Here is a 231,641-nt window from a genome sequence, read left to right on the forward strand (position 1 = left end):
CAGCAACAGGCAGGAAGAAACTCCCCAGTCAGCTCAGACTTCAACATCACAGTGTATGCAATGTCACATCTTTGATTTTTATGAGATCATTTCCAATCGAAAATTATATCAGAAAAAAAGAAAATTATGTCAGCTAAAGTCCATGTTCATAAACTTTTTATACTATAGTTATTGATCTCAAGTGGTTTTCATTTGCATATGCTCATATGAATACATCTTCATAACTGTTATATAAGTGTTAATAAATATTCAGTTGGCAGAAAAACATGAATTTTGATACATTTCAATAACTTGTCCAAGGCTTTCCTATTAGTATGATTTAAAAATATCCTAAGAATTTGATTTATACATCTTTAAGAGGGGAAAATTTTTGCCTTATTTGAAACTTTTCTAGCCTAGAACGTTTTCCTTTTGTCACTGAGGTCTAATCACGCATACCTCTTATAGAGAACCACCACAAGGCGCCCTCTAAAATTTTTTTCAACGTAACTAATTGAAATTTATTTTTTATCTTAGATGCTTATTTTTAACAGGTGGTACTTGTGCTGGTTTGTTATTCAAGGAATACTTACTGAGCATTTGGTACTATGTACTATTTGGAACATATGTAGGAAATGGTTTCTTCTTTCTTCTTATTTATAAAGAAAGCCTGTGCAACTGTCTTTAAAGAATATGGTGTTTTGTTGGTTTGTTTATATCCATTTTATTCTAAAAAGATCTGAAGCAGGTCTGACATTCTTGAAGAATTTATTTCACTTACTTTGGTCTGATTCTTCATGATTTGGAATCACAATCTAAAAAACAATTTCATATTCTGGTCTAAAAAAAGTTATCTCGACAAAATTGTTCTTTTAATTTAGAAGTCTCATTTTCCTGTCTGTGTTATATTTTGACCAAAATCATTAGACTAATTTTTAAACTAATAATTTTCTTTGAAAATATTCCTTTTGAAATGGTCATTTAGTGAAAGAAAAAACCTACACATTTTACTAAATCATTATTATGTCTGTTACAAGGTTAATGATCCAATAATTGTTTTCCATGTTTTGTAGTACATTAAGATGGATCTTAAAAATTTTGGGTGTACTAATTTATGAAAAAATAATTTCAAGTTATGAGATAGATTCAATAAATTGTTGTTGCATTGAGAAATTCTATGACCAATTTAATAAAGAGTTTTTAAATTTTCAAATAAAATGAAAGAAAATGAGTGTGACACATTTCATATCAAATGCTGTCCAATGTTCAAATAAGATAGAACAAACAGAGCAGCCCCGGTGGCCCAGTGGTTTAGCACCACCAGGGTGTGATCCTGGAGACCCAGGATCGAGTCCCACGTCCAGCTCCCTGCATGGAACCTGCTTCTCCCTCTGCCTCTCTGCCTCTCTGTCTTTCTGTCTGTCTGTCTGTCTGTCTGTCTCTCTCTCTCTGTCATAAATAAATACATAAAATCTTTAAAAAGATAAAAGAAACATGAACATTATGAGAATTAGTATTCTTTGCATATTTATGTTGACAAAGGTAAATAATTGTTTATTGTCGCAATCTTGATTAAAATTATCATTGACTATGACTAAGGGAAATGTCAAATATATTTTACTATAAATCTTCTATTTCACATAGGAATACAATAGCAAACTGACAGTCACATGCCTATACCAAAAATTAAAGAATGAAGTCTTTTTTTTTGAAATCTTGTTATAGTGAATATTTATTCAGTGAACACAACATTGTTGCATTGTGACGATAATTTCATGGACATTGGTTTTTTTATTGTACTATACTTTAGACATTGTGGATAATGGTATTCTTGACATGTGAAAATTTGGAGGTGTCTGCAATTTCTGAAAGTTAGGCATTGATTTTACCCTATATTTTATGACAATACTTATCAATAGTAACCAGTCATGTTCTTTTTTAAAGTGAAGAGTATTCAAATCTATTCCGTTCTCATGCATTAATGGCCCAAGAAAAGTAGAGCATAAGTTTCTTTCAATTTTCTGGAATTTATTTGTGATTTCTCAGTGTTTTCCAAGTGTTACTATAAAGCTCCTATTTGCTGTTAGTACTGAATTTTTAAATATGTTTTTGTTCCTTGTCAGCAACTTTTCAAAAGTCAGGCCATTATGTCCCTTTGGTAGATTTTAAGGGAGGGCAGTTGTCATCCATGGCAAATCACCAGACAGTATTAAGTATACCAGGTGAGAATAATTACAAACGTGTGTGTAAATACACTTAGGAAATATGGACTCAGTGCATGCATGGATCACATTCCTGTCCTCTCACAGAGATCTATCTTCTCCATGTCATGTAAATGGTATGTTCACCAGATATTGCTTCTGCCACATACAATGCTTGCCATATTTCTAACATTCAATGGATACTTAAATAGTAATAAAATAGTAGATTTTCTTTTTCTTTTTGAATGTAGTGGCTCTGCACAAATTTTCACTCTCTCATAATATATTAAAACAAGTTGCTGTTAGATAGCTCTTAAAATGGCCATTTTGGATCTTAACAAATAATCTTTTAAATTTTGAAAAATTTGAAAACGAAGATTTCTGCCTCCCTCCAAAATAAACAATTCTCTTCTGCTTGATCTTGGCAATGTAACAATCACCTCCTTGCCACAAGGGTTTATAATGCTTGCAATACACAGCTGTGGTCTACAGATGAATTTCTCATCAGTTCAGTCATAATAGGTGTAAAAAACCTAATTTGGAGCAATTTGTCACTGGAGAAAGTGAAAATAGTTTACATTAATAAAAGAAACTATGAGATACATCCCACGTGTTCTACAGACTGTGGAGTTGTATGAAACTCTTGTCAAAGCAACAAGAGTGTATCCAGATATAGTTCAATGGGGCAATAAGACCACAGCCATCAGTTATTTCAAAAAAGCCTGTCTGGGGACAGTCATGCCCGGCACCTGAATTCACTTTAATGGCGGAAGTGGACACATATGCTGAGGGAGTTCAAATCCTTTATGAGTAACACTCACTTATGATATATAGACAGAATGCAAAACTGGATTTTTTTTTCCTTTTAGCAAAGTGGATGTTCTAAAGTACATGCTTTATACATCTTTTTGAATGTAGTAATATTGTGACTGTTATTTAAAAATTCTTAGAATCTGCTTTGGTATTGTTCAGTATTGAACATAAGAATTGATGCTTTCACAGAATCTGGCAATTATGGATTTGGGGAATATGATGGGAGAGATTTAAAAATTAGCAATATTAATTGATACTGAATACTGAAATAGTGTTGCTCTTGACAAACTTGTTTGGAAGACTTTTACCATCCTAGGACAGAGTCCTTCCCGGGAGCACCTGTATTTTCAGTATTATATCTCATTTCAAAAGACAGCAGAGTGAATGATATTTGATGGTAGAGTAACATGATGTAAAGTTCATTACTAAATTCAGATCTGATGGACTTACTCGTTTTATAATGAAGGGATATGGAAATGTACCGAATACCCAATATTTTTATATTCAGAACATTTTTAGACATAAAAATATTCATATTATACTGGGCACACATTCCTTTGTTTCATTTTATAACAAGCATTTTTTTTTATTTGACAGCAATGATGTACTGTTCGGTTTTATTACATACAAGGAATTATTGATCCAAGTCAGAAGCAGCACAACTACTGCCATGTTAGAAGGATTAATATGCACCAGCCCTGACTGTGACTTGACTGGAGGCACTTGCCTGGCCCACCCCAATCTTCATGCCTTCTGAGAGTCCTTGGGGAAGAGACCTACCACCAAGGTCATCCCTTCCAGCACCTAACTCTTCTGTCTGCTAAAAAATACCAACTAGATTATTCCTAAAATTCATGCTTATCTTCGCCACGTGTCGAAAAAGCCAACCTGGGTCCCAAAGTATGTCAGTCCCATGTTTCCCAGTTGGGAAGCAGAACACAAATCTCAGTAAAGACCTTCTCTCTTCGACTAGTCACCAGAGAAACTGAAAGTAATGAAAAATATGTATACCACCCTTTATGCCACAGGTTTGTAAACTCAAATGTCCACCAGGACCAGGCAGGTGGCATAGATGAGTGAAGTACAGTGGTGGGGTGGATTAGATGGGTGGGAGGAGCGTTCCAGGGCAGGAGGATTACAGCAAACCAGACTTAATGGCATGCCCCATCCTCCACCCAGAAAACCAGCTTTTTTAACATGCAATCTCTCAAGCTTCAAATATTGGCAACAAATACAAAAGGATTTTAAACACAGCAGAGACTGTGCCTTGTGACTTCTGCCTTATATAATTTCCTACCTTAATAAAAGCTCCCTTCCCCACCAAATAATAAGAATCCAACCCAATGATTACAAAGAAATTAACAGAGGAATAGAAAAATATAGCAGCTTCAAAAATACCAGTCTCCCCATTTTAAAACAAAATCAGTGGTAATTGTTTAAGTTCATTCATCGTAGGAGGTCAGCCAGGTCTACCTATTGGTAAGACAGCCTTGCATTATTAAAATGACACCTGCTACTAACCAACCCCAAATAAGATGTCACCCTGCCTGCCTTCACACTATCCCCACCAGGCAGAGAAAGGATAGAACCAGGCTGCATATTATGAAGAATAAATTGAAGCACGGAGCCAGTAGGGACCCTCCTTGATATCACACAGGCCCTCAGCCACAGGTTTCCAATTCCACATTTTGGTATCAGAGATGAAAGCCAACGTAACTACTGAAAGGTATGCAGCACCTTGTGGAATCCTGGGCATATAGTAGCCCAACTGCATGTCCACTGAGCAAATCATGCATGAATGAATGAATCTAGCTACTTCCTTTAGACAGTGCTTCCTACCAGGGAAAATCAAGAGCTGCTCTTGCCATTCCAAAGACCGCATTTCTCCAGGGGCAGGAGAGGAAGGCAAGGGAGGTAATGCAGAGTTCATTCTATGAGTGAACAGATGGCTTTTCTGGTTTTTCAGGGAATATCATCGACCCTGTCTGACTCATAAACAGAGAAAAAAAGGATTCAGGAACTTGGCACTTCTGGGTTGGGTCTGCTTTGACCTTGGACGAGGGCCTGAGATTAAGTCCTACATTCTTATTTTTTTAATAATAAATTTATTTTTATTGGTGTTCAATTTGCCAACATACAGAATAACACCCAGTGCTTGTCCCGTCAAGTGACCCCCTCAGTGCCCATCACCCATTCACCCCCACTCCCCACCCTCCTCCCCCTCCACCACCCCTAGTTCTTTCCCAGAGTTAGGGGTCTTTATGTTCTGTCTCCCTTTCTGATATTTCCTACCCATTTCTTCTCCCTTCCCTTCTATTCCCTTTCACTTTTATTTATATTCCCCAAATGAATGAGACCATATAATGTTTGTCCTTCTCCGACTGACTTACTTCACTCAGCATAATACCCTCCAGTTCCATCCACGTTGAAGCAAATGGTGGGTATTTGTCATTTCTAATGGCTGAGGAATATTCCATTGTATACATAAACCACATCTTCTTTATCCACTCATCTTTCGTTGGACACCGAGGCTCCTTCCACAGTTTGGCTATTGTGGACATTGCTGCTAGAAACATCGGGGTGCAGGTGTCCCGGCGTTTCATTGCATCTGTATTTGGGGTAAGTCCCCAGCAGTGCAATTGCTGGGTCATAGGGCAGGTCTATTTTTCACTCTTTGAGGAACCTCCACACAGTTTCCAGAGTGGCTGCACCAGTTCACATTCCCACCAACAGTGTAAGAGGGTTCCCTTTTCTCCGCATCCTCTCCAACATTTGTGGTCAGGCAGAGCATGTGGATGTCTTGGCTTTGACCCAATAGGTCCCCAGGGCAGCAGTGCAGTCTTTATTCCAGCTTCCTCTGGCAGCCAAGATCTCAGGAAGCCCAACCCTCTCTGCTGGGGTGGGGGAGGGGGACTTCCTAGAATTTCAGAGAGACTAGATGGGCTCATCCAGAGTTTCTCAAAGGTGCCTTGATGGGCAATTAGGGTGGAATAAGTCTTTGCTGTTGGAGTCTGTCCTGTACGTTGTGAGAAGCTCACTAAGTTCCAGGGGCACCTCACAGTCACAGTAACCCTCCTCCCAACACACACACACACACACACACACACACACACACTTACACTTTCAAACTCACACATGCATACACAAGCTTCCAGTGCTACCTGGAGCGGCAGTCTGGCCCTGGGTTGAGAGCCCCTGGGCTCATAGTCCCTGGAGTGTTTAAGAAACAGAAGCCCCAAAGGTTCAATGACAGGTCTAAGCTCCCCACCCATTCCTGATCTGATGACAGCTGATCCAGAGTTCTTTCCAGCTGCACTTGACATGATGGATGCTCATGCCAACACACCATGGGCTGCCACAGCACCACAAAGCCTCCAAGTAGACAGCCATCTGTCCCAATGCTGTAGAAAGACCGAGGTCCAGAAAGACCAAATAACCTCACTGTGATCAGAAAGTGAGCAAATATGAGGCGGGGGGCAGGTTCCAGGAAAACAAGTTTCCCCAGCTGTTCAGTGCAGCAGCCTCTGACAGGTGGGGCCTTTGTGTAGTGACCACCATTCCGAGGCCAACATAGAGGCAAGGGAGCTCGGTGAGCAAGAGCCAGTCCCCAGTGTGCAGGTTAGAGTGCGGGTGGCCCGGGAGCCCAGCCTTCATCTGGGGGCTCCAGCGGGCTCAGCAGGAGTATGGACAAGTCCATCACAGGCTCTCGACCCCTTCCCGGGGTCCCACAGTCTCCGCTGGGACATATGGCTGTCAGTGACAGCTCCTCCCCAGGACCCTGGAGGTGATCCTGAGCTGGGTCACTGGGGAAGGTGGCATCTGGATCCTTCCCCGAGCTCCAGGGACCCCAGGAAAAGCACGCCAGCAGTGCGGGGAGGCCTGGTCTCGCCCAGGGTCCCGCTGCTGGTCGCGCGGGCCGGCGGCTTGCAGCGCCCCGCAGGCGGCCCGGGGACGGCCAGGCTGGAGGCCGGGTGGCCGGGGCAGTGGGCGGCCGCCTGCACGGGGACCCGCCTGGCGGCCCAACACCGCGCGCAGCAGCGCCTCCAGGGGCCGCGAGCCGGGCGCCGCCGCGTCCTCCGCCGGCCTCGGCCCCCAGCGCCCCGACCAGCCCGTGCCCCCGGCGGCCGCGCACGTCCCGCAGCCTCTCCCGCAGGCGGCGCCGCGGCTCCCGGGCGGTCAGCGAGGACGCGCCGCACAGCAGGAGGACGAGCGGGAGCGGACGGCGCGCCCCCTGCGCCCCCTGCGCCCCCGGCTTGCCGCGGCTCGCTCGGGCGGGAACAGGGCCCGGCGACGTCCCGCAGCAGCGGCGGCTCTGCTCGCGCTCCCCAGCCCGCCCTCCAGCAGCACCTGCCCGCGGCCGCCCGCCGCCTCCCGCAGCGCCTGGAAGGGCGGTTCGGCCGAGCGGCCGCGCCTCCAGCTCCCGGCTCCGCTGCCTGCTCGCCGCCTAGAGCAAGCATTTAATCACGAACTACCCAGGTTACTGAGAAGGGGACCGCATAGCAGCTGGTGGGGAAAGATATCACTCTGATCTGAAACACATATACCTTTTCAGAAAATAGACGGTGATGAGATTACACCTTTATTCTGATTCTGCTAAATTAATTATGGCACTTTCCCATATACACATCTATGTATAAAACATATATATATATATAACTTATATATTATATATACAAATTTATTTCAAGAGTTAAATATACTCATAATGCATTCAAAATAAGACATAAGTGTTTAATCTCAGACTATGTTGTAAAAATAAAGAAATTATTAAACTATGTTCACTTTTTCTAGAAATTACAGTTCGCTAAGACTCTTCTCTAGTATCATACGGCCATCATCATCTTAAGAGACTGGCAAATTAATTAATGCTCTTTGTTCTCTCCAAATAATATTCCTAAGTGGATAATTTTGATTTTTGTTTTGTTTTGTTTCCTTCTTGTTTTCTACTACCTTTATTCTGGCATGAACCACTCAGCAGAAAACTGGGAAACACAGAAATCAGACTCATGAGATTTGTGGAATCTAATAGAGTCTCACTTCAGGAGATCAGCATGTAAATCCTCAGTGCAGCAAAGAGGTGACAGGTCCCTAAAGGTTAATACGTACATGGTTTTCAATTTAAAAAATACCAGTCCCTCCTCCCCAATCTATAAGTATCTGGACGGCACCATAGTCTATGCATGGTGAAAAATAAAGTGAAAGTAAAAGAGCAAAACATACAGGGAGTGAACACAACTTGGATACTCATGGATAATTTTCTTTCTTAATTTCCTTGAGTATTTTACAAAATTGTAGTTGAAAGTTTCCCCTCTTATCTAATCCTCCAAATCACCCCCAGAAAAACGGATCCTTGGATTTGAAACTAACCTGTAAGCATGGTGGTAGCTCTGTGAGGCAGGTCTGGACCACTGGGCTCAGTACATGCCATGGCTGACCTTCCTTGGGGAGCCACTCTGTAACATTTCCATGTCACTGGGAGTCAAAAGTATTTATTTTCTTCTCATTTTGTTCTTTGAACCTCAAATCTTTTTTTTTATTTTTGTTTATTTATAATAGTCACACACACACACACACAGAGAGAGGCAGAGACACAGGCAGAGGGAGAAGTAGGCTCCATGCACTGGGAGCCCAACGTGGGATTCGATCCCGGGTCTCCGGGATTGCACCCTGGACCAAAGGCAGGCGCCAAATCGCTGCGCCACCCAGGGATCTCTGCTCCTCAAATCTTAAAACACCTGAGAAAATCTTGAAATATGTGAGTAAAGAAAAAAAAAAATTAAATCATGGCTAAATATTCCCTAAGAGGAAGGAATAAAACAGGTACAAATATGTGATTTTAGTGTAAAATTTAAACAAATATCCAACTGAATATCAAACACAATAAATTATGCCCTCTCGAAACACCAAAGTCTAAAATTACTCCCAATTGGAAATGATAGAATACTATTACTTGAATCATTGAAAATCAGAAAAAAATTCTAGGTAGTGTGTGGGTGAGAAAGCTGGCCAAAGGCTTGATATATTTAGCTTCTATAAAACTTATGATGCCATGAACTACAGTTAAAAAAAAAGAACAGAAATACTGTGAAAAAGTGTTCAAATTACTAGTCTTTTAAAATACTGGGGTAGAGATACCTTTTCAATGTTAGGTAATTCTCTCTTACCTTATTGTTATTTTAAGTAATTACCTAAATAGTATAAACTAAATTTAAGGAAAGAGATTGATAATTTTCACCCTCTCTTCCCTCACCTCTCATGTTATTTTCACTTTGAATTTGAAGCTAAGTCCATAAATCAGTTTAACGTCTATATTTATGGCTGGCAATACACATGCCATTTGGGACAGCTCAGGGGGCTCAAGCCTCAGTGTTTAACTCTCACAGAGATTCATGAAGGAATGTTTCATCTTTGGTACAACTTAGGGATATAGGGATAAGGGGAGCCTCTACAGGAAGGGCTCCAAGCCAATCAATGTTGCACCAAGGTTATGATGCTAAAGATTAGAATCATAGTAGGAAAAGTTTAGAATTGAAAACTATGGGGGAAGTTAAAGGAAATGAAAGAACACTAGGCTCAGATATACAAAGACTATGATAGAGTGTCCCTGCTCTTACTAAGTGGGAAGGGAAGAGGTAATAATCCTTGAGTTGTGCGATTTACTTACATGGAAGATTGTAAAGACATCTGATTCAGTGCTTCTGTCTGAAACCCAGAGGCCCTTAAAACTGGAATAATTTGGAGGTGTTATCAGGTGATACAGCCACTTTGGAGAACAGTTTGGCAGTTCCTCATGAGGTGATGCATTGTGTTACTGTTTAACACAGGGATTCCACTCCCAGGTATATTCTCCCAAGAGTACTGAAAATACTTAGACACAAAAACTTATATACACATGTTCACAGAAGCAGTATTCAAAAGGGCTAACAAGTAGAAAGACCTCAAATATCCATCAACTGAAGAATGGATAAACAAAATATGATATATCCATAGAGTGGAATATTATTCAGCTATATAAAGGAATGACACATGTTATAGTATGAGTTGACCTTAAAAACATTCGAAGTGAAGGAAGTCAATTACAAAAAGCCACATATTGTGGGATTCCACTTATATAAAATATCCAGACCAGGTAACTTAATAGAGATGAAAATTAGATTAGTAATTAACAGGGTCTGGAGAGACAGGAAATAGGGAGTAACCTGATAAATATTGAGCTTCCTTTTTGGAATGATGAAAATCTTCTGAAAACAGATAGTGATGATGGTTATAAAACTCTGTGAATTCATTAAATATAACTGAATTGTACACTTGAAAATTACAATGAATACAGTTGTCAATGGGCAAAGGTCTTGTAACATTACAGTAGAAAGACAGTTGTAGCAGAGCTTTGCATCTAGTTCTTTATTTTTAAAAACAGAGGCTTTCAATTAAATTGTAAACATGGGATGCCTGGTTGGCTCAGCGGTTGAGTATCTGCCTTTGGCCCAGGGTGTGATCCCAGAGTCCCAGGACCAAGTCCCACTTCAGGCTCCCTGCAAGGAGCCTGCTTCTCCCTCTGTCTATGTCTCTCCCTCTGTGTGTGTGTGTGTGTATGTGTCATGAATAAATAAATAAAATCTTTTTTAAAAATTAGAAAAAATAAATTGTAAACATACTTCTACTTCCAACATCCCATAATGTTGTGTTATGATTGGACATATTTTTTTTTATTTCTTTAGGATAGTCACAGAGAGAGAGAGAGAGGCAGAGACACAGGCAGAGGGAGAAGCAGGCTCCATGCACCAGGAGTGCGACGTGGGATTCGATCCTGGGTCTCCAGGATCCCGCCCTGGGCCAAAGGCAGGCGCCAAACCACCGTGCCACCCAGGGATCCCTGATTGGAGATATTTTTTAAAATATTTATTTTAGTAATTTTGAGAGGGAGAGAGAGAGAGAGAGAGATAGAGAGAGAGAACAGAGGGAAAGAATCCCACTGCTGAGCATGCAGTGGCCGGGGGCTCAGTCTCACCACTCACTCACTCAGTCATGAGATCCTGACTTGAGCTGAAATCAAGAGCCAGTCGCTCAACTGACTAAGTCAACCAGGTGCCCCTGATTGGCAATATTTCTAAGTGAAGTATGCTATAATTAACGTGGGTAAATGGAAAAAAAATATTTCCTGTGAGGGGAAATATAAAAGAACCTGCCATAAGAACACAATTCACCAAGTACAAGAATTATTACCAATTCACTATATGAATATTCCTAGTTTAAATTACACAAATGCCATAACAGTTACGTACCAGGAAGCATGTGATCAGGCTAATGAGTTTAAGCTGAAAACTGCTTCAGGAAAGTGAAAAAATATATTATTTAATGATTATGATGGAATTCAATAATCCAAAAAGTGATTAGTGAAGGAGAGATTTGGAGTAAAATAATCACTTTTTAGAGCAAGCATTTTTTTCAACATTAAAAGAAAGGGAAGCATAGTGTGTTTTATTCTAGATTGGGACCAGGAAGTGATGATGCAGGAGTCAACTGTGGGTGAAATACTAGGAATCCTCGAATTAGGGAACAATAGCTGTCAACATTTTACTAATGCAAGGAGGAATCCAATGGAATTCAGTTTGTGATTTTGCTATTTTAGAAATGAGAATTAACAAAAAATGTGGGCATTGGTTGGAGGAAAAAAGTGAAATTGAGAAATGAAATGACAGAGAGTCCAAAAACAAATATCCAAAATGTTTCAGAGGCAGTCTAAGGATAATGATAAATAAGCCTAAGACACGAAGATTGACCTATCATATACTCACCTGGTAGAACCAGAAAGACCAACATGATGAGAAGGGCAGTTTTTATAAAATGTGGAAAGACGAGAAAGTCAAGGTAAACCAGAATGCCTACCAAAGGTGGCATATAGGATACAGAGTTGGAAACAGGTGAGGCCAAAACAACAAAAACATTGGATAACCACTGTTGAAGAAAACTTAAAAATTAATTAAAAAATATGTTCATAAGGGAGATCTTGGACATCTTTGGGATCACTGAATTATCAGAACACAAAAGCTTGCACTTTGGTAAAAGGATTTCCAGCAAGATAACTTTTTGAGATTTTAGCCAATGTTTATAGACATTATAATCTACATATATACACATAAAATTTTTAAAAAGACAATCTAATGCTCTCTAGTTTTTCCATTGGCTTACTTGTTTATTCCTATGCCAATAAAGTCTTTAACATAGTTTTATTATATTTTGATAGCTAATGCAAATTTTCCTGCCTGATTCTTCCATCACCTCAGAAAGTTTTTTCATGGATCACTCAATTTTCAACCTCTGTTTTGATTTTTGTCACCATTGGTGAATCTCATCTCTCCTTGAACTTCATACAGATGGGATCACACAGTAAGCACAACTTTACATCCATCCTCCTTCCCTTAACATAACTTTTTAAAGGATTCATGCATATTGCAGTTTTTCATTTGTTGTGCTTTGTTTTGCTTTTGCTAAGCAATGTTCAATGGTGTTCATATAACACAATTTATTTATCTATTCTTTTAAAGACATTGGAGTAGCTTTTAGATTGGAATCTTTCTGAAAATAACCTCTATAACTATGTTGTGTAAGTTATTTTTTATAGATGTGTGTTTTAATTTTTCTTGGGCAAATATCTAGGAGCCTAATTTATTCTTTAAAGGGAAGGTATCTATTTAACTTTATAAAAACTGTCAAATGTTTTTCTGAAGTGACTTGTCATTTCAGCCTCTGGTCAGAAATGTATTAGACTTCCAGTTGTTCTACATGTTCCATCCACTAAACCATATTTAGTTTTGTCAGTCTTTATAATTGTAGCCATTTTGGGGGGTATAAAGTGGTAAATTATCATACTTCTAATTTATGTCTTTGATAACTAATAAGACTAAGCAACTTTTCAAATGCTTATTGGATATTTGTGTATCTCTTTTGAAAAAGTGTCTGTTCAAGCATTTGCCCATATTTTTATGGGTATTGCTTTTATATTACAGATATATAAAGGTCTTTTAGAGTTTTAGGTATAGAAAATAATATTATATATAACTCTATTTATAAAGATTTTATAAAATGTGTATACTGAAAGAATTATCTCCCATTTCATTTTTTAGCAGTAGCTTTGCTTAGCAGCACTTTGGAGAAGACTAATTTATCAAGTTTTGCTTTTATGGTTATTGCTTCCTGAGAGCTGTGTAAAAAATCTTTGCCGACTCCAAATTCGTGAAGATAGTCTCCTACATTTTCTCCTACAGGTGTTATAATTTTAGCTGTTACATTTGATCTATGACTATTTCAAATTAAGTTTTGGTTCCAAGCTGAAGTAGAGGTCCAGGTTCGCTATTTAAATATGAATGATTCATTCATTTGTTCCAGCATCATTTCCTGCAAAGGCTTTTCTTTCTCCTTTGAACTGCTGTTTTCATTTTGTAGACTTGATTGCTGATTGATTTATGTCAGGGCCTCTCTTCTGTCCCATTGTTTTCTAGGACTATCCTTATGTTAATACTACATTGTCTTAATTATTGTAGCTTTATGGTAAATTTTGAAATAAAGTAGTATAAACCCTCCAACTTTGTTTTCCTTTTTCAAGAATGTTTTGACTATACTAGGTCTTTTGCATTCTTAAATAAATTTTAGTATCAGCTTGTCCTTTTATAGTAAATACTTTGGAATTTTTATTGGAATTGGAGTCCAAACAATATTAATCTTCCAACCTATGAACATGGTATTCCATTAGTTATTTGTGTCTTACTTAGTTTTTCTCAGAGATGTTTTATAATTTTTTTAAATATTTAATTTATTTATTCATGAGAAACACACACACACACACAGAGGCAGAAACATAGAGGGAGAAGCAGGCTCCATGGAAGAAGCCTGATGTGGAACTTGATCCTGGGACTGTGGGATCACACCCTGTGCCAAAGTCAGATGCTTAACCGCTGAGCCACCCAGGTGTCCCTACACCAGAGTATTTTAACTGTGAATTTATCAAGAGCTTGTTTGAACATGTGGTATGGTCATTACTTAGGACTGAGGAATCTTTGATTACCCAAGTGTTACCCTTTGGGGGCGAACCATGTTCTTCCTTTAGTACCATATATACTGCTCTTGACCTTGACCATTGCAAAGACTTATCTTTATGTACATCAAATAATCCCACCATCCACAGGGCAAATAGCAGTGAACTTTGTGATGAGGTCCTGCCATATGACAACTACTTCACAGCAAAGTGTCCTGCTTTAATTCAGTAGGGAAAGATACAAGGTCCAGAACATTAGGCTCTACAATGAAGGTAGGTCATCAGGTGGTTCTACTACCAGTCCTAGAGGCAGAGACTTGATCTGCTTGCATTCTTCCAGAAATACCCCTACTCTTAGCAATATGTCATTTGATAGGATAGTTCTGTCACACACATCTTTCTAGAAGGACTTTTCTTTTTTTTAGATTTTATTTATTCATTCATGAGAGACACACACACAGAGAGAGAGAGAAAGGCATAGACACAGGCAGAGGGAGAAGCAGGTATCATGCAGGGAGCCTGATGCGGACTCGATCCCGGGACCCCAGGATCACGTCCAGGGCCGAAGGAGGGCGCTAAACTGCTGAGGCAGCCAGGGATCCCCCGCTGAGCCACCCGGGGATCCCCCTAGAATGACTTTTCAATGCCATCCAAGACCTAATAGTTTTTTGAGGCTTCCTTATAATCTGAGGTCCCTCATGCCAACAGTATGCATGCCTAAGAGGTCACATCCAGATGTTTTATAAATTTAAGTGGAAAGTTTTAGGATGCCTTCTATTACATTTATTCCTAGGAGTTATGATACAAAGTGAAAGTCTAAGGGATTGTTCGGTATTTTTTTTTAAAGAGAAGAATATTTCATTGACAGCAATGTGTTTTTTTTCAAACAAAACAAAAATGATTTCCAGTTCTCTTTCTTTTTGTGATATTAGCATCTGTCTTGCATTGCCTCTTGTTAACTTGGAAGCATAACTGCATTTTTGAAAGCTGGAAACCTTATTTTCCAGAACCCCATTCCCTGAATGATTCCTCATAAGGTTTGTAAATGAGAAAAACTCCTGCATGATTTGGAAGATGAAGGTAAAACAAAAGTCATTCATGGCAATTTTGGCAGCCGGACACGGAGATTTCCATAATGATCTTAGTAATCATAGTATCCAGACATTGCACCATCGCAGATCTCTCCTGAGCTTGTACTTCATGCAGCAATTTCTTGGACGTCTTCATAAGCTCCCACTTCCCCTACTACATCAGTGCTTTTAGGCTGATGTAATTTATAATAGTTTCTCCGATTCCCTGGATACAACCTTCTAGACCTTTATTCTTCTTGCTTATGTTTACATTAATATAAGCAGGAATTCCTATATTAAGCCTCTTATTTCTACAATGCTGAATTAACTCTGTTTCCTGGCTGAATCCAGACTGATAATAGCACCCAGGATAATAACTTCTGAGATTCATTCTTTAATTGGAGATTGATATATCAAGCTATTGTATTATTATTTTTGTATTAAATTTATGTATTAAAAAGAAAACTTCTATAAAGAGAAACTTCCCCTTATTACTTTTTTGGTTACCCCGAGGTACTATTGTAGAAAAAAAGGCATGATAAATCTTCAATTCTTTTTATTTACCATTTTATTTTCATCAGTTACTATTTTATATACCAGTTTGCTTAAGTAATGAATTGGTGTCCTATCATCCATCAAAACTGACCTTAAAGAATTGACTTTGGGAGGTAATATCTGTTTCTCCCCAAGCTAATAAAATTTTCATTTCAGGTATTATGTTTTTAAGTTCTAAATTTTATTTTTAAATTTTAATCTCTGCTGAGATCCCACATCTGTTGACTCTTATGATAATATTTTTCTTTAAGTCCTTGAACTATATAACAGTGGCACTAAAATTCTTTTTGTTCTAATCCATGTTGTTGTCTATTCTATTGACTAAATGTTTCAGTATCACCATAAATGCATGTATGTAAAGATATCAGGTGTGCTTCTCTTCATTGTAGTCATCAGCACTATTAATGCCTAAATAATTTTATGTTTGGATAGTGGATGTCTCCTCAAGCTGCTTCCTGGATCTCATGGATGTGACTCTCGTGGGATATGAAAGCTACTTTGCTTTATAGTATGACGAGATGCTCTTCACTAATGATGTATATTATCTACCCACAACTTGAAAGCCCATTTCTCCAAGACGTTCTTGTTGCTTTTAGTGAGTGATGGCATTTAGAAACCAAATTTATAACTCCAGTGGTGCTTCCTGCTATTATTTTGTTTAATATTTCTAGGACTAATCAGTAGATAGATCTAGAAGATAAGTGGACTTCTTTAGTTGATTAAAATGAAGCATTAGTTTAATATTTTTCCAGTTCACTTTCAGGATTATGAAATTTTAATTAATCTCATAGATCTTAAGTATACATATTCTGCTCTCACATTGGAAAAGTATGAGTCTTCAATGTCATAAGCGTAATTACTCACTTTATTTATCCTATAATAAAAGACAAAAACAATAATGTCAGAGTAAATATATCAGCCCTGTTATAAAAATATACTTGTTAAAGCTATGTAAAATTATTTTTATGTCTCATTTTGTTTTTAAGTTATATTTTACCAGGGCCATACAAATTACTCTTTTAAAAAGTCATTCAATTTAATTCTGGTTCAAAGCTGAAATGAATAGATTAGTTAGAAAATGTTGAAGTCATTTTCCAAATATTCCAAGACAGTGTTCTGACATGATTAACTTTAATTTTCAGAGGTAAAATCTGTGCTTTTAAAAGAAGATTTTAACTCAATGTACTGGAACATAACACAATTTCCATTTGCTTAAGACAAAAAGTTCCCCTAATATGTTATTATAAAAATGTTTAAGCACAGAAAAAAAGTTGAGAGAATTGTATATGAACCTCCTCATAATAACTGCATAAATTCTGCAATTAACATTTTCTTATATATGCTTTGTTACACATCTATCACCCTAGCCATCCTTCTGTTCTCTACTCAGTTCATCTTCTTTACTTATTTCAAAATACACCTTTTTACTAAATATTTCAACATATATATCATTATCTATCATTCAGTATCTTCTTAGAGCCTTTTTAAAAGTAAAACTTGCATGTAATGTAATTCAGAAATCTACAGTGTATTATCTTCTGAGTCTTTACAAATGAAAACACCTGTGCAACTTCAACTTTTACCAGGATATGGATGAATGTTCACATGCAGAAGCACCAGTATTTCAGAAAACAGTTTCTTGTATGATGCCTATGGGGATTCCCTGATCTAAGTTCATAAAATAAATATCCAGAAGGTATAATCTACAATTAATTTGTGGATTAATATTATCATAAATTGCCTAAATATCTGTGTTAATTTAAAACAGTTTTGGGCAGCTCGGGTGGCTCAACGCTTTGGTGCCTGCCTTTGGCCCAGGGCATGATCCTGGAGACCGGGATCAAGTCCTACGTCAGGCTCCCTGCATGGGGCCTGCTTCTCCCTCTGCCTGTGCCTCTGCCTCTCTCTCTCTCTCTCTGTGTGTGTGTGTCTCATGAATAAATAAATAAAAATATTTTAAAAATAAATAAAACAGTTTTATATTTTGGAGCATCTGGGTGGCTCAGTCATTTCAGTGGTTAACTTAAATGACTAGTTACTGGGTGAGACACCAGTAGGGCTCCTCATTCACCAGAAAGCCTACTTGAGGAGTTTCTCTCTTCCCCTACCCCTCCCTCTGCTCACACCCACTCTCTCTAATATAAATAAATAAATCTTAAAAAAAGTTCTATGTTTTATAGTTGTCTTTTAGCAACATTGTGCCATTTTCAGTATAGAAGGCTCTTGGAGACTAAAGAGATCATTAATACACCATAATTTGGCTGTGTGATGGGTATGCCTAACTTTGTCCCTTAAACTGAAGAGCCAATTTTGCTACTAGAATTTAAGCAGCCTGCACCAGTGTTCTGTTCACACTAAACTCCTGGGGGTGTTCTGCAAATATTACACCTTATAAGAGTAGTATATTGCAGCAAGTGTGAAAAAGGAAAAAGTGTGCTCTGATTTCATCTTTTAGCCAAAGGACAGAGGTTACGACTAAAAGAAATAAAGTTTAGAATAGTAACTGGATATTTATTCTTATTAATATTGTTTTCAAAAAAGCATTTTAAAAAACAAAATATAAGAAAAAAAACAAAATATAAGACATAGAATTGCATAAGCTCTTTGAAAGCAGAGATATATCTCTGTCTTTGTTTGTTTGTTTGTTTGTTTGTTTGTTTTTAAATAGGAACACCTTACATCCTTTTATGGTGCTGGGCAGTTGGTGGGTAATTATACTTTAGGAACTTGTGTCATTATGAGCATGAGGACAAAGATATATGTAATGGAAACATATTCACTTCTCTATCTAATTTATTTGATGATTATAAGATGTTACACGGCCTTTAGAAAGGGCAGTTGGTTTCCCTTTACCCTGACAACTAACTTATACTATGGGGGAGCTTTATAGTAGACCAAAGACCATTTCATAAAAATAGAGTTATATTGTACATGTAAAGGGAAATCTTATTAAAGAAAATCACAACACAAATCTTTTAGTATACATACTATAGTAGAATGAAATCTATTTTTTCAGGAATATTGGAAAACATACCAATTTATTTATCCAGTAACTGCTCAGAAACATTTCTTCATTTGGGTTTCTCTGAAGTAGAGCCTAAGAATTTGGGTGCATGTCACTCATTAAGAGAATGTTCTCAGGACACAAGCAACAAGGGAAGTAGCACTGGATAGGGGTCCTGAAACAAATGCTACACTGTATGTTAACTAACTGGAATGTAAATAAAAACCTGAAAAAAGAACTGGCTAGAGGAAGAAGCAAAGTAAAGACATGGTCGGTCTCTGGGAGCATTGGAGGATGAATTACACCACAGAGATTATTCAGCCTTAGGGAAAAGGGAAGCAACTTTTGTAATCTCAAATCAGTAAATTATTAGCTGGCTGCAGGCTGCATCAGCATACATGGAAATATAACATCCTCGGTGAGGTGGCTTCTGTTCAACCAAGGGAAATTCTACCAAGAAGGGGTGGTTATGAGCAATAAACAGCCAACACTCAGAGTGATGGAACCTGCTTTTAACCAGCTGGTAATGGCATGCAGGCAGGCCAGCAGCAAAATTCATTATAGCACGTAAACAAAAGCATTATCATAAAAGGATTATTTTTGCATGCTCCTATTTCTAAAGTCACCTCTTGGTAATTATTGAGAGGCAATTTGCTCAATAGATCCTGGTCCTTGGTGATTGATTGATCTCTTGAGTTTCAAACAGTCCATCTGTATGTTAAGGTAGAGTTGATAATGAATGAATCCATACACAGAAGTCTCTGTGGCAAGTTGTGAATTGTGGTTGCTCTTATTTCTCTACTTGCTGTTGGTAGGCCATGACTGAAAAGATATAAATTGAACTGGAATATTTTCCATCCCACCAATTAAAATGGTAATGAAATATAAAAACCTAAAGAAATGGACGTACGAAGTCCTCACTCTATCATTATAAATACATAGATTTAGTTGATATTTAAATTTTGGAATTATATTTCCTTCAAAAAGATATTCCAGGTCAAAGATGATCTACTGCCCTTCTTTTATAAATTTAAAGCTGAGAAGGTAATATATTCATTTTTTTTTCTGAAGGTTTTATTCACTTATTTGAGAGACAATGATATATAGAGAGGGAGCACAAGCAGGGGGAGGGGCAGAGGGAGAAGGAGAAGCATACTCTCCTCCAGCAGGGAACCTGACATGGGGTTCCATCCCAAGACCCTGGGATCATGACCTGAACAGAAGGCAGACCACCTAACTGACTGAGCCATCCAGGCACCCTAAAAAGGTAATATTTCAGACAAATGATTATATCATATGAAATATGTATGGAGAGAGAGATTGGGAGAATTTAAAGATATTTTCATTGGATAGATGGCATTTGAACTGAGTTTTGAAGGATAACATTCCACAGAGATGAAAGAGCATGTGAAAAGATAGCATGTGGGATCTCTTGTAGGAGCTGGTAGTTATTTAGTTGAATGGTGGTTAAGGTATAAGGGGGATGAAGATAGGCATGTAGCTAGAAAATAGAACATAAGGGCCCCATGTTTCCATAACAGAGTTTAAATATTATTTTAAAGGCTATAGGGGAAAAAAAATTGAAGGATTTTAAACTGGAGAGTGATACCATCATATCTGTGTGTTAGGTTGGGATGCATTTGCTTTGTTTGTATGACCTCTGACATAATATCTTGGACACCAGGCAAAAAGATTACAGCCAAGTCTCTTATTTTACCTTTTAAAAATATTTAAAAATATTTTCTAAAGACTCCATACACTTCACTCTTTATTCATTTACTTCTGACAAGAAGAAAAAGCATCATTAATAGGAAAGAATATTACCAAATGTCCTTTCTTTTTAAAAAAGAATTATGTATTTATTTGACACAGAGAAAGAAAGCACAGACAGGGGGAGTGGCAGAGGGAGAAGTAGAATCAGGCTCCCCACTGAGCAGAGAGTCCGGAACCCTATTCCAGGACCCTGGGATCATGGTCTGAGCCAAAGGCAGACACTTAACAGACTGAGCCACTCAGGCACCCCTCAAATGTCCTTTTCAAAGTAGATGCAAAGCCCTCTGAATTTCACATGAGCAGTTTTTCAAGTTATGGCCATAAAATCATGAAGTTGATTTAAGTTAGGCTTGACAAACATTTCTTAATGAGATATAATAGAATGTAATGTTATCAGGAAGCATAATCTAAGTAAGGCTAAGTATTGCAGTTTAAAACTTGCTTCAGTTAATAGAAAGTATATGTGTGTGTGAGCAAGTGTATGACTATATAGCATCAAACATAATTTGTATTTTATGCTATGGATCTTGACAAGAGAATTTGGAAGTCCCTGGTCAGGGAAGTGACAGTAAGTACACAGCAAGTAGCTCTGTATGTAGCACAGAGTTATGTCTTACCAACTCTCATTTTTCTCCTTTTAAGTTTAATCTCCTTGGGGATCTGATATAGCATTATTTCATTAAAAGAAGAGTAAGGCATTTTTAGTGCCTTTCCTCAAGCAAATTTTTTGTAGTAGGGCTGAAGGCAATCCCTGCCATTCTATGGATTTAGTTTTTCATCTTGGATGAATTTGTTAATCTTCTCATCCCTGAAATGGGGATAATAAAATGAGACCATAAAGTACCAGTAGTTTTTTAAAAATAAGATAAGGTATCTAGCACAGTACCTGGCACATGCTGAGTGCCAATAAGTATTAGCTAAAATTAATTATGATTTTGTTATTTTACATGAAATGGTTAAATGACTTCCACATTAAAATGAAATAGTAGTCTATGTGGTTTCCCTTGATGAATCATAAAAAAAAAATCCTTGTGGGTTGAAATATAAATCCTTGAAACTTCTGCAAACTGTCCAATAAGACAGCTGGTGAATATGCTGTTTAGGACTTTTCTATAATTTCATCATTTCATGTTGCAATTTTTCAAAGATTTTACTAAAATTATAGTTAATATCAGTAGGTAAATGTTGAAATCTTGGATATGTCAGTTAGTCCTTTTTATTTTTTACCAGTATTAAAACTAATAGTAAATCATGAGAGATGTACTGTACTGTCTCTCAAGGCATCTAATTGTGTTAATCAATTAATTATTTGTAGAAATAATAATAATAATAATAATTAATAATAATTCATGAATAGACTCCACATATTGTTTACCACTTCTATGCATATAGCTTTTCCTTATTTCTGGGAAATCATTTCTCATAACATGGATCATTTATCATAACAAACACTTTATATACTAAATTTTTGATTTAAAAATATATCATTACTAAAAAATGTTAGCCATGATCTGAGCTTTCAGTGAATTGTAATCACTGATCACAGATCACTGTAACAAATATAATAATAATTGAAAAAATTAAAATATTGTATGAATTACCAAAATGTGGCACAGAGACATGAAGTGAGTAAATACTATTAGAAAAATGGCAGCAATAGATTTTTTTGCCATAGGGTTGCCACATACCTTCAGTTTGAAAAAACACAGTATCTGCGAAGGGCAATAATGTGGCGTGAAATAAGACAAGGTATGGTTGTACCTAAGAATAGAATTACAAGGTCATGTAGCTCTTTGCTTAGCATTTTGAAGAACTACCAAACCGTTTTCAAAAGATAGTGTGCCATTTTATACTCCCATCAACAAGGTAAGAAAATTCTAATTTTTCCACATTCTCACTACTGCTATGTTTGTTTTTAATCAGTAGCATTAGAGACATATCTTTAACATCTATCTATAAGTATTTTTGGCATTGGCATTGTATGAAAAGTTAATAAAATAAATCCTTGGTTTTGTACCAGGATACCAATATCTTTGGTGAGGTTATCAATCCTTGGTCTACCTTTTCCATGTGCCATGATCAAAATAAGATGGCTCACCTCAAAATAATGTTTTTTTTAAATAATGCTTTATAAACTAAATGATGAACTTTTGTGTATGAAGCAAAAGGGAAAGAAAAACAGGGGGTGAATTGTAAAAGTTGATCTGCACAATAAATTTTTTAGCACCAGATGCTTAAAAAACAGTTTTGGCCATTTCATTTTGCACATTTCTTCTGGCTTTACTATTCCAATTTTTATTTGAGTTTGAAGTGCAGTGGATGGGGGGGGGACTCTGTAAGGCATCTCACACACATCACCAACTCTGATGACCTACTGCTAACGCCTGGAAGAAAAGCTGAACTAGTAACCAAAAGCACAGGCAAGAAGGATGCTTGTGGCCCATCTAAAAAAAAGAAAAGATGCTTAGTTTCTTTTCCCCCCACCCCTTTTGTTTTCTACAACAGATCACATTGTACACCTACTTAAAAAGAAAAAGAAATCACCATCCAAAAAAAAAAAAAAAAAAAGCATGTGCACCTGCTAGCATTTTCCATCCAGTGGTGCCCTTGGAGATGCACTCTGTGAGAGGAACAGAAGCTAGATGCACTGTCCTGGCTGGAAATGTAAAGGAAGGCATTTTCTGCTCAAATAGTTTTTAAAAACATCAATACATAAAACTTTACAATGAAAGATATGAACTGGGCTTCATTTGTGAAAGAACACAGCTTCTTCTTAGGAAGTAAATGGTCGTATATACACTAGGGATGAGATTATGTATACTTAATAAGGCATAACAAAGGATAAAATGCATGTGCAGACTCTATACTGAGAAAATAAAACTTATAGAAAGATTGTCATCAAGCTATGCAATGATGGGTTGCTCAAAACTCAGTAACTTGCTGGCTTAAGTGGTATGCAGAAAGACAAGGTTGGGAAGTTAAGATCTGTGGCAGAGAGAGAAAAAATATGTAAACTTGTTCTAACTTTAAGCTTACTTTTAATTACCTATGATTTTTTTCTCGCTTAACTGAAAATTTCTCTATTTTAAAAATCATGAAAATAAACAGAATTTCCAATGGAAATAGTTAATTTAGAAAGTTCCATGACAAGCCATTATGTTTAACAACTGAGGAATGAAAGAAAACTCAGCTTGTGGGAAGCACAGATTTTGACATCCATCTTCTGGGATTGAAAGGAGATGCTCCTTCTATTGTGTGTGTATTCATGAGGTCTCTGAGTGGCATAACTCGATGGGGCTGCTAGGACCATGCCACTCACAGAATCTGCATCTTTCCCAACTAGGAAAAAAAAGATGATGAATGCTCTCCCTTGTGGACACAAAGGGAGTTCACAGAATAGGAAATTAGGTTTCAGAATGTAAGGAGACTGCTCCTTGTCCTACCCAAACAAGAGGGGTTGGGATCAACTTAGTTCTGATTATGTGATAGAATGTACTGTCATGAGACTAAGACAGTTTAATACTCTGTTGAATCAAGAGTTTGATTCACAGACAAAACCTTTTCACTACATTTTAATTCATCCTCCCTTTTTCCATTGGCAGTTGCCCTCAGATGGGCCTCAGGAATGACAAATTGAAGTGATTGCCCTAGCTCTTGCTCTTTGCCTCTCATTCTCCAACTCCTTAAAGGAATCAGGCATCTGGGGTGAAAATGGAATGACTGAACTTGTTGAGGGAGGAAGGGAGGAAGAAAGAATGTTGTTCAGCCAACACTGAAAAATTACCTAAGGTATACACAGCCTTCAAACAACTGACCTGAAGCTGGCTACTGTGGAACTGTGTCCACCACCCTGTTTCTACCAATATCCCAATAACTCTTGTGTGATTCTTTTGTGATTCTTTCATTTTTTGTTCAACATTACCATCTTTTACAAGATTTCACTTGTGTGAAAAAATAGAGGTAATTCCCCCCAAGCTCCACACTTTCTCACAATTGATATAGTCAACTCAATCATCCTCACAGATTCTAGAGTAACCAGAAATATCACTGCAGGTGGCCTGTTTGATGTAGATTTGTAGAAGTCTATTAAGTCACCTTAAGTAGTTACACTTAGTTAACCCAACAATTATTACTCGTGTTTACTATATACCAAGTTTTTTGCTTGGGATAGACAAAGTCAAATAAGATGCATATTTTGTCCTCAACCAAGAGTAGTTTGGTAGAGAGATTTATTAGTTTATCTGGGAAGCACTTTAGCACCATAACTATCTTGATAGATGTATAAAAATACAGAAAAGCGAAAGCTAAAAACTATGAATATAAAATAATTTAAGAGCAATAATATGTAGAGTAACAACTGAGATTTATTATTTAAAGATTCTATTTATTTATTCATGAGAAACACACACACACAGAGGCATAGACAGAGGCAGAGGGAGAAGTTTCCCTGCAGTAGCCTGATGCAGAACTTGATCCCAGGACCCTCGGATCACAACCTGAGCCAAAAGCATATGCTCAACAACTGAGCCACCCAGGCACCCCAACAACTGAGTTTTAAAGTAAATAAAAGAAGATGTGGTTTATGTATACAATGGAATATTACTCAGCCATTAGAAATGACAAATACCCACCATTTGCTTCAACGTGGATGGAACTGGAGGGTATTATGCTGAGTGAAGTAAGTCAGTCGGAGAAGGACAAACATTATATGTTCTCATTCATTTGGGGAATATAAATAATAGTGAAAGGGAATAGAAGGGAAGGGAGAAGAAATGTGTGGGAAATATCAGAAAGGGAGACAGAACGTAAAGACTGCTAACTCTGGGAAATGAACTAGGGGTGGTAGAAGGGGAGGAGGGCGGGGGGTGGGAGTGAATGGGTGATGGGCACTGGGGGTTATTCTGTATGTTAGTAAATTGAACACCAATAAAAAAATAAAGTAAATAAATGTAACAAATCCCTTGTTTCTTTAGTGTGTGAAAGTTATACCATCAATAGTGATATCTTTAAATATAAAAGTTACTTTTGTATGTGAATTTGACTGAATACCTGGACATGTCCCAAATGTATGCCTATATCTGGAAAACTTACAAAACGTTTCACTGTAAGTACAGTAAATTATGCCAGTCCTCCCTCCAAAAAAAAGTAGAAACAGAAAAGAAAATATATAGTGGATGAAATGGATATTTGTTTTTGGTCTGAACAAAATTTCCTAAGACTCTTCCTCCTACCCAAGATACAACAGTGAAAATGTATATCCCTCCTAAAACTTAGAATAAAAAATTGGGAGAAAACGACTGGATTTGGATCACCTATACAATATTAAAAAGTAAAATAGCACTTACCTAATACTCTTTAGAGTTAGATATTTTCAAGTTTTTAGAGTGTATATTTAAGGCCATTTTTTCCCTCAGAAATTATTTTAACTCAAGCAACAATTTGTTAATAGTTAATTACAAAAATGTGTCAGTCTGAATTCTTTTAAACAGTTTTATGTGAGGAGACCCTAGTAATTCATGTTTCCTGTGTAGATAGATGAGAAATGATTGTCCTGTTTACACCTACTATACCATATGACCTAAGTTTCTTCACAAAGATCTCTATTACTTATAGGGACTAATAACATATTTTCTGTTCCAAAATCTTTTGCATCAGAGATGGCCAACCACAGCTATTAATTTAGGAAGGAATTGAAAATTAGGTATAGATTTGGCTTTATGAAGATAAAAGTATGGAATGTCATTATGGATGCCCTTAACCTAACTTTGTAATGATCTAGATCACATTTCCAGACCATGTACATCACTCATTTCTTTACTCAAAACTTAAAATATTTACTCAAAATATTTTAGTAAATATTTTAATGCATTTATAGTCTGTTGACGTTCATTCAAAGTTAGATTTTAGGTATGTGTTATTGGTTGTGATGCTCAAAGGACTTAACAAGGGAGAATTGATATTTGCTGCCAAGCTATCTTGCTACCACCATTTTCATTCTGTTCTGCTTTTCTGTTTATCAAGTTGTTATTGTGTATTCAAAAACAAGAAGTCAAACCTTATTTAAAATAATGTGAATTTCTAAAGTTAAATCTAATAATTTGATCTCTAGATCAGTTATTGATTGGGGGCAAATTGTTCTGAATGATTGCAAAACTATTCTTATCATCAAAAATATTTGAGTTTTTAGTGGGAAGATAAAATTAAGATAAAATATGTTAAAACAATTTTTATGGTCTGTATGAATTATATTTTCTGCATATAAGTATGCTAAAAGGAATGTAGGAACCATAAGAAAGATAAGATTATACTGTTGAAGGATATTAAAAATATGTATACAAATAAACACAAATTTTTCCACTTACTGTAAAGAACAACTTTGTTTTTGCAATATCTACTTATATAACCCATCATTTCTACCACCTATCTTATTTTTTATGGTTAAATTAAATATTTATTTATTTATTTATTTATTTATTTTTTAATAATAAATTTATTTTTTATTGGTGTTCAATTTGCCAACATGCAGAATAACACCCAGTGCTCATCCCGTCAAGTGCCCCCCTCAGTGCCCGTCACCCATTCACCCCCACCCCCCGCCCTCCTCCCCTTCCACCACCCCTCGTTCGTTTCCCAGAGTTAGTAGTCTTTATGTTCTGTCTCCCTTTCTGATATTTCCTACCCATTTCTTCTCCCTTCCCTTCTATTCCCTTTCACTATTATTTATATATATCTTATTTAATTTGAGAGAGAGTGAATGAGAGAGCATGAGCAGAAGCAGAAGTAGAGGGAGAGGGAGAAGCAGACTCTCCACTGAGAGGAATCCTGACATGGGGTTCAATCCCAGGACCCTGAGATCAAGACCTGAGCTGAAGGCAGACGCCCAACTGACTGAGCCACTCAGGTGCCCCATACTGCCTATTTTAGCTATGAGTTTTTTTCAGTATAGACCACAGGCTTAATTACATATAAATACTAGTTTGCAAGAATTTCCCATGGGGGAATGCTTAATATACAAAGATTTTCAAGGTTTTGGAAGTAATACATTCTTAGAATAAAAAGCTGTGATTGTGTATTAAATTCTCTGGAAACAAAGAATGCGCCACTCCAATTTCAACATGTTTTGCAACTGAAAAAAATAATCAATGCAGCATCTAGCACCGGAACTCAGCAATCATCATGAGAGTCTCTGGGTGGAAGGCCAATTTCATTGAACCAAGGCAACATTTTGAAAGACAGAGGTGATAAGCAAATATTGTCATCACACCAGAAATTGTCTTTATTCAAAAATTCCCAGATGGCTATTAATCTATTTTTTATGGACCTTTATTGAGAACATGTTTGTGGGTTGGGTTTTAGTGGCATACTGCTTTGTAACAAGAGTTTGTGAATTCTATGCAGAACCCTGACTAGAGTGCTCTAGGTTATGACATAGGGATAAGGGTCTTTTTCATAAATTTGGAAATTATAGGACATTCATAAGTAAACATGTATATATTTAAATAACGTTAATGTATGTATTAGAGAGTAATAGCTACTGTGAGCCAAATTTAAGCAATTGCACTTGTATTGCTGCACTTCAGGGTAGGTGAATTAGACTAAACTCATAAGGAAGGGTTTTATCTTATGGTGAATCCTATAATCATAGGACTCAATTTATCCCACACCAAAATGTAAATAAATGTATCACTTTTTGATCCTAATATTTTTTTTTTGCTTTACTTCGGCATAAACAATGCCCTAAAATGTCACATGTAGTGGGCAAATAAATGTGAATATTCTAATCACTAGCCTCCTGACTCAATTTTAATGTTATTTCCTTATGTAAGACATAGAAAAAAGCCAAGTTTGGAAATATGGAAAGCACAATGGTTTGGTGCAAGGAACACTGGAATAAGATCACAGAGACCTCTGTTCTCATTCCAGAAGCTTGGACAAGTGATTCAGCCTTTCTGGGTCTAGGTTCTCTCATCTGGAAAATGTAAGGGTTCATCTCTATGGGTCCTCATGGCTCTAATTGTCCCTGGCTTTCTGAAGTACAGCCAGGAAGGAGCAACCTGGCTGAGCTCATGCAGGTCCTCGGGCTTGCCTTTTGCTGTCCTTACCCTTGGGTTAACCTGAATGTTACTTCTCATTCATCTAACAAAGTAGTGTTATCTGACAAAGGGGAATATGTTTCCGATTTTGGTCACATCTGAAAGAGATTTTTCCTGGAAGAAAGATTATGTCGATACCCTGCAGAGCATTATGCTTCTCTCTGTATTCCAGATCTCATATTATTTTATTTATATGTATAAAGTCAGAATTTTGTCTTATGACATGAGAAAAACCCTTGAGGCCATGAGGGGAAAAAACCCCTAAACCTCCAAATGTCAGCCAAATAAGAATAAAAAGTCATATGCCCAAGAAAGTAAAGTGGACATAGAAATCACACTGAAATCTGACTGCAACAGAGTTTCTATTTCTAAGACTTATATTTAGCTAACAGCCATTCTAAGTAAGATAGTAAAATCTTAATATTCAAAGTTGTAAGTGCTTAGAAGCAAAAAGCAGAGCAAACCATGATTGTGGTATAATATTTCAGATGTTCAATTTTATTCCAGCATATTTACAATCTCACATTTTGAAAAATATGTGTTGATTGCACTTTTCCCTCCAGTTTAGGATTATACTCAAAACTGAGGCATAATTTAGGTGAAAGAAGGTAACACTGAAGGGAAGTTTCATACAATTGGTGCAGATATGTTTTCTCAGAATACAGTAACTTTTTCCATGCTGCTCCGACCGATACTTGTGAGGTTAAATGGTTTTAGTGTATTTATAATGCCACTGACCCACATGATTCACAGTGTACTATAGAATATAATTAAATTGGTACTAATTTCTCTACCTATATTTTTGTCTAGAAAAATGGAATGTATGTAATATGCATATGAAATGAACCATTAAAAATGTATCAAGAGATATAAAATGTACTAATTCTACTTATTCTTATTTTTTTCATTCTTATTGTTTTATTCTCCTGCATCCAACAATTTCAGACCAATAATTATATTATCACAAACAATATGATGACTAAGTACAAAGATGATTGCTTTTCAGGTATTTATGCCATTAGGTTATATTCCACTAAACTATATTTAAAATGCTAGGTTACAACTTTCAGCCATGCTGTAGGTGCATTTTCTGACATGTCTTTGCTGTGGGAATGTTTTTCTGTCTCATTACTTTCAAGATTAGAATCTTGTTCTTGATTTCTGGGGTCCTTGCCTCTCAGAGCCTTCTATTATCACTTTGTTCCTTATTTTCCATTTTTATCTTTACACCATGTAGATATTGTTGCCTAGACCCTTGGACCTGAATCAGGTATCAGAATATACTTTAGGTCTATTGATCCAAGTAGTAGCAACTAAGGCTGCTCAGCAAAGGTGGGGGCTCATATACTTAAGTTTTCAGCATGTGACACAACAACATAAGGATGAACTTTCTTTTATTTGCAGAATATTTTAAATGTTTCAATGTCACTCTCAGAGTGAGAAAAGAACTAGAAGAGAGAACATACATATTTTTAAATGCAACTGTATATTGATTTATAATTATATAAATAGGGTGCTTAAAGGACAAACTGTGTCAACATTATTACCAAAAGAAAACCTAAGCACAGAGTGTGAGGCTTCATTATACACCCATTCATGTTTTAGGATTATGTAAGGGAGTTTATTCTTATGCAGGTTTCCTTCCAAAGAGAAGCTACTAGAGAAGAGAAGGCTCTAACTCTAAAATAGTGCATTTAAAAGTATGAGGCTCCAAAGATATTCAGCATTATAGATGTAACAGTGCCCCCCCCCACAAGTGGTGGTAATATAATCTTCTGCTCCACAGGCCCCAGCCTTGACCTGGGTATATATACCCAGCTGTCATCATTGGTATGAAAAGGAAGTTGGTCTCTTTGCTGTCTCTAAAAGACTTCTTTTGCAAGGTGACATGGTGACAAGTGCTGTGTGACTCACCATTTGCTGCAGCTTATTTTAATTCCAAATGGATTTGGTTGAAGACTTCGAATGGTTCAGAAAAAACACCAAAGGAGAATATTTTATTCCTCTCAGGCCCCTCCTGGGGTGCTACTACCCAAATTCTGTCCAGTTCCAAGTTATTCAGCTCCTGTTCAGCAGTGTCTCACCAAAAATTTGCAGTATTCATTAATTTTTCATACACCACTAAAATCACTGAAAACAGAAGAGATGAACAAAGTATACTACCAAAATGTAAATGTTAATAAAAAAGAACTTGAAGAAATAAAGTCAATCAACTGATGATAAAACAAATTAGTTCATTGTGATCTGACTCAGAAGTGTACCTTGTGATTAGCCTGTTGATATGCATTTAATAACGGAAATCAAATTCAGTAATTATTGTAAAACATTGTCTCAATACAAATTTACTATTGGTGATCATTTCTCAAAGTATACAAATATTGAATCATCATATTGTATACCATGAAGCTAATATGATGTTATGTCAGTTACACCTCAATAAAAAATAGAGTTACTAAAAAAAAAAAAAAAAAAAAAAAAGGAGTCCTAAGACTGAGTAACGAAATGAGAAGGATATCACCCCCAAGGACTTTGGTTACTTCAGAATAAATGAGGGATGGAAATTAAGAAAATTTAATTGACACTCCTTACTCCTATAAGTTCATTCTTTCTTTCTTCTTTCTTGTCAAAGACCACGTTCTCATTTTGGAGTGTTTTGTTGTTGTTGTTGTTGTTGTTGTTGTTGTTCCTTTTTGGTGCTAGTGTTTTAGATGGCAGATCAATGCTGACCTTAAGCATAATGATGGGTTATTTTGATTAAAGTTTGCAGCCATTGTGCTGAAGAAACAATAATAATCTCAGCTGTAGTAGACAGAATAATTACCCCCACAAAATCTCAATATTTTGATCCCAGAGACTGTGAATACATTACCTTACATGGCAAAAGCACTTTGAGATAGGGACATGAAGGTTAGGACCTTCAGATGGGAAGTTCAACCTGGATTAGAATTAGAGACCCAAGTTAATCACATGAATCCTTAGATGCGGAGAGTATTTCTCAGCTGCAGAGAGCCAAAGCAGTATGAGAGGGACCCAAGAGCCATCGGTGGATTTGAAGGTAGTGGAATAGGGCCACTGATGAAGGAATGCAGCCAGCCCTTGGAAGCTAGAAAAGGCAAGGAAACAGGTTTCCCTTAAAGCCCCCAGAAAAGGGACACATTTTTGCCAACACCTTGGATACAGCTCGGTGAGACCTGTGTCAGACTTCTAACTGTAGAACTAAGTAAATTTGTGTCTTTTTAAATAACTCAATTTGTGGTGATTTGACAGCAATAGAAACCTGCTACAGTGGCTAACATTGCTTGAGTACTTGCCCTGTACCAGGATGATGTTTAGTCCTTTACACACCTTACTTATTTCACATGGTCTAATTTTATGGATGACGAAATTGAGATTTAAAGAGGTGATGTAACTTTCCCAGGTTTAGGTAGAAAGAAGTCAGAGAGTGAGAATTTGAATCTATACTTTTTGATTTAGATTCTGAGCTCTTGATTGCTCTCCCACTCAGCCTTTCATGGCCTTGCATGGGAGTTCCATATGTAAATAGTGTTACCTGGAGCCATATATTCTTAACCATTTCCTCTGGTACTAGTTCACAGAAATAACAGTACAATGTCGTTCTGATCTACGCTTGCCATCATTAAGGGTAGATCTGAAAATATTTGATTAATTATTTTCTGAAGTAAGGAGAGACTTTGTTGAAAAGGATTATTGGAGTAAATTCGGGGGGGGGGGCTATTGTAATAGAAGGAATGCTCAGATCACAGACCAAAAATATTTATTTCTCATGAAGGGGAAGAGAAACACCCATGGTGAGCTTATGATCCCTCAGCTTTCTATCTGGGAAGATAGTAGAGTATCGGAGAGGAAAGAGCTGCTCATTGAAGGGATCTTGAAAGTTAATATGTTTAGTGTTTCCTTTATGGCTTTGGCTAAATTTTGTCTTAGTTTGACTAAGTTTTGCACACCCAGAGTACAAGAGCCCTGGCTACAAGGAGGCTGATTCTGGTGGTTGCACAGTGCTGAGGTTGCATAATGCTGATTGAAGAGTTCTGAGTAGCTAGAGTGGAAAGATTTTGCTGAACCCCCCTCATGTTTATCGGAAACCCCAGAAAGGCAATGGCCAGGTTAAGCTAATCTAAACCTGGATGGACTAACAAAATTTAAACTGGGGTGCCTAGGTGGCTCAGTCAGTTAAACATCTGGTTTCAGCTGAGGTCATGATCTCAGGGTCTTGGGATTGAACCCCCAGTGAAACCCCATATGGAGCCCCTTGCCCCCTCACAGAGCCCATCCAGGAGCCCCTTCTAACCTCCCCTTTAGGGTTCCCCACTTAGCTGGAGTCTGCTTGTCCCTTTCCCTCTAACCCTCCCTGACTCTTGTGCACACCTGTGCATGCACAGGCTCTCTCTCTCTCTCTCTAATAAATAAAATCTTAAAAATAAACAATAGCAAAGTTTAAATGAAGCCTTGAAGGGTTCAAGCTGATTCCCCAGCAAATTACCTATTTGGACAGAAAATAGTGCAATACTTTAGTGTTAAGATTCTTGAATCTTGGATCAATTCTTTTATGAATTAGAACTTTAAATGTTTAGTAGAAGTTCTGTGTATATAGATTTTATAGTTGTTTGTGTTTACCCATTGTGTGGTACTTTTATATAAGTTGAACCTATACGGTTTTCTTATTATCATTGTGTTGCTAGGCGTAAAATTTATCTCTTGTAAGATTTAAAATATGGATGAGATTCTGAATTATTTCATTTATAAATCTGATTAGTTAGACATATAAAGATTACTGAAGTGCCTTGAAAGACTGTGCATATTAGGTTTGTAATGTTGCACTACCCAGGTTTTAAAGAATTACAGAAAATTGATATATGTTCCTAGTGCATTATGTGTATAATATAATACTGTCTTTACCCAGCAAATTAATAAATAATCAAATTTGTGATAATACCCAATGTCAGCGAGGATGCAGTGAGATGAGCATACTTCTGGTGAAAACATGAATTGATACAACCTTTCTATAAATATGTTTGGTCATATAATTTTTAGATGTTTAATAATTTGTACCATTTGACCCAATAATTCCAAGGAAGTAATCAGAAAACTACCTCTCTAAAATGTTAATTGTAATATTTTTGATAATATTGAAAATAGCAATCAAAATAGTTAACATGAAGTTAAAACAATTATATGAATTGAAGTCACATTTTATGTGATGGTTATTACCTAATATCAACAGTTAAGAATTTTGGAATATTCAGAATTACTTTGAAAAACTAAATTTGCTGTAGAATAGATTTGTGTTCATTAATTTCAACGTGGACTCTTTCTTTCTACAATGGGATAACACATTGTTGCTTCACAATTTTAGCTTTTTATTTTTTGTCCCTTTCACTCTAATGTCTATTTATTTTTGGCTCTCCGCAATTATTTTGGCATTTTAATGTATTATAGGGAGATACAGAAAATTACATTTTAATATGTATAATTTGATTTTTTAGTCAATATACCTGACATGTAATAATGCATAAATTTAAGGTGTACAACATGTAAATTAGATACATTTACATATTATAATATCATTGCCATTGTAAGGATATTTAGCACCTCTATCACATTACATAATTATCCTTTCAGGGAGTTGGAATAACTAAGTTCTAGACTTTCAGCAAGTTTGATGAATATAGTGCACTATCTATAAGCATTACACTGTGCTTAGATCTCTATGACTTATTTACCACTCACTGGGTGTTTGTAGTCCTAAACAACATTTATCTGATCCTCCCTTCCCCCACCCTTGGTAACCACCATTTTACTCTCTGTTTATGAGTTTAGCTCTTTTAGATTCCGCATATAAGAGACATCATACAGTACTTGTCTTTCTCTGACTTACCTCACTTAACATTTTGTCGGGGGGCGGGGCAAGATGGCGAAGAGTAGGGTCCCCAAGTCACCTGTCCTCACCAAATTACCTAGATAACTTTCAAATCATCCTGAAAACCTACGAATTCGGCTTGAGATTTAAAGAGGGAACACCTGGAATGCTAGAGTGAGAAGAGTTCACGCTTCTGTCAAGGTAGGAAGACGGGAAAAAAGAAATAAAGAAACAAAAGGCATCCAAGGGGAGCAGCCCCGCCAGGAGCCAGGCTAAGGCCGGGGCGAGAGTCCCCAGGACAGGAGAGCCCCGCCTCGAGAAGCAGGAGCTGCACCAATCTTCCTGGGAGGAAAGACCCTCGCCAGGAGTTGGAGCAGGACCCCAGGAGGAGCGAGGATGCCCTGGGGCTCCCTGAGGCACTAGCAAACGCCTGCGGCCTGGGGAGAGCGCGCCACAGCCGGCGGCCGAGCTCCCTATAGGGCTGCAGTGCGCCCGGCGGGACCCGGAGCAGCTCGGAGGGGCTCGGGCGGCGGCTCCGCGGAGGGGGCTGCGCGGCAGGAGCGCGAAAACAACAGCGCAGGCCCCGGAGCACAGGGCATTGGGGACACAGCCCAGGATCCGGCAATCCCCCCGGGGACAGGCAGAGGCCGGGAGAGCCCAGGACAGCGAGGACACTCCTGCCGACAGGTGGCCCCGAGCTGAGCAGATCAGCATCCTCGCTCCCGGAGCCTCCAGGCCCTGCAGACGGAGAGCTCCAGAGTTACTGCGGGAGCTGACTCCAGGGCTCCAGAGCTGGCTGCCACCACTGTGGTTGTTCCTCCTGGGGCCTCACGGGGTAAACAGCCCCCACTGAGCCCTGCACCAGGCAGGGGGGTTAGCTCCCCCAAATGCTAACACCTGAAAAACAGCACAACAGGCCCCTCCCCATGAAGACCAGCTAGATGGAGAGGGGAAAAACAAATTTTTGAACAAGCAGCACTGGAAAGTTCCAGGGGAAGTCAAGGGACTTCCAGTATACAGAATCAGAGGATACTCCCCCTTGTTTTTTGATTCCAGTTTGCTCCTCCCTTTTTTCTTTTTTCTTTTTTTCCTTTTTTTCCTCTTTTTTTCTTTTTCTTTTCTTCTTTCTCTTCTCTCTTTTTTCTCCTTTTCCCAATACAACTTGTTTTTGGCCACTCTGCACTGAGCAAAATGACTAGAGGGAAAACCTCACCTCAAAAGAAAGAATCAGAAACAGTCCTCTCTCCCACAGAGTTACAAAATTTGGATTACGATTCAATGTCAGAAAGCCAATTCAGAAGCACAATTATAAAGCTACTGGTGGCTCTGGAAAAAAGCATAAAGGACTCAAGAGACTTCATGACTGCAGAATTTAGATCTAATCAAGCAGAAAGTAAAAATCAATTAAATGAGATGCAATCCAAACTAGAGGTCCTAACGACGACGAGGGTTAACGAGGTGGAATAATGAGTGAGTGACATAGAAGACAAGTTGATGGCAAAGAGGGAAACTGAGGAAAAAGAGAAAAACTATTAAATTTATGTTCTATTCAATCTAACTTTTTTCTCTTTATTGTAAATTTTAATATTTTACTTAGTATTTAAACTCTTACTCTTATTTGATTAATATTTTAATTATAGCATTAAACTAAATTTTATTTTCTTTTATTACTTGTTTCTATTTAATAACTTAAATATATAAACTTTATATGAACTTACAATTTCCCTTTCCTACTCTTCTACATCCTTTGTTTTGATGACTTGTTCTTAGAACTGCCAACAGGCAGGGGTTGTGATAATTGGAGGCCCACACCATCAGCCGATGGTTTGGATATTCTTTTCTAAGCAACTGTCCTTGCTCTCAGGATCCTATTAATGGTTACCCCAGGGATATTAAAAACTTATTTTCCAAAATGGTTCCATTCTTGTTAATCTTCAGAGGTGGAGCTGAAGTATCACTTGCAGGTCTTAAGTCTTTTAACTGACAAGGCTGTCTCCGAGATTTAGAATTAATAATTAATTTATTTAATTTATAAAATCTCTTTCAGTATAATAATTCCCAAGCACAAAAGTGATTTGTGTGTGTCACAAAAGACTGACAGGAGCCTTGTCTTTACTAGTCTATGATGTTACAGTTTTCATTAAATTTGCTAAATTTACCGTGACCTTCTAAATTGGCTCACAAATATCTTCATATGAGTTATCAACACTTTTATGACTTGAAACACGTTCCCAGTTGTGCACTAATTAAACTTCCTGTATGTGAATCAGAAAGTGACAGCGTTCCTCTGTTTTGTCTAATAATAGCTCCAGAATAAGCTAGAACAGTTGCTCATAAATGGACATTACTTTCCATCAAGTAGTTAGAAGCATTCATTGTTGTGAAGTACCCCTTGTTATTGCCTCAGTCGGATCTGCTTCTCTAATGAGGTGGTTTAGGGTTGCAGGGTAACCAATCAGGAAAATTCGAGGACCCGGTGAAAGACAGGAGAAAAGACATGAGGAATAGTTTCCTTTTCAAATTTCTCATTACAAGTAGGAATGACTTTCTCATTGAAAGTGTTGTCATGTTAAGTTTGCCACATTAAGAACACACAACTTTGATTTAGAATACAAATAGCTAGCTGTAAAATTGAGGGGGAGTTGGTGTCATTTCTATAGAAAGTGGTAACACTTGGACTACATAAACTTAGACTCTTAGACTGAATCTTAACACTCACCATCACTTGACTGCACAGTGATGGCAATATTTCCCAAATCAATTTGAAATTCACCTATGGAGCCTCAATTATATTGCTGAGGTATTAGTTTTTTTTAATTTATTTTTTATTGGTGTTCAATTTACTAACATACAGAATAACCCCCAGTGCCCGTCACCCATTCACTCCCACCCCCCGCACTCCTCCCCTTCTACCACCCCTAGTTCATTTCCCAGAGTTAGCAGTCTTTACGTTCTGTCTCCCTTTCTGATATTTCCCACACATTTCTTCTCCCTTCCCTTCTATTCCCTTTCACTATTATTTATATTCCCCAAATGAATGAGAACATATAATGTTTGTCCTTCTCCGACTGACTTACTTCACTCAGCATAATACCCTCCAGTTCCATCCACGTTGAAGCAAATGGTGGGTATTTGTCATTTCTAATGGCTGAGTAATATTCCATTGTATACATAAACCACATCTTCTTTATCCATTCATCTTTCGTTGGACACCAAGGCTCCTTCCACAGTTTGGCTATCGTGGCCATTGCTGCTATAAACATCGGGGTGCAGGTGTCCCGGCATTTCATTGCATTTGTATCTTTGGGGTAAATCCCCAACAGTGCAATTGCTGGGTCGTAGGGCAGGTATATTTTTAACTGTTTGAGGAACCTCCACACAGTTTTCCAGAGTGGCTGCACCAGTTCACATTCCCACCAACAGTGTATGAGGGTTCCCTTTTCTCCGCATCCTCTCCAACATTTGTTGTTTCCTGCCTTGTTCATTTTCCCCATTCTCACTGGCGTGAGGTGGTATCTCATGGTGGTTTTGATTTGTATTTCCCTGATGGCAAGTGATGCAGAGCATTTTCTCATGTGCATGTTGGCCATGTCTATGTCTTCCTCTGTGAGATTTCTGTTCATGTCTTTTGCCCATTTCATGATTGGATTGTTTGTTTCTTTGGTGTTGAGTTTAAGAAGTTCTTTATAGATCTTGGAAACTAGCCCTTTATCTGATATGTCATTTGCAAATATCTTCTCCCATTCTGTAGGTTGTCTTTGAGTTTTGTTGACTGTATCCTTTGCTGTGCAAAAGCTTCTTATCTTGATGAAGTCCCAATAGGTCATTTTTGCTTTTGTTTCTTTTGCCTTCGTGGATGTATCTTGCAAGAAGTTACTATGGCCGAGTTCAAAAAGGGTGTTGCCTGTGTTCTCCTCTAGGATTTTGATGGAATCTTGTCTCACATTTAGATCTTTCATCCATTTTGAGTTTATCTTTGTGTATGGTTAAAGAGAGTGGTCTAGTTTCATTCTTCTGCATGTGGATGTCCAATTTTCCAAGCACCATTTATTGAAGAGACTGTCTTTCTTCCAATGGATAGTCTTTCCTCCTTTATCGAATATTAGTTGCCCATAAAGTTCAGGGTCCACTTCTGGATTCTCTATACTGTTCCTTTGATCTATGTGTCTGTTTTTGTGCCAGTACCACACTGTCTTGATGACCACAGCTTTGTAGTACAACCTGAAATCTGGCATTGTGATGCCCCCAGATATGGTTTTCTTTTTTAAAATTCCCCTGGATTTTCGGGGTCTTTTCTGATTCCACACAAATCTTAAAATAATTTGTTCTAACTCTCTGAAGAAAGTCCATGGTATTTTGATAGGGATTGCATTAAACGTGTATATTGCCCTGGGTAACATTGACATTTTCACAATCTTAATTCTGCCAATCCATGAGCATGGAATATTTTTCCATCTCTTTGTGTCTTCCTCAATTTCTTTCAGAAGTGTTCTATAGTTTTGAGGGTATAGATCCTTTAGATCTTTGGTTAGGTTTATTCCTAGGTATCTTATGCTTTTGGGTGCAATTGTAAATGGGATTGACTCCTTAATTTCTCTTTCTTCAGTCTCATTGTTAGTGTATAGAAATGCCACTGACTCTGGGAATTGATTTTGTATCCTGCCACGCTACCGAATTGCTGTATGAGTTCTAGCAATCTTGGGGTGGAGACTTTTGGGTTTTCGATGTAGAGTATCATGTCATCGGCGAAGAGGGAGAGTTTGACTTCTTCTTTGCCAATTTGAATGCCTTTAATGTTTTTTGTTGTCTGATTGCTGAGGCTAGGACTTCCAGTACTATGTTGAATAGCAGTGGTGAGAGTGGACATCCCTGTCTTGTTCCTGATCTTAGGGGAAAGGCTCCCAGTGCTTCCCCATTGAGAATGATATTTGCTGTGGGCTTTTCATAGATGGCTTTTAAGATGTCGAGGAAAGTTCCCTCTATCCCTACACTCTGAAGAGTTTTGATCAGGAATGGATGCTGTATTTTGTCAAATGCTTTCTCTGCATCCAATGAGAGGATCCTATGGTTCTTGGTTTTTCTCTTGCTGATATGATGAATCACATTGATTGTTTTACGGGTGTTGAACCAGCCTTGTGTCCCAGGGATAAATCCTACTTGGTCATGGGAATAATTTTCTTAATGTGCTGTTGGATCCTATTGGCCAGTATCTTGTTGAGAATTTTTGCATCCATGTTCATCAGGGATATTGGTCTGTAATTCTTTTTGGTGGGGTCTTTGTCTGGTTTTGGAATTAAGGTGATGCTGGCCTCATAGAACGAATTTGGAAGTACTCCATCTCTTTCTATCTTTCCAAACAGCTTTAGGAGAATAGGTATGGTTTCTTCTTTAAACGTTTCATAGAATTCCCCTGGGAAGCCATCTGGCCCTGGACTCTTGTGTCTTGGGAGGTTTTTGATGACTGCTTCAATTTCCTCCCTGGTTATTGGCCTGTTCAGGTTTTCTATTTCTTCCTGTTCCAGTTTTGGTAGTTTGTGGCTTTCCAGGAATGCGTCCATTTCTTCTAGATTGCCTAATTTATTGGCGTATAGCTGTTCATAATATGTTTTTAAAATCGTTTGTATTTCCTTGGTGTTGGTAGTGATCTCTCCTTTCTCATTCATGATTTTATTAATTTGAGTCTTCTCTCTCTTCTTTTTAATAAGGCTGGCTAATGGTTTATCTATCTTATTAATTCTTTCAAAGAACCAACTCCTGGTTCTGTTGATCTGTTCTACAGTTCTTCTGGTCTCGATTTCTTTGAGTTCTGCTCGAATCTTTATTAACTCCCTTCTTCTCTTGGGTGTAGGATCTATTTGCTGTTTTTTCTCTAGCTCCTTTATGTGTAAGGTTAGCTTTTGTAGTTGAGTTCTTTCCAGTTTTTGAATGGATGCTTGTATTGAGATGTATTTCCCACTTAGGACTGCTTTTGCTGCATCCCAAAGATTTTGAATGGTTGTACCTTCATTATCATTAGTTTCCATGAATCTTTTTAATTCTTCCTTAATTTCCTGGTTGACCCTTTTATCTTTTAGCAGGATGGTCCTTAACCTCCATGTGTTTGAGGTCCTTCCAAACTTCTTGTTGTGATTTAGTTCTAATTTCAAGGCATTATGGTCTGAGAATATGCAGCGGACAATCCCAATCTTTTGGTATCGGTTCAGACCCGATTTGTGACCCAATATGTGGTCTATTCTGGAGAAAGTTCCATGTGTGCTTGAGGAGAATGTGTATTCAGTTGAGTTTGGATGTAAAGTTCTGTAGATATCTGTGAAATCCATCTGGTCCAGTGTATCATTTAAAGCTCTCGTTTCTTTGGAGATGTTGTGCTTAGAAGACCTATCGAGTATAGAAAGAGCTAGATTGAAGTCACCTAGTATAAGTGTATTATTATCTAAGTATTTCTTCACTTTGGTTAATAATTGATTTATATATTTGGCAGCTCCCACATTCTGGGCATATATATTGAGGATTGTTAAGTCCTCTTGTTGGATAGATCCTTTCAGTATGATATAGTGTCCCTCTTCATCTCTCACTACAGTCTTTGGGGTAAATTTTAGTTTATCTGATATAAGGATGGCTACCCCTGCTTTCTTTTGAGGACCATTCGAATGGTAAATGGTTCTCCAACCTTTTATTTTCAGGCTGTAGGTGTCCTTCTGTCTAAAATGAGTCTCTTGTAGACAGCAAATAGATGGGTCCTGCTTTTTTATCCAGTCTGAAACCCTGCGCCTTTTGATGGGGTCATTAAGCCCGTTCATGTTCAGAGTTACTATTGAGAGATATGAGTTTAGTGTCATCATGATATCTATTCAGTCCTTGTTTTTGTGGACTGTTCCACTGAACTTCTTCTTAAAGGGGAATTTTAAGAGTTCCCCTTAAAATTTCTTGCAGAGCTGGTTTGGAGGTCACATATTCTTTTAGTTGCTGCCTGTCTTGGAAGCTCTTTATCTCTCCTTCCATTTTGAATGAGAGCCTTGCTGGATAAAGTATTCTTGGTTGCATGGTCTTCTCATTTAGGACCCTGAATATATCCTGCAAGCCCTTTCTGGACTGCCAGGTCTCTGTGGAGAGGTCTGCTGTTACCCTAATACTCCTCCCCATAAAAGTCAGGGTTTTCTTGTCTCTTGCTGCTTTAAGGATCTTCTCTTTATCTTTGGAATTTGCAAGGTTCACTCTTAAATGTCGAGGTGTTGAACGGTTTTTATTGATTTTAGGGGGGGGATCTCTCTATTTCCTGGATCTGAATGCCTGTTTCCCTTCCCAGATTAGGAAAGTTTTCAGCTAGAATTTGTTCAAATACATATTCCTACCCTCTGTCCCTTTCGGCGCCCTCGGGAACCCCAATTAAACGTAGGTTTTTCTTCCTCAGGCTGTCGTTTATTTCCCTTAATCTATCTTCATGGTCTTTTAATTGTTTGTCTCTTTTTTCCTCAGTTTCCCTCTTTGCTATCAACTTGTCTTCTATGTCACTCACTCGTTCTTCCACCTCGTTAACCCTCGTCGTTAGGACTTCTAGTTTGGATTGCATCTCATTCAATTGATTTTTAATTTCTGCCTGATTAGCTCTAAATTCTGCAGTCATGAAGTCTCTTGAGTCCTTTATACTTTTTTCTAGAGCCACCAGTAGCTGTATAATAGTGCTTCTGAATTGGCTTTCTGACATTGAATTGTAATCCAGATTTTGTAACTCTGTGGGAGAGAGAACTGTTTCTGATTCTTTCTTTTGAGGTGAGGTTTTCCTTCTAGTCATTTTGCTCAGTGCAGAGGGCCAAAAGCAAGTTGTATTGGGAAAAAGAGAAAAAGAGAGGAGAGAAAGAAGGAAAGAAAAGAGAAAGAGAAAAAAAGGGGGAAGAAAAAAAAGAAGAAATAGAGAAAGAAAAAGAAAGGAGAAAAAAAGGGGGTGGGGGAAGGAAACAAATCAAAAAGCAAAAAAAAAAAAAAAAAAAAAAAAAGAAAAAAAGAACCACGGGGGAGTATCTCTTGATTCTGTGTCCTTAAGTCCCTTGGCTTCTCCTGGAATTTGTCAGTCTAGCTGGTGTTCTGGGGGAGGGGCCTGTTGTGCTGATTTTCAGGTGTTAGCAGTTGGGGGAGCTGCTGTGCCCCTGCCTGGTGCAGGGCTCAGTGGGGGTTGTTTACCCCGTGAGGCCGCAGGAGGAACAGCCCCAGTGGCGGGGCCAGCTCTGGAAACCTGGATTCAGCTCCGGCAGGAACTCCGTCTGCAGGGCCTGGAGGCTCCAGGGGCGGGGCCGCGGATCTGCTCAGCTGGGGCAGGAGCGTCCTCGCTGTCCTGGGCCCTCCCGGCCAATGCCTGTCCCGGGGGAGGCGGGATCCTGGGCTGTGTCTCGGCGCCCTGTGCTCCGGAGCCTGCGCTGGTGGATTCGCGCTCCCGGGCCGCGCAACCCCCTCCGCGGAGCCGCCCCCCAGCCCCCGCCAGCTGCTCCTGGAACCGCGCAGCCCCCTCCGCACGGAGCCTCTTCCTCTGCCTGAGCCCCTCCGAGCTGCTCCGGGTCCCGCCGGGTCCCGCCGTGCGGGCTGCAGCCCTTAGGGAGCTCGGCGCACTCTCCTGGGCGCGCAGTTGCTCTGTTACTGTCTCAGGGAACCCGAGGGCATCCCCGCCCTCCTGGGTCCTGCTCCACCTCCCTGCGAGCCCCTTTCCCCCGGGAAGGTCGGTGCAGCTCCTGCGTCTCCGGGACGGGGCTCTCCTGTCCTGGGGACACTCGCCCCGGCCTCAGCCCGGCTCCTCGCGGGGCCCCTCCCCCTTGGAGGCCTTTTGTTTCTTTATTTCTTTTTCCCCGTCTTCCTACCTGGATAGAAGCGCGAACTCTTCTCACTGTAGCATTCCAGCTGGTCTCTCTTTAAATCTCATGCCGAATTGATAGATTTTAAGGATAATTTGAAGGTTTTCTAGGTAATTTGGTGGAGACAGGTGATTTGGGGACCCTACTCTTCCGCCATCTTGCTCCTCCCCTCTGAGGTATTAGTTTTAATTCTTAATTTCCCTGAGAATGCAATGTTCCTCATACTTAAAAAAATTAACTCACGATATTACAAAAATAGAGATAAAACAGAATCAACCCTTGCTGTGTCTTTTTTTTTCCCACTTCATTTGGAATTGCTATAAGACTGTTTTTGTTGAAATAACTTCCTGGTCATCTAAATATGTGGGTCAATGTGTGAATACCAGAGGAAAAGATATGAAGAATTAACGTTGCACCAGTCCTGGCGTCACGCCTGAGCAGAATTCTCACCGGCCCTTATGGAATGAATGGAGAAGACCAGCTTTCTTTGATATCCTGTTGTCCCTCCTGAGTGCTGAGTTTTGGTAGCATAAAGGGAAGGAAGGGAAGAGGTAACACTGCTTCAGAAGTGTTTCTCCTTCCACTCCTACCCCCTTACACTCCTTTTTTTCCTTTTGGACTTTTGGTGTCAGATGCCAAGAATATAAATTTCATAACCACTGCAAACACAAACCTTGCTCTGTAGTTCAGTCAAATTTAATGGAAGAAAATAAATGAAAGTTGTACTTTCTTACTCAAAAATTTTTAACTTGAAGGTGACTGAGACACTAGAATGTGTGGAAAACAGGAAAGGAAAAGGAGTGATGGAATGTAGACCTAGTATATAATGGTTAAGAAGAAACAAAACAAAACTGGAAAATCTTAGGTGTTTTTATATTCTTTTTGTTTGTTTGTTTTTATATTCTTTATGCAGTTCTTTCATTTTCTTTACTTTGTAAATTACACTATAGGGTTTTGTTTGTTTGTTTCCCAAAGACTCAAGCCGAGAAAAACATTTTTGAAAATAATAGAAGTGGGAGTGTCTGCATGGTGCAGTTGGTTTAGCGTCCAACTCTTGTTTATGGCCTAGGTTGTAATCTCAGGGTCATGAGGTCCAGCCATGGAACTCCAACGTGGAGTTCTGCACTTAGCACAGAGTCGGCTTGAGATTTTCTCTCCCTCTCCCTCTGCCCCTCCCGCTCATGCTCTTTTTTCCTCTCTGAAATAAAGAAATCAATCGTTAAAAAAGAAAGAAAATGATAGAAATTGATGTTCAGCCACAACAAGATCTTTCTTTTTCTTTCAAATAAGGGGGGAAGGGAGAAGAAATGGGTAGGAAATATCAGAAAGGCAGACAGAACATGGAAGACTCCTAACTCTGGGAAACTAACTAGGGGTGGTGGAAGGGGAGGAGGGCAGGGGGTGGGGGTGACTGGGTGGCAGGCACTGAGGGGGGAACTTGACGGGATGAGCATTGGGTGTTATTCTGTATGTTGGCAAATTGAAGATCAATAAAAAATAAATTTATTATTAAAAATAAATAAAATAAAATTAGTTTTAGTCTTAGTCCTCAAATTAAAATTAGGCTACTTTTCTAAGTATAGAGCAATATCTGTCCAGGATATGTTTAATTTGAGAACTTTTATGACATCAGAAAGGCAGATAAAAAATTATTTATAGTCCTCATAGCTATACCAAGGTATAACTATTGCTAGTATTTTTTCATATATTTCTCCAGGTTTTTTTCGATGTGAATGTTTACTAAAAATATGATCATATTATAAATGCTTTTTTGCAGTCTTCTGTTTCCATGTAATAGTATATAATGGGAATCTTTTTATTCAAAAACCATGGAATTGTAGCAACATTTTTTAGGGCTACAAAATATTTTTTAATATGGATGCCCTATAAATTATTTGGAAAAAAATTATTTGGCAACCACTAAATTTTAGGCCTTTAAATTGTTTCTTAGTCTTTATTGTTAAAGTCTGTAGCCTCATTATATGTAAACCACCTGTCTATATAAACAGATATATCTGCAAACTCAGAATAGGTCAGTGAAAAGTCTGCATCATACTGACAACCACAAATGTTAATTACATGAAACCAGTAGTCCAGACAATTCATAGTCATTTAATAGCATCTTGCACTGTATTCAGTTATTCTTGTACTTGATAAGTATTGAATACAAGAACCTAGGCATGGCTCTAGGCATGGGGATACAGGAATGATGACGAAACAGTGACAGTTTGGTCTCAAGAGGCTTATGTTCCTTTAGGTGGGTGCAATCAATAAACATGTACATTAATAAGAAAGTTAGAGATTTTATAAGTGCTTTGAATAAAATGAACAGGGCCACCTGACAGATTAACTTCAGAGATCTACTTAGCTAAAATAGGCAGGCTTAAACTCTTTGATGACTTGACAATTGGTTGATGCTTGAATAGTGAAAAAGAACCAGTCACTCAGGGAACAGGAGGGAGGAAAGAGAACACAGCCATTACAAAAGCCCACAGCAGGAAAAAGGCTGTCTGGAACTAAGGATTTTTGCACAGCTGGAGTGTAGCAGGGAGGTGTGCCATGACAGGAGCCTGGAGAAGATGGCCTATCTCACCTGAAAAGCCTCCTTGACTCTGCTACAATGTTGGATTTTCTTACAGGTGCTAAGAAAATTCTTGGAAGGATTTTTAAGCAGGGTGATTGATTTAACTTGAGTCAACTTTTCAATGGATTCAAGACGAGAGATAAGGAAAAGAAAGGAAAGAAGACTTATTCATATATGTTTTCCTTTCGTAGCTGGGTACTTGATGGAGTGATTTATTGAGAAGAGAGACTCTGGAGAGAGAAAATATTTTGAAGATACATTTAATTGGGACCCAACAGTCTGGATTACATGGGCAAGGTAAAATGGGCCTGGAGCTCGGGAGGTGTAAACTTAGATTGCATTTACCTTCAGAATGAATAAGATCTCCTCAGGAAAGAAGGTACAATGAGAAGAATCTCAGGAACCAACAATGGGGCATTCCAAAATTTAGAAATGAGATTGAGAAAGAGGAGACAGCCAAAGATATGGAAGAAGAGTAATAATTGAGGTACAAGAAACGCCATAGAGTGTGATGGCTTGCAAGTTAGGACTGGACAATGTTGGGACACCTGGGTGGGTCAGCAGTTAAAGTGCCGGTGTTCAGCCCAGGACGTGATCCTGGAGTCCCGGGATCAAGTCCCACGTTGAGCTCCCTGCATGGATCTTGCTTCTCCCTCTGCCTGTGTCTCTACCTCTCTCTCTCCCTCTCTCTCTTCTCTCATGAATAAATAAATAAAATATATTTTTTTAAAGATTGGAGAATGATAAGGTGGGAGTGAGTGGTCAACTACGATAGATGAGACCATGTTAGGATGCTCAGGTGGATTTGGTGAAGTCTCTTGAGTCCTTTATGCTTTTTGCTAGAGCCACCAGTAGCTTTATAGTAGTGCTTCTGAATTGGCTTTCTGACATTGAATCGTAATCCAAATTTTGTAACTCTGTGGGAGAGAGGACTGTTTCTGATTCTTTCTTTGGAGGTGAAGTTTTCCTTCTAGTCAATTTGCTCAGTCCAGAGTGACCAAAAACAAGTTGTATTGGGAAAAGGAGAAAAAGAGAGAAGAGAAAGAAGAAAAGAAAAAGGAAAAAAAGGGGAAAAAAGAAAGAAAAAGAAAAAAAGAGAGAAGAAAAGAAAAAAAGGGGGGAAGCAAACAGAAATCAAAAAACAAGAGGGAATATCCTCTGATTCTGTATACTGTAAATCCCTCGAATTCCCCTGGAACTTTCCAGTGCTAACTGGTCAATAATTTGTTTTTCCCCTGTCCCTCTAGCTGGTCTTCTGGGGGAGGGGCCTGTTGTGCTGATTCTCAGGTGTCAGCACTTGGGGGAGCTGCTCAGCCCCCTGCCTCCTGCAGGGCTCAGTGAAAGATGTTTAAGCTGTTTATCAGGTGAGGCCACTGTGAGGCTCAGTGGGGGTTGTTTACCCCGTGAGGCCCCAGGAGGAACAGCAACAGTGGTGGCTGCCAGCTCTGGAGCCCTGGAGTCAGCTCCCGCAGTAACTCCGGAGCTCTCCGTCTCCAGGGGCCTGGATGCTCTGGGGGCGGGGCCGCTGATCTGCTCAGCTCCGGGCGCCAGGGGTAGGAATGTCCTTGCTGTCCTGGGCCCTCCTGGCTTCTGACTGTCCCGGGGGAGGCCGGATCCTGCGCTGTGTCCCCAGCGCCCTGTGCTCCGGGGCCTGCGCTGTTGGATTCGCGCTCCCGGCGGTGCAGCCCCCTCTGCGGAGTCGCCGCCCCAGCCCCTCCGAGCTGCTGCGGGTCCAGCCGGCGCGCTGCAGCCCTTTAGGGAGCTCGGCGGCGGGGTGTGGCGCTCTCCCCCAGGCGCAGGTGTCTGCTAGTGTCCCAGGGAGCCTGAGGGCACCCCCGCCCCTCCTGGGATCCTGCTCCAACTCCTGTGAGTGCCTTTCCGCCCTGGGAGATTGGTGAAGCTCCTGCTTCTGGGGAAGGGGCTCTCCTGCCCTGGGGGCACTCGTCAGGCCTTAGCGGGGCTCCTCGCAGGGCCCCTCCACCTTGGATGCCTTTTGTTTCTTTATTTCTTTGTTCCCCGTCCTCCTACCTTGATAGAAGCATGAACTCTTCTCACTGTAGCATTCCAGCTGTTCTCTCTTTAAATCTCAGGCCGAATTTGTAGGTTTTCAGGATGGTTTGAAGCTTATCTAGGTAATGTGGTGGGGACAGGTGACTTGGGGACCGTACTCTTCTGCCATCTTGCCCCACCTCCCTCTCAGGTGTATGGATTTGGTAATAACATCAAGTTCACAGTGGAAAAGTGAATGGTAAACTTTTTCTGGCAGTGGAGTGGAATAGATATAAAGTAAACAGGTTCTTGGCATAGCATATATGACAACAATGTATAATATATTTGTGTAATATTTTGAATAAAACCCAACACCCCTTTAATGCATTGCTGAAGGCAAGTGAGAGAATTTCTCAAAGGCCAGAAACTAGAAGCAGCTAGACCAGGGAGTCACTGTAGTGAAGTTGCCAGCCCTGAGAACTCACGTGTTCCAAATGGGCAATCTCATTCTTTTCTCCTCTATTCTTTTGTGGAATGTGACCTTTATATTTTTTTCGTTGATTCTATGGTGCGTCCTGAGCTCTGGTGATACCGCTCTCCACATCAGATTCCCAGCTCTTGTCAACCAAGATCAGATTTTGGGAAGCATGTTCTCCCTCTAATAGGTGTAGATTTTCTAAGTGGAAGATCATATGGGACTTTGGACAATTTGGAGAATATTAAGGAGAAAGAGAAGTAGTCTAGAAGTTAAAAATGAAAGTTTACTGCAGTCAGTGTGAAAAAAATATATATATCTAACTGATCAGAAACATAAGGACAGATCCAAAACTCTAAAATAATTAGCAAACCAAATCCAGAAATTTAAATAAGAGATAATGTTCTTATCACACAGCATTTATTTCAGGTATGCAAAATTTCTCTAGCTATCTATTAATACAATTCATTGCAGCAACACATTTAAAAATGTATTTGATAATCTCAGTGATGCAGAAAACATTTAAGTTAAAATTCAACTAAAAACTCCATTCCTTGAGTTTTAGTCAGGCACATTTAGGATCCCCCCTAGTGAGGAGTGGCCATCTAAGTTCTTGCCAACACAATGTGAGCAGAAGTGATGTGTTACCTCTCAGTCTTCCCTTGTAATGAACGAGGCTTCCCCTCCACTTCTCCTTTCTCAGCTTCTGTTCTGCCCAGACCTATCATACACACATTCTTAGTTCACTGTAAAATTAGAAGCACTCAGGGTGTATCTCTAAATTTTCTGTTTTATACTGTGATTGTGGGTATTCTTTATCTGTGCTAAATAAATTCTAAGCTTCCTGAAACAGAGAGTTTCACTTGTTCATCTTTATATTCTTTCAGAATCTTACATAAAATTTAGTGCACGGGAAGTATTTTTAAATAAATATTTAATTGCCCTCAACTTAATTTTCCTGTTCTTGCTGCTAGCCAAATGTGGTGCTATTTGATTGAGGCAAATTCTTACCAAGCTAAACATTTAAGGTACAATTTTGAAAATTTGAGGTTTACTATCATCATGTTACAATTAATTGCAGATGTTTAATAACCATTTGTCTCCCTGGGTAGAAGAGAAACAGCCTGAAGCCCTTGGAAGCCAGAGCTACAATGTCAGGAGCTGAGAGGTTTGTTGCTGAATTTTTCTGAACTCAACTCTTAATGTGTATAACATATAACAGGCAGATAATATAAATCTCTTATTTCTTGGCATTCCTGGGCTAAACTATAAAAAGATACATATAAATTATTTAGGATAGGTTTTCATAAATTTTTTGGAATTTGTCGATATAAAAAAAAAGACGAAGTGCTTTTCTATCTCTAGAATCATTAAGCAACAATTATTTATTGAATGATTACTAGCAGTGGTATGACCTAAATCATTGTTTAAAGCTACCTCTACCTGATTTTTTCATCTGAAAAAAGTTTTGAACTAGATGACTACTACCATTCTCCTAGTTATGAATGTCCATTTATTTTATTTGAAAAACTGCTTTGTCATGAGAAAATATTTGTAGAAATAGTATAATGGTTGGTCTCTTTAAATATAATTACTGTTGGGGTGCCTGGGTGGCCCAGTTGATTAAGCCTCTGCCTTTGACTCAGGTCACGATCTCAGGTCCTGGGATCAGAGCCTCTCATTGGACTTTCTGCTTTGGTGAGGGGGAGTCTGCTTCTCCCTCTCTCTCTGCCCCTTCCCCCTCATGCTTTTTTTTCTCCCTCTCTCCCTCCTTTCAAATAAATAAATGCATAAATAAAGTAAGGAAGTTATTGTTAGTGCCATCCAGGCTGGCTACTCATTCTTAACAGATCAAAGGTGTATGAGTGAACTTGAATTCGGATGGGCCTCCACCATACGGTAATGTGTTAGGTATACCAAGGGGGAAGCAGAGAATGAGCCAGGTGAAGAAAAGGATCAGTCAAAACTCGACTGCATAAAACTTTAGAGTACTGAAAAAAGTGAAGTCATGAGAATAAACAATACATATCATGAATGATTCAACAGAAGCCAGAAGTATTTATTGGACACCTACAATATGTCACGTACTTGGGATTACATCAATGAAAAAACTAAGACCCCTGCTCTTGTGGAGCTACATGCAAGTAAAATGATGGTTTTTTGCCTTTTGGAAGACCTCTGTCAGATAAGACTCACAAGAAAGGTGAAAAAATTAACAGGTACCTGCAACGAGGAATTGGCAGTAGAACCCATTGCAGCAGGAGAGAGAGTGGTCATTGAAAGGCACAGGAATTTAGATAAAAGGCCACATGAAGTGGCATGTGAGTATATTGTCTGGGTGTGTAGGGTCTTGACAAGCATGCAAGCATTAATAACAGCCGTGAGCATAATCAGTGATATGTGATTTTAGGAAACTAGAGAGCTCATACTGTCGCATCTGATGACCATTGTTCCAGGTAGTGATGCCATTTTTTCTTTTGCCCTGCTAACCAGCAGCCTCCTTAAAGGCATCACCTCCGCTTCAGAAGCAGATGGGCAGGCCTCAGACACCTCATTTGCTGTATACCTGAGATGGCATGGAATATTTTAACATGGTACATGATTTGTACTGGAGCAATTTTATGAGAGAATTTATCAATATAGATCGGGTTCCTCAAATCTATTGTGTGCTTTGTCGCAATTTGCTTCCTAGATAGAAATGTGGACATATAGGCTCTGCATCCAGTAAACAAACATTAATAAAGTTACAAATAAAGGCAGGAATGTCTTTCATCCACACCCCAAACCAGTTCCCACCACACACACACAGCTGGATGAGGTTGAGCTTAGTTCCCTAGCAGGTTCCTCAGTATCTGGCAGTGCCACCACTAATTGGTTGAAAGTCACATCTTGCATTATTTGTTGTCTTCTGTTCCAGAGGAGGGTTCATTAGGTTATTTCCCACATGGGGCTACTCAGTATTATTAGCCAGATAGTGTTTCAATCCAAGGCATCAAGAGATGTATATGAGGAAACATACAGTCTAGGAATTCTGTAAACGAAACTTAAAAGAGTATTTCAAACTTACTTTTGGTATAAAGCAAACTGGCTGTTTAAATACATCTTAGCTCAAGCTCTCTTTAACTGTTTAATGTAATCTGTATATTAGAAAAAAAGGTATTTCTTAACATATTGCTAGAATAATCTTACATGGGCTAGTGTTCAGTCCCTTTTCTTTCTTGCATTATTCTTGTTAGGCTGCTCATGATCCCCAGAAAGAGTATTAATTATTAAATAATGCATTAATGTTGAAAGAGTGTGGGGGGGGCAGGGGAGGAGGAAAAGGTCCAAGTTTGTCTCAGGCAGTGAAGGATGCATTCCTGCTTCTTCTTTTATTTTTATTTTATTTTTATTTTTTTAAAATTTTTATTTATGATAGTTACACACAGAGAGAGAGAGAGAGAGAGAGAGGCACAGAGACATAGGCAGAGGGAGAAGCAGGCTCCATGCACCGGGAGCCCGACGTGGGATTCGATCCTGGGTCTCCAGGATCGCGCCCTGAGCCAAAGGCAGGCGCCAAACCGCTGCGCCACCCAGGGATCCCCTGCTTCTTCTTTTAAATATTGTTCCCTTTCCAGCAAGTCCTGGCATAGAAACCCTGTGAGATTTCTCAATTCAGTTTAGTTTGGGGCCTTTCCTGCCCTAGAATTGCCAAATATTGTTGTCTGACACATCTTTGAACCTGAGCTGAGCCAGAAAATTAGGGCCCTGGAAGCATGTATAGGTTCCTGAGTGAAGGAACCAATTCAGTGCAATCTGGCCGGGAGTCCATGTGGCACAATTGCAGCAACCTCACACAGGCCAGGCTGGTGATTTTTGTCAGTGTATAAAATCCTCTTGAGGTGCAAGCTCAAAGCAACAGTTTTTAAGAAGGTATTTTGAATGGAAAAGGATCCAAATAATTTTATAAACAATGAATAACAACAAAAAATGTCTTACATTTACATAGTACTTGGCATCTATCAAGTGTACTTCTGTATACTTTCTGCTGCTAGAACAGTTATTCATCATGGATTTATGCCATGCAAGATTATCTCTGATTTTGGTTCATATAATCTATGTACACAGAACATTAGGAGCTTTCCTAGTGTTCCACTCGTTTTTATGCAAGAATCATTAGAAGTTAGACACAATTTGAATACATTCAGGAAAACAGACCATGCATACAATGAAGTGGAAATCAGTAGAATCAGAAGGCATGGGTTCTGATATGATTATCCTTATATTTATTAACTATTTTTATTTAGAAGCTGTGTCTCCTTCTCTCAATGTTGCACCTACCAGGACAGGCCAAGATTAGCCACAGGGAGTCACATAGTTGTTGTTTATTGTCCCTACGTGCTGTCTACGGAAGGCCTCCAGATACTGCTGGCAGTTTTTTGCAGTAATGCGGTTTGTATATGCATCAGCCCTAAAAGGAGTTAATCACATCTGCAAGCAGGCAGATCAGAGACATGAGGGGACTGTGGATTGGGCTTCGCTGAGCATGCTCAGCTTTTTCTTTCAAACTGATCAAAGAGATAAACCATTCTTCCTCTCTTGGTGAAAAATGAACAAGAAAGCAGGGAGAAGCTGAATAGATTCCTTTCACATGTTTTTCCTCCAAGAAAGAGATTGGAAAATTTCCTCTCTTTATGGAAACAGGAAGAGTGGGAAATACATCAGCTACACTGCTTTAGTAACTATTTTTTTGGTAACTATGTATATTTGTTTACTTGAGCTGAGCTCACTTTACTATATGATTAGTAGTTCCTATTAGTCAATTTCAACAGTTATGTTTGAACTTATGTTCAGCAAGTCATAGCAGGAATCCAGACTCAGTTACTAATTTTGTGAAGTATTTCAAGCCAGAGATGAGCTGCATGATCCAGCAGAGTAGATGGCCACTTAAAACAATATGATCCACAATTATATTTCCAGACATTTCAACAAGAAAATCTACTCTTTTTTTAAACATATACATAATGCAATCATTTTGCCAAGGAAATTTATTTTTCATATGCTAATGAACTTTGTCAATCTTTGCAGTGGGCTTTAGTATGCAGTGTTTCCCAGTGTCTCAATTGTGCAAAATTACATAATTGGTGTTATATTTCAGTTAAGTGGGTTTTCTTCAAAAGAAGACAATGAGCCAAACCCTATCTTATAAGCTTTCTTTCACTCAATAGACATCAGGTAACACTTAATTCTTAGAAAATAAACTATGTATACACAATTGATTAAAACTCACTGTAACATCATTGTTGGGCATAAATGAACACTTTTAATGAATTTTCAAAATTGCAATAAGTGCTATGGTCTTATGTTATTTACAAACAACATGAAATAATTTTACATATATATGTATATGTACATGAAATTAACTAATTTTTTTAAAAAAACTGAGCCAAATTTTTGGTATAATCTTAGATTTTTTTCTTCCTCACTAAAATTAAGACTTCTTAAGTAAATATATGCAAACATCAATTAATATACCATCATGTAATGTCCATTCTTTTCCATAATCTGTGCAATGCATTTGTATTTTTAATGTGTTGATTTTATTGCTATTATGAAGAATCAAAATTTATTGAATGTTCTAGGCAAACTTCAAGTTTTTTCTTCTCAAAGTTTATTCACAGACTTTCTTCATTTAGAAAAGATTTTTTAAATCATTATACACTAGAAATATTCTTAAGAAATTATATTTGAAAAAAATTCCATTTGGCTAGCAGTTTCTGTTGACTTTTTCTGAGATGATGGATATAATAGGTATAGCTGAAAAAAACATTGGTCTCAGATATACCTACTGTGGCAGTAGGCTGAAGCCTGAAGGATATCCTCAGAGAAGTGGTGAGCATGGCTAACCTGAAGATTATAGCACTGATGCCAGAGGCATTTCAAAGAATTCAGAAAAGTAATTCTTATTGACTATAGACACAACTAAAACTTGTCTGCAGTTAAATAATAGCAACTACTATTTGTTGAGAAGGTACAGAATGCCATACATACTATTCTAACATTTTATGTGTGTTTAACCATTTGATCTGCAAAACAACACGTTAAGGTAGATACTAACTGACCTCATATTACAGATGGAGAAGTTGAGAGTCCAAGAGATAAAGGAACCTTACCACAAATTCTTAGTTGTGGTGAAGCCAGGATTCAAACACAAGTAGTGCAATTAAAAAAGATAGGAAGAAGGTCAGCCTGGGTGGCTCAGTGGTTTAGCGCCGCCTGCAGCCCAGGGCGTGATCCTGGAGACCAGGAATCGAGTCGCACGTCGGGCTCCCTGCATGGAGCCTGCTTCTCCCTCTGCCTGTGTCTCTGCCTCTCTCTGTCTCTGTCTCTGTCTCTCTCTCTCTCGTGAATAAATAAAATATTTTAAAATATAAAATAAAAATATAATAAAATCAGAAGGGTAAGAAAAGAACTTTAAAAAAATAGGAAGAAAAGAGGAAAATGATGAAAAGAAAGGAAAAAGAAAAAAGAAATTAAGGACAAGAGAGAAGAAAAACTTTATTTGCAGATAACTTGATCCTATTAGTGAAACTTTTGAGGAATTAACAAAAAAGAAATAGATATAGCAAGGCTCCAGGATGTATGATCAACATACAAAAATTATTTTATTTCTATATGCTAGAATGAAAAACCTTAAAATAAACTTAAGAAAATAATTCCATTTACAATACCATCTGCAAGAACTTAGGGATGGGTATAACAAAAGAAGTGTAGCACTTTTATACTCAAAACTACAAAACAACAACAAAAAAACTACAAAACATTGTGGAGATAAAGAATATCAAAATAGATAAAGAAATAATATTTATTCATGAATTGAAATACTCAATATTATAAAGATGGCAATTCTACCTGATTTTGTGTGTAAGTTTAATATAAACACTATCAAAATGTTAGCAGATTTTGTTGTCAAAATGGACATACTGATTCTAATATGTCTGGAAATATAAACGAAAAAAATAACAGAATTGGAGGACTTACACAACTCACTTTTATTTTTTAAGACTTTATATGAGATATAAAAGAGAGAGATAGTGAGTGAGATAGCACAAGCAGGGAAGAGATGGAGAAGCAGACTCCCCAATGAGCAGGGAGACCCACCCAGGGCTGGATCCCAGGACCCCAGGATCATGACCTGAGTTGAAGGCAGATGCTTAACCCACTGAGCCACCAGGTACTCCATATTTTTGAAAGATTTTATTTATTTATTCATGACAGACACACAGAGAGGCAGAGATACAGGCAGAGAGAGAAGCAGGATCCATGTAGGGAGCCTGACATGGGACTCGATCCTGGCTCTCCAGGATCACGCCTTGGGCTGAAGGCAGCCCTAAACTGCTGGGCCACCGGGGCTGCCCACCAGGTACCCTATATTATCCAATTTTAAAACTTACCATAAAGTCATAGTAATTACAGTATGGGAGTATAGTATGGCCATACAGATCAATGAAATGTAACTGAAAGTCCAAAACAAATTCTTACACATAATATCAATTGATTTGCAATGAAGGTACCAAGATAGCTCAATGAATAAGGAACTAAGCTCCTTTCTAAAAATAGTTGTTTTTAAAATAAATAAATAAATAAATAAAAATAGTTGTTTTTATTTTGTGGATATCCAATTGTCTCAGTTCCATATTTGAAAAGATTATTCTTTTCTGCAAGTCTGTAATTATTTCAAAAATTAAAAAAAGAAAAAACAAACATTATTTAAGATTTTCAGACTTTGTTCCTCCTTCACTACTCACAGATGTCTGAGGCCAGGAACTGTGGGACATGTTCATGTCTCAGTATACCCTATGGCTCTGTATCTCATTTAACAATGCTATGCTAGGGAGTTGTCACAGTGACATTAAGCAGAGAACTATCACAATTTCTTTATATGCTGTTGGGAAAGGGAAAAGAGACTATTACTGCTGTGGGAGAGAGATGATTGCAGGAGCAGGCTTTGAGCATGTGAGGGAGATGGATCCAATGTATAAAGAAAGAATTGTTTTTAATTTTTAATTTTTTTATTTATTTATGATAGTCACACACAGAGAGAGGCAGAGACACAGGCAGAGGGAGAAACAGGCTCCATGCACCGGGAGCCCGACGTGGGATTCGATCCCGGGTCTCCAGGATAGCGCCCCGGGCCAAAGGCAGGTGCCAAACCGCTGCGCCACCCAGGGATCCCTAAAGAAAGAATTGTTACATGACAGGAGCACACACAGGTCCCTGTGCCACTCTGATGGAGGGGAAGACAGTGTGGAAAGCCAAAGATGGAGGAACATCAGAAGATATGGTGATGGGAAAGATGAAGTCATTGTGTTTTTGGTTTTGTTTTGTCTTGTTTTTGTTTTGTTTCTCTTTTTTTGCTGTCTTTTTGTTCAATGAAAGAAGAGGTAGAGTCACTAACTCTGTGTTGATGGCAATTTAAAAAATGCATGAATGTGTCTTCCTAGAGAATAGAACAAACAATTGGCTGTAGAAAGGTAGAAAGATTATGCAGCACTGGTGAATTACTTAAGGTTTGCTGTCTTAAATGTAAAGCACACCCCACCCAGCACAATATAATGCCTATGAAGCAGATGGGATTTGTGTAACTGAGTCTGTGGTTTTGCCACTCCAGCATGATGGAAGGAAAGGGGAGCAAAGAAATCAAGGGTGTGTGCAAGGAGTGGTCATCATTATGGGTTATGGAATCCAAGCTTAATAACAGAGGAAATAAGAAAGAGGTAAACATTAAAATGGTTTTGAAACAGGCAATATAACATTTATTGCATGAAAAAAATCATCCCATTAAAATCACTAAACATTCTGAAGGAGATAAAACATTTTTAAAATGCAAGACTGTGCTCACAATATGTAGAGTTAACCCACAGAAGCCAGAACTGAAAAGTGAACTGAACCAAAATGACACGATAGAATGAAGCCAGGATATACTACAGATACTTCACACCTCAAGTTTTAGTTTCAATGCCCATATTTGGGAAGGGGAGAAAAAATATGGTAGAGAATGAAACTTAGACTACCACATGAAATTTAGAAACTTTCAGGGTCTATATCTTAGTGAAAAAGTCAATTGACAAAAAAAAAAGTCAATTGACAAAGTAAATAAACAAATAATTTGAAGTAATAAAAAATAATAAAAATCTGATCTCTGCTGAGATTGAAAAATATAGATTTATAATTTATAGCCAACTAAATGACATTTCAAGATCAAGGATAACATAGACATTTTTCATATGAACAAAAGCAGAGATGCTTGTTATTTACTTCAAGAACACAGAAAACAAACCCAGAGAAAATATGAAGTCCTATAAAGAATGGTGATTAAAGAATCAAATGTAGAATAAATATGAACAAAATTTGCTGTATACAGCAAAAATAATAACATCCAAGAAAGGATGCAGTTAAATCTCTATACAATTAAAATGTTTAAAAGCAATTAACATGCACATTGAAGGAAGGTGACTGGAATTAAAGTGCTTCTTATTTCTTTAGAAAAAGAGTAGAGACATTGATTATGAGTCAATGAAATGTGTATTGTTAAATGAAATGAAATGTGCAGTTAGTAAATGAAATGTGTATTGTTAAAATTTCAAGACTGAGTACAGTCTAAAAGAGTACAGACAAAACAGCACTGAAGCATTTAATATGAAAAAGCAAGAAGAAAGAGATGAAGTGCACAAGAAAATAGAACAAAGAAAGCACAAAAGGGGCTAGATTTAATTCCAAATATATTAGAAATAATAAATGTCAATAGAAATAATAAATGTAAATGGACCAAACTCATCAGGTAAATTGAGATACACAGTTGCCCATTAAACACATTAGAGGTTAGGGCAGCAACCCCCTTGCAGTCAAAATCCAGGTTTAACTTTTGACTCCCTCAAACTGTTAAGTATGAATAGTGCACTGTTGACTGGAAGCCTTACTGATTACATAGTTAATAAACCTCTATTCTGTATGGTACTTGTATTATAGACTATATTCTTACAATAAAGTAAGCTAGAGAAAAGAAAATGCTATTTAAAAAATTATAAGGAAGAGGAAATACATTTATTGTATTATACTGTATTTATATAAAAAATTCTGTAGGTGGACATGTGCAGGCCAAACCTGTGTTGTTCAAAGGTCAACTGCATATTGGGAAAAAATATAGCTATATGTCATTTCTAAGATACCCTTTTAAGATAAAAACAGATGTTTTGAAAAGGGAAAGACTGAACAAAGATAGATAGATGATAGATAGATATACATATATGTAAATATTAAGTAAAAGAAATTGTAGCAGCTACATTAATATCAGACAATATAGTTATTAAAATGAAAAGGATTATCAGGAGTGCCTGGAAGGCTTAATCCATTAAGTGACTGACTCTTGGTTTCAGCTCAGGTCGTGATCTCGGGTTCATGAGACTGAGCCCCATGTGGAGCCCTGCATTAGACTCCATCCTGCGTTGGGCTCTGCCCGCTTAACAGGAAGTCTGCTTAGGATTCTCTCTCTCTCCCTCTGCCTCTCCCCCATTCTGTCTCTAAAATAAATGAATCCTTAAGAAAAAAATAAAATGAAATGAATTATCAGGGAAAAGAAGATTACTACCTATTGGTGTGGTTCCTGAAAGTGATAATGGACTATCCGTGAAGAGAAAAACTATGTTTGGCAAACATTTAGGTGAATTCTTTAGAGGTATAGCAGCCATCCACTACACTGTTTGTTGGTAAGCATACCAGAGAAGTTGAAGTTTTGAGAGAATGTGGCCACATAGCTGTCTTTACAGCCCATGATTCAGAGTGGGCAAGGAAAAGGAAGCTATACATAAGGCTACATAAGCTCTACATATACATATACATACACATGTACATAACCTATACATAAGTCATACATAAGGCTATATGTAGAGCAGAATATGAGCATATTTCAATCTGATTATAACTGAAAAATTCATATATGAGACTTCTAAGAAGTAGAACTAACATTATAGTTTGAAATGTTTCTTTACCTTAGGCTTGCAAAATGACAAAATTAAAGCGAGAATAAACATTTTCAGGGAAGTGAAAGATTTCTTAAGTAAATTTTTCTATAAACAGGATGAAATGAATTAATGGAGCTCATTTACTGAGGTTGCTTAGGCACACGAATCTCGTGTTCCTTTTGGAATGCTATTATAATGATAATAGTGGATACTCTTTCCTTGAGGCATTTTTGAGTGCCACTTTTTGGTGTGAAAGAGCCTCCAGATATCAGAAGAAAATAGTGATTTGCCCTGAATATTTTTACATTTACTTTTCTCTTTGAATTAGTAGAAAAATATAAGCATCCTTTGAAACACGTTGTTTCTAATTTCTAATCTTAAGATAATTGTTGTTCAATGTGAAGTCATTAGAAAGGGAGTAGTGAGGGGTGCCTGAATGGCTCCATGGGTTAAGTGGCTGACTTTGGCTCAGATCATGATCTCAGGGTCCTGGGATCAAGTCCCTTGTCAAGCTCAATGCTCAGTGGGAAGTTTTCTTCCTCTGCTCCTTCCCCTTCTCATGTTCTCTCTCTTTCAAATAAATAAGTAAAATCTTAAAAAACAAGAAATGGAGTGGAAAATATATATTTAAATTTTATCACATGAGAAATTAGATGTTCTTTTTCTCCAAAATAAAATAAAATAAAATAAAATAAATGGATACCAAACATAATCTAAAAAGTAATTGTCCCAAACTTTACTTTGCTTCAAGTTTTCTTCAACATATAAAAATTAGGGTCTGATTTTGTTCTGAATGATGACAATAGTAAAATAGAGTTAAAAAGCGAAATGAATTTATGGGAGGTAGGCAGCTTTCAGGCTCAATTTCTTTATGTGTTAAATCATCAGTGGTCTTTAATAATTACAAAATGAGTCCAAATAATATTTGCTATATTATATGATATTATTTTTAACTGCAGTGATCTTCATGGCTTATCACCCATGCAAGTAACAAAGAATCACATATGGGAGCCATCATAGCTTAAAGTATAAAAAAAATCCAGTCATTCAACTTTTTTTTTCAGTCATTCAACTTATGTGAACATAGCTCAAAAGGAAATATTAGTTTCCTTTCTTGAAATGGGAGGAATTATTATATATATTTAGGGACATAGTTATTTTTCCTCTGGTTATTCAGTGAAGTATTAAAAACCAAATGTTCAGATAAATATTTCTCAGCTTAGTCAATGTAATTATTAAACAGATATTTCACATACTTTATTAAGACTTTTTATAAGAAATATACATATTCTTACTAAGCACTGTTTGTGACTATTTTTTTAAGATTTATTTATTTGAGAGAGAGTGAGAAAGCAGGGGGGAGGTGCAGGAAAAGCAGACATTCCACTGAGCAGGGAGCCTGATATGGGCTCCCTCCCAGGACCCTGGGATCATGACCTGAGCCAAAGGTAGACGCTTAACTGACTGACCCCAGGAACTCTGGTTTGTGACTTTATTAGCTGAAAAAACCTTTATTGACTTTATTAATTGAAAAAAAACAATGTCACATTTTTAGTGTTTTGACACAATCTCTCAGAAATCTAAATTGTACTTGCTACCACTTGTCTTCTTTATAACAAGTCCAGAAATTTTCTTTTTCATTGAAATAATTGTAAAGTTTATATTCTCTAAAAAGACTTTACAAATTAGAAAAAAGCATTTTCTAGAATAATACTTTTGAAACATTAATACATGTTGCTTTTACTTCCTTGGTTTTGTCCATGGGAAATTATAATAAGGATGAATGTAGATTAAGGAAAAAAAGTTCTGGCTTTATTTTACTCAAAAAGTCTGTTTTGGGACTTCTTTTTTTTTTCCATTTAAGATATAGAAAGTCCCAAGAGACAATTGCTCACATCCTAAAATGCAAAATGAGATAATCCACAAAATAAGACATATTGCTAAATTATCAGCTAGTTTGGGATGCAAAGAAAGCTAATTGTGCTGATTTCCAGAAAGCAATCAACTCTTTTTTTAAAAAAAGAGAGGACAACAGCTTAAATCATCGTTAGACATGCAACAATAAAATCAGAGAAGTCAATCATAAGTGGGAGTATGGAGAAACTAGTAGAACTTCTAACAGAAGTGTAAGAACCAGATTGAGAGACTGAAATTCCTGGAAGTTCCAGATACAAAGGAGTCATGAACCGCCCCCCCCAATGTTCTCTTAAGGTCAAACAAATAGAATTTGTTTTTCAATGATTGGAAATAGAACAGGGAAATAAAACATTCCTCCACGAGGTGCACAAGATATTTCACAAGTGAAATATAGGAGTGTGCAGAAAGAAGAAGGAAAGGCAAGAAATCTGAAAAAAATCTTTCACGGGACACTAATTCTCACAGAATGCAAAGCAGCATTTCAAAAATGCCATTTGAAATCTGTGGTTGTGATGAAGGAACTGCATTTGTGAAAGATTTTGGGTACATAGAATTAAAATATAGGACAAGAAAAACAAAAAGTATAGGAAAGGAAATGTAATAAACAAAATTCTTAAAGTGGTTGTGAGATAATATAAAAGTAGTATATAATTTGAAGTATATAATACAGTATATAATATATGGCACATTATATGTGACTATATATAATACAGAATATATTATTTGAACTCTAAATAGTATATTATTTGAAGGTAATCTGTTATAAGTTAAAAATATATATTGTGTGCAGCCAGGTTGCTCAGTGGTTTCCTGCTGCCTTTGGCCCAGGTGTGATCCTAGAGACCCAGGATCGAATCCCACATCAGGTTCCCTGCATGGAGACTGCTTCTTCCTCTGCCTCTGTCTCTGCCTCTCTCTTTTTTCAGCTATGATTTGTTCAAATACATATTCTGGACCTCGGTCCCTTTTGGCGCCCTCGGGAACCCCAAACAAATGTATATTTTTCTTCCTTAGGCTGTCACTTATTTCCCTTAATCTATCCTCATGATAGATTTTTTTGTCTTTTGTTTTTGTTTGTCTCTTTTTTCCTCAGCTTCCCTCTTTGTCATCAACTTGTTTTCTATGTCAGTCACTCGTTCTTCCACCTTGTTAACCCTTGTCATTAGGACCTTAATTTGGATTGCATCTGATTTAATTTATTTTTAATTTCTGCCGGATTAGATCTAAATTCTGCAGTCATGAAGTCTCTTGAGTCCTTTATGCTTCTTCTAGAACCACCTGTAGCTTTATAATGGTGCTTCTGAATTGGCATTCTGACATTGAATTGTAATCCAAATTTTGTAACTCTGTGGGAGAGAGGACTGTTTCTGATTCTTTCTTTTGAGGTGAGGTTTTTCTTCTAGTCATTTTGCTCAGTGCAGAGTGGTCAAATACAAGTTGTATTGGGAAAAGGAGAAAAAGAGAGAAGATAAAGAAGAAAAGAAAAAGAGAAAAAAGAGAAGAAAAGAAAAAAAAGGATAAAAAGGGGGCAGGAAGCAAACAGAAATCAAAAAACAAAAATCAAGGGGGAGTATCCTCTGAATCTGTATGCTGTAAATCCCTCAACTTCCCCTGGAACTTTCCAGTGCTGCTTGGTCAATAATCTGTTTTTCCCCTGTCTCTCTCTACCTGGTCTTCTGGGGGAGGGGCCTGCTGTGCTGATTTTCAGGTGTTAGCACTTGGGGGAGCTGCTCAGCCCCCTGCCTCGTACAAGGGCTCAGTGAAAGATGTTTAAGCTGTTTATCTGGTGAGGCCACTGTGAGGCTCAGTGGGGGTTGTTTACCCCATGAGGCCCCAGGAGGAACAGCAGCAGCGGCGGCAGCCAGCTCTGGAGCCCTGGAGTCAGCTCCAGCAGAAACTCCAGAGCTCTCAGTCTCCAGGGTCCTGGAGGCTCTCGGGGCGTGGATGCTGATCTGCCCAGCTTGGCACCACCCGGCGGCAGGAGCATCCTCGCTGTCCTAGGCCCTCCCAGCCTTTGCCTATTCCGAGGGGGGGGAGTGCCGGATCCTGCGCCATGTCCTCGGCACCATAGGCTCCCAGGCCTGTGCTGCGGGAATTGCGCTCCTGGCCCGCAGCCCCCTCCGCTGGCAGCCTCTGACCGAGCCCCTCTGAGCTGCTCCCGGGTCCAGCCAGGCACACGCTGCAGCCGTTTAGGGAGCTCAGCCAGGGGTGTGGGTGCTCTCCCGGGGGCTCAGGTGCTCTGTTAGTGTCCCTGAGAGCCTGAGGGTATCCCTGCCCCTCCTGGGATCCTTCTCCAACTCCCTGCGAGCTCCTTTCAGTCCAGGAAGATTGGTGAAGCTCCTGCTCCTCCAGGACGGGGCTTTCCTGGGGCCTTCCGGTCCTGGGGGCACCCATCCCAGCCTTAGTCAGGCTCCTCGTGGGGGCCCCACCCCTTGGACGCCTTTTGTTTCTTTATTTTTTTGTTCCCCCATCTTCCTACCTTTTTTTCAAATAGTAAATTTATTTTTTGTTGGTATTCAATTTGCCAACATACAGAACAACACCCAGTGCTCATCCCATCAAGTGCCCCTTCTTCCTACCTTGATAGAAGCGTGAACTCTTCTCACTGTAGCATTCCAGCTGTTCTCTCTTTAAATCTCAGGCTGAATTCATAGGTTTTCAGGATGATTTGAAGGTTATCTATGTAATTTGGTGGGAACAGGTGACTTGGGGACCCTACTCTTCCGCCATCTTGCCCCACCTAGGCTTCTCAAAATTTAATGTGAATAGGTGTGACCACAGAACTTTTTTTTATCCGTTTATTCATGAGAGACGCAGAGAGAGAGAGGCAGAGACAGAGGCAGAGGGTGAAGTAGGCTCCATGCAGGGAGCACGATGTGGGACTCCATCCCAGGACTGCAGGATCACACCTTGAGCCAAAGGCAGACCCTCACTCACTGAGCCACCCCGGCAACCATGACTGCAAATCTTGAAAATATGCAGATTTCAATCTAGTTAGTCAGAGGTCGGGCTGAAATTCTGCATTTTTAATGAATTCTTGGAGAGTGCTGACAATGTGGGTCTACAGACTATACTTTGAGTAGCAAGTTTATATACACCATTTTTAGTTCATGATGTTTTTAATTAAGTGACATTTACTAATGTTTGTAACAGATAGTAGCTAAGTTCAATCACACAAATAAAAAGCCTCTTTAAACATCTCCCATACCTTAATAACACCCACGTTATATATCTTACCATAAGAATGAGCAAAGAAAGGCAGTCGCGGTAGCCCAGAGGGTTAGACCCGTCTTCCGCCCAGGGTGTGATCCTGGAGATCCGGGATCAAGTCCCATGTCAGTCTCCCTGCATGGAGCCTGCTTTTCCCTCTGCCTGTGTCTCTGCCTCTCTCTCTCTATGTCTGTCATGAATAAATAAATAAAATATTACAAAAAAGAATGAGCAAAGAAATAAATCTGAGCAGTCCTGACCCTTGCTCCAAAAGTACAGAGCATGAATTCTCTTAGATAGGCTAAGGCCTATGTGTCCACATGTGTTAGGTGTCTTTGACCCAACAGCTGTCACTAACTACATCCAATGCTCAGGAAACAGTGGGGTAAATGATCGAATAGTCAACAAGGCTAAAAATCAAGCGTAGATACAGAAATTGATGTAGAGTGATTTTTGCCACTGGAACTTAAACTGGCTGTGTATTCCTCTCCTCTAATCAGAAGCAGCTTCCCTTCCAGCTGTACCAGATCTTCCGTTTATTCACTTTGTACTTTAGTAGCAAGTGTCCTTAGTGAAAACTTCATTTCCCAGCATATCTTCAGGGATCTCCATTAGACTGTTAACAGATTATCACCATCTGTTGGTGATTATTTCACTATGTAACAGCCTGATCTAAGAGACGTGTCCTCTTTCACCAGCAGAGCGATACCTGGGGACAACTAGGTCAGGCTCAAGAGGAGATGCAAAAATTACAGCTGGGTGTAGATAATCAATATTAAAACAGCCGGCCGGTTTCTACTTCTATTCTACACAATTCTTTTGCAAAATGGAGACGATAGAGTCCTTTTCACATTTCTATTTTCTGGAATCTGAAACAGATTCAAGAACAAAAGAGAACCAATGTCATTATATGTATATGCCCATTTGGGGGCATGTACACTACTGATAACATTTGGAATATGATTGTACATTAAATAAGAAATAATTCGTATGACATCTAAATAACTGCCCAAGAACCATCTGTCTATATTCGCTCATTAAAACTAAGTATGTTGAATTTCCAGTGATAGGTTTGTTGTAGGTATGGAGGCTATTGTAGGCATAAAGAATAAGGTCAAACAAATAGAATTTGTTTTTCAATGATTGGAAATAGAGCAGGGAAATAAAACATTGCTCCATGAGGTACACAAGATATTTCACAAGAGAAATATAGCAGCCTGCAGAAAGAAGAGGGCTAGGCAAGAAATCTGAAAAAAAAATCTTTCAAGGTACACTAATTCTCACAGAATGCAAAGCAGCATTTCAAAAATGCCATTTGAAATCTGTGGTTGTGATGAAGGAACTGCATTTGTGAATGATTTTGGGTACATAGAATTAAAATATAGGACAAGAAAAAAGTATAGGAAAGCAAATGTAATAAACTTATAAAATTCTTACAATGGTTGTGTGATAATATAAAAGTAGTATATAATTTGAAGTATATAATACAGTATATAATATATGGTACATTATATATGACTATATATAATACAGAATATATTATTTGAACTCTAAATACTATATTATTTGAAGGTAATCTGTTATAAGTTAAAAATATATATTGTGGGCAGCCAAGATGGCTCAGTGGTTTAGCACTGCCTTTGGCCCGGGGCGTGATCCTAGAGACCCAGGATCAAGTCCCACGTCAGGTTCCCTGCATGGAGCCTGCTTCTCCCTCTGCCTGTGTCTTTACCTGTCTCTGTGTATCTCATGAATAAATAAATAAAATTAAAAAAAAATAAAAGTCAACATGACACATAAAACTAAATACAAAAAAAAGTTCCTTGATTCACCTAAATGATTCTAGGAATGGAAGAAAAAGAAAGAAAGAAAGAAAGAAAGAAAGAAAGAAAGAAAGAAAGAAAGAAAGAAAGAAAGAAAGAAATCACATTAAATATAAATGGGCTAAAAGGTAGAGATTTCTAGGCTTAATAAAAACAGAAAACCAAACATGTAATATTTACAAGAAAAATATTTAAATTTAGATTGTGGTAAACAGACTCCTAAAGTAGTCCTATGATTCTTGTCCCCTTGGTCTCACACCCTGTGTGAACTCTTTTCTTTGAATATGTGTGTGATTTGCTTCTAAACCATAGAATACAGCAAAGATAATGGCATAGAAATAGATTTGAAAATTGCTATCAATGAATTTTACCTAATTGATATTCATAGACTATAGATAGGTACTTATTGTAGCATTCCCAAATAAACAAGGAGCATTCACCAAGACAGACCATATTATAGCTTATAAACATGTCTCAGTACATTTCAAAGAATGGAAGAATATGACTTCCACCTACAATGTAATTAATTAGAAACTAAAAACAATAAATTATCTATAAAATCTCCAAATATGTTTAAACAACACATTTCCGAAGAACCCATGCAACAAAGAAATCTTACGAGTAATTAGAACATATTTTGAACTAATGATTGCTAAATGATAATGAAAGCATTTAACAAAATATATGAGATACAGCTAAAGCAATATTTTTTTTTTAATTTTATTTATTTATTTACGATAGTCACAGAGAGAGAGAGAGAGGCAGAGACACAGACAGAGAGAGAAGCAGGCTCCATGCACCGGGAGCCCGACGTGGGATTCGATCCCAGGTCTCCAGGATCACGCCCTGAGCCAAAGGCAGGTGCCAAACTGCTGCGCCACCCAGGGATCCCCTAAAGCAATATTTTTAAAAAGTTGTAATTTCAAATGGTTATGTTGAAAGAATGACAGTGTAAAATAATTGTATGTATTTCTATCTTAAGAAGTAAAAGACAAATAAAACTCTGGCAATTTAAACCCAAAAATAAGTGCAAAAAAGAAAATAACATTGAAGGCAGCTATCAATAAAACAAAAAAAATAGACAGAGAAAATCAATAAATCAAAGTTTGTTCTTTGAAAAATAATGTAACTGTTAAATTTCAAAATAAAAATATTACTAATATCCAGAATAAGTAAGGGATCTTATTAATCATTAAAAAAGGTAAGGGAATATTATGAACAACTTTAGAGTAATGAATTTTGCAACATACCCAAAATGGAAAAATCGTATGAAAGATGCAAATGAACAAAATCAATACGGAAGAAATAGAAAATAGGAAGAGTCTCATATATTGCAAAAAAATATTAAATTTGTTATTTAGGTTTTTCTCCCCCCAAAATTTCAAGTCTAAATGATTTCACTGGTGAATTCAATCAACTGTACGTGAAAGGAACCCTACCAATCTTGAATGTGCTCTTCAAGAAATAGAAGAGAGTATATTTTTCAACTGACTTATACTTAAACCTTAAGATGCCAAATCAGATAAGTATATTACAAATAATAGAAGTACAGGCCAAATCAGATAAATATATTCCAAATAATAGAATTACAGACCAATGTACTTCATGAATACAGATGCAAACATTCTTAGCAAAATATTAGTAAATCAAATTAGTAAATCAAAAATACAATATTTCCAAGTAGGGCTTATCCTAGGAATTCAAGATTGGCTTTGAATTTAAATATTAATCATAAAAATAAATATTAATCATTGAATTTCACCACCTTAATAGGATAAAGAAGAACAACCATGTGATCACTTCAATAAGTGACCCTAGATAGGTTCTAGATGCAAAACATGTCCAGAAAAATAAAAGAATGGACAGCCTTTCACAACTTTTTGAGGGTCCCAGTGTGGATCAAAGCAGAAGAATGACTCTCAGTGCCTCAGAATAAAAGTGGCAGAGTAAATGATTCATTGGACCTGAAGAGGTCATGCAGAGAGGAATGAGGAATGATAGTGTAGCAGATCTCCACGGACAAAGACTAAAGATGAATGGATAACCCAAATACTAGAGGATACTGCCAGTACCTTGATGTACTACTGCGAGGCCCAGGAACTCAGCCACAGACCTCATAAAAGTTTTACTTGAACCTCAATTTTATCGAGATTAACATTCACTTCCCTCAGTAAAAAGAAGATTATAATTATAACATTTTTGGTGATAAATTAGTGATAAAAACATAGAAACTAAGTAAGTGAGAAAGGAAGTGATTATTATTACCCTTATCTACAATGGATATAACAACAAGAAATTGAACAAGATAGGAAATGTTAACATAATATTCTGCATTATACAATGGTGAAAATATGTTTTAAATATTTTATTTATTAATTCACAAGAAACATAGATAGAGGCAGAGACAGAGGCAGAGGGAGAAGCAGACTCTATGCAGGGAGCCTGATGTGAGACACGTTTCTGGCACCCTTGGAATCACTCTCTGAGACAAAGGCAGATGCTCAATCACAGATGCCAACCCTGTTTGGCATCCCAAACAGTGAAAATATTTACATAGTCTTAAGAGAGCCACCAAAAATTATAATGTAATTATATTTAAAGTTTGGATAGAGTAGATAGGGGTGTGTGTGTGTGTGTGTGTGTGTGTGTGTGTAGCTGATTGTATCTATCTTTCCACTGTAGGAAGTCAGTAAATGATATTTACTAGAAAATCAAGAATAGCATAAATTCATGTTTTTTTTCTTTTTTTACAAGCATTGGAAATAGCTTTTTAAAACCATGTACATGTATAACTTTGATAAAATATTGCATTAATATATCAGTATAACATGATGAATTTACACATGAAATAATTTTGAAGGGCAGTATTAGTGACATATAAGAATATATAAATACATATACATACCTCCTTAAATAAAATATCTGAGTAATTTAAAATTTAGCATTAGTAATTAGTAATTAACATTAAAATTTAATTGCAGTAATTGAGGTTTTCTGTGTGCGTGTAAATGTCAGATTTTTAATAATGGACACAAATCACTTTCTTAAGTTAGAGGAAATGCCCAATAAGGTTATTTTTTAAAGAAGAAATAATCAGAATAGAAATGAAGATAAATGGTATTGACAGGATAGAAAACTTTTTCCAGAGTTTACACATTTCTAAATATCCCTTAAGCACACATATACAGGCACACACACATACACACATACACACCACTGTGGTTAAGAATCAATTTCTGTTTTTAGGGGGGAAAAGGTGACCAATGTAATCCTTAGCAGAACCACAGACATGTAGTTCAATGTTAAAAGGGCTGACAGTCTTCAGAGAGAAAGCACAGTGTCCATGTCACTATCAAGCCACAAGACCACACAAGAAGACTCATGGAGATGTCCCTTCAGCCTAGTGAAAAAAAAAGTCTGAGAAAGGCAAGGGAACTTGGCATATATGGCACATAGCTTCTGGGAGTTCAGATGCAAGTATGCACAGTCCTACTCATGCCACACGGAGAGCTGTCAATAATCTTAATCAAATTCTCAGCTATCAGAGATTTTTTTGTTCATTCCTGATTTTCTTGAAAACCAAGAGCAAGTGACCCCACAAGCATCCAATAAGCAGGACTCTGATTTAATGTATGAAGGAGAAAAAATTAAAGAGATATTTTCAAGTTGCTAACACACAGTTACCGAGCTTCCTACAATGACAACAAATGTTCATTATTGTAGTTGTTTTTGGTACTATATTTTCTCCCTGCAGGGATTCAAGGTTATAAAACTAAGTATATCTAACAGTAGAAGTCTCTGAGAACGGAATTAAAGGTAGGTGCCATGAAATTTGAGAGGAGGGGGGACAGCAGTTACCCAAAATGGGATTAAAAAAGCCAGAAGACACTAACTGTTGCCAAGAATGGCCTGTGTTTGTGTCAAAAATAAATTGGTTCTTGGGCGTCTGCTTTAAAAATAACTAAGAAAAAAATAAAAAGTAAAAATAAATCTGTGATCAATACTCTTTCTGATACTCTTTTTATTGCTTTCAAATCAAAAAAGCATTGCTCTCTCTGTAACTAAAGTTAAATAAGTTTTTCAGCAGTGTATACTAGAAACAGCCTTTTTTCCCCCCAATTGTTCCCTGCAAGGATTCTGAAGGGAGAGCAAGAAATTGGTTTTTGTCTCATCTTCATGAAACATTTTTATTGAGTAAAATTAACTCAAAAAGATGTCAAGCAGTGACTCTGACTGCAACCCTGAGTTAAATGAACATGTTGTACGCTTGACATCTAACACCAAATTCCACTAGTCCTCACACCATTCTCCATTTAAAAAGACAACATCTGACGGTTTCTTGGAGTGATGGCAAATTCCACTTGGACCCCTGCATGCCCGATGTGCGTAGCTACACACGCTGCTATCCTGCCTGCAATATTTACCACCACAAACTGCTTTTCCCCTTTGGCTGAATTGAGAAGGAGAGCCATCAGAAACACTTTTTCTCATTACTCTTTTATCTGGTCATTCACATATTTTCAGTTTTCCTTCTAACTCTATTTTTACATAACCGCTCTTATTCCAAATCCACAAGTCATCTCTTTTTCCCCTGTTTAAAAAAATATTGAGACCTGGGGATTAATTGTGGCATTCTAAGTTTATTTTTATTTTAAAAGCATAGGCAGTGACAAATGGAGGAGTATACTGCTTCATTTTTCTTGATGGGTCAAGCATCGGCAAGAGAACAAATAGATTTTTGAAGTTTTAGTGAATCTACTCCAGATCTATTGAAAGTATTAGACCATGTCTATTTTTAAACATTATTTAGTAGAAATAATCAGTTTTTCATGTTAAACAAGGAGTTGTTCTTTCTCATAGATCTGTGCTTCAGGCTGGAAGGGAAAGTCACGCAGCAGATGGACATTAAAAATGGAAAGATCAAAGGGCGTCATCACTGGAACTCAAGCTCTAGGAGTGGAGGGCCAGGTGGACACCAGAAGGATAAAGTTAATATGATATTTTTCTGCTACCAGAAGGCAGGAAGACCAGAGCAAACACAGCTTCATGTGCAGAAATCATCTATCAGCTGCTGGTAACTTGCTTGGATTATCCCCAATGGCTTGCCTAAATCCATCTCATATAATATTACCATGCAAATCGATGATAGTCCTTGTACCAAATCGATGTGTTAAACTTGAAAATGAGCTATGAATCACATGTCAAAGGTATTTAGGTAGTACTGCTTAGATAAGTCCCTTACCGGTTGGGTTGCCAAGGACTAATTTTAGCACTATGTAATTGCATGAGTTTCATTTCCAAAATAAAATATTAAATTTGTTATTACTGCAATGATAATAAAAGCATTTAATGAACTCAGTGGTGGACACTTCACATGTATTATGTCACTTCATATTCACAAAAGTCTTACATGGTAGGTAGTGATGCTTTACCCATTTTGAAGATAAGAGAGGAAAAAGACTGAGACGTTAAGTAATTTCTTAAGGTGATATAAGTAGGAAACTGTGATATGGAAACCCAGGTCATGTGACTTGGAAATCCTGAAACCACACTGGAAGGATTTGGATTGGTACTGTCGTTCAGTGAGATTTGCATGAGATTTGTCTGACTAATTGGTAGCAAGTCTTGCTTCTTAGTGATTAATAGATATAAATTTCATCAAAGTTAAAAAAAAATTTCATCAAAGTTATATTTTACCCAAGGAAGAGAGTAGATCAAGTCCCAGATTTCTGAATGAACCTTTCTATTTTTTTCTTCACTCTAATATCAATAATATCCTGTTGGATTTAAGTTCTGATCTCCTGCTATCCTGGTATAGAGCCACTAAACCATTTAGAAAAGGTCACCGAGTCTTCTTTGAAGTAGGAGATTTAGCTCCAGGAATCTGCACATGTGTGTTCATGATCCATTACTTAACAGAATGATATAGGCAGACAGACTTTGTGCAAGTAAATTCTGAAATATTAATAATAGGAGTACACTTTAGAATTTTCTAATAATTTCATTCAATTATTTAACCTTCCTCATAGTTATCTGATTGCCTTTTAAATTCAAGTAGAATCCTTTCTGTGCCAAATGGAATTACCAAACAAAAATATTTTCAGAGGAACAGTAATTCACCTATTACATATTATTATTTTGCCTCTCATGTGATGCTTATAAATCTAACATAAAATATGTGCTACATATGCCAAATAAGCAGATACATTTTGAAACTCAGAACTTGTCATGAAAAAGAGGCATGATGTATAAGTTAATGTTTTTCCTGACAACTGGTTAGCCAGGCAAATGGAATCCAGAAATAAATGACTTTTATTTTAGATTTGCATTATTATTCCACCCAACACAGAATCCACAGCAGATGGTAATGTGTTACAGTTTCAACCTATTATTGGTCTTCAAGGGTAGTAAGACTTTATATCTAGAACAGTGGTTCTCAAGCTATTGCATGCATCAGATTGCTGGGTACAACCCCCAGGGTTTCTGATTTAATAAGATTGGGATAGGGTCTGAGACTTCATGGAACTGACAAGTTCCCCAGGGATGCAGTTGCTGCTGGTTCAAGGACCACACCTTGAGAAGCAGTGGTTGTGAGTCTTGGGAAAACCCTTTCTGTTATCTAAAGGGGAAATCCCCCGGCCTTGGGTCTTCTCTCTCCTCTGATGATTCCCATTGTGTTCATTTTTTATTTTTGTTTTGTTCCATATGGCACTTTTTTCCTCCTCAAATCTCACTGATGCATCTCTTTTTGTGTTTGGTTTAGGGTCTGGTTTGTCCTTCATTCAGTCCAGTCTCTTGCAACTGCCGATGGCATACCAGTTGGGGAAGGAGGGAAATGCTCACGGTACTCTAATCTCAGAGTAAAATAGCCATGCTCAGACCCTGCCAAATCCAGATTTATTTTATCATATTCACCCCAAAATATTGTGTTTGAAGAATCAAAGGCCTTATTTTATTATTCTAGTCTGTTTGTGCCAGAAGGTTCTCCCTGGAATAAAGTTAGAATGGATTTTCTGTATGGGCAGCTTGTGAGAACTACATATCTGCAGTGGCTCTCTGCTAAATGGGTATGTCCATAAGTTAGAAAAGAGGACAGCTTTTGTCTTCCTAGATCTACTCTTCTAGGACCCTCCAGGGAGAGCCTACTCATAGAGACCCTTTGGTCTTCCTTAGCTGGAGGCCCCTTGTGTTCAATCCCATCAGTTTTTACCAGTTACTGCTTCTTTGCTGACAAAAGGACACACGATCTTTCACCATGCTGCTCTTAATGCAAGCTCTCTGAATACAAGCATGCTGGTCTACTTTCACATTCTCAAAATATCTGCTTTATCAAAGGCCTTATTTTTTTATACTTCCTATTTTATACTTTATTTTTTATAATAAATTTATTTTTATTGGTGTTCAATTTACCAACATACAGAATAACACCCAGTGCTCATCCCGTCAAGTGCCCCCCTCAGTGCCCGTCACCCAGGGATTTTGAGCATGCTGATACCTCTGTCTTGGAACATTCTTGCAAACATTCACCTAGTTAAACTTATATTCTTCTTTTTTAAAAATTTTTTTTCAACTCATGCATTCTCAATGAGGTCCCAGACCTGAAACTTTGATCAGAACCCTTTCCTTTGTTCCTTGTACTCTTCCTTTATCATGCACACTATGATTTTAAATGATAGATTTCAGTGATAATTTTACTCTTGGCTCCTCCCATTCACTTGTGAAGTCTAGGAAGGCAAGACTCCTGTCTATTTTGGCTCATCACCAAACCCCTAGGGCCTAGTGAAATGCTTAGTAAATAATTAACACTCAACAGATACTAATTTGACTGAAGACATTGTTGACGTCATACCAAGATCTCTTAGGATGGGTAGCATGGAAATAGTGATGCATTTTCATATTGTATATTCTCATAAGTTTATGTAATCTCATAAACCATGCCAATACACATACTGGAGAGCGGGGCCAAGTCCACACATTTAGGAAGCTCTTCTCATTCACAAATATGGCAGTTGAGAATGCTCAGAAGAGAGTCTCATGAGGAGAATCAATTATGCTTTTATACCTACCTGCTCCACAGTGTCTCTCTGAGGCCTATATTATTCTCTTAAGATTTAGGTGAATTCCATTTATTCTAGTACTCCTTATTTCTCAACTGAGTTACTGGGTTTGAGCTGTGGATATAAATTTTATTTATATTCCCATTCTTTTCCTTTTTCATTTTATTTATTCCAGAAGGTGTATTTTTAAAATTTTATTTAAATTCAACTAATTAACATATAATGTATTATTGGTTTCAGATGTAGAGATCAGTGATTCATCAGTCTTATATAACACCCAGTTCTCATTACATCACATGCCCTACTTCATGTCCATCACTCAGTTACCCTCCCCCCCCTCCTCTAGGGACCCTCCATTTGTTTCCTATGATTAAGAGTCTTTTATGATTTGTCTCTCTCTCTCTGATTATGTCTTGTTTTATTTTTTCCCATTCTTATATTAGGGTGTTTATCACTAAGGCTTTCCTACTTAATTTTTCCCAGTTTTAATGTTCTAAGTTCTACCTTGTTATTTATCTTTCAGCAGTACTTCTGTTGATCATTTACTCTTCTTTTTCTTTGTCTTCTACTTAGTAAGCATGCATCCTTCAACTATCAAGCCTTTCTCAAGAATCTTTTCTTTCCAGGAAGAACACAAAGCAATATTTAAATTCTAGGGACCTATTACAATGTTTCTAAAGTTGGTAAAAATCCAACAATATGCTTAGGTCACAATGCAGAACAAAACCTCTCAGATCAAACAAATATACCAGTGCTTCCAAGTTGCAAGGAGTTATTACTTGATCCTTATGAAAAACTCCCTTTGGGGGCATCTGGGTGGCTCACTCAGTTAAGCGTCTGTCTTCTGATTTCAGCTCAGGTCATAATTTCAGGGTGGTGAGATTGAGTCCCATATTGGGCTCTGCTCAGAGGGGAGTCCTCTTGGAATTCTCTCTTTCCCTCACCCTCTATTCCTCTCCCTGCTCTCTCCCTCTTTCTCTAAAAATAAATAAATAAATCTTTAAAAAATTAAAAAATAATTAAACTTAAAAAATAAACTCCCTCTGGTCTTTTGTAGTCTATCTTTATTAGTTTATATTGGTTAGGATTTGAGGTAAAGAACATTTTAAATGTGTTTTTATTCATCTTACGTAATGATTCTCATGGAAGGTCCCCAAGTAATGGCTTCCCTTTTTAAAATCACCAGAGAGAAAGTATTAAAGGATGGACTGTGCTGGAAAACTTCAGTCTTAGAAATGTCTTTAAAATCATGGAAAATATAGAATTTCTGGAACCCCATACTTAACAATAGTTTTATGCCATTAAGACACGTTTCAAAAAACTTTTTTATAAAATAAATAACCATTGTAGGCTGAAAAAAAAAATCGTTTCCTTAGCCTTCCTGGGTTACTCAACTATACATAAAAGGCTGCTACTGATGAAATGTTCTACTTTAGTTGAATGCAAGAATGCCTGTGGTTTGATAGTGGCCATGCTTTTTAAAATAACATTCATGAAGACTTCACTAAATACAGTTCTTAACCTCTTCATCTGTATTTTGTCAACTTACAACGTAAAGAAACAAATAATGAAAAATTCTCATTATTAACATTTCATCTACTCTAAAATATATGAGTGTTTAAAAGCTCTGATAAGCATTTCTCAAAACATTCCCAAATTCACTGATCTAATTAGCAATGAAGCTAAACTTAATACTTATATGAACTTTGAGTGGGAATTCCTGATGGAGCATATTGATAACCATAGTATAAAGCTTTTTTTCTTTCCAAATTATATATGCTAAAGAAATTGATTTTTGAAAAAAGAATTTTCTCTTAGCTCCTTTGTGAGTTTGCATTACAATATTACCACTTTTGAAATTAAAAAACTTATACCACTCATTTCTTGAGCTTATTCTTTTTTTGTTTTGTTTTGTTTTCCAAAGATTTATTGAAGCAGAAACAAGTGGGTCAGATACTTGTTGGAAAAAAGCAGTTTTAATGGTTTTCAAAAATACTTCTTAAAAAGTATTCTAGCACAAGTTTTCTTTGTAAACTAGATTATGTTGTAAACTTTCTCCTAAATCTTTTAAGAGTGTTGGTTCTTAAGAACTAGAAGTTACTCCTAATTCCAAATCTATCTCGCGCTCCTGAAAAACTGCAGAGAGGCACTTGAAAGCTGTTCCTTTAAGATATGGATTTTTTTTTGAAATTCTAGCGGGTAATAATTGCTGCACCGAATCTGTGCAAGCTTCACTCAAGGTCATCATGATGCTGACAAGTTTCGTTGATAACCTGTCCATCCCTAGTCTCAACCTCTTAATCAGAAGCGTTCTCTTTAAGTGAATGTCAACCAGAGGGAGTGAATCCAGGTTGGTTTCCCTCAGGTTCAGGGAAGAAAAGTTTGGAAGAGGCAGAGCAATCCTGCTCTCCTCGCCTTCCAGCAGCTTCCTGTACGTGGCAATCTCAATGTGGAGAGCATCTTAACATTCGGCAGGTCCTGGTACTCCCGAAGGTGAGGAGCCATTTCTTCCTTCATGTTCTGAATCTCATCCTGGAGGCGGCCAATAGTGTCTTGGTGGTTAGCAGCTTCGGCGGCCAAGTTCTCTTCCATTTCACGCATCTGGCGTTCCAGAGACTCATTAGTCCCTTTGAGTGCATCCACTTCGCAGGTGAGGGACTGCACCTGGCTCCGGTACTCAGTTGACTCCTGCTTCGCCTGGTGCAGGGCATCGTTGTTCCGGCTCGCAGCCTCAGAGAGGTCGGCAACCTCGGGCCTGTACCATTCCGCGCCCTCCTGAAGGTTCTTGGCAGCCACGCTGTCATATTGCTGGCGTACATCACGCAGGGCAGCCGTGAGGTCAGGCTTGGAAACATCCATATCGATTTGGACGTGCTGGTCCTGAATCTGGGCCTGCAGCTCCTGGATTTCCTCATCATGTAGTTTCTTCAAAAAGGCAATCTCTTCTTGCAAGGATTCCACTTTCCGCTCAAGGTCAAGACGCGCCAAAAAGCGTTGGCACCAGCCTGTCGGGAAGACTGCAGGGTGCTCTCGGCTTCCTCTCTCTGAAGCATCTCCTCTTGCAACTTCTCCCGGAGCCGCATGATGTCCTCGACCGGGTCGTGGCGCTCCACCTCGACGCAGGCCTTGTCGTTGGTGAGCTGGTCCACCCGCCGGCGCAGCTCCCGCAGCTCCTCCTCGTAGACGTCCCCCAGGCGCGACTTGCCCTGGCCCCGGAGCTGCTCGAGCTCGGCCAGCAGGATCCTGTTCTGCTGCTCCAGGAAGCGCACCTTGTCGATGCAGTTGGCGAAGCAGTCATTCAGCTCCTGCAGCTGCAGCTTCTCGTGGTGCGCGTGGGCTTGAACTCGGTGTTGATGGCGGCGGCCAGCGAGAAGCGCGCCGAGTCCTGCAGCAGACGCACGCCAGGCACACTGCTCCGCAGGCCAGCGCGGAGGAGCGCGTGGCGGACGCGCCGCGGGACGAGGCCTAGAGGCTGCGGCTGGTGCCGGGGCGCGGCGCGCCGCCCAGGCTGTAGGTGCGGGGGGGACGCGGCCGCGTAGCTCCGCGCGGAGCTCGGCGGCTCCCGGGCCGGCCGCCGCACATCCTGCGGTAGGAGGACGAGGACACAGACCCGGTGGCCGTGGCTGCGGAGGGCGGCGGTGGGCTGCGCGGCTGCGGCGGCGCGGCCCGGCTCAGGGAGGCCCGGCGAGCGAGGGCGCGGGGGTGCGGGCAGAGCTCTTGAGCTTATTCTTGATGAGCTGGTGTTGGAAGATCATTTGTGGGTCATGGAAATTTGTACCTATAGTTCAGTGCAAGAATTCTCACCTTGATGTGATAGTTCTAATTTCAGAAATAGAACTATGGTAAGTTTTAGAAAAAAGTGATACATTTGGACATCAGCAAATATTTGTACAAGTGGCATAGATGTTTCAAAATAGATAAATACATTTCATCGCTCTTTTACTAGACTGAGAGAGATAAACCATCATTCCTTACGATAATCCTGAACAGTTACATGTACAGTGCTTACATGAGATGACTCCAAAAGCAAAATAAATTTCTAAAGTAAGCAGTGTTCTCAGTACTTAAAAACTGGGGAAGGTAGTTAATCATTATATTATAATATTATTTCCCCTTACTAGAGTGGTCAGAAGTCTCGCCTATTCCTTTATCCATACCTTCTAATCTAATTCTATCAACCAGATTCCATAAAGCCTACATAAGCCTGTTTGGAGAAAGAAGCTCCATTTACACTCACACTGAACAATTGGACAAGTATAACATCCCCAAGTGCAATAGCTAGATTTCTTTTTTGAGTAAGAGTGTTTGTACTCGGGTGCCTGAGTGGCTCAGTCACTTAAGCCTCTGTCTTTGGCTCAGATGATGATCCCAGGGTCCTGGGATCAAGTTCTTCATTGGGCTCCCTGCTCCATGGGGAGCCTGCTGTTCTCTCTCCCTCTGCCTGGCATTCCTCCTGCTTGTGTCTCTGTCTCTCTCTTTGTCTCTCAAATAAATAAATAAATAAATAAATAACTTTTAAAAAGAGAGAGAGAGAGTGGTTTGTATTGGGGGTGCCTCGGAGGCTCAGTCAGCTGAGCATCCAACTCTTTTTTTTTTTTTTTTTTTTTACTGGAGTGCAATTTGCCAACATATAGCATAACACCCAGTGAGCATCTAAGTCTTAATTTCAGCTCAGGTCACGATCTTGGGGTCCTGATATCGAGCCCCAAGTCAAGCTAAGCACTCAATGCCAAACCTGCTTGTCCTTCCTCTCTTCTCCCAAACCCAATCTCGCTCTCATGTGCTCTCTCTAAAACATAAATAAATAAATAAATAAATAAATAAATAAATAAATAAATAAAATCTTTAAAATAGTGGTTTGTATTGTTATTGATGGCCTTCAGTTTGGAAGCACATTTGATTCTGGGACAATCTAAAGATGAGGCAGAAAGAAAGAAGATACTCAATGCTTGATCTATATTAATAATGTGCTCCCATGGGCTTTTGTCTTGGGTGCTATTGGCAAGAAGGCTTTTCCAGAATTCCCCCCCACCCAATCTGAAGTTCCTGTTCTCTATACACTTAGTACTTACAAATGTTCAGTGTATCCCTCTAGGACAGATTGTTCATAAGATGGACTAATCATTTGTGTCTACAGTAGAGTGAGTCCTTCATAATAGAGGTGGCATCTTTTTCAGTTTTATCTCCATCATCTTATTTAGTTCAGAGCTTGCTATTGAATGTGTATCCAGTAAATAATTCTATGAATGAATTAATTACATTATCTAAGCTTGAGGAACTGGAGTGAAGTAGGAAATGATCTATGAAGAGCAATAAAGCGGACCTTTATGTTTTAGTCTAGGAGGCCAAAACTAGGTAGGAAAAGCAGCATGAATTCTGGGACAGAATAAAAAATGTACCTGTAACTAGAGAACTTCTTATGCTATAACTCTCAGGAGCCCCAGAGTAGCAGGTGATGAATGTTTCAGTGGAATGTTTCAGTTAGAATGTTTCCAGTTGCAATGATATTAACCACGTTAACTCTGAAGGTTGACATTAATAATGCAAATTTATCTCACATATCAAGGAGTGAGGAGATAGGGCTATTTTAGTGTATTAAACTTAGCACAGAAATAGTTCACCAAGGGTCATATTTAAGCTCTGACACCTCAGTGTCTTGGTTTTTTACAAGTTTGTTACTTCATGGTGACAAGATGGCTATACCAATGTCAAGCACCTCATCTTCATAGAATAGCTTCCATGGTCAGGAAGAAGTAGTTATCTTCAATATAATATATACTACTTATTTTCCTTTCCCAAAAGATATTTAACAGAATCCCCTTCACAGCTCATTGGCTAGAACAGAGTCACATGAGAATAATGAGGATAATCAAACCAGCCAAGGGCAAAGGGATCTCCAGCCTGGAACTTTGGAGGTGTCCAGTTCCTCTGAAATACTTGACCCCCCCCCCCAAATTCATGACCAAAATCTAGGTTCCATAAGGAAGAAAATTGTTTGGAACTTCTGTATATAAGCAACCAACAGTAAATGAGAAATCTCAACATTAAGCTTTTGTCTCACTGAGCCTGATGAAGCATTATATTAACGCTAAACTTCAAAGGTCTCGTAAATTTGTTAAAGCGAGTAGAAAAGTTAATCAGCCATTCATTTGGACTGGATCTCTCTATCAGTTATATTTGGGCCATCACAAAAATGTCCAAAATATTCTTTCTTCTAAGCACACTGTGTTTTATGATCTGGCACCTGACCTATCAGCTAGTGTTCTAATTTCTAAATCCTGAACATGATTACATTTTTGGCTATGATCCACAGAATGTATTTTAAAATCTTGGCACTGGCACTAGCCTCACTTGAGCCAAAATTTCTTTCATGATTCATATTGATGAATCCCAATATAGGAAGTTTAGAGGAATTAAAAATATGTTCTTCCCAAGTAGAGGACAGGCATCATTCCTCCTCTAATCCAGCCTCCCAAGAGAAATAGCAAACTGGTCTTAATATAAAAAGTACATTGTTCATCATCAACATGTCTCCAACTCAAAAAGTGTTTACTGTGAGTGACTCAAGTGGAGTTGACCGTGAGTACCTTCAAAAGATGTTACATAAATTATGTGTAGTTTGGGAATGGAGATGTTACTTGGTAAATTATTTTAATAAACAGCTCATTTAAAGATAATATTTATCTATCATAATCCAGAAAATTCCATTTAATACAAAAAAATATAAGTAAATTAAACACAATTTTAACTGTTTTTTTGTCTGATGTAATAGGTCTTAAGAATTTCAAGTATGTAACTTCCTATAAGAAACTTACTAAAGTTCTCCTAGTTCAGCATCTTATGAAATAGAAATCCTCTAAATAAAATATAGCCTTACATTATCTGTCACATAATACGGGAAAAGGGGATCCCTGGGTGGCGCAGCGGTTTGGCGCCTGCCTTTGGCCCAGGGCGCGATCCTGGAGATCCGGGATCGAGTCCCACGTCGGGTTCCCGGTGCATGGAGCCTGCTTCTCCCTCTGCCTGTGTCTCTGCCCCTCTCTCTCTCACTGTGTGCCTATCATGAATAAATAAAAAATTTAAAAAAAAAAAAAATAATACGGGAAAAGGAACCCATATATGAAATGAAAACAATAAATGTAAGACTTACCTATGAATCACTAGAAAAAAATTGGTAAGATCCTCCTTCCCTCTCATTTCCCCTGAGGCACTTGTCCCCCTACCCCCACTGCAGACATATTAGTCAAATATGTACGTGCTTATATTATATCTCTTTTGTGTAGAATATAGGAATCCAGTGTAACTTGCTAGAGCTGCCTCATGATCGGTATGTGCCCTTATTCATATTCATTCCTTCATCTACCAGCCTTGATTTTTCCCCTCCTCTTTCTCCCCCTTTTAACATAATGGTCTTTCAAAGTGGATATTGTTAGCTTGAATCCTGGACCTGCCAATTGCTACCTTTTTGACCTTGGGTTATTTGATTAGCCTTTTCTTGTATTAGTTTCCTTGTCTGAGAATGACAGTAATACTATCTAATTTAGAGTTGTTTTGAAACTTAATATATGGATAGTGGATAACACCAAAAAATGTAGCTTAAAATAGCATCCCTAAAATTCATCAGATGCTTTTTATAGTAAATGGTGAGAAATCTTCTTTGTTGGCCTAATAATTCAATCTTAATACCTATTTAAATAATCTTCTGAGCAAAGGGCACTTCAAACACTAAATTACAGATGCTTTTTCACCCAGTATAAAGGAGCTTGGATTACATGATTCCTGAGGTCTCTTTCAGCTCAGCATTCCAAGGTTTTCCATTACACTAAGCATTTGTTGCATGCTGCAAATAGAACTCCTCTTGGCCAGGTATGATGGAGAATATTAAATATATGGAAGCTACATGGTCCCTGTCTCTATAGAAGTACATATTTGGGCAAACTAATCAAAAGTATAACAGGTCTATTTACTTTCAACTTTTATTTGTGCTGCTTTCTGAAAATCCAATACAATCTTTTTTGACAGATCATGTCACTGCAACATCTGTTAGTTCTGCTAGTTCTCTCTCAGCACTCCTTAACTTTAAAAATTGTCCTCTCATTTTTTTTCAAATTTTGAAGACTTGTTACTTTTAGCAATTGCTGTAAATTGCAAATATAACCCAGAAAATGTTAAAAGATGATGTCTATTTTTTCCCCTGCTAATCAACCTGCATAGTAAATGCATTGACAAACATGCCATCTGATAAATTCACATCTACTCTCTGGAGTTCAATCTTAGTGTCTGTGGCTTCTGCAAAGAGAAGGAATGTATATTCATCAGTTTATGGTTGAAAATCTCAGCAAAAGTATATGACTAATGGTTCTTGATGGCAACCATCTCCTGGAATAAGATGATGGATGTGTTAGCCATTTTATAACCCTGACCACCCCAAAAATGAAAACAGTGACCTATGCAGAGAGAATCCCCAGCCATGAGAAACAGAAACAAGAATAGTCAGTGCTACAAAAGGGCTTGTGTTACTCATCTTCACTGTGAACCTACGCAGCTACTCAGATTTCCCATCATGAGTGCTGAGGAACAAAGTAAAGTGATTGTACTAAACTTTCTTTCTCCAAAGTCTCCTACAACCATCTGTAAAATGGTTGTCTTTTACAAATTAGTACTTTGAAAATATCTAGTTTAAAATAGAATGAAATAAAACTCTGTAACACTTCATGCTGAGGTAGATGTGATGCTCTGAGAGTGTGGGGAAAACCATCTGGAGAATCAGGGTCTAGCTCTTCACTCACCACCTGCCTGTACAAATTGTCACAAATGTCTTAAAGACGTGTTTCCTCATCAGGACAATGGATAATTATACAGACCAACAATTCATCTGAGGTCCAAGGACCACTGCCCCCCACCCCCCCACCCCCACCCCCGGGCATCTGAATAGATTTGACAGAGTCTGTGAACTTGGGCAGAAAAATAGTACATTTTTTATTCTCACTCATACCTCACTAAAATTTAACATTTCCTTCAATTATGGTTGTAAGCAACAAATGTATATTAGTAGTAATACTACCTCTCACTTTGTTACCTATAGAAGTTAAGGTTATTTTTACATCATAATATAATGGTTGTAGGAGTTGAGCCATGGGCTTCTTCAGACTGCCAAAGCATTTGGGCATACAAGAAGTAAAGAGTCCCTGCACTAACAAAATTCTAAAAGTCTTTTAATTTCAAAAAGTCAATGACTGTAGTTATAAAAGATTTACTCTAAATTCACTAAGTAGAAATTATATTTGACTAAAAAAGAACTGTACAACCAACCAATACAACCTATTTCTTAATCTGACAATATAAAATAAAAAGGCAATTGTCTTTCATGACTGAATGACACATCCCTTAAAAACTTTGTCAGTTAGACCGTGCCATATGAATTTTTGAAGGTTTTGTTGAATGTGATTAGGATGATATAATTAAGTTCCTATCTCTTCACTATAATTAGTTTCAAACATTAGCTAATGAATAAATTCAGCCTTTGTCCAGATTTTGTCTTCATTTGAATTTCTTGTTCTAGGCACATAGGGAACAATCCAGAACTTTAGAATGTGATTTAATGGATAAATTACTACAGAATGAATTACCTCATCCTTTTCAAATGATGAAATAGGTAACAGAAAGAATTACCGTCAAAACTAATAGAATATAAAAATCCTGACTTTGGTCCATTTCTATCATCATCACAGCAACTATTAGGTCTGTACTCTTTATATCTCTCTGAAAAACAATAATCTATCTTCACAGCTTCAGGGAATGGAAGAGCACATTCAACAGGTTTTGATGTAAAGGAAAGGGCATGTTTTCTAAGAATGTTTTATTACGATCATGGTTGTCACTGTACATGTGATTAATTGGCTTTTTGTCACCAACAAGCCTTTTAACTCTGAGACAGTGACAAAGATGAATAATGAAAAGACTTCATCGTTCTGTGAAGCTACAACTTCAAAGAATGCAAATCTTATGATGAAAGAAGGAAGTTGGCTGAATTATGGGCAAACTGCAATTTGACCATATTGTTTTTCATAATAACTACTCTTAATGTGTCAGCCATATTTCTTTCCTTGCACCAAAATCATATTTCTTTGAAGTGACAGTAAATTATTTTTTCCTGTCTTTATTCACTTCAGTCAGGTGGTGCTGAATGATCAAAATGAAAACCTACAAGTTTCAACATATACATTTTCTTTTTTTTAGTACCTTCAGTTATCATTGACATCAATTCATTTTGGTCACAAACATCTTGCTCTTGTCTATTCATTTCTAGCACATTTGGTGTAGTTTATTTTCAGTAAACTGATGTAGCAAACTACTTTCAGATTCAAGTATCTCTTAAAAAGACCAACAGATGCTTTAAAAAAATCACTACACTTGTGAAGATGCATTTGATTAACAGTAAAAGATTCTCGCTATTTAATAAAATATCCCAGGTCATACTCTGTAGGTTTGAAAGAGAGGATTTTACTACGTGATTTCCCCCATGTTAAGAATCCTTTAATATATCTTCAACATTTTTAGTATATATTTTGGATTTGAAGTTTAAGTCTAATTGTATAAAGTTTTTATGTATTTAATATCTTAATATTTGTGTGATTTTTTAATCTCAAAAGCCTAACGTCAAAGAAATAACCAATCAACTCCTAGAGTTAAATAAATGAAAAATAGTTATTTTTTTCTTTTAACTCATTAAACTATCTACAGTAGCTTTCAATGAAAAAAAAAATATCCTAAGAGACTGAGATGTCATTATCCTTGAAATCCAGAAATCCATTAACTCAAGGCTTTTAAAATATTTTCCTATCTCCCCTTTGCAAAGTTTCTCATTTGTTTAATATGGGTAAAAGAGTATCATAAGAGGATGAGTCAGAAGAAGTGCATAGTTTGGAGTGATTAAATTGAACCATTATTTTATTTTTTAAAGAAAGTGGGCATGGACTATTTTAGTTTATAGGCTGTTGGTCTCCTAAGTTAAAAAAAATAGGTAAAATTATTTTTAAAAATTGGCACAGGGAGCCCGGCAAGATGGCGGAAGAGTAGGGTCCCCAAGTCACCTGTCCCCACCATATTGCCTAAATAACCCTCAAATCATTATGAAAACCTATGAATTCAGCCTGAGATTTAAAGAAAGAACGGCTGGAATGCTACAGTCAGAAGAGTTCACACTTGTATCAAGGTAGGAGGACGGGGAAAAAGAAATAAAGAAACAAAAAGCATCCAAGGGGAAGAGCCCCGTGAGGAGCCGGGCTAAGGCCAGGGCGAGTGCCCCCAGGACAAGAAAGCCCCAGGAAAGCCCCGCCTGGAGAAGCAGGGGCTTCACCAATCTTCCGGACAGAAAGGCACTCTCAGGGAGTTGGAGCAGGACCCCAGGAGGGGCGGGGATGCCATCAGGCTCCCAGGGGCACTAACAGACACCTGCCCCCCGGTGAGAGCACCCACACCCCGTGGCCGAGCTCCCTAAAGGGCTGCAGCGCCCGACCGCTAGACCCGGGAGCAGCTCCAGCGCCTCCTGCGGCGGCTCTGAGCGGAGGGCGCTGCGCAGCCAGGGGCGCATTTCCAACAGCACAGGCCCCGGGAGCCCAGGGCGCCGGGGACACAGCCCAGGATCCGGCTTCCCCCCGGGACAGGCAGAGGCCAGGAGGGCCCAGGACAGCAAGGACACTCCTGCCACCAGGTGGCCCCGAGCTGAGCAGATCAGTGGCCCCGCCCCTGGAGCATCCAGGCCCCTGTAGACAGAGAGCTCCGGAGTTACTGCGGGAGCTGACTCCAAGGCTCTAGAGCTGGCCGCTGCCACTGTGGTTGTTACTCCAGGGGCCTCTCGGGGTAAACAACCCCCAGTGAGCCTCACAGTGGCCTCACCACATAAAAAGGTTAAACAAATGTTACTGAGCCCTGCACCAGCCCGGGGGCTGAGCAGCTCCCCCAAGCGCTGACACCTGAGAATCAGCACAGCAGGCCCCTCCCCAAGAAGAACAGCTAGACCGAGAGGGGAAAAACAAATTATTGACCAAGCAGCACTGGAAGGTTTCAGGGGAAATCGAGGAATCTACAGTATACAGAATCAGATTACACTCCCCCTTGTTTTTTGTCTTTCGATTTCTGTTTGCTTCCCCCCCCCCTTTTTTCTTTTTTTCTCTTCTCTGCTTTATTTTGCTTTTTTTCTCCTTTTTTTTTCTTTTTCTTTTCTTGTTTCTCTTCTCTATTTTTCTCCTTTTCTCAATTCAACTTGTTTTTGGCCACTCTGCACTGAGAAAAATGATAAGAAGGAAAACCTCACCTCAAAAGAAAGAATCAGAAACAGCCCTCTTTCCCACAGAATTACAAAATTTGGATTACAATTCAATGTCAGAAATCCAATTCAGAAGCACTATTATAAAGTTACTGGTGGCTGTAGAAAAAAGCATAAAAGACTCAAGAGACTTCATGACTGCAGAATTTAGATCTAATCAGGCAGAAATTAAAAATCAATTAAATGAGATGCAATCCAAACTAGAGTTCCTAATGACGAGGGTGAACGAGGTAGAAGAAGGAGTGAGTGACAAAGAAGAAAAGGTGATGTCAAAGAGGGAAACTGAGGAAAAAAGAGACAAACAAAAGATCATGAGGATAGATTAAGGGAAATAAGTGACAGCATGAGGAAGAAAAATCTACATGTAATTGGGGTTCCTGAGGGCGCCGAAAAGGCCAGAGGGCCAGAATATGTGCTTGAACAAACCACAGATGCAAACTTTCCTAATCTGAGAAGTAAAACAGGCATTCAGATCCCGGAAATAGAGAGATCCCCTCTAAATATCAATAAAAACCGTTCAACACCTCGACATTTAATAGTTAAACTTGCAAATTCCAAAGATAAAGAGAAGATCCTTAAAGCAGCAAGAGATAAGAAATCTCTAACGTTAATGGAGAGAAATATTAGACTAACAGCAGACCTCTCCACAGAGACATGGCAGGCCAGAAAGGGCTGTCAGGATACATTCAGAGTCCTAAATGAGAAGAATATGCAGCCAAGAATACTTTATCCAGCAAGGCTCTCATTCAGAATAAAAGGAGAGATAAAGACCTTCTAAGACACACAGGACCTGATAGAATATGTGAACACTAAAGCAGCTCTGCAAGAAATTTTAAGGGGGACTCTTAAAATTCCTATTTAAGAAGTCCAATGTAACAAGCCACAAAAACAGGGACTGAATATGTATCATGATGACACTAAACTCATATCTTTCAATAGTAACTCTGAACATGAATGGTCTTAATTCATCAAAAGGAGCAGGGTTTCAGACTGGATAAAAAAGCAGGACCCATCTATTTGCTATCTACAAGAGACTCATTTTAGACATAAGGACACCTACAACCTGAAAATAAAAGGTTGGATTACCATTTACCATTCAAATGGCCCTCAAGAGAAGCAGGGGTAGCCATCCTTATATCAGATAAACTAAATTTTATCCCAAAGACTGTAGTGAGAGATGAAGAGGGACACTATATCATACTTAAATGATTTATCCAAGAAGAGGACTTAACAATCATCAATGTATATAACCCGAATGTGGGAGCTGCCAAATATATCAATCAATTAATAACCAAAGATAAGACATACTTAGATAATAATACACTTACACTTGGTGACTTCAATCTAGCGCTTTCTACAATCGATAGGTTTTCTAAGCACAACATACCCAGAGAAACAAGATCTTTAAATGATACACTGAACCAGATGGATTTCACAGAAATCTACAGAACTTTACAGCCAAACTCAAATGAATACACATTCTTCTCAAGTACACATGGAACTTTCTCCAGAATAGACCACATACTGGGTCACAAATCAGGTCTTATCAAATACCAAAAGATTGGGATCGTCCGCTGCATATTCTCAGATCACAATGCCTTGAAATTAGAACTAAACCACAACAAGAAGTTTGGAAGGACTTCAAACACATGGAGGTTAAGGATCTTCTTGCTAAAGGATGAAAGGGTGAACCAGGAAATTAAGGAAGAATTAAAAAGATTCATGGAAACTAATGAGAATGAAGATACAACCGTTCAAACTCTTTGGGATACAGCAAAAACAGTCCTGAGGGGGAAATACATCACAATACAAGCATCCATCCAAAAATTGGAAAGAACTCAAATACAAAATCTAACCTTACACCTAAAGGAGCTAGAGAAAAAACTGCAAAGAGATCCTACACCCAGCAGAAGAAGAGAGTTAATAAAGATTTGAGCAGAACTCGATGAAATCAAGACCAGAAGAACTGTGGAACAGATCAACAAAACCAGGACTTGGTTCTTTGAAAGAATTAATAAGATAGAAAAGCCATTAGCCAGCCTTGTTAAAAAGAAGAGAGAGAAGACTCAAATTAAGAAAATCATGAATGAGAAAGGAGAGATCACTACCAACACCAAGGAAACACAAACGATTTTAAAAACATATTATGAACAGCTATACGCCAATAAATTAGGCAATGTAGAAGAAATGGACGCATTCCTGGAAAGCCACAAACTACCAAAACTGAACAGGAAGAAATAGAATACCTGAACAGGCCAATAACCAGGAAGGAAATTGAAGCAGTCATCAAAAACCTCCCAAGACACAAAAGTCCAGGGCCAGATGGCTTCCCAGGGGAATTCTATCAAATGTTTAAAGAAGAAACCATACCTATACTACTAATGCTGTTTGGAAAGACAGAAAGAGATGGAATACTTCCAAACTCATTCTATGAGGCCAGCATCACCTTCATTCGAAAATCAGACAAAGACCCCAACGAACAGGGGAATTATAGACCAATATCCCTGATGAACATGGATACAAAAATTCCCAACAAGATACTAGCCAATAGGATACAGGAGTACATAAGAAAATTACTCACCATGACCAAGTAGGGTTTATCCCTGGACACAAGGGTGGTTCAACACTCCTAAAACAATCAATGTGATTCATCGTATCAGCAAGAGAAAAACCAAAACAGTAGGATCCTCTCATCGGATGCAGAGAAAGCATTTGACAAAATACAGCATCCATTCCTGATCAAAACTCTTCAGAGTGTAGGGATAGAGGGAACATTCCTCAACATCTTAAAAGCCGTGTATAACAAACCCACAGCAAATATAATTCTCAATGGGGAAGCACTGGGAGCCTTTCCCCTAAGATCAGAAACAAGACAGTGAAGTCCACTCTCACCACTGCTATTCAATATAGTATTGGAAGTCCTAGCCTCAGCAATCAGACAGGAAAAAGATATTAGAGGCATTCAAATTGGCAAAGAAGAAGTCAAACTCTCCCTGTTTGCCAATGACATGATACTCTACATAGAAAACCCAAAAGCCTCCACCCCAAGATTGCTAGAACTCATACAGCAATTTCGCAGCGTGGCAGGATACAAAATCAATGCCCAGAAATCAATGGCATTTCTATACACTAACAATGAGACTGAAGAAAGAGAAATTAAGGAGTCAATCCCATTTACAATTGCACCCAAAAGCATCAGATACCTAGGAATAAACCTAATCAAAGAGGTAAAGGATCTATACCCTAAAAACTATAGAACACTTCTGAAAGAAATTGAGGAAGACACAAAGAGATGGAAAAATATTCCATGCTCATGGATTGGCAGAATTAAGATTGTGAAAATGTCAATGTAACCCATAGCAATGTACATGTTTAATGCAATCCCTATCAAAATACCATGGACTTTCTTCAGAGAGTTAGAACAAATTATTTTAAGATTTGTGTGGAATCAGAAAAGACCCTGAATAGCCAGGGGAATTTTAAAAAAGAAAACCATATCTGGGGGCATCACAATGCCAGATTTCAGGTTGTACTACAAAGCTGTGGTCATCAAGACAGTGTGGTACTGGCACAAACACAGACACATAGATCAATGGAACAGAATAGAGAACCCAGAAGTGGACCCTGAACTTTATGGTCAACTGATGTTTGATAAAGTAGGAAAGACTATCCACTGGAAGAAAGACAGTCTCTTCAATAAATGGTGCTGGAAAATTGGACATCCACATGCAGAAGAATGAAACTAGACCACTCTCTTTCACCATACACAAAGATAAACTCAAAATGGATGAAAGATCTAAATGTGAGAAAAGATTCCATCAGAATCCTAGAGGAGAACACAGGCAACACCCTTTTTGAACTTGGCCACAGTAACTTTTTTTTTTTTTTGGCCACAGTAACTTCTTGCAAGGTACATCCATGAAAGCAAAGGAAACAGAAACAAAAACGAACTATTGGGACTTCATCAAGATTAGAAGCTTTTGCACAGCAAAGGATACAGTCAACAAAACTAAAAGACAACCTACAGAATGGGAGAAGATATTTGCAAATGACATATCAGATAAAGGGCTAGTTTCCAAGATCTATAAAGAACTTATTAAACTCAACACCAGAGAAACAATCTTATCATGAATTGGGCACAAGACCGGAACAGAAATCTCACAGAGGAAGACATAGACATGGCCAACACGCACATGAGAAAATCCTCTGCATCACTTGCCATCAGGGAAATACAAATCCAAACCACCATGAGATACCACCTCACACCAGTGAGAATGGGGAAAATTAACAAGGCAGGAAACCAGAAGTGTTGGAGAGGATGCAGAGAAAAGGGAACCCTCTTGCACTGTTGGTGGGAATGTGAACTGGTGCAGCCACTCTGGAAAACTGTGTGGAAGTTCCTCAAAGAGTTAAAAATCGACCTGCCCTATGACCCAGCAATTGCACTGTTGGAGATTTACCCCAAAGATGCAGATGCAATGAAACGGCAGGACACCTGCACCCCCATGTTTCTAGGACCAATGTCCCAATGGCCAAACTGTGGAAGGAGCCTCGGTGTCCATCGAAAGATGAATGGAAAAAGAAGATGTGGTTTATGTATACAATGGAATATTCCTCAGCCATTAGAAACGACAAATACCCACTATTTGCTTCAACGTGGATGGAACTGGAGCGTATTATGCTGAGTGAAATAAGTCAATCGCAGAAGGACAAACATTATATGGTCTCATTCATTTGGAGAATATAAATAATAGTGAAAGGGAATAGAAAGGAAGGGAGAAGAAATGGGTAGGAAATATCAGAAAGCGAGACAGAGCATAAAGACTCCTAACTCTGGGAAATGAACTAGGGGTGTTGGAAGGGGAGGAGGTTGGGGGGTGGGGGTGAATAGGTGATGGGTACTGAGGGGGGCACTTGACGGGATGAGCACTGAGTGTTATTCTGTATTTTGGCAAATTGAACACCAATAACTAAATTTATTATTAAAATGAAATAAGTAAAGAAAATTCATCTACCACCTTTACAAATCTTTGTTTTCAAAGATAAAGTTACAGGATGTACCTAAACAGCTCCTAACTGCATTAAAATGAGCATTGTTTACAAGTCATCTGATTTCAAATTCAATCTTCCTCTGAATGTGAAGACAGCATGACATAAAGTGAACAAAGTCTCTGTAAGAATTTCAAATGCATTCATTTACCCTGGGGGTTTAAGTATTGTCATTTTTTATGACTGTGCAGAGCATTTGGTACCTAGGAATGCAAACATGAGGCATTCTCTTAATCTGAGTTAACCTGTTAATCTGAAGATTTTGCATGTGTTTCTGATGTCTTGATGCTTTACAAATCGACAAAAATAAAATTAATACAGTGGCTCTTTCAGAGAAGGATATCCTTCCCCACATACACATGTACTCAATAGTAACCATTTTTAAAAAGAAAACTGTATTGTATTTCTGTTCTTAAACTTTTGGAGATATAACTAATAAAACAAAATATATCCAGTGTACAGACTACATTATGTACAACATACACTTATTGAAAAAAACTCAAAGAGTTATATTAATGGTATAAAGATCATAGAATTAGAGACAAAATGGCTTGATTATCTTCAGCTTCTCTTTATATAACAACTTTTAAGTTTTTACCATCTTAGTTGCTCTTCTATAATGGATCAGTGGCCAACGATAGCTCTAAAATAGAGCCAAACAAGATAGACCCATAGAAACCTGACTTTGTAAATTTTAAAAATTTCTTTTAGTAGTCTCTGTACCCAGCTTGGAGCCCAGAGCAGGGCTTGAACTCCCGACCCTGAGACCAAGAATTGAGCTGAGATCAAGAGCCTGAGGCTTAACTGACTCAGCCACCTGGATACCCCAAGACACATGAGTTTGTATATAAAGGAGATGTAGGTTGTTAAAAATAATGGCAAACTTTACCAGTTTGCTTAATTTCTTAAAAAGCAATAACATTATTGATCTTCCCCGTCAACCGAAAACATTTTAACTATGAAAATTGACACTATCCAAGATTCAGATAAACAATTCTTCTTAGGGAATGGCAATACTATGTTTTAGATAACGGCTGTAATAAAATTTGGTCAGTCAAAAACACAGGTTAGTACCCTACTGTGTTAGAGAATTGAGAACAACTACTAATATAACCTCTAAGGGAAAAAAAAAACTATTATATTTCACCATTGTGAAAAATATTTCTGACAGTGTAATAAGATGTTTATTTTTTAAAGATGTTTAACATAAAAATATGATACTACTAATCGGATGGCTAGTGTATGAGGCTAGTAAGTTTCCCTTCTTTAATGAAGCCATGGTATATATTCAAAGCTTATTGCCTTATAAAAAGAAGCAGAGTATCCATTTATGTTTCATTGACCCTTGACTCTCAGTCCTTCTACTGTCAAACATGTGTCCTCCTGGAACCTGGGTGTCGTTCAGCGGTAGGAAAGCAGTGATGAGCTACTGTATTAGTCACTGAGCCCCTATGGTGTGCCAGGGCTGTTTCTACTAACTGGAGGTTCCATAGCAGATGATCCCTGGCCTCATAGAACTTAAGTTTCCTTTGGAATAAATGCATTTGCTGTAAAGAAAAGCAAAGCAGCATAACACTCAGGCAAATACTCATGCTGGTGTTACAATTTCATACATGGTAGAAAGGAGAACCTCTGATGCCAGATATTTAAGCAATAAGCAGAATGAAGTGAGAAGGTACAGATAACAGGGTGAAGAGTGTTCTTGGATTTCCCCCCCAAAACAGTAAGTATGAAGCAAGTACTTTATTATGAGGAAGTGCATTAATCAAAAGTCCTGTAACACCTCCTAGAACCCACAGAGAGGTCAGCAGGCAGTGGCTAGGCCACAAGAGCAATCTGTACTAATTGTTTTTAGCAATCTGGCTTCTAAATAGGAAAAAAATGAAGCTAGAGAACATATTACACATTGTGAATTCAGCTTCAGGATCATTAGCAGCTATGCAGTTCATATATAATGGGGCTGGGTTATGAGACTATGATAAAAGAAAACACAAGATATTGTGGTTTAATTTATATTTTTGCTCATTATAACTCTGAAGAAGAATTAAACAGGTGAAAGGTTTGCATTACTTGGGGAGAGAGAATAATTTAGATTATTAAAGTATACAGATTAACCTACCTATAAAAAGTGATGATGAGAGATACGAGTAAAAAATAAAGTAGCAAATTTTTCAGATGATTTTTATTTTATAAGTTGATCCTTTGAGAATATTGTTTTCTGATTCCACAATTGGTCATTCCATTTGGTTGAACCTAACATATTACATTCATGTGCGACATTGTCTGATAAGGCAATGGTTCTTCTTTTAGACAATATTTGGAGCCAGATTTTTCTGTGTTGTTCCTATGAGCCTTTATCGCTCTATGTGGTTGGTTGGAAGTAGCACAAATCTAAGGCTTTGTATGAAGTGAGTAGAACGCTGAATTTGTCAGACTATTTAAGGACAGAAAGTACTGGCGAAGAAGCTCTAGACTAACATCCTTTCTCCACTCTCTTCCTGCATGCCAACCAGCTCTGTGCAACTCAGACTAACATCTTGAACTCATTCATTAACTTCTACTGTATGGTGGTCTATAAGTTAAATCAAGCAGATGTATTTTTTGATAATTAATTTGTAAAGAACTACATATCCTATTCACAAATATTCTAATAATATAGAAAGAAAACTATAATATTTCCAGACAGTAAAGCAAAAACTGACCATTTTTTGAAAATTTTAGCAATTTAAATGTCATAAAGATACAAATCCATCAAAGCCAAATCATCTGTCTCAAAGGTAATACATTAAACAATATTAGTATTTAAGCATCCTTCTTTGCACAATCAGAAAAATACACATTGTGGCCCTCCCTTAGGTATTTCTCCTAGCATTGCCACTTTGATATTTAAATATAAAAAGCATTTTTCTCTAAGTTGTTCTTCAGATCTGTCACTTTCTGTATTAGATTTGAAGTTGGTTGATGAAGCACAAGAACGGTGTTCTGACCAACCAATGCAGCAAGCTCCTTCTCCGTGATCAACTTCAATCCACTATCACCCTCTCCAGTCAAATGAGTGTTAGAGTCTAAAAGCAAATGAGTGCAAATTGCTATCAAGCTCTCTCTCCTGAGGGGTCAGGTGGGTGATGGAGCACAGATTGTGGGTCAAGGGCAGAGGACAGGAAGTGAGAGCTCCTAAAATTAGCCTGACTCACAGGAATCTATAGACTCCTGGGGAGAAGGTCAGTCAGTATTCAATATCGAATCACTATATTGGGAGCTTGATTTCATAAAAGAGGCCAGGACAGTAAGAGATACAGGAATACGGTGATTTCCTCCACAGCTCAGGCAACCAGTGGCCTTCCGGATGCTTTGAGGCTAAGCCCGTGTGAGACTTTTCCATCCCATGTGATATTATCGCCAATAAAGAGATATCATCAAATAGACTGGGGCTCAGTGAATAAACACAGAGAAAGCACCACATATCTAAAGGGCTCAAGTAGCCAGAGAGAGAAAAATTAGTTTCATGTTGAATGGAATAAATAAGGGAAGAGACAGTCTACTTAAATTTAACACACACACACACACACACACACACACACACACACAAGTATTTGAGTACACACATAAAAAAGGTACAATAATACTTTCTAGATGGAAAAACATGATTTTCCAGACAAGTAATCCCGTGGGTGAATTATAGAGAGAATTGCCACTGTGGAGCATCAAATTAATGGTCTAGAGAATCAAGTGCAAGGAATGTATCAAAATACAGACCAAAGATATAAAAAGATTGAAATCATGAGTGAAATCAGAAGCTTAAGAGTCTCATATCCTCGCTTGGTAGATAAATGAATCACTTATAGTTAGGAATAAAGTTTGACCAAATGCTCACAATTGCCCATTACTCAGCCACTGAACTTTGGCTTGACCAAACATTAGCCATGCTTTTCTTTTTCCCCAGACACCTAAACTCTGGCTTTTCCACATGCTTGAGCAAGAACTAAAGCGCTAAGATACACAAAATCTTTTCTTACTTGATTTACTGAGAATCTGCTGAGCAGGGGAACATTATTCCCTGTTAAAGTGCCCAAATTCTGCTGCCTGCTTACACAACACCTTTGGCCTCCTCATCCACAAAGGTATTGCTGGTCTGCTTACTCCTTCCTGTAAAAGAAAGACTTTTCTGCAGAGTCAAAGTTTAACTTCTTCCTTGTCAATTTCGATGCCTTTTATTTCTTGTTGTTGTCTCATTACTGAGGCTAGGACTTCTGATCCTATGTCAAACAACAGTGGTGAGAGTGGACACCCCGTCATGTTCCTGACCTTAGGGAAAAGGCTCTCAGGTTTTCCCCATTGAGAATGATATTATCTAGGGTCTTTCATATATGGGCTTTATGATGTTAAGGCATGTTCCTTCTACCCTACATTCTTGAGGGTTTTTATCAAGAAAGGATGATATATTTTGTCAAATGCTTTTTTTTTCTGCATCTTTTGAGAAGATCATATGATTCTTACTCTTCATTTATTAACGTGGTATATCACATTGCTTGATATTTGAATATTAAAACATGCCTGTATCCCAGGAATGAATCCCATTTAGTCCTGGTGAATAATCCTTTTAATGTATTGTTGGATTCTATTAGGGAGTATTTTGTTGAGAATTTTCATGTCGATGTTCATCAGAGATAGTGGTCTATAATTCTCCTTTTTGGTGCAGTCTTTGTTCCTTATAGTCAAGAGGCTCTTATGGTTTGACTCCCTCTTTGTGTTATCTTATTTTATTTTTCCTTCCCTTCCCCTATAGTCATCTGTTTTTTTCTTTTGTTTCTTAAATTCCACATATGAATTAAATCATATGTGAAATTGTGGTACTTATCTTTCTCTGACTGACTTATTTTGCTCGCCATAATAACCTCTAGTTCCATCCATGTCATTACAAATGGCAAGATTTCATTCTTTTTGATTCCATTATAGATAGATTAGATAGATAGGAATCTCACATCTTTTTTATCCATTCATCTGTTGATGGACATCTGGGCTCTCTCCATAGTTTGGTTATGTGGACATTGCTGCTATAAATATTGGGGTGCATGAACCCCTTCAAATTACTATTTTTGTATCGTTTGGATAAATATCTAATAGTTCAATTGTTGGGTCTCAGGGTAGTTTTATTTTTATCTTTTTGAGGAACCTTCATATTGTTTTCCACAGTGGCTGGTATTATTTATTTAAATTTTTGGAAGAATTCCCCAAGGAAGCCATTCAGCCATAGATTCTCATATGTTGGGAGATTTTTTATTACTCATGCAATTTCTTTTCCAGTTATGAGTCTGTTCATATTTTCTATTCCTTCCTGCACCAAAGACCATAAGATACCTAGGAATAAACCTATCCAAACAGGTGTGCTATGAAAACCATAGGGCACTTATGAAAGAAATTTAGAAAGAGATGAAGAAATAGAATAACATTCTGTACTTATGGATTGGAAGAACAAATATTGTTAAAATGTATATCCTACTCAAATCATCTACACATTCGATGTAATCTCCATCAAAATAACGTCAGCATTTTTCACGGAGCTGGAACAAACAATTCTAACATTTGTATGGAAGCAGAAAAGACTCTGAATAGCCAAAGCAATGTTGAAAAAGAAGACCAAAGCTGGAGGCATCATAATTCCAGAATTCAAGCTGTATTAAAAAGCTTCAATCATCAAGACAATATGGTACTGGTACAAAAATAGACACATGGATCAATGGAACAGAATAGAGAACCCAGAAATGGACCCTCAATTCTATGGTCACTAATCTTTAACAAAGTGGGAAAGAATATCCAATACAAAAAAAAGTCTTTTCAACAAACGGTGTTGGGAAAATTGGGGCGCAACATGCAAAAGAATGAAACTGGAACATTTTCTTACAGCATACATAAAAATAAACTCAAAATGGATGAAAGACCTAAATGTCAGATAGGAAACCATCAGAATCCTAGAGTAGAACACAGGCAGCAGCCTCTGTGACCTGTGCCGAAGCAACTTCTTGCAAGCATGTCTCTAAAGGCAAGGGAAACAAAAGATGGATGGAGAGATGAGGAAATTGGGATTTCATCAAGATAAAAAGCTGCTGCACAGCAAAGGGAACAATCAACAAAATTAAAAGGCATCTTATGGCATGGGAGAAGGTATTTGCAAATGATACATCAGATTAAAGGGCTAGTATCCAAGATCGATAAAGAACTTATCAAACTCAATACCCAAAACACAAAAAATCCAGTTAAGAAATGGGCCAAAGGGGATCCCTGGGTGGCGCAGCGGTTTAGCGCCTGCCTTTGGCCCAGGGCGCGATCCTGGAGACCCAGGATCGAATCCCATGTCGGGCTCCCAGTGCATGGAGCCTGCTTCTCCCTCTGCCTATGTCTCTGCCTCTCTCTCTCTCTCTCTCTCTGTGTGTGTGACTATCATAAATAAATAAAAATTAAAAAAAAAAAAAAAAAGAAATGGGCCAAAGGCATGAACAGCCATTTCTCCACAGAAGACATACAAATGGCCAACAGATACATGAAAAAAATCTCAACATCACTAATCATCAAGGAAATAAAATCAAAACTGCACTGAGATTCCACCTCACACCTGTCAGATGGCTAAAATTAACAACTCAGGATACAATAGATGTTGGCAAGGATTCAGAGAAAGGGGAATCCTTATACACTGTTGGTGGAATGCAACCTCATGCAGCCATTTTGGCAAAGAGTATGGAGGTTCCTCAAAAGGTTAAAGATAGAACTACACTATGACCTAGCAATTGCACTACTAAATATTTACCCAAAGGATACAAAAATAATGTTTCAAAGGGGCACCTGCACCCCTACATTTATAACAGCAGTGTCCACAAGAGCAAACCATGGAAAGAGCCCAGATGTCCATCAACAGAGGAATGGATAAAGAAGAATGGATGAGCCCAGATGTCCATCAACAGATTAATGGATGCATGGAGCCTGCTTCTCCAAGGACTATTTCCTTCTGATATCTCGACAAATTGCAAAATACTTTGTAGAGCATTGGTCTCATATTTAACTATAACTACAATCTATTCTATCCTCTGTAAACACAATCTTTATGTGTATGCATGAATGTGCAGGGGTGTGTATGTGTATTTTTCCCCTATCTTCAGATGGTATTCTCAAATTAGATTATAAAATCACTTAAGAAATGTGTATTGTGATTAGCTTAGGAATAGTAAGTGCTTATATTAATTATATATTACTAAAATTTTTAGAAATAAAAAAAACCTTCTAATGAACTTAATGTTTTAAAAAGACCATTTCTTCAATAAGTGGTACTGGGAAAACTATAGAACTACATGCACAAGAATGAAACTGGATCACTTTTTAACATCATATACAAAAAATGAACTCAAAATGGATTAAAGATATGAAACCATGAAACCTGAAAATCCTAGAAGACAACATTGGTAGTAATTTCTCTGACATTGGCCATAGCAACACTCTATAGATATGTCTTCTAAGACATGGAATACAGAGGCAAAAATAATCTATTGAGACTACATCAAAATAAAACACTTTTGCACAGTGAAGGAAACCATCAACAAAAAAGGTGACCTACTGAATAGGAGAAGATAATTGCAAATGACCTAATAGAGGGCTAATATCCAAAATACACAAAGAACTTAAGCAACTCAACATCAGAAAAAAAAAAACAAGCAGTCTGATTTTTAAAAAATGGGCAAAGGACATGAATAGACATTTTTTCCAAATAAGACATACAGATGGCCCATAAATATACAAGAAATGCTCAACATCACTCATCATCAAGGAAATGCAAATCAAAACCACAATGAGATGTCACCTCATACCTGTCAGTACAGCTAAAATAAGGCAAAAAACAACAAGTGTTAGTGAGGATGTAGACAAAAAGAACTCTTGTACACTATTGGCAAGAATGTAAATTGCTAACATCACTGTGGAAACCAGTATGGACATTCCTAAAAAAAAATAAAAATAAAAGTACCACATGATCCAATAATTTCACAAAGGTATTTACCCAAAGTATACAAAACATCAGTTCAGGACCCTGGGTGGCTCAGAAGTTAAGTGTCTGCCTTTAGCCCAGTTCTGTCTCTCTCATGAATAAATAAATAAAATCTTTAATTTTTTTCATTTTTATTTATTTATGATAGTCACAGAGAGAGAGAGAGAGAGAGAGGCAGAGACACAGGCAGAGGGAGAAGCAGGTTCCATGCACCGGGAGCCCGATGTGGGATTTGATCCCGGGTCTCCAGGATCGCGCCCTGGTCCAAAGGCAGGCACCAAACCGCTGCACCACCCAGGGATCCCTTTTTTAAATTTTTTTAAAATTTTTATTTATTTATGATAGTCACAGAGAGAGAGAGAGAAAGAGAGAGAGAGAGACAGAGACACAGGCAGAGGGAGAAAATAAAATCTTTAAAAAACAAAACAAAACATCAGTTCAAAGAGATAGATGCACCCTTATATTTACTGCAGCATTATCTACAAGAGCCAAGATATGTAAGCAACCTATGTTCATCAATAGACAAAAGGATAAGGAAAATGTAGTGTATGTATACATTTAATATTTATAAATTATATATAATATAAATATATATAAATTATATGATATATATATAATATAAATATCATATAGCCATGGATGATATAAAGGATGTTATACTAAGTGAAATGAGTCAGACTAAGAAAAATACTACATGATTTCACTTACTTATGGAATCTAAAGAATGAAATAAACAAACAAAAAGTAGAACCAGATCTAAAAATACAGAAAAACCAATGGTTGTCAGAGGACTGGGAGGTGATGGGCTGGACAAAATGGGTAAAGGAAAGTGGGAAGTACAGGCTTCCAGTTATGGAATAAACAAGTCATGGGAATGAGAGATACAACATATGGAATATAGTCGGTAGTAATTTAATAGTGATGTTTGGGACACATGGTAGGTACATTTCTGGGGAACCTAATGTCATGTATAAAGAAGTTGAATCACTATGTTGTACACCTGAAAATAACATAACATTGTAGGTCAACTTAAAAAAATTTAAAAATTTAAAAATTCAATTAGCATAGTATAAACTTTTGTAAAAGAAACTAATTTAATATTTTTTAATAAAAAAACTGGGATGCCTGGGTGGCTCAGCTGTTGATCCCAGGGTCCTGGGATCGAGTCCCATATTGGGCTTCCCATGGGGAGCCTGCTTCTCACTCTGCCTATGTCTCTGCCTCTCTCTCTCTCTCTGTCTGTCTCTCATGAATAAATAAAAACCTTTAAAAATTAATAAAAAAACTGTATCTTCAGAGTTATCAGCATTACATATACTGTAAGCATACATTTATATTCTACTGGAACATATTTGTCTTAAATTGAAATAGGTATATTGATTCAATAAGTTAGCATTACATCTACTAGAGAAATTTAAATTTATATACTGTTTGCCTCTAATTTTTATGATTCAAACTAATTTTGTAGTTTCATTTTTATATATTTGGGTATGTTAATAAACATGTTCATTTTTGCAACTTAAAAAGCTACATATAAAAAATGATATGGGTATAAAAAGCATAAAATATATATTTATAAATCCTCTTAATCTGCAAAATACTAATGCATGACAGTTCAAAATTATCTACTTCATAGTTTTCTATATAAAATAAAAATTACTGTAATTTCAAATGATAATATCTATATAAGTAATACTCTAGTAGGAAAAAATAATGATATAAGCAACTTGATATGCAAGGTATGAAAGATATGACTTTGTTAAAAAACATAGTTTTATTCTAAAATAAAATGACTTACTGTTACAAAAATGCATAAGACCAAATGGTATATGAATACAAAATATTATAAAAGGATCCTTGAAACTATTTTCATAGTCAGGGCTCACTAATATTTGAAAGATTTATTATAGAAAAAATTAAAATTAGTATCAAATATTATACAGATGTAAAACTAAAATTTTGTTTCTCTTTTAAAATGACAATTTTCTCTTAGATTATTGGTCTTTTCTTAAGCAGAAATTGTGATAACAAGGTTTTCTTTGTCTTCTGGGTAATCTCCTATGGCAAACATTCTGTGTTTTATCAGAATATTTTTCTGTGCTTTTTTTTCTGTGCTTTTTGTTGACTTTATTGTTATATCTTGATTATAAAAGTCACTCAGTTTTCTTACCGTCATATTGAAAACTCACAGCTCAATTATGGATGCTTACAAGAAAGACATTTAGTTCTAAGTAATAAAGAAAGATTGACAAAAAATGTTTCCAAATATATTGGGCAAATGCAATAAAATTAAATGTAGGAGTGATAATATTACTATCAGATTAGGTGAAATCTGTGCAAAAAAGCAGTAAGTAGAATATAGTATCATAAAATAAAGTGATAAGCATAATTTATTAATGGATAGAACATAAATAAATCTATATATTTAAGAAATAGAGTAGCAAGCACATATAGCAAAAACTCCCCAAAATACTAGAAGGAATGATTAAAAACAATTATAATGGAAGTCATCAATATACCTTTCTTAAAATGGAACTTGTAAGTTGACATAACTAGTGGTTTTTCCAGGTGTATGTGTGCCGTTTTGTTTGGTGCTCTGTACTGAATCGTGTCCTCCCAAAATGCATACGATGAAGTCCTATCCCCTAGCTGGATGGCATTTGGAGATGGGCCTTTGGGGGCAGTTGGTCATGAAGGTGGAGCCTACGTGAGGGGATTGGTGCCTTCATAAGAAGAGGCCCTAGAGAGATCTTTTTCTGATTCCACCATGAGAAAAGAATCCAGAATCCAATCTGCCAGCATCATGATGTAGGACTTCCCCAGCCTCCAGAATTCTTGAAATGTCAACTGTTTAATCTGCCTAGTCTATAGTATTTTATTAGAGTAGCCTGAGCTGAATGAGTCATTTTATATCGTTTTGCTGTATGAAAGTTCTCCTCCACTAATATTTTATGTTCAAATTCACTACTAATCAAGGGAATGCAAATGGGATTAATAATGAACTATAACAGCATGCTCACCAGAATGGAAACGTTAAAAAGAATGGTTAATATTTTTGCTGCCAGGGATGAAGACAAAAGGTAACTCCCATGTTGTGAGTTACCCTAATCTTAGAAATACCTTAAGATTTTTTGTTTTGCAAAGCAACCTGCAACATCTATTATCATTTAGCATTTGAACTGCATGCACATGTTGACCCATCACTTGCACTTCTTGGAATCTTTCTTAGAAATAAAAGCATAACAATCAGCTGCAGAATTGGTCGTCATGGAGAAAATAATGGAAACAATAAACATTCTTAAGAGGAAAGCTGATTAAATTGTGGTACATCCAGGTAATGCAGCATTTTGATGGTTTCTTTGTTTCTTCCATTAATACTAGTATTTGTTTTTATTTAGCAGTGCTATGTACCAAACCACTCTACTCCTATAGTACGATGGTCAGTAAAGATTTCTGTCATCTAGTGTGTGTGTGTGTGAAAGAGAGAGGGGGAGGGGAGAGAGAGAGAGAGGGAGAGAGAGAATCCAAATAAACATGTAGATTACTACTGCAGTAGATACTGAGAAATGCTGTGAAGGAAAAATAAAAATATGAAGGAAATAGAATATAATATCGTGGGTTGGTTCACAAATTAAGTATGATTTGAGTCAGGAAAGAATACACTCAGATGATGTCCAATTCTGAGGAATTGAGGCAATCCTCCATTTTTCTTCTAGTGATTTGTCTTATCTCTGAATGGATTTCATCTCTTACTCCTAGTTGGCCTCTGACCATTTCAAGTAGTAAAAATAATCCTATGTCCAGTTTTTCATTTACTTTCCAAAGATATTCAGCTACCTACAAGTTTCTTGTAAATAACCCACTATATCAAGAGTGCCTCATTTCTTGAAACAAGAAGCCGGAAAGGAAAATGGTATTTATGACTGTGTACAATTAACCAGGCACTGTGCTGAGTGTTCCAGGAGCTCTCCTTCTATCCACCTCCAAATATGGGAGAGATCACTAGTCTTAAGTTTAAAGGAGAAATTTGAGATCAAGAAATACAAATATTCAAGTCTGAGAATTGGTAGGGTAGGTGTAGACATTAATTTTTAAAGATCGATATGTAAGGGTCTGGAACAAACTTTTACGCGACCCCAGATGTGTTTGCTTTATGAATGCAGAGACAAACATACTCTGTTGTTTCTATTAAGTAAGGTTAGTCATTTTACCTATACTCAAGGTATCCAAAAAATTAGCATCTGGTATAAATGTAATCAATGATTCCAAAGACACACCTGAGACACACCTGAGAAACACTCCTACAGGGTAGGGGAATACTATAATCTCTTTCTGAAGTTCATGAGAAGAAACATATATACATCGTCATCACATGTTCAAAGATAATTATCATGTCTATCAGTGGTAGCTGAATTAGTTTAGTTAAAAAGAACTATTAAATTAGTTAAGAACATATATCAGATTCATAAATACAAAAGGTTGGGATTTTAGAAAATCCCTGGATGAGAAGACAAAAAAAAGTGAGGTATTTGGAGACCATAGCGAATGGATAACCATGACCATCTATGAGGTGATTTTGTTAGAAAGTGCTATTGAGGGGACCCCTGGGTAGCACAGTGGTTGGGCGTCTGTCTGTGGCTCAGGGCGTGACCCCTGGGGTCCTGGAATCGAGTCCCGCATCGGGCTCCCTGCATGGAGCCTGCTTCTCCCTCTGCCTGTGTCTCTGCCTCTCTCTGTGTGTCTCTCAGGAATAAGTAAATAAAATATAATAAAAAAAAGAAAGTGCTATTTGAGGATTGCAAAGTAGAGTGAATGGGTCATGTCACAATGAGCAAAGAAGGGGGCACACTTGGGACTTGGTCAACTAAAAGATGCTGCTTCTAATTATTGCCCCACCACCTCTTCTTATATTTCAGAGCAAATATTCAATCTTTGAAGCCTCCTCAGATTAAGCTCATATTTCAATATCTTTCTTTTACATGTATTAAATGTGTAATAACATTTCTATAAATGAAAAATATAGAATTAAAGTTCATACAATTTTCATAACAAGTGCTTTACTTCAATCACCATTTCCTACTTCTAAGGAATTAGAAAACACTGAGGAAATTATACAGATGATAAAAGATTCATATAATCTTCATATAGCTTATTTTCTTCTTTTAAAAATGAATTTGATTTGCACTCTGTTGTTGAAAGAACTCTTGTCTACTGGCTTTTTGGGTCAAAGTAGAAATGCCTGCAGAGTCATCATGTAAAGGGTGGCCTGTGTGTGTGGAGGGGGGACTAATTGTGTCTGTAAAAATCTCAAGCACTCGAACAATCTTACCTTTATCTCTAGTGTTGTTTTATTCTTTACCACTGCTATCAAAACTGAAAAATATTCTTATTCTTTCACTTCAACTGGAAGTTAATGTCGTCTCTGAGGGGATATGTCTTTTTTTTTAACCAATCAGAGTTGTCACAAATGTTTTATTTCCTTGCAAAATACTATGAGTGTGCTTGGAAGTAATAGCAATGTTCTGATTTTTGTTCAGCACCTAGCAAAGAATAAATTTTGGAATATGTGTTTTGATCTAAGTGATTCATTGGAAATAAAGTTCCATGTCAAAGACAATGGCACATGTCATATTTAGAAATCTTACTGCTTCTCTCAGGCCTCAGTAATGCTTTTGTCATCTTGTTTTGGCTTCCATTTTCATGAAGGTCCTTGAACCAGTCCCGCAATCTGTTTGCCAATTCCCTGAACTCCAGGTCACTGCATGCTGAAAACAAAGCAAAACAACACAAATCTTGAATGATAATTTAGCATAATGCCAATGCTAGTTCTCAAATTATTTCAATAATGAAAAGCAACAGTAATAAAAGAAAGAAAGAAATGTAGTACAATTGTGTTTAAGCTTTTTAAAAATGAAAATTAAATATATGTTTCAAATATAATGAGATGTAATATAATGATGACATTTTGTCCAATAAAGGGAGATTATTAGTGGAGGTCTACTTCTACTCCTCAGTGGGGTATGGCACTTGATGGAACGTTCTTATTGATAATATCACATAAATTCAGTCTTAATATTTGTACACTGAACAATTTTGTTATGGTAAGAAGGTAGATGATCTGGGGAAATAATGGGCTGAAAATCCAAAATGAATATTTACACATTTATTATAGGCCATAGCTATTATATGCTATGATTTTATAAATCTGCATTAGTATATTAAATCCAGGTTATATATAACCCTATATATTTTTGAGCATAGAAAAGCAAAAGCTATCTTATTTAACATCAGAAATGATTGTAAAATATTTAAGAAAACAATATAAATTTCTGTTTTAAGAATAAGGTGTTAGTGAACTTTGACATTTGGAACTTGAATTAATTCTTTTAAAAATATTGTTACCTACCAATAATTATATTTCTAGAATAGTCTCTGCGATAGAGTAGTAGAATATTATAGATATGTATCTGTATGTATGTGTGTGAGAGATGAATGATAAAATATGGTGTGTCAAATTTAGTCATTTGTTGCCAAAATATTTTGAAAATATAAAAATATATATTGTTTAGAGGACATCATTACTGTGGGTGTAACTCTTCTGCAAGTAGCATATATGTGATTTCCTGAACTGACTGCAAACACTCTTTAATAGTACTCTTGTTCATTTTGAAAAAAAATAATAATAACTTACATGCTGACTTATAAATGTCACATCACATTTAGTATAAACTACATACATCATCACTGTATGTATTATACACAATAAACATGTATAACATAATTTAACAAATGGAATATTATATGATGCAATATAATTTAAGACCATTTACTAGTATTAAAGAGAATCGAATTCCAGATTAACAGGACCTTCCAAGTACCCAGTAGGATGGGTGAGCCAGACCAGTAATGCATTCTGATATTTTAGGACAGTAGAGGCAAAAAAAGAAGATCCCAGAAGTTGCCATGGGGGGGGGAGAGTGACAAAGATTTCATAAACAAAGAATGAAGAATCAGAATGTCTGAATTTTTCATTAGCAACATTGGCAATCAGAAAGCTGAAAAACTGCTTCGGAAGTCTATATCCAGAAAAATCAGCTGAGAGAATTAGCTAAAGAGATGTGCTAACGTACATGACTTAAAAAAATAGCCACCCCCTTAACGTTTCTTTAGGAAGCTACTAGGAGATGTAACACACTAGACACAGAACTAAGAAAGAGGGTGGCCAAGACACATGAAATAAAAGATTTAGAGGAGTAGTGAAAGTAATGTCTCTAATTATGGTGAAGAGGAATCCCAGAATGCACGTTGCATGCCAAGCATAGAGGCGGATGGCAGGAGGTTTGAAAATCCTTGGTGAGGAGGTACAGAATTCATCACTATCCCTTCTTCATTCAGGGAAAACGGTGCCCTATAGTGAGATTCCCAGGAAGCATCACTTTTCCTGATAAGGACTACGATGGCTGAGACTGAATGGTAAGGCCACATGATGTGCAATCCTGGGTGAACGGTTACTCTCGAGCCCAGTATCTCTGTTTAAACAAACATCTAGACAAGAGTCTTCTGATGTCATAAGCTTTTATGCTACAGAAAACAACACTTGCCTGAAAAATAGGGATTCTTCTCCGTACACATGTACACATTACCTGTCTCTGGAAGGATATTTAGACATAAAGCGGGTAAGCCTGATTATCTCCAGTCCAACAAACTGGATGAATATAGGAAAATGGTATGAGAGAGTCTTATTTTTACCATTCATTTTTTTCCTTTTGAGTTATGTGCTACATGCCTGTATTAATATTCAAAAATAAATGAAAAATTTCTTTTAAAAATTAATTACCATGCATTATCCTTGACCTACCAATTCCTTTCCTTGGAATTATCATCCAGTATACTACATACATACTAACTGATTTAAATTGGACAATACTATTTATTCAGTACGTTTATAACAAGAAGTTACAGCTGTTAACGAAACTGTCCATGAGCTGTGGTCTGATGACATTGGTTAGATATATCCATCCAGTGAAGCTGTATAAGTCATAGAGTTTACAAGCTTACTAAGTGCTGATATAGACACCAACACACTATACAGCTTTTGGTGAAAAAAAAAAGATGAGAAGGTAAGAGTGTTGTGTATGCTTGCATTTGTGTGAAAAGGAAGGAAAATGCATTTGTTTATATATGCCTAAAATATGTCTGGAAATACACATAAGAGATCAGAACATTGTCACCTCTGTAATGAGAATGCAGGAGGTATAAATTGCCCAGAGACATAAATGAGTACATTTATACTTTTAAGAGTTAAAGCATGTATTTTTAATCTAAGACTTAAAGCATATTAGTGCGGTAATTACTTTAAGCAAATGAGCATTTAAAAATGAATTTTAGTTCTTTATTTCCTTTACCCATCTTATGATTTGCCCCAAACCACACTCAACAAAAACCCAAAATTTATACAATAAAATATCTGTTGAAGAATGATGAAGTCTGTTGAACAGATTGGCATCTATTTTCTTGTCTTGCGGTTGTAAATACAGCATTCATTAGAGCATTAGAATGTTAGTACAGATGTTTTAAAAATTTGCCCAAAAGTGAAACATTATATATATCTATTGTGTGTCATACACACCTCAGTTTAAGTTTCAATATAAGGTCATGAATTTATTGTAATTAAATGTTTTAGGAATTAAGAATCCTTCAGTAATAATTATAATAATAATAATGGTAATAACAGCTAGCACTGCATACTTACTGTTAAATTATGTACATTACCATGCTTAATCATAGAAACTTTATGAGGATTGAGGAGGGGCAAGATGGCAGAAGAGTAGGGTCCCCACGTCACCTGTCCCCACCAAATTACCTAGATAAGCTTCAAATCATCCTGATAATCTACGAATGCGGCCTGAGCTTTAAAGAGAGAACAGCTGGAACGCTACAGTGAGAAGAGTTCACGCTTCTATCAAGGTAGGAAGACGGGAAAAACGAAATAAAGAAACAAAGGCCTCCAGGGGGGCGGGGCCCCGCGAGGAGCCGGGCTGAGGCCGGGGCGAGTGTCCCCAGGACAGGAGAGCCCCGTCCCGGAGAAGCAGAAGCTGCACCAACCTTCCCGGGCGGAAAGGGCTCGCAGGGAGGTGGAGCAGGACCCCAGGAGGGCGGGGATGCCCTCAGGCTCCCTGGGACACTAACAGACACCTGCGCCCCGGGGAGAGTGCGCCGAGCTCCCCAAGGGCTGCAGCACGCGCACGGCTGGACCTGGGAGCAGCGCGGAGGTGGCTCAGGCGGCTCTGCGGAGAGGGGGCTGCGGGGCCAGGATCGCAATTCCAACAGCGCAGGCCCAGGAGCACAGGGCGCCCGGTACACAGCCCAGGATCTGGCCTCCCCCCAGGACAGGCAGAGGCCAGGAGAGCCCAGGACAGCAAGGACGCTCCTGCCCCGAGATAAGCAGATCAGCAGCCCCGCCCGGAGCATCCAGGCCCTGCAGACGCAGAGCTCCCTAGTTACTGCGGGAGCTGACTCCAGGGCTCCAGAGCTGGCCTCTGCCCACTGCACTTGTCCCTCCTGGGGCCTCACGGGGTAAACATCCCCACTGAGCCCTGCACCAGGCAGGTGACACAGCAGCTCCCCCAAGTGCTAATACCTGAAAATCAGCACAACAGGCCGCTCCCCCAGAAGACCAGCTAGATGGCCACGTTCCAGGGGAAGTCAAGGGACTTAAAGTATACAGAATCAGAAGATACTCCCCCGTGTTTTTTTTCTTTTTGATTTGTTTGCTGCCCCCCACCCTTTTTTCCCTTTATTTCTTTTTCTTTCTCTTTTTCTTCTCTTTTCTTTTCTTTTTTTTCCTTTTTTCTTTTTCTCTTTTCTTTCCTTCTTTCTCTCCTCTCTTTTTCTCCTTTTCCCAATACAACTTGTTTTTGGCCACTCTGCACTCAGAAAAATGACTAGAAGGAAAACCTCACCTCAAAAGAAAGAATCAGAAACAGTCCTCTCTCTCTCCCACAGAGTTACATGATTTGGATTATAATTCAATGTCAGAAAGCCAATTCAGAAGCACTATTATAAAGATACTGGTGGCTCTAGAAAAAAGCATAAAGTACTCAAGAGACTTCAAGACTGCAGACTTTAGATCTAATCAGGCAGAAATTAAAAATCAATTGAATGAGATGCAATCCAAACTAGAAGTCCTAACGACGAGGGTGAATGAGGGGGAAGAACGAGTGAGTGACATAGAAGACAATTTGATGGCAAAGAGGGAAACTGAGGAAAAAAGAGAAATAAAAGACCATGAGGATAGATTAAGGGAAATAAATGACAGCCTGAGGAAGAAAAACCTACGTTTAATTGGGGTTCCTGAGGGCGCCGAAAGGGACAGAGGTCCAGGATATGTATTTGAACAAATCATAGCTGAAAACTTTCCTAATCTGGGAAGGGAAACAGGAATTCAGATCAAAGAGATAGACAGATCCCCCCCCAAATTCAATAAAAACCATTCAACACCTCGACATTTAATAGTTAAGCTTGCAAATTCCAAAGATAAAGAGAAGATCCTTAAAACAGCAAGAGACAAGAAATCTCTGACTTTTCAATACATTATATAACTGCCATACTAATTTTAGTAGCCATCCCTTTGGTATTTAATTTTTAATTTTCATATTTATTTTTTAATATTTTAGTTATTTATTCATAAGAGACACAGAGAGAAAGGCAGAGACACAGGCAGAGGGAGAAGCAGGCTCCATGCAGGGAGCCCGATGTGGGACTCGATCCCAGGATCCCAGGGTCACACCTTGAGCCAAAGGTAGATGCCCAACTGCTGAACCACGTAGGTGTCCCTAATTTTTTTTAAGATTTTATTTATTTATTCATCAGGGACAGAGAGAGAGAGAGAGAGACAGAGACAGAGACACAGGCAGAGGGAGAAGCAGGCTCCATGCAGGGAGCCTGATGTGGGACTCGATCCTGGGACTGCAGGATCAGGCCCTGGGCTAAGGCAGGTGCTAAACCGCTGAGCCACCCAGGGATCCCCTAATTTTTAATTTTTATATTTTATTTTACTGAAGTATAGTTGACACATTAATTTTAGGTGTACAACACAGTGACTGGAAACCACTTTCAAACATTTTTCTTATTTATTTATGATAGTCACAGAGAGAGAGAGAGAGAGGCAGAGACACAGGCAGAGGGAGAAGCAGGCTCCATGCCCCGGGAGCCCTATGTGGGATTCGATCCTGGGTCTTCAGGATCACGCCCCGGGCCAAAGGCAGGCGCCAAACCGCTGCGCCACCCAGGGATCCCGGAAACCACTTTCTAAGGACTTGCTTTAGATATAGGAATATTATTATTATTATTATTATTATTATTATTATTGGAACATTAAAAAATTATCTATTCACTTAATTTTTTAAAATGGTGGTAAAAAATGCATGAGATAAAGTTAACCATCTCAACTATTTAAAGTGTATGGGTAAGTGGTTTTAAGTACATTGACATCGTGACACAGAACTTCAAAATTTTTCATCTTGTGAAGCTAAAACTCGGTACCCATCAAACAACTCCCCATCCCCACCTTCCCTCAGCTCCTGGAACCACTATGCTATTTTCTGCCTCTATGAATTTGACTATGCTAGGTGTCTCCTGGGAGGGGAGTGATGCAGTGCTTGTGTTTTTGTGATAACATAATATCTTCAAGGTTCATCCATTATAGAGGGTGTCATCATCCCCCTTTTAAAGGATTAGTAACATTTGATTATTTGTAAAAACCATGTTTTGTTTATTCATTCACCTGTAAATAGATGGGAGTTGCTTCCACCTTTTGGCTGTTGTAAATAAAGATGCTATGAACACAGGCATACAAATGTCTCTTTGAGACTCTGCTTTCAATTCTTTTGGATATATATCATCCAGAAGTGAAACTGCTGGCTCATACAGTAATTCCACTTTTAATTTTTGAAGAACTGCCATACTGTTTTCTACAGCAGCTGCGCCACTTCACATGCTCACTATTTCCAATTTTCTCACTTCCTCATCAACACTGGTTACTTTCTGTTTTACCAACAGTAGTCACACTAATGCGTGTGAAGTGGTACCTCATTGTGGTTATTTGCTGATTTAATATCAAAAAACAAATTTGAATGAAATGAAGGTTCTATATAGCAATGTTGCAAGATAGATGGGGTCTGGATGTTGAAGGATCTTGAATATGAAGCTAAATAATTTGGAATTTATTTTAGAGAAATAGAAGTTAGCAGAGATTGTAAAGAAAAGAGGTTTTCAATGCAGAGAAGCATTATGTGAAATTGAATAAACTAAATAAAGCATTCAAAATGTAGTTAAAATGGTCATTAAACTTTATGCTGGATTTTAAAATGTTATTCTGTATGTTGGCAAATTGAACACCAATAAAAATAAATTTATTATTAAAAAAATAAAAAAATAAAATGTAACTATAAAGAAATTTATTATCTTTTTCTAAAATCTGAATTAATGGAACTTTCTTTGGAGTAGATGTGGGGAGGTTTGTGGTGTAATCTCAATCTCTGCACTATTCACTTTTATTTTTTTTTCTTTTACAAAATAAAGAATCCAAATGATCATTTAGATTCTCAAAAGCAAAAGCCTCAAATCTCATCTTCCACTGATGATGTCATCAAGTTGAATATTAAAATAAGTTGCTAATATTTCTAAAAACTCAATTACATATTTTAATTTATTCAATTCACAAAACAGTGATTAAAGAGGTGCTAAAATAAAATGGCAATATGTGAAATTCAAAGTCAAATTTAACATAATTGAAAAATTACTTTACTGTAAAAATGAGTATAAGACCATTTCTTAAATTGTTCACATCAATTTAATAACATATAGGTAAAATTTGAATGTTAAGCAATATGAAATGTCTCCTCTGTGCTGGGCTCCTCTTATTTGATAAACTACTCTCTTACTGGACTATATATATATATATATATATATATATATATATATATATAATATCTATTTATTTATTCAAGAGAGACACAGAGAGAGGCAGAGACACAGGCAGAGTGAGACGCAGGCTCCCTGTGGGGAGCCCAATGTGGGACTTGACCCTGGGACCCCAGGATCACTCCCTGAGCTTAAGGCAGATGCTCAACTGCTGAGCCACCCAGACGTCCCAGGACTATATATTTTTGAAGCTTAAATAACCCTTCAAAGCCACTCAATAGTATTAATTTGTGATAGAACAAGACACTAAAAATCTTCCTCAAATGTTCACTCATATGGTTTCAAAGTACATTATAGGATGAGGAATGCAAGTAAACAGAAATTATGCAGACTTCTGAAAGTCATCCACAGAGAGAATTCATGGCAACATTAGTCAAACATAAAGCACAATATTTCAAAAAATGTAAAGCCATCTTTTAAAACAATGTTATATTGAGCCATATGAAATTTCTAATATTCTTTTTTTTTATGGTAGTCACACAGAGAGAGAGAGAGAGAGGCAGAGACACAGGCAGAGGGAGAAGCAGGCTCCACGCACCGGGAGCCTGATGTGGGATTCGATCCCGGGTCTCCAGGATCGCGCCCTGGGCCAAAGGCAGGCGCTAAACCGCTGCACCACCCAGGGATCCCAAATTGCTAATATTCTATGATTTTGACCTACCCAAAGACAATTTCATATAGCTCAATTTAATATATGGTATTTACTGGCATGGCAACTGTTATGGACATATTGAACTTATACATAAATAAACCTTCCTTCCTGAAAGAAAAATATAATTGCCTTGGGGCACCTGACTGGCTCAGGCCATGGAGCCTGTGACTCTCGATCTTGGGGTCATGAGTTCAAGCCATACATGTTGAGTGTTAAATAACTAAATTGAATTGCCTATATAGACTTAAAAATTAGAAATGTCCTATATTAGCAATGCATAGGATGTTAGAACTCTCAGTGTATTTGAGTCTATGTTTTGTGCCAATTCTTCGGGTCAGAAATGGTTTCTGATACTCATTATATTTCCCACCAGCACATTAACATGGTAAGCTGTACATCATATGCTCTGAATAAATACATGATCTGATTTGGAATACAAACATAATCTATTTTCAAGTGTCTAAATCCTGACTTAGCTAACAGATTATGTTTGGTATATTTTGCTCAGCTCTGTTCACTGAGCCGAATAATTAAGGAATACCTAATAGTTTCAACAAATCAGATTCTTGACTCTATTAGGAAAAGTTACAGGAGATGTATGGTTTTGCCGTCAGCTATGATTTATTTCAAGATTTCTGTCACTGATATTTGTAGACTGTACATCCTATTTAGAATATTACATGCTACTTTGTTCTTATAACTTAAGAATTTAGCTCCTAAAAAGTTATACTATCCAATTATGTTGTTGAATCCATTATTTAAATGGGAAGGGGAGAAGTGATGGTAGAGGTCTAGAGTGTCAAATATGGCAAACTCATTTTCTAATTGCAATTACAGTGATAAGAAAGATACTTATCTTTCTGAGTTAGTTGATAGTTTCCTTGCAGACTGACAAAAATACACAGTTGATTACCGAGCAGCATCTAAAGAATGAACAAGTTTGCTAGTGATCACCAAGAGGAGGGACAGTCTGTTCTTCTATCACCAGCTGGACCCATCAGTCACACAAATGTTCATGAACTTTGCCTTTGCTTAAGAAATGCAAACTATTTTTTGAAGTTAATATACCCATATGCGAAATCAGAATAAATTATAGCTGGCAACAACCACTAATATATGAAAGGATAAAACAAAAGCTCAATGGCCAGGTATAAAGCAACTACATCCTTGCCCTGAGAAACAGATCTTCACTGATAACACAGGGTTAGAGGTAACTCCTGATTGCTGTGAAATTTATACCAGCATTTCTGCATGTAGTGCAAACTGTGTTTCTTAATAAACCAGTCCAGTTATTCTTTATTTACATTATAAAAATTCATGCTGTAAGAGAAACACCTTTCATCAGTGCTTTGCATATGTTTTTACAAAACAGAAACGTTTACTCTCTTATGTTATTACTGCTTCATCCTTTAGCACATCTTGATATATGTCTACTATGTGCCAGGAATATCTTGCATCAGAATCCCCTGGCAGGCTTATTATAACACAAATTGTTGTATCCCCACTTCCAGAGTTTGTGATATGATAGATAAGGAGAAGGGCATGAAAATTTGTACTTTGGATCCTAACAAGTTTCTAACAATTTCCCAGGTGATACTGATCCTGCTGGTCTAGAAAACCACTCTCCTGTGGGTAGGAGTTACAGGACAAGGAGGACATAGCTTCGTTCCTCATCAAATCTACATTCTAGTAGAAAAGACTTGAACATATTAGTATAAATAGGAACCTCCCCATTATTATCTTAAGGAAAATTACCTGAATTGCATCCACATACATACTATAACACCATTTCCCCTGGGCAGCTTGATTTTCCAATTCTCCATGTTTTCATGGCTAGATTCCTATGCCTGCTGTACTAACCAAACACAAGGCACTAAATCACCTGGATGCCACATCTGGGCAGGTTTCAAGGGTAAGATAAATCAATCAGATGCACCGATTTCTTGTTCGGACCCTAAAATGGCTAGATTATATTACACAGAAGCCTGTCTTTTAAAGTTTTAAGAATTTAATTTCTCTCCTCTGGTTTCTCAGCTTACTCATGCTGGTGGCAGGTCCTCCACTCAGGGGTCAGCAGGAACTGCATTGAATTCCCTGGGAAACATGCCTCTGTATCGCTGTCTTCAGGCTCAGGCTCCACCTCTGCACTGAGTTCACACAGGTGGGGACAGAAGTCTATACCAAATAGGTGGTGCAGCTGGGGAGAAGAGGGATGCCTTCAGCTACAGATGGTTAGAGCATCTATAGGAGCCATCTAGAAATTCCTGTTGCTCCAGCTTCAATATTTCATGTGTCTGGGGTGAAACTAGGCCTTCCGTTCACTCATTACTGAGGTCCAGAATGTCTCAGACCCAAACTTGTCCAAGAAATAACCATAGACAGGAATCTCAGAGTCATCTTTTCTGCAGCTGAGATGAAACTTGGGAGAAAACTGAAAAGTTGAATTTGAATATCCTATCATAGGTCGTTTGATAGACTAAGAAAAAATTAATTTTCTGGAGAAGTGTCATGACTAAAATTACATTCATTCCTTTTATGGTTAGTAGCTCCACACATAAAATCTTTTGAGTGATGTACTCACAGGCAGAGGAGGAAGCATATTGTGGGAGCCATCCGCCAGGTGTCTCAACCGCAGTCCCCTGGGGATCTGTAGTCAGTGGCTAGGCTTTGGCCCATTTTACCAGGTAGAGCGATGTGTATCATCCCATTCTGTTACAACTACATTCTCCTTTTCTATGTACGTTGGAAATGACATCACAGTATATCTCCTCAACCCACAGTCCATAAATAGAACTAACCCAGGAGTAAAAATACTGTTAGGCAGCAGATTTGGATCCTGGCCTTAGCAATGCTGATTTCATAACATAATTATGGAGCATATAGAAAATAAATGTTTATGGATATTCCTGTAGCACCTAGCAGAGGCCTGTGTGTGCAAAACAAGCAGACAGGTACCTTTTCATTGAATGTGACTTCTTTCATTATACCCACCAGCCACTGTGGATCCAATTTAATGCCAAATACAAGGTAGTTAACATCTGGAAGGCTAAGTCTGAAAGGGTTAAGTGTCAACATTCCACTCAGAGCTTGGGAGGCTCTCTATTTCACCAAACTCTTTGTGAAATCTTATTGCTATGAATTTGGTCAGGTTCCTTGCTCTGTCTATGCTCTTCATGCTTCTAGGTCAATACATTAACTTTGGTCTATGTCAGATGCCAACTCCTCTATTTAGCCCACTCTAATTTCTTCAGAACTGCTGCAGAACTTTATCTGCATATTTTTATGATTTTTATTAGTCTTTACTTCTTATACTACTTATGTACTGATTGTATAGCCTGTGGATTCTTGGAGAAGAAAAAGATCTACATCTTTCTCAATCAAAACTGTATCTGGCAACACAACCTAACATTCAAAGAAAGATTTTTCTGCCGATTATAAAATAAAGGCAGACTTAAACTGTCTGAGAATATTAATTTGAGTATAATTTATGTGAAATAAATGGCCAGCTACTTACATGGAAAATAGAATAATTTAGAGATTTCATAAGAAGACAAAGGACTACCAAGAGGTGTACTGCACAAGCAAAAAATTAATAATTTATTTAAAATAAATATGAAATATATAAGTCCATTATCTCCTCTCTGCTCTCTGGTGCCCTTTTTAGAATTATGGACATTAATAAATACATATATATATTTATACATGTATATGTATATTTATATACGTATATATGTATACTCACTATATGTGATAACATTATACATATTCATATACATATAGAGGGCCTGGGTTGGTATTCAGATATGAAGAATAACGACCAATATTGTCTCTAACAACGATTTATATCTTAACCACATCTACTCTGTGGGAGCCATTAGTTTCCATTACATCCACTTGAGTTTAAAATTGCACAAATGTATTTACCTTTCTTTAGTCAATAATTGCAAAGAAAACAGACTGGTCAGGGAAAGACCATGTGGTATCTGACAAACAATAAAACAACATAGGATAACCAATGACTACTTCTAGTCCTGTGACATCTTAATATCTTTAACCACCACACACATATGCTAGTCATAGGAGCTATTTTGTCGCAATTCATACCTCTTAGAACCAACTAGAATATCATTGTTGCTATGAGTTGGACAAGTTAACCATTGTGCCACGGTAATACAACAAAACTATTATTTTTCTTCCCGAAGAAAGATCAGAAGGGGAATGTTTTAAGTGTAATTAGTCCTCCGGAGTTTCCTGGTACTAACTAGGATACACCTTCAGAAACGGCACCAAATTTGAAAAAGTCACTCTCCAAAGACACTTGGTCCAGTAGAAACCTACACAGCCGACAATAGCAGAAGTGCCTATTTTTTAGAGTACTTAGCAAGAAAGAGCATTATATGTGCATCAGTGTCCAGAACAAAGTCCCCGTTCCTATCAAGAAGAGCAGGTGTGATCTATGTAGACTAAATACGGTGGCTAGGATTCACCTTATAAAAAATACCAATGGAACGTAAGAGATTCTAATAAAACTGCAGTCTATTCAGGTAGGTATCACTGTGTGGCAGAAATTTGTGTCCTCATAAATCAGGTATATTACCTTAAGAAGTGGAAAGGCAAATTAAGCCTCCTGTTGGCAGTGACCCCAATCTCCAGTGCCCTCCAGGGAAGGTTATGCCTTGAATACCATACACAGGGCTAGGGTGGTGTTGTTCACATTAGGAGATTTTCTCTGTTCACTGTCCTAATGCCAATCACTTCTTCCCTATGGTGGAGATATTTCAAGCAGCATCCGCCAGGCAACATTTCTATGGCTGGAAAAGTTCGACAGGAAACTTCAAACTACCACTAGAGAAAAACACGGACCAAGCTGACAGCATGAAAACAGAAAGGAGAGAAAGAGAAGGAGGGAGAGAGGGAGAAAGGGAGGGAGGGACAGAGAGAGGCTACTTGGGGCTGCTATTTGGGGAGCAACTATAGAAATGATTCCTGGCAGTGAGAAGAGCAGACCTCACATAGTCAACAAGTGCTATGAAGCACTTACTATTGAAGTCCAAGTGCTGCAAACAGAAAAACTGCTGCCTCCCAAACTGTGTAAAGTTTGTCAAAGAAGAGCACAAGCCATCTGTGAAGAACCTGGTACATGTTTAAGAAGCTCACTCAATAATACAGAATCAAGAAGATGGGATAAGGGGCAGCTCAGAGACGCTCCTCTCCACATCGGACAAGAGGTTCCAGAAGTAGCAGTGGGGAGCAGCTGAGGCTTCCAAAGACCTCTCCCATCCCTCGTCCTCACATGCATACGGTCTGCATAAATCTGGAAGATACAGATCCATGTTAACTTAACTGCATTCCCAGTGTGTGACTTCTGGTAGACTGTGAGTTTGGTGATTCTCTGTCATTTCTAGGGATATAAGTCTGGAATAAAATGATGATTTTGGATATAATTACAGATACACATTTTAATGGTAAGGGTCTCCAATGGCACCTATGGTTTTCAGCTCCCTGGGGAAGGAGTTGGAGCACTCAGATCTCCTCACCCTGGGAATGAAATGACCATGAAGATCATCCCAGGGTCATGGCTGATTCAAAATACACTAGGAAACGGCCTACACAGAGCTCTCTTGAGGAATGCATTAGGCAAGGAATTGGGTTGCTTTGAATTAGTCCCACAGAAAGAATTACTGAGACTTGGATAATAAAACTAAATGCGGGGACAAGACCCAGTCCTGAGGGTCATTCCATCAAGGAGGAAAGGAACAGTCTTTCTGACGCTGGATGCTATGGCAGCTACAGCCAGTCTCACCCTCTCTCAACTCTGCTCCCCACACCCTTCTCCGCGTCCTCTACTAATAACACGAAACACATTTTTCTCCTGGATCCACTTCAGGAAAAGCCAATCCTACTCTATAGAAAGCCCCTTTAAAAGGCGAAGTCACCACTTTTAAAATGGCAAAATCCTCCTTCAGTAGAGGTCTAAAAATCAGGCCAAAATCGCCACAAGCAGTTAAGTTTGCTTAAGATTAAATAGGGTTGAATAAACGATCTCTGCAGAGTGGGGTCCCCATTGTCTTTTCTCTGCGAGTCCTGTGGCTTCTAACACTTGGTACCTTCCAGTAGCACTGACCTTGAACCACACTTTTCATCTGCACTGGGGTTTCCCAGAGGCTGTTGTAAATATCCTTCCATGGGATAGAAATCCACTCTCCTTGTGCAGACTTTCCTGATTGAACATTTTCCTTGCTGTATGCATTAGGAAAAACATTTTGTGCATGCACGCACAAAGGTGGGGGTTTGGGCGGTGGCTACCCACCTCCGTGACACTTATTGGTGTGGGATCTTCCTTGGCATCCTGCCTTTAGCTTCTACAGAGTATAAGGAGTTGCTTTTACATCTGTGGATTCACTACCTCCATGTCACTAATCCCCAGATGATGTTGCATCCCCGTTTACCCCCCTAGGTAGACACTTCAGTTGCATGCCCTAGCTAGCCTGAGTGATGGCATTTGTACCCCACACTGGGCTTAATCAAAGTAGGTTTTCTCTTTCCTTCTGTGAAGTCAGCAGTGTTGTTCTAGCACAGCGACTTAAACTGCATGCGTGTATACCTTCAGGAGTTCAGGCGCAAGTGGGTTGGAATTGGATCGCGCTCCCTCAAAAGCCAGAAATAGAAGCTTAGAGAATGAGCACAATGATTAAATTTAGAACTTGCAAGAAGGAGGTAGATTTCCTACTCCGTGCACGCAGCACGTCTTTTGTGGTGTGCATTTGAAGGTAAGAAAGGTAAGACTCAGAAAGGCAAAAAAAGGGATCCCTGGGTGGCACAGTGGTTTGGCGCCTGCCTTTGGCCCAGGGTGTGATCCTGGAGACCCGGGATCGAATCCCATGTTGGGCTCCCGGTGAATGGAGCCTACTTCTCCCTCTGCCTGTGTCTCTGCCTCTCTCTCTCTCTCTCTCTCTATCATAAATAAATTAAAAAAAAGAAAGGCAAAAAAATAAAAAAGGCAGGAATACTATGAAAAATACCTGAATGTAGACAATTAAATGGAAAATAAGGTGAAGAGGATACACTTGTTAAATACATGGACAAACAGTATATCTGGAGAGTTAAGAGAAATAAGAATTAAGAGAAAATGGCCAATTTGGTTATAAATCAGTTGAGTCATTATCTCTACATCTTATACAACAATATACTAAACAGTGACTTGAAACCTTAAAAACTGAGCCACCCACTTACAAGAATACTCCATTTTAAGTCTGTAAAATGCTAATATTAACAGTACGTAGGGGTGCCTGGGTGGCTCAGTTGGTTGAGCATCTGACTTAATTTTGGCTCCGGTTGTGATCCCAGGGTCCTGGGCCTGAGCCCCCCCCAAGGGGCTCCCACTGGGTGTGGAGCCTGCTGAAGATTCTCTCTCTCCCTCTGCCCCTCCTCCCCGCCCAGGTGTGCTCGCTTGCTCTATTTAGAAAACAAGTAGTACCTAAATAACTTTCCTTCCTGACTGTAGGTGATGCTGCTTTTGCTGTATCTTGCAGGAAAAACAAGTGAAAGTGAGTGTGGACCCAGAGCTCTACATCATTTCTTTGCTTTTCCTTTAAAAGCTTTCAGTGGCCATCCCGTATCTACAACAGGACTCATGTTTACCCAGTGATTTCGTTCATATTATCGTTTGCAGTTGGTGACCACCAATAGTAAAATTTTGCAGAATTAGTACTGTTCCAATTTCACACATATTTCTGTGGCCAGGAAAAGGACACGCAACTTAAACTTATTTTACAACTATTTAGTCAGGTAGCATTAGCCAATTTATATACATGGACTTTTGTTCATTTAATAAAAAAAAATTTGGATGTAATATTTTATTTCCTATCTCATAAGATTCCAAAATATCAAATTGTAAAATGTAATAAGCCCTTATATCTAAATAACTGTAAAATACCTTCAATTATTAAAATCTTTGTTCTAATGTTTCTTTATTAACTAATCAGGTGAATAACTGTAGCTGTTAGGTAAATGTAGACTATTTATAAGACAAATTCCTAGGAGAATTGATTAAGAAAAAAATTTCAAAAATTATAGCTGTGTATACAGTATTGATTAAGAAGTGTGTGGAACAATTTAATGACATATATCAGTTATACAGAATTATATGATTTATAGTGAAGTACACTCATTTCTTCTTTTACTTAAAAAATCAAGAGCAATTATAATAAATTACTCTTCATTTGATCAGAAAATGTGTCTACACTGAAAGCACGCACTATTATCAGTCTACTGTTGACTATGAAATTATCCAAAATAATTTAACACATTAAATTTTATCCCTTTGCTCCAAATAAAAATATACAGTAATTCAGAAAATTGCCTTAGAGAAGAAGATGTATTGACTAATATGTATAACATTCTAGGGAATTTGTCTTTTTTTGGAAAGATAAACATTGATACGAATGCAGTAACATAATTGGAGCTTAATATTCCTAAAACTTAACTTAATGTCCTTATTAAAAAGTAGATGTGCTTTATTTATCCATCCCCATGTTATTGGACACTTAGATTTTCTCCAATTTCCTATGTCACAGTCTTTGTCATCAATGAACACTTGTGTTCTATAATAAATTTGTGATCTTACCACCACTTGAAATCTATGCTCACAACTGGTAATACTAAGTCAAAAATTAAGAGTTTTTTAAATCCTCTAATGTGACTTGGTTTTCAGAAGTTTTATACTTTGTAATACCCTCTCTATCAGTTCTCATTCACCACACCTTTCCAGCCTGGTACTATTATTTTATAATTACGGTTTTATTAAATGGAGAATCCAAAAACCATATCATGTTCTTACTTGATTTGTTGGATTATTGATGAAGTTGGACAGACTTCTGGATGAAATTTCTGTATAAATTCTTTTGCTTATTTTTTCTAACAGAATTTGATAGTTTTCTATTATGGTGTGATCCCCAATATACTGAAAATATTAAATCTTAGTCTACAATATTTGTTGTTGATATTCCTTACAGTCTACCTAATCGACTTGGAAATTGTTTAGGTTATTTGATCCAGTAAAATTATCTTGTAAATGTAAACAATGTCTTCATTTCTTTAATTGTTCTTATATGTTTAAAAATATCTATAAGCTATCAGCTTGAAATTTACCTGTATTTTCTTCTTATTTAAAATGTTTGTTTATATGTGTATTTCATCCACCATTAATTTTGTTTAATAGTAGGAGGTAAGAATTACTTTTTTTCCCCAAAAATATAATCCATGATCCAGATATTGTCTGGTCTGGTGAGCTTTCTTTTTCCAATTAGTTGTGCTGCTGCCTCATGTATCAGAAACTAAATCCCAAAGCAAAAGTTCTTTTACTTATGAAAGTTTAGTTTCCAAAAGATGCTTCTAGGTTCATTTGTTAGAATTACATGATTGAACAAATGTAGGTTGGCAGAGATAGTGTATCTTTATTCTATATGTAGTTCTGATTTTAGTTACAAAAATCTAGATGGAAGACTTTTTTTAAAGATGTATTCATTCATTCATTCATTCATTCATGAGAGACACAGAGACAGGCAGAGACACAGACAGAGGGAGAAGCAGGCTCCACGCAGGGAGCCTGATGTGGGATTTGATCCCAGGACCCCGGCGTCACGCCCTAGGCCCCCCAGGGGCCCCAGAGAAGGAAGCAGTTCTTAATGAAGGGAGAGTCTACAAAGAGCAACATTATCTGTGCTTCTTAAATGCACATCTACAGAGATTTATTTCCATCTATCAAGACCTATAAGAATGCTGTGCAGTGTTAGTTAGTTTTAGAAAGGGTAGGAATTGCAGGATATATAAAACTTGGAGCTCTTCTTAACCATATTTTTGTCAGGTAGAGAAAAATGACTAAATTAAATGTATCTTGAATTCCTGGGATAAATTCAAAATACACTTGCTGCACCATATATGTTATTACCTCAAACGACTTGCTAATCTTTTGACATTGACATTTACAACTGATTTTTTAAAAATTTACATTATGCCTAGTTTTGAAATTCTTTCATCACAAAGAATTGAGAAGTGAGTCCTCTTTTAAGGGGTATATCTCTGGACCATTGTGGGTGAGACTGGAATTACACGTTTCTTGCATTTTCAGTGTTTGGCAAATCAGTTTGTGAATGGTATTTTATTGTGAGTTGTTTTATTGTGGATTCAGTTTATTTAATATTATGTATTTATCCCATTTTTGTTAATCCCTTTGGTGGCAGTATTATTTCCTTATGAATTTATCCACTGAAGGTGCATTTTCAAATGTAATGTGATAAAGATAATAATACTTTATGTAATTAGTCTAAAAACTAACCTTTTGTTTTTCAAACTTATTTTCTCTTTTTTTCTAATTCATTAATTTTTGCTCTTGTTTCCCTTCCCTTCATATTCATTTTTTCCCATTATTTGAAAAATAATTAAAATTCTAGGGGATCCCTGGGTGGCGCAGTGGTTTGGTGCCTGCCTTTGGCCCAGAGCGTGATCCCAGAGGCCCAGGATCGAATCCCACGTTGGGCTCCCGGTGCATGGAGCCTGCTTCTCCCTCTGCCTGTGTCTCTTCCTCTCTCTCTCTCTCTGTGACTATCATAAATAAATAAAAAAAATTTAAAAAAATAAAATTCTATCTTTAATCCCTTCACTTTTAGCCTTTTTTCTTTCCCAAAATAAGTACTTAAATTTATGTGTCCCTCTGAGTCCTGCTATAAAGTCATCCTGCAAGGTAAATGATACATAATTATTATTTTTCTTTTTTTTTTTTTTTAGTTTTAAGGATGTTCTAATATTCATTATTTCTTGAAGCCATGATTTATCTATATTTTTATTTATGGTTTAAGTCCATTATGTTCAGACCACATATCTAAATTATAGCAATAATCTTTATTAGCAGATTCTGTGTTTGCATATTTGTTTACTTGCCAAATCAATACTCATGGTTCTTTCACAGTCGCTCATGGATGTGTGCAGAGTGGGAAAAATTTGAGTCTACAAATGTGCACATTCCTAATTGAGACTGACCAGGGATACGCACTGGTTTTCTGTTTCAGGTCTTATACTGTTAATACATGTCTTTCTTGTGATTTACTTAGGGGCACATGTTTTGCATTCCTGTGCTTTTTGTTGGTGATTTCACTTAAAATGGCCCCCAAATATACTGCTGAAGTGTCTAGTGGTCCTGAGCACAAGACTGTGACATGCCTTATGGATGAAATATGTGCTACATAAGCTCCATTCATGCACAGGTTATGCAGCATTTGGATGTGAGTTAAATATCAATAAATCAATAACATATATTAAACAAGGTTTTCTTTCTAAAGAAACACACATAAAACAAGGTTGTGTCTTGCTTGGTTGACAAAAATTTGTAACCGGAGGTTGACATGAACCCACCTCTGTTTCCTGTAGGAGCAACGGTTTAGTATTCACTAATTCAGTATCTGCAAACGTTTATAGAACATGAGCACGATAAATAATGAGAATAGACTGTACTTTGAGACTTGAAACTTATATTGTGTATATACACGGATTTACTTTTAATAAATATTCTATGAATGCTGGTATAGTACATATCTGATTGATTTTGATTTGTGGATGTGTTTTTCTATACATGCCATTGATATTGAATCTGCTAAGTGATATGCAAGTAGTCTATATTCCAATTTTTTTCTCTGATTATCAAGTGTAAAAATCAGTATGTAATCATTTTCACAACTTCTATCAAAATTCTCATTTTGTATGTTTTGATGCTATTAGTATAGAGTATAGAGATTTACAAACTCGTCTTTATGGTTCTTTTAACATTTTATATTTAATAGTACCTAAATTCTCTTCATCAAAAACTTTTTTTTGTTTTCTTTAAATGTTTTTGCATGTGGTAATTATACAGATGTACCAGATTTATTTTGTAATTCCTGTTATGGCTTTGTCTATTCTGTAAACTTGAATTTTATTGAAAAAAAGTAAATATATAAAATGCATCTCTGTAACAGATGTCTTAAAGAATACTGGTAATCTTTGTTTTTTTACTGGAATATTTAGGTTTTTGGCATTAATACTGATTCATTTTATGTTTAGTTTTATGGTGTATCCAGTATTTTGCATACTTTCTTTTTTATTCACCTCCCATTTTTGTCAGAGTATTTTGTTCACTATATGACTTTTCAAGTAAGTAAATATCTTTAAATTCACATAAAATTAATTCATCTTACTTTATTACCTGATTTTGGGTATTCAGTTCACTTTTCTGTTGCATCCTGACGCAGAGAACAGAGTTAATTATATTTCTCTGTTCAAGAAACACTGTCTCCCTCAGACCATGGAAACGATCTTTTTTTTCTTTTTTTCATTATATTGTTCCCCTTCAGCAGAGAACACTATAATCTTTCCTTTTCCCACAGGTATGCATTTTATTATTTTATATACTTCTGAAATATATACTATTGATTTTGCTTATTTTAATTCACATAAATGTTATTGTTTTAGAAATCATCCTGTGATACTTATTTAATGATAATTTTTAAGTGTACTCATTTATCTCTTTTTATATATTACATACATAGAAAACATCTAGTAGTTGTAATGTATTTTCTTGGTGGTTCACAGGAATTTCACATAATTATTAATGTCCTGTCAAATCTAGACATTTTAAATATCTTCTGCTGTGTCACACACATGTTAACTAAATGCCTTTTTTGGAATGGAAACCCTTACATCTGATGTAATAAGATCCATCAATGTTTCACGTTCAGATTGCATTTTTAGAGTCTTGTTAAAAAATCTTTCCATATTCTAGAATCACATAGATATTTTCCTATTTGATTCTATTAACTTTATGGTTTTGTTGTTCAAATTTAGGTATTTAACACAACTGGAGTTGAAGATATAAATTATAAGCTAAATGTTTGACTTTGTATTTCTCCATATATGTCAAGGTCCCACATTCACATTTGTTTGTTTCAGAATTATCATTATATTCTATTAATTCATTTATCCACTTGGGTTCTATTTTTATGACTACACTTTTTATTATGTGTTAGTAGCTATTAAGTGTCCTTGTCTATGATACTATTTTTTTTCTTATGTTATTCTAAAATTCCCCTGGCTATTCGGGGTCTTTTCTGATTCCACACAAATCTTAAAATAATTTGTTTCAACTCTCTGAAGCAAGTCCATGGTATTTTGATAGGGATTGCATTAAATGTGTAAATTGCCTTGGGTAACATTGAGGTTTTCACAATATTAATTCTGCCAATCCATGAGCATGGAATATTTTTCCATCTCTTTGTGTCTTCCTCAATTTCTTTCAGAAGTGTCCTGTAGTTTTTAGGGTATAGATCCTTTACCTCTTTGGTTAGGTTTATTCCTAGGTATCTGATGCTTTTGGGTGCAACTGTAAATGGGATTGACTCCTTAATTTCTCTTTCTTCAGTCTCATTGTTAGTGTATAGAAATGCCACTGATTTCTGGGCATTGATTTTGTATCCTGCCACGTTGCCAAATTGCTGTATGAGATCTAGCAAACTTGGGGTGGAGGCTTTTGGGTTTTCTATGTAGAGTATCATGTCATCGGCAAAGAGGGAGAGGTTGACTTCTTCTTTGCCAATTCGAATGCCTTTAATGTCTTTTTGTTGTCTGATTGCAGAGGCTAGGACTTCCAGTACTATGTTGAATAGCAGTGGTGAGAGTGGACATCCCTGTCTTGTTCCTGATCTTAGGGGAAAGGTTCCCAGTGCTTCCCCATTGAGAGTGATATTTGCCGTGGGCTTTTCCTACATGGCTTTTAGATGTTGAGGAATGTTCCCTCTATCCCTACACTCTGAAGAGTTTTGATCAGGAATGGATGCTGTATTTTGTCAAATGCTTTCTCTGCATCTAATGAGAGGATCCTATGGTTCTTGGTTTTCTCTTGCTGATATAATGAATCACATTGTATGTTTTACGAGTGTTGAACCAGTCTTGTGTCCCGGGGATAAATCCTTTTTGGTCATGGTGAATAATTTTCTTAATGTACTATTGGATCCTGTTTGCTAGTGTCTTGTTGAGAATTTGTGCATCCATGTTCATCAGGTATATTGATCTATAATTCTCCTTTTTGGTGGAGTCTTTGGTTTTGGAATTAAGGTGATGCTGGCCTTATAGAATAAATTTGGAAGTACTCCATCTCTTTCTATCTTTCCAAACAGCTTTAGCAGAATAGGTATGGTTTCTTCTTTAAACGTTTTATAGAATTCCCCAGGGAAGCCATCGGGCCCTGGACTTTTGTGTCTTGGGAGGTTTTTGATGACTGCTTCAATTTCCTCCCTGGTTATTTGCCTGTTCAGGTATTCTATTTCTTCCTGTTCCAGTTTTGGTAGTTTGTGGCTTTCCAGAAATGCGTCCATTTCTTCTAGATTGCCTAATTTATTGGCATATAGCTGTTCATAAAATGTTTTTAAAATCGTTTGTATTTCCTTGGTGTTGGTCGTGATCTCTCCTTTGTCATTCATGATTTTCTTAATTTGAGTCTTCTCTCTGTTCTTTTTAATAAGGCTGGCTAATGGTTTATCTATCATTAATTCTTTCAAAGAACCAACTCCTGGTTTTGTTGATCTGTTCCACCGTTCTTCTGGTCTCTATTTCGTTGAGTTCTGCTCGAATCTTTATTAACTCTCTTCTCCTGCTGGGCGTAGGATCTATTTGGCTGTTTTTTCTCTAGCTCCTTTAGGTGTAAGGTTAGCTTTTGTATTTAAGTTCTTTCCAGTTTTTTGATGGATGTTTGTATTGCAATGTATTTCCCCGTCAGGACTGCTTTTGCTGCATCCCAAAGATTTTGAACAGTTGTATCTTCATTCTCATTAGTTTCCATGAATCTTTTTAATTCTTCCTTAATTTCCTGGTTGACCCTTTCATCCTTTAGCAGGATGGTCCTTAACCTCCACGTGTTTGAGGTCCTTCCAAACTTCTTGTTGTGATTTAGTTCTAATTTCAAGGCATTATGGTCTGAGAATATGCAGGGGACGATCCCAATCTTTTGGTATCGGTTCAGACCCGATTTGTGACCCAGTATGTGGTCTATTCTAGAGAAAGTTCCATGTGCACTTGAGAAGAATGTGTATTCAGCTGAGTTTGGATGTAAACTTCTGTAGATTTCTGTTAAATCCATCTGGTCCAGTGTATCATTTAAAGCTCTCGTTTCTTTGGAGACGTTGTGTTTAGAAGTCCTATCGAGTGTAGAAAGCGCTCGACTGAAGTCACCAAGTATAAGTGTATTACTATCTAAGTATGGCTTAACTTTGGTTATTAATTGATTGATATATTTGGCAGCTCCCATATTCGGGGCAAATAGATGGGTCCTGCTTTTTTATCCAGTCTGAAACCCTGCGCCTTTTGATGTGGTCATTAAGCTTGTTCACATTCAGTTACTATTGAAAGATAGGAGTTTAGTGTCATAGTGATATTTATTCAGTCATTGCTTTTGTGGATTGTTCCATTGGACTTCTACTTAAAGGGGAATTGTGAGAGTCCCCCTTAAAATTTCTTGCAGAGCTGGTTTGGAGGTCACATATTCTTTCAGCTCCTGCCTGTCTTGGAAGCTCTTTGTCTCTCCTTCCATCCTGAATGGGAACCTTGCTGGATAAAGTATTCTTGGTTGCATGTTTTCCTCATTTAGGACCCCGAATATATCCTTCCAGCCCTTTCTGGCTTGCCAGGGCTCTGTGGAGAGATCTGCTATTACCCTAATACTCCTCCCCATAAAAGTCAGGGATTTCTTGTCTCTTGCTGCTTTAAGGATCTTCTCTTTATCTTTGGAATTTGCAAGCTTAACTATTAAATGTTGAGGTGTTGAACGGTTTTTATTGATTTTAGGGGGGGATCTCTCAATCTCCTGGATCTGAATGCCTGTTTCCCTTCCCAGATTAGGAAAGTTTTCAGCTATGATTTGTTCAAATACATATTCTGGACCTCTGTTCCTTTCAGTGCCCTTGGGAACCCCAATTAAATGTAGGTTTTTCTTCCTCAGGCTGTCATTTATTTCCTTTAATCTATCTTCATGGTCTTTTAATTTTGTGTCTCTTTTTTCCTCAGTTTCCCTCTTTGCCATCCACTTGTCTTCTATGTCACCCACTCGTTCTTCCACCTTGTTGACCCTCGTCGTTAGGGCTTCTAGTTTGGATTGCATCTCATTCAATTGATTTTAAATTTCTGCTTGATTAGATCTAAATTCTGCAGTCATGAAGTGTCTTGAGTCCTTTATGCTTTTTTCTAGACCCACCAGTAGCTGTATAATAGTGCTTCTGAATTGGTTTTGTGGCATTGAATTGTAATTCAGATTTTGTAACTCTGTGGGAGAGAGGACCGTTTCTGATTGTTTCTTCTGAGGTGAGGTTTTCCTTCTAGTCATTTTGCTCAGTGCAGAGTGGCAAAAAACAAGTTGTATTGGGAAAAGGAGAAAAAGAAAAGAAGAAAAGAAAATAGAAAAAGAAAGAAGAAAAGGAAGAATAAAAGAAAAAAGAGAAGAAAAAGAGAAAGAAAAAGAGAGGAAAAAAGGGTGGGGGAAGGATACAGAAATCAAAAAGAAAAAAAACACGGGGGAGTATCTTCTGATTCTGTATACTTTAAGTCCCTTGACTTCCCCTGGAACTTGTCCATCTAGCTGGTCTTCTCGGGGAGGGTCCTGTTGTGCTGATTTTCAGGTGTCAGCACTTGGGGGAGCTGCTCTGCCAACTACCTGGTGCAGGGCTCAGTGGGGGCTGTTTACCCTGTGAGGCCCCAGGAGGAACAACCACAGTGGTGGCAGCCAGCTCTGGAGCCCTGGAGTCAGCTCCCGCAGTAACTCTGGAGCTCTCCGTCTGCAGGGCCTGGAGGCTCCGGGGGCGGGGACGCTGATCTGCTGAGCTCCGGGGTAGGAGCATCCTTTTTGTCCTGGGCCCTCCTGGCCTCTGCCTGTCCCAGGGGAAGTCGGATCCTGGGCTGTGTCCCCGGCGCCCTGGGCTCCCGGGCCTGTCGCTGTTGGATTCGCGCTCCCGCCGTGCAGCCCCTCCACGCAGAGCCGCCGCCTGAGCCCCTCCGAGCTGCTCCCGGGTCCAGCTAAGCGTGCCCTGCAGCCCTTTAGGGAGCTCGGCCTGGGTTGTGGGGCTCTCCCAGGGCGCAGGTGTCTGTTAGTGTCCCAGGAAGCCTGAGGGCATCCCCGCCCTCCTGGGTCCTGCTCTAACTCCCTGAGAGCACCTTTCTGCCCAGGAAGATTGGGGAAGCTCCTGCTTCTCCCAGCCGGGGCTCTCCTGTCCTGGGGACACTCGCCCAGGCCTTAGCCCAGCTCCTCGCAGGCCCCTCCCCCTTGGATGCCTTTTGTTTCTTTATTTCTTTTTCCCTGTCTTCCTACCTTGATAGAAGCGCGAACTCTTCTCATTATAGCATTCCAGCTGTTCTCTCTTTAAATCTCAGGCCGAATTCGTAGATTTTCAGGATGATTTGAAGGTTATCTGAGTAATTTGGTGGGGACAGGTGACTTGGGGACTCTACTCTTCCGCTATCTTGCCCCTCCCCTCGTATCCTCTCGTTTTATTAATTAACTCTGTACTACTATAATTAAATGATTCCTGGGGTGCCTGCGTGGCTCAGTTAGTTAAATGTCTGCCTTCCACACAGGTCATGATCCTGGGTCCCCCATAGGGGCCCTCTGCTTTGCGGGGAGTCTGCTTCTCCCTCTGCCCCTCTCTCCCTCTCAAATTTTCTCTCCATCTCTCTCTCAAATAAAAAAATAAAATGTTTTTTTAAAATGATCCTGAAATTAGAGCTTCAACATAAAACAGAAAACCTTGTTTACTGTCTTGGAAAATAGTCTGGAGGCTTGCAGTTCAGGACTGGTAGGATCTCTACACCCACTGTGGTTTCTCAAGATCTTCCAACATATTCATAATGCAGTGGGGAAGGAGTGAAAAATAAGTTCAGTATATATCTATTCCTTTTAAGGACATGAACTAAAATAGCCACATAATATTTTGGCTCACATTCCTTCAGGTATAAATTAGTCATAGGGCCATATCTGGATATAAGTGAGTCTTGCTGGCCCTTGCTGAGTGACTATGCACCCAACTAAAATTTGGAAATGTACTTTCAAAAAAAAAAGGGGTGAATTAATTCTGGTGGAAAAGCTATTTCTCTGACTGATCTTTACCAAGAGCCATACAATACTTTCTAGATTTATGCAACATTTTAGGCAGTTTTCTTTTTTTGCCATATAACCCACTAGATAGACATAATTATTAAAGATGATTATTGACTAATATGCTTTATTTATTTAAACTAAATTAATCAAATAGAAGTCTATTGTGCAACAGATAAATACAAGGTACTATACAGGGCAGCCCCAGTGTCGCAGCGGTTTAGTGCCACCTGCAGCCCAGGGCGTGATCCTGGAGTCCCTGGATCGAGTCCCACGTCGGGCTCTCTGTATGATGCCTGCTTCTTCCTCTGCCTGTGTTTCTGCCTCTCTCTCTCTCTCCCTCTCTGTCTCTATGAATAAAAGAAGGTACTATACAAAATTCTTTGTAACAAAACAGAATAATTCCCAGTACAAATGAGGATAATACTATTAAATAGTTTCTTTAAAGGCTCTTGAAAGTTTTCATCGAACTATTTCAAGTTTATTGGCATTTTCCTTTATTAATTTATTTTAATATTTTTTAATAATTGCTATTATTTTGATTATTTAATAATTTTATGATTATTTTAGTAATAACTATTAGCATATATATGGAACATCATCTTTTTTTTAATCAGCTACATCCTAAAATTTTTAAAAAGATTTTATTTATTTATTTACCTGAGAGAGAGAGAGAGAGAGAAAGAGAGCAAGCAGGAACAGGGTGGGGTATGGGTAGAGGGACAGGAGGAAGCAGACTCCTCACTGAGCAGGGAGCTCAATCAGGACTCCATCCCAGGACCTTGAGATCATGACTTGATCTGAAAGCAGATGCTTAACTGAGCCACCCAGGTGCCCCACATCTAAAAAAACTTTCAGGAAGAAGGAAAGGGTTCAAATAAATTAGATGATTTCCAATTTTTGAGGAAAATAGACATAAACTATGAAAACAATATCAAGGAATAAAAGGATACATGAAATATCTTTTCGATATACTCATTTAGTAAGGAAAAATAGACAAAAAATATTTTAAAAATTGCTATAATTAACTACAAAAAGATTGAATTACCAAAAATATGTTGATATTAATTTGAAAGTGAGAGTTATATACTAACATGGAATGATAGAAATAACATCAGTGTTTTGCTTGAAATACCCAAATAATCTCTTCAATCTTATATTTGCCTTTAAAAAATTCTTTTGGATCAACAACTGAATACAGTAACAATAGATAGTACTGTATTTTACTATTTCCAGAAGATAGACGAATTGGCAATGTTAAATAGAATGGCCAGATAGCCCTCAGGGGAAACACTATGAAGCAGGGAAATAATCTGGGGAAAGAGAGCCATTATACAGGACTTAAGCTGGGAGACTGCCTGGAATGTTCTAGGAAGGTAAGAACTCCCAGAATGATATAAAATAGCAGACATGGAAAGGCCTGAAGGGAAATGATCTGGGCAGAGGACTCTGAAGCTGGGAAGAGTTGGCCAGTGTGGCTAGAGAGACATGGACGAGTCTGAGAAAATGCCAAAGGCTTGAGTACAGAAACCTTGCAGGCCACAGAGAGGATGCTGAATTTTATTCTCTGTGCATTGAGAGACTATGGCAGATCTGTAAACAGCAGAATGATCTTATCTGCTCTAATTTTATGGAATTGTATGACTGCTGAGTGCAAAACAGAATGTAGAGGCAAAAATGGAGGTGTGTATAGGAGTCTACTGAGAGGTCCAGAGCTAGACAAAATGGACCTGCTGGCTTAGACCAGCAATAGAGGAAGCAGTCAGTAGAGGTCCGTTGAGGGTTAAATTTTTATTTATTTAATTTATTTTTTAAGGATTTTATTTCTTTATTTTTGAGGTAGCATGAACAGAAGGTAGGTTCAGAGGAAGAGGGAGAACCAGGCCATCAGACTCCTCACTAAGATGGGAGCCTGACAGGACCCTGGGATCATGACATGACCCAAAAGCAGATGCCTAACCCACTGGGACGCCCAGGTGCCCCAGGCATCAAATATTTAAAACAGAGTGAACAATATTTGATAATGGATTGAATATCAGATATGAAAAATAAAGGATGGCTCCTAGATTTTCTCCTAAGCAACTAAGTAAATTGAAGTAATATTTACTAGGCAAGTCCCCTTCGTTTTGTGAAAGAATTCACTGCATAATTCTTTTCCATTATAAGTGTCACGTGTGCATTAAAAATATAATGGGAATAAAGGTTAGATTTTGCACATCATATCAGAAATAAAACTCCAGCTTGAATCAAGAGATATATGTTTTTATTTAATATTTCTTTTCTGTGTAATATATAAATGCTAATTAAAAATTTAATAGATATTATCTATAAATCTACCAATGCAGAGAACAGAAAAATCTGGAGACTAGTTTTGAATAATCTAACATCACTGTACTTTCTGCCTAATGAGAGTGAAAATGAGGTAACCAACACTACACACCTGCTATTAAACTGAAAAAAAAAGGCCATTTTATAAGCATTAAACTCCTGTGGTCTGCCAAATGTTCCTAGTCACTCACCTATTGGGAGGGTAATTACCATTCTAAGATTGCTAAAGCAATAGAATATGCCTTTATCTATTTTCCTTCAGGCTGAAAATTTTTAAATGTTTTTGAAAGTTCACTTTCTGGGCTTCTTATGGGAATTAAGGTGACATTACTGCATCACCTTAATCAAATATGACAATACTTTTCTTAACCTAATAAAATCTCCCCCCATAATAATAACCACAAGTTTATTTGCTGTGAGGCATTTTTAATTGCATAGTATATGGCTATAATTGAATTGTACCCATTTTTGGTTGACATTTTAATTATCCCATTGCCAGAAAATAGATGTTGGGAAACTTTGAAAAACAACTTTTGGTAGTTCAAAACTGTTTTTAGCCATTCTTATAAACATTTAATTAATCTTCTCCTGAAATCTTTTAAACTTGGGAGAAATTCTTCAAGTTAATTTCTTTTCTCTTAATACATCTAGCATTTTCCCTTAAGTATTAATTTCCCTCTTGAAGTTCTCAAGAAAAGTTAAATCTTATTACATCTTTCTCTCCTCTTTAATCTGACCCTCTTTTTGGAACCTTTTTTGCCCTCAGTTTTGACCAAAGATACCTGTTTCACATGGTTCAAAGAATGTCCAAACTTTTAAAGCTCACAGTTTTTTATCTTGGCTCTGTGGTGATGAAAAATGCATGAGAAATTTTATTATTATTTTTTCCAAGAGGCTCAGTAGCAACAGAAAAGGACAGGTAAGCCTAGGGCCTAAATGACATTAGAGTTTTCACCTAAGAAAGGAGCGTAGCCCAGGAATAGTCAGGAAGTAAGCCTTAAATTTAGCTCTACTAAAATGTTTAATGCCCAGCAAGAGATTAATCAGACCTAGAAAGGCAAAACTCACCAATGTAGAAATCTTAATGATTTCCAGGAGGACTGAGTGTATTGGGGGTTGACCTGGGACTAATGTCCCCTTTGAGGAATGATACCCCAGCTCTTTTTTACCTATGCTGTTGTACATAAGACAAAGCAGGGAATGTTTCTGGGTGTCAAGGGTTGGAGGAGAGAGAACATTGTAGTTATTTCACAAACTTTTGCCTCATCGTTTAAACTTTCACTGATGAAAAAGGAAAAAAAAATCTGTCGTGAGGCAGTTTATATGTGGTGTTAGTTTCTCTGGACTGGGTGATGAGTATAGTTGGCCAGAAGGAAATCAGTTAACTCACTCAAGTGGTACCAGAGAAGGCTGGAATCTCACTCTCCTCTATGACTCCTTGTGACTCTTAAGTCCTCTCCTCTTACATCCTAGATTTTAGGATTCAATCCTTAATTTTTTTTTTCTTTCTTTACTCTCTCTCTCTCTTTCCACACAATATGTATTTCCAAAGATCTTCCATTGTCAGGCACAACATCAGCAAAAGATACATGTAACCCCAATATTAAAATGTACCCTAAATTCAAAATTATGAAAATGTGAAGTATAGAAACATTTCAATCAAACAACATGATACTGTGTATTAATGATTCCAAAATTTAAAATTTATTCCCATCAAATCACCCACTAGTCATTTTTAGGTACACATCCCACCCCTAAACCCTGTTTTCCCTCTTCTCTTTGCTTTTTACAGAAATAGTAAATAAAGAGTGCTATCACTGCTCTCCAAGTCAGAGATACTCTTTAACCTCCATTTCCTATGTTCCACAACCAGTGGGTCATCAACACTTTAATCTATGCCTCATACATATTCCTTTCTTTTCTAAGTTACAGCCCTCCTCAAGGCATGGCTAGAATATTGACAGAGCATCGCAATATCACTTTGCCTCTAGGCAGAAGCAGGGCAGGTATCATCAGGGTGTGTTCTTAAATCACATTTCCTTATTTTACTTCACAGGTCCACCACTTAATATGTGTGTGTAACTTTGGGCAAATTATGTTCTTCTTATGATTCTTTTCCTCACCTATAAACGAAGTGTAAGAATAGTACTTCCCTCATGTAATTGTTATGATTATATGAAGGAAAACATAGAAAATGTTAGAACAACATTTGAAATTTTAGCAAGTCTTGATAAGATATTAGCTACTAAGGCATCACATTCCAATCCACTTGATACAAATGTGTTAGCATCAGCCTTACTAAAATATCAGTTAATTCAGCCACTAAACATAAATGTACTTAGCAAATGAGTGTCTTGTGCTTAAAGAATTTATTTATTTATTTATTTATTTATTTATTTATTTATTTATTTATTTGAGAGAGAGAGTGCATGAGGGAAAGAGGATGTCAAGAAGACTCCCCACTGAGCACAGAGCCCATCTTGGGGCTTGATCTCACGACCCTGAGATTATGACCTGAGCTGAAATCAAGAGTCTGACACCCAACTGACTGAGCCACCCAGGTGCCCCAAGTGTCTGTTTTACAGTAAGCATTGTAGGTAAATAAGGTAAATAAAATCAACAAATTCAGCAACAAACAGATGAGAGTAGGAGGAGATAGGGATACTAAATAAGAAAACAAATATATGAACAAATAGTTTAATGTCAGTTTCATTTTCCAACCTTTTTAGCATGGCCCATACCTGTCCCATACATGAGCCACTTACTTTGGCATGGGGTGGTCACTGGTAGTCCATCCATTAGTTCTCAGCATCTTTTGTTATGTGTTTAGAAACAGATCCACAGTTTCAGAGCTCAGGAGCATACCCAAGGGTTTATAATGATTTTATAGTCTCCCCCTTCAAAGTTTTGCATTTTGGTCCTTTACCAGAAAGCTGAGATTTTAGTTAGACTCCACTCTGCTATACTCTGTCTCTGACTGTGTGCACATTCAGGAATGATGGGCAGTGGGTCAGAAGGAAGAAAAGCAATAGGGGTTCACTCCACCTTCTTGGAATCTCAACTCCTTCAATTAGAGAGGAAGACCTTCTTCCCTTTGAATTTTCTTGTTTTTTTAAGATTTTATTTATTTATTCATTAGAGACAGACATTGAGAGAGGGAGAGAGAGAAAGAGAGGCAGAGGGAGAAGCAGATTCCCTGCAGAGCAGGAGCCCAATGCAAGACTCAATCTTTGGACCCTTGGATCATGACCTGAAGCCAAAGACATATGACTAGTTGCTTAGCCACCCAGGGGCCCCTCCCTTTGAATTTTCAATACCTCCAGGCTCCTATTGCCACTCATTGGTGCTGCTCATTCCACAGCCACTGTAAGTTTGTCTGGTAGCTAGAGAATGGGAGAACTGAGAAAAGAAAAACATAAGGGACTCCCCCAACTCTCTCTCAGTATTTAGACCCCTTTATTCCACTCCTCAGACAGAATAAGAGGGTTTCTCCTGGAACTCTGTCTGCACCTTGCTGCCCTCTTCTGGTGTTTGAGCTGCCTTACATTCAGGCCAGGGTACATCGGAGGAAAATGGGAAACCCTTTGCCAATCTGGTGTACCTTGAATTCTGATCTTCTTCCCCTGTCCACCAGCCACTACTTATTTTTCAAACACCTCAAGTGAATTCCATTCTATAGGGTATAGAATATACTTCATCCATCTCGCCTCAAATCAGAATTCCCATTGTGCTCTTTTTAGTAATTAATTTTCAAATAATGTATCTACTATTTGCTGCTGACTTGAATAAGTATTTGGTTTCTTTTTATTTTTAAGATTTTTTTTTATTCATGAGAAACACACAGAGAGAGAGGCAGAGACACAGGCAGAGGGAGAAGCAGGCTCCATGCAGGGAGTCCAATGCAGGACTCGATCTGGGGACTCCAGGATCACACCCTGGGTGGAAGGCAGGAGCTAAACCACTGAGCCACCCAGGCATCACAGTATTTGGTTTCTTAAAATAGGAATAAAGAATGTGGTCAGAGAGAAAGAATGCAGAGGGATCTAGTGGAATAAGTAGATCCTGGTTCCAAGAGCCAAAGTAATATGCAGACTGCAAGTACTGAGTCAAAAAGCTAGACTGAACCATGTGTTCCTCATAACAGGAACTAACATATATTCATTCTCTTTGCACCCAGCACCGCTATAAAGTCGTATAAATGGTACCCATCAAACATTTGTTTCTTATTGGGTTGGTCAAGAGGTGATAAAGAAATAAGAAGGCAAAATGTACCACCAGAATTCCTGGGGGTTTCAATCAGCAAATAATTGGTGTAATCATATTACCATCTATGGAACATTTGTATTTCTTATCCTTCACGGGCAAAATTTGTCCTAAAAGATGTTGTCAAATAACTTGTTGAAACAGATAAATGTAGTTTCCATGTCCTTCTGATCTAAAAGTCTAGTGCTTATTTTTAAAGAAAATAGTATTTATTTTGGAAAATTTACATTTAATAAATACATTTTGGCTCCAAGAGATGATGGTGTCTTTTGAATGATTATTACCCACAAGCTTTTTAATTCCACCCTCAAAAATTTTGTAAAAGCTTATTTATGGTTTCTAAATTGGCAGTGGCCTATCATTGCTGAAAAAGTGAACAAATTGTATTGCTATTTATACTTAAGGCATTCTAACTGAAGTAATTTAGTGAGAAATATTATAATCTTTTATCTAGCCCAATGCACTTATTTTAGAAATGAAAAAATTAAGACTCATAAAGATTAAGCAACTTGCACAAGATTCAACTATTCGGGAGAGCAAATGTGTTTCTTAATATTTTGTTCTACTATGGTTTTGCCACACAATATTTCAGGAATTGTCTGTAAAAGGTTTTTGTTTTTTCTTTTTTTTGTAATAGAATTTTGCTGAAAAACGCCTAGGTGGAAAAAACAAAGTATATTTTGTTCGTGATTCCTCCTCTCTTCATTTTGTTTGCTCTAAGTCAAAATAAACGACAGTACATAGTTAACTTTATTTTTATTCTCAATATATGTAAACACTTCAGCATTTTTCCAAAACTCATTGATATTCATTATAAAATACCCAGCGTCAAGATTTGTAAAAACTGAATAAATAAAAGTACTAACATCTTGGTTGGGAACACTCAACTTTGTAATCTGTAAATTCCCAAAAATTGTATCTGAAAATTTAATGTGCTACCAATCAGTATCCCATGAGATAATATTTCAGAACTTGACAATATGACTGTAAAGGTCACTTTAAAGCATGACTAATAAAAAGAGAAGAATACTGAAAAAGAATAAAGTTAAGGAAACTTGTCCAAACAGATGGTAATAGATATTCCTAAATCAGAAATAGATAAATCAGTAGATGAAATAAAAAGTCCAGAAACAAAGGTAGTATATGATACAAAGGTCACAGAATATCAATGTTGAAAATAATTGATTATTTAATTATTGGTCTTTGGACAACTATTTAACCACTTGGAAAAAATAAATAATCCAAATACTCACTATATCCATTACTATAAATTACAGAGTAATAATAATTGAGAGCAATAAATATGGTATGATGCAAGTGGTGCCCTATAAACTTTTGTAATGTGGCAACCTGGGAATAAGAGATTAAAAAGTGGTAGAAAAATAAATGGAAAAATGATCAGATAATCTTAGAGATCCTATGCTAAAAGCAAAGATAATGAAAGGAAAATGACTTTACTACATATAATTTTAACACTAGATACCAAAAAACACAAAAAATTGAAAACATTTGGGGCAACTGGGTGGCTCAGTCAGTTAAGTGTCCAACTCTTGATTTTGGCTCAGATCATGCTGTCCACATCCTGGGATCAAGCCAGCGTTGATCTCCATGCTCAGAGGGGAATCTATTTGAGGATTCTCTCCTCATCCCTCTGCTCTTCCCCTGCTCATGCACTCTCTCTCCCCAAAATAAATAAATCTTTTTTTTAAAATTGAAAACATTTTAAGGTAAATGATAAACTGAGAAAACATGTTTTCAACATATTTAGCAGACAAAATATCTATATGCTATGTTAAAAGTTTCTACAAAACCTGGAATAAGAAAGATATACATCTTCCCAATAGTAATGGAAGTATAAGAATATATTTACAAAGAAATAAGCAATAAATAGTATGCAGAAAATTATTTAACTTCATTATTGATAAAGAAATGCTTAATAAAATACTTTTCTATCATAAAATTGGCGAGTATAAAATATTTATACACAATACTAAAATTGGTGACCTTTTAAAGAAAATGGTCAATTTTGTAATTTATTCATGAATAAATTGTGTTATTTTTCTGAAAACTTTAACAGTCTTGTTTCATCTTTAACCTATCAATTTCACATCTAAAAATTTGCTCAGATTTTTTTTAAATTTTCTGTACTTATATTTAACTCTTTACTTCTATTTAACAAGTAATTTTAAAGTAACCTAAATATACAATGTATTTAGCAAATAAAGACTAATAGATCCCTGCATAGATATATGTTGTATATTAATCTTTATCACTAAGAAATATGTTTAGCTATCACCAAATTAAAAAGGTTGCAGGGCAGTATTTGTAGTTTGTCTTTATATATACTCATGTATGATCAGTCTTAAGGGTAGGATAGAACTGGGTAGCAGGGGACTCTAGTGAACCTGGTAGCAAACCTGAAGTGGTCACTTGCTAGCTATATGAACATATTCCATGGCAATAAATTTCTACTCCTTTGACATCTGATACACATGATTTTCAGGAAACATTTACAGTGTTGTTCCTAATAACTTCATCCATAGTAGAATGGGTAGAAAAAAGGAAGCATATCACATAAAAACAAAAGTAAACAGAATATAGCTACACAAGTATGACTCTAATAAACATAATAGTGGGCAGAAGAAACATGACACATGCATACAGCATGATTCTATTTATATACAATTTAAAATCTAGTAAAGCAAAATCATATTATTTTGGCAAACAAGCATACATGAAAAAATTATGAGCAGACGAAGAGGGCATGATAACCAATAATCCCATGGCTTCTGGCATGCTCACAGTGTTCTTGACTTTGGTGAAGACGGAGGGAAGTGAATGGGAAATCACATTATAATAATTTACTTATTCACATATTTATATTTGTATGCCTTATATATATATTTCATAATAAAATAAGGATTTTTAGAAGGATTCTTGACATTTGTTTCTCTATCAGAAGTATGCTGGTCCTTTGATCATCTGATTATTTGGCTATAACATACAATGGGGTGAGAAGGAAGGACATGATCCCCACAGTGTCTATCATTCCATTCTGAGCCAGCGGTCATATTTTTGTCTCCACTTGTAGAGAATAAACTTGAGTTTTTCCAGTAGCAGGATGCATTTTGCTGCACCATGCCTATGCCTTAGCCTTGTTGACATAGGGATTAACATAAAGCATTTATAAAACAGATGGCCAGCTTTGCATGCCATCACTCTCACAGGCCCAGATGTGGCCTGAACCCATGACCTTGTTAGTACCAACAGTAAATAACTGGAGTAACCAACTAGAGCATGTCCTAAAAAATGGTAAGTGAATAAAAAAATAAGGAAAATAGTAATGCCATTTAAAGTAAATAATTAAAATATCTATTAGTTCTAGAATGAAAAATAGATGAATAGAATCAAGGCAGGCAATTCTTACATGGAGTTAAACTATAATATTGAGTTTTATCTTTCATTTGAGCAAGAGAAAGAAAAAATTTTTAAAAAGGATAAGCAGCAGCTTTATATGTGAGATACAGTACATTTTTATTATTACTCTCTATAAGAGTATAGTTGACTATAGCTAATGGCACTTAAAAATTATTTTTTCACATCCAGAAATGAAGAAAAATATATAGGAATACTAGTAACTCTAAGATATTTCTTAGAAGAATAACTGTTGATAAAACAGAATCTAGATGACATATTTATATTTTTAAAAGATTAAAATTTTAAGGAAGTAAAAAGTGAATGCCAAAAATATAAAAACATACTAAATATTTTATACCAACTGTTATTTAAGTTACAAAATAATGCTGTAATTAAATTTGAGAATTAGTATTATAATTTCCTCAAAAAATGAGCTATCTCTGCAAAGTATGCTTGTTTATAAAAATTATCGGAATCATTTTTTGCTTTTTTGCTTTATTGTAGAAAATTTAGACTAAACTTCTTGAAGGTCTCTTAAAAGCTCTTGAAGTATCTTAAAGACATTTTCTTAAATGGAAAATTTCAAGCTTTAAAACAAATTGCTGCTTCTAACACACATTATATACTTCTATTTTCTTCACTTTTCATTGACCATTGACCAATTTTTTATCCATTTCCAACCACTCCCAATTTCAAATGCTATCTCTTTTGTATTTGTACATTGTTCTAAAAATGGAAACTTTTTTTCTGATTTGAAATTATTTAAACATAATCTGCTTTAGTGCTTTGCCTTAGTTTAGCCTTCAGCTCCCTCCATCCCCCTTGATGTAGAAATGATGAAAGGTAGAATGAACACTGAGAATGCATCCCATCTCTTTAAGCCTAAATATTCAGGAATGGACGATGTTTCTTTTCAAGGGAATGACCCTTCCTGATTTTTTTTTAATTTTTATTTATTTGTGATAGTCACAGAGAGAGAGAGAGAATGAGGCAGAGACACAGGCAGAGGGAGAAGCAGGCTCCATGCACCGGGAGCCCGACGTGGGATTCGATCCCAGGTCTCCAGGATCGCGCCCTGGGCCAAAGGCAGGCACCAAACCGCTGCGCCACCCAGGGATCCCCCTAATTAGTGTATTTTAAATATGCAACACAATCCCTCCTACAATGGCAAGCAATATTTACAGATAGTTATTCTACTTTTGATTCATAAGAAGGTACACACTATCCTCTACTTTGTACTAAAAGCCTTCAGCCAAAGTAAGAGCAGCAGCAGCGCCATAGGTTCTGCAAATTCACATATTGAGGGACTTGTTTAATTTATAGAAAGAGGGGCAGCCCCAGTGGTGCAGCGGTTTAGCGCCGCCTGCAGCCCAGGGAGTGATCCTGGAGACCCTGGATCGAGTCCCACGTCAGGCTCCCTGAATGGAGCCTGCTTCTCTCTCTGCCTCTCATTCTCCCTCTGTGTCCCTATGAATAAATAAAATCTTTAAAAAAATTTATAGAAAGAATATTTCCCCCTCATCGATCACAGTGGAGTCAGATTTCAATTATACCCAATCAGATTCCTGCATCTATTGTTCTTTCTGCCAAAAGAGAGGATCTCAGAACATTTTGGCAAGATTTATACACCAAATCAATCCCTGCTAGCACTTCTCAAACTGAAGTCATAAAGCCATTTGTTGATGTTTAAATTTTCAAAAGCTCAGAGTGGATGGGATACTAAAAGAAACCAGAAAGATGGAATATTGCATATCACTCTATTTTTTAACCAACTCACCTTTGTAAAAAAAGTTTGGGCACTCTATTCAATATTTCTTTTGATTTCCAACTTCCCTTTTCTGCATATGAAATCAGAATGAAAAATTCCTCTTCTGCCAATGCTAAATTATTCATTCTGATTTCATGCCTCCATTTGCAATAGTATTATTCCTAACACCTTGAAACAACCTAATTCTTTCCCTCTATAGAAATGCTGAAATCAGAGTCTTTCACCAATTATAACAAAGCATAAAGTGATGCCCAATTTTCACTACTAAGCCAGAAATAAGCAAACTACTTAATTAAACATGTCTTGAATGTGTGTGTGTATGAGAAGGAGGGAGGGAGAGAAGAGAAGGAGGAGAAGAAGGAGAAGCAGAAGTAGAAACAGCAGCAGAAGAAGGAGGAGGAGGAGGAGGAGGAGGAGGAGGAGGAGGAAGGGAGGGGAGATGATGGAGAAGGACAAGAGGAGGAGGAAGAGGGTGGGAAAGGAGGAGGAGGAAGACTGAGAGGAAAGGGAGGGAGAGAAAGAAAGGAGGAAGGAAATCTGTAGGCAGGTTCTTATTTATTTGTATGTTGTATATCCAAAGAAGCCTAAATTAATGAATTATCTGAGACCAAAACTCCTTTATACAAAGAGAAGACTTTATGTAAAGTCATACAAATTTACACAATACCAACCACAATGAGCAAAGAAATCATAAAATTTGAAAAGTCTGTTTGTAGCAGCTATGAGACCAGAAATACTTCAGTGAGGACCTTTTATTTACCCCCTGCCTAAGTGAATATTGAATATACAATTTGTGCTTGCTTGTAAAGCCTTTGAAGGTTTCTTTAGTTCCCAGGCTTCTCTTCCTGTGTCCTTCCTCCTTTCCTAACATCGCAGCCCTCAAGGACCCAGTGCCCTCTTGTTCTCTTGCTCTCCCCTGACCTTTCAGTATAGATTTATCGATGAGAACACAACACATTTATAAGATGAACTAAAGTTATTCACAGTAAGATGTTCCACGAACCAGACATTTGTCATTTGAGCCTTGACAGAAAAAGATTGCTTATTTGTCTCTGCTCCTCGTGTTTCTTTGAAAAAAAAAAAAAAACCCGGTTAGTATCAGGCTAGAAGGTGAGGATACCCTAATGGCCTAGCTGGAAAGAACAGAAAAAAAAGAAAACTTTACCATTTAGAACACCGTTATCAAACACTGATCACTTGAATGAGAATCATCTGGAATCATTGTGAAAATGCAGATCCCTGGGCCACATCCCATACCCACTGAATCCTAACCTCTGCCAGAATGGCAAAAGAACCTCCACATTGCCCGAATGTGCAGGTGATTCTCACACAACTGAATACCAAGAATTACTACCTGAGGATGGCTATTCAACTTCTATTCATGTAAAAAAACAATGCCACAGCTAAAGCTATTGTTTCTAAAATGATCTTTTCCTAAGATTTGTCTTTTATTTTTCTTTATTATGCTATTTCTGCTTTATTTTCTAGAGTCTATTATTTAGTGCAGGAAAATTGTTACAACAATTCTCTTTAAATTAAAACAAAAACAAAGCCCCCACTGGGCTGGTTTCACAACTAAAGATGATGTCACTGACATCTCTTTCAGCATCTCTGATCTCAACATGTAAAGGAAATTAAATTAATGAAAACAAAGACCAGCGAAGGGATTATAAATTAATTTTCTCTCCACTAAAATGAACAGCAGGAGAAAAAAATCTTTTCTGTGATTAAAAATGACATCATGCTATCTTCCACAAAATAACATCCCCAAAAGTAATTCTATTTAATTTTTTTTAATTTAGTGCTTCGTTTTTAAAACTACATTATTTCAGGTGTGCCTGGGTAGTGCAGTCGGTTAAGTGGCTGATTCTTGGTTTCAGCTCAGATCATGATTTCAGGGTTCTGGGATTGAGCCCCACATTGGGCTTCTTCCTCAGCATAGAGTCTGCTTAAGAGATTCTCTTCTCCCTCTCCCTTTGCCCCCCACCTCAGTGAGTGCACACACACACACACACACACACACACTCTCTCTCTCTCTCTCTCTCAAATAAATAAAATCTTTTTTTAAATAAAACTACATTATTTGAAAGATTTTTTTAAAATAAATATTGTTGGTTATATCATCTGGTGCCTAAAGTTGAAGGAATTAATGAGCTATTTGACTCTCTGCTATGACATTTTTCAATTTTAGGATAGATCACTTTATTATAATTAACACTTTAACTTAATGGAAAAAGCTAATTTTTAAAGGGATGGGCCAACATTTAGCAAATGTTTACCTCCATCATATCACCCCCAGGATTCTATGTCTGCTGGTTGACTATGAGGGAATTACACACACATCCCACTCTGCCAAACAACCTTGAAGAGAGTTAAGATGTCCAAATTGCTCCAGCTACATTTTCTAATCATCTGAAAAATGCAAAGTTTGTGGTTATGACTCTGTGTGTGTGTGTGTGTGTGTGTAAAAGAGAGAGGAGAGAGTTGAAGAGGAGAAATAAATGTATCTGCTTTTCTTAAAGAAAGAAAATGTATTGAAATTTATACCTGAAAGTACTATCATATCCTCATTCTATATATAGTCTAAACCGAACTCATCTTTTTTTTTCTTGAATATAATGAAGTGTAGACAACAGTGACACCATAGAGTCATCCAGTCAGCTTGATGTCCAGGAAGTGAGACTGTACAGAAACTCCCTACATGGTATTAAGGGAACCATTCCATGGGCTCTATAGTGTTTTCAATATTGGAGCATAAATGAAACACACACACACACACACACACACAAAGTACAAAGGTTGTTTTTTTAGAGCAATAAATGATTGTTCTGTTTTGTTTTCAGAATATTCCAATACGAAAGTCTTTAAAACTTTCTACTCTGGCAAAATATTTGCCAACAGCTGATTTCACTCAGAGGCAGATGAGCACATTAAGAAGTTCCAGAAAGGCTAATAATTTGCAACAGCTTCAAATCAATAAGCTATCTTCAGAAGCAATTTGGCACTAGCCCCAAACCTATACAGAGCAAAAGAAAATCTCAGAAGTTAACCACACCCACACTCATAAGGCAATTAATTTATCCATGATTGCTTTTGTTATTCCTGCAAGGCCTTTGGAATTAGCTCAAGACTTCCTAACCCCTTCACTAACCCCAAGCATCTTATCAATTAATCCTACCAACACAACCCTGTTGTGGAGGTTTAATGTGTGATTGCTAGTCTCAAGTGGGCCCTTAACACTGTCAATTAATCCTGCTGCATTCCTTAATCCATTCACTCAAAAAATATTTATTGAGTGCTCCCTAAATTTCAGGTACTGTTCTAAGAACTGTGGTATAGCCAGAAGTAACACAAAAATCTACGCCCTCGTAGAGTTAATATTCTAACATGGGAAGAAATTTTTAAAATGAGTAAGTGATTTAATATATTAGGAAGCTTCAAATATTACGAAAAGAAAGGAGGAAAAGGAACATGTGCTTTTGAAAGGGTGTTATTTGCAAATTTTGGTAAGTAGGCCAGGTGCCTAGTCATGCAAGCATCTGTGGGAGTGCTTTCTAGGCACAGGATTGGGCAGGGCAGATTCCCAAAGGGAGGAACACATCAGGCATGTTCCAGAAACACTAGAGTCCAGTGAGCAACAGGTAGAGTGATTGGAAATGATGTCCCAGACGAAGCAGTGGCTAAAACCATGTAAGTCCTTGTAAATTCATGCTAAGGTTTGGGCTTACATTCTGAGAATGAAGGGAAGCTGCCGAGGCTTTGAGCAGAAGAAGGATGTCATCTCACATGTTTTTAAAGAGTCTCACTGGCTGTTTTTCTGGATGGACCATAGGGAAACCAAGGGTGAAAGCAAGACACTGATTGGGAAATGACTGCAATAATCCAAGAAGGGAATGGTGCAACTGGAACCAGCGAGGTAGTGACGTAGGTAATGAATGATGCTTGGCTTCTCCATGTCTTTGGCATAGAATTCCACAATAAATTGAAAATCAAGTATGAAAGAGTAGGGGAAAAAAGCCCCAAAAGTTCTCAGCCTAGAGTGCTGGATTTCTTCAAATCCCCAACTGCAATCCTCTCTCACTTGATGACCTTGCCACCTATTTAACTGAGAATTTGCCGCGGAACTCCCTACAGCCCTCCCTTTAGGTATGGCTCTGCATTCACTTGTGCCCATATTCTCTGCCTTCTCTCCTCTGACTATGGATGAACTGTTGGTGCTCCTGTGGACAATCTTTCCATTGGAACACTAAATCCCATTCCTCCTTTTTTACCTAAGAAAGCTGCTTCGGCTAATCTGTCCTCAGCATTTATTCTGTCCTTACATGATCTCTCATTAGTATGCTTTTACCATTTTGATTCCATCTGTCTCCCTCCAACCACAACCCCATTATTCCCTCAAGTGACCTATTTATTTCTTTTCTAGAGTAGAGGCTTCTAAAGAATTGTCTCTACTCCTTCTCTGATTTTTCTTTCACCTTTTCATGAATGCAATAAAATTAAATTAAATTGAATTTTCCATCTACCATTCTACTGAAACTACTCTTAGCAAGACCCTCAGCAACTTCCATTTTACCAAGTCCAGGGTGAACTTCTCAGGCTACATTTCCCTGATATAACAAGTAAGTATTTGGTGGTTGATAACTTCCTCCTGATTGAACCCCTACATTCAATTGAATCACAACACCATACCATCCTGGTTTTTCTGCTGTCTGATGTCATGATGAGTACTTCCTTCAGCTGCTGATCCTGCTGATACAAAGAATCCAAACTTCAAGAGCATCAGCCATAGCTTTAAGTTTATCGAGACCTTTATTTTATCTTCTATTAGAATTATGTCCTCTTAGGAAACAAGACTGCTGGACCATGAAGCCTAAAGTAGTAGAGACGGAAGCATAAATTCCCCCTAAGAGAGTCAGTGGGAGTGATGATGAGCAGAGACCCTTGACTGCATCCTGAAGAACAGCTCCTCTCCCTCCTCAGATGTCAGCTCTGAGCTGGCCCCTCAGCAAGGCCTTCAAGAGGCTATGCCACAACTTCTCAGACTTATGGATGATGCAGAAGGTGATAGGAACGATGCAAGCCATGGCCCTCCTCTTTCTCAATCTACTTTTTCCTCTTCTCCCTGACCTCTTAATATTAAAATGCCCTTGAAACACTTCTCAGTCCTTAAATTTATCTATACCTGATAACTACATCCAGTCTCATGGCTTTAGATGCCACATTCTCTTCCAAAATCATGTCTCTAGCTTTAACCTTTTACCTTCACATTCATATTTATATAATAGACTTGGATATATATATATATATATATGACGTCTCAAATTTAGTATGTTCAAAACTGAGTCCAGTATCTTCTATACTCCTTCCAACAAAAACAACAGAAATGACCTGCCTTTCCTGTTTCAATTAACCACATCCTTCCAAGCCCTCCGTACAAAAATTGTAGAGTTCTTTACCCTTCTTCCTCCTCATTACATCTAATTCATCAGCAAATCCTTAGTTCCATCTTCAAAAATATATCTAGAATCTAAACAGAGCCTTTCAAGCCCACAACTATCCCTCAGGTCCAAATTGCCATAACCTCTCATCTGGATTACTTAGACAGCTTTCCAACTGATCTTTTGATCTTAATCTTTCCTCCTCTTCAATCTTCACTGCACAGCAGTCAAAATGGGTCTGTAAGTTAGATCTTATTTCTCTGTTAAAAGTAAAATCCAAAGTCCTAAAATGGTATATGATCCTCTACAATGTCATGCAACCTAATTACTTTAGTGTTTCTTGCTACCACTCACCTTTTTCACTCACCACACCACACAAAAGTCCAATCATCCTCTTTTACTGTTCTGTAACCATGCGTGGTATACTCTCACTTCAGAGCCGATATATTTGACATTCTCAGCCTGGAATGCTATTCCCCCAGATAGCATCATCACTAGCTCCCTTAGTTCCTTTAGATCTTTACGGAAATGTCTTCTTAGTGACATTAATGAGATTTTCCCTAACCACCATATTTAAAATTGCAAACACATTCTCTCTAAATTCCCAATACTCTTTTCTTCATCTTTGTAACACATATTACTACTAACATTTTATATATTTTACTATATATTTAGATCTCTCTCTATATATGTATTATGTATATATGAGAATATATATATATATATATATATATATATATATATTCCCATATATATATATTACATGTTCCTGGTCTTATTAGAACATAAATTTCATGAGGACAGGCTATTCATCTGTTTTGCTCCTTTCTGTATCCTTTATTCCTAAAAAGGAGCTCTCTAGTAGCCATTCAAAATGCATTTGTTGAGTAAATCCATGAAATATACTCCCCGAGAAACTCTATGGTAGTATCTTCTCTCAGATTAAAATGTACTTCATTTCTTTATACATTTTTGTGGTTACCGACCCAATGGCAGTAGTTGTTTCAGAAGGAAGAAACACGAACATTATCACTAATCAGAGCTCTGCTTATAATTCATTTTAAAAGGTAGTATGGGGAATCCCTGGGTTGCTCAATGGTCTACCACCTGCCTTCAGCCCTGGACATGATCCTGGAGTCCCGGGATTAAATCCCACATCAGGCTCCCTGCATGGCTCCTGCTTCTTCATCTGCCTGTGTCTCTGCCTCTCTCTCTCTCTCTCTCTCTGTGTGTGTCTCTCATGAATAAATAAAATATTTAAAAAATAATAAAATAAAAGATGGTGTTAATAAGACCCTACTGTTTTGAGGGAGGGGCAAGAAGGTGGAAGAGTAGGGTCCCCAAATCACCTGTTCCCACCAAATTACCTAGATAACATTCAAATCATCCTGAAAATCTATGAATTCAGCCTGAGATTTAAAGAGAGAACAGCTGGAATGCTACAGTAAGAAGAGTTCATGCTTCTATCAAGGTAGGAAGACGGGGAAAAAGAAATAAAGAAACAAAAGGCCTCCAAGGGGGAGAGGCCCCGCAAGGAGCTGGGCTAAGGCCAGGGCGAGTGTCCCCAGGACAGGAGAGCCCCGTCCGGGAGAAGCAGGAGCTTAACCAATCTTCCCAAGCAGAAAGATGCTCGCAGGGAGTTAGAGCAGGACCCCAGGAAGGCGGGGATGCCCTCAGGCTCCCTGGGACACTAACAGACACCTGCGCCCCCAGGAAAGTGCACCCAGCTCCCTAAGGGCTGCAGCGTGTGCATGGCGGGACCCCAGAGCAGCTCGGAGGGGCTCCAGCAGAGGCTCCGGAGAGAGGGGGCTGCAGGGACCCGAGAGCAGCTCAGAGGCAGCTCTAGCAGAGGTAGAGGCTCCACGTGGAGGGGGCCGTATGGCCCGGGAGCAGCTCTGTGGGTCTCAGGTGGTGGTTCCGCAGAGAGGGTCTTCGCGGCCAGGAGCGCGAATCCAACAGCACAGGCCCGGGAGCACAGGGCTCTGGGGACACAGCCTAGGATCCAACCTCCCCCCAGGACAGGCAGAGGCCAGGAGGGCCCAGGACAGCAAGGATGCTTCTGCCCCGAGCTGAGGAGATCAGTGGCCCCGCCCCCGGAGCATCCAGGCCCCTGCAGTCCGAGAGATCCCGAGTTACTGCGGAAGCTGAATCCAGGGCTCCAGAGCCAGCCACTGCCACTGTGGTTGTCCCTCCTGGGGCCTCACGGGGTAAACAACCCCCACTGAGCCCTGAACCAGGAAGGGGGAGAGCAGATCCCCAAGTGCTAACTGAAAATCAGCACAACAGGCCCCTCCCCCAGAAGACTAGCTAGACACACAAGTTCCAGGGGAAGTCAAGGGACTTAAAGTATACAGAATCAGAAGATACTCCCCCGTGTGTTTTTTTTTTTTCTTTTTGATTTCTGTTTGCTTTCCCCATCCTTTATTTTCCTTTCTTTCTTCTCTTTTTTTCCTTCCTTTTTTCTTTTTCTCATTTCTTTCCTTCTTTCTATCCTCTCTTTTTCTCCTTTTCCCAATACAACTTGTTTTTGGCCGCTCTGCACTGAGCAAAATGACTAAAAGGAAAACCCTCACCTCAAAAGAAAGAATCAGAAACAGTCCTCTCTCCCACAAAGGTACAAATATGGATTACGATTCAATCTCAGAAAGCCAATTCAGAAGCACTATTATACAGCTACTGGTGGCTCTAGAAAAAAGCATGAAGGACTCAAGAGACTTCGTGACTGCAGAATTTAGAGCTAATCAGGCAGAAATTAAAAATCAATTGAATGAGATGCAATCCAAACTACAAGTCCTCACAACGAGGGTTCACGAGGTGGAAGAACGAGTGGATGACATAGAAGACAAGATGATGGCAAAGAGGGAAACTGAGGAAAAAGGAGACAAACAATTAAAAGACCATGAGGATAGATTACGGGAAATAAATGACAGCCTGAGGAAGAAAAACCTACATTTAATTGGGGTTCCCGAGGGTGCCGAAAAGGACAGAGGGCCAGAATATGTATTTGAACAAATCCTAGCTGAAAGCTTTTTAATCTGGGAAGGGAAACAGGCATTCAGATCCAGGAGCTAGAGTGATCCGCACCCCCTAAAATCAATAAAAAATGTTCAACTCCTCGACATTTAATGGTGAAGCTTGCAAATTCCAAAGATAAAGAGAAGATCCTTAAAGCATCAGGAGATAAGAAATCCCTGATTTTATGGGGAGGAGTATTAGGGTGACAGCAGACCTCTCCACAGAGACCTGGCAGGACACAGGGGTGGCAGGATATATTCAGGGTCCTAAATGAGAAAAACATGCAACCAAGAATACTTTATCCAGCAAGGCTCTCATTCAACTTGGAAGGAGAGATAAAGAGCTTCCAAGACATGCAGGAACTGACAGAATATGTGACCTCCAAACCAGCTCTGCAAGAAATTTTAAGGGGGACTCTTAAAATTCCCCTTTAAGAAGAAGTTCAGTGGAACAGTCCACAAAAACAAGGACTGAATAGATATCATGATGACACTAAACTCCTAGCTTTCAATAGTAACTCTGAACGTGAATGGGCTTAATGACCCCATCAAAAGGTGCAGGGTTTCAGACCGGATAAAAAAGCAGGACCCATCAATTTGCTGTCTATAAGAGACTCATTTCAGACAGAAGGACACCTACAGCCTGCAAATAAAAGGTTGGGGAACCATATACCATTCAAATGGTCCTCGAAAGAAAGCAGGGGTAGCCATCTTTATATCAGATAAACTAAAACTTACCCCGAAGACTGTAGTGAGAGATGAAGAGGGACACTATATCATACTTAAAGGATCTATCCAACAAGAGGACTTAACAATTCTCAATATATATGCCCAGAATGTGGGAGCTGCCAAATATATCAACCAATTAATAACCAAAGTTAAGACATACTTAGATAATAATACACTTATACTTGGTGACTTCAATGTAGCTCTTTCTACTCTCGATAGGTCTTCTAAACACAACGTCTCCAAAGAAACAAGAGCTTTAAATGATACATTGGACCAGATGGATTTCACAGATATCTACAGAACTTTACATCCAAACTCGACTGAACACACATCCTTCTCAAGTGCACATGGAACTTTCTCCAGAATAGACCACATACTGGGTCACAAATCGGGTCTGAACCAATACCAAAAGATTGGGATCGTCCCCTGCATATTCTCAGACCATAATGCCTTGATATTAGAACTAAATCACAACAAGAAGTTTGGAAGGACCTCAAACACGTGGAGGTTAAGGACCATCCTGAATAAAGATGAAAGGGTCAACCAGGAAATTAAGGAAGAATTAAAAAGATTCATGGAAACTAATGAGAATGAAGATGTAACCTTTCAAAATCTTTGGGATGCAGCAAAAGTAGTCCTAAGGGGTTAATGCATTGCAATACAAGCATCCATTCAACAACTAGAAAGATCTCAAATACAAACGGTAACCTTACACATAAAAGAGCTAGAGAAAAAACAGCAAATAGATCCTACACCCAGCAGAAGAAGAGAGTTAATAAAGATTCGAGCAGAACTCAATGAAATCAAGACCAGAAGAACTGTGGAAGAGATCAACAAAACCAGGAGTTGGTTCTTTGAAAGAATTAATAAGATAGATAAACCATTAGCCAGCCTTATTAAAAAGAAGAGAGAGAAGACTCAAATTAATAAAATCATGAATGAGAAAGGAGAGATCACTACCAACACCAAGGAAATACAAACGATTTTAAAAACATATTATCAACAGCTATACGCCAATAAATTAGGCAATCTAGAAGAAATGGACGCATTTCTGGAAAGCCACAAATTACCAAAACTGTATCAGGAAGAAATAGAAAACCTAAACAGGCCAATAACCAGGGAGGAAATTGAAGCAGTCATCAAAAACCTCCCAAGACACAAAAGTCCAGGGCATGATGGCTTCCCAGGGGAATTCTATCAAACGTTTAAAGAAGAAACCATACCTATTCTCCTAAAGCTGTTTGGAAAGATAGAAAGAGATGGAGTACTTCCAAATTCGTTCTTGAGGACAGCATCACCTTAATTCCAAAACCAGACAAAGAGCCCACCAAAAAGGAGAATTATAGACTAATATCCCTGATGAACATGGATGCAAAAATTCTCAACAAGATACTAGCCAATAGGATTCAACAGTACATAAGAAAATTATTCACCATGACTGAGTAGGATTTATTCCCAGGACACAAGGCTGGTTCAACACTCATAAAACTATCAATGTGATTTTGCAAGTGACATATCAGATAAAGGGCTAGTTTCCAAGATCTATAAAGAACTTATTAATATCAGCACCAAAGAAACAAACAAGCCAATCATGAAATGGGCAAAAGAACAGAAATCTCACAGAGGAAGACATAGACATGGCCAACACCCACATGAGAAAATGCTCTACATCACTTGCCATCAGGGAAACACAAATCAAAACCACAATGAGATATCTCCTCACACCAGTGAGAATGGGCAAAATTAACAAGGCAGGAAACTACAAATGTTGGAGAGGATGCAGAGAAAAGGGAACCCTCTTACACTGTTGGTGGGAATGTGAACTGGTGCAGCCACTCTGGAAAACTGTATGGAGAATCCTCAGAGTTAAAAATAGACCTCCGTACGACCCAGCAATTGCACTGCTGGGGATTTACCTCAAAGACGCAGATGCAATGAAACGCTGGGACACCCGCACCCTTAGGTTCAGAGCCACGATAGCCACACTGCGAAGGGGTCTCGGTGTCCATCAAAGATGAATGGATATGGAGGGTGTGTGGTCTCTGTACAAAATGCAAGATTACTCAGCCGTTAGGAATGACAAACACCCACCATTTGCTTCGACATGGATGGAACCAGAGGGTGTTACGGCTGAGGGAAGAAGGCAATAGGTGAAGGACAAACATTATATGGTCTCATTCTTTTGGGGAGTATGACAAAAATAGTGAAAGGGAATAGAGGTGAAAGGAGAAAAAAATGAGTGGGAGATGGCAGAGAGGGCAGAATAGGAGAGACTCCTAACCCTGGGAAACGAACAAGGGGTGGAAGAAAGAGAGGAGGGCGGGGGGTGGCGGTGACTGGGCGACGGGCACCGAGGGGGGAACTTGATGGGATTAGCACTGGGGGGTTACTCTCTATGTTGGTAAAACGAACTCCAATAATAAATAAACCGATAAACTCACAAACTTCCCGAGACACAAAAGTCCAGGGCCAGTAGGCTTCCCAGGGGAATTCTATCCAATGCTTCAAGATGAAAGCATACCTATGCTACTAAAGCTGCTCCGAAAGATAGAAAGAGATGGAACACTTCCAACCCCGTTCTTGGAGGCCGGGGTCACCTTAACTCCAGAACCCAAGAACCCACCAAAAAGAAGAATCCTGGACCGATGTCCCTGATGAACGCGGATGCACACCTTCTCCACAAGATACGACCCAACAGGTTGCAACGGGACATTATTAAGAAGTTACTCACCATGATCCAGTGGGGTTTATCCCCGGGGTGCAAGGCTGCTTCAGCACTCGGAGAGCACTCCATGTGCTTCTTCAGATCTGCAAGAGAGAAAACAAGAACCAGATGATCCTCTCAAGTGACGCAGAGGAAGCATTTGACAAAATACGGAATCCATGCCCGATCCAAACGCATCAGAGTACAGAGATACAGGAAACGTCTCTCAGCATCTTCCAAGCCATCTCCGAAAAGCCCGTGGCAAATTATCATTCGCAATGGGGAAACACCGGAAGCCTTGCCCTGAAGAACAGGCACGAGACTGGGATGTCACTCTCACCACTGCTATTCTCAGCATAGTACGAGACGTCATGGCCTCAGCAGTCAGGCAACAAAACGAAACAAAAGGCATTGAAACTGGCAAAGAAGAAGTCAACATCTCCCTCTTCGCCAATGACATTATATTGTACCTAGAAAACCCAAAAGACTCCACCACATGATTGCTCAAACTCCCTACAGCAAGTTCGGCAGTGCGGCAGGATACAAACGTGGGGCCCAGAAACTAGTGGCCTTTCTACATGCGAACAAGGAGACCGAGGAAAGGGACATCGAGGAAAGGGTCAACCCCAATTATACAACTGCAGCACCCCCAAAAAAGCATGAGCTACCTAGGAAGAACCCTAACCAAAGGTGTAAAGGGTCTCTACCCGAAACACTGCAGAACAAGTCTGAAGGAAACTGAGGAAGAAACAAAGAGATGGAAAAGGTTCCATGATGCTGGATTGGAAGAATTAATATTCGGGAAAATGTCAATGTGACCCAGGGCAATCGACACAACTAATGCAATCCCTGTCAGAAATACCATGGACTCTCTTCAGAGAGCTGGAGCAAGTCATCTGAAGACTGGTGTGGAATCCGAAAAGACCCCGAACGGCCACAGGAAGAGTAGCCAAGAAAACCACTGCGGGGGCAGCACAATGCTGGATTTCACGTTGTGCCACGAAGCTGTTACCGGCAAGACAGTGTGATACTGGCACAAAGACAGGCATACCGATCAATGGAACAGAAGAGAGCATCCAGAGGTGGACCCTCAACTCTATGGGTAACTAATATTCGGCCAGGCAGCAAAGACCTTGCAGGGGGAACAAAAAAGACAATCTCTTCAGTAAATGCTGCTGGGAACACTGGACAGCCACACGCAGAAGAATGAAACTGGATCATTCCTCTCACACCATACACAAGGATAAACTCAAAATGGATGAAGGATCTAAATGCAAGACAAGATTCCATCAAAATCCTAGGGGACAACACAGGCAACAACACCATTCTTGATCTGGTCCACAGCAACTTCGTGCAAATTACATCAGCCATGAAGGCCAGAGAAACAAGAGCAAAAATTGATCGCTGGGACTTCACCAAGATGAGCAGCTTCCGCACAGCAAAAGAAACACTCAAAAAACTTAAAGCCAACGCACAGAATGGGAGAAGTTATGTGCAAATGACCCTGTCAGGTAAAGGGCCAGTATCCAAGATCTCTGAAGAACTTCTGTAACTCTACAGCAAAGAGACCAAGGATCCAATCTGGTAGACGGGCAAGAGACGTGAACGGAAATGTCACAGAGGAAGACGTAGGCGTGACAGACAAGCACATGAGACAATGCACCGCATCACTGGCCGTCAGGGAAATACAGGTCAAAAGCACAACGAGATCCCACCTGACGCACCAGTGACCGCGGTGAACGTTAACAAGACAGGAAGCAGCGAATGTCAGTGATGATGTGGCGAAAGGGGAACCCTCTTGCACTGCTGGTGGGAATGTGACCTGGTGCAGCCACGCCTGGAAAGCCGTGTGCAGGTGCCTCAGAGAGGTAACAACGGATCTACACTGTGATCCAGCATGGGGGTGCACTGGTGGAGATGTACCCCAATGATACAGATGCAGGTAAATGCTGGGACATCTGCACCCCGAGGTTTCGAGCGGCAACATCCATGATAGTCACTCTGTGGAAGGAGCCTCGGTGTCCATCGAAAGATGAATGGATAAGGAGGGTGAGTGGTCTCTGTACACAATGGAAGATTACTCAGCCGTTAGAAACGACGAACACCTACCATTTGCTTCGAACTGGATGGAACCGGAGGGTATTAAGGCTGAGGGAAAGAAGACAATCGCGAAGGACAAACATCATATGGTCTCATTCTTCTGGGGAGGATGAAAACAATAGTGAAAGGGGAGAGAGGGGAAAGGAGAAAAAAATGAGTGGCAGATAGCAGAAAGGTAGACCGAACAGGAGAGACTCCTAACCCTGGGAAATGAACAAGGGGTGGAAGAAAGGGAGGAGGGTGGGGGGTGCGGGTGACTGGGCAACGGGCACGGAGCGGGGCACTTGATGGGATGAGCCCTGGGGGGTTATGCTCTATGTTGGCAAAATGAACCCCAATAGGAAATAAGAAACACACCTATAAAGAAACACACAAACCTCCCGAGACACAAACGTCCGGGGCCAGATGGCTTCCTAGGGGAATTCTATCAAACGCTTCAAGAAGAAATCATACCTGTGCTACCAAAGCTGCTCCGAAAGATAGAAAGAAATGGAATACTTCCAAACTCGTTCTTGGAGGCCAGCGTCACCTTAACTCCAAAACCCAAGACCCCCCCTACCCAAAGGGAGAATTCTGGACCGATGTCCCTGATGAACACGGATGCACACCTCCACAAGCTATGAGCCAACGGGATCCAACAGGACATTATTAACAAGTTACTCACGATGACCCGGTGGGCTTTATCCCCGGGGTGCAAGGCTTCTTCAGCACTCAGAAAGCACTCAAGGTGCTTCATCAGATCTGCAAGAGAGAAAACAAGAACCAGATGATCCTCTCAAGAGACGCAGAGGAAGAAGCATTTGACAAAACACAGCATCCATTCCTGATCCAAACGCTTCAGAGTACCGGGAGAAAGGGAACGTCCCTCAGCATCTTCAAAACCATCTACGAAAAGCCCGCGGCAAATTCTCATTCCCAATGGGGAAACACTGGGAGCCTTTCCCCGATGACCAGGCACGAGACGGGGATGTCCACTCTCACTGCTGCTATTCTCAACATAGTACGAGACGTCATGGCCTCAGCAATCAGGCAATGAAAAGAAATAAAAGGCATTCAAATCGGCAAAGAAGAAGTCAAACTCTCCCTCTTCACCGATGACACGATACCGTACCTAGAAAACCCAAGACGGCTGGAACTCCTACAGCAAGTTCGGCAGTGTGGCGGGATACAAACTCGGGACCCAGAAACCAGTGGCCTTTCTGTAAGCGAAGAATGAGACCGAGGAAAGGGACATCGAGGAAGGGGTCAACCCCATTTATACAACCGCAGCACCCAAAAAAAGCATGAGCTACCTAGGAATAAACCTAACCAAAGGGGTAAAGGATTGCTACCCAAAACACTGCAGAACATGTCTGAAAGAAACTGAGGAAGACACAAAGCGATGGAAAAAGGTTCCATGCTCCTGGGTTGGAAGAATTAATATTGGGGAAAATGTCAACGTGACTCAGGGCAATTTACACAAATAGTGTAATCCCTCTCAGAAATACCATGGACTATCTTCAGAGAGCTGGAAAAAATCATCTGAAGACTTGTGTGGAATCAGAAAAGATCCCGAACGGCCACGGGAATAGTAGCCAAGAAATCCAATGCAGGGGGTGGGGGTGGGGCAGCACAATGCCAGATTTCAGGGCGCGCCTCAAAGCTGTGAGCATCAGGACAGTGTGGTACTGTCACAGAAACGGACACATGGATCAATGGAACAGAGGAGAGCATCCAGATGTGGACCCTCAACTCTACGGGCAACTAATATTTGGCCAGGCAGGAAAGATGGGGAAAAAAAGACAGTCTCTTCGATCAAGGCTGCTGGGAACACTGGACAGCCACATGCAGAGGAATGAACCTGGACCATTCCTCTCACACCAAACACAAGGATAAACTCAAAATGGATGAAGCATCTAAATGTGAGACAAGATTCCATCAAAACCCCCCGGGAGAACACGGGAAACAACACCCTTCTTGAACTGGGCCACAGCAACTTCTTGCAAATTACATCAGCCACAAAGTCCAGAGAAACAAGAGCGAAAATGGATCGCTGGTACTTCATCAAGATGAGCACTTTCCGCACAGCAAAAGAAACACTCAACATAACTCAAAGGTGGCCCACAGAATGGGAGAAGAAGGTATGTGCAAATGACCCCGTCAGATAAAGGGCCAGCATCCAAGATCTCTGAAGAACCTCTGCAACTCCACAGCAAAGAGACCAACCATCCCATCCAGAAAACGGGAAAAGTCATGAACAGAAAAGTCACGGAAGAAGACCTATATGTACATGGCCAACAAGCAGGCAAGACAATGCTCTGGGTCACTGGCCATCAGAGTAATAAAGGTCAAAACCACAATGAGATGCCACCTCACACCGGTGAGAACATTAAAAAGACAGGAAACACCAAATTTTGGGGAGGCTGTGGAGAAAGGAGAACGTTTTCAAAATGCAAAAATTTCAGAGGTAGCCATACTCACCTGACAGGGACCAAGCGGGAGGGGCGGGCTCCTGGCCAGGCTGGGGTGCTTAGGGAGGGACCTGAGAGCTGGGAGGGGGAGGGGGGCGGAGTAAGAGCCAAGGGCTTGGGGAGGCTCCTGGGGCCCAGCAGCCCAGGCCCTCAAGCCACCGTCCCAAGGCCGTGCCCTGACATTGCAAAGTGCCTGCACCCTAACCCCTCTGAGCGCACGCACATGGGTTCCGCGGTACCTCCCTGAGCCCGGGGGAGGGGCCCCGCACCCTCCCTGAGCCGCCCAAAGGAGACCTGGCCTGACCTGTAGGAGGCCCCACCGCCGCCCCCCTCCGCCAACAGGTCCCACCACTCCTTCCCCGCAGCCCTCTGCCCGGCACCCTGGCGGCCCAAAGGGTGTGGGTCCGGCTCGCCACGGGGCCACCTCCATGCAGCCCCAAGGCCCGCGGTCCCTCCCAGGCACCCGCTGCGCCACAAGCGAGGGTCAGATGCCCCTCGCACAGCCACCCCAGGGCCCGTCACACCTCCCGGGGCCCACGCTGACCTGCGCGCAGGGGGCCGAGGCCTGCAGAGCCGCTGCCGCGAGCCCGGAGCGCGGGGAACCGCGGGGAACCGCGGGCCTGGACTGGGGGCGCGGCCGAGCTACCTCCTGCCACCGCCGGGTCGCATCTGCGCACAGCTCCTCCTGCGGCCAGCCGCGGCCCCCTTCAGGTCACGCTCGGGGTCAGGCGCAGGGGCAAGCTCCTGGAACCCTGTGGCCTCACCCCCGCTCCCGTCCCTGGGCCCGCCCCCCGCACAGAGGCCCGCCCTTCGCGGAGTTCAGAGCGGAGTGGAGAATGCCTATGCCTCTGCCGGGTAGTCTGGTCAGGCGCTGGGTTTGAGGCCTTGAGCCCCCCGCTCAGTCCCAAGGGACTCCTGCTCATGGAGGCACGAAGCCTCTCTCTGGCTCTGTGTCTCCCTCCCTGTCCTTCCGTCCGGGTCTCTGTCTCTCCCTCCCGGTCTCACTCTCTGTCCCTCCTGGTCTGGCCCTGTCTCCCTCCCTATCTCTCAATCTTAGCCACAGCAATCAGACATCAAAGAGAAATAAAGTGCATCCGGAATTGCAAGGATGAAGTAAAACTTTCACTATTTGCAGTTGACATAATAGTACACACAGAAAACCTTAAACACTCCTTCAAAAACATTCTATAGCTGAGAAATAAATTTGTAAAGTCACAGGATACAAAAACAACACACAGAAATCTGTATCATTTCTATACACTAATAATGAAACAGCAGAAGGACAAATTAATAAAATAATCCCATTTACAATTGAACCAGAAATATTAAAATACCTAGGAATAAGCTTAACCAAAGAGGTAAAAGACCTATACTCTGAAAACTATAAAACAATGATTAAAGAGTTGAAGATGACACAATTGGAAAGACTTTCCATGCTTATGGATTAGAAGGCCAAATACTGGGATCCCTGGGTGGTGCAGCGGTTTGGCGCCTGCCTTTGGCTCAGGGCGCAATCCTGGAGACCTGGATCGAATCCCACGTTGGGCTCCCGGTGCATGGAGCCTGCTTCTCCCTCTGCCTGTGTCTCTGCCTCATTCTCTCTCTCTCTCTGTGACTATCACAAATAAATAAAAATTTAAAAAAAATTTAAAAAAAAAGGCCAGATACTGTTAAAAGGTCTATGCCAACCAAAGAAATCTACACTTTGGATGCAATTCCTATCAAAATATCACCGGCATTCTTCACAGAGCTAAAACAATCCTAAAATTTATATGGAACCACAGAATACCCCAAGCAGCCGAAGCAATCTTGGAAAAACAAAACAGGAGGTAACACATTCCAGACTTCCAGTTCTATTACAAAGCTGTAGTAACTCAGAAAGTATACTGTTAGTACAAAATGGACACACAGATTAATAAAACAACACTAAAAAATCTATAATTATATGATCATTTACTCTCTGACAAAGCAGGAAAAAATAATGGGAAAAAGTCTCTTCAACAAGTGCTGTTGGGAAACTGGATAGCTACTTGCAAAAACAATGAAAGTAGGCCATTTTCTTACACCATACACAAAATATACTCAAAATGTATCAAAGACCTAATTGTGAGATCTGAAAGTATAAAAATTCTAGAAGAGAGCAATTTCTCTGGTATTCCTGTAGCGACATTTTTCTAGACATGTCCCCTAAACTATGAGGATGCAGCAAAGGTGGTCCTAAGAGGAAAGTATATAGCAACACAGGCCTTTCTCAAGAAACAAGTTGCAAAGACACAACATAACCTGAAATCTAAAGGAGCTGATAAAAGAACAACAGATAAAGCCTAAATCTAGCAGGAGAAGAAAAATAATAGAGTGGACCATAAAGCAATGATATGGGGGAAAAAACAGAAAAGATCAATGAAATTAATAGCTGATTCTTCGAAAGAATTAATAAAATCGATAAATGCCTAGCCAGACTTATCAAAAAGAGAAAAGAGAAAGGACTCAAAGAAATAAAATCATGAATGAAAAAGAGATCACAAGCAACACTGAAGAAATACAATTATAAGAGAATATTGTGAGCAATTATATCCCAACAAATTAGGCAATTTGGATGCATTCCTAGAAATATATAAACTACTAAAACGGAAACAGGAAGAAATAGAAAATCTGAACAGAGCCATAACCAGCAAAGAAATTGAATCAGATCTCAAAGGTCTCCTAACAAACAAGAGTCCAGGGCCAGACGGCTTCCCAGGGGAATTCCACCAAACATTTAAATAATTAGTACCTATTCTGAAACTGTTCCAAAAACTAGAAATGGAAGAATAACTTCCAAACTCATTCTATGAGGCCAGCATCAATCCCAACACCAAATAAAGACCCCACCCAAAAGAAGTACAGATCAAAGATCCCTGATGAATATGGATGCAAAAATTGTCACCAAGATAGTAGCAAATTGGATCCAAAAGTTCATTAAAAGGATTATTTACCATGACCAAAAGGAATTTATTCCTGAGATGCAAGGGTGGTTCAACAGTTGCAAATCAACATGATACACAACATTAATAAAAGACAAAATACAGCATTCTTTCTTGATTGAAACTCACTGCAGTATAAAGACAGAAGGAACTTACCTCAGTATCCTAAAAGCCATACAAAAAATCCACAGTGAATATCATCCTTAACAGGGAAAAACAGAGATTTTCTTCCAGGGTCAGGAATAAGACAGGGATGTCCACTCTCACTGCTGTTCAACATAGTGCTAGAAGTCCTAGCCTCAGAAATCAGACAAATAAAAAGCATCCAAATTGGCAAAGAAGTCAAACTTTCACTATTTGTAGACAACATGATACTTTATATAGAAAACCCAAAAGATTCCATCCCAAAATTGCTTGAACTGATGTAGGAATTCAGCAAAATCGCAGAATATGCTGAGTGAAGTAAGTCAGTCGGAGAAGGACAAACATTATATGTTCTCATTCATTTGGGGAATATAAATAATAGTGAAAGGGAAAATAAGGGAAGGGAGAAGAAATGTGTGGGAAATATCAGAAAGGGAGACAGAACATAAAGACTGCTAACTCTGGGAAACGAACTAGGGGTGGTAGAAGGGGAGGAGGGCGGGGGGTGGGAGTGAATGGGTGACGGGCACTGGGTGTTATTCTGTATGTTAGTAAATTGAACACCAATAAAAAAAAAAAAAAATCGCAGAATATAAAATCAATGCACAGAAGTCAGTTGCATTTCTATACACTAAACATGAACGGATGAAAGAAATGAAGGAATGGATCCCACTTACAATTGTCCCCCAAACCATGAGACACCTTGGAATAAACCAAAGAGGTAAAGGATCTGTACTCTGGATACTATGGAATGCTTATGAAAGAAATTGAGGAAGACATAAAGAAAAGGAAAAACATTCCATTCTCATGCATTGGAAGAACAAATATTGTTAATGCTACCCCAAAAGTTGTCTATTGCTACCCAGAGCAACCTACACATTCAGTGCAATCTCTATCAAAATACCAATTTTTAAAAGGTTTTATTTATTTATTCATGACAGATACACAGAGAGGGAGAGAGAGAGGCAGAGACACAGGCTGAGGGAGAAGCAGGCTCCATGCAGAGAGCCCAACGTGGGACTGGATCCCGAATCTCCAGGATCCGGCCCTGGGCTGAAGGTGGCGCTAAACCGCTGAGCCACCTGGGCTGCCCGCATTAGCATTTTTTACAGAGCTGGAACCAACAACTCTAAAATTTTTTAAAATAAATTTATCTTTTATTGGTGTTCAATTTGCCAACATATAGAATAACACCCGGTGCTCATCCCGTCAAGTGCCCACCTCAGTGCCCATCACCCCCACCCCCCACCCTCCTCTGCTTCTACCACCCCTAGTTCGTTTCCCAGAGTTAGGAGTCTTTCATGTTCTGTCTCCCTTTCTGATATTTCCCACTCATTTTTTCTCCTTTCTCCTTTATTCCCTTTCACTATTTTTTATCGTCCCCAAATGAATGAGATCATATAATGTTTGTCCTTCTCCAATTGACTTATTTCACTCAGCCATAATACTCTCCAGTTCCATCCACGTCGAAGCCAATGGTGGGTATTTGTCATTTCTAATGGCTGAGTAATATTCCATTGTATACATACACCACATCTTCTTTATCCATTCATCTTTCTATGGACACCGAGGCTCCTTCCACAGTGCGGGTATTGTGGACATTGCTGCTACAAACATCGGGGTGCAGGTGTCCCGGCATTTCATTGCATCTGTATCTTTGGGGAAAATCCCCAACAGTGCAATTGCTGGGTCCATAGAGCAGATCTATTTTTAACTCTTTGAGGAACCTCCACACAGTTTTCCAGAGTTGCTGCACCAGTTCACATTCCCACCAACAGTGCAGGAGGGTCCCCCTTTCTCCACATCCTCTCCAACATTTGTGGTTTCCTGCTTTGTTAATTTTCCCCATTCTCACTGGTGTGAGGTGGGATCTCATGGTGGTTTTGATTTGTAGTTCCCTGATGGCAAGTGAGCGGAGCATTTTCTCATGTGCTTGTTGGCCACGTCTATGTCTTCCTCTGTGAGATTTCTCTTCATGTCTTTTGCCCATTTCATGATTGGATTGTTTCTTTGCTGTTGAGTTTAAGAAGTTCTTTATAGATCTTGGAAACTAGCCCTTTATCTGATATGTCATTTGCAAATATCCTCTCCCATTCTGTAGGTTGTCTTTGAGTTTTGTTGATGGTATCTTTTGCTGTGCAAAAGCTTCTTATCTTGATGAAGTCCCAATAATTCATTTTTGCTTTTGTTTCTCTTGCCTTCATGGATTAATCTTGCAAGAAGTTACTGTGGCCAAGTTCAGAAAGGGTGTTGCCTGTGTTCTCCTCTAGGATTTTGATGGAATCTTGTCTTACATTAAGATCTTTCATCCATTTTGAGTTTATCTTTGTGGATGGTGCAAGAGAGTGGTCTAGTTTCATTCTTCTGCACGTGGATGTCCAATTTTCCCAGCACCATTTATTGAAGAGACTGTCTTTTTTCCAGTGGATAGATAGTCTTTCCTCCTTTGTCGAATACTATTTGGCTATAAAGTTGAGGTTCCACTTCTGGATTCTCTATTCTGTTCCATTGATCTATGAAACAACCCTAAAATTTGTATGAAACCAGAAAAGACCTCAAATCACCAAAGTAATGTTGAAAAAGAAAACCAAAGCTGGAGGCAGCAAAATTCTGGACTTCAAGCTGTATTACAAAGCTCTGATCATCAAGACAGTATGGTTCTGATACAAAACAGACACATATATCGATGAGACAGAATAGAGAACCCAGAAATGGACCATCAACTCTACGGTCAACTAATCTTTGACAAAGCAGGAAAGAACATCCAGTGGAAAAAGACATTTTTTCAACAAATGGTGTTAGGAAAATTATACAGCCACATGCAGAAGAATGAAACTGGACCACTTTCTTACACCATACACAAAGATAAGCTCAAAATGGGCGAAACACCTAAATGTGAGACAGGAATCCATCAAAATCCTAGTGGAGAATACATACAGGCAGCAATCTGTTGAACTCAGCCGCAGCAACTTCTTTCTAGACATGTCTCTGGAGACAAGGGAAACAAAAGCAAAAGTGAACTACTGAAACCTCATCAGGATAAAAATTTTTGCACAGTAAAGGAAAAAACCAACAAAACTAAAAGGCAACTATGGAATGGGAGAAGATATTTGCAATGATCTTATCAGGTCAAGGGCTAGTATCCAAAATCGATAAAGAACTTATCAAACTCAAGCAAAAAATTCAGTTGAGAAATGGACAGAAGACATGAACAGACGTTTGTCCAAATAAGACATACACATGGCCAACAGACACATGAGAAAATGTTCCACGTGACTTGTCATCAGGGAAATACAGATCAAAGCCAAAATGAGATGCCACCTCACACCAGTCAGAATGGCTAAAATTAACAAGACAGGAAACAACTGATGTTAGCAAGGATGTGGAGAAAGGGAACCCTTTTACACTCTTGGTGAGAATGCAGACTTTTGCAGCCTCTGTGGAAAACAGAATGGAAGTTCCTCAAAAACTGAAAAATAAAACCATCCTACCACGCAGTAATTGTACTATTAGGTATTTATCTAAAGGATACAAACATAGTTATTCAAAGTAGCTCAAGCAGTCCAATGTTTATAGCAGCAGTGCGTACAACAGCCAAAATATGGAAAGAGCCAAGATGCCCATTGAGAGGTGAATGGAGAAGCAATATATATGGATATAATATGGAATATTACCCAACCATCAAAAAGAATGAAATCTTGCCATTTGCAGTGATGTGACTAGAACTAGAGGGTATGATGCTAAGTGAAGTAAGTCAGTCAGAGAAAGACAGATACCATAATATTTCACACATACGTAAAATTTAAGAAATAAGACAGATGAACATAGGGGAAAGGAAGGAAAAATAAGATGAAAATTGAGAGGGAGGCAAACCATGGGAGACTCTTAACACTAGGAAACAAACAGGGTTGCTGGAGGGGAGGGGAGTGAGGGGATGAGGTAAATGGGTGATGGACATTAAGGCAGGCACATGATGTAATGAGCACTGGATGTTATATGCAACTGATGAATCACTAAGCTCTGCCTCTGAAACTAGTAAAACTATTCGGACTGTATCAAAACAAAATGCTTCTGCACAGTGTAGGAATCATCAACAAAACTAAAAGGCAACCTATGAAATGGTCTGGGGATATAGTGCACAGCACGGTGACTATAGTTAACAATATTATATATTTGAAAGTTGATAAGAATGTAAACCTTAAAAGTTCACATCACAAGAAAAAGAATTTGTAACCATGTGAGGTGTGGATGTTAATTAAATTTATTGTAGTAATTTCACAGTATATATATATATATATTTCAAATTAATATGCAGTACACTGTTTACTGGAATTTAAATAAAAATATTTTTAAACTGTTATATTCTTTACATTTATGCAATATTACATGTCATTTATATGTCAATAAAGCTGGAAAAATTAATTTTTAAAATTGTTTTTACGTTTTCCATCCACACCTCAGAGACAGTGCTATTATCCTTATTGGGCTTTTCGTTGGTTAATTTACATTCTTGAACTTGTACTATCTCATTATTCCTTGGCTCAAAGACCTCCAGTAGGCAGGAAGATACAAAACAATAATAAAAGTAGCCAAGAATTACCATGTTTGTGAAATCACTTAATTCTCACAGCAACTCCATGATATAGGGACTACTACCATGATCATCTTGTAGCTTAAAGATAAAGAGGGGCATGGAAAGCTGAAATAACATCCACTTTGGAAGAGCTAGTAACAGAAGGGGTAGGAATTTGAACCCAGTTAGGGATGAATCTTATGTTCATCCATAAACCCACTTCCTTAAACTACCTCTCTACAGTTTACAAGAACAGTTGTTGCCTCAGGAAGACTACACCCTGGAACATCCTCACTCAGAAAACAATCACAGGATGTAGAAGCCACCAGAAGGCAGGTAACTTCCACTTTTTATTCTATACTTCTACATTCTGAGGGTTTTTTTGCAACAAACATGTATTCTTTGTAATGATCATTATCCATAAAGATGGTACTTAAAATGGAAGACAGGGCATGACAAGTTTTTCAAAGAAAAGGATAAATTTAGCCCCAAGATCACAAAACTAAGGAGTATGCCCCCACACTCTCCCTCTATCTCTGGTAAGCACCAATTTATTCTGTTTCTATCAATTATTATGTAAGTGAGATTATAAGTGTTCGTCATTCTCTGACTTATTTCACCTAGCATAATTCCTCCAATGTCTATCCATGTTGTCATAAATGGCAAGATTTTCTTTATGGCCAAATAGTATTCCTTCATCCATTCATTTGTTGATAGATACTTAGGTTGTTACCATTGGTTAGCTATGGTGAATAATGCTGTGATGAATATGGGGTGTAGACATATTCAGGGTGGTGATTTTGTTTCATTAAGTTATATATCCAGAAGTGCATCTATTTATAGTTTCTTGAGGACCCTTCCTACTGTTTTCCATAGTGGCTGTCCCAATTTCCACTCTCAGATGGACCGCTTTCAGACAGTAAAGAGTGTCCCTGAGGAGAGCAGTGCTAGCCACTTGGATGGACACATGAAAGGACAAAGTTAGAGGGACCCAGGTAGAAGGAATGGGGCACTGAGAGGGGGGAATCCAAGGGCTTCTGTTCCTGTTATGACTTTGATTGCACCTCCAAAAGAGATATATTGAAGTCCTAAGCCCTGGATACCTGAGAATATGATCTTATTTGGAAATAGGGTCATTGCTGATGTTATCAGTTAAATGAGGTCATACTGAAATAATGTGGGCCCCAACCTAATACGGCTAGTGTCCCTATCCCTATAAAAAGAGGAGGGAGACACACAAGGGAACTCCATGTGAAGATGGAGGCAGAGATCAGAGTGATGTGTCTATAAGCCAAGGGGTGACAAAGATTGCTGCAGCCACCAGAAGCCAGGACAAAGGCATGGGACAGTATCTTCTCCACAGCCTCCTGAAGGAGCCAACCCTGCTGGCTCCATGTTCAGACTTTTAGATGCCACAACTGTGAGAATACACATTTTTGTTGTTTAAGCTACCTGGTTGGTGGCACTCTGTTATGGTAGTCCTAAGAAACCAAGACAGTTACCTTCATAATTTGAACCCAAGATGCCTCCCTGCTGCACACCTTCACACACACACCACCCTGTCCAAACTTTCATTCATAGCCCTCACATGAAACTTTCTAGTTTTTGACTTCTAGGCTTATTTTGTTAACTGGAAAACTTCCATATCTTCATCCTAACTCTTTTTCATTCACCCTTATATGTTCTGCCCATTACATGTTCGTATGGGGTTAGAAAATACCTTCTGGTCCTGTGAATTAGTGAGTGGGGAAGAGTGCTTTAAGCTGGTAGTAAGAAGTAGTTAGGGTGACATTTTCTTATAGTCATTTCCTTTCATGATCCCATGGCAGCTGGATGTAGAGTCTTGATTCTCACTGAGCAGTGGTCTCAGGGAAGCATCCCTATGCTGGGCCAAGAATCCCACCCAGACCTGCACATAACCTTTACCTCCCCTGGTTTACTGGCAAGATTGTCTGAGCATCACAATGTTGTGCACAATGCCCTGCACATCAGGACCTGCAGCCCTACTTCTTGTTATCAGGCCACCTGCCGGTACATCCTTACTCTGACTTGCCCACGTCTCAGATGAACAGTGGTGGGCCTCAGGATGACACCTTACTCTTAGCTCTCCAGACTGGCTTTTGAGGAGTTCCATCCCCACCTCTTGAAATAACCAAAAATCTGGGATTCAGGGTTGGGACCCTCATTCTTGGTATTGGTGGTTTCTCCACATGACAACTGCCTTTTCATTTTCCCTCTAGGCCTCAGGGAGTGGGATTTTCACAGGCTTACATGAATCTTACCTGAATCCCATTTATCTTCCAAGCCTCAGGTTCAGAAAAATGCTGCCTATCTGTGCTCTTGAATTACGAGCTCTATGAAAAGTGACGAGTGAGAGCATTATAGCAGCAGCTATAGCTAAACTTTATTCAAATCTAGTCATGCTAGCATTGTTCTAGGTGCTTTGAGCCTAGGCACTCTGGCTCCAGAATCCAGGTAAAAAAAAAACTGTAAGCTTTTATACTTCCCTTAGGCCCAGGTTCTTAGAAGGGATATGATAGATATTGGTGAGTACATCAAGTGCCAGAAATTGAGGGGGAAATGAGTAACTGGTTGTCTTTCTCCAGGGTGGGTTCCACCATGAACACTGCCTGTGCTCAACCCAATTCTATCACTTCCAGACCCTTCTCTGCCTTCTCAAACTTCGACCTAACTTTGGTCATTTGACATGTTCAGAAAAGGGTGGAATTTTGATGAGTTGGACATCTGCCAGGTATATAAGTGAATACCATAAAGAGGGCTTGAGTGTGTTTATGAAGCTTTTATTTCCTCCTCCGCCTAAGCATGACATAGTCTATCCTTGGAAGAAGTACAAACACCATCTGTCCCTTGTCAAGCCCAGTGACCAGAGGGCTTGGTCACTCAAAGAACCTGTACTCTTGGGTGGCAGGCTACCAGGGATTGTGCAAGCATTGGGTGGCCCCAGGCTGGGGGTGGACAACTTGACACCATCACATCTCTTTGGTCTGTGTCTTCCTACGTGTTTTTAGGGGTAGACAGTAATAAAAATTCCCTGCCTGAAATGATAGTCAGTGACTGAAGAACTAATGTTTCCCTCTGCCCTGGCTTCTCTTCATTTCTATCTTTCTCTTTAGAATGAGAAAGTTGGCTGTGACACCCTGTTTCAAAGACTCACATCCGAGGAAAATCCATTCTCAACAAGGCAGAAGATCAGGCCATTTGAGCATGCCCTGTGCCAATGAAAGCACATGTTCAGTTGTATACATTTGCCCTTGCTTTCAGATGTTTTTATTCTCGGTCTGCATCCTTCACCTTGAGATTTTAGAAGCTAGAAACACTTTCTTCTACTTAGTTGTAAGTCAGATGCTATTGCATGGAAACTTCATGGTCTTTAGCCTGCAGGGTGGACAGCAAGTTAGAGATGACAGCCATGTGTTATCCTGGTATCAGCCAGGCTAAGTACTGCTAAGTACTAAGAGGCTAAGTACCGCTGCTATACCAAGTGACTCCAAGGTGTCAGAAGCTACAAAATTAAAGATTTATTTCTTGCTCACACCATCTGGGTCAGCTGCATGTCTACTCTAAATCATATTAACCTGGGACTCAAGTTGATGGAGAAGATGCTTTCTAAAGAATTGCTGGGTGTCATGGTGGAGGGAAGAAAGAGCATGGAGATTAACACCACTGAACTGTGCAATTAAAAATGTTTAATATAGGGACGCCTGGGTGGCTCAGCTGTTGAGCATCTGCCTTTGGCTCAGGGCATAATCCTGAAGTCCCAGTATCAAGCCCCACATTGGACTCCCTGCATGGAGCCTCCTTCTCCCTTTGCCTGTATCTCTGCCTGTCTCTCTCTCTCTCTCTCTGTGTGTGTGTGTCTCATGAATAAATAAGTAAAATCTTTAAAAAATTTTAAGATAGTATTTTTTTACCTTATATGCATTGTACCACAATAAAAAAATGAAGAGAGATAGAGAGAACCATACTCCAAGTATACCCTAGCTTCTGCTGGAACATAGAATACACATTTCTGCTCACATTTTAGTATTCAGAGCAAATCATATGACCATGTCTATTGTCAGTGAGACAAGGAAGTATACTCTACCCTAACAGTGTCAGTGAATCTCTGAAGATACTAATACATTCTCTCAGACCCTGTTTCTTTTCACGAGCAAGCCCTTGGCTATTCCTCTAAGAACTGGGGAGGTAGGGCAGCAACAGATAGAGCTAGTTTTCTGTGGTTCTCCTGATGTTGAGAGCAGTTGGTGGTGGAGGCAACAGGCACGAGACAAAATTAGGAGACCCACATCACCTCTCAGTCAACTTTAGCCAAGTTTTGCATTTCTCTGAGCCTCAGATTCTTCATCTGAGGAATCAGAGATTAGATCAGACAAGTGCTGATGTTGGTGCCAGCTGGAGCTTTCCTGTGCATCTTCTATTTTACCCTTCTTTCTTATGTTGAATTCTACCCAGATAGACCTGGGGGTGTGGGGTGGTGGGAGGAGGCAGGGTGGGAGACACTGGTAAAAAGACTGGACAATCCTTGTTCTGCATCACCTCATTGAAGTATGACACTCCCATTCTAACAAGTGCTAACAAACCATCCCTCCACTGGTTTATTCCATGGACCAATGCAGAAGGGCTCCTTGAGAAGTGGAAAGACTAAAGACAAAAGGATTTGAAGCACAGAATCCTTTAATAATGGTAGCCCATTTGGGCATCGCTCTCTCTATGATTCAAAGGGGAAATTCCTTCTGGGGTTTGCTTCTGTACAGGGAAGCTCTTACAATATGTTGAGGAGAAGGTTGTTCTTCAAGCAAGTGTGTCCCAAGGACCTTCTCAGCAACACTAGGAGATAATAAAACATTCGGGTAAAACTACCAGTGCTCCCAAGATGAGCTCTATAACCAAGGGGACTTCCAAGGTGAGTGCCAACACATCTCTGCTCTCCCTCCCTTCCCATCCTTTATCCCAATCCATTGTCTTATGTCTGTCTTTTTTTAATTTTTTTTTAATTTATTTATTTATGATAGTCATACAGAGAGAGAGAGAGAGAGAGAGAGAGAGGCAGAGACACAGGCAGAGGGAGAAGCAGGCTCCATGCACCGGGAGCCCGACGTGGAACTCGATCCTAGGTCTCCAGGATTGCGCCCTGGGCCAAAGGCAGGCGCCAAACCGCTGCGCCACCCAGGGATCCCTTATGTCTGTCTTCTAAGTACCTTCCTACGACCTGTCTCTCTGCTTCTGAGCTGCCTATTGATTTTCCTCACTGACTGTCTTTCCTTCCTGTGAAGGGATAGGCACAAGCCCTTCTTTTAAGGAAGACTGAATGGCAGCTGGGTGGCTGGGATGGGTCCTCAGGATTTACACTAAGTATGAGTTTGTAGGTTTAAATTGTTTGCTTTTCCATTCCAGTTGAAAAGTGTTTGTCCTTGCCTATTTATTTCTTAACTCTCTCAACAGTATTTTTTTATTGAAGTATAATTAACATACAGTATTATATTAGTTTCAGGTGTACAATACAGCGATTCAACAATTCTATATATTGCTCGGGGCTCATCAAGATAAATGTACTCTTAATCTTTTTCACCTATATAATCCATCTTCCACCCACCTACCTGCTAGCAACCATCAGTTTATGCTATTTAAGAGTGGTTTTTGTTTGCCTTTTTAAAAACCTTTGTTTGCTAATTTGTTTCATTTTTAAAATTCTATATATGAGTGAAATCACATGATAGATATTTATTTTTCCTTGACTGCCTTATTTCACTTAGCATTTATGCTCTAAATCCATCCATGTTATTTGAAATGGAAAGATCTCATCCGTTTTTATGGTTGTGTAATATCCTCTTGTATAGACACGCCTGGGTGGCTCAGTGCTTAAGCATCTGATTTTGGCTCAGGTTGTGATCCTGGGGTCCCAGGATTGAGTCCCATACTGGGCTCCCTGAAGGGAGCCTGCTTCTCCCTCTGCCTATATCTCTGCCTCTCTTTCTCTGTGTCTCTAATGAATAAATAAATTTATTTATTCATACACACACACACACACATACATATCACGTGTTCTTTATCCATTCTTCAGTCCATGGACACCCGGGTTGTTTTTTCATATATCAGCTATTGCAAATAATTCTACAATAAACATAGGGGTGCATATATCTTTTCAAATTAGTGTTTTTCATTTTCTTTGGGTAAATACCCCAGTAATGAAATTATGGGATCATAAGGAATTTCCATTTTTATTTTTTTGAGGAACCTCCATACTGTTTTCCACAGTGGCTATCCCCAATTTCCATTCCTACCAACAGCACACAAAGATTCCATTTTCTCTGCACCCTCACAAATAATTGTTATTTCCTATGTTTTTTATTTTAGCCATTCTGACAGGCATAAAGTGATATCTCATTATAGTTTGAACTTGCATTTTCCTGATGATTAGTGATGTTGAGAATCTTTTTTTATGTGTCCGTTGGCCATCTATATATCTTTCTTGGAAAAATGTCTATTCAGGTCCCATGCCCATTTTTTTTTTCCATGCCCATTTTTTTTAATTTTTATTTATTCATGATAGGCACACAGTGAGAGAGAGAGAGAGGCAGAGACATAGGCAGAGGGAGAAGCAGGCTCCATGCACCGGGAGCCCGAAGTGGGATTCGATCCCGGGTCTCCAGGATCGCGCCCTGGGCCAAAGGCAGGCGCCAAACCACTGCGCCACCCAGGGATCCCTCCATGCCCATTTTTTAATTGGATTATTCGTGGGGCTTTTTTGGTATTGAGTTGTATAAGCTCTTTATATATTTAGAATATTATTTATATATAATTTTTATTAGTGTTTATATTATTTATATATTTTATTTTTTATAAGTTATATATTATTTATATATTTAATTATATATTTAAAAGATATATATAATTTGCAAATATCTTTCTTCATTCAGTAGGTTGCCTTTTTATTTTGTTGGTGATTTTCTTTGCTATGCAAAAGCTTTTTATTTTGGTGTAGTCCCAGTAGTTTATTTTTGTTTTATTTCCTTTGCTAAAGGAGATATATAAAGAAAAATGTGTCTACAGATGATGTGAAATTACTTCCAATGTTTGGTTATGGACTGGAAGAACGAGTATTGTCAAAATGTCCATACTACCCAAGCAATCTACAGATATGCAATTCCTATCAAAATACAACAGTATTTTTTACAGAACTAGAGAAAATAAAAGTAAAATTTGCACCACAAAAGACTGAGTAGCCAAAGCAATCCTGAGGGAATAAAGCTCAAAGTATCACAATCCCAGATTTCAAGATACACTACAGAGCTGTAGTGATCAAAACAGTATGGTACTGGCACAAAAACAGACACATAGATCAATGGAACAGAAGAGAGAATGCAGAAATAAACCCATGCTTGTATGGTCAATTTATCTATGGCAAAGGAGAGAAGAATATACAATGGGGGAAAAGGCAGTCTCTCCCAAAAATGTGCTGGGAAAACTGGGCAGCTACATGTATACAAAAGCATGAAACCAGACCACTTTTTTATGCCATTCACAGAAATAAGCTAAAAATGTATTAAAGACTTAGATGTGAAACTTGAAATGATAAAATTTCTTACCAGTATTTTTTAAGACCACAAGTTACCTTCTGGCATCTAAGCATTTTTCTCCAGCCAGGGCAAAGGATCAATTCATGAAAGAAGCAAATAAACCAAATTCCTATAAGATCCTCTATCTTTCCACTTAATACCTACTCCCCTCCACACACACACACACACACACACACACACACACACACACACACACCCTCCATGCCATCCTAGTTTTAAATAATTTTGATTTTGGGTGGAGGAATCATGGAATAAGCATGATCTTGGTTGGGGGATAATAAATTCTCTGAGCTCCTTTTATGGCTTACTCTTTGAGATGAAAATTTTCTTTCTTCATTCAGTGCCTCAGGAATCCTCAGTACCCAATGGCATTAAGTGTCCTGCCTGCTACAACGTGTATGATGTTTCCTGCGACCCAGTTCTTCTTGCCTGCACTGGTACAGAGACAAAGCGTGTGGAAGTTATTGGCATAGGTACAACTATTTCCACAGGATTCTTGGTGTTCATTTTCTCAAAGGATATATCTGTGCTAGTTATCTTTGCTGTGTAATCATTACTCCAAAACTTGGCAGTTTAAAACAATGAGCATTTATTATTTCATGGCATCTGAGGGTCAGGAGTTTGGAAGTGGCCTAGCTAAGTGCTTCTGGCTGAGTTTCTCATGAAGTTGTAATCTAGCTGTCAGCAGGGCCTGTCACCAGGAAGACCTGCTTCCAAGATCACCCATGTAGTTGTCAGGCTTGGTTCTTCTCTACATGGGTCTCTGTGTGGGCTGCCTGGATGTCCTTATAATGTATTCCCCCACAGCAAGTGATGAGAGAGAGAGAGAGAGAGAGATAGAGAGAAGAGAAGAGAAGAGAGAAGAGAGATAAGAGAGATGGAGGGAGGGAGGAAGAGCACTAACTGGCATTTCTCAGGGCAAATGATGACAGAGGGAGAAGAGGAGGAGAAGAGGGAGGGAGGAAGGAGATACTACAGTTTCAAAGTAATCAAATATCAGAAGGAACATTTCTTCACTTCTGTTGTATCCTGTTGGTTGCACAGATCAACTCTGATACAACATGGGAGAAGAGTATACAAGGACATGAATACTAAGAGATCGCAGGCCATCCTAGAGACTAACTACTATGTACAGCAAAGGCTGATACAGGGCCAAGTCCTAGTTCACTCTCCAAAGTTTGGAGGGAGCCATCTGTCAGAAGAGAGAAGGGGGAGAGGAGAGGACGAGGAGAGGAGAGGGAAGATGAAGAGAACACAACTGCTTTCCACAGGAAAGTCTGACACTTGGGAACATGTCATATCATGATCTCCTCGAATGGGAACTTGGGTCATTGGCCATCACCCTCTTCAACAAAGAGGGTGATACCTCAGTTCTGGTTTTTTTCATCACTACCATTATTGCTATTACCCAATCCCCATGAATAAGCATGATATGATTCTGAAATCTGCAGAAGGACTTGCCATTTTCCTGAGGAGGAGAAAAGTATGGACTTGTAATAAGATGCACAGATGCCATTCAGATAGAAAACAACAGGTACCAAGGGGCTGTTTAGGTGAATACATGAGTTCTGACCTCAGGCTTTTTCCTCTCTTCCAACTATCTCTTGCCTCGTCAGAAGGTACAGACTCCAATCTCAGCTATGCATCTGACACAGCAGGGGCCCTTTGGGATTCATCCTAAACTGAGATGTCGGGCCCAAAGGGAACTAAGGCTTGGTCCCTGGACAGAGATGGAGCTGTGGTTCTTGCTTCTTTCACAGAAGGCAGAGGGGAATTCTGGGGCATTCTGTGTACCCTTTTCTTCCCCAAGGGAGGCAGATAGGATAGGACGTGGGTGAAGAGGGGAGACAAGATAAGAGAGAAGACTAACTCTTGGATTTTTCTTTTGGCAGATAGTCCAATATTTATGATTTTTGCCATGGGTTGTGCTACTGAAACTGTCCTCAACTTGAGGAATATAAGTATATTGAATAACATAAAAATCCGTACCAACTGTACAGAACAAAGCAATGGAGATCCCCACTGATGTTCATCACCTCATCAATCTTGACTGGTCCCTTCTTGCTCAAAGTCTTGCTTTGAAGTTTGCACACTTCCAAGCTCATAATTCTACAAACCTGAAAAAGTTGGAGTCCTCTGATGTCTCCCCTCCCCAACATTCTCCAGACATTGCAGTATTAAGTTGCTGATATTTCCTTAAGTATGTTTGTAATCTTTATTAGTAACTCAGGTTAAAAAAAATCTTATTGAAGGGGGGTCTCTGGGTGGCTCAGTGGTTGGCACCTGCGTTTGGCGCAGGGAGTGATCCTGGAATCCTGGGATCTAGTCCTACATCAGGATCCCTGCATGGAGCCTGCTTTTACCTCTGCCTGTGTCTCTGCCTCTCTCTCTCTCTCTTTCTGTGTCTCTCATGAATAAAAAAATAAATTAAATATATTTTAAAAAAATCTTATTCATTCATCTAATGGATTCTTTCTTCAACCCAAGTAATAAGTAAGGAAATATTAGATAGCATCTCAGGCTGTGTCCCACAAGTCAGGGGCAGTCACAACCATTCTTCATGTGATGCCATGAGGAAGCAGGGGTCAGGAATAACCCTTACAGGATCCAAACTATGATGTCCTCATGGTGCTGAACACAATGGACACCGTGATACCTGCTCATATGGATCTCTTGATTCTCCAAATTCAGTTTCCTACAGGGTGCAGTAAGTTGCATAAAAGAAAAGAATACCTCACACGTAATGATGACCTTCTGGGAAGCAATCTGTTGTCTGTATCGTGCTGGGGCCCTCGCACTCTATAAGCTTATCTGAGCCTGAAATCTACATAGACTGTGGCTTTCTCCTTGGGACTATGTCTCCATTTTCTCTTCCCTGGGCTTTTGAGCAGGCAGCGTGCAGAGTTTATATGTCCAGGACTCGTTTTATGCATATTCTCACTGTGTGCTCAGCACAGTGATGGAAACTGCAAAAGACACAGGGTTCTCCCTCAGGGATAAGGAGCTAATACACAGAGAATGATGAAAGGATTGCATGTAACTGCACGGAATTCTAAGCACAAATAATCAGAGGGGCAGGAAAATTCAGGGAGGAAAAAGGAAGTAGAGTCAAAACTGGTACACAAAGGTGGTAAACTGAGACAGGGCTTGAGGAAGGAGTGTGTATGAAAGTGAAGTTCCCACTGGGGAAATGGTAGGCTAAAAAATGGTTAAACAGCAAAGTCCCCAGAAAGGCAGTAAATCAAAATAGAGCCTACACAGGAGACCTTTGATAAGGAAACCCTTAGGGTAATAATGGGAAATCCTGTGCTGATTCAACTCCAAGGAGGTCACATCAGCTCAAGTGGGCTGGTGTTGCTGTTACCACCACATACGTTTTACAAAGAAAAAGTGGCAACAGGATGGAGACTCTAACCCAAATTGTCAATTTACAATCTGGGACTTTATTCTCTGTGCCATCCTGCCTCTCAACCAATAACCAAGTCCTGGACACATCAGTCAGCTTGGACTACCACAACAAAGTAACATGAACAAGGTGGCTTAAGCAATAAAAAATTACTTTTCTCAGTTTTGGAAGCTGGAAGTTTGAGACCAGGGTGCCCTCAACACTGTTGTCTTCTGAGGTCTCTCTCTTGGGCTGTCTTCTCCCTGTGTCTTCACATGATCCTTCCTCTACATGTGTCTGCTATATATTGGATGTTTGTGCACCCTACCCCCAAGCAATGGTATTGGATAGTGGGGACTTTCAAAGCTTGCCACCCTCATGAATAGCATCAGTGCCCTTATAGAAGAGGCTCCACAGAGCTCCCTTGCCCCTTCCACTGTGTGAGGACACAATGAGATGGCTGTCTATGAACCTGGAAGAGAATCCTTAACAGACATTGAGTCTGCTGGTCCAAGTCTGGAGCTTGGTCTTGGTCTTCCAGGCTCCAGAACTGTGAGAAATAAATTTCCATTGTTTATAAGCCATCGGTTGTGTGTTATCTGGTTGTAACAGTTCAGATGGACTAAGGCAGTGTCTGTGTCCCAATCATCTATTATAAGGATATCAGTCTGATTGGATCAGGGCCCACTATAGTGACCTCATCCTAAAAGGCTATGTCTCCAAATACAGTAAAGTTCTGAGGTATTGAAGACTAGAACTCCAACATATTAATTTTGGCAGAACACAACTCAACCCATAGCAAAGGGTTATAGAGTAAATGACTTTAGGCATTGAGAAAAACTTTTCAACTATTGCTCCCGTATGAAGTGGTTGGCACAGTGTCAATACACAGTGTATACTTAATAGGTATAACCCATTATTCTTTTTCTTCTCTGCATCCTTCTCATCTATGCCCATTACCTTCCCATTTCTTTTCCCCAATTTTCCTTTCATTTTTCTACTGATTATTTCCCTGTTTTGCTACTCTTTCCCTGAACTTCATTCTCTTCTGGAATAAGCAACAGTCATACCTCCAAGAGAGCACGGCAGTCATTCATGGGTGTGGCAGCCAATTGATCACTATATTCTGTGGGTAAGAATATGGGGCTAGAGAGCAGCATCTGCATCTCAGGAGAGAGATTCCATGAGGTCAGGGGCCTCCGAAAGAACATAAGATTCCTAGGGATCATCAGCATTCTGAAAACTACAGAACACTTATGAAAGAAATTGAAGAGGACACAAAGAAATGGAAAAACATTCCATGCTCAAGGAGTGTAAAAACAAACATTGTTAAAATGTTTATGCTATCCACAGTAATTTACACATTTAGTGCAATCCCTATCAAAATATCACCAGCATGTTTCACAGAGCTGGAACAAATAACCCTAAAATTCCTATGGAACCACAAAGGACCCTGAATAGACAAAACGATCTTGAAAAAGAAAAGCAAAGCTGGAGGCATTGAGATTCCAGAATTCAAGCTGTATTACAAAGCTGTGATCATCAAGACAGTATGGTACTGGCACAAAAACAGACAGTGGACCAGAATAGAGAACTCCGAAATTGACCCACAACTTGATAGTCAACTTATCTTCAACAAAGCAGGAAAGAATATCCAATGGGAGAAAGACGGTCTCTTCAACAAATGGTGTTGAGGGAACTGGACAGCTGCATGCAAAAGAATGGAACTGAACCACTTTCTTACACCATACACAAAAATAAGTTCAAATGGATGAAAGATCTAAATGTGAGACAGGTGACAGGCACTGAGGTGGGCACTTGACGGGATGAGCACTGGGTGTTATTCGATATGCTGGCAAATTGAACACCAATAAAAAAATAAATTTATAAAAAAATAAATGTGAGACAGGAAACCATTAAAATCCTAGAGAAGAACACAGACAGAAAACTCATTGACCTTGGTCTTAGCAACTTCTTAGTGGACAGGTCTCTGGAGGCAAGGGAAACAAAATCAAAACTGAACAATTGACACTTCATCAGGATAAAAAGTGTCTGCACAGTGAAGGAACCAGTCAACAAAACTAAAAGGCACCCTATAGAATGGGGGAAGATGTTTGTAAATGACGTATCTGACAAAGGGTTCGTATCAAATCTGCAAATGATTTATCAAATTCAACACCCAAAAAATAAATAATCCAGTTAAGAAACGGGCAGAGGGCACGAATAGACACTTTTCCAAAGAATAAATATAGATGATTAATAGACACATGAGAAGATCCTCACCATCACTCGTCATCAGGGAAATACAAATCAAAACCATGATGAGATAGTACCTCACATGTCAGAATGGCTTAAATTAACAAGACAGGAAACAACAGGTGTGGGGAAAGGGAAACCCTTTTACAATGTTGGTGGGAATACAAACTGGTGCAGCCACTCTGTAAAACAGTATAAAGGTTCCTCAAGAAGTTAAAAATAGAACTACCCTATGACCCACCAGTTACACTAGCAGGTATTTACTGAAAGTGTACAAAATACTGATTCAAAGGGATACATGCACCCTAATGTTTATAGCAGCAACATCCACAATAGCCAAACTATGGAAAGAGCCTTAATGTCCATTGACAGATGAATGGATAAAGAAGCAGCAATATATATATAATTATATATATAAAATATTACTCAGCTATCAAATAGAGTGAAATCTTGCTATCTGCAGCAGCATGGGTGGAGCTAGAACCTATTATGCTAAGTGAAATAAGTCAGATAAAGACAAATACTATGATTTCACTTATATGTGGAACTTAAGAAAGAATACACATGAACATGGGGGGAAAGAGAGGGAAACCATAAAAATGAATGTTAACTATGAAGAACAAACTGAGGGTTGCTGGAAGGAGGTGGGTAGGTGGGGATGGGTTAAATAGGTGATGGGTATTAAAGGGGGCACTTGTTATTAAGAGCATGGGGTATTGTGTGTAAGTGATGAACCACTAAATTCTACTCCTGAAACACGTATTACACTGTATATTAACTAACTGGAATTGAAATAGAAACGAAGACTATAAAAAAAGGAGGAGGAAGAGGAGGAGGAAGAAGAAGAAGTGAGTTATAATTTATAGGGTTTCATCCCAGGTAAGGAAATGTCAAACAGGTTTCTGCATAAATGATAGCAGACCCATTGCCTATGTGACATTGAGTCAGTGTTAAGGAGGAAAAGTCAATGAGACTTGAGCTCCCCAGGCGCTACCTGAGCGGGGAAGTGAAGCATTTTCCTCCAAGAAAGACTTGGCCACCTCTGAAGATGAAACCACATGAGAAGGAACTAGTTTGGTCCAAAAGAAAAAGCACATCTTTGGATTTGTACTGTTATTTCATTCAGACCCACTACCTCAGCACTTTATACAGGGCACAGAAGCCAAAAGTAAATCAATTTAGCTTCATAAAAATACGTGAATACAAAATGCAAACATGCTATTTTTCCATTTAAAACACATGCAAAAAATCTATTAAAGAAATTTTTAAAATTCAGTAGGCTAAACAAAAATAAATGAGGTATCTGTTTCAGTTCTAACCTGTTTCTTCCATCCTGCAAACAGAGCCTCTGTAGACAGAGGAGTACACAAGTGGCCAAGAGGGGACACAAAATTCAAAAGAGAGAACACACACACACACACACACACACACACACACACACACGGAGAGTAAAACCCAGGCATGTGTGTAGGTAAAAGAGGCAGTGAAGTACTATCAGGATGGGGAAACAAACAGAAGGGAAAAGTAGGGATGAATTTATATTAAAGAATGTCTCCATCTTGTGGTCATTATGGTGTAACCACTAATTAAGTCAAGTTTTATTTCCATTTATTCATCCATCCATCTTTCTGTGCATTTATTCACCAACCTAACTGGTACTTTCCAGTTGTGGCAGGCACTGTTCTGAGTGTTAGGGCTAGAGTAGTGAACAAAATTCCCTGCCTTTCTGTAACTTCCATTCTGGTTAGAGTTTACATTAATTAAACAACTATAATGTGTGGTATGTTACATCAGAAAAACAGGGGCGGGTATATCAGAAGCTGTTGGGGGAGGCAGTCAGGATTTTGATCAGGGTGACTTTCAGTAAGTCCTCAGTGAGGTGGGAGAAGGGCCTGAGGAGAGGGAAAGAGGGACGCCCCAGTTGTGTGGGGAGGGAACATCCAGGAAGAGGGAACAGTCAGTGCAAAGGCTTTGAGTGGAAGGCTAAGGCTGGTGCTCAAGAAGGGTGAAAAAACCATCTGGGGCTGTAGTGTGGTGAGCAGGGAGGTGAGTGACTAGGTGAACTTCTAGAAGAACCAAGAGAAGAACAAGGAGGTGAGGAAGGAAGGAGGCAGCACAAGGAAGAAGACCAGGTTTGGTCTGGTCATACAGGCTTTGGTTTTGGTGCTGAGTGAGGTAATGGAGGATTCTGAACCTGGGAGGGATGAGATAGGACATGTTAACTCTGGCTACTCAGTTAGAGGAGCCTCCAGGGAACCCAGACTGGTTAGGGCCACTGTGGTTCTACAGGTGAGAAATGGGGTAGGCTTGGATCAAGGCTATGGGGATGGTAAAAATGGTAATATTCTAGATACATTCTGAAAGAAGATTCAACAAGGTTTTTGTAGTGTAAGTGCCTGAAAATCAGCTTTTGATTGCTGAGGCATACATTTCCAAGACATCTATTTTGAATAAACATATTGCCAGCTATATGATACAACTACTGCTAAAACAACTAGATAAGAAAAGGAACCAGGGTGTCCCATCTGAGTTTCCTTTTTAGAAAGTCCTTGGCAATCTAGATTATTGACCACTTAAGGAACTCTGCTATCACCTCTTGTGCCCTAATTCCTGCTCTGTTTTAAATTTATGAGTAAAGAGTAAAGCCAAGAAATCCTAGGTAGCCTACCCTCAATCTCAGTAAGGAGAGTACCCAGGTCTGTAATCTCTATCTGACACCTTGCTTGATGGCTCTTGGGCATGCCATATGCCTTCCAAGATCTCTGAGTAATAAATTTCTTTTTTCAAAGTCCCTTGATAGTTGTTGCTGAGATACATCTTCCAATAATAATAAGAGCCACAAGGGCCATGCCAACCACAATATTGGCTCTCGATGGGAAAATGTCTGTGGGGACTTGCCATAGGTAGTGGGGGCCCAGGTGAGTGCCTCAGGCATTCCAAGCTAATAATATCACTATCAATAGGCTGAGAAGGACACAGAACAAAAACTACAGGAGTTCATGATTACTAGACAGCCCTTCAAAAAATATTAGAAAGGAAGAATGCTCACCATTTGCTTCAATGTGGATGGAACTGGAGGGTATTATGCTGAGTGAAGTAAGTCAATTTGAGAAGGATAATCATTATATAGTTTCACTCATACAGGGAATAAAAGAAACAGTGAAAGGAATTATAGGGGAAAGGAGAGAAAATGACTGGGAAAAATTAGAGAGGGTGGCAAAACATGAGAGACTTCTAACCCTGGGAAATGAACAAAGGGTTGCAGATGGGGAGGTGGGCAGGGAGGGGGATGGGGTGACTGGGTGATGGGCACTGAGGGGGGCACATGACAGGATAAGCACTGGGTGTTATACTATATGTGGGCAAGTCAAACTTCAATTAAAAAAAATAAATATTAGAGGGCTCTCCTTGAGCGGGAAGGAAAGACTAAAAGTAACAAAGACAAGAAAGGACCAGAGAAATCTCCAGAAACAATGACAAAACAAGTAATAAAATGGCACTAAATAAATATTTATGAATAATTACTTTGAATGTAAATGGACTAAATGCTCAAATCAAAATACATAGGGTGTCAGAATGGACAAAAACAAACAAACTAGATCCAACTCTATAGTACCTGCAACATACTTACTTGAGATGTGAAGACACCTGCACATTGAAAGTGGGGTGACGCAGAAATATTTATCACACAGACGGATGTCAGAAGAAAGTTGGAGTAGCAATACTCAGATCAGATAAACTAGATGTTAAAACAAAGATTAACAAGAGACAAAGAAGGATATGACACCATATGATAATAAAGGAGACAATCCAACAAGAAGATCTAACCACTATAAATATTTATGCACCCAATGTGGGAGCAACCAAACATATAAAACACTTAATAAAAATATAAACTATATATATAAATGTATATATATAAACAACACAACAAAAATTAATTAATTGATTATAATACAATATTACCCCAAAGATACAGAAGCAATGAAACGCCGGGACACCTGCAACCTGATGTTTCTAGCAGCAATGTCCACAATACCCAAACTGTGGAAGGAGCCTCGGTGTCCATCGAAAGATGAATGGATAAAGAAGATGTGGTTTATGTATACAATGGAATATTACTCAGCCATTAGAAATGACAGATACCCACCATTTGCTTCAACGTGGATGGAACTGGAGGGTATTATGCTGAGTGAAATAAGTCAATCGGAGAAGGACAAACATTATATGGTCTCATTCATTTGGGGAATATAAATAATAGTGAAAGGGAGTAGAAGGGAAGGGAGAAGAAATGTGTGGGAAACATCAGAAAGGGAGACAAAACATAAAGACTCCTAACTCTGGGAAACAAACTAGGGGTGGTGGAAGGGGAGGAGAGTGGGGGGTGGGGGTGAATGGGTGACAGGCACTGAGCGGGGCACTTGACGGGATGAGCACTGGGTGTTATTCTGTATGTTGGCAAATTGAACAACAATAAAAAATAAATTTATTATTAAAAAATGAAAATAAAAAAATAAAATAAAATAAAATCATGAATGAGAAAGGAGAGATCACCACCACCACCAAGGAAATACAAACGATCTTTAAAACTCATCCTGAGCAGCTATACACCAATAAATTGGGCAATCGAGTAGAAACGGACGCATTTCCGGAAAACCACAAACTACCAAAACCGGAACAGGAAGACACAGAAAACCTGAACAGGCCAATATCCAGGGAGGAAACTGAAGCAGTCATCATCAAAGATCTCCCAAGACACAAAAGTCCAGGGCCAGATGGCTTCCCTGGGGAATGCTATCAAACGTTTAAAGAAGAAACCGTACCTATTACTACTAAAGTGGTTCCGAAAGATAGATGGAATGCTTCCAAACTCGTTCTTGGAGGCCACCATCACCTTAAGTCCAAAAGCAGACAAAGATCCCACCAAAAAAGGAGAGTTATAGACCGACAGTCCTCACGAACACGGATGCAAATATTCTCAAGACACGAGCCGATGGGATCCAACGGTACATTAAGAAGTTACTCACCATGACCAGGTGGAATTTATACCAGGGATGCAAGGCTGGTTCAACACTTGGAAAGCACGCCACGTGACTTAGCAGATCTGCAAGAGAAGAAACAAGAACCAGACGATCCTCTCAAGAGATGCAGAGAAAGCATTTGACAAATACGGCATCCATTCCTGATCCAAACGCTTCAGAGTACAGGGATAGAGGGAACGTTCCCAGCATCTCCAAAGCCATCTACGGAAAGTAAAGCCCTCAGCAAATTATCATCCTCAATGTGGAAACACTGGGAGCCTTTCCCTGAAGATTGGGAACGAGAGACAGCGATGTCCACTCTCACCATGGCTACTCACATACTACTAGACGTCACGGCCTCAGCAATCAAGCGACAGAAAGAAATAAAAGGCATTCAAATTGGCAAAGAAGTAGTCAAACTCTCCCTCTTCGCCGATGACATGATACCGTACCTGGAAAACCCAAAAGACTCTTCCCCAAGATTGCTGGAACTCCTACAGCAAGTTCAGCAGTGTGGCAGGATACTGAATCAATGCCCAGAAATCAGTGGCCTCTCTCTATGCCAACGATGAGACCGAAGATAGAGAAATGAAAGAGTCAGTAACATTTACAATTGCACCCAAAAGCATGAGGTACCTAGGAATACACCTAACCAGAGAGGTAAAGGATCTCTACCCAAAAAACTACAGAACACATCTGAAAGAAATTGAGGAAGACACAAAGAGATGGAAAACTACTCCATGCTCCTGGATTGGAAGAATTCATATACTGGGAAAATGTCCACGTGACCCAGGGCAATTTACACATGGAACACAATCCCTATCATCAGAAATATCACGGGCTCTCTTCAGAGAGTTGGAACAAATCATCGGAAGATTAGTGTGGAATCAGAAAAGACCCCAAATGGCGAGAGCAATATTAGAAAAGAAAACCACAGCTGGCGGCATCACAATGCCGGATTTCAGGTTGTGCTACAAACCTGTGCTCATCAAAGACAGTGTGGTACAGGCACAAAAACAGACACACAGATCAATGGGACAGAAGAGAGAAATCCAGAAGTGGACCCTCAACTCTATTGTCAAGACCATATATTCGACCAAGCAGGAAAGACCATCCACTGGAAAAAAGACAGTCTCTTCACTAAAGGCTGCTGGGAATGTTGGACAGCCACACGCAGAAGAATAAAACTGGACCATTCTCTCACACCGTACACAAAGATAAAACTCAAAATGGATGAAGGATGTAAATGTGAGACAAGATTCCATCAAACTTCTAGGGGAGAACACAGGCAACACCCTGTTTGAACTTGGCCACAGCAACTTCTTGCAAGATACATCCATGAAGGCCACAGAAACAAGACCAAAATGAATCATTCATCAAGATGAGAATCTTCCGCACAGCAAAAGAAACACTCAACAAAACTAAAAGACAAACCTCCAGAATGGAAGAAGATATTTGCAAATGACCTGTCAGATAAAGCGTGAGTTATCCAAGATCTCTAAAGAACTTATTCAACTCAACAGCAAAGAAACCAGGAGTCCAACCCTGAAATGGGCAAAAGACACGAACAGAAATGTCACACAGGAAGACATAGACATGGTCAACAAGCACACGAGACAATGCTCCACATCACCGGGGTCACGGAAATACAGATCGAAAGCACAATGAGATACCACCTCACACTGGTGAGAATGGGGAACAAAAAACCAGACAGGAAACAACAAATGTTGGAGAGGATGTGGTGAAAGGAGAATGCTTTCAAAATTCAAAAATTTCAGAAATAGCCATACTCACCTGATAGGGACCAAGGGGGGGCTGGCGTGCTCCCGGCAAGCCTGGGGAGATTGGGAAGGGGGAAGAGGGAAGGGGGGCAGGGGCGGAAGGAGTAAGGGAGTAAGGGGGGCAGGGGTGGAGGGGGAGGGGGCGGAAGGGGGAGAAGGAAGAGCCAAGGACCTTCGCGGGGTTCCTGGGGCACAGCAACCCAGGCCCTCAAGCCACCACCCCAAGGCCGTGCCCTGACGGTGGACGGTGCCTGCATCCAAACCCCTGTGAGCGCATGCGGAAGGGTTCGGCACCCTCCCTGAGCCTCAGTGGAAAACCGTGTGCAGGTGCTTCAGAGAGGTAACAACCGATCTGCCCTGCGATCCAGCAGGTGCACTGGTGGAGGTGTGACCCAAAGGTACAGATGCAGGGAAATGCCGTGACACCCGCACCCCGAGGTTTAGAGTGGCAACACCCACAACAGCCACACTACGGAAGGAGCCTTGGTGTCCATCGAAAGATGAATGGATAAGGAGGGCGAGTGGTCTCTGCACACAATGGAAGATTACTCAGACATTAGAAATGACAAACACCCACCATTTGCTTCGACCTGGATGGAACCAGAGGGTATGACGGCTGAGTGAAAGAAGTCAATCAGCGAAGGACAAACATCATATGGTCTCATTCTTCTGGGGAGGATGAGAAAAAAATAGTGAAAGGGAATAGAGGGGAAAGGAGAAAAAATTGAGTGGGAGATGGCAGAAAGGGAGACCGAACATGAGAGAGTCCTAACCCTGGGAAACGAACAAGGGATGCAAGAAAGGGAGGAGGGCGGGGGGCTGGGGGTGACTGGGTGATGGGCACGGAGGGGGACATTTGATGGGATGAGCCCTGGGGGGTTATGCTCTATGTTGGCAAAATGAACCCCAATAAGAAATACACCTAGAAACAAACACACAAACCTCCCGAGACACAAAAGTCTGGGGCCAGATGCCTTCCCAGGGGAATTCTATCCAACGCTTCAAGAAGAAAGCATACCTGTGCTACTAAAGCTGCTCCGAAAGATAGAAAGAGATGGAATACTTCCAAACTCGTTCTTGGAGGCCAGTGTCACCTTAACTCCAAAACCCAAGACCCCACCCACCAAAAGGGAGAATTCTGGACCGATGTCCCTGATGAACACGGATGCACACCTTCTCCACAAGCTACGAGCCAACGGGATCCAACAGGACATTATTAACAAGTTACTCACCATGACCCGGTAGGCTTTATCCCCGGGGTGCAAGGCTGCTTCAGTACTCGGAGAGCACTCAAGGTGCTTCATCAGATCTGCAAGAGAGAAAACAAGAACCAGATGATCCTCTCAAGAGACGCAGAGGAAGAAGCATTTGACAAAATATGGCATCCATGCCAGATCCAAACGCTTCAGAGTACCGGGATAGAGGGAACGTCCCTCAGCATCTTCAAAGCCATCTACGAAAAGCCCGCAGCAAATTCTCATTCCCAATGGAGAAACACTGGGAGCCTTTCCCTGAAGACCAGGCACGAGATGGGGATGTCCACTCTCACCGCTGCTATTCTCAACAGAGTACGAGATGTCATGGCCTCAGCAATCAGGCAATGAAAAGAAATAAAAGGCATTCAAATCATCAAAGAAGAAGTTAAACTCCCTCTTCGCCGATGACATGATACCGTACCTAGAAAACCCAAAAGACTCCACCCCAAGACGGCTGGAACTCCTACAGCAAGTTTGGCAGTGTGGCGGGATACAAACTCGGGGCCCAGAAACCAGTGGCCTTTCTGTACGCAAACAATGAGACCGAGGAAAGGGACATCGAGGAAGGGGTCAATCCCATTTATACAACTGCAGCACCCAAAAAAAAGCATGAGCTACCTAGGAAGAAACCTAACCAAAGGGGTAAAGGATCTCTACCTGAAACACTGCAGAACATGTCTGAAACAAACTGAGAAAGACACAAAGAGATGGAAAAAGGTTCCATGCTCCTGGGTTGGAAGAATTGATATTGGGGAAAATGTCAACGTGATCCAGGGCAATTTACACAACTAGTGCAATCCCTCTCAGAAATACCACGGACTCTCTTCAGAGAGCTGGAACAAATCATCTGAAGACTTGTGTGGAATCAGAAAGACCCCGAATGGCCACGGGAATAGTAGCCAAGATACCCACTGCGGGGGAGGGGGGGCGGGAGGAGGCAGCACAATGCCGGGTTTCAGGGTGTGCCACAAAGCTGTGACCATCAAGACGGTGTGGTACTGGCACAAAAACAGACATCAAGAATTTCTCTAAAGGCATCAGTGAAATTAATATTAAAGCATCTGGAAGCTAATTATTTTGAGAAGGGCATATGGCACTAAGCTCAGGTCTGAATTTATGGATTTGGAACTGGTATTTAAGATGAAATATTTAATGGATAATGAAGCAAAGCATATTTGGTGACAGAAACTATCTAATACCTTGTGCCATGAATCCCTGACACAGTTTCAAATTTGTGCTTCTCTTGTGTTTTCTTGACCTATAAAATGTTACGTGGAGTTATTCACTGAACTTAACTCATGACACATCCGTAAACCCAAGCTTGCCAAAATATTTTAGGTGGGTATGTGGAGGGCAAGGGACGCTGAAGACTCCTGGGTCCATATACATGCACACCTATACACCAGCATCAGCGCTCTTTCTTCAGCAAAATTACACTTCCTTCCCATTTTTGTTTCCAAACAATGGGCTAAAGAGAGTAAAACCAAAATATAAACATGTTGAGGATATCTTTTATTATACACAGAAGTATCTTAGTATGCTGGGAAACAATAGTATACATTATACCAATTGGCTTTGAAAAATCAAGTCGCTGACTCTTCATCTAAACTCAAATATGTGAGACACACATCCCTGGTTTTGAGATTACTCCTTAAACTAGATCTTTACCTCAGAAGCATTCTGAAACAATAACATTTTGGGGATAATGCTAGGTAAATTTAACGAAATGAATGCTAGGTCTTTAGCCACGCTGGATCTGAACCATTTAAAGTATTAGAAGATTTACTAACAATATGTTTATACCAATATTTTATTAGTGAGTTTGCTTGGTATTATTAAGCTAGCCTACATTGGGTTTCTCCAGAACAGGCCCTGAGACTAGGACCAAGGCTAGGAGTTTATTTGGAAGACTATCTCAGGAAACATTGGCGGAGGAGGGGACAGTGAGCCAGGGAAGGGAAGGAAGCCAGTAGATGAATTTATGAGTATGTTATAGCTGTGGGGAACTTGGGCTCATTTCCACTGTGCTACTCTGGGAAGTGGTGTAGAGCAGACCCGAGAGTTGTCTCACCCAAAGGATAAGAAAGATGGAGGGCTTAGCCACTAGCTCCCATCTGTCATGAGTTTGAGGCTGTTCCCAGGGATGTCAGCTCCCTGGCACTTCCAGCCCACCGGGCACCAAGAATGCTCCTGTGGGGAGAGCTAAGGGATGCAGGTATTGGCAGCAGAAAGCTTATCAGCATGCATAGGGATGTTGAGTGACAAGGGGATATACATGGTGTGCCAAAATCACCTACTCAGAGGCATAACTGTTTATAAACACACTAATAAAGCTTCTTTTTAATGGGAGGAAACCAAAAGGCCAGCAACCGAGGGTGGAAAGATAGGAGAAGCATCAATTGTAACCCTTCTGATAGCAGTCCTACTCTCTTCCCACACAGGATCCTCCTTGACCCCCAGGCAATCCCTGGAGGTCAGACTAAGGGAAGCCTGAGAACATTTTTTGCTTATCTTCTCAGCAGATATTGGGAGCAGGTCAAGGAAGAAGCTTTACAGAGCACAGCAAGAGAATGCGATGCTTTTCTAGTCAATGGTAACTTAAGAGTCTATATTCCGAAGAAATTATATACTTCTATATATTATTAGGCTGTTTACATTTTATTGTTTTATTATGTTTATGTTTATATGTTCATGTTTTATTTATTTATTCATGAGAGACATAGAAACATAGGCAGAGGAGAAGCAGACTCTCTTCAGAGAGCCCGCTGTGGGACTCGATCCCAGGACCACCACCTGAGCCAAAGGCAGAAGCTCAACCACGGAGCCACCCAGGTGTCCAGAAGTATTTCTTTCTCATGCTGTACACTGTAATCACCCTATTTCTCTACAGGCTTGAAAGCCACAGGATTATCCCTTCAAAGGGAAATACTGAAGCTGAGGTGCTTACTGTTCTTCAATAAAATTTCCACGTGGTACTCCCTTTTAGATTTTATGGTATGCCCCTGTCTCCACAGGAGTCCCAGCCCTACGAGCTTCTGTACCCGGTAACATCAAAATGAATGAGCAACTACGACTTGGGCTGTTTGTATTTCCAAAAGTGGGAATTGGAGGAGGGTAAAGGAAAAGTTTTCCCTGTCTTAAGGTTCAAGGGCACTGCGAAAAGACAGTGGCTGATGCTGATTCTGGAAAACTGTTTCTCATAGAGCTTTCAGGCTGATTTCCTCAACTCCTAACTTTTTGGGAGGAAGGATTCCTTTCAATAAGGTGAGGACTAGATAAGGTGTAAGTAGCTAACTAGAAAAGGGTGGTAGATAGTAAGTGTTGTGGACAAGGGAACCACGTGTGAAAAATACATTAGGCCAAAGGGATAAGCTCATGAAAACACGCTCAATATCTTTAGTCATTACAGAAATGCAAATTAACACTAAATTGAGATACTACTTTACATCCACTAGAGTAGCTAAAAATTCTTTTTTAGATTTTGTTTATTCATGAGTGAGTGAGAGAGAGAGAGAGAGAGAGAGAGAGGCAGAGACACAGGTAGAGGGAGAAGCAGGCTCCATGCAGGGAGCCCGAAGTGGGACTCGACCCTGGGCTGAAGGCGGTGCTAAACCACTGAGCCACCCGGCTGCCTGAGTAGCTAAAATTTAAGACTGACAAATCCCAAGTGCTGATGAGGAGTCAGAGCAATTAGAACTCATATATACTGCTGATGGGAGTGTAAAAGTGTGGTACAGGGTGGGGTAGCCTCTTATAAAGTTAAACATATACCTACCTTATAGTCCAGCAGCTGTAGATCTAGGTCACTGTCCAAGATAAGTGGGAATATATCCTTCACAAAAGGATATAAAGAATGCTCATAGCAGTTTTACTCAAAATAGCCCCAAACTGTAAACAACCCAAATGTCCATCAACATGAGGATGGGCAAACAAGCTGTGGTATTATTTTACCACTCAGTAATAAAAAGGATGCATTAGTGTACTGATCCCTGCAATGAAATGACTGAATCTCACAAGAGAAAAGAAGCCAGACACAAAAGGGTTTAGAAATACTGTATGCTTCCACTTATATGAAGTTCTAGAATAAGCAAAACTCACCTAAGGTGAGAAAAACCACTGGATGCTTTTGGGGGACTTGAGGAATTACCTGGGGACAGAGGAAGATTCTTTCAAGAGATGGAACTCTGGTAAGGGCACAGGTTACACAGGTGTATCTAGTTGTCAAAACAGTTCAATTATTTGTGCATTTCAGTGTATGTAAATTTTACCATAAAAACTCTAAAAAATAATAATAATCAAACAGAGGGGCTGGGGAGTGGGTGGTATAAATAAAACAAGAATGGTAGGATATTCATAGTTGAAGTTGAGTGATGAGTAAGTGGGGCTCATTACACTACTCTGTTTACGTTTGAAATTTTCTACACACACATAGGCATGCACACAACGTTAAAAACCCAGTAAGCAAGATCATCAAAAGGCTATTAGGCACCTGAAAATAATGCAGAATGGCTGAAGTGGAGAGTGTCTTTTCTACTCTTTCATCTAGTACAAATCTTCCAGACAGCAGCGGACTAAAGATAACAAATCTCTTAGTCACACATCACTTGAGAGCATGGACAGTTTCAATGATAAGCTAACATGAACAAAAAGCTATGGTGGAAAAACAGACATTTGTATCTCTTGTGTAAACATACCTTACCAAACATTGTTCCTTAAGGTACTTTGCAGCAGTTGGAACAAGAATTTAAACAGGAGCCATTTAGCTACCATGGAATATGGACATATTTACTGGTACAGGCTCAGACCAGCATAATCCCCTTTCTTAACCTGGTAAAGCTTCTGAAGTTGCAGTAACAAAAATCTAATTTTAAAAAAGTCACAAATGTCTTATAAATAAAAAATCATGTCTGAAAATATATAGTATGACCAATAAATCATCAGTGATGAAAGTCACTTCCTACTTTAAAATAGATTAATGCCAATGTTGAGAACGTTTCATAAGGGTCGATGTTAAATTTCCTTCATCTTTTCTTTTTAAAGATTTTGTTTATTCATGAGAGAGAGAGAGGCAGAGACACAGGCAAAGGGAGAAGCAGGCTCCATGCAGGGAGCCGGATGTGGGACTCTTTCCTGGGTCTCCAGGATCAGGCCCTGGGCTGAAGGTGGTGCTAAACCGCTGAGCCACCCAGGGCCGCCCCAAATTTCCTTCATCTTAATGCAATACAGGTGTGTGTGTGTGTGTGTGTGTGTGTGTGTGAGAGAGAGAGAGAGAGAGAGAGAGAGAGAGAGCACTCAAGGTTTTGTATAGACTTGTTAGAGTGAATCACAGATTTCCTTTTAGGAAAAACTTAAAAGTTCCCTTTAATTTTGCAGATGAGAAAACCAGGGCAAATGAAGTCACTTATCCAAAATAACAAGAGGATAAGAAGTGTAAGACCATAATTCAGCTTTTCTGATTTTTTCAAATTGAGATGGACCATTCTGCTTGCATATATGAATTTGAGATGAATATGAGATTCTTGGGCAGCCCCGGGTGGCTCAGCAGTTTAGCACCACCTTCGGCCCAGGGCGTGATCCTGGAGACCTGGGATCTAGTCCCACGTTGGGATCCCTGCATGGAGCCTGCTTCTCCCTCTGCCTGTGTCTCTGCCTCTCTCTCTCTCTCTCTCTCTCTGCCTCTCATGAATGAATAAAATCTTTAAAAAATTCTATTACCTGCATCCATATTGAATACTCCAGAGAACTTTATCTTGACAATTTACAGAATGTTATACAAACTCAGAATTGTTTAAAATGTTTCCAGTGAATTAGTAGAAATATACTTTCGCCCCATGGAGATTACCATATTGGAACATGATGACATCTTCAAAAGATTGTGGAAAATACAGCCAATTCACCACTTGCATATGCTTCCTGACCCAGTATCAGAGTAGATAGTGAACAACTCAAGACTTTTTAATTTTTTTTCTCACCCACATCTTTACTTGGGTGCCATCATACTCTTGATACCAGTTTGTTTTGTTATGTTTTAAAGTAGCATGTTACAATCCATTAGTGGTTGATGGAGTCAACTTAAGGGGAGACAATTAGCATTTTTAAAAATGAAATTAACTAGATTAGAAAATAGTGTACAACATATATAGTTAGGGAAGGACTATTTTGAGAAATTTTTGTTTCAGTCATATACATATGTGTGTACACTGGGTGACTATAAAACATTCATTACTGTCAATCACAGTCAAAAGCACTTGAGAGTGAATGACTCTCATAAGGTCTTGTGAGAACTTTAATGCTCTGATTACTTTTTTCTCAACTCACATGTTTGTTGTTGTCTACTACTTTAATGCTCATTTTTAGAACCACACAAATGAGACATTATTATCATTATCACTTATATTGTACAATGTCTGGATTTACCTACATGTTTGCTAATTTCTATGCATCTGTGAAAAAATTTTTTTTCTTTCTTAGAGAAGGGGGAGAGAGAGTGTGTTTGTGTATGAATGTAGGCAGCATAGGGGGCAGGGGCAGCGGGAGAGGAAGAGAGAGAGAATCTTAAGTATACTCCATGCCCCATGTGGAGCCTGATGCAGGGCTTGATCCCACAACTCTGAGATCATGACCTGATCTGAAATCCAGAGCTGGATGCTTAAATGGATGAGCCACAAGGCTCCCTTTGACTTTTTTGTATTGTGGCAAAATTCATAACCTAAAATTCACAATGTTAGCCATTTAAATGCATATAATTTGGTGACAGTACATACATGATGTTGTGCAACCATCACTTCTATCTGGTTCCAGAACATTTTTATTATCCCAAAAGGAAACTCCATGCCAATTAAGCAGTCACTTTGCATTCCTTCCTCTCCCAAGCCAATGACAACCAGTAATCTTCTGTCTCTTTGGATCTGCCTATTCTGGATATTTCGAATGGAATCATACAATATGTGACCTTCTGTGCCTGGCTTCTTTCACTCAGCATAATGTGGTTATTGTGAATAGTATCACTATGAGCATTTGTGTACAAGTATCTGTTTGAATACTTGTTTTCAATTTAGGGGGGGATATAACTAGAAGTGAATTTGCTGTTTCATATGGCAATGCTATGTTTAACTTTTGAAGGAACCACCAACATTTTTTCCATAGAAGCTGCACCATTTAAAATTCTCACAAGCAACGTGCAAGGGTTCTAATTTCTCTACCTTCTACCCAACACTTGTTTTTTTTCTATTAAAAAAAATTATAGCCATCCCACTAAGCATGAAGTGGGCATCTCACTGCAGTTTTGATCTGCATTTCTCTAATGACTAATGATGTTGAACATCTTTTCATGTGTTTGTTGGCCATTTGTGTATCTTCTTTGGAAAATGTCTATTCAATTCTTTGTCTCCATTTTTTAACTGGGTTGTCTTTTCATTGTTCAGTTGTATAATTTCTAAATTCTGAATACTAGACACAAGATTTATATGATTTACAAATAATAGCTTCCATTCTGTAGGTTCTTTCCCTTTTTTTGGGGGGGGGGTTCTTTCAGTTTTTGATCACGTCCTTTGAAGCACAAAAATCTTCAATTTTGAAGTTCAGTATTTTTTGTTTGTTTGTTTGTTTGTTGCTTGTGCTCTTTGTGTTGTATTTTAGAAACCATCCCCAAATCCACGATCATGGAAACTTACCCCTATGTTTTCTTCCAAGGGTATTTTTTTTTTCTTCCAAGGGTATTATCCTGAAAACTTGTTTCTAGAACCATTTTTCTTTTTAAGGTACATTCTTTTTTTTAAAAGATTTATTATTTGAGAGAGAGCGGGGGGAAGGGCAGAAGGATATGGAAAGAGAGCCTTAAGCAGACCCCATGCTGAGCGTGGAGCTGATCTCCAGACCCTGAGATCATGATCCCAGCCAAAACCAAGTGTCAGGTACTTACCTGACTGTGTCACCCAGGCGTCAAAAAGAACATTCTTTAAAAATACCTTTAATAAGGTTTCTTGGTTGCAAATGCAATCTATCTTTATCTGAAAGTGTCTTTACTGCCTTTGTCCTTGAAAAATAGTTTTGTTAAATCCATGAATCTAGCTTGACCGTCATTTTCTCTTCAGAACGCTGAAGATATTCCACTGTGTTCTGGTTTCCATTGTTGCTACTGAGAAACTGATACCTACTTGCCCTCCTTATTATTTACTTTTTTCCCCTCTGCCTACTTTTAAGATCTGCTCTTTGTCTTTGCTATTCTTTGGTTTTACTATCATACATCTGGGTGTGACTTTCCTTTTATCTATTTGGACTCTTGTTTCCTCTATTTGTGGATTCATGTCCTTTTGTCAGTCTGGGGAAGATCTTAGCCCTTCTATGTTCAAATATTGCCTTTTTTCTATCTCCCCTTTCTGGAACTCAAATTATATATATTACTCATTATGCCCTCCATATAGCTTAATGTCTCTTCTGTATTTACTGCCTTGTCTCTATGTAGTACAGCCTGAGTATTTCTTTCAGATTTAACTCCATCTTCAGCTGCATATATTCCGCTGTTTAACACATCCACTAAGCTATTAGTTTTAATAATTATCTGTTATTTATAAATGTTTTTTTTTCAAATGTGCCTGGTATTTTTATTAGATTTGCATTTTGACCCTTTTTCATTTATTATTCCATCTTTAATTTCTTTTTTTTGAGAATCTTTAATTTCTTAAAACACTTGACCCATAATTATTTTATACTATTTGATGATTTCAATATCTATAAATTCCCAAGAACCTCAATGTGTTGTTCTTGTTTTCCCCTGACTTTCATTCATTAATATTCATGTTAATTTCTTATTATATTTGAATGTATTTAATTTTAACAAATCTGAAGGCTTCAACTGGGGATTTGAATTTGTTTCTTTATAGATCTAGGGCCGGGAGGAAATTGATCTGGGAGCACTCTAGCCCCCCCTTTAAAGACTCTGGCTTAAGGGAAGTTTCACTCTCCACAGAAGGTCCATAATTTTAAAGGTCACATAGTTAAATAACATCTTAAATTTACAGACAAATGACTCAGATTATAGTTTTAAGCAATTTATCCCAAGGTCACACAGCTACTCTAATAAATCGTGGGAGTAGACCCAAAGTCTCCTGACTACAAGTCATGCTCATGTAATACACCACATTCTACCACTGAATTGATTTGATACGAATTGTTCAAGTTTTTGACATTGCATACCAAAAAGGAGGGAAAAATGCTCTCTTTGAATTAGTTGTTTTCTTCCTCACCTTTTACAGAACTGATGACTTCATATGTAAGCTTGTTTGCTGAAAGCAGCACAAATTTTTGATGAATATAAATCATCTGTTGTGGATTAAAAAATAATTTCTGCTGTAATAACAAAAATCTCTTCATTCTTTTTCTTTTATTTTGGTGATAATTCAACTCCTAACTTCAGTCGATAAGGATGGATACTGCCCAAGAGTAAATGAGAAACACAGTTCTAGTAAGAGCTCAGGAAAAAGCTGATTTGTGTGTCAGAGTCAAGGTGTCCCAGAGCTATAAACAGAAAATGTATGATGAATGAGGTTAAGAGGGAAAGGAAGAAATGTCCATGTGTGAAGGGGGGCAGGGTGAGATTTGAAATTCCAGATGTATATGCTTAGCAGATTTTGGGGTGGATTTTAAAGGGATAAAGACTAATGCACATAAATTAAAAAAAGCAAAAGATCAAGAGCCAGTAATCAGAGAAGTCAGAGGCTGAAGAAGCAGCCTACTTGAAGTGCAGTCAAAATGCAGTGATGATTATTGTAAGCAAAGAACAGGAACAAAGAGAAGATTACAGTATAGGGACCGAATCTGTAAATCAGACGTATTTGGTGATCTTTCATGCCTTTTTTTTTTTCATTTTGGAATCCTCCTGCTATAGTAGGAAGATCCTTTCTCACACAAATAATTCAAGCCATTTAGTATTCCAAGAGGTTCCCAGTAAGGTACTACCAGCAAAGCTGAAATTTGAAATATATATAAATATAAATATAAATATTAATACACACACACACATATACACAATATCTAGATTTATCTGTGAGGTTGGTGGATGATGAGGGGTCGTATCAACCAATCATTTACACATGTGAGATGTTAAGACCTCTGAGATTCCAGTCAGTCAACAGACATATGGGGTAGATACTGAGTGTGGACCATGGTGGGGCATAGCCCCAAGAAGACATCTGTTCCTGTCACTCACTTGGTGACCTTGGGTCATTTACTTCAATTCTCGAAGGCCCTATATTCTTATCTGTAAAATGTGGATAACATGACATATCTCATAGAGTTGTTATGAGGATGAAAAGGTCAGAAAGATGAAGCAGCACAGAGCCTGGCATATATGAGCCCTTACCTGAAATTGATGACCACTGTGTTCTTTCAGAAAGGCCCTGTTGCCAGCCCCCTCACACATGCTATCTCCTCTGGCACCGCACAGCACATCAACATTGCCTTTCCCCAGTGACGACCCCTCTCAAGTCCTGCAGCCTGAGACCTCAGAATTGTTCTGGTTATACTGCTCTTCTATGAATTTTGTCAGAGCAAACCAACCTTCTCGGAGCATTTTCACATATAAGCTTAGAGCACAGTCTATTTTTCTTCTACAACTGAGGATTCATCCTGGATTTTTCAAATACATAAAACTCCAGATAGAACTCCAAACAAGGGGATCCCTGGGTGGCTCAGCAGTTTAGTGCCTGCCTTTGGCCCAGGGCGTGATCCTGGAGTCCTGGGATCGAGTCCCACGTCAGGCTCCCGGCATGGAGCCTGCTTCTCCCTCCTCCTGTTTCTCTGCCCCCCCCCCCCTCTCTCTCTCTCTCTCTCATAAATAAATAAACAAATAAATCTTTAAAAAAAAAGAACTCCAAACAAAAGGTGATGAAAGGAGATATTTTGATAATCCATGGTATGATAACATTACACTGAATACCATCTGCTGTAAATACTTCAGCCTTCTGCGGTGTCCAGATGAAAGAAATGTGTCAGGCTGTGCTTCTTCAGTGGGTAACTCTGGAAAGTTTTGCTAAACTTTCATCCAAAATAGGAAGAACCTACCTCCTCTGGGTTGAAGAAAGTTGCTGTCTGTAACATTGCTGGGGTAACACTGCCCTTTTTATCTGAAGGAATGAAGTTTCCGTTTGATCATAATGGTGAAGCAGCAAACACTCACCCTCAAAATTCTGCACTGAACTCTTTACTCATATAGGAGATCCTAGTTTCTATGTTGTTTTATTCCTTTGCCAAATGCTAATGGTTTGAAATCCAAAACAGATGAAGCTAATTAATAGCAGTTACATATTTTCAAGAAGCTTTCAATTTGGTTATTGCAGATTCTCTGAGACATTGCTTTCTTTAGTTTATACAAAACAGCATTGATATAAAAAAGGATTTACTTTACATATACACTCACTCTCTCTCTCTCACACACACACACACACAAATCTTGCTCTCATTTCACTCATACAGTCTGTACTTCAAGTAGAAAATTTTCATTCAGCTTGAGGAGATGCCTTTTGTTTGTTTTGTGGAGCAGATCTGGTGATGTGTTTTCTCTGTTTTGTGGGATATGATTCAGAATTCCTGGGTTTCTGCCTCCCTGCTCGCAGGACACCTGCTTCTCCCTCTCCCTCTGCCTGTCTCCACTGATCATGCGTGCTCGCTCTCTCTCGCTCTCTCTCTCTTAAACAAATAAATAAAATCCTAAAAATGAATACTACTTCTAATAAATAACACACAGAGTGAGCATAAAGGTGGACATGCAGGCCTGCTAGACCTGGCTGGAGACCCCCTCCCTCATGCCTGTGTTTGTTGTCTTCCCCTTGTGCTGCTGGCTGCAGAGGTGCATGACCTCCTAGGGAGGAAGGAGGCCCATGGAGGAGCCACCCTGGCTCCTGAAAGACCCCGTGAACGAGTTCAGTCTCCAATCTGAACAGCCACTCAGTGCTGTCAGGTGGGGCAATCTGTGCTGACGCAGTACTGACATTGGGGGAGTCACTTGGTAATTCAGCAATGTGGATCACCAAATTAACTGAAATAGTTATCAGTCTACTAGTTTTAAATGACCAATGGACGCCTGCCTGGAGCAGTCTGAAGGGCGTGTGGTTATTGATCTCGGGGTCCTGAGTTTGAGTCCCACATCGGGCACAGAGTTTCCTTAAAAAAAAAAAGAAAAGAAAAGCACAAGTATTTTAAAATGCCCCAAGTCAATAAGGCTCCCACCGCTGAGCTGGCCCGTGGTGGGATGGATCCTCCCACCTTCTCCTTCAGCTGCTGAGCCCTGAGCACAGATAGTGCCCAAGCTGATAAACAGACCAGATCCTCCCTCTCGGAGCTCATGCTCCAGGGGGGAAGATGGACAAAATACGGAAAAATATCAGGAATGGAAAGAGCAAATTGCTCCCTAGAAAGAGAGCCTGGTGCTTCCCTGGGTCCTGAGCTCCGGAGGTGAGGCTGTGACAAACTGTGGGGCTTTGACAAACGCAGCAGCTGGGGCTCCAGGGGGCCACTGAGGGGAGGAGGTGAAGACCCACTGCCTCGCCAGGATCACAGCCTGGGAAGGAGGCAGAAGGGGGCATGAAGCCAGCTCTGTGTCCTCCGTTGGGGGCCAAGGCTGCCCCTCCCCTTTGTCAGGGGGCTGAGAAAAGGTTGTGTGGATGGAACTGGCTACAGTCATGGGGATGTGATGGGGTGGGGGTGGGCATTGACAGCCCAGACAGGAGGCATTCCAGCACGTTCCAGTCTGAGGAAGAGCCCAGGTCGGGTGACCCACTGGGTGCACCGCTGTCCACAGCTCACCCAGTGGAAATGACGGAATGGCCCATAACACACGACAGGCAGGGTTTCAGGATAAGGACAGCCTCACACCTTCTAGGCCAAGACTCCCACACCTACTGTAGGGTTTGCCTTGGATTCAGGAGCCTAGGATTGTGGGAAGCTATTGCCCATCCCTGCCCCGGTGGGACTGTCATCTTCTGGGCCTCCAGAATGAGGGTAATGGTGCCCACGTGTGTGCACACAGGGACCTTGTGGGCCTGGACGCATGTACACACCAAGGAAGAACATGTGGTGGGAGGTATTGCCTGCACGTGACACCCACCTCCAATGTCACAGATATGATGCCACAGTGGCGTGGGGACATCTGGAGGAAGCACCTGCTAGGATAATCCCTATCCCACAGGCAAGAGGCAGACTATCCCCGACAGGCACAACGGCTTCTCCGGGGTGAAAACCAGGGAAGAATGGAAAGTTGTGTCTGAACCCAGGTGTGTTTCCAGGCTGGGGCCCTGGCTGCACATAGTCTTGCCCTGGGGCCTGTAGACAGGGGTGCGGTTGTGTCACTGTGTGCACACAGGCCATTGCCTGCAGGGAGGGGGGGGCCGTTGGCAGCCCCGAGCGCTGCTCCTGAAGCTCCCTCCAGGAGTGGACTCAGGGAGGGGGTCCCAGGCAGTGAGGTCACTTCTTTCACAACAGAGGCCAACAGAACTTGGAACCCCTGTACCCGGGCCCCCACATTCTAGTGCAGCCCCACCTCAGGCTCACTTTCAGGAGACTTCTGCTACTGAAAGATGTTCCCTGATGGCTTTCCCAGTTTTGAGCAACACCAGGAACCCCAGGGATGCGGCTGCTTCGAATGCTGGAGACGCTGGTGCCACCGTCAAACCCAACGCCTCAGGGAGCTTTTCAGGAGGCGCTGTAGGGTAATACAGAGCAGGCCAGGCCAGGCCACCTGTGCCAGCCATCCTGGGCAGCCCCATCCCCTCCTCTTCAGTTTCAGGGAACCAGGGATGTGTGGGCAGGTCGCATCCAGGCTGGAGGACCTTGCAGGGCAGCAGGTTCCCCGGTGACCCCTTCAGGGTCACCCTGATGTCACGGTGGGCAGGGTGGAAACAGGATTCCTGAGGTGCCTCTTACATGACCCGGAGTTAACCCAAGGCCCTGCAGCCGCATCCCTTTGCTCTCCTTGGGGGAGGTGTGTGCCAACTGTGCTGTGGTGTGTCTGCAATGGAGTCAGCTGGGTGTGCGGCCCAGCCGAGGCGGCCACACCGGGCGCTGAGGCCTCCTGCCTGGCTGCCGCACACGGTCTTTACAGAGCTCCACATGGGACAAGGGGTGGCGGCGGAGGCGGGAGGAAGAGGACATCCCCCACACCCCGGTGGTGATCAGGAAGGAGCCCAGCACAGCTAACGGAGACCTGCAAGGGTTCAAGGTGAGTGCAGGGGCTGGGGCCACCCGACACCCAGGGCCCCGATGCAGCAGGAAGGGCCCCAGGTCCCAGAAGCCAGCCTGCTGCTCCCCTCGGCTCCCCCCTAGACTCCTGCTGCTACAGGAGTCTGGATTCCCCTCCTCCCCAAACTTGCCCCCATGGCCCTGCCCCTGCCTGGGCCAGATGCAGAGTCCCTGTGCACAGATTTGTAGGAATATCAGAATAGAGCCTTCAGGGGATGCCTGGTCGCCCAGTGGTTTAGCGCCTGCCTTCCGCCCAGGCCCTGATCCTGGAGACCCAGGATCGAGTTCTGCCTCGGGCTCTCTGAATGGGGACTGCTTCTACCTCTGTCTGTGTGTCTGCCCCCCCACCCGTGTGTGTGTGTCTCTCATGAATAAATAATAAAAACTTTTTTTATAATGCTTTCTTTTAAATATTTTATTTATTTATTCACGAGAGACAAAGAGAGAGAGGCAGAGACACAAGCAGAGGGAGAAGCAGGCTCCATGCAGGGAGCCTGATGTCAGACTGGATCCTGGGTCCCCAGGATCACGCCCTGGGCTGAAGGCAGTGCTAAACCACTGACCCACCCGGGCTGCCCATAAAAACTTTTTAAGAAGAGACACACCATGTCTCATCGCATGCGGTCTCCAGTAGTTTGCACTGTGCTATGCTTTCTCCTAACTGGTGCTCCCAGGAGGCCCCATTGGCCTGACGTCCTTCCCCACCTTCTCCAAGGCTTGAGCATGGTCCTGGTGAGTTGGGAGACTTTTCCCCAAAGGGACACGGGGCTCACTGTACTATGTCTATCGCTCTGCAGTTAGGTTTTGAAGGAGCGCATCCCTGCCCCCGCTCCCGGGGTCGGGCACAGGGGCCTCGTGTGCTGCACAACATGTCAGAAGGCCAGTTGGTTCCCACAGCCACTGAGCCCTTCACTGATGCAGGACTTCGATGCGATTCCCTTCTGTTGCCAAATCACAGGGCGGTGCTGAACATCCTGCAGCCCTCACACCCTGGGCCCTCCCACCCAAGGAAAGGTCTCCGGGTTGGCACCTCGAGAGAGGGGCGTGTGGTCAAATTCAAGGGGTGAAGCCGTTAATGCAGGGAGGTGCTGTCAAAACTCAGCTGACAAGCGGCCCTGGGATACTGACCCCTCCCATTTGAGATCCTTGTATTGATCCAAATTTTTTTGAAAATTTATCCTCTAAAACTATTTCTTTATTGGATAGTCTGTCAGTTTAAGAGACAGACAGCAGGAAGCAGAAGAGGGAGACACAGGCTCCTCAAGCACACTCTGCCCCAAGCGCAGAGCCTGCCAGGGGTGGGATCTCAGGATGCTGAGACCATGACCTGAGCCACAACTGAGAGTCAGATGCTAAGTGACTGAGCCGCAGGCGTCAAGCCCCGTGTCCCTGCTGTGGGCATTCCTGCCCCCCCCCCCGCCCCCTGCAGCCACTGAGAGCTCGGGCTGTGGTCTGCGCTCCAACTCCCAGGTCTCCTGGAGGCTACAGTGCAGGCTGCACATCCCCTCTGTCCCACCTCAGGCTGAAAGGGCCTCAGCCCTGAGGAAGAATCGGATCTGCCCAACCACCCCCAGCCGGAGGGAGCTGCTGGAGCGGCAGGTAGAAGAACTGGTGCCCGCCTTGCTGCGCTTTGATAACCTGTCCATATTTGAATTCCTTAACTATTTGGTGGAATATGGCACCCCTGAAGAGGTGCTGGACCTGCTGTTTGCAAAGTGAGCACTCTGACCCTCCACAGCCCAGTGGGATGGGCCACCTACTGGTTGGGAGTCTTGGGGAATGTTGCTTAACTTCCCGGCCCCTTGGGCTGCTCCTCCGACTGGAGGAGAGTCACACAGGGCCTAGTCGGGTCCTGTAGGGCAGCCCCCGGTGCCGGGCCTGTGGCAGGTCGGCTAGAGGGGCTGTGCTTGTGCTCATCAGTCGTCTTCTCTCCCCATGACAAAGCCTGTGCCGCCTCCTCACCGTCACCAGGGTCTTGAGCTGGCCTGTTTTGCCATTGAAAGGGAGTTTTGAGTCCATCTGGGGTCTATATCCTGGGGCATTCGGAGTAGGGGTCCCTGGGGACACCTGGGCGCCCAGGCCCACTCGGATATCAGCCATGGGCCTGGCCGGAGCCCTTTCATTCCTCAAGCATTCAGGAAGTGCCAGCAGGTGCAGGTGCTTCTCCAGGAGCCGCCCGTGGCCACAGGCACAGAGCTGACGGCCCCCCAGGGTTCTGGACTAGTTGGGGTTCAGAGGTGACAGCAGCTATGAGGAGAGATCGGGTCCACAGGACGATTCATGTGATGCCCCCTGCCCTCCTCTAGATATCGATACATCGTAGCTTCCTGCAAGAACGAAGGAATCCTGGACCAGTGGGAAATGTGAGTGAGCTCTGGACCATGCAGGGGAGCCTTCCCTCTCCAGGAGGGCCGCGAGGGGGCTGTGGGTTGGAGGGGCTGCTCGACCCTTCACCCCACACGTCTGCAATTCCTGTGACAGGGTAAGGGTCTAAGGCCCCTTCAGGAAAAGAGCAAAGGAGAGCCGTGGGTGGGGTGTCGGCTTTGTGGGAGAGCACTGGGACACCAAAGGGTGACCTCCTCCATGCCCATCCCCCCAACCCTCTGTCTGCCCCACACCTGGGACCCAGAGCAGAGGGTGTGGGGAGCATCGCACTCACCAATCTGGTGGCACCTGGACCCGGGTGCACGGCAGGTGCTCAGGAGAGCCAGTGAGGGCTCACGGACCAGACGGCCCCCGCCCCGTGGGAGATTAGAGTCAGTGGAAGGACACCCCTTGGGGGCCCCTCATGAGTGAGGCAGGGCAGACCCACGGGAGGGAAGTTTCCCCAGGAAAAACAGTGATGGTCACACTGCTGGTCATGGGCTCCCATGCACAGAGGCTTTGTGCCAGCCCCTCCTCAGCGAGCAGGGCTGTGGCAGACTGGACCGCCAGGTGACAGGTGGACAAGGAGCAGCACTGGCCTCCGACAGCCCCGCATGGGAGGCCGAGGGCCCCGGTTCCTGCAGGGCTTCCCCGGGACACCTCTGTGTGAGGGAGCTCTGTCTTCTGACGCCTCTGCCCACCTGTCCCTCCCCAGCACCATGTCCTCCTTCCTGACCATCTGGCTGGACTACTATGAGGAGGACTTCCACGATCCCCCAGAATTTCCTGCCCTGACAAAGCTGCTGAACTTCACGGGGCAGTACTTGCCAGGCTCAGTGCTCCACTGTCGTGCCGAGTGTTACCTTTGGTGTTTCATAAATCTCCATCAAGCGGAGTTTGTGGGTGGAGGTGAGGAGGACTGGGGTGGCCGAGTTGGGGACAGGGTGGGTCACACAGATCAAGCCTCCGTGTTGCTGGGCCGGAGCAGTGGGTAGGCTCACACCCCATCCCCACGGGCTGCAGTCTGGGGAGACCTCCCAGGGCTCTTGCACTCACACACATTGAGCGGTGGGAAGAGTGTCCTTGATTTGAGAGGGACGTGGAAAGTCCATCCTGGTGATGATACTTTGTCTTCTTGGAGATGATACTCTGTCTTTGGACCCTGAGCAACACCCTGAACCACCCCAGGAGCACGCCCGAGCTCCGACGGTGGGGCCTGCTGCACCTTCAGGGTCTGAGGGGATGGAGCTGGTCCCAGCTGCTTGAGCTGAGGGCTTGGCCCAAGCCATGATGCCAGCTGCTGTGTTCAAGCCAAGATACATGGTCGGACCTCTGAATCACTGTCCTGACCTGGAAGAGCTACCTGCAACCCTAGGAGCCCTGGAGGCCAAATGGGCCCCACCACCGGCTATCGAGCTCATCGATGTGCCGGAGCAGCCGCCTCACTCAGTAGAGCAACCGGCTTCAGACCCCGAGCAACACCCTGAACCACCCCAAGAGCCCGCCTGAGCCCTGACTGTGGGGGCTGCTGCACCTTCAGGGTCTGAGGTGATTGAGCTGGTCCCAGCTGCTGGAGCTGAGGGCTTGGCCCAAACCGTGATGCCAGCTGCTGTGTTCAGGCCAAGGTATGTGGTGGTCAGACCTCTGAATCCCTGTCCCGACCTGGAAGAGCCACCTGCACCCTTGGGAGCCCTGGAAGCCGAACGGGCCCCACCACCAGCTATCGAGGTCATTGATGTGCTGGAGCAGCCACCTCACTCAGGGGAGCAACCGGCTTCGGACCCCGAGCAACACCCTGAACCATCGTGGCAAGAGCCCCGCCCCGAGGCTGACTGTGGGGCCTGCTGAAGCTCCTGGGCCTGAGGTGATCGAGCCGGTCCCAGCTGCTGGTGCTGAAAGCTAAGCCTGGGCTGAGATGCCAGCTACTGAGGTCAAGCCAAAGTACCTGGGGGTCATACCTTTGATTCACTGTCCCGACCTGGAGGAGCCACCTGCTTCTTGGCCACCCCAGAAGGAGGAACATGTCCCGGTGCCGGCTCTCAAGTTCATCGAAGGGCCGGACTGCCACCTGCCTCAGTGGAGCCACCAGCCTTGGCCCCCGAGCAGCAGCTTGTGATGGCTGCAGCACAATTGAAGCCTTCCCCTCCCCTTTCATTGTGCTGTTTCTGTATTTTGTGTTTTTTGTAAACCTCTATAATTGCTTCATAAATTTTATTTGTAATAAAGGATAAGTTAACTTTGTAAAAATTGACTCTGTTGCTTTTAAATTATACATCGTGGTACTTTAGGTCCATTCATACTTCGAAACTCATTCTATGAGGCTAGCATCACCTTAATTCCAAAACCAAAGACCCCACCAAAAAGGAGAATTATAGACCTATATCCCCGATGAACATGGATGCAAACATTCTCAACAAGATATGAGCCAACAGGATCCAACAGTACATTAAGAAGATTACTGGCCATGACCAAGTGGGATTTATCCCCAGGATGCAAGGCTGGTTCAACACTCGTAAAGCAGTCAATGGGATGGATCACATCAACAAGAGAAGAAACAAGAACCAGATGATCCTCTCAATAGATGCAGAGAAAGCATTTGACAAAATACAGCATCCATTCCTGATCAAAACTCTTGAGACTGTAGTGATAGACGGAACATTCCTCAACATCTTCAAAGCCAACTACGAAAAGCCCATAGCAAATATCATTCCCAATGGGGAAACACTGGGAGCCTTTCCACTAAGATCAGGAATACGACAGGGACGTACACTCTCACCATGGCTACTCAACATAGTACTAGAAGTCCTAGCTTCATCAATTGGGCAGCAAAAAGAAATAATAGGCATTCAAATTGGCAAAGAAGAGGTCAAACTCTCCCTCATTGCAGATGACATGATATTGTACCTAGAAAACCCAAAAGACTCCACCCCAAGATTGCTGGAACTCATACAGGAAATTCAGCGGCGTGGCAGGATACCAAATCAATGCCCAGAAATCAGTGGCATGTCTATACACTAACAATGAGACTGAAGAAAGAGTAATTAAGGAGTCATTCCCATTGACAATTGCACCCAAAAGGATGAGATACCTAGGAATACACCTAACCAAAGAGGTAAAGGATCCCCACTCGAAAAACTACAGAACACGTCTGAAAGAAATTGAGGAGGACACAAAGAGATGGAAAACTATTCCATACTCATGGATTTGAAGAATTCATTTATTGGGAAAATGTCAACGTGACCCAGGGCAATTTACACATTGAACGCAATCCCTATCAAAATAACATGGACTTTCTTCAGAGAGTTGGAACAAATCATCTGAAGATTAGTGTGGAATCAGAAAAGACCCCAAGTAGCCAGGGGAATATTAAAAAAGAAAACCAGAGCCGGGGCATCACAATGCTGGATGTCAAGTTGTACTACAAAGCTGTGGTCATCAAGACAGTGTGGTCCTGGCACAAAAACAGACACAGAGATCAATGGAACAGAACAGAGAATCCAGAAGTGGACCCTCAACTCTATGGTCAGCTAATATTCGACAAAGCAGGAAACACCATCCACTGGAACAAAGTCTCTTCAATAAATGCTGCTGGGAACATTGGACAGCCACACACAGAGGAATGAAACTGGACCATTCTCTCACACCACCGTACACAAAGAGAAACTCAAAGTGGATGAAAGATCTAAATGTGAGACAGGAAGCCATCAAAATCCTAGAGGAGAACACAGGCAGCACCCTTCTTGAACTTGGCCAGAGCAACTTCTTGCAAGATACATCCATGAAGGCCAGGGAAACAAGAGCCAAAATGAATCACTGGGACTTCATCAAGATGAGAAGCTTCTGCACAGCAAAAGAAACGCTCAACAAAACTAAAAGACAACCCACAGAATGGGAGAAGATATTTGTAAATAACCCATCAGATAAAGGGCCAGTGTCCAAGATCTCTAAAGAACTTATTCAACTCTACAGCAAAGAAACCAACAATCCAATCATGAAATGGGCAAAAGACCTGAACGGAAATGTCACAGAGGAAGACATAGACATGGCCAACACACACATGAGACAATGTTCCGCATCACTGGCCATCAGGGAAACACAACTCAAAAGCACAATGAGATCCCACCTCACACCAGTGAGAATGGTGAACATTAAGAAGACATGAAACAACAAATGTTGGAGACGATGTGGAGAAAGGGGAACCCTCCTGCACTGTGGGTGGGAGTGTGACCTGGTGCAGCCACTCTGGAAAACTGTGTGGAGCTTCCTCAAAGAGTTCAAAATAGAGCTGCCCTGCGACCCAGCAATTCCACTGCTCGGGATTTACTCCAAAGATACGGATGCAGTGAAACGCCAGGACACCTGCACCCCGATCATTATAGCGGCAATGTCCACAATAGCCACACTGTGGAAGGAGCCTCGGTGCCCATCGACAGATGAATGGATAAAGAAGATGTGTTCTACCTATGTAATGGAGTATTACTCAGCCAATAGAAATGATAAATACCCACTATTTGCTTCGACGTGGAGGGACCTAGAGGGTATTATGTTGAATGAAATAAGTCAATGGGAGAAGGACAAACATCATATGGTCTCATTCATTTGGGGAATATAAAAATTAGTGACAGGAAATAAAGAGAAAGGAGAGAAAATGAGTGAAAATATCGGTGAGGGTGACAAAACATGAGAGACACCTAACTCTGGGAAATGAACAAGGGGTAGTGGAAGGGGAAGTGGGTGGGGGGTTGGGGTGACTGGGTGATTGGAACTGAGGAGGGCACTTGGTGGGATGAGCACTGGGTGTTATGGTACATGGCAGCAAACTGAACTCCAATAAACAAAATCTTAAAAAAAAAAAGGGTGAGGGATCCCTGGGCGGCACAGCAGTTTGGCGCCTGCCTTTGGTCCAGGGCGCAACCCTGGAGACCCGGGATCGAGTCCCACATCGGGCTCCTGGCGCATGGAGCCTGCTTCTCCCTCTGCTTGTGTCTCTGCCTCTATCTCTCTCTGTGACTATCATAAATAAATTAAAAAAAAAGGGTGAACCCACAGTGCCTGGCCCTGCATCTCCACAGTGTTGGGAGCAGCGTGGGGGGAGCGGGACACCGGCCACCCGCTCTCCTCCTGCTGCTACTGCGTGGGCTCTGCTTCCTTTCCTCGTGCTGGGCCCGGGGAGCGGGTTCTGGGCCGGCTGCTTCCGAGGAGGGCGGGGGGGGGGGGGGCTCGGCTTCATCTCTCTTGCACACCCGCGCTTGTGCTCTCGCTTGGTGTGTGTGTGCGTCTGCCAGCTGCAAGGCCCTGTCGGGAAGACCAGACTGGGGCTCTTGGTCGGCGCTGCTGGATGTGGGGACACCTTCCCGAGTAGGCCACAGACGCAGCAGGAACTGTCCTCCCACGTCCTCTGTGGGGCCTGGTCCTTGTTGGGGAGCTGACCGGGTGCCCTCAGGAGACACAGCCACGGCCTTTCCTCCTGCCTCTCCTCTGCCTGTGGGGCCTGAGCCACCCCAGGCCCACAGGCCACATGCCCGCTGCTCTGTGGGGCTGTCAGCTGGCAGGTTTCCTGGGACCTTCCCTTGGTGGCTGTCCTGGAGGCTGAGGAGGACTCCTTTCTAGGCGATGGCCCCCTTCAAATGGCTTGAGTAGGTGGGAGCTGACTCATCAGTCGTGTGGGGGCAGGTTTGTGGCTCGAGGTGGCCAGAAATGGGTGGGGATGCCCGAATATGTCCGAAGCAGCCCCTGGGAAGCATTGGGTAGCTCTCGTGCGGTCGAAGGAGGTGCAGACACCAGATGGCTGGGAGGAGCGTCGCCAAGGGGGCCCAGAGATCTGCCCCCATAGTTGGGCCGGAGCCTGTTGCTGGAGCTGCTGAGACCCATCCTCAGGGTCCCCAGGATTTGCACACCTGTCCCATGTCCCAGGGCTCTCATGGCATGCACGTGTGTGAGAACCGGTCTCGATGGTCTCGTCGGGGTCTCCTGGTGTGACGAGGTGGGGCATGCACCGTACCCCAGCTACTCGGGAGACTGGGGAGCCATGGACTCCATGGTCCGTCATCTTCTCTGACGTCGTTTTCAGTGTTGTGTTTTGGCCCACTCCGCCTGCCGTGGCAGCGGCTCACCAGCGTCAGAGTGGCGGGCTGGGGCACTGGGCCATGCGGCCGATGGCAGGCCGTCCTCGTGGGTGTCCTCTGCCCATTGCTGCTGGCCTGGGCCCTGGAGCCGGTGCAGCCTGCGTGTTTTCTCTCTCCAGACGCGGCTGCCACAGATTGGCCAGTGAGCTCCATCAGCTGAGGTCCGCGGAGACCAGTGCCCACCCACGAAGTCCCCTCTCCAGTGTTGGTTTGCAATAAATCTGTATTTAAGCACTTAAGCATCTGTGTGTGTCTCTTGCTTCTGAGACTCTTCTCTGCATGTGTGCTTTTCCGGAACTCCAGCCATGAGGTCCCTGACTCACGGACAAAGCAGATGCCAAAGTAGGGGATTCCTCAGTGTCTTCTGAACTGTGTCTGCTCTAACCTGTGGTTTTCAGAAATCTGATGAGCTTTCAAGAAAAAAGAATTGTGGTTGCAGAGCTGACATGGGTTTCCAGCAGGTTCTGAAAAGCTGAAGTGAGCACAGGATCCCGAAGCTTCAGCCAGAGGACACACCCCCACACCCCATGGAGCGAGTCTCGCCCTGCGGTGCTGGGCTCACCCATCTGCCTGCACCCTCCAGGGCACAGCACGTTGGCCGCACCCTAGTCCCGGGGACCGTGCTTGTGGTCAGGCTCTAGCGACGCTTCTCAAGTGAATGGAGGAGGCGTGGTGGCATTAGCGCACAAGTGCCCAGGACCAGAGATTATCTGCCAGGGAGGAAAGGCCCCATCTTTCAACAGTTTGCCCCAAAACGTGTGGGAGGGAGAACAGTCTCCATGTTCTACGTAGAAAGGAAGTGTCCGGGAGGTGGCAGTTGCGGTGTGGAGAGGAGTGTGCCCAGGACTGCCCACCTGAGGACAGACCCACAGCCACCCGCGTCTGCCCCACTGGCAGGGTGGCGCTCCCGTGGGCCTCCCGCTGGCACCTGTCCCAGCTTCGGTGGGTGTGGGGGGTAACACCAACATTTCAGGCTCTGCTCCCCACTCAGCTCAAGCCTCTGGTGCTCTCCCTGGGTGTGATTCTTTTTTATTTTTATTTTGGAACATCAATGGGAAAAATGTTATATCTTTAATTTTTGCTAATATCTAATTGGGATTTAGCCTTCCCATCAGTTAGGAAACATGTGTCAGTTCCTTTTTTTTTCCTTTGTAAATTGACTTTTTATTGGTGTTCAGTTTGCCAACATATAGAATAACACCCAGTGCTCACCCCATCAAGTGCCCCCATCAGTGCCCATCACCCAGTCACCCCCAACCCCGCCCACCTCCACTTCCCCCACCCCTAGTTCCTTTCCTGGATGTGATTCTTGAGGGCTGGCTGGCCTCCAGAGGTCAGCTTGTGTGCAGCCCGACAGCTGCCCTGGCCTGCCCTCTGCCGCTGAGCCCAGACATGGGTACGGCCTTGTGTGTTCCCCTTGCCCTGAGGGGACCAGGCCCACGGACACTGGAGCCCAAGCTGGGGGGGCACATGGTGAGTCAGTGTCACCCCGCCTGTCCCGGCAGGCACAGCAGCCTGGCGGGGCTGTCCCGGCTGGGTGGCCTCCCATCTGGCTAGCATGGAGGACGAAACCAGGCCGGGCCTCCCGCCTTCTGTCATGCTGCTTCCCACGCTGTGTAGCCAGAGCCGGATGCACTCGGGGACGTTTCGATGCAAACACGGTGTGAGGGCCACAGAGGAAGGGATGACCCTGAGGCTGGAGCTGGACCGCCCACCCCGCATGCTGCTCCAGTGGGGCCTCCCTGCCTCTGCCATCCGTGTGGCACAGGCCTGGTACTGGCAGACGCTCTGCAGGCCGGGGGGTAGGCCCCTGGCGTCATTTGCCACCCTATCCCCAACAGCCCAGGTGCTTCTCCCCGAGGAGGAGTCCTGGTGTGGGTATAGCGGTGGGGCGGCTGGCAGTCTGGGGCAGGCTCTCCTGCAGGGCAGATGGTTGGGAAGCTGCCCAGGTCGGGGCCATCCTGTGGCCTGGGGCGGGGTCTCCTGGCAGCCCGCAGCAGGGGCCTAGGAGCCCTCCACCATGTGCCTGGCCTGCAGAGGGTCTGGGTTGGCAGGTGCCATGGAGGGGCTGCCAAACAGGAGCTCGTGCTTGAGCTCAAAGGCATAGGAGCCCCGGGGGCCACCTGTCAGCTGTCCGGTGGTCTGGGGGGCCTGGGACAGGAGACCTCAGGCTGGCGGGTCCCCAGTGAAGAGCTCTGCTGCAGAAGCAGCCACAGGGCTGCGGGAGAGTGGCCAGGTGGGGCCCCACACAGTTCTGGGGTCCTCCTTCACCCAGGGTGCTCCGGATCCCTGCCATTTCAACCCCCAGGCAGTTGGGCATCTGGCGAACATGTTGCATGTAAGGTTTGGCGGAAGCCCGCTGTTGCATGTAGGGAGATGGCCTCTGGTGGGGAAGGTGCCAGCACTCGGCCCCGCCTCCTGACTCCCTGCACCCCTGACCTCAGCCTCCCACAGCAGCTGCTGTAAAGTCCAGGGGATACCTGCTGGCTCAGGGCTGCCCTGCGGCCCGGGCGCCCTGTTTCTCTGGCTGGGTGTGTCAGCCCTCTGGGTCACTCATATGTGGAATTTAAGAAATGAAACTGATGGGCATGGGGAACAGAAGGAAAAATACAATGAGATAAAAACAGAGCAGGAGGCAAACCATAAGAGACTCTTAATCATAGGAAACAAAGTGACAGTCACTGGAGGGGAGGTGGGTGGTGGATCAGGTACCTGGGGGATGGGCATTAAGGAGGGCATGTGAAGTGATGAGCACTAGGTGTTATATGCAACTGATGAATCACTACATTCTACCCAAGTCTCATACTACACTATATGTTAACCAACTTGAATTTGAATACAATCTAAAAAAAAGAATGAAAAAAATCACACATTCTTGTGTACAGTGAAGAAAGAACTCTGCATCCAATTAAAAAAGCAGTAATGGGGCACTCGCTATGTGCATCATCAGTTACCAAGAACTTGCTCACCACCATCTTTCAGGTATTAACAAATCACAATTTCTAAGCTTTTTATTAAATCAGGGACTTCCACTTCCTGAGAAGATACATACATACATACATGGTGCAAGCCAAAGCCTCGATCCCAACAACCAGAAAAGATGTGCTCCTGGCGATAGTCAGGAAGCTGTCAGATGACCAGAGCTAGGTAAAGGATCCATGCAGAGGACAGAGAGCGCTTCACTGGGGAGGCTGATGATGGGGCACCATTTTGTCCCCAGGCCACTTGCCGATTCAGGACATCAGCTCCACTGGGATAAGAGGACACCATCACCATACAGTGACACACTGGAAACTCAAGGAGGCCCAAATGCAAGGCTGACATTCCCACAGGACGTGTGCTTTGGGAAGGTGGGAGGTGAAGGGGACGGGACCGAGCGAAGCTTATCGTGGCCTCGCAGTACCTACGGGATGAGCCTCTGCTAGCGAGAACGGGTCTCCCACAAACACAGACCCACCCACGTGGGAGCTTCCAGATGACTAAGCTGCATGGGGCAGAAGAAGACCAAGTATGACACTCCAAATCCCTGAAAGGACTAGCGTAGTGCTTGTGAGGCCTTCCAGTGCTGAGGACAAAGAGCCTGCTTCTGACTAGTGGGTCTCAATCAAAACACAGAGTGTCCACAGGGGAAAAACAGGGAAAAATTACAGGGGCACTGAAGGCCAGCTCAATGCACCAAAGAGAAGAAGGGACTATCGACCAACTAAATAAACCATCTGGCCCTCGATGTTCTTTCATTCACTGTGTTATGCACACATCCAAAGAATTACCAGAAACATACACGGGAAGGAAAATGCAACCAATAATTCAGAATAAAAATAAGCAAAGACCGTGAAGTAAGTAAGATCATGCTGGTAAGAAAAACAGGTAACAAGATGGACAGAAGTGGATGCAACAAATGGAGAACTGAATGAGAAAAGTGTAATGCATATGAAGAAATCACATGGATATTCTAGACCTATAAAATAAACTATCTTTCACCAAGCATTCATCGATGGCTTAACAGAAAACTCGGATGGCATAGGAAAGGACAAGATTGGTGAGTTCTGAGATAGAGCAAACAGACAATACCAAAACTGGAGAGCAAGCAGAAGAAGCAATGAAAAGAACAGAAGACACACGGTCCACAGCAAAAGGCCCATCATACTTGAACTTGAGGTCCCAGGAAAAGAGGGACAGAGATAGAAGCAATATCCAGAGAGAGAACAGCCAAGGATCCCAAACTGCAGAAAGACACCAATTCCCACATTCAAGAGGCAGAATGAAAACACATGTGCGCTTACAGGCACACACAGCACACGCGTGCACATATACACACAGGCACGCATCACACACAGGTCACGTGATCATCAAAATACAGAAAAACAAAAACAAAAAGGAAATCCTAAAAGCAGCTGTGGCTGGGGATGGGGGTTGGGAAGAGACACCCCCTTCAAAAGAACAATAGGTTGTGTAGAAACACAATAGGGGAAAATCAAGTTCTGGCCATTTGAGGTTTGGAGGGAGACTGGAGGAAAAGAGTATATTTGAATCAGATTTTTAAAAAAACCTTTTAGGTAACGTATTGAGTAGTTTGCTAAGTATTCAAAAATTTACAACATGTTATTTAAATTTCACAACTTTCTGAACTAAATATGATTACTTCCTTTTACACATAGAAACTCTAAGCTTCTTGCCAAAGGCCTCACAATTCCCACGTCACAGAACAAAGACACAAGCCCAGAGCTGTCTGAAACGATGGTGATGCTCGCAGTTTGCTACCACAGTGCTTCATCCAAAGAGAAGGAGGCATGAGCATTAGTGGAATGATGTAAGAGTTGTAATATGCAAAGATTAAGGAGCAGAAAATAAAGGGGATGGGGGCCAACTCAAAGTTGCAGGGGACAGAGAATAGAGTGGTGTAACAAAGTTAAAGTGACAAGTAAACAGGAAAACCGTGAACCATGCTTGCTTGACGCAGTGAGCGAGAGCGATGGAAACACGGCATTTGATCAAATCACACTATTTACTTTTTTTCTCACTCTGCTAACAGCTTAACCATGGATATAATGATACAATACGATTGAATTTTAAAACACGTATGGGGTTTCACTGCATAATCTTAATGAATTCTCAGAAGACAACTCAGTATATCAAGTGGTGAAATCACTAATAGAAAAAATATAAATCTTTTTTTAATAGTTAAATTATACAACAAGAGAATAACTATGACAATTTCATCAACATTGCAATGGATTAAAAAACTACAAAACCATATACTGAAATACAAAAATTCTCAAATTCCCAAATGAGTAACTATGAAAGTTCATGATGCGCAAAATACCAACCGTGAAATTAGCATTTTTTAAATACATAAAAGTAGAGGATAAATCATGGAATAAAGGCTTCATTATTTTAACCTACCTCCAAGCCATAAACATGTAAGAATATGTTGGCAGGAAGAGACTGGAAAAACAGCTCTTACCGGGACCACCCAAGGGAAATAGTCCTGAAGTCACATAGCACGGCCTCAACCATCGGACCTAGGCACCGAACCCGTCACAATACACAAGAGCAGGACACTGCAGGGGGTTCAAGATTCACTCGCACCCTAGTAACTCACGTGAGGAAACGTAAATGCGGCTGGTCCTGATTAACCTGCTCCATCCGAATGACCTGCAGACAGACTGGACAGAGGAGAGGACGGACACAGGGAAAGAGACTTTCGGGTTCCTCAGACCAGTAAAAGAAAAGTCCCAATGACCAAACCTCGTGGGACACGGCCCAGGCACCATCTGGACAGGTGGTTCTGACATTACAGAACATCGGGGCTCAGGAGACGATGGAATCTCCCAAAACCATCCAGTTCAACAAACTCCAATTCAGACTCGCTACGAATGTGACAGCCTAAATCTGTCTTGATGTTACAGATAATCCTGGACACGAATATGAAGTCCCTCCTTGAAGCCCTTTGTTACTGAGAGTTAAGACGTCTGCAGTCCACCATTTGCCCTGACAAGCTGCCCTCTGGGATGCCACTGTGGCCTCTGTCCTTTTCACCTGACCTGCAGCAGGAGGACCGCCAAAGGCTTGCTCCTCTACCCCGCACCCCGTCTCCACACCCGCTGGAGGTGCAGGCGGCAGCTACAGGCCACCCCACCTCTCGAAGGAGTACCTTCAGGCCTGGCCTCTGTCTTTCCTTCTGCAAGTGCTTCCTTCCCCGTCCACACCTCCACCTGGACATCTATCTGAGAGTATTGCCAACCCAACATCTCTCAGTTCCCGAAAGCTGTCTTCTCCACATCACTTAAAGGTACCCGCATGCACTCAGCCCACTTCTTTCCTGATCCCTCCCCCTCTCCCATCCCACAATCCATCTTTCAGGCCGTGCCGTGGGCTCTGCCTTCAGGGTTGACCGTCTGCCTGGCCACTCTTAGCACCCGGTTCCACACCACCATCATCTCTTCCTGGAACCAGATCTTTTCAGCGCTCTCCCTGCTCCAGTGCGTTCCGTCTGCCACAACCTTCTGACTCAGACCATGACCTCCACACACTCTTAGGGCACGTGAAGAATTTTGAAAGACAGCAGTTAGGTCCAGATGGTTTATAGGTGTCGATTCCTGATCCCTGGCTCAGCTAGTCCTTCCTGTCCCTGAAAGCTGACGGAAGCTCCTGAGGTAGCACCCGATGCCATTTCGCCTTCACCACATCCTACCCCATCACTGCTTTTCTGTCACTTACCAGAACGAAGGCCTCCTCCTTGCTCCTCCTGTACTGTGCTCCAGAGTGAGTGGTAAAAGGCACTGGAACACCACAGAATCCCCTGTTAACCGCAAAGCCTTTCTAAAGTCAAGGCGTCACTAAGCCTGGGACAGAACATCCGGTCTTTCCTTCTTTGCGTTCATTTCCATAAAAAGAGAATGACATCAGACACACGCCACCTAGCCTAAATTCATCTGTCCTGAATTCAGGGACAGTGACGATGGGATCGTGAGAGGGGTGGCGGTTCCTGCTGATAGATCCTGCCTCCTCAATCCCGAAGGATCATCAGGGAAGGACGTCAAGCTGACTGGGAGCCACGCACAAAGAGAACAGGAAAGAAAGGCTGGAGACAGTGGAAACTCAACTCACTGAGGCAGAAAGCTCACGGGAAAGATCTATACTGTCTCTAAGCATGGAATTACCTCAGGTTTTGCTTTAAAAAAAAAGAAGAAAATAATCCTGGGAAATAATTCACACACCCTATCTACAAAGTCACAATGCTGAGTCAGGAGCCAGAGCCCGCCCACTCACACATGCCTCGGTCTCAGTTATGTATTTTCTGTGATATTTCAAGGAGGAAGAGGTGAAAGATGCTACATGAATTTCCAGTAGACCAATTTTAAGTCAGTAAAAGAATCATTTCTCAGAACTGATATATGTGTATATATATATATATGTATATATATATATATATATAAAACACATATATATGTTCAATATTATATAACATAAGATATATCTTTTCTTAAACATTTATTCAAACTTAGAGGAACAGTATCATTAAGTTTTTACACAAAGAATATTGGGTACTATAAATTTTTACTAAGGACATATATCTACCCCCTCATCAGGAAGGTAAGCACCTTCCTGCTTATTCATTCCTAGCATGCCCTTGTTAACATTACATGAACTTCTAAAACAGTGTAATTCATCGACTGTAATGACATACTATAAACATATATAATATACAAACAACATACCTAATAATCATTCAAACGTCATTTCGAAGCCCCACAGCATATCATTTATGTTTACTATTAATTTCCACCAGACTTTACATCACCCTGGTCATAGTATTCATTCATGGGTACATGAACTGAAATTTTATAAACTCTCTCTCCATCTTGCTAAGAGAGGCATCCCAATGGCATTATATTTCATGTTTAAAAATTACCAATCATACTATTAATTTTGCCGTTTATATCAATTGTGCATCAGTACTATTTATAATAACAATTCTTTCTGACCGATTTTCACACTTAGAATACTGTAGCCAAAGACACTAAAACTTTAGAAACCTTACTTCCATGTGTGTATATACCAGTCTGTATATGTACACACATACACACAGAAAAATGACAGAATACTTATTAAAACATCTTCCCATTATAAAAAGCATAAAATAAAATCTATGGAGGAAATGAAAGAGACAGGAGTTCAAGAAGAAAAGCAAATATAATTGTTCTGACAGTGAAAAGAGAGAGCTCAGTCAGGTAAAGTTCAAAGGGATGATAGTGAGCATCAAATTATCATGGTAGTAACGTTCTATTGGATACATATTCAATAGTGAGATACAAAATACTTTTACAAGGTCAACTTTTCCCATACACTTGTAGAAAACCCCATCCTGTACTATTGATACTTGAGATGAAAATGTTTGAGGTCCAACTTAAAAATGGGGAGGGGGTGATAGTTTTGACAAATTATGGAGGGAGATCTTGAGCACTCTGCTGAAGCACAACTAGTGTGATTGCTTGCACAAAGAACACAAGTGTCGCACCACCACCGTCATGGCCCTGCAAGACAGAGTGGCTGCTCAACCTTTCATAAAGCCCTCGTTCCCTCATGCAAGGGTCACAGCCACAGTGGCCCTGCTCAGTGAAGCCAACGTCCCAATGTCTTCCCACTTCAGAATTGGCACCTCTGTATTCCCTCCACCTGGAATGCTCTTTGACATAACCCCTCTCATAATTCAAGATTCTACTCTAAATGCCTCAGAAAGAATGCTCGGACTTTTAGTTTGGTTATGTGTGTATTACGGTACTCTGCATGGTAATATTTTGTGTCATTTCTTACAACTGCATGGGAGTCTACAACTATCTCAAAGAAAAGTCTTTACAAAACCCTCTGGGGCTGCCTTCTGCAACAGATCTATCTGCAATGCTAACCTCTGCCATGACTCCCCCCCACCCCTCGTCACTTCCTTGCCTGTCACCCAACATCATTCCTCCATAGTACCCACTGCTTTCTGAAATTACTGATTGGCTCACTCCTCTATTTCCTGAGACCCCACAAGGAAGTCATCTCCAGAAATACAGAGTCCTTGTCTTGCTCATCACTCTCTCCCAGGACTTAAAATGAGGCTGGGCCTCAGGAAGCTTTCACTAGATGAAAATGCACGAGGCAGAGGTGATACCCAGTGACAGGACAGGAAGACCTGACATCACTCTGCTGTGACATGTTACATACTTAACCTCATGTAGTTCACTCCTTAGGAGAATTCTGGAAGAAAGAGTAATTTTCCATATTTGTAGTTGAGTGAATGGAGCGTAAGAGGTTAAATAACTTGGCCGACGCTGCATCGGCCATCAGGTTGGCCATTAGGAAGTACTGATGAAGTACTTCATCAGGAAGTAATGGTGTTGTTCAAAGTCAGGTACTAGAGATTAATAAGCCTACACAGAGCTTTCCTCACCACAAGCCCCTCACAGGGCTTTCCATTTATTGCCTCAATTGATCCTCACGATAGTCTACACCTGATCACATCAGGGGTTCAGACCACGAAACCAGGCTCGGAGAGTCAAGGAGGTTTGTTCAAGCAAGTACAGCTGCTGTGGAACACAGGGAACTCAGGGGCTGCGACCCCAGCTCCAGCTCCCCCGGAATCCCACGCGTGCACAGACGACAGACAGAGATTTAAAGGAATGCACACAAGGTCACGCAGCTGGATGGACAAAAGGCTGAATTAAGAGTAGGCCAACGACCTATTAGTCAAATGAGCTTTCCAGCCTGGCGTATCGTGCCACAGTCAAACACTTGAAAGTTTACATTTATTGCAGACTTTCAGAGATAAGATCAAGATTTTTATAATGAACATTAGCCATGCTACTGAAAACATAAGTAGACCGAGGTAAGAGACAGCCGACACGGAATACATGTGCTTATGGCCACCGTACACCATGCATACTCACTGCTCCAGAATATGACAAAAATCTAACTGCATGCATGTTGGGCTTTGATCTCTACAGGGTATAATCTTACTTAGGAATATTTAGTATTATTTCATAACATTTTCCTATCTATGGACAAACAGATCATTACAAATCAGGATGAAAACTGTTCATGACTCTGAAAGCTCTACATCTCTAGGGGAAGAAAATGCGTCAGAAACAGAAAAATCTTATACACTGTATGTATCCATGTGCTCTCTGATAAATACAAAAGATTTTCTCACCAAAAGAGCACGACACTTCAATGTACTTGCACAAGGCTCACATATGTCTTAAAATAATGAACAATCAGAAACTGAAGAACAATAGTAAGTTCCAACAAAAATAACAGATACAGCGTGTATCTGACTTTACTTTGTCTCTACCAATACTGGGGGGAACACTCTTTAATGGGGTGGCCGTTTCCCAGTTAACACTGTTCAAACCCGAACAGCAAAACTTTGGTTGAACAGCCAAAGTCAGGTCTCTACCCTAGAGGATCATACAATGTTAATGATAGGAAGTTTTCTATTTTCCTTCCCTCATCGCAGAAATAAAAAGTTGTGAGGAAAACAAAAGTTACTTATGGTATCCAAAACTCGGATAATGCTAGATTTAACATATGTTTATGCTGCATTCTGCAACTAAAACAATTTGCATTGAAAATGTCGAGTAGGTATTTCTCTCTATCACTACAACTATAAACCGGACAGGATAAATCAGACCACTGTGACAGTTCAAGTGGAGAATTTAGGAGCAGAAAAAAGAAAGATTTTCAGCAATATATGACAAGTTCAATTATTTTAGACTTAAATCTGGTAAAAAATGTAATTAAATTTAAAACATGCAATCAAATAGCATATATATATATATTTTTTCCCATATAGCACAAGATGATGAAAGATAAGATAATTTTCCTTATGGAGATTCCGATCTAAGCCCAAATGAAAAGAAAAAAGAAACCTATCTTCATCATGGCAGGTGACTATGTCCTACAAAAAGATCCTTGCATCATACAAAAATGCAACTCCTATAACATAACAGAACTTTAACATGGGGGAAAACGAGGCCTTTTTTTAAAGTAAACTGCTGTTGCAAGGTAACTTTTAATTTGCGCACATAATGTAAATTGCTACGGTCAGCGCACCTTGGGTCACGGAAACAACGGTAGCTGGATCCAGAGGTGCCCCGGCAGTCCGGGTGTTCAGGCAAAGTGCCGTGAACAGTGAGGATCGATGAGCTCCTCAAAGTGTCACGGCCAGATCCTCGGCAGGGTGGCTGGAGAATAATATTCAGAGAGCAAGCACATGCTTAGTGTTACACTTTAAATTGATGCTGACATTTTGGATTGTGAAAAGAAAGTTTTTCCTAAGTAATATAGGAAACAACCCAGCTAACCTTCTGGAGGATATCAGATAATCATGGTAGGTTGTTGTGTAAGAGCTAACTTCTCAGAAATGTGAGCCCATGTGAAATACAAACAAGCAGCCGTTGCAGAGATTTACTATAGTGATCAACATTTTAATTACTTTCTGTTTTCTTAGATGTACAGGACTATTGCGATGAATATTCGCTCCATCTACAAACAAAGCAGTATTTTTAGCCTGGTATTTGCATTTGGTGGCAAAAAACTCCCACAAGGGTACGAATAACCACAAGTCATGTGCTGATTAATCCGAGACTTCTCAAGTCACGCATTAATTAAAGGAATTAATATGATCTTTGCTGGTAACGCTACACATTTGTCACACGGCATGCAGAGAACGACTTATTGGATGGTCAGATTTCAAACAAATCTCCAACCCTGCAAATACAGAGAGGATTTTTTCGAATCACTGCTGATGGTGACTCAATAAAAACCGAGGGCCTAAGTATGAAAACAAACTCCTACCAGAAAATCGCTAGACCAGTCTACACATGTGTGATGATTGACAAATAACTCGAGTGTGCAAAGAAGTGTTCTCCACATAAGAGAAAGGAGGACCACAATGGAAGGTGTGCAATGCAGGCCAAGCCACATCCTCAGCCGGCCCCGGCCCCCCGGCTCCAGGCCCCCCAGCCCCGAAAGGGGCGCGCACACACTGCGGCCCTGCTGCTCCGTACTCCTGCCAATGCCCTACGCTCTGGACATGCAGCCTTACCTCAGAAGCCACGGACTATCTATCAAGTGGGTTAAATTGCTTCATGTTTTCAAGGCGTCTTATAAAGCATTCTCGGGAAAATGTTTTGCTCCGTCATTCCTGACCTTTTAGAAACGGTGCCCCAGCAAGTATTAATATTGATGAAAACCACATGATCTCGGTCATTTACTGCCGACTGACACACACAGGCCCAAGGTAACACAACACAGCTTCCCTGGTTCTTAGAACGTATACATAGACCAAAGTTGAAATACTGAACTTTCTTTTTTCAGAAGAAGATCCTACATTTTTCTGGTTAAAACTGACCCATTGCTTAAACTCTGCCCTTTATTTTTATTTTTTTATTTTTTATTTTTTTAGTTTCAGAAGCAGAATTTATTTATTTTTTTAAGTTTTTCTTTTTTTTGTTTATAATAAATGTATTTTTTATTGGTGTTCACTTTGCCAACATACAGAATAACACCCAGTGCTCATCCCCTCAAGTGCCCCCCTCAGTGCCCGTCACCCATAAACTCTGCCCTTTAAACATCTCTGATAAAATCGAAGATGTCAAAGAAACCACATAAGACATTTCAGAAAATCAATTTGAAAGGTGTTAATCTCTATATGGGAAATATTTTTCTGCCGCAAAGGAATCTATATGCATCCTTCCTTCCTTAACAAAACAAAGTGAATTTTGTCACGTTCGGTTCTATAAAAAGAGAAGCCCCACAGCCCTATTCTGAATGTGTCAGCAGGTCTTCTCGTGTAGGGAGTCGAAGGGTACAAGTCTCCTCTTCCAGAAGTGGGCAGGCAGCAGCGCACTTACAAGCCACAGGCCAGAAGAAGAGGATTATTTCCACAACAGGCAAAACTGCCAGGAGGAACAAGCCACGACAACCGCGTGCATATTAAAGCCTTACAGTGGCTCCACAAGACCAAGGGAGCACCGAGAGCTCCCACTCATGCAGTTTAGCTCGAGATTCGGGGAAAGCATTTGACTATGGGGTTTGGAGGATGGAGCATGAACAGTACTTTTGTAAGACTTCTGCAGGTGGGAAAACTGGGCTGTGCTCACATAGCTATCACCCACCAAGACCAAGAAAGCCTCAAACGTTATTTTTAAACACTGGATTCTCACATCCATTCCTTATTTTTCATGCCTGAATTACAGATGTCATGATACCATGAGATACTTTAGGATGCCTACGCATTGCGAAGTAAAAACTTCTACCAGCAGCTGGCTGACCACTAACCCTAGGTCAGAACATGGGCTACTGTATTTATCACTAATCCTGATATGACAATTTACTATAAACTTAATTATTAAAGCTCTCCTAAAACATCAAGAGTCTGACACCATGTGTTTACATCAAAGCCAACAGACATATAAAGGTGAAATCGGAGTATATTAAGTATTACTCCTTTTTCCCCACTGGATAATCAGTATTTGATATTTCAAACACTCAGAATATTTCTCAATGTTTTCTGTCAAAGTATTGTTAATGAAAGGAAAGAGGGAACGAGTTACAGAACTTTAGAACTGAGCTGATGCAAAGAAAATTAGACATTTCTTTGAAATCTCACATTTTTGTAACTGGCTACATAAAATATGGGTTTACTTTAATATAAAAATGACAATCTTCTCCATTCCTCACGTATACACAGTAAAGCAACTACCACGTTTGGTGGAAACATGAAGCGGAAGATGGGTCAGAGGGAACGAGAGATGGATGCTTTAGCACCAGCTCTCAAGCTTAAACAAGGAAAATAATAAGTTAGGAAAGATTTACACATAGCATTGTTTTCACAGTAAATATTTAGAAATATAAATTAAAGTAGCGTGAAATTGCAGTATCATGATATGGATAAACAACAGATTGTGAGGTCATTAAATTATAATGTAAATCTGTTATCTATAAAATATATGCAATGATGTCTATGATATATGGAGGAGACAGAGCATGCTGCAAAACATCATGATCAACAGATTCTCCTTTATACAAAATCCTATATGTACATTTCTAAATATGCACGAGAACACGTGACCAGTGAGAGACATCAGCAAGAGCTAACAGGAGCTGCCTCTGAGTGACGAGATCTGCAATTCCGTTTACTTTTTGCACTTCTATATACTGATTGCATTTTTAACGATCATTTATCTGAAAAGTTCTTTCCAAAGTAAAATGTCTTTTTTTTTAAAGAGATTCTGACATGAAATGAGAAAAAAAACAAAGGGCTTTATTTTTAAAGAAGAAAAACTTCTAGCAAGGTCATGTGCTAGTCTACTACCCTGAAGGGACTGTGCACTTTGAAGACTTTGGGAAATGTTCACTGTGCCTACAGAGTAGTCCCATGCTCATTCTGTCATTTCTGCAGTGAGTAGCACCAATAGAAGAGGTATGGAGGGCAGCCCCGGTGGTGCAGCGGTTTAGCGCCGCCTGCAGCCCAGGGCATGATCCTGGAGACCCTGGATCGAGTCCCACGTTGGGCTCTCTGAATGGAGCCTGCTTCTCCCTCTGCCTGTGTCTCTGCCTCTCTCTCTCTCTCTCTCTCTCTCTCTGTCTCTGTCTCTGTCTCTATGAATAAATAAATAAATAAAAATCTTTAAAAAAATAAAAGAGGTATCGAGAAGAAGTGAAAGGTACTCCACCCTCTGGTACAGAACGTGTTTTCATGTGAGGCTCAGGGACCAGTAGTGGGTTATTCTCGACTATACTGCTCTCAATGACATCAAGCACAAACCCACTAAGAGACTTAGGCGTGCCTCTGCTGTTATGACATTTTGGTCAAAATGGCAAAATGCATCTTAATTACAGTTTTGATAGGTATGTACTTATAGGTGTCATATATTCAACGACCTTTCAGGTTCAGGATATAACTGAGTACACTTAGGACATGTAAAGTTAACAAATTAAAACTCTGATAGATGATAGGAAAGAAAATTCTATCCAGAGTTTCACCGATACCATGAAATTATCATTTTGATGGCCCACATTTATGATGCTCTAAATATATGCACAGTGTAAAGTAGTCAATCTGGATTTCTACAAAAGGACACTGAGCACAAAATGGAAACATAAAGACAGTTCTATGAAATGAATCTCATAAACTATCGACCGAAGAACATTATATGTTTAAACTAAACAGTTTTTGACTCCATGATCATTTATCATACTCAAGATAAAAATAGATAAAAAATAATTGATAATTGATGATTAAGACAAAATTCATATAACACTAGCATTATTCTTTCCAAGTATTCCAAGCAGAAATTCTTATAGGACACAACCAAAAGTATGGGCTATTTACTTGCTGTTATTTTAATAAAAGAACAAAGAAAACTAAGACCTCACAAAATGTTGAAATAGCTATCTATCTACAGACATTGTGAATTTTTAGGAAGACACGCTGAAACATCAATACCATTGCAAACACACACGCATGCGCATATTCTGGTACGATGAACTTGAAAATTAACAAGCTATATTGGAGTTATGAATAATGGTCCTAATTATTCTTTTCCCAAAGTAGTAAACAGAAATACTATGTCAGAGTTTTCTGATCAGTGACAAAGTCATTAATAAATGAAATCAAAATGGCTAGCAATCAATAAAAAACTGTATTTGTGAGGGAAACATTCACTGCTACACTAGGCTTCCATTCCGTATAGGCAACAGATTCATTTTAGTATGTAAAATGCTCTGGGTTGAAGAATGCTTTTGACAAGAAATGATAAAGATTTTTCCCTATCACAGTAACAAAAACATATATTCACGTTGTGTTTTTTGAACTGCTCATCTTCCTAAAAAAATTAAGTAATGAGGAAGGCCATAAGATGGCTAGGAAAACATAAACTGTAAGAAGCAAGAGGTTCATTTCCCTTAAACAAAATTCCCAGAAAGCAGGCAAGAAAAAAAATAAAAGACCTCAACAATTGGAAAAGTTGGGGAAGGAGGGGAAAATCTGAAAGCAAGCAAGATGAAAATAATGAAAATACCAGCTGACATAAACAGGGATAGAATGCAGTCTAATCCCCAGACTCCTGAGCAAGGACATATGCAAAATTAGCACGGGAACACAAAACTACAACAGAAAGATGGTACGCGTAGCACCGGGACCAAGTATTAAACAAAGCATATCGAATTCAGAACTTGCTCATCAAACTGGATTAATTCTCCCTTTTGACGAAATGCATTTTGAGTTCAGGTTACGTCACAGGAATATTTTTATGGAATGACTTTAAAAATGTAGAGAAAGACTCTGATTCCTCTGACTCCCCTTAGTGAAAGAAAATCTTCGAATGCTGCTAAAGTTAATTAAAAACCATGAGGGAGGGATCCCTGGGTGGCGCAGCGGTTTAGCACCTGCCTTTGGCCCAGGGCGCGATCCTGGAGACCCGGGATCGAGTCCCACATCGGGCTCCCGGTGCATGGAGCCTGCTTCTCCCTCTGCCTGTGTCTCTGCCTCTCTCTCTCTCTGTAACTATCATAAATAAATAAAAATTAAAAAAAAAAAACCATGAGGGATCAATGAAATGAGAGATTCAATACAGACTGTGACATTCTGGGCCAAAACTGAAGTGTCATCAAAAAGTAATGGTTTTGGTAGACCCTGGCTAACAAACGAGAAAGGATATCAAACACAAAGACTTTTTTTTGTCAAGAATGGTAACACTGATGAGAGAGAACCTCAAAGTGACATACATACATACCGACAACTGAGTATGTATATTCAGCGTAAAGACTCACCAGAAGCAGGTGTCCATGCCTCTGTGGACAAAAAACAAAACAAAACAAAACAAAACAAAACAACTTTGGTTAACAGATCAACACACATATTAAAATCCAGACACTATAAGTTCTGGCACAGAGGCTGAAGCACACATTACATGAGAACACTGTTGCTGTCTCTATCTGGTGAAACACAAAGGAGTGTGAACCTCGTAAATGCAATTTTGGGTATCAAAGTCCAACTGACTCTTTGTAATGTGCTCTGGCTTTGCAATTCTCAACATAGCAGGTGATAACCTGATATAGAAGCGAATACTACCGTGACTTCAGTTAGCTGCATGTGAGTTGTTTAAATATCAAAAGGTGAAGTACGACAAATTAGGAATAAAACACAAGTTTATGGAAAGGGTGCTTCAAAGAATGAAACCTGGATAAAACTCAAAAGCAGGAATCCTCCCAAGTGATCCTTTGCTACAAAATTAATTCACATTAGTGGAAGGCTTTGCTATGCCCAGTGCTGGGAATGTTTTTGTCCTGTCGGAAACAGTTCACGCAAAATACCGAATTTCCATATTTCACCGTTATGTCCCGTTGTTTTGCTCAGAAAGAGCACCAAATCTCTGTGCTTAATTTAAAATGAATTACAATTTTGCTGGGGGTTTAATTGCTAAGTAATTTGTTTGAACAGTTTAAACCACTTACAATTTTAGTCAACATAAAAATTTGTGGGCAATCATACGGGAAAACTCATAAAACCACAGCTAAATTCCTAGGGATCAAAGTGTTATAGACTGAAATAGCCTTTAACTAACAAATGATCATTATGATTGGATGTCAACTGCATTCCTATATTGTAATTCATTTGCATATGTAAGAAAAAATAGAAAACCATTAGGCCAAGTAAAGGACTAAAAATTGCTTTTAAAGCAGCAACACTATGCAAATCTAAACAGAAATTCCAAACGTCCTGTTATTCTTCTGGGAGTTCAGAGCAAAAGTCGTTCTTACGTAAAAACGGAATTAAGGTTGAGAGCCCACAAGACTTCCTGACGGTGCTTCGTAAGTTAGAAAATGAGCCCATAGATAGGAGATCGTAAAGACGCTTTTCTTCCAACAGAGACGGCTTCCTTACTGCTCACCCAGTTCCTGACCTCTGTCATGAGCTAGTGAACCCCCAGAACAAAGCTGAGAACAAAACCTGGGTTTCGGTACGACTCCACAGTTGAACTCAGAACCAGATTAAAACCAGGGCTTACGAGAGCTTTCCCGCTGTCAGATTCAACCGTGGGTCATCCCTAATCCCGCCCCAGACCAGCGAGAAGACAGCAAGCTCCCATCCTTGCAGGAGTGTGCCGTGGAAGCGTCACAAGCCAGAGACAGAGGGGTTGTGTCCCTCAGAGTGAAGCTACAGGAAATGGTTTCCTTCTTTTCATTTTTTCGTTCTTAAGGAACTTTCATAAAACAGCTCTGAATCATGCAGTCTCCTTTAAAAATGTTCTCCTCATAAGGAAAACAGAAGAAAAATCAACCACCAAAGGTCACACTTGAAAACGCAGAACTTCAGAACTTGTGGAAGAAACACCTGTAAGACCTCTTTCTTTGTACCACTTCATGCAAAGTTTCTCATGAGAAATTTATGTACTGGTTTGTGTTTTATGAATCAGACCTGAATAAAAAGAGAGACTTCTGCCATGAAACTTAAAGGGTAAGAAAATCTCCGTGTGCGTGCCACTCCCAGCATCATGAGTCAGGTTTTTCCCCTCCCCACGCAGACTGTTCCAGAGTCTCACCTCAATCCCCCCTACTGGTCCTTACAGATGCGCTAAAATGGATTACCACTGCAGTGGTTTATCAGTCCTCCTCCGATATCCATAGAAAACTAAAGAAGACCAAGGAGGGTCCTCAAACTCCCATTCCCGACCTGGTGAAAATGGCATTTAAAGTCCTTAACACCAGAGAGGAAGTGGCTGAACTTAAGAGGCAGGCCAGGCTCCAGCAGAAGGTCCAACTCCAGACCCAAGCGTCGGTGGGAGCCCGCAGAAAGGGGGAACCAACCGAATCCCACCTGGGGCTTGCTTCAGATGTGGCACCGAGGGACAATGGGCCCGTCAATGTCCCAATCCCAAGGAGCCAACGCGGCAATTCCCTCAATGTGGAACGATGCGCCACTGGAAATCCGCCTGCTGGGTCTCGGGGGATCCTTGGCGCCTCCACACAGAGGAAACCCTGAGCCGGGAAGTCCAGCCTTTCAACTACTCGGATTGGATGATGACTGACGGGGCCCAGACTCAGACACCCCCTAAGCCAGGCCAAGCCCAGGGTCCTGCTCCAGGTAGCAGGGAAGCCCATCTCTTTCCTGTTGGGCACGGGGGCGACTGACTCCATTGTGCCTTCCTACTCAGGGGCCAGCTTCCCCTCTCCAGTAGCCGTGATGGGAACTGATGGCACCTCCTCTATTCCACGGACTGCCCCACTCCTCTCTTGCAGCCTGGATGGGTTCTCCTCCTCACACTCCTTCCTTAGAATCCCTTCCTGCCCAGCTCCTTTTCATCGAAAATCCTGACATCTATCTATCAGCTTCTCCTCGGCTAAGTCCGGCTACCCTCCTACTTACCCCCTCTACTAACCCAGAACCCTCCCATTCCTGCTCTCAACTCCTGGAAGAGCTGCCCCCTCCACATCCAGGACTTTAGAATCAGCCCTTCCCTAACCCTGACCAAATTCTCTTTGTGGCCAGAGACACGCAGCATAGGCCATCGTTACCCTAGATGCCATCCTAGAGGCAGTTCCCCCCTCCTCGGGACAAGCTCTCGGAAGGCAGAACTTAGAGCCCTCACCAGGGCTCTTCGCCTGTCCAAAGGGCAATGAGCTACCATATACACGGACTCCAAATGTGCCTCCATCATCACACATACACATTCTGTCCTCTGGCAAGAGCAAAGGTTTCTTACAACCAAGGGAAGCCCCATAATCTATGGGCCCCTCATTTCAAAACTACTAGAGGCCCTCAGCCTTCCCACTGAAGTAGCCATTGTCCACTGCCATGGACATCAATCCTCCATGGACCCGGTGTCCTGGGCCAACAACAAAGCTGACTCAACTGCCCAAGCCACTGCCTTAGGCTCCTCATCAGCTCCCCTCCTCTTCCTCAACACACCACATTCCCCCTCTTACACAGATGAGGAAACTCACACACTAAAAAAGATGGGAAGAATAGCCGGGGAGAAAGACTGGATCTTCATTCAAAAGAAACTCGCTCTTCCAAACCATTTAGCTCCTGTGATCATTTCAGACATATGTCAATCCCTACACATTGGTCCCAAGGCCTTACACCAGTTCCCAGGATTCCACTATCCACATCTCCAAAAGGTAATTGGAGAGGTGCGTTAGTCTTACAAAACCTGCTCCACTGTAAATGCTCAAGGGGGAATTCG

The 231,641-nt window shown here is 40.2% G+C and overlaps 1 protein-coding gene, 3 long non-coding RNA genes and 2 pseudogenes across 6 annotated transcripts; 3 read left to right on the forward strand and 3 right to left on the reverse strand.

Moving 5' to 3' along the window:
* Positions 1 to 6,643: 6,643 nt before the first annotated feature.
* Positions 6,644 to 7,828, reverse strand: LOC144291358 (uncharacterized protein C2orf72 pseudogene; annotated as a pseudogene).
* Positions 7,829 to 64,840: 57,012 nt separating this feature from the next.
* LOC144291399 (uncharacterized) lies at positions 64,841 to 175,427 on the reverse strand. Of its 2 annotated transcripts, none has more exons than XR_013358658.1 (5): positions 175,293 to 175,427; positions 157,921 to 157,997; positions 155,184 to 155,260; positions 105,345 to 105,464; positions 64,841 to 65,282 (listed from the first exon to the last, which is right to left on the reverse strand). It is a non-coding gene; the product is annotated as an uncharacterized LOC144291399 (long non-coding RNA). The 2 variants fall into 2 exon arrangements; XR_013358659.1 differs by lacking the exon at positions 175,293 to 175,427 and adding an exon at positions 159,717 to 159,868.
* LOC144291397 (vimentin pseudogene) lies at positions 76,251 to 77,571 on the reverse strand (annotated as a pseudogene).
* Positions 102,970 to 172,274, forward strand: LOC144291401 (uncharacterized). The gene is made up of 4 exons (XR_013358662.1): positions 102,970 to 103,033; positions 107,095 to 107,172; positions 167,630 to 167,722; positions 172,162 to 172,274. It is a non-coding gene; the product is annotated as an uncharacterized LOC144291401 (long non-coding RNA).
* LOC144291400 (uncharacterized) lies at positions 172,276 to 177,153 on the forward strand. 2 transcript variants are annotated; one of them, XR_013358661.1, is made up of 3 exons: positions 172,276 to 172,310; positions 175,326 to 175,457; positions 176,877 to 177,153. It is a non-coding gene; the product is annotated as an uncharacterized LOC144291400 (long non-coding RNA). The 2 variants fall into 2 exon arrangements; XR_013358660.1 differs by lacking the exon at positions 176,877 to 177,153 and having other exon boundaries at positions 175,326 to 175,584.
* An 11,803-nt stretch (positions 177,154 to 188,956) lies between these two features.
* Positions 188,957 to 211,656, forward strand: LOC144291359 (uncharacterized). The gene is made up of 10 exons (XM_077860882.1): positions 188,957 to 189,024; positions 191,670 to 191,727; positions 201,094 to 201,133; positions 201,867 to 201,951; positions 202,278 to 202,386; positions 202,779 to 202,895; positions 204,437 to 204,630; positions 205,222 to 205,278; positions 205,995 to 206,188; positions 211,524 to 211,656. Exons 1-10 carry the CDS (start codon positions 188,957 to 188,959, stop codon positions 211,562 to 211,564), a joined length of 963 nt encoding a protein of 320 aa, XP_077717008.1. The 3' UTR covers positions 211,565 to 211,656.
* The last annotated feature ends 19,985 nt before the right edge of the window (positions 211,657 to 231,641 follow it).

The sequence above is a fragment of the Canis aureus genome, chromosome 20 (genome assembly GCF_053574225.1).
Source record: "Canis aureus isolate CA01 chromosome 20, VMU_Caureus_v.1.0, whole genome shotgun sequence".
NCBI classification, from domain to species: Eukaryota; Metazoa; Chordata; class Mammalia; order Carnivora; family Canidae; genus Canis; species Canis aureus.

What these genes read in the sequence shown, in the direction of transcription:
- LOC144291359 (XM_077860882.1), top strand. Translation starts at nt 188,957, where the DNA reads ATGGGGATGTCCACTCTCACCGCTGCTATTCTCAACAGAGTACGAGAT. An exon ending in CCTACGAGCTTCTGTACCCG is followed by an intron (nt 191,728 to 201,093) that starts GTAACATCAAAA and finishes ATTGCTCCCTAG; the next exon opens with AAAGAGAGCCTGGTGCTTCC. An exon ending in ATCCTGGACCAGTGGGAAAT is followed by an intron (nt 205,279 to 205,994) that starts GTGAGTGAGCTC and finishes GTCCCTCCCCAG; the next exon opens with CACCATGTCCTCCTTCCTGA.